Source organism: Leuciscus leuciscus, assembly GCF_965113295.1.
Source record: "Leuciscus leuciscus genome assembly, chromosome: 23".
NCBI lineage: Eukaryota > Metazoa > Chordata > Actinopteri > Cypriniformes > Leuciscidae > Leuciscus > Leuciscus leuciscus.
The window spans coordinates 5,176,580-5,464,937 of NC_138747.1; the positions used below are offsets into that span (position 1 = coordinate 5,176,580).

At 39.1% G+C, this 288,358-nt stretch overlaps 11 protein-coding genes across 23 annotated transcripts in view; 4 read left to right on the forward strand and 7 right to left on the reverse strand.

Moving 5' to 3' along the window:
- Window positions 1–2,532: 2,532 nt before the first annotated feature.
- On the forward strand, window positions 2,533–97,313 carry bsnb (bassoon (presynaptic cytomatrix protein) b). Of its 2 annotated transcripts, none has more exons than XM_082155717.1 (12): window positions 2,533–2,882; window positions 21,373–21,748; window positions 38,078–38,959; window positions 80,408–80,824; window positions 81,344–87,658; window positions 88,765–90,805; window positions 91,202–92,061; window positions 92,246–92,399; window positions 92,527–92,652; window positions 94,903–94,958; window positions 95,180–95,282; window positions 97,258–97,313. In XM_082155717.1, the coding sequence occupies exons 1-10, from the start codon at window positions 2,704–2,706 to the stop codon at window positions 94,941–94,943; spliced, it is 11,391 nt and encodes a 3,796-aa protein (XP_082011843.1). In that variant the 5' UTR covers window positions 2,533–2,703; the 3' UTR covers window positions 94,944–94,958; window positions 95,180–95,282; window positions 97,258–97,313. The 2 variants fall into 2 exon arrangements, with proteins under 2 accessions (XP_082011843.1, XP_082011844.1); XM_082155718.1 differs by having other exon boundaries at window positions 80,408–80,608.
- Window positions 11,730–13,647, forward strand: LOC309487940 (uncharacterized protein). Its single transcript, XM_082155943.1, has 3 exons — window positions 11,730–11,988; window positions 12,240–12,522; window positions 12,757–13,647. The coding sequence occupies exons 1-3, from the start codon at window positions 11,795–11,797 to the stop codon at window positions 13,468–13,470; spliced, it is 1,191 nt and encodes a 396-aa protein (XP_082012069.1). The 5' UTR covers window positions 11,730–11,794; the 3' UTR covers window positions 13,471–13,647.
- Window positions 97,314–103,497: 6,184 nt separating the features above from the next.
- On the forward strand, window positions 103,498–152,699 carry erc2 (ELKS/RAB6-interacting/CAST family member 2). 7 transcript variants are annotated; one of them, XM_082155771.1, is made up of 20 exons: window positions 103,498–103,573; window positions 109,027–109,759; window positions 126,686–126,712; window positions 129,154–129,591; window positions 130,473–130,559; window positions 132,496–132,651; window positions 134,206–134,373; window positions 134,638–134,805; window positions 136,867–137,004; window positions 138,494–138,634; window positions 138,731–138,871; window positions 140,438–140,473; window positions 142,051–142,253; window positions 147,964–147,975; window positions 149,279–149,399; window positions 149,509–149,669; window positions 149,787–149,934; window positions 151,027–151,746; window positions 152,404–152,462; window positions 152,568–152,699. In XM_082155771.1, the coding sequence occupies exons 2-19, from the start codon at window positions 109,106–109,108 to the stop codon at window positions 152,428–152,430; spliced, it is 3,546 nt and encodes a 1,181-aa protein (XP_082011897.1). In that variant the 5' UTR covers window positions 103,498–103,573; window positions 109,027–109,105; the 3' UTR covers window positions 152,431–152,462; window positions 152,568–152,699. The 7 variants fall into 7 exon arrangements, with proteins under 7 accessions (XP_082011897.1, XP_082011898.1, XP_082011900.1 ...); XM_082155772.1 differs by having other exon boundaries at window positions 130,485–130,559; XM_082155774.1 differs by lacking the exon at window positions 140,438–140,473.
- A 4,294-nt stretch (window positions 152,700–156,993) lies between these two features.
- On the reverse strand, window positions 156,994–164,745 carry creld1a (cysteine-rich with EGF-like domains 1a). Of its 4 annotated transcripts, none has more exons than XM_082155998.1 (6): window positions 164,565–164,745; window positions 161,790–162,013; window positions 161,626–161,709; window positions 161,427–161,522; window positions 159,412–159,552; window positions 156,994–158,208 (listed from the first exon to the last, which is right to left on the reverse strand). In XM_082155998.1, the coding sequence occupies exons 2-6, from the start codon at window positions 161,956–161,958 to the stop codon at window positions 157,988–157,990; spliced, it is 711 nt and encodes a 236-aa protein (XP_082012124.1). In that variant the 5' UTR covers window positions 161,959–162,013; window positions 164,565–164,745; the 3' UTR covers window positions 156,994–157,987. The 4 variants fall into 4 exon arrangements, with proteins under 4 accessions (XP_082012124.1, XP_082012122.1, XP_082012125.1 ...); XM_082155996.1 differs by having other exon boundaries at window positions 161,790–162,052; XM_082155999.1 differs by lacking the exon at window positions 164,565–164,745 and adding an exon at window positions 164,034–164,530.
- Window positions 164,746–164,883: 138 nt separating this feature from the next.
- On the reverse strand, window positions 164,884–174,882 carry il17rc (interleukin 17 receptor C). Its single transcript, XM_082155840.1, has 17 exons — window positions 174,734–174,882; window positions 173,278–173,618; window positions 172,469–172,694; window positions 172,320–172,375; window positions 172,173–172,206; window positions 171,921–172,015; window positions 171,394–171,499; window positions 170,889–170,930; window positions 169,816–169,937; window positions 169,629–169,685; window positions 169,077–169,140; window positions 168,462–168,679; window positions 167,889–167,945; window positions 167,740–167,782; window positions 167,498–167,593; window positions 166,726–166,761; window positions 164,884–166,291 (listed from the first exon to the last, which is right to left on the reverse strand). Exons 2-17 carry the CDS (start codon window positions 173,383–173,385, stop codon window positions 165,609–165,611), a joined length of 2,043 nt encoding a protein of 680 aa, XP_082011966.1. The 5' UTR covers window positions 173,386–173,618; window positions 174,734–174,882; the 3' UTR covers window positions 164,884–165,608.
- A 331-nt stretch (window positions 174,883–175,213) lies between these two features.
- Window positions 175,214–188,468, forward strand: LOC309487866 (inter-alpha-trypsin inhibitor heavy chain H3-like). Of its 2 annotated transcripts, none has more exons than XM_082155788.1 (23): window positions 175,214–175,380; window positions 177,629–177,709; window positions 180,033–180,196; window positions 180,320–180,424; window positions 180,508–180,670; window positions 180,749–180,859; window positions 180,961–181,089; window positions 181,209–181,325; window positions 181,500–181,668; window positions 181,745–181,855; window positions 182,133–182,314; window positions 182,410–182,589; window positions 182,818–182,945; window positions 183,225–183,436; window positions 183,735–183,758; window positions 183,859–183,894; window positions 184,310–184,333; window positions 184,650–184,703; window positions 184,791–184,895; window positions 184,981–185,155; window positions 186,956–187,104; window positions 187,928–188,012; window positions 188,152–188,468. In XM_082155788.1, the coding sequence occupies exons 2-23, from the start codon at window positions 177,632–177,634 to the stop codon at window positions 188,264–188,266; spliced, it is 2,616 nt and encodes an 871-aa protein (XP_082011914.1). In that variant the 5' UTR covers window positions 175,214–175,380; window positions 177,629–177,631; the 3' UTR covers window positions 188,267–188,468. The 2 variants fall into 2 exon arrangements, with proteins under 2 accessions (XP_082011914.1, XP_082011913.1); XM_082155787.1 differs by lacking the exon at window positions 175,214–175,380 and adding an exon at window positions 175,471–176,832 and having other exon boundaries at window positions 177,612–177,709.
- LOC309487956 (galanin receptor type 1) lies at window positions 188,152–191,466 on the reverse strand. Of its 2 annotated transcripts, XM_082155968.1 has the most exons (2): window positions 190,589–191,466; window positions 188,152–190,406 (listed from the first exon to the last, which is right to left on the reverse strand). In XM_082155968.1, exons 1-2 carry the CDS (start codon window positions 190,642–190,644, stop codon window positions 189,488–189,490), a joined length of 975 nt encoding a protein of 324 aa, XP_082012094.1. In that variant the 5' UTR covers window positions 190,645–191,466; the 3' UTR covers window positions 188,152–189,487. The 2 variants fall into 2 exon arrangements, with proteins under 2 accessions (XP_082012094.1, XP_082012093.1); XM_082155967.1 differs by having other exon boundaries at window positions 188,152–191,464.
- A 2,507-nt stretch (window positions 191,467–193,973) lies between these two features.
- itih3b.2 (inter-alpha-trypsin inhibitor heavy chain 3b, tandem duplicate 2) lies at window positions 193,974–204,819 on the reverse strand. The gene is made up of 22 exons (XM_082155784.1): window positions 204,664–204,819; window positions 203,652–203,815; window positions 203,376–203,480; window positions 203,127–203,289; window positions 202,938–203,048; window positions 202,708–202,836; window positions 202,506–202,622; window positions 202,059–202,227; window positions 201,872–201,982; window positions 201,438–201,619; window positions 201,167–201,346; window positions 200,809–200,936; window positions 200,550–200,722; window positions 199,883–199,921; window positions 198,368–198,523; window positions 197,825–197,854; window positions 197,699–197,746; window positions 197,499–197,612; window positions 197,219–197,393; window positions 196,980–197,122; window positions 194,423–194,507; window positions 193,974–194,340 (listed from the first exon to the last, which is right to left on the reverse strand). The coding sequence occupies exons 1-22, from the start codon at window positions 204,739–204,741 to the stop codon at window positions 194,226–194,228; spliced, it is 2,715 nt and encodes a 904-aa protein (XP_082011910.1). The 5' UTR covers window positions 204,742–204,819; the 3' UTR covers window positions 193,974–194,225.
- Window positions 204,820–206,549: 1,730 nt separating this feature from the next.
- On the reverse strand, window positions 206,550–243,701 carry LOC309487602 (uncharacterized protein). Its single transcript, XM_082155325.1, has 42 exons — window positions 243,503–243,701; window positions 242,500–242,663; window positions 242,225–242,329; window positions 241,970–242,132; window positions 241,781–241,891; window positions 241,551–241,679; window positions 241,349–241,465; window positions 240,940–241,108; window positions 240,753–240,863; window positions 240,321–240,502; window positions 240,046–240,225; window positions 239,687–239,814; window positions 239,443–239,615; window positions 238,193–238,432; window positions 237,039–237,068; window positions 236,898–236,954; window positions 236,695–236,808; window positions 236,413–236,587; window positions 236,168–236,316; window positions 235,089–235,173; window positions 234,895–235,005; window positions 231,455–231,572; window positions 230,464–230,627; window positions 218,903–219,007; window positions 218,649–218,811; window positions 218,460–218,570; window positions 218,230–218,358; window positions 218,045–218,161; window positions 217,599–217,767; window positions 217,412–217,522; window positions 216,959–217,140; window positions 216,684–216,863; window positions 216,326–216,453; window positions 216,084–216,256; window positions 214,882–215,067; window positions 209,952–209,981; window positions 209,811–209,867; window positions 209,613–209,726; window positions 209,331–209,505; window positions 209,086–209,234; window positions 207,998–208,082; window positions 206,550–207,899 (listed from the first exon to the last, which is right to left on the reverse strand). The coding sequence occupies exons 1-42, from the start codon at window positions 243,578–243,580 to the stop codon at window positions 207,785–207,787; spliced, it is 5,532 nt and encodes a 1,843-aa protein (XP_082011451.1). The 5' UTR covers window positions 243,581–243,701; the 3' UTR covers window positions 206,550–207,784.
- A 3,010-nt stretch (window positions 243,702–246,711) lies between these two features.
- The window catches only part of LOC309487865 (inter-alpha-trypsin inhibitor heavy chain H3-like), a 52,597-nt gene continuing 10,950 nt past the window's right edge, over window positions 246,712–288,358 (reverse strand). Inside the window, exons 11-19 of the mRNA XM_082155786.1 lie at window positions 250,397–250,576; window positions 250,038–250,165; window positions 249,797–249,969; window positions 248,741–248,932; window positions 247,582–247,611; window positions 247,441–247,497; window positions 247,239–247,352; window positions 246,957–247,131; window positions 246,712–246,877 (exon numbers count right to left, since the gene is read on the reverse strand). Of these exons, the coding sequence (XP_082011912.1) occupies window positions 246,850–246,877; window positions 246,957–247,131; window positions 247,239–247,352; window positions 247,441–247,497; window positions 247,582–247,611; window positions 248,741–248,932; window positions 249,797–249,969; window positions 250,038–250,165; window positions 250,397–250,576 (1,077 nt within the window). The 3' untranslated portion in view covers window positions 246,712–246,849. The remainder of the gene's footprint in view (window positions 246,878–246,956; window positions 247,132–247,238; window positions 247,353–247,440; window positions 247,498–247,581; window positions 247,612–248,740; window positions 248,933–249,796; window positions 249,970–250,037; window positions 250,166–250,396; window positions 250,577–288,358) is intronic.
- Window positions 250,603–260,029, reverse strand: LOC309487568 (inter alpha-trypsin inhibitor, heavy chain 4-like; the record flags this gene model as incomplete). The annotated part of the gene is given in 12 exon segments (XM_082155297.1): window positions 250,603–250,841; window positions 251,114–251,224; window positions 251,301–251,346; window positions 256,519–256,584; window positions 256,586–256,642; window positions 256,864–256,980; window positions 257,066–257,194; window positions 257,296–257,406; window positions 257,485–257,647; window positions 257,732–257,836; window positions 258,002–258,165; window positions 259,937–260,029. Coding segments are annotated over 12 exon segments (1,386 nt in total). The 5' UTR covers window positions 260,015–260,029.

Here is a 288,358-nt window from a genome sequence, read left to right on the forward strand (position 1 = left end):
AAGATAACTACTCATAAGCTGCATAAATTCATCAGCTAACCATTCAGAAATGTCCTGTTGCTTCTACATGTTGTCACTTCTTCTTGAGTCTCTCCATCATTGTCCGACTTCGGTTTGAACATAAAAGACTAAAAGTTTTTGACATTTTCAGTGCATGTGTGAGTGAGGTAAAAGGACACAAGCTGTTGAAGCTCCGCCCTCTGTGCCGGGAGCAGCAGCTCATTTGCATTTAAAGCAACAGACACAAAACAGTGCGTTTTTGCTCACCCTCAAAAAGTGACAAATTGAACATGCTATATAAAAATATCTGTGAGGGTATTTTGAGCTAAAACTTCACATACACACTCTGGGGACATCAAAGACTTATTTTACATCTTGTGAATAGGGCATTATATCACCCCTTTAAAACCCATTCATTCTGAGGACCTGACCTCCACATTCAGGGTTTTAGACTAGGCTTGCCTTGAAGAACTTGCATGAACCCTTAATCTCTCCTGACCAATGCCGATACCACTAGTCCCATCTATACTACCGGGTCTCTTATGCTCACCAAGGCTGCATTTATTTGATTAAAAATATAACCTTTCTATTCTAATCTATAACTTTTCTATTTGAATATATTTTAGAATGTAATTTATTCCTGTGATCAAAGCTGAATTTTCAGCATCATTACTCCAGTCTTCAGTGTCACATGATCCTTTACAATCAGTGTTGGGGTGATGCATTACAAGTAACGAGTTACATAATCAGATAAAACATTTTTTTTTTTCAAGTAAAGAGTAAAGTAATGCATTACTTTTAAATTTACAACAAAATATCTGAGTTACTTTTTCAAATAAGTAACGCAAGTTAGGTTGTTTTCCCATTTATTGACTGACACCTCACCGGTCATGTTGAGAGAAATCTGGACTAAGTGCAGAGGCATTTGTGTGGGTTGTGTGAACATGATGGTTATTTTTGTTCTAGACTAAATGTGAGCATGCATTTACTTGCACAAAAACAGATCCGAATCAGAAAGAGCTTTATTGCCAAGTGTGCTTGAATACACAAGGAATTTTTCTTGGTACTGAAGCTTCCAGCGCACATATACAAATACAACAAGGAATATAGTAATAATATTTAAGTATGTGTTAAATACAAGTACTTTATGTATTTAATCTCACTTTATTAACCAATGTCTTTGCTGCTGACCCTCGATGAACCAATTCAACCATACGAATAAGCAATATTATCTCATTGTGTAACATAATGCATTACTTTCCATAAAAAGTAACTAAGAAACACAATTAGTTACTTTGTTAGCGAGTAACGCAACATTGTAACACATTACAACTTTCCCCAAAACTGTTCACAAGTAATTCTAATATGCTGATTTAGTGCTCACGAAACATTTCTTATTGTTATCAATGTTGAAAACAGTTCTGCTGCTTAATATTTTTGTGGAAACTATGATACATTTATGTTCAGGATTTTTTGATGAATAGCATTTCAGCATTTTTTGAAAATCGAAACTTATGTAACATTATAAATGTCTTTAATGTCACCTTTGATCAATTTAATGCATCCTTGATGAATAAAACTATTCATTTCTTTAAAAAAAGTCTTACTAACTCCAAACTCTTGAACTAGCAGAGCTTGAGGAAAAGGCATTAAGTACTGTCAGCCAGTTTGCAATGCAAGCAAATCTCTGTGTTTTTCTCTCTTTCATTCTCCCTTTCCCTTATTCTATTTTTCATGCAGGTGAAAATGAGATTTTTGCTATAGGATATATAGCAGCCATCTATTAGTGCCACAGTAGTGTCTGTGCACAGCTTGGGATAGAGTCAAAATTAGTATTGATTGAATTTGATTGATTTGAGCAGCTCTGCTTGGGTGTGAAATTGCAATTTTGCCATCTGGAAGAGGTCTGGCGACTTTGAAAGAGCACTTTGCCTTTCTTTATTCACTGAGCTCACACTTTCTCTTTCTTAAAATTAACGTTTTGTCCCAAATTTAAATGAACCTGTATTATAATTATTATTGTTATTATGTTTGGGTTATGTTATTTTTCCTTACTGGGGATATTTTGGGTATATTTTGGGTATATTTAATTTAATTTTATCAATCAATAAATTCCTCTTGAAACAAACTTTGTTGTATTATTTTAATTTAATATTGTGAAGCTGCTTTGATACAATCTGTATTGTGAAAAGCGCTATACAAATAAACTTGACTTGACTTGACTTACTGTCACCTTTAGCTTGCTCATTAAATATTGATATAATGTTAAATAATAATGCTAATGTATTTGGGTTAATTTAATGCGACGCTTATTCTTAGAACACTAAAAATCCAAACGTTGTGTTATAAAATATAAATAAATAATAACAATAAATAAAATGACATTAAAAGGTAACTTTTTTCATTATTTCAAGACATCAGTGATCTATGCATTTCTCCAAGGCTTTAGATCTAGGACACAAGCGCGTTCACGCCGCTCCTCCGCCCTGCCTCTGTTCTCTTGCACGCTCCCGGCTCTGCGCGTGCTCGGTCGAGCCCTTCCGCTGGGCGCACGCGTGCGCGCTCCGCCCAGGATGCTGGATTGTAGGTGATGATGGCGGAAGAGGAGCTGCGCTGAGTTTTCTCCCAGTTGTTTGAAATACACCCCTATCAGACGCTAGTTAGCAGATCTCGTCTTTGTCCTCCGTCTCACTCAGAGGGACTATGGGGAATGAAGCGAGCCTCGAAGGAGAGGGCCAGCCGGGGCAACCGGGAGGCGCTGTCCCCACGGCTGGAGCCCCGGCTTCCATTTCAGCACCAGCGGGCGGTGGACAGCTCCACAAGCCGAGCAACGGAGCGCCTGCCGGGGGAATGGGCACCGGACACGGCCCGGGAATGAACAGGTATCCCGAATCGTTTCAAAAGCTTCTGGCACATGTATTTTTTTGTGATTTCAAAACAATGCTTTGTGCTACACGATATGAGTCTGTGCGGTCTAATCTTGTGCTTTTACATTTAAAATGCCATTATTACTTTTAGCCATATTCAGAATCGATAATTATGTTTTTAACAGCCTTGCACTTAACACCCGATGATTTACACACAATGATATGCATTACCTAAAACTAAGCAAGCCAGTTGTCAGCTAAAAACCTCTATATGTGCATGAGATCAGCAATCAACTAACATATGCTGCACTCATGGGGTTATTTGATCTCTGGCATACTTGATGCATAGATCTATTTACATATGAGCATGCATATGTACATAAGCAGCCATATGAGAATGTTTTGGTTTTGCATGTTTTATTTAGTGTATATTTCCATTCATTACAGACAGTCTGCGCTGTTAGCCTTGCTCTGTCTGTCCAGAACCAAGCCACCTATGTTAGTTTCTGAGCTTTAATGGTCTGAATGCATGATTGATGATATTGCAGGATACATATTAAGCAAGCAGAGATTTTCACATGCATTCATCTGTATTTAGTACAAAAATACTTGTGTAAATCTGGTATCTGATGGTGAGTAGGCTATAGAAGCGAGTCATGTTCTGGGATAATTAGAGGTGTGTCACACTCTTATTTAATAATATAAACCCCAGTTTGCTTTGGTATGATAGTCTGGGCTGTTAAATGAAGTGAAATTATTTGCTTTGTCAACCACGCCTCACAGTGCTGAAATCAAAATGCACTGGTACTGAAATCTCACTGTAAAAGACACTTGAGGGTTCTGAGAGTGCAAGCATGATGAAATGTTATTATAGCATTAAAAATTGATAAAATTTTGACGAGGATGCACGTGACTCATCTGTTACACGTGCAAGCGAACATCTTTCTCTACCTCTCTCTATTCTTCCCCACCCCTCTCTCATCTCCTGTTTTGTTTCCCTTTACAATCTTTAAATAATGCAATGTGTGAATTTTCCTTGCAGATTTAGAATTATTCAAACTTTGTATTGCAATTCATGCTGCTTGCATAGTTACTCTCTCAGGGTCTATATTGTATTGCAGTGGTTCTCAAGTGGTTTTGCTTCAGGACACAGATTTTACATTGGATATGAAGTGGCGACCCAGCACAGTACCAAAATTGGTTATTGTACAAAAACATCTCTTGGATTTCAATAGTTTCGTGCTATAATTTCGTGCTTGGCAGCCAATAATTCATAGCACAAAACGCATTATGATTGGCACAAACTGGTTGGACCCATTTTTATTGTTGTCTGCGTTTACATTGTGAAGCTGTCTTTGTGGTTTTTGGATGAGGGCAGGTCATGAAACTTGCGTTTACAGTAACAGATGAATTTGTGCTAAAATAATATGACGTATGGATATATGACCTTTAACAACAAAACATATAAGTGTTTTCCTTCTATTTTAAAAGTTGATAAGCCTATTTATTTTCTTATTCTAAATATGCACAATTATATGTTTAGTTGCATCTTATTAATTACTTTTAGCATTATGTTTCCCTGCAACCCACTGGTTGAGAATCATTGTTATAATTTGGATAATATTATAATCTGCCCTGCCTCTACAGTAACAGATAGATTTGTGTCCAAATACTCTCTTTAAAAAGGTAATTTTTTCTGGCATCTATGTTTCCATGAAGAAGCTTTAACGTCCGAACCTTTCCATTGCACAAAAGGTTCTTTATAGTGGAAAAAGGTTTTTAGATTTGGTTCACAAGGTTCTTTGGGGAACCTAAAATGGTTCTTCCATTGCATCACTACGAAAACCCCAAAAATGCACAATTAAACAGTTAATTGCATTTGATTAATTGCTTTTAGCATTGTTTCCCTGCAACCCACTGGTTTATAATCACTGTTATAAATTGGATAATATTATAATTTGCGTTTACAGTCACAGATGAATTTGTGCCAAAATATTGTAAAGTTTAATTTGACGCACAACCCTTGACTTCAACATCAAAACATTTGGGACTCATTTTCTTTTCTGTTGTAAAAGTTGACAAGCCTATTTATTTTCCTGTTCTAAATTTGCTCAATTATACAGTTAGTTGCATTTTATTAATTGCTTTTAGCAGTGCAACCCACTGGTTGAGAATCATTGTTATATACTGGTCTTAAGTAAGGCATGTTTTGCATCTTGCACAACTTCGTATCAAGTGTTTTGAAGTGCAGATACACCGTGTAGCCAACCTGAAACATCGATTTACAACGCAATGATGCAAATGAAATGTATTTGTTGCAGGAGGGTGACCTAGCTGTCGGTTTGTTTATAGTCAGGCCTCTCGCAGTAAGACTATATTCTTGATGTCAGCGTTTCTCGATGGCCTGATTGGTTTGTTCAAAAGCTAAAGTTGAATCAGTTTGGACGTGTGAGAAAAGTACAGATGCATTTGTAGGGCATAATGTTCCTGCTGCACGTACTGACTGTCTGTCTGTGTCTGACCGGCATCATTAAAACTCCTGAATGGGTGTGTAGTCGCAGTCGTAGCCTTGCGTGAGTGTTTGAGGGAGAAACAAACCCACCGAGGATATTACTACACGGGCAGGGGAAACATTTGTTTTTCTCATAGGCCGTTCCGAGACTCTTGCATCTTTTTTCTTCTCGCGTCCGTCTCATGTTTTTATTGATGTGCTGAAAAGCCCAGATTTTTCTGTACAATGTCATCCCGTCATACACACACACATAGTGTGTGAAAGGCTGCATCTCTGACTGATGTAATGTCTTATGTACCATATCAAGCCACTTCATCATTCACTGGTAAAGTGTGTGTGATGCCTACAGATGAGGCGAGACCTTGTGCTAATCTCCTCATGGGTTTCTTTCGCTCTGGAATCTTTTAAAACGAGTTTTAAAGTTTGCTGAAGCAGGTCTTTAAAATCATTTCACAGCATTGCGGTCGGCTTGGTAAAACTGTATACTTAAGTCATAATAATAACTACATTTTTCTGTAACTGAGCTTTTTCAAAGTATAATGTACATTTCTAGTAACAAGCTAATCACATGCTCTCGCGAACTGCCTGGTGAAGCCTGATTCATTTTAGTGAGTCATTTCATTTGGTTTATTTCAATGAACTGGATTTATTTGAATGACTCAGTTGTATTCCTGAGTCTATTTTACTTTTTTCCCTCCTTAATTTTGCAGTGAAATAAATATCTAGTTAAATGTTGTGGATAAGTACTGTTCAAAAGTTTGAGGCCGTTTTTTTTATGTTTTTGAAATAAGTATCTTCTGCTCGCAAAGGCCTTATTTATTATATCAAATATACAGTAAAAACAGTAATATTGTGAAATATTATTGCCATTTAAAGTTTTCTATTCGCTTATATTTTAAAATGTAATTTATTCCTGTGATCAAATCTGAATTTTCAGCATCATTACTCCAGTCTTCAGTGTCACATGATCCTTCAGAAATCATTATATTATGCTGATTTCATTAATATTTTTGAGAAACTATGATATATTGTTTTCAGGGTTCTTTGCTGAATAGAAAGTTCAAAAGAACAGCATTTATTTTTAAATTAAAATCTTTTGTAACATTATAAATACATTTACTTAATTACTTTTGATCAATGTAATGAATTGCTGAATAAAAGTATTCATTTCTTTCCAAACAAATCTTTTAACTTTTAACAAAACTTTTAAACAGTGGAGTAAATAATGGTGATATTTAGTTTTATGTAATATTTAGTTTTAATTTGAGTGTATTAACTATAATTCGTTATTTTTTGTTTACTTTCTAAAGTAAAATTCGTTTACTACTGAAGAATAGTTTGACTGCTTGAATTACCAATCTAGTTTCATATCTTTCCTAGCAATCTTTCCAGTATTACAAACAGTCATGTGTTTCCTTATCATATTTAAGCTTTAAAATAAAACAGTTTCATTAAGATTGCATTATGTAGCTATATAGTTGCATGAATCTAATCACTTGGGGAAGCAGTCAGTTTCAAAATCGACATGTTTGAAAACTTTCATGGCACAAACTCAGAATGTTTCCTTTTGATTGACGGCCAAAATGAGGAAGCAGAAGCTATTAGTGTGTTTGTATGGACTTTTAAGAGGAGTGTGTAGGTGTTGTTTGTGCTATTAGTGAAACACGGACGAAGAGAAAGACAGGAGGAATGAGTGAGATGGATGGAGAAGACAGAAGAGGATCCGGCGCTTTATTTCCCAGCAGATGGGATAGGAACATTGCTGTCTTAGCCGCCAAACATCACCCCCATAAAAGGGACCTGAATTGTAATGACACAGAAATCGAATAAATGTTCTCCGTGAGCCTGCGGCATTCTTTTAGCGTTCTCTTTACGCTCCCGCTCAGAGTCTTTAAACCTCCCCATTTATTAAGCCTTGGAAGAAAACAGATACAATATAGTGATGCACGCCGGCCCACATGTCGAAAGGCCAATTTTAAAAAGGTTAATGCCACATCTTCCCATTTCAGACCTCTTCCATCAAATGACACTTAATCTTTAGTTGTTCACGGTTCCCCGGCCTTCAAACCTTACTGTACCGGTATGACATCTTCATTGTATGTCAGCATAGTAATGGTGGTCTGTATTGCAGTATAGCATAGTATAGTAGTATAGTATAGTATAGTATAGTATAGTATAGGCATATAGTACTCCACACCAGCCAAAATATTAACACCAAAATATTCATCCAACATAGATCTCTATTTAAACTGAATCCATTATAAATTGTAAATGTATTCAGCTTTCTGCAGCAATTTTTTATTTTATTTTTTAGACTATTTTAAGTCATAAAGTGGGTGGGATAGATTAAAATTGAGCATGGCTTTGGCAGGCCTGTATTGTGATTTTAAGCGGGTCCTAGGGTGCCTGAGTCTTCCCCTGCTCTACGGCGCCCCACAATAGTCCAATGTAAATCTGTGGTGAATAGTAGAGATCTGAATAAGTTCACTCTAAACCAGAGTACAGTTGGAAAATGGAATAAAACTTGAGCGTTTGAGCAACTGAACACACACCTGCAACCCATATTTCTCCGTGACTTGTATGCGTTGGGTATTTATAGCATGGGGCGGAGCTTTAGATTCTAGAGAGCATCTGATTGGACAGAAGATGTGATGAGAAGCCGTGGTGATGTCATTAAAATCCGTGATCCATTTTAGCGGAAGTGAGAGACTGTAAGTTTTGACTGCTTATATCTCCTAAATGCGGATTTTGTCATTGGTTTGGAACACACTAGCTTATTCATAACCTTACGGCTAACATGTTCATACTAAAAGCTAAAAAACGTTTTGATTTCAGGGGGCCTTTAACGGGAATGAAAGCGAGGCTGTGAGGGATAGACATGTATCTCTCCAGTGGTTGTACTGTTATTTACTGTGTTTTTGGATTGTTCTGCTTATGAAACACTGCCAAAATTTCTTTCCTAGAAATTTCAGTAGACAAAAAACTCTAGACAACATGAGCTGTGGAAAGTAAGTGATATTGGAGCTTTATACAGTTTTTTTAAGTCTATCTCTCACAGCCTCGCTTTCATACCTGTCATGGCGCTGCTCTAAATAAGGTCTATTGAGGCCATTATTTGAGACCAGAGACTTATTTTCACGTCACCACACGGATATTGTTCTTATAAAAATGCATCGCTTGGCTTCAGAAGGCATTTATTAACTCCCTGGAGCTGTATGGATTACTTTTATGATGGATAGATGTACTTTTTTGGGCTTCAAAATCTAAGGTACCATTCACTCCCATTATAAAGCTGGGAAGAGCCAGGATATTTTTTTTAATATAACTCAGATTGTGTTTGGCTGAAAGTAGGAAGTCATATACACCTAGGATGGCCCGAGGGTGAGTAAATTATGGGATAATTTTCATATTTGGGTGAACTAACCCTTTAAAGCCTGTCAATCAAAATTAGAGTGCCACCCTTAGGCTGAATAACGACATTAGATCTCTCCCAAAAGTGTGTCTGCATGTGTTCAGTGATTTACAATATAAAGTTTAAAAATGTTCATCATAAACTAGCTCTAAAACCCAGAATCTGCCCTACCTTAATTTTACACTCAGGAGCTCCACACTAGAGTATAGTGCACCACACTAGAGTAAAGTACTCTAAGAGTTTAGTTCTATACACCCTGAATATTCTGTTTCATCTCAATTGACAGCAAATGTGGCATAATGTTGATTACCACAAAAAGTAATTTCAACTTAACCCTTCATGGTTATGGTGACGCACAAGGGAAGTGATTTTTTTTTTTCTTTGAATAAAAATAAATAAATATATTAAGCTCTTTCCTCTGTATTATTTGAGCTGTAAAGCTGTTTAAATCATCAATCTTAGTCATTTTAGGCTGTTAGAATTTATGGTGATTTCACATTAAATCGTGTAAACACATTGTTTATATTTGTTTCTGTTTATTGAACGAGTTATGAGTATTGTAACATGTATTGGCCTCATTGACTTCCATTGTAAGTGCCTCACTGTAACCCAGATATTTGCCTTTTTAAAAGAGTAGAAGGCATAAGTTGACATTAATTGTGTGGTAATCAACTTTATGCCACAAATGACGATGACTTGTCTTGCACTGCACTACAGGAGTATAGGACTCCACACAGAAGGATAGTATAGCTCTTTTCACACGAGTCCTCGTAGGACTGTATCTCGAGCGAGAGGAGACACGAATTGAATTTGTCAGGCTTCACCCATGTCTGTTCTTCTCATGTGGAGCTGACTCCCACTGGTTCTGTACTCTCCTTCTGTCACTCTGTGACTCATCAGAGGTGTTAACACAGTAGAGAGAGGAGTGAAGGGGACTGCTCAGCACTACAGATCCAAATGAATCTGATCCAGCGGACATGGCTGTCTAAGGCTGCTGTTTGCCCCTTTATGGACTGCAGAGAGAAGAGAGAATCACAGTTACTGTTCGCTCCTGCTCGGGGAAACACTTAAGCCCCTTTGTACATGCGATTGTGCCCAATTTAGGATTTTATGTAGAGTGGTAGGATTAAAGTATTGTCATGCTGCATACAGATTTGATCAATGTAAAGCTGCATTCACAGGGAAACGTGTCAAAGTGAGCTGGTCATGTGATGCATAGGTTCCACATGAGAATATATCGAGACTTCTGTTTTTATATGAAGGTAATTATAAGTCTCTCCATCCATCCACCCATCCATTCATCCGTCCATCCATCCTCCGTTCGTCCATCCTTCCATCCATCCGTCCATCAGTCCGTCCATCCATCCATTCATCCGTCCATCCATCCTCCGTTCGTCCATCCTTCCATCCATCCGTCCTTCTGTCCGTCCATCCATCCATCTATCCACCCATCCATTCATCCGTCCATCCATCCTCCGTTCGTCCATCCATCCGTCCATCCATCCATCCATCAGTCCGTCCATCCATCCTTTCCTCCTTTCATCCTTTCATCCATCCGTCCGTCCATCCATCCATCCATCCATCCATCCATCCATCCATCCATCCATCCATCCTTTCCTCCTTTCATCCTTTCATCCATCAGTCCGTCCATCAGTCCGTCCGTCCATCCATCCATCCATCCATCCATCCATCCATCCATCCATCCATCCATCCATCCATCCTTTCATCCTTTCATCCATCAGTCCGTCCATCAGTCCGTCCGTCCATCAGTCCGTCCGTCCATCCATCCATCCATCCATCCATCCATCCATCCATCCATCCATCCTTTCATCCTTTCATCCTTTCATCCATCAGTCCGTCCATCAGTCCGTCCGTCCATCCATCCATCCATCCATCCATCCATCCATCCATCAGTCCGTCCATCCATCCATCCATCAGTCCATCCATCCATCCATCCATCCATCCGTCCGTCCGTCCGTCCGTCCGTAAGCCCACACATATAATAATGGACATGGCAAAACACGTGAATTTACTTTTACACTATAATTTGGGGACAAAATTATGCTCAGAACTAAGCCAAATCTGATAAAACCGTCCTTTGGGAACCTCTAGGATTGTCCTCAATTGGAAAAACATAAAAAACAAAAAAATGAAGAATAAATAAGAAAGAATAATAATATTTATTTATTTATATTAATAGTAATGATAAAGAAAAATAAATTAAAAAATTCATAAATTATTTTTGAAAATAAATGTACATACAGTATGTGTAATTTTCTGCATATGCAATTTTGTTTTATTAAACCATCTTTATATTACAGTTTTTCTCGATTGGTTTGGCTCATTTCTTGAAACCGAGATGACATTCTCAAAATAACATGGACAAATCTCCAAACCACCTTGCAATTGTTCACAACAGAATGTCATTTTTCATTGGTTTTATCAAATTGCAAATGCTTTAGTACATGTCTCAAGTGACTCTGTGCTTTTTTTCAAATGATTATGTACAAGTAGCTACAGTTAGCACAATGAGCCCACATTTAGCACATTTTCCAAATAAATAGATCTTGCTGATCTAAACTGATTAGTTGATTTTTCAGTGAAATGGTTACTCTCTCCAAAACATATCAGCATGGTTTCATTGTGTAAGTCATCATATGCACAATTGTCTGTTCAACTGTCAAAATTAGTCAAAGATATAATACCATGAAAGAATTTCTTGGAACATTTGATAAATTTATGACAGTACTTGACAATCAATCAGGTGAAATTAGAACTAACGAAGGAGCAGTTTCCCACATCTCAGATGACCAATCAAACAGTTTGTTTAGTTACCTGACAGGTGTTGTCTATGATTATGACTGCTGCCAAAAGTATATAGACAGAGCTTGGCCCGGGGCCAGTTTCATTTGCAGTGTGAACATGGAAGAACCTCGCCAAGTACAACAGCAACTTCCTGCTCGAGGAAGAGGAGGAAGAAGAAGAGGAAGAGGAGGAGTGAGAATGCGTGGAGGAATAGGGGGAAGAGGCCGAGGAGCACGGAGGCACCATGATGTCCCAGATGAAATCCGGGCCACCCTTATTGACCACGTTATAAACCATCGCCTCACAATGGCAGAGGCAGGTCGCCGAGTGCAGCCTAATGTGCCTCGGTCTACAGTCTCCTCCATCATCCAAACCTTTCGCAGGGAAAACAGGTACAGAACTATTCTATTGAACTATTCAGTGTTGGTGTGTGTGTAGGCCTAGAGTACTGTAATATCTTCATGTGATGTTATATGATACTATAAAAATGACAAAGAAAAAAAAATGGAGAAAATACTGTGAATAGTATTCCAGTCACTGTGCAGTGCATCACACTTTTAGTACCATAAAACAGCAGTACAATTACATTGGTAACTCATTTTGTAACAAATTTACAGTGTTGACCTTTGACTTGTATGTCTAGGATTGGACGACAGCCTCAAGTGGGTGGCAGAAGAAAACTTCTAAATGAACAACAAGAACAAGAAATATGCAACATGGTCATTGCAAATAATGCCATCACACTGAGACAGATTCGTAATGCAATCCTTCTAGACAATGTAATGTTCCAAAATATAAACTCTATCAGCATCTCCACAATAGACCGGGTATTGAAGAAACATCAGATGACCATGAAACAGATTTACAGGGTACCATTTGAGAGAAACTCTGACAGAGTGAAAGAGCTGCGGTACCAGTATGTGCATGTAAGTCAACTACTGGTTGTCTATCATTGTAACACTATTACAGTAAGACATGGTTACCACTTTTTTTTGTTTTGCTTTATCCTTTTTACCTTCAGAATCCAGCTTTGTGTGACTAGAGCATTTTGCCTAGAAATTGTCTTCAGTTTTTCACTCCCTCTTTTTACAGTACTTTAGATCCTCCCTGCAGTATCTGTCTCTACTTGACTGATTAGATTTATTTTTATTCTATTGTAGAGAATAATGGCATTAGAAGGCAACGAAACCTCTCACATCCTAGTGTTCGTTGATGAAGCTGGCTTCAACCTGGCCAAAGGTCGAAGGCGTGGCCGTAACATCATTGGCCACCGAGCCACTGTGGATGTCCCAGGCCAGCGAGGAGCAAATATAACAATGTGTGCCGCTATATCAGAAAGAGGTGTGGCCACACACATTCCCAGTTTAGGGCCCTACAATACACAAAAGCTCCTCAATTTTTTGGACCACCTTTATACTGATCTGATCCCGGAAAATGAGAGAGGTGAAGAAGGACCTCAGCTACCACATTATGTCATTGTGTGGGATAATGTGAACTTCCACCGTGGCCCACGCATCAGAACCTGGTTCACCACCCATCCCCGGATGCTAATGGAGTTTCTTCCACCTTACTCTCCTTTCCTAAATCCAATTGAGGAGTTTTTTTCAGCTTGGAGGTGGAGGGTGTATGAGCATCAGGCTCAAGACCAGAGGGCCCTGCTGCATGCAATGGATGCTGCATGTGAGGACATCACAGGGGATCAATGTAGGGGATGGTTGAGACATTCACGCCGTTTCTTCCCTCGCTGCATCGCAAGAGAAAATATCCGTTGCGAAGTGGATGAGAATTTATGGCCTAACAGAGAGCAGCGCGTCGATGGCCAGGAGGATGAGGATGGTGGCCAGGAAAGAGAGGGTGACAATGGCGACCACTGAAAATATTACTGTACTATAGTTCTGAAACTTTATTTACAGTATGGTAGGCTAGAGTTTTTTTTGTTTTTTGTTTGTGTTTATAACTGTTCACATTTACAGAATCCTGTATATGTTTTCTTTTCACAGTATGTTCTCTAATGTTAACATTTCTTTGTACGAATAAAAATGTTTACAGTTTCCTTGAGTATGAGTGGTTTATTGGAGGCTGATTTTACTGTAAAATCTTTTAGTTTTATTCATAGTGGTATTCTGTTGCTAGACCTGTGCCTCAGTGACAAAACGTCTAAGCATTTTGACTTGCAGTGCTTAAACAATGCCAAAGGTATAATGCATTTTGGGGGCATTGACTATTTATATGAGAAGGATATTTAGTTTTGACACATGGATAAACTGTTTTGGGAGAGATATGAGCTTTTGCAGGGGATCCATGGTGTTGTGCTAAACCATCCAGGTTATTTTGACAAAAGTACTAAATGAATGCACATGTGCCAAGGCAATTGAGAAGGATCTGTGCTATTTTGACTGTACTGACCTTTTATATGGGAAAGGAATCTGCTTTTGAAGCATGGAAGAAGAGTTTGGGGAAAGATATTTGATTTTGCTAGTGAGCTATAATGTTGAGCAGAACTGTAAGACTGTTTGGCCAAATGACCTTATGGTTTTGAGAATGTCATCTCGGTTTCAAGAAATGAGCCAAACCAATCGAGAAAAACTGTAATGCAAAAGTTTTCTAAAGCAGGTAACTTTTGAAAAAATGTATTAATGCCAAAATTGTTCATTGTGATGTAAATTTCAACACAGCTGAGGAAAAGTCTTTAGTAATTAATATTATTATTAAAATTATTATTACAATTTTGGGTAAGTCCGTAGTAATTATAATTAGGTTTATATAAAAACAATAAATGTCTATGGTATGTCCTCATTTGGAGAGTCAAGCAAGTATGTACACATCCGTATTGTTTCTTTATATCTATATTTCTGTTCGAGCAGATAGATGGTCTTGTGAGTTGTCTGAGAGTGAAATGTCATAATATCTAAATTTGCCATGCATTTTAAATAGAATGACCACCGAAAGTACAATGATTACCTGCATTGAGACACAGAGTAGAAATAGCTAATCAGTGATCCATTATGTTTTTTATTATTTCTGCATTCGTAGATAATTACCTGAGCACTAGACAATTATAAGGAGTACATGCTTCAGTTAATGACACAATCAATCATAGCAGACACAATAAGTTCTTGATTAAACACAAGTTATGGTGTATCGAATCACCCTGTCAATAACCATGGCCCTGCTTGTGTAACTCACTAACATTTAAAGTTTAAATCTGTAAAGCACTGGTGACAGACGTGTCTCAAGGGTATATCAGCAAACAATGTTACAGACTGCATCCCTGTCTGTATAGTCTCTGTCCTAGGCTTTATACACTAACATGGGGTCTGAAAGAGAAGTCTCTTATGCTCACAGTATTTAATCAAATATACAGTAAAAACAGCAACATTGGGAAATATTATTACAATTGAAAGTAAGTGTTTTCAATTGTAATATATTCCAAAATGCAATTTATTCCTGTGATGGCAAATCTAAATTTTCAGCATCATTACTCATTACTTCAGTATCACATGATCCTTCATAAATCTTTCTATGCTGATTTGCTGCTTAAAGGTGCAGTATGTGATTTCCGAGAATCGTTGTCGAACACTGTTGACGTTTGAAATCAACCCAAACAAACACGCCCCTCCCTTCATTGCTCCGCCCCCGGAATGCATGAACACGCAATGCAAGAGTGGATGTCTCTTTATCATTGCTGAAACGCAGCAAAATAATGCTTCACGAAAAATAAAATAAAGAACGAAAAAGGAAGCACACAAGTTTAACACATTTTTGATTATTTGATTTTGTTTGTAGTGTTTAATTGACGCCCCAAACCAGCCAGAAATTCTAATCTTTTCACAAATGACTGTAACCTTTTCTGAGTCTTGATCAGCCGTCCTGTTGCAGATGGTACTTTTAAAGATGGCATATTATGCTTCTTTTTATTTTTTATTTTGCTGTTTGACTTTGTCAACTTTGTTTGAAAAGCTACAAAGCACAAAGTAATTTCAAAGGGAGCTCTCTATATCAGTGCGCACTGTTTCTGAACTCCCTGAAATGATTCAATTGAAGTCTTGAGTTTTCTTCCGGAAATGAACATGTCATAATTTTCCTTATTTAAAATGTTCTTGCCCAAGGCGTACACAAAAAAAGGGAAGAGGCCTGGTTGAATTATAAGTAGTGTGTTGTTGCCATGTCCAAGTGTTAGTTTTTACACCTGAGAAGCAGAAACTCATGGCAATGGTAAGGGGCGTGACATTTCCCAAACATGCTTGAAGCGGTTGGCCAATCACAACACACTTGTCCAGCCGACCAATCAGAGCACATCCTGCTTTTAGCAAGGAGGGGCTTCATGGAGACAGGAATTAAACAGAGCGTTACTGACAGATTGGAAAGAGAGGTGCTGCAACAATGTCTAATATGTAAAAAATAATGTGTTTATTGAACATTCAAGCATGAAAACCTTTTCTAGTAGAACCCAAAAACAAAATCAAGAAAAGGGCATAATACGAGCTCTTTAATATTCAGGTTGTGAGGAATTAGACCTTTTAAAATATTATTTAGCTGCCCTGTCATTGTTCTGACTTTTGAGCATGGACATTACAGGAAGCTTGATTTAGCATTGAATGCGTTTACCCTCTAGCTGTTCTCTTTACTGTTAATTCACTCTTTATTGAAGCTTTCTCTCCCCTGCCCAGGCTTCAGGATTTCAGTAAGGATAAATTCAATGCATATTGATATGAGCAATATCTCAGAGTGCATTGGGTGCATAGTTCTTCTTATTTTAATAAAGATATTATGAAATGCCCTCAGCAGAAATCTATCAGCCATGTGATGAAAAGTGTGATGAATTTGTCAGTGAGTTTATTTCTGCCACAGAGAATATATCCTAAAGCATTTGTATATGTTGTATGTTATATAAAACTATACTGTCGCAGTGATTATTCTAGACTTCAGTGAAATTAAATGAACTTTAATCTCAAATGAACTTGGCTTCTCATATTTTACTCTTGAGAAAAGGCCTCACAGGTCTCCTGGTATAGTTTCAGAAAAGATCTCCAGAATGTCTCAAACTGTGCTCTGATTTGCCGAGATATGCAGTCTGAAGTCAGAAATCTCAATATGACCACAAACATTTTTCATCAAATTCTTCCTAAAACAAATAACCTGCATGCCAACAGTTGTCCCATTTGCTTGTATGTTCATATATTACAGTGCATGCATTTGCTTCTCTCAGGGACATGCAGAGAGCTTCTCAGAGGGACTTAATTTTACCTATTATGAAACGGTAAATCACTATGATAATCATCTTTTTTTTTCTTTGAGCTATTTCTGTTTTGTTAAAAAACTGTAAACAGACAGTGGCTATGTAGTTTGCAACCAATTTGTGAATAAGACTAGGAAATTACTTCACTTCACATTGAAAATTTGAGCTTGTTGTGCCGCATCATGAATGGTTGGTGTATTAAACATGAAAATGAAATGAAATATTATTTTTAACCCTCTGGTACTGTTCGCGGGTCGGCCAAAAATGACAGAATGTTTTATTATTTCAATGAAATGATTGTAGTATATTTTAGTTCGATAATGTATTTTTATTTAATATTTTGTATTTTTAGGGGATTTAATGGTTCTAAATTGTATTTATGCAATAGTTATAATTCATTTATTAACTTTTTGAGCATAGGCCTGAAAATGAAATTTACAACTTAAACTGTCATAAATCTTGAATGCTTTCGAGCACAGACTTCAATTTGGTTTCTTTTTAAAGACGACACATGACAGATTATTGATGAAGTGAAAAAAGTGACATTGAAAAAAAGAAGAATTTTACATTTATTGTTAGGACAAATGCACAAAAATACCATTTTCAATTTTTATATGAAATATATATTTTCTAAAACTGAGAAAATCAAAGTCATAAATGTAAACAAGCTGTTTTCCAAATTTGAGGTTGATTTATCTCAAAAAATTAGCTTTCAGTAAGAATTTGTGCGCCGTACCAAAAGTTTCCAATAGATGAAATTCGTCTCTCATTAATTTTTGGACAATTTAACCTTTTCAAATCATGTCCGTGATTTTCACACAGCAAGTGCCAAAACCTTTACCAAGTTTTGTACCATTCCACTGTAGTAAAATAATAATAATAATAATTCTGTCAAAAACAAACATCCCATTTATTCTCGCATTCAAAATCAACATATTTTTGTAATCGATTACATCCATGTATCGTTCCAGCCCTAATTTATAATTTAGCTTTCTACATTTTTTAAATGGCTCAAGGCTTGATCTGCAATGACTGAAACAAAGCAAGTCAAGTGTTAGCAATTGGCAGTGAGTCACACCAGTGGGGAATATAAGGGTGGAGTTGACATTTGTTTTTCACAACATTTTGACCTGGGGTTGAGAAAGACTTTTAACGTTTAAAATTGATGCCCTTTACCTTGAAATATACTGAAAGATCAGTAATGTACCATTGGAAATAGTACCTGTAAGCCTTTCCCTCTTGAGTCGAACTGTTTCGAAGTCAATATAGTGTCTAAATTGAATGTTGGGAAGGAACTTTGGATCCCTAGTTGGACTGAGATTAAATTTCTTTGCAGAATACAAAGCTGACACTGAAATAATGAGCTTTTCTCCCTCTTTGGCGCGTCTCGGTTGATTCAGACCTTGGTAATAATGGCTTTAGATGAAGCAGGATGGGAAAGACGGCCTGATTTTCTGGCGTTGAAGTTTCACTTGAAGTTTTAGGGCAGCATATAATGAGGGACCAGGTGCTGGAAATATTCCTGGACAGACAACAGAGCAAGACACACACACACACACACACTTCTCAGCCTGACTCACTGTTACTGTGAAACCTGCTATTTTAGTTCTCACACGCTTTTCTCGTTTCTCCGAATCTGACAGAGGAAGTGTAAGCTTTTGAAGTGTCTTGTGTGTACATTCGAGGCTCTCTGTGTGTGTACCCGTGCGCTGGTGTGTTAGCCGGGCTCTCCGGAGACGTTGTTATGACCATAGAGAAAGCTGAGAATCCATTCTAATTGCTCACTAATCCCAGCACCAGCCTGTGGAAGAAAGAAGAAGAGAAAATCATTACTGCTGTTGACATGTGATAAACGACCTCAGAGTAGCAGAAAGTCTGCACTAACCCTCTCATGCCTTTATAGGCAACTTACGGACAAAAAACAGAAAAAGAGGCCAAGAAAGGGTTCAACAAAAGCTTAAGTGATAGTTAGAAAGCAAGCAGCTGTAAATGTGAGAAAGCATAGGACTCGTAAATATGTCATTGACCGAAAATGTGGATATTAAGTAAGCTCAGTAAAACAAACCACAATACCTCATTCACATGTAAATTTGATCATGAATAAAACATACAAGTAGACAAAAACAGTTATGCAATGATCAAAAGTTTCTTTATGACACACTCCATGACTCACATTCATGCTAAAGTAGTTCATCTTTAAACAGGACACACATTCAGCATCTCTTTCTTGGGTAATAATGTTGTTTTCTAAAGGCTTCGGAATTATAGGTTCAGTTATGTCAGCTCTGGGATTTCCATAATGGTTATTGATCACCATTGACAGTTATTTTGAGTGAAATGACATTAAATAGCTCATTAGAGAATATTGATTAAATGCTTAAGTACGTTCACAGCTCTTATTCTTTCCGGCTTCTCCAAAAGTGTCAACAGAAAATCGCTCACAAACGAACTTACAGCGTGATGTAGTGCGGCGACGATGTGATAAAACGGCCACTGGCAGATTTTTAAGATTCTTGAGCCGGAGTGTGTGTGTGTGTGTGTGTGTGTGTGTGTTTGTGTTTGAAGTAAACAGCAGATCCATTAAAATGGTTCCATTGAAAGGATTTCTTTGAATGAAGCATTCAATCACCTGTGAGTTCTCCTTCATGGTCGATTTCTGCATCTGTCATCCAACTATTTTGCTGGCTTTTTCCAAATTTTGCCACAGATGTCCTCTTATGCAGAGCCATCTTGAACTTTCTGTGTCTGTTATCTGATATTTCACAATAAAAACCAATTCAATACCAATACAGATTATTTTTAAAGGATAGTTCACCCAAAAATGAAATTTGTCTTTAATTACTCACCCACCTTCATGTCAAGTCAAGTCAAGTCAAGTTTATTTGTATAGCGCTTTTCACAATACAGATTGTATCAAAGCAGCTTCACAGTATTAAATTAAAATAATACAACAAAGTTTGTTTCAAGAGGAATTTATTGATTGATAAAATTAAATTAAATATCCCCAAAATATCCCCAACTGAGCAAGCCAAAGGCAACAGTGGCAAGGAACCGAAAAACTCCATCAAGTGACCTAATGGTGTCCTAAAACTCCATCAGGTGACCTAATGGAGAAAAAAAACCTTGGGAGAACCCAGGCTCAGTCGGGGGCCAGTTCTCCTCTGGCATTTATGAGCTAGAGGCCGGATTGTAGTTTGAACTGTAGGATTATAAGAATGCCTGGCTGAAGATATGCGACTTTAATCTAGTTTTAAACTGGGAGAGCGAGTCTGAGCAACGAACAGTATCAGGAAGACTATTCCAGAGTTTTGGAGCCAAATGTGAAAATGCTCTCCCTCCTTTGGTGGTTCTGGATATCCTAGGTATGACCAAAAGCCTTGAATTTAGTGATCTTAAAGAGCGCGATGGATTATAGGGCGATAGAAGATCCGTTAAATAGACTGGAGCTAAGCCGTTTAGGGCTTTATAAGTAGCAATACCTTGTAATTAATACAGAACTTTATAGGTAACCAATGTAGTGATGATAAAATCGGTGTTATATGATCATATTTTCTTGATCTCGTAAGAACTCTAGCGGAGTTCATGTCATTCAGAATCCTTAAGACTTTCGTTCATCTTCGTTCATCTTCGTTCAACACAAATGAAGATCTTATTGAAGAAATCTGAGAGCTTTCTGTCCCTCCATTGACAGCAACACAACTACTTCTTTGACGCTTCAAAAAACGAATCCATATGAATAGAGTGGTTTAGTCCAAATTTTCTGAAGAGACCTTTCACTATTATAAAGATCGCTTTATATGATGAACAGATTGAATTTAGGTTTTTATTCACATATAAACATTCATCAACTCATACATCAGTGGTGGTAAACGGACACAACATGCATTATTATATTATATTATATTGTTAATAATATAATAAAAGTTGTTTATTATATTGTGTTATTATATATTATATTATATATATTGTGCTATTATAATAACGATAAAATAACAATAATTACAGTACATATTGATTTTATTGTTGTTAGTACAGGTTGCTTTGAAAATCTCTAACCATAAGTATGAGCAATAGCAGTGATGCTTGCCTTAATTGGCACCAGTAATGATAATTCATAACCATAATCTGTTTTTTTTATTAACCTTAAATCCGTGATTTTGTAACTTTGCCACTAAGCGGCTTCTGTTCTATGTCAAAGTTCAAGAATGACCATTTCAGACAAGTAAATATGCATAACTAAAGAGGAAACCTTTTTGTCACCCCAAATAACGTTTTCATATTCTTTTGGAGAATCATTGAAAGTCCTTGTCAATCCTTTTGCGTCCGTCCCCCAGATTTTGCCTTGCTGTATTGATTTATCTTTCTATTTTCATTCAAACTGCTCGGGAAGCTGTGGCACAAAGCTCTTTAAATCTCCTCCTGTGAATCCCCTGGGCAGATGGATTCAACAAAGTGTTCAGCTATCGTTGATTTCAAACATATGCCACACCCCCCTGCTTTAATTCACGCACCAATGTCTTTTTTTTTTGTTCCACAGTATCCAAGGCAAACCAAATCAGACAGACCCGAGCATGGGACCTAAACCTGGGGGTCCGCCAGGTACAGGACCCGGTCCTGGAGCTCAGACACAGCCTCAGGGCCCCGGTCAGGGTCAAGCTGCACGGAAGAACCTCCAGGTGGACGTGGGGAGCAGTAAAGGCGGGCACCCTGTCTCGCCCGGGGGCAGCGCTCCCTCCTCGCCCTATTCTTTGCCCCAGATCGCACCCATGCCCAGCAGCAAGCTGTGTCCGGTGTGCAAGAGTGCAGATCTGACGGGCACCACAGACGGCCAGCCAAACTGCAATAAATGCACACAGTGCCACTCCATGGTGTGCAACCAATGCGGATTCAACCCCAACCCTCACCTCACTGAGGTAAGCAGCACAATGCATGTTCACTCAATGTTTTATGTTGCTGTTTTTTCTCTTCTGTATGGATGCATTTCATTATGAAAGCTTGTTTCTGTCACGGAATAAAAAAAAAGAAGTCATTTTGACCATTTATCTCACAATTCTGAAAAACTCGGAATTGTGAGTTATAAAGTCTTGTTGTTTGATTAAAAAGTCGCAAGTTGCATTTACCTTTTTTAAATTTCTGTGGCAGGAACAAGCTTCAATAAAACTGATCAAAGTGACAGTAAAACATTTATAACGTTACAAAAGATTACTATTTCCAGAAAAAATTAAAATTCCTCATGGTTTCCACAAAAACATTAAGCAGCCCAACTGTTTTCAACATTGATATTAATCAGAAATGTTTCTTGAGCAGCAAATCAGCATAATATAATGATTTCTGAAGGATCATGTGACACTGAATGATGAATGACAGGAATGATGCTGAAAATTCAGCTTTGATCACAGGAATTAATTACATTTTAAAATATATTTAAATAGAAAACTGTTATTTCACAATTTGTCTTAGTTTTAATGTGAATTTGATCACAGATTAATGCAGCCTTGGTGAGCATGAGAGACTTCTTTTCAAACTGACCCCAAACTTCTGAAGGGTATATCATAAGTCCCCAGAGAGAACTATTACAGACTAGTCTGAGCTTGAATACTCGCCATCAGTGTGATATAACATGGCGAAAAGAAAAAAGAAAACCATTGCAGTCCAAATGATTATTTTCGATTAGAGTTTTACTGTTAACGATAGATTTCTGGAGGAGAGAGAGAGAGATGTGTTAAACAAAAAGCTCTGGGTAATGAATCCTACGCTTGGTCTCAGCCTCCATCTGGCATGAACCCAGGACACACACTGCACTCAACCTGGAACTGCTCAGAAGAGAGTCCTCCGGGGCGTATGGGAATGTGTGCGTGTGTTTGCTCTGTTTCTGCGTGTAGGATGCATTGGAAAGACCGAGCCAATGTTCAGAGATGCGTGTGTGGGAAAGCGAGAGGGCGTGCGGCTGAGTGTGTGAGGGTGAGATTGTTTCAGTGTGTTCGAGGATGTTGCTCGAAGTTGCAAATGGCCGGTGGTGCTTTAAAATCCTGCAAGTGTAAGTCAGACAATGGACAGGAGGACAGGGAGAAGAGGGGATGTTGACAGCTCGTGGTCGCAGAAGGATCAGCGTGGAAGGGGCTCTTAAGTGATTTTTCAGGCATCTGGTCTCTTGGCTCTGAACTCCAGCAAAGCCATCAAGACGGGAAATGCAAATCAGTCCCCTAGTCAGTAGCCGAGGGAAATTTTAGAAGGGTTGAAGAACAGTTCAGACATAGAATTACATATAACAAAAAGCTGTGTCATGTAAATGTTCTCTATAGAAAGCTCACATCTAACATAAAAGTTTGTGTTTATGTAATATAACACACACACATATATATGTACACACATATATTATACAAACGCAAACTTTTTTGTTAGGTGTGATTAAATGCGATTAATCGATTTGAAAGCAGTAGTTTAAAGGTAATAAACCAAAAACAGCCTGCTGTAAAAGCTGCTGTAAGCATTTATATTTTTGGAATACCACTTATTAAAAGGCCTCTACTACCTGGCAGATTTCACTGAAATAGCTGTCCTGAAATCACACATTTGTTTCCATGACAGCTCTCTGCTCTTTACATGGTAAAAAAAGGATGTGAATGCAGCCTATGCGCATTGGCCAATCAGAAAAGAGCCTCTCTGCTGGTAATTTTGCATGCTAGGGTTGGCCTTTGAAGGTTGGTGTTTGGAGAAAGATCGTGTGGTTGAAGGGATGGTCTTAATTCAGACCATTAAGATGGCGAACATACACTACCATTCAAAAGGTTGTGGTCTCTTATGCTCACCAGGACTGCATTTATTTGTTTAGAAATAAAGTAATATTGTGAAATATTATTACAATTTAAAATAACTATTATCTATTTTAACATTTTAAAATGCAATTTGTTTCTGTGATGCAAATCTGAATTTTCAGCATCATTACTCCAGTCTTCAGTGTCACATGATCCTTCAGAAATCATTCTAATATGCTGATTTGCTGCTCAAGAAACATTTCTTATTATTATCAATGTTAAAAACAGTTATGCTAATTATTATTTTTGTGGAAAACATGATGCTTTTTTTCAGGATCCTGTTACGAATAGAAAGTTCAAAAGCAGCATTTATTTGAAATGTATTTTTTTTGTAACAATGTCAATGTTTTCACTGTAACTATTGATCAATTTGAGTCATTTTCCGAATAAATGTATTCATTTCTTAAAAAAAAAATTACAGACCCTAAACTTTTAAAAGTTAGCATAGGTCGCGGAAAGTGTGGGATGTGGAAAGTTTTGACTTGACTTATGCTATAAGTGGACTTCAGGGTTTTAAATAAAGTGTTAAGTGTAAAATCTGGCATTTACTAAATTAAAATTGTGAAAGTTTTTCTAAAAGCTCAAATGTTTCTACTAAATGATACATACAGCAACATTCAGGCATTATAATCAGACAGTTGATATATCTGTATCATGTTTCAGCTTTTAACTATCATATCGCCACATTTTCCACAGAAGGCTTCATCTTAGAAATTCAATTGGGGAAGCTTTTGGGCCCTGCTGTGCTTTATAAAGACAGCATTGAATTAATTGGGCCCCAGTGAAACAGTGGACACTACAAAGCGGTTCTGAGACTGTCTTGATTTATATTGACGTTACAGCACATAGCATACAGCACTAACTCAGCGTTTTCAACAGCCCTGCTGTCAGTTCATGTGACAAAATGATGGGAAATATGTCATCTGGCGTGTAATTTCAGGGTTCAAGAGCAGATGTTTTATGAGCATATGGTTTGAATTACTAGAGATCTCTGCGAAATAGAAATACAGCAATATTGGGCTGTATTCTAATTTGTTTGAATTATAATTTGTATGCATCAAGCATGAACTAAGCATTAGCATACATTTCAGTGAAACAGGATACATTGTGATACTCTAAATCAGTTGTATGCAGAGTAGGGGTGGGACGATATACTGATAAACTGGCTTTTCCAAACACTTTGCTTTCAATAAGAAGATGAGGAAGAACTTGTTAGGAATAAGGTGCATTCTATGTGATGTGGAATTGACACTCCTGTCAGTTCTTTGGTAAAACAAACAGGCTATTAAATCAGCTGTATAGCCATATGGCAAACATCTAGACAGACGCGTTCAGACTGAGGAAATTATCTCAGGAATTATTAAAGGATTAATAGCGCATTTATCTAGTAATTTATCTTCATTTAACACTGAATAATATCAATTAAAAATAGTGCAATATTAATAATTTTACCCAATACCCAAATATATGTGAAATATTTGTATGCTTGTTTACAATTTGCTTTCATAGATTAGCAACATTTCAACATCAATCTCTGTACTACCCTTGTACGCTAAATTTCCTCTGCACTTCACATGCCGTTTGTATGATGCATATATAGAGCGTTATTAATTGATGACTTCAGTTAGGATAAGGCTTAGAAGGAAGGAAGCTGACTGTATGTAGGAAATATCGAGTTGTTACTATATTCTGTGTTTGTCAGAATGTTCCGGTACTGATGTTTTGTCCCAGGTGTTGCACTAGTGAAGTGTAAAGATATCATGTTAAAGTTGAACTCTAAATGTCTCTTGGTGAACAAAGCATAGAGAACATGAGACAAGAAGCAAGAACAGCTGGTGAAAAGGAAAATGAGGGGCGATCTGATCTCTATGCAACAGACACCTGGAGAGAGAGAGAGAGAGAGAGGCATGACATGATGGTGACAGCACTGAGTGGGATGCGGGAACCAGGGATATACGGACAGAGAAATAGCAGAGTGGGGAAGGGGGATGGAATGATAGAAGGAAAGAGAAAGTGGTGCTGACACACTCCAGTAGTCACCCACCAGCATACAGGAGGCGTTCCCACTCTGCCATTGGCTGATCCTCTATTTATAGATCCTGCTGTGTCTCTACAATGATGCCAGAGAGTGTGGAGGATCAGAGGCGAGAATGGGACGGAGAGAGCAATGATGGTGTAGAAATGCAGAAAATGAGAGGGTACAAATTGATCAGGCAGCATGGAATCAATATTGAGATTTCTTTTTTATTGCAGTAATTATTATAAATGATTTATCTGTGCACATTTTTTTTATTTTTTATTCATATTCCCTCGTAATCTTTAATCAAAATAACTTCCCCTCCCTTGCAGTGACATCTCATGTCTTCTCTGATGATGTGTTCACTGGCGTGAGGGCGGGGCAACCTGTCACTCACATGAGATCCACCAATAGCAAATCACAACCATCCAATCAGTTCCCCTGACAAAATCAAGTCCCGCCCTAAATTTTTTCTTGTTTGAGAAGCCGTTTCGCTCGGATATACTTCACAATAGGGAAGAAAAATCACAACTTCCATTTCATGCCGACTTTAAGCTAAAAATAGTTGTGCCTGTTTGGCTCATAAACACTGTTCGCTCTGAAAGCTCTGGGGTAATGATGGTAGAATATGAACACCATGAATTATTCTCACTCCATGAGTTCTTCGGAAGTACGTGAGGAAATCTGTGACTTAACGGGAACGTGAAAGTTAATAGATCGGTTTTGCATGCTGGCTCTGAATGTCTCCTGTCTTGTGGTTTTCACGCTATCTAGTGGATCCGTCATGAGACTGACAGCGGAAACTGAGTGTAGGGCCATCTGGGCTACAACACACACATCCCAGCACAAACACAAAGAATACATGCACACACACACTGCCACGACCCTAGAGATTTCATGCTATTTTTCCACCATTACACAAATCTGCCCATGCAGGCAGCATTTGTGTGTTATTCGCTTACCATATGTAATGCTAAATATACACACCGTATATGTATTTTCAAGTGCATGAATGATGTCTTATTGTTAATTTTCTGACATTGTTATATTAGACATTTAGAGGTCAGATTTACTAACAGCTTGTGTCAGCGCAAACCCTCTTTTGGCGTTAAAAACTACTGTCAGGACTTTCTAAAGAGACACAGTGAAAAATTAGCACTGAAAAGGCATGGAAAGGGTCATTTTTGCGGCTGACCTTATTGCATATGCATTTGTGGGAGTTTACCATAAGACGCAAAATTTATGGAAGGAGAGCATTTAAATGAATCATGCAAGGTGATTTACTAAGGTTTGCGCCATTATTTACCACACAAAAAAGCATGTCTTAAACCAGACGCTAATTTGCGCTGCTGTTGGTAGATTGCGATGGTCATTAAAGAAACTTTACACTCCCATCGGCGGTTTTATAGCCTGACGTCGTCATACTCAGATTCTGAGACTGCTCCATTGGGCTGTGATTATGGGGCGTGTTTCAACCTAACCAGGAAAGAAAATGCCTCTGCACTCAACTGGATAGACCCTACAACCAATCAGAGCAACAGAGTAAGTGACGTATGTTCTTCATTCATCTTTCCGATTGACAAATGCCTTGATCGCGTTTTTTTGTTTCTCTTTTAAAAATGAATGCGCTGTCGATATCTTCTATAACAGACGCGATGGCAGAATCTACACATCTCAATTCTTCTGCGGCAGTCATCTTTGTTGTAAACGAATTCAACCCGAGCGCTTTTTGGTGACGTGGATGATTACGTTACTGTTGATCATCTGTCCATCATCGTATAAAGCCCGCCCCGATTGGTCCGAACAGCTCTGGTTCGAGCATAGTTGCTCCACTACGGATCAAGTCCAGTCCAAACTTCCCAACCTCAAATGTTGTGGGCGGGGCTAAGTTCAGCTGGCATCCAGGCTAGCGTTTTTTTGGGAATTGCACTTTCACGCTAATTTGCCCTGTTTAGTAAATCTGGCCCTAGGTATCCAAAAAGAAATCATGGATATTTAGTGGTGTTTGTAAAGGCTAATTGTGTTTGTGATTTGAGGTAAAGTAGCACAGTTTATGATGCTATTATTGTCAGATTTTTTTTTTATTGGAAATATATTATTTAAATGTAACATTAACAAACAGAGATCTTTATATATTTAACTATACATTAGAACACTTGACTCTAGCATCATAGTTGTGAGTTTTGCATGAGTACTTTGTTCAGTTGGGTATTTTTGATGGCGTTTGAGAAGTATAGAATGTTTTTTTTGTGCGAGCGAGATGAGTTAAAGGTGCAGTAACCAATTTCTGAAAAACACTGTTGAAAGTAGATCGGGCTGAGCACCACATCACACTTGTAGCCAATCTGAAGTGGGGGGCGTGTCCACTTATGATGGGGGAAGAGAGAGACTGAGCAAGATGGAGATTTGAAGAAAGACTAGAAAGAGAGATGGCCAACAGACAATACAAAAGAGAAAAGGTTCAGAGGAATATCCCTGGAAGAAGAAGGGCTATGATCAGGCAAGAGCTTCAGGATCCACGTTAATATTAGAAAAGCATTCCTGCGCTGTAGAGACGCCTAGGTTGCATTGTTTCTGCTCTATACATGAGTAATACTGGTTTTGCTGTTTCACAGCACCAAGATATGCTGTTGTTGTAATATTAGCTCTAGTAACAGGACAGTTTTGAGTGTCATTGTTTGTCTGGAGCTGGTGGGCTATTGGTGACTAACAACCAACTCTTGCTTGTATATACTCTTGTGTATGTAAATTTTTTGTTCTTCCTTGTCGGTGTGTTCATCATCTTCGCTTTATTTTCCGCTTTGCATTATTTTGCTTCACCTCAGCTATGATAAGAGACATCCCATCTTGCATTTTGGGGGCGGAGCAATGAAGGGAGGAGCTGTTTGTTTGGGTTGATTTCAAATGTCAACAGTGTTTCTCAGAAATCGCTTACTGCACCTTAAAGAGCCTTGTGCATAAATTTACACTATGAGTGTCATTCACACAAATTCACTTAAAGGAACTAAATGTGTTAACGTGTTATCTGCGGACATATGATAAGATAAATCTCGGTTGAATATTTTAATCACCTGTGGCTATCCTTTTATTTCCCCTTTTAGCATGGTCATATCAAACAGCACATGGTAAAATTGGATCAGAAGGGCTTGAGTTGATATTGAACTGATGTGTGAAATGGCTGCCGGTCTCTGAGGGCTGAGTAAGAATGCATCGCTCACCACGCAAACATGATTAATCAAACAATAGAGTACTGTGCTTTTTCTAAATGGCACAGTGTCTCGCTCCCTCTCCGAGACAATAGAATCTGTCATGCGTTAAAGAGACTGACGCACCACTTTTAGCGCTAATAAACAAAATATGCATTCATGTGAAAAAATGTGTTGTAATAGAAATAGTTTCTGAGAAACAGGATGTTTTCTCCAATAAATTATATGATTCTGTGAGTTTCATAATAGGAAAACACCTTGTGTTTTGCATAGCGCAGATGTCTTTGCTAACGTTTTGATTACCTGAAGGTCACACCTGGACCTTGTGGAATATTGTGGGCTATTCCGTCTATTCTGCATTCACAACATGTCGTAAATTACCATAATTACAAGTTGACAACTCGTAGAGTTTACTCAGAGCTGTTTACGTCCTTGGATTCTGAATTCATTTGTTTCTATGGTGATGGTTGTAACACTGAATAAGAGATCATTACGTGGGTGGCTAGCCAACTGTTTTGTGCTAGCTTTGCTAACAGTTAACCATGGTTTGTTTTATTATTATTAAGTCTTACTAAATGACTGCAAATATCAAACAGAAATATGTGTTAGCTACCAACCAATCTGTAACTTTTAACGCTGCAGCTTGTTAAACTGGTGAAAATGGACAAGCAATGGACAGGCAAAATTAGAAATTAAAGAAATAATAAATCAGTTTGGTCACGTCTGAATCTAAATGAACTTGAAATTACTTGAAATCTGTGAGTGAGAGTGAGCCAGCTTTTACTGTATAAATGAATGTTGCACCCGCCGCCGTCAGTACATTTGGATTTTGTTTACAGAGAATTTGATGACCTATGATCAAGTTTAAAAACTTGTAATATTATTATTATATTATTATCATCAACCTACTGAATATATTATATGGAAGCATTATAAAAATGAATGCATAACATTTTTTAAATAATAATAATTATTATTATTATTATTATTATTACTGAACTAATGATTGTATTATACTGAAGCAATGTGAACAATCCATACATTATTTTGTTTAAATAATTATCTAACATAAATTATTTAATAATAACCATAATAATAACAATAATAATTTATTATTATTATTATTAGTAGTAAAACCAAACTACTGATTGTATTATACTGAAACAATGTACAAATGAATAAACATTATTATTGATATTATTATGAAACTACTGATTTTATTACATTGAAACAATGTAAAAAAAAAAAAAAATGCTTTTGCTTTGACCACATAATATATATGTTCCTAACACGAGCTGTCATAATATTTAATGTTTCCAACATACAATTACGCATTCAACCAAGCTGTAAAAACCTTACAGCCACAAACTCATAATTATGGTGATTCTGACATGACGTGAGTGCAGCTATAGCTTAGCATTTTGATTTCCTCATTAATGGAGTTCAGTTTTCTCATTACTTTGTTATTGTGATCACTATTACTCACAGAAACATGTCACATTCATTACAGCAAACTGATGTAGTTTTTAATCATCTTTAAACACCTCAATTACAAGCTACACATCAAGTGTACGCTGTGGTACTCTGCAAAAAAAAGGGGTCTGTACCTTTAAATCTCCTCACCAGCATATTTCCATTAATCAGCTTTATTTGTGCTTCATATGCTCTGATAAGCTGTCAGTTTGGTCTAATGCACTCAGAGAAGAATTAGTTTATGAATCTGGTGCCCGTGGAGACTGGAGTGAAGCTGTGTTGTGTTCTTGTGTGGTGTTTATAGAGATATTCAAAGTATTTGGGGGCCCTCAGAATGCTCTTTTGATGTGTCTCGTCCCAGTTTCGGCTCTGCACTTTGCTACTGTGGATTGTTGTTAGGAAACTGCAGCATTCAGTCTGTCTCTCAACCACTTTAGTCTGGAAACAGGCAGCGGTTCGCCTCCTCGATCTGTCTCTCTGCTCTTATGCCACAGACTGTCTGTACAGCTGGTGTGTCTCTATTTGTCTACAAAACTCTTTGATTATGACTCCATCTGTTTGTCTGTTTGCCTTTCACCTGTTCTCAATATCCATATCATTTTGTCCTCTAGTTCTGTCTGTCTCACCAGCTGCGTTCTGTTCCGGGTTTAAATCAAGAAAACATTCTTTTTCAAAACTATAAGTATATACTAAGGACAGCATGCACAGATAGAAGACAGCAAGATATAGGGTGAATTCAGGTTGTTTGAGACACTTTTCCCAAGCCATCTCAATGGCAAAAAGTGTTCCAATCACCCTGAATTCACCTCTACTGTATATATAATTCACTCATCAATTACTGTACTCACCTTCATTTTGTTCCAAACCTTAAAGACTTTCTTTCCTCAATGGAAACCAAAAATAAGATGCTTTAAGAATCTTAATGCTGTTCTTTTTTAATACAATGATATTTCACAGGAATCACGGCAAACAAATAACACCCTTAATACGCTTACAAATAAAGGTTCTAAGGTTCTAAAACATTTTGGGTTCTCCAAAAATACTTTATTGAAAAGTTCTTAAAAGAAAACCATGTTTTTCTCATTATGAAGTACATTTTATTAATATAAACAACATTTTGTAAAAATGAAAGGTTCAACTGAACCATAGATGCTAATAAAAAAAACGTTATTTTTAAGAGTGAAACTCGTGTGCTATATTCAAAGTCTTCTCAAGTCATACAGTAGATATGTGTGAGGAACAGACTGAAATGTAATTTATTTTTCCAGTCAGCTGTTAATTCAATAACTGGTATGACTTGATCGTTAGTCAGTGAGTTGAATGAATCATCCAGCTGGGTTTGTGAATCGAATTAGCCTGTTGACTTAAAATAACAATTCATTCTCTGATACACTGTCTCAGTGATTTAGTCACATAATTTCTCAAGGTAACTTGTTGGATGGGAACATTATCATTAAACAAGTGAAAAATGATCTAAATTTCAGTCTGTTTTTTATATGTGAGAAGAGATCACATATAAAAGTTACCTGCGACACTTCTAGTTTGGAATGACATAATCGTAAGTAAAATTTCTATGTGAACTTTTCCTTTAAATGTGATCGTGAGACGTGTACAGTAAATAGTTTTTATTAACTGAGCTCTGTAAGGGTGCAGTATGTTCTGCGGCGTGTGTGTGAGTGTTAGTATTCAGCTCAGTGTCTTTGAGAGATTCTCCGCTTCTTGTGGATTCTCTCTCTCACACCAGCTGACTAATCAATACCTCGGGTGCTGCACCATCATTTGGGTGTAAATCAGCGTGTGTGTGTGGAAGCCCTCTGAAGAATATTAGCATAAACCAGTACACATTTAGTTTCTCAATCACATAAAATCTTTGCGCACATGCATAAGCACACATACGCGAAAAGTTGCTTGTTTAAATATGCACAAGTCCTGCACGTCCTTATGCAATTCCCAGTTGAATGCAGTATATTGTTAGACTTGCAAGACTAACAGTGTAAATGTTAATCAGTATCTTCTTAGATGTTTGCTTGATGTTATGGAAATCTGTTTCATAATGTATGATGCATATATATTTCTTAGGAATGGCTGTTTCTCAATTCCTGGAAGATTAGTTCCTACACTGCATTCTTTATGCATCGTAGACACTGAATGTTAGTTTTTGAATATTTAAATGTCAATGCCTGTTAAAATGAATCTATATGGTGTCCAAAAATGCTGTCTATGTAGGTTGCTCGCTAGGTTTTAAAAGATAGCCAATGTCATGATTTTGTTCATTCTGGTCAGCTATCAGATAGTCCGCTAATGGTCAGAATTTATACAGGGCAGGAGAACATGTAGTTTGAATCAATAGGCCCAGCTTCAATTGGAACATGACTCCATATATGGAGAATGGGGTGGGACTTGGGATAGGCGGAGTCTTATAGACACATTATGGGTGGAGTCAGTTTTTTCACTCTCATGTTGTTCCGAACCTTTTTTTCATACCAAGACAGCTCGATGTGACCATGGGCCCTATTTTAACGATCTGAAACGCAAGTATCAAGCGCGAAACGCAAGTAGCTTTGTGGGCGGGTCTTGGGCGCTGTTGCTATTATACTGGCGGGATAAATGACTCTTGATCTAAAATGGGTTGGTCTGAAGTGGTCTGAAGTAAATCTAAAATGGGTTGGTCTGAAGTAGCTTCATTATTCATAGGTGTGGTTTGGGCGTAACGTGCAATAAACCAATCAGAGCGATATCTCACATTCCCTTTAAGAGCAGGAGCGCTTGTTCTATGGCGGATTCCTATTATAACGGCGGATTTGCCAGGCGCACGCCAGGAGCGGTTCACAGCCAAGGAGACCGACGTTCTCGTCAGGGCCGTAAAACACAGAGAAGTGACATTGGGAATGGGAGAAACTCACCCAAATTAACTTCGGTTAAACAGGCGTATGATAATTTGGGTAAATGTGTAAGCTAGATGTATGCTTTTATAATAAACTGTCTATCTATCTATCTATCTATCTATCTATCTATCTATCTATCTATCTATCTATCTATCTATCTATCTATCTATCTATCTATCTATCTATCTATCTATCTATCTATCTATCTATCTATCTATCTATCTATCTATCTATCTATCTATCTATCTATCTATCTATCTATCTCTCTATCTATTGTAAAAATGTATGATTTGCAAAAATGAAAACTGCTGCTTCTGTGTAGATGAGAGAAGTGTATGCGCGTTGTGCACACGCTACATTGATTATGGCCAAGCATGCGCCCTTATATGAATATCATGCGCAACGCGCCACTGACTTTAGACTGGGTTTTTCCTGGTTAGTGGCAGAATTGTTTTCTAAACCTGCAAAATAGCATCAGGGAACATTTGCGCCGGAACACCACACCTCTTTGCGCTGAACCGCCCCCGGGGAGCGCAAGTGTATTTCCTAGTTTACCGACGTGCATCTGTGGAGGGTAAAGTCCGCTGTGCGTGGGTGCAAAATAGGAATGATACATGCGTCGGTGTACAAAGTCAATTGCGCTGGGTGCAAGATAGGGCCCCATGTCTCTCAAGCTCCAAAAATGACCCTAAAACACCATAAAAGTATTCAATATAACTGGTGTAATTATTTAAGTTTTGTCAAGTAATATTATGATAATCTTCCCTTCCGCAGAATCTCTAAAGTTTTTCACAATCTATTCAGAAATGGCTCCTTGATATGTCACACCAGATTTGACATCAAAATATCATTGGTCTTCTCTGAGGACAAAGCTATTGTATCTGGTCATTTGAATCACTTTAATAGTATTTTTATGGTAATATTTTGGAGGCTGAGACATGGGATCATTAAGAGCTGCTGTTGTACAGAAAAGGGCTCTGCAGAAAAAAAAACAGCAAACAGATTCGGAATGACATGAGGGCGAGTAAATAATGATAGAATTCAACAACCAAGGACACAGAGACAAAGATGATGATTATATGAAGCAAGACAGCATAAGAAAGTGGGAAATGACAGTTAGAAAAAGAGAGAAAATATCAGCGTAGATTGGCACTGGTGACCCAATCCTGTTGTCTTCCCGTAATTATCCATCGCCCAATGGGTATAGAGTGTTTATCTGCTGTGTGTTTGAGTGACAAGTGCAGACATGACACACACACACACACACACACACACACACACACACACACACACACACACACACACACACACACACACACACACACACACACACACACACACACACACACACACACACACACACACACACACACACACACACACACTGCTCTGTCTCTGCCACTCAAATTGGACTCTTGACTACTGCCCTGTCCTTCAATATGATTGACAAACATTTCTAGAGACATTATCACCAACTAACACACACAGGCTCAAAGTTTGACCTGATGACCATCACACAAACCCTTGCTGACTAAATAAAGTACATTTACACTACAAAACCTCAGCAAATAATCACTCAATACCCGAACAGCTGGTTAAATGCACAAATTGATGAGCCAGGCATCAAAAGGTCACAGATTATTTTTCAGGCCTTTTTAAATATTTACCATTATTAAATTAAAGGTTATGAATGACTGTGCTCGAGTTCAATCCCTCTAGAATGTTTGCAGTTAATAATTGTATGAAAAATATTCACCTGTGACAGGTCTGGCTATGAGAAATCTGCTCATTATCTTTCTTCATAGCCCAGAAGCTCATGCAAGCGAGAACATTTACTCACAAACGTAATTTCTGGAACAGTCATTAAGTCTTTATATTTCAGAAGTTGTTATTAGTTTTGTTAATTGGATTCATGCTGAAAAAATAAAAAGTACTGTGATGATTTCAACGAGTTATTGAAAACGTGGGGATGAACTGTAGATGACGGATGTTCACCTGGTGTGAGTATGGTCAATAATGAGACACACACTGTCATGATGTCAGTAGATGTTACATAAGCACTGATGTGATATTGATATAGGCATCAGTTATCACACCTGAGCCAATGTGACAGCTGTCTCATCTTAACCTGAGAGAGGTGTGTGTCTGTCACACACATTCACCTTGACCAGAGAGGGATGCTTTTTTTTTTACTATCCAGAAAAAGAGAGATAAAAATACATTTAGAATTTCAGAAAATTAGTTTTACAATGAGTCCTAACTAGGTGGTTACATGGTTTGGCAACAATCAATAGAAGATCTTTGTATGCACAGTATGAATTATTATTTGATTTTTTTTTTGGTGCAAATTAGCCATGACAAGTCAAATAACCATGTCAATTTTGTCTGTCTCTAGATCTCTATTTTGTGGCATCGTGCTGGTTATCACCACCCTCAATGATCCAAAGTCACGTTCAACATAACTTTTACTAAACATAAAATATAGAACTAGACAATGTTGGACCCTTAAAGGTAGGGTAGGTAATTTTCGGAAAGGCTAACAATAGCAAGTTAGCTTTGAAAGCATAAGATCCCACCCTCCTTTCAGAGCGTCTACAAAGCCACGCCTCCTTCAAAACACATGAACGAATACAGCAGGGAGCAAACAAAAGCGTCATGACTACCTCACGTCTCAAAGCTAATAATAATGAACATAAACAACTTAAAGAACACTGATCTGTACCACCTGACTGCTGAAGATTCATTTTGGCAATTGAAACGCATAAATTCGAGTCACAAACCGCTCAGAGTATATCACAGGTTTTCATCTCTTCCAGATTACCGTAGTTTTGGTGTAAGCTCATTGTTTTGGTTCAGGAGGAACAGGCGGCTGCTGTTTCGGTTGTGGTGCTCAGTGACTGACGTCTGTCTAACTCATAGCATGAAACGCGCTGATGACGTGAGATGTCTGTGTGAGCAGGTGCGTGGAGATATGAAAGTACATACGCTGTCAGGCAGGTAGAACATTGTATCATTGCATTCAGACCAAATACAATGATTGGACAAACATTTTATGCTCTTATGCTTTCCACAGACTAGATATATACATATAAATACATTTAGACCACTTAACATAGTGATTGCTTTTAGGATGTGAAGAGACTTTCAACCAGGATAACAGAAATGTATCTGGACAAATCAACTACCCTGCTTTTAAGTCATGCTAACAAATGTCTAATTGTCATTGCACAGAAATCACGCTAAACTTGTTCTTAAACAAATTTCTTTCTTTTAGCTTGAGGTGTCAACATCCTTAAGTGTTGAGTTTTTATTGCCCTTTTGTTTATTACTTGTGACCTGTGGCACAATTTTGCATAAATATGATACTCTTCTCTCTGCAGCAATCACAATCATTGGCCTCTAATCTTCAGTAGAAAGCAGTTTAGCACACACTTGTCCGTTTCCTCTACCAGCTCTAAACAGAAACTCCCACAGAGTAACCAGTGTCATATCGTGTCAGTCGAGCTGTCAGATGTTACAGTTTTGTTTGATATGATTTGACGGACAGTTATATTAAATACGGCATGTCGTGTCTCAACATGTCATTTCCAAATAATGCATCAGCGGAGGGACACTAGACAGGCTAATATACTCAACATCAAACCCCTCATATGGTTATAATCCATTCATGAAGTCAAATGTCCTGACCGGACATCAGTTGCGCCTTTTGATCCTATTACTGAATCCTATTTATCCGTGGCAGCATGTCATCTCTGTCGTAGATTATGAAGCAATTGTGCTAGCTGTGTCAGTTAGGTAGTTAGTGCTGCTGATGTTGTCTCATTTCCTGTTCCAGTGGTCAAATGAGCTGATGATATTATAAAATCTGCTACTATTTCTAATTGCAGTATTAGTTTTATACGTACCTATTAAGTAGTACAAGCTGATTTTGCGGATTTTTTGCTAAACTTCTTAATCTGAGTGTTTAGCAGCATGTTTCTATGTGGTTACTGTGGTGTTGGAAGGTGGTTGCTAACTCAAATTAGCACACCCTAAGGTCCTGGGTGTGTTTCATTCTGTAGTGGTCATCTCTCTGTGGACTATTTCTTTCAAAGACTTTACTGAGTTCCTGAGGGTTGAAAGGCATGTCTATCATCATTATTTTTTCCCTTTCCTGTGCCCGGCAAAGACATGCCTTGTGCTGTTTGGATCACAGTATCTATGATATTCTGGTCACTAGATCAAATCCTGCACTTGGAGGTACACATTCCTGGAGATTTTAACTCCAACTCTAATTTAACATGCCTGAACCAGCTAGTCAATATCTTCAGGGTTACTCAAAACATCCAGTAAGGTTTATTGGAGAATTTTGGATTTAGACTCTGAAACGTGGCTCTCCAGGAGGCTAAACAAGCTAATCAAGGTCTTCAGGGTTACTTGAAACGTCCAGGTAGGTTTATTGGAGAAGGTTGTACTGTAGATAGACTCTGTAAGGTGGCTCTCTGGGAGCAAGATTGGGCACCCCAGATCTTACTCTTCAAAGTAAGTCTATGGGATTTCCCCCCCTCTATTTTATTGGACACATGGTGAAATCAAAAGTGTGATCACTAAGAAAAGTAATAGCACACCACACCTCATTTATAAGCAGTAACACAAGTTACATATATATGTACAAAAGTGAAATACTTTGGATTAGTAATTTGTTCACATCCTTCTCAGTATTGCAAGCAACCTGCTGTTATGTCTTGTCTTCTAGTTCACTTTATTTTCTTCATCATTTCACCTTGACATTCTTCATTATGTAAATGAATGTCCAAATCTTCTGATATAATTACATAGTCAGTAATTGGTTCATTGTCTTTCCCAGGTGCAAGAGTGGTTGTGTCTGAACTGTCAAATGCAGAGGGCGTTGGGGATGGATATGGAGACGCCACGTTCGAAAAGCCAGCAGCAGATCCACTCACCGTCCCAGCCCAGCAAACCACTACCCCAACCTGTATCCCAGCCTACGGCACCCCCACAGACCCAGCCCCAACCCCAACCTCAATCTCAACCTCAACCTCAACTTCAACCTCAACCTCAACCTCAACCTCAACCTCAACCCCAACCTCAACCTCAACCTCAACCCCAACACCAACCCCAACACCAACCTCAACCTCAGTCCCAGCCTCCCTCAGAAGCTAAGAAATTGACCTTTCCTCAAGCTACCCCTCAAAGCAAACCTCCTGCTCCTGGCGCTGTTCCTCTACCAGGCATGGCCAAAGCCCCATCCCAGCCTGACCTCTCCCGGTCAGGGCCCGGATTCCAGCCTCAGGCCCCGCGACAGGACCAGACTCGCAGCGCCGGAAGTTCCCCATCCCGCCAACCTCCTCCACCAGAACAGCCCTTCGGGAAACTCTTCGGTTTCGGCGCTTCGCTTTTGAACCAGGCCAGTAGTTTGATATCAGTGGATCCGGTGCAAACCACACCGCCGGCCCAACCACCTTCCTCCCCCAAGCCCCCGCAGAAGCAGCCGGGACCCCCCGGGCCTGGGCCTGGTCCAGGTCCTGCAGCAGGTGTTAAACCTGCAGCCCAGCCAGTTCCATCACGGCAGGAAGTTTCTGCAAAGCCCAAAGTGTCCTGTCCACTGTGTAAGACTGAGCTAAACATTGGAGATCCAGCCAAGACCCCGAACTACAACGTCTGCACCCAGTGCCACACCCAAGTCTGCAACATGTGCGGCTTCAACCCCACGCCTCACCTGACCGAGGTAAGATGAGCTTTTTTTTTTTTTTTTATCTGGGCGATTGTGTACTTTTGTAAGGTTTAAAATGTTAGGTCCTTGGTATCAACTTGCAGCATCCAAGTATTTGATGACGTTGTTGCATCAGTTAAGTTTCATTTGTTTTCTCAGTTATTGTTGTTTGACAGGTGTCCAGAGTTGTTCTTTGGCAGATTTTTGTCTGACCGGTTTTAGTATTATTTAAGTCCACATTGACACTCCTACTATGAATAACCAAGATAACTCTTTACCTTAGGCTAAATTTCATCACATAGTGAACATTCTGAGGGATGTAGGAACTTTTTTGTCATGTTGAATGGTTTTTGGAAAGCGTATATGACAGCTTTGTGGTAGTTTTATTGGGGTCACACTAGCCTATAGTTCCTGCTGCTGTAATAGGTTTTTCTTTTTTGAGACTAATCGATTTACAGATATTGTGTGGCCAAGGGTTAGTTTAGAAAATGATATGGAGGCGTATTATGATACGGTTTTCAGTTTTCAAAGATCATTGATTGCATAATATGATATTGTACATAGTGTCATATTAATATGGTAATATGTTATTTGAAGGGGTAGCTTTTATCTGTAACGTTGCATATTGATTTTTACAAAAAAGGTCTTACTATATATAATATTTTATAGACATGTTTGACACTTTGACATGTTTGACATGTTCACTTGAGGTCAATTCGGAGCAGTAATCTGTTCTTAGGATAAGTGAGCCTTAGTGGCCGTTTCAAAATATATTTGAAAAGTAGCCAGATTTAGAAAAATGTCTTAACCTTTAAGCTACCGAAGAACTGTTGAAGTGAGTCTATAGACAAAAACGTTTTCTTTTTTATGCAAGCCTTCTTGATTGAATGGGAATCTATTGATTATCACAAATGGCATTTTGCATTTGAATGCAGAGATTCTGGTCAGAGTATATGATGTATTCATATTTTAAGGATTTCAGATATATGAAATGCATTTTTTTTTTTTAAATAATGAAATTATAAGTTTATATTTTTGACCTGTACCTCCACTGAGGTTTACTGATATAATTTCCTCCGATGCTGATTGTTGCAAAGGTTGTTCGCAACAACGGCAATGCATCTCTGAAAATTGAAGGCAGATATTTTTCATTACATTATTGATATCTGTATGAGGATATACATCATATTGAGAGAGTCTTTCCAGACCTTCATCTGTTTTCTTTTCTCTTTCAGTCTGTGAGGAGCGACCTTAGTCAGAGTATTTCTGAAAACTCTTTCACATTTGTATCACCTGTCCTGATATCTTTGAAGTCGTTCATTACTGTCGAGCTAAAAGCCATCAAATGGCTCACTGCCCCTCAGGTCAACAGACCGTGAGCGCACAGATGGTTTCATTTCCTTCCAATAAAGTAACGATCCTCATGCAAATTGTTCTCATTGATCGCTTTTAGGCTACTTAATTCAGAGGCCAGCTAAGTTGACCCTGCCCTGTTAGCTGTGCTGGAAAGTTCTGTCATGACAGAAAGAAAAGCTGGGAGTGTTTTACACCTAGACAGCATAAGGATAAATATGCAAATCAGGCCTGATTGAATGATGGCAGTAATAACAAGCTTTCAGGGAAGTGTTGCATTGTTTTATGAGCTCACTCAGTCTTTACATAGACACAGCTGTGAAGTCATTGCTGGATAATCTTAAGAGAATACCATCGGTTGTCTTTCCCATGATTTTAAGAGGAAATAAATGGTTACATTTAACATGAAAGGGCATGTGCCACCTATCTTACTTTAGAGTTTGGATTTACTGTTGACTTTAAAGGATGTTGGCAGCAGTTTCTTGTTGTTTGTCTTAGCTTGTGTCTCATCTGACCTTTTCTGCTGACTAGTTTGACCCCTTGTGGCACTGATGCTCGTGTTAAGGCTAATATTAGAGGTTTACCTGATGTTACTCTGTCCTTTTATGTTCTACGCTCTTGTATTCATGGATCGTGCAGCTAAATCTTTGAACATATTCCTGCCATGCTGAAAAACACTGCTTAAACCAGCCTTTTCCAGGTCTCTTAGCCTGGCCAAGCTTGTTTTTAGGTGGTCTAGTTGGTCAACCAGCTTGTTTTCCAGCTTAAACATGCCTGAAACCTCTGAAAAACCATCAAAACAGACCAGGGTCAGCACTTAAAGTTTTTGTCTTGTTTAACTTACTTTACATATATCTTTTTTTTCTTAAAGGGATACTTCACCTCTGGAAAGATGAATGTGTATTTAAAATGGGAAATTATTTTTGAATTTGGAGCTTTCTAGACTGAGAAAAGCCAGAAAATGTATTTTTGGCTTATGTGGATGAAAGACAACAACTCCCAGAATGCACTTGCTTCGCTGCCCTAGGAGACCACTCCCAAGCCACGCCTCCCGGTAAGAGAGCTCAGCAGTTAAACAACAAGGATTAGCTACTAGTGAGTCTCCCCGGGATTTCGAGATCGCCCAAAATGTCCGGGGTTCGGCTTTTGCGTTCTACAGTCGCCATTCATTATGTTTACTGTGGCGAGCAGGACGAGGCTGAGGGGCGCGGGAGAACGGCGCGAGGCCGGTGGCGTGATCACCGATGAGCAGGTCGCGCTGCAGTCAAAGACGCACTGGTCTCGTATCTCTCACGGAGGAGCGGGAATTTTCTTAGCAATGTTAAAACGCACATCAACCGATCACTTGTTTAGCGTTCATGTAAACACTACATTCAGATTCACCAATCGGAATGAATTCAGTTAGATTGAAACAAAGGTGTGCATGTAAACAATGAATGGCGACTGAAGAAAGCAAAAGCCGAATCCCGGACATTTTGGACGATCTCGACGGCCGGACATGTCCGGGAAAAAGAGGATGGTAACCGCTACTACTCAGCTTTCTCCTACTACTTAGCTTTCTCCACAGAACAAGAGCCTGCTAGCTTAGCTTCCAAAGAAAGACGGCTGACACTATTGTGTACATTCTGTGAGTGAGATCCCACCGTCTATGGGCGGGTTGAAAACATGCGGGACAGCCCCTACTACTACCCCTAGACTGTAGTCTTTAGCCTCTGGCCAAAAAATCCTCCGATGACGCAAAATGACGATTTTTGCGTCATCTGAGGATTTTTTTCAGACAAAAAATACATAAATCTCTCGTCTCAGGGGGATATGAGGGTGGAAAGCACGGTAATTCGAAAATACTACAGGTTTTCTACTAATACAAAGCTTAATGCTAAATCCTGAAGTATCCCTTTAATCAAGATACATTTATTGAAGGAAAATGAACATGTCTGATTTTCAAAAAAAAAAAAAAAATTTTTTAACAAAATTAAAGTATAATTTTTTTTTCGAATTTATGCTTAAAACAAGAAAAAATATCTGCCAATGGGTAAGAAAAATAATCTTTTCCCTTTGAATCAGAATTTTTCTTAGACCACTGACAGTTTTTTTTCTTGTTTGAAGCATTTTTCAGAAAACAATCTTTGTCATTTTGCTCAAGTAAGTTTATCTTGATTTTTACAGTTTTAGATGTTCGTAGATAATTACTGAGTAAGAAAATCTTTTTCTTTTCAGTACAGCTAACCATTTTAGGCTTGTTTAAGAGTCCCCACCTCCACACACACACACACACACACACACACACACACACACACACACACACACACACACACACACACACACACACACACACACACACACACACACACACACACACACACACACACACACACACACACACACACACACACACACACACACACACACACACACACACACTAGACTGATGCTGTAACATTTATGGAGTGAATAACTTTAGTCTGAAACATAGTGAGCTGCCTACACAGAAAACATTTTAAGGCATAGATCTATTCTGATGCGAAGGCTGTGCCAAATACACACAGAATAAATCATTGTTTAAATCAATATTTTCGTCTAGTTCTTTAGCAAAAAACATCTAAACATCCCTAAAACAAGATCAATTGACTTGAGAAACAAAACAACATTAGATAAGACTTGTTTAGTACTTGGAAAAGGGACAAAAATACTGAAATCCAAGGCATTTAATTGCCATCCAAGATGGCAGATGTAGATAAAAAGCTCATTTTAAGTTAGAATACACAAATATTAGGTGAAACAGTCCATTTTAAGTATTTTTTATGAGCTAATGAGCTAATAATTTTAAGTAAGACTGCATACATTTGTTTAAAATACCACTTTTTTTTGCTAGTTAAGGATCTTTTAGTAACAAATAAACAGCGATTTTTGAAATATCTCTTCAAACACGTGTGATGAAGCCTCTAGAGGCCCCTTGCAAAACCCTCGTCATATTTGCCACATATTTATTTATATCAGCCAGCGAAAACTAGGTCTGAATAATATAGGAACAGCATGTGGCCTAGATGGCAGAAACACAATTAGGGTGACAGACACTGACTGCAACTGCAACACAACAAATATACCCTAAATAAAACACCATAATTGGCATATAACTTATTTTAAAGTGTAATAAACTGACATAAAATCTGCTGCACTTTTATTATCTTTGCCATGATTCAGATTTGTGTAGTGCTGCCAAAAATATATTTTTACTAATTTATATCTGAGATGATGTCACCTCACTGAATTAAACATGCACGATGAGCTCATGTGGCAACATTAGCCAGCTACCGTTTAAAAGATTTATTGTTCTGTGTTGCATACTTTCACATACTTCTAAAAAAAATGTTTAAGCATGCAGTGTAAACTTTGCAGTATGAAGAAAGAACATGGAACACAGCAATGATTACTCAAATTAGTAATTGAATCATCTTTTGAACAAATTTACAGTAAATGACTCTTATGGGCTCTCCATGCCAGATAAATATTATAATCTTCTTTTATCCATAAGTGGCAATTGGCTGATTTTTTTTTTGCGATCCGGTGAGTTTGAGCTTAGATTGAGTTTGCCGTTTCACAGTCATCTTCAGAGCAAAACAACTGCATGGGGAAAAGTGTTGTGTATTTTTAAATCACAGACCTAGATATTCATAATGCATAATTTATCCTCACGCCGTAGACCCTGCTCCATATTCATTTGGTTGAGATGCCGTTTTAAGATGTGTGACTGTGCACGTATGCGTGTTTGTTTGGATGTGCTATCATGTGGAGACAAGAGAAAGAAAGCAGACATACTTGTTCCATGAATCGTGAAATTCCACTGCAGTTTGTAAAATTTTTTGGGCGGCATTCTGTATTATGTCAGAAATAAAAGGTTGAATCAATGTTACATAGCCTGCCAAGAACATGTCATATTTTACTCCCAAAAGGTGATTTACCAAAAATACCAAAAGAAAAAAATTAATAAAATTTAATACTTTAGAAATGTAATACTGTAAGGCTTTTTTTTCTTTTTTTCTGAACCATTATTTTCATGACAATTAAGTATATTATTCCCCGAATCACAATTATTGTAATGTGGAAAAATAGCTAATTATTAAAATTAAAATATTTATATAAAAATAAATTGTTTTAAATACATGATAAACATATTATAAATATTGAATATAATATTAAACAATATTACATATAAAAATAATTGTATTAGAGTAATTTTTTTTAAATTTCACATTGCAAAAAAAAAAATCGAATTTGTCTTGACATATAAGAAGTTTTTGTACAGTTAAAACATCCTGCAAATTTCATAGCTAAAATGTCCTCCTCATTACAAACAATGCATTTATGACTGCCTCCAGAGCAAGAAATCGACGAATAGTTTTACATCATCACACCTTAGGCTCCGCCCACTGGCATTGAGTCGCTCAACTGCTGACATTTGCTGCACTGGATGTAAGTGTAGCATTGCATAAAAAGCAAATAGAACCTATTATAATCAGTGGCGCTGTCTACACTGGATACAGTATACAGATGTGTGTTCAGTTTCTGACGTACTCCACACACTTGAGTCTGCCGACAACAGGACAAATGGAAGAGTGAAGGAATGTCAGAAACTAGTGGATGGTTTATTTTAATGGCTTCCCGGATCGCGTCGGAGGATTATATGTTTGTTTGGAGCATTTTGTTTTGTAAAAGAGGCACAGTGTAATGGAGTTCGCAAATAAACTTTTGTTGAAAGATGTACTGGACACAAACCATAAGCAAATGATGTCATAATGCTTTGAAATGGCGGTTTTATATGTATAATGGCCGCATACTGACAAGCCTTAAAGGAGCCGCCCCTTAAAAACAGATCATTTCAGACGGAGGGTCAGAATGAAGGTTGAAAATAATAGTTTTCCAAATATATTTGTTGTTGTTTGTGTGTGTGTGTGTGTGTGTGTGTGTGTATGTGTGTGCGTGTGTGCATCTCAAGGAATATTAAAATAAAATAAAAAAGTCCATGTCATGACCTTTTTTAATCTTCATGTAGAGAATGAAGCTTATTTTATGCAAAATATTATTTATTTTCTTCTTTATTTTGAAGTGAAATGTGACATGTTTTTGTGACCCAAACGCTCAATTTCCATATATTTTTTCCTTTCTGTATATCGTAGAATAAGATTGGTACCCTTAGCCTATCTCTTGTTGATTTGATAGCCCGTTGTCAGTGTCCTTTATTTCTTCTAGAGCTGAATGTGTTTGTGTGTGTGTGTGTGTGTGTGTGTATGTGTGTGTGTATCGTTTCTCTTCAGCGTTTGATTGTGATAGCCATGTTTCGCTTCAATTGTGTTCTGAAATTCTCATTCCAGACCTTTCCTTCAAACATGACGCTAACATCTCTCCATTATTACCAATTCCAGCCTGTAGTGCTTTACTTCAGGAATTTTGTGGTCTGAAACATCAAGTGGCTTTTCACTGTGCTCTGCGGATACCGTCTGTGCCGGCAGTATGAGATCACTCGATTATTCGGAGAAACCATGAGTCAGTCTGAGCTTTTAGCTGCTCATAAATTCATACGGCACTGATCTGAACAGCTGCATATAAGCGCTCCGGATGCTGCACTGCAACAAGGATGGTTAAAGTAGCTCTAAAATACAATGCAGTGAAGGATTGTGTCTACTTCCAGTTTAAATAAGATGTGCTGGTGGGTGGGTGTTGTAGTAGTAGTAGTAGTAGTAATGATAAAAATGAATCCAGGCATCTCCCATCATGGCTAGTTGTTGTGATTCATCAGCTTGCTGTGAGCTTGAGTTCTTACTCATGATGAAGGAGGGAGGAAAGTGAAGCTCATGTCATTTTGGGATGTTATCATTTATTTTACACTGTGCTCAGTGTTTGAAGTGGGGGAAAATGGTGTCTGAACGAATTGTGTTTGCATATATAATGTTCACTATAATAATATATATATTTTGGCATTGAAACTGTTTTGTTTTGAGTCTTAAAAGAGGGACTATATACATTAAAGTTGAAATCTTAGCACATCAAATTTAAGATTAATAACATTTGTGACTATCTGTATTTTCATATTTCTATAGACCTGATGTACATTTCAGCATTAGCTTTCTGCATATCCTCATGCTCATATGAATACCAAAAGGAATGTATGTGATCTTTATCCACATAAAGTTAAAGCTCTTTCTCTTAGTAAATCCTCAAGAAGCTTACAGTATGAAAGGTTTGGATTTAGATATTTGTATTACATTGAGTGGCTGGACTTGTACATGCTGTGTATGTTAAACAGGTTTTGTTAGAAGCCTTTATTGAGAGAGTTGTCATTCAGAAGTGTTTCATATTAATAAACATATCAGAGTCAAATTTCATCTGACAAAATGAAGAAATTGTATTTAGCAATTTATATATATATATATATATATACATACCCCCAAAAATTATTTACTTATGTAAGTATGTTATTTTGGGCGGATTTATTAAAATCTTGGTGGGAAATGTTTAATAGTTTTGTAAATAATGACACGCAATTGCAAAAATTCTTAATGCACCAAAAATAGCTTTTGTTTTTTTGTCATGCAAAATATTATTTCTATATTTTTCTCTGACATGCAGAGAAATATGGCCCAGGCATGCTTTTATAAAAAAAAAAAAACTGTGTAAGAAAACATTGAGCTGTTGCATTGTGTGACTGTGTATACTCATATATCTGATTACAACCTCCTAAAGACCTTCATCTTCTATATGTATGTGTGTGTGTATATGTCAAAGTGTGAGTGAACTACTGAGTAAAAAATAAAAGGTATGGCCTATCAATAATTCAGAAAGGGAGAGCACATTATAAATAGTGCATGATATGAGAGGCAGAGAGAAAGTTTGAATCCATGTGTCAAACAAGGCCTGTGAGAGAGTCAGCGTGTGTGTGTGTGTGTGTGTGTGTGTGTGCTTGCATCCAGGGGATATGATGTTTCACCTATGTCAGGGATTTTCATTTAAAACACATGGCCAGTGTCATCAGATTTGATGTGTTGCTTTTTTTAAGCATGTCACATTAGTGGAATGTATATGATATATGGCCCAGTATAAGAATCAAGGTTACATTGTTCACAGAAAATAATGGCTGCTGTTTAGAAAACTAACAACATATATTTTTATATACTTTCTAAAAAAAAAATCCAGCACAAGAAGCCATTCACCAAAACAGATTCAAAATAGATGTCTTCCCAGTGGATTTAAGTGAGATGTCAGTGTGCAAATATGAGCTTGTAGTCCTGAGAGTGTTTTACAGATAGGCAGTGAAGATTTCATCCGACATTATACAAACCAACTAAGAATTGCACCAGAAAAATATGATTCTATAACATGTCCAGACTCAGAGCTAAATTCATAGATTGAAGCAGTCAGAAAGATAGATTTAAGATATTATAATTGTATAAGTAGTAATTTAGCAGATGCATTTAAATAATTTAAAGCTTCTTACGTTAGCTTATTACATTGACAATCCCCTGGTTTAGTTGCTTGAGCGCATATACGCCCGATAGCGTATGGATCAACATTTGTGGGTTCAAACCTGCTGCAACCTTTTGATTACCAGCCCATATTTTTACCATTAAGTTAAAGATGTGAACCTTCTGTCTTCCGTTATTCACAGAACAGCAGTCCTGCCCCCCATTGGTTGAGCCAGAATTTGACATGTCGGACTGCTAGTAAGTCTCTGTACAATAAACTTGGCTAGGACTCCTCTGAGAAAGAATTTTAACATCAAAAAGTGACATTCTTGACCTTTAAATAAAGTGTAGATCAATAAAATATCCCCCAAACCCTTCTTCTTCTCTCATCTGCTGTGTTTCCGCAGTAAATCTCCCTCAGAAGAGCTTAGCTAGTGTGTGAAACTCTGACAGACAGCTCGTCATGTGCGGCGCATATTAATGAGTCTGGTTGAATTTAATCCTAATCCAAAGCAACTGGACTTGTTGTACTTGAGTGGCGGAATCCCCATCATTTAAACCCCGCAATGATGTGACATCATGAGATGTGCAGTCATAATCTCTCGTATAATAACCGCCGGAGATTTCACACCAATTTGCACCTCATGGAGTCGACTCCCTCAGGGAATCGTGACTCTCAAGACGCCCCGGATATTTTGAGCCTAACATTCTCAAGAAGGACGCCTGGTTGCTGTGCTTCTCTCGTTTTGCAGTGTCGTAGCTAAGCACACAAAATGGCAGGTCTTTTAATCTTAAATGATTCTGATCACTCTAGTATATCTAAAGATGAATGGTATCTAACAGCTGGTGATAATAAAACCAGAGTGTCTTAAGTGCTCAGTCAGCAAAATACACTTGAACTGGATAATTTGCTTTAAAAAAAAAAGAAAGAAATTTCAGTGTTTTCTAGATGTCTAAGGGAAACTCTTTTGTGCTTTAAAAGTGCCATTTAATAGAATTCTCTAGCTCTTTTCACTGGCTCTTTTCTCATTACAGTTGTACTTTTATTTTACATTACAATTTTTTCCACTCTCTCTGTGATCCTTATTAAACAGGCTGTTTTTGTTGCTTTACCTTAAAGAATTCTTTATGTAAATGACATCTTTGGACAAACTCTTATAATACCATAGTGTACAATCCTCCCTGTGTCAAGTTGATGAAAAAAAGCGCTGATATGTAAATATAGGTGGTCACGTGACATCATAACCATGAAGGTTTTTTAAATAGGGATCTTTGCTTTGCTTTGTAATAAGTCAATATGGTCCAATGTTGATTTGGAGCCCACTGAACTTCATTTTATGGATAAAAACAGTTGAAACAGTCTTGAAAATACAATCTTTTGTGTTCCACGGAATGTGCTTATTAGATAAATGCGCTCATAAGAACAGATGAGTGCTCTCAGATCTCTGTCTTATCGTGTTGGAGACACATTTAATGCAAATTAGAAATCTTTATGATTAGGATGTCACAACCCTGAGCTCATTAAAATATGACCCTGTGCATGTTCAGTTTTCAGCAACTTGGCCGGGATGGTATTATGCATTTCACATGCAAAAATGTAACCAATCAAAACAGACATCATTTGGTACTGTACGTTTAATCATAATGTTCAGAGAGAGAGAGGGGGTGGAAAATAATCATGAAAAACGAAATTTTAACCACTTTGGTGCAAACATGATGTCTAAGGTTGGCCATTTAAGTTAATTGCGGCAATATTATAAGGCTCCCTGTGAACATGAGTCTGCAACACCGAGGCCAAATCTGCCACTCCAGCATGAAGTCTCTCTCACCCTTGCTGTTTTACATATACAGGCCTCTTTACGTCATTTCTGCCCCTTAACCAGGCTTTAAAAAAAAATCTTCATTTACCCTGCAGCGTTGGGCCTGTGTTAACATCTATATGGACAAATGTGGGAGAGTTTTGTGTGTGCATTGGCCTGTTTCTGTGAATTGCTCTTCAGGTATTGCTGTGTAGTTTCAGCAAAGGTAGTGCAAGTGGTATTTTAGTATGCTGTAAGCATGATAGCTTTTAGCTACATGACAGTTTGTTGCTGCTAATTTGTTGCTTTTGGTCCCTCAAAACTGTCCTTTGGCATGATAGCTGACTCAGGGACAATGCATGCATGTATGTGTATGTTTCAGCGTACTGTGCCATACTGGTCTATGGCGTTCTTACAAGCCATGACGCTCCCATTTGGCATGGATCAGTTGTTGCATTGCAGGAGAGCCAACTCGGACCAGATGGCCCCTGTGCGAGTGTAAGCCAGGCAAAATATCACAGGGTGCAACACCAGACATACGTAATACACATTACAAATATACTCACAGACCTGCACATATTTATACATACCTGTTTGTAGCTGGAGAGATTTGTGTCCGTTTTCTGATACCCTTTTGTAAGCAAGAGGATGAAAGTATGTAGAGTGATTGGATCGGCCCTCGGGGCTTGCAAACTTGATAAGTGACCTCAGGGGATCCAATAGGATTAGCTGAGTACAACACAAGAGAAGAGAATTGAATAGAATGGTGATTTGTAGTGTCACTGCTCACATTGATTTGGCTCGTTGACTGGATGGTAGCTTGATAACTTCCTGCGTTCCATTTATTTTTGTCAGTAGGAGCACTTTATAATAAGTTTTATGATTAAACAGCAGTGGTTGGAAGGCAGCATAAATTCAGGAATTTAAATAAATGCATCTTATTTTTCTCCTTCAGAATTTTCTGCAATGAATTGCTCTGTTTTCTTACGCAACCATAGAGAGTGCTGCAGTGATGATGTATTTTTGTAGGCCAACCCGTAAGTTCGCATCACCCTGGTTCCCTCGACAAAAACCCAAAAGGATTTTTCCATTGGCTTCGGATTATTGCAGAAAATAAGCTCTGTGACCAACAAAAGTTCATGATTCTGATGAGTTTCCCTGTTCGGCTGATGAGGTTTAATGTCCCTGACAGCCTCTCTAGTCCCATTTAGCCACTTGTTAGCGACTGCCTTTTTCAAGACAAGTAAAAGCTTGAATAAAATCACATTACTGTTGTATTTTATGTTGTAGAGTAAAATGTGAAAATATCTTGAGCTTGTGTTCACCACAGACTTTATTTCAGGCATTTAACAAAAAACCCCATTCAAAAAACCCATTGACTTCGAGACGATGGAACCAGAAGTGCTGAAATGCTAACTCGTTTCTGGGTTTTGGCCTACAAAAATATGTCATCCCTGCAGCACTCTAATTCAGTCTTTATGAGCGTAGACTTAGAAATCTTCCTTTGACTTGCATTGTTAGAATGCTTGATGGTTAAAGCTAACAATATTTACATACTTGATTGCAATTGGTTCTTTTTTTGCATATATTTGCATATTTAATATGATTGATGATCTTTTGTATCCCTTTTTCTGCAGAACTCAGAAAGCTGGCCAGATTTCCTCAGAATTGGAGCACTTTTGAAATATTTTGGCTAGTTTCATTTTATTTCAGCCAGAATATGATGAATATACTGTAGTACTCTCAGCCAAGCTTACTTAAAAGTAAAGTGCAGAAAATTCAAAGAAAGCCTGCAGATTTTGTCTGGACCTCTCTATCACTTTCTATCCATTTTTCCTCTCCATCTATACATTTCCTAACTATCATTTTACGTCAATCTTTAAAACTATTATTTTTCTACCTTGAGAGCAATATAATTCAGTCACATTATATTAGTTAGGTGATGTGTGTCATTCTTTTCAATATTAAAATTGTTCCTGTCCCAGCTTAATATGCAGAGATAACTAAAAGTCACGATTTCACAAGAACTGCTGGTCAGTCAAGCATTATATAATATATAAGAGTTATGAAGTGCTACCCAATCTATGATTAATATGTCAAGTCTGGCTGTTGGATTTGACATGGATCCATTTGCAAAGTTTAATTAAATGTAATTATAATCAACATTTATGCAGGCATATGTTCTAATAGTGAGCAAATCCGTTAAATAAGTGCAACGGATTAGATGTATTCATCAAAATAATAAACAGATGACTGTTAAAGGCCAAAACATGGAAATGCATAAACCCACATACTGAGTGATCAGGATTTTCAGTGACTCTAACAAGATGTTGCATCTGACAGGTGGGCGATTGCATAATGAGAACGAGGTGTGAGCGGAAACCATGGAAGCCTCACAATAAAACTGGGGTGATTGTGTGTTGAGGTTTCAGAATAGCAGGAACATAATACAAAAAAAGTGGCATTTGCATACTTTTTGACTCAAGTTTTGGCATCTTGTGATTATTTTAGCTGATTAACCAACAGATTCTCGCCGTCTCTGTCAAAATGGTTTTTCATTTTCCATTTTGTGTGCTGCACTCTTCCTACTTGTAGAGACAGTATCCTTCTGCCCCAGTGTCTGGCTCTCTCTCTGTCACTCTCTTTCTCCTGGGAGGCTACTTGTTTGTTGACATGTTGATTGAATTGGTAACAACTCTTGGCAGAGCGGGTCGAGATGATGTTTCGGCACTGCACTGGCCCCGCACCTGTGTGGCTGCTCTTTCAGTGCTAATCATGGCCGGCTGGTGGTGTGTGTGTGTGTGTGTGTGTGTGTGTGTGTTTGCCCTAGGGTCGAAAATTTACTTTTTGCCAGAGCTTCCAACAGCAGATGAGTGGACAAAATTTTCAGGCCATTACACACTGGATTTTTATCTGTATGAAATTGGAACCATTTTCGTTCTCCACTTTCTTTTCTGTACTTAATTGTTTTATTGTTTTGAGCATGCCATTCCTTTTTAAATTAAAGAAATTACATTCAAAAGTTCAAAAGTTTGAGGTCAGTGAGTTTCTTTTTTTTTTATGTTTGAAAGACATCTCTTATTTGATCAGAAAAAAACAGTATAAACCGTAATATTGTGAAATATTATTACAATAACCATTTTGTATTTGATTCAAATGTATTCCTGTGATGGCAAAGCATCATTACTCCAGGCTTCAGTGTCACATGATCCTTCAGAAATCATTCTAATATGCTGATTTGATGCTCAAGATACAATTTTTGATGAAAAGAAAGTTCAGAATTTATTTAAAATAGAAATCTTTTGTAACATTATACTGTACATGTACTATTTAATTTTGGTCAATTTAATGCATCCTTTCTAAATAAAAGTATGAAGTATATATATATTTAAAAACATTGTTAAAACCAACAGGACTGTTGCCTAAATTCATGAAGATTTTCTGTGTTTGGCTATAAACTTTAGACTTTATTTATACTTTATTACTTTGCGTTTAAATTTTTAAAAAATTTTTTTTTATGTTTACTATATTTATACATTGACTTACATCCTACAGGACCACCACTTAAATTCATAGAAATATATCTTTATCCATTTGAAATTGCAGTTATTTAGCTAGTTTATATCTTTAAATTTGTGGCAAAAAGTGCAGGTCATTGTGTCACTTGTCTGAAGAACGTGAAGACTTAATGTGATTTTGTTCCTCATTTTCATTTTGGTGGCTTAATGTGAGACATTTTCTGTATTCTGTACATGTAGTTCTGGAGTAAAAATCTTTTAGGCTGGAATTAATTAACTAGGCCCTACATGACTTTCAAAATCTGAACAGATTTGACAACTATAGGCATCATGCACGTGCCGAATTTGTAAATGGTTACAGACGAAAACTTTTTTAAATGCATTCACAAAGGCCTATTAACTAGCTTAAATAGCTTGATTTAGGACAGCCGTAGATCAGTGAAACAACGGGGAGTCTATTGGAGGCAGCACTGGTTTATCGTATCTTTACGTTACATCACTGTTAGCAAATCATGCTAACACGTTTCATCAAGCTCTGTTGTTCCCAATTCCCATTCAAGGAGCATGATATGTGGGTTAGCGCTAAGACTGCTTCTAAACCTCCGCAATCCTGGTTTATCTTCACTACGATCCTGGTTTATCCTCACTACGATTCTGTCAGATCCACAGCAGCCATGCTTTCCCTCACGATGCCCACAGAACATGAATGTTGCAGTGATGATGCTTTCAGCTGTTTTTCAAGAACTGAGGTTTTCGTATAAGCCACAGATATAAAAAAAAAAACACACACACTAATGGTCAAAAGTTTTGAATAATTCAGATTAATTGATCAAATTAGAGGTGTACCAGTCGACCGGCTTTTGATTGGAGCTGACCGTTTTTTGCTTCAAACACAAGATCGGCGATTGGCTGTTTTTTTGTTTGTTAGTTTCTGGCCAATCTCTTTTCCAGACTTGACAACAAACTGCATTCCAATAATTTACAAAAGTTTCTTTTGTGTGGAAATATTACGAAGTCTGTAAACAAGACGTTAACACAGTCCAGAGACTGGAAACGCTGAATATGAACATAAAGATAAAAGCAGAGTACAGAAGTGCCAGCAGAGGAAATATTGTACCAATTGTTATGAGGTTGAACCCAATCGCAGACAGTTTGCAGGACACACAAGGTTTATTATATACAAATAAAAGGGAAAACAAAGCCCACGAGGGGGCAAAACAAGACTAGACAGGACAAGGAGTGACTAATCTAGACTGTGACTTGACATAACTTGACTACAAACAAATAGCGAATACAGAAACAGAACTTTCTCTTGATGACACTCTTGACAGGGTACTCACAGGAATGAGCAAAGTCTCACAATGAAGGATAGCAGATAACATGTAACACCATAGCAGGTTTAACAATGAACCGACACAGGACAGCAAACACAAGGGGATTAAATAGGGAGAAACTAATGAAGACAGCAGGTGACAGATGAAACAATAATGACTAACCAAGGGTAACAAGGGGGCGGGGTTACATGACGAGACAACGCAAGCACATGGCCAAACAAATGGCCATGTGCTGCACATGAAAACAAGGGCCTGTCATGATTCTGCCGCAAGACGAGAGAAAACCAAGAACAAGATGGTAGAATCATGACACCAATAGGGCAAATAAACAACAAATAAATTTGCTTAATCAAAGAAAAAAAAAAATCGGCAACTGGTATCGGAATCGGCCCATTTGTGAAAATGGACAAACTGAATCGGCCATGAAAAATCATGATCATGCATCCTTAGTTAAAATTAATCTCCACCCTACATTTTTTTCCGTCTAGTTGAATATCGTACCCAATCTCACGGCAATTCGTACGTATTTTACGAGGTGGCTAATTTGTACGAATTTATACGACCCACCCGTACAAATTCGTAAGATTTTTGCTAAATCATACATATTTTACGAGTTGCCCAATTTGTATGAATTCGTATGTATGACCTACCCCTGACCCTGCCCCTAAACCTACACATCACTGAGGTTTAGACAAATCGTACGAATTCGTACGACTTTGCCACCTCGTACGAATTCGTACGAATTGGTCGTGAGATTGCGTTGGAATATCCTGTTTGTACGGAGCCCTGCACTTGACGTGCAGGAAAAAAAATAGTTGGTTAAATCATGTGTACGATTTACTATTTCGTTTCCTCGATTTACTAATTGTTCCCTCGATTTATAAATCATGCGCACGATATAGCAAATCAAGGGAATGAAATAGTAAATCTTGCGTACGATTTTTAAATTTAGGGAAAGACTTAGTAAATCGTGCGCACGATTTAGCCTACAATTTTTTTGTAAGTTTGACTCTGAAATATGTCAGATTTCTAAAATAACATTGGTTGCAAAAGCCATTTCATGCTAACTCTAAGATTCCCTTATTTATTTATGGGCACACAGAGATTCGTTTAGCACGTACACCACTCGCACATTCACACATGACGGCATCCTTACTGACCATCGGGTTTTTGCTGTGTAATCTCATTTGCAGTTACATTTCTCTATATCTGCCTGTTCAGTCACTGTGGCGACTCAATTATTTGAAGCATTTCAGGCCTCATGTCAGAAGCGCTGTGATTTCGTGGGCTGGTAGAGTAACAGCCTGTCTAAAGGTTGTTTATTAGAGTAGCACTGCTTCACAAAATGTGATTAAGTGAGGCCAACTGAAAGGCAGAAGGCAATGAAGTAAATATACACTGGACATAAAGGGAACAATAACTTTGTACAGTGAAGAATAGATGTTGAGGTCACCGTAAAATCAAGTCTGGAATTTGATCGCTGCAAAACCAGGGGTTCTTGAAACTGATGGTATTTGGAGCTCAAGCCGAGTGATTGTGTCTGCTGGAGTCTTGCTGCGGACTGCAAATTTGTGAATGCGCTTTTGGCAAGAAAGAACCCCACCTCCGCTTTGTGATTAAAGAGCTTGATTCTGCAAGGCAGGCCGATAAAATATTGATAGGGAGGTTCAGCGGCGCTCGTCCCTAAATCGTTAACATTTAACGAGTTTATCACTGCTTTCGATATGAGATCCTTGATCAAGTCACCCAATTTCTCCCGAATGGAGGCGGGATATGTCACTTCAGATTACCGTCTTCCCTTTTGTTCTTTCTGCTGAGTTATTCTGGGAATTCTGTGGCACCAGTGTAGCGGTAAACAGTCCTGAAAGCTTAGAAATCCAAGTTTTAGGCCTGGTTTCACAGACAGGGCTTAGATTAAGCCAGGACAATTAGGACGTTTTAGTAGCTTTTATAGACATGTTATCATGTGACACTGAAGACTGGAGTAATGATGCTGAAAATTCAGCTTTGATCACAGGAATAAATTACATTTTAAATATATATTATTGTAATAATATTTCACAGTAGGCTATTACTGTTTTTACTGTATTTTTGATTGAATAAAAATCCAGTCTTGGTACATATATGTTTGTTTAAATAAATAGGAACTGCTTATATATATATATATATATATATATATATATATATATATATATATATATACATATATATATATATATATATATATATATATATATATATATATATATATAATTTTTTTCCCAGTGTGAGTTAAAAATAGACATTTATTAATTAATTTATTAACATTAATGTATAATGAAAAAACATGAGTTAACAGAACAATAGTATATTTGAAAATTAACATTAACCTTGTTGTAAAGTGTAACCAAATCTTTACGATTCTCAAATTGTCTCTCGCACAGTAAAAGTCACACAGTTCACCTGGTTTTAGTTTTGAGCTAAAATGACACAGGAATTATTTAAATTCTCTTTATTTTGAACGCCGTTAGCATGTTATGCTAAAACTAGCAAACATGGCCTCTGAATTTTTTGTGAGTTCTGAATCCGTGAGTGTCGGCAGAGGTCAAAAACCATTTGTCTCCGGACTAGATTGCTGTTGTGTTATGCAGACGGCTCTATTCATCAGACTAATGCTTCTGAAGGGGTCGATGCCTGTCTCAGACTGGATACGTTTTACACAGATGAATCTGACCGCAGAATTTCCATCTCGTCCGGCCTCCTTCCTGTGTGCGATAGCCCTGATTGGCTGGCCTGCGTTGATTGATTGATTTAATTGGTCTCCTCTCACAGGTGCTAGAAAAGATGTGACTCAGTGGACAGGAAGGTTCATAATTAAATGACGGCATTGTTCTTCTTTTATAGCCTTAATCATGTAGGCCAGGGCACTTCAGTCTTTAAAAGTCAGCTAATGTTGGACACTTTATGATCTAGCCAAGTTAATTTATCTTTTTTTGTATCTAGACTTCTAGACTTGCCTATCTGTCTTTTCACTGTGAACGAGCCACAAAAGGCCTTATTTTTCGGCCATTAACTATTACTATATATTAAAGGGGCAGTAAGCGATTTCTGAGAAACGCTGTTGATATTTCAAATCACCAAAACAAACACGCCCCTACCCAAAAGGATCACACCCTTACCTTGATAGCTCCGCCCCCAAATTCACAAACACGCTATGCAACACAGGCACCTCCCCCCTAATGAGTGTATACACTGCCGATTGGCTACAAGTGCGTTTTGGTGCTCGGGCTGATCCACTTTCAACAGCGTTTCTCAGAAATCGCTTACTGCACCTTTAACTTAGTTCTATTTGTATTTATTAATAATACAGTAATTTTGTGCCAAAAAAATCTTGGAAATAATTTGTAGTTTTTATCCTATTGTTTACTATATTGATTTTTGCTTCGTAAGTGTCATTGAGGGTTTTGGTTCTTTTGCTGTTATAGGCTGTAAGGACCTTTGAAATAATTGAAATCATTTGGTGAAGTGATATGGAACTGTAATGCGGTCAAGAACTGCCTGGAACTACTTTAGCCGTGCGTTTCCTTGAAAATAATTGCACACCTTAGAATGTTCTTCAACCAATCAGATTCAAGCATTCAACAGCCCCTTGGTATAAGTTCAAATATGGAACTCACTTTAGGCACAGGGACATTGCCATCATGGAGGAAAAAATCCAAACTGTTCTCTTGAATGTCTTTGTACGGTGTTGCAAAAAGATTTGTCTTCACTTGATTAAGGAGTCTAGCCAAACCCATTAATTAAAAAGGGTCTCCACTTTTAGCTCAGAGACACACATAGACACAGTGTTGCGTCAATATATTCAGATGAACAGTCAAATGAATGCTCTTCTGACTCATAATGTCTTCCTGAATTAAGTCTTGCCTGAGCTGATTGGCTGATGTAAATCTACTCGAAAGTGATTGGTCATTTCAAAATATCCCCCAGTCACATTGGCTCCCATCTCCCAGCCAGCCCTGCATATCTCCTCATCAGGCCTGGAGAGCAGTGAAGGAAGAAATGAGAGATGGATGCTGAGACATGATGAGATGATAGTGAGGGATGAAGAAATGGGAGGAGAGGAAAATGAGATGTGCCAAGTGAGGAAACAGGATATCTGCAGAAATCTAGACTCATGACTCTGCACTCTTCAGGTTTGGCCAGAATAGTTGAGGGAAATCTGTATTTTTGAGTATCTCTCATAGTTATTAGTTATTACTATTTGCCTCACTTTGTTTTAAAAAGTGAACATTTGGATGAGTAGGAGGATACAGATGTTCTGGTTTAATTTATTCATATTAATTAGTTATTGCACAAATAATTTAATTTATTCTATGTTTTTTATAGTCTATGTGCTGTATTATTCCAGAGATCAGATCTATTGCAGAGTATTTGCTATAACTGACATGTACAAATTAGCGTTGCATTAGAAGTCTTTTAAAATAACTATTTCACCAGCACATTGATTTGCTTCGTGTACATAAAACTGAGTTCTTGTTATACAGTAATCGGAGGACGCAATCATTCTTGCAGAACAATTTAAGTGCTTAAATGAACTTGTGACATTTAATTTGACAAATTCATTCCATCTGCCGCCATCAGTCCCAGGATTTTGTAGGTCAGCTGTGCAGTAGTGAATACATTACTGTTGTCGCTTGCCATGACTGATAACAACAGCAATGACCACTTGGCTTTAAAAATATCAAATTCCAGCACCGAATTGTCACTATTTATAACTCCTATAACTTTATATTTATAACTTAATTTGATTATTTATTTACATCACAGAGAACTGGAATGAGACACACTCAATATCTGTAGTTACTATGGTATTTTGGTGGAAATTATGGTTACCATGGTGAATTTTTGGTGAAGAGATGTACTCTCAAGAGTCATTTGTATCTCACACCAAGACAAAAAATCCAATGGATCAGTCTTTTGCCTGTTATTCCTTAACAAAAGCAGTTAAATTGACAGTGAATAACTGTTCCTACAAGAGTAATCTTCCCCTTAGACACTTCATACACACAGGCCCTGATCTTACACTTTTCACACCTGTCCTTGTCCTCGACGGGATGTCTCAGGAGATTTCCCACTGCCTTTTTGTGCAGGGAACATGCTCTATGGAAGCAGACGTAATCGCTTCACCAAAGCACGTTGTAGATACTGTACTTTGTGTTTATGCAGTGTTGTGATGGTAAGAAAACTGAAGTATCCTAGTGAGTTAGATTAGATATACCAAGACCATATTACTATGAATGGGAAAAAGTGAAATATGGCAGAATAAGTCCCAACTTATAAATAAAAGAGCCAATTGCCAATTGGTAAAGTCAGGGTTCTGAGACGCGGCCTTAGGGCTGCAAATGTGCATTGGCTGTTCCAGCCTGAACACTATTTGAGCATAATAAATAACATTTATGGGACAGTTCATGTCAGATGTTGTTGCTGATTAAAAATGTTATTTAAATGCGAGTATGTCAAGCAGTTTTGGGGCTTTTAGGATTTCCCCATTCAAGTGTATTGGACTTAAATGCCGAGCTGCCCGAAGGCATTGCAAACATGGCTGCTGAGTGAACAATCTTTCCTGGAAACATTTGGCAGATGCTTTTATCCAAAGCGACTTACATTGCATTTCATGGTATACATGCATTCCCTGGGAATTTTATAAAATTTTTACTTTATTTTATTTTGCACAGTATTGACGTGGCTAGATATCAAAACTCACAAGTTAATCAGTTAGTTGTGGACACTCATTTACATGGTTAATGAAATCAAAATTAACCCTAACTTTGTTAGCGCACATTACCAATCTTATAGCGACCAATTAATCTGTGCAGGTTAATGCCCTCTATTCAAAATTCTGTTTCACTTGTAAATACGTCACAATACTGGAGTAAAGTCGGTTGCAACTTCCGGTTCACTGGGACTTTAATAGTATGACATTGAGAGACCATCCTGTAGTGGTGGTGGCGTAGTGGTTAAGCATCTGGGATGTAATCTAAATGTTTTAGCTTCACCGTTGTGTGCCCTGATACTTACCCACAGGTGGCTGTAGAAAATGTACTTTAATTTGCTTTGGATAGAAGTGTCTGCTAAATGACAAATGGCCCAATGAGTATAGGCTAACCATTCAGCGTCAGCGCCTGGATATTAGACTTTCTCTGGCTGTCTGGAGTAAAATATGTTTGGGTTGAGAGTCAAATGCTCCAAGGTGTAGTAAAGAGATCTAGCCTTCCACTCAGGTAATCAGAGAGCATCATGGGCCGCAGGAAGATGATGTACAGAGCAACAGTCTTCACACGGCACGCACTTCATTACAGATAACATCTGATACGGTCTACGGTGTGTGCGTGTGTGTTGTTATTACCGTTACACTCTGTCTGTCACCGAGCGTCTGTGAGATTTCATTTTCAAGCGACTGATGCACAGCGACACAAGCCGTAAATAAAGAGCGCGAAAACATGACCCTGCCCTGCTCCAGCCCTGAGAGGGACTAACAGCGCGTCCTCGCACAGGCTTAATCGCCGATGACAGCCTGTTATCCTGCAGCGACACACGAGTGTGGTATTCTGGCCCACTCACGTCTGTGAAATGGCTTCATTGTTACTTCGTTACTTTACTTTGTACATTGTTACTAAAGTAGAGGTGGCAGTATGAATGAATATCACGGTATACGTAATTTTACACCACCATTCAAGAGTTTGGGGCCAGTACGATTTTTTTTTTTTGAAGGAAAGAAATTACTACTTTTGTTCAACAATGACACATTAAATGGAACTCAAGTTAAAGCAAAGACATTTATAATGTTGGAAAATATTTCTATTTCAAATAAATGCTGTTCTTTTGAACTTTCTATTCATCAAAGAGTCCTGAAAAAAATATTTGTGGATAGGCATCATGACCTTTTTGCAGAATATCATCATGGGTAAAATGTCTTGTTAGCAACATAGTAAGAAAACTGACACAAGTCATGAGATATTAACGAGAAAACCACAAATATGACACCCTTCAGTCTTCAGCCTTCAGATAGTCAATTTTTGCTGCATCATGAAATAAGGAATCTGGGTTTGAGTAAAACAAGTGAATAAATACATTTATTGAGCATTAATATGTGAGTTATAAATGGCTCACTATTTGGCAGGCATTGCGTTAAAGTCGCCCTTTTTATTTATGCAGTTATAACTGCTTATTAACGATTTATAATGCATTTGTAAATTACTTGTTAGTCATTAACGAACACCTTTATAAACCCGTTACAAAGGGAACCTTAATATAAAGTGTTACCAATTAGGTAAATGTTAAAATACATTAAAATATGAAAGATCTTGCATTTTAATAATAGTTCACAATATTATGTTTTACTGTATTTGTGATAAAATAAATGGAGCCTTGTTGACTATAAGCTACTTATATAAAAAACATGAAAAAATCGTACCCACCTTAACTTTTGAATGGTCGTTTATATAACAGTTATGGTATAGATTACAATGTATTTATTTTCTTATATTGTAATGCTTACCAATGCTTACTTGGTTGTATTTATGAAATAACCATGTGGTAATGGTACGCCATCTAATTTGCTCTGTTTTTTCACATTATTATTTGAACATTACTCCATGTTTCTTTGTCACTCTCATTTGGTATATTGTAAATGCTATAGCAGAATCTTTACTGCTTAACACATTTCAATGTTTGTACTCTCGCAACCCTAGGTTATTCCTTTAGTCGTTAAAACTAAACAAATGCACAGTTAAGACTGTGTAGCCTCTAGCACACACAAGACAAGACAAAGATAGATAGCATTCATTACAAAGCTGTCCAGACAGACATCTTACAGTGTCCTTGTGTGTGTTTTTCAGCACCTCTCTGACCACAAAGGAAGTTTGATTAATGTCGATAGTCTCTCTGATTCCTTGTGTGGGATCAGCTTCATTGAATGGATTTGGAATGTATCTTAACTGGGTTGACTGGACTTGAGCCTGTAAACAACCAACTAGAAACACCCTGTCAATCACATGGACAAGCACCACTCAAATTTTCTTCAGAAGTTTGAAAGTCTAGTTATTAAAAGGGAAAGTTCGCCCAAAAATGAACATTTTTGCAAAACCCGTAAATTAACTTTCATTAATCTTCGGAACACAAATGAAAATCTTTTTGAAGAAATCGGAGAGCTTTCTGTCCCTCCATTGACAGCTACGCAACTACCACTTTGACGCGTCAAAAAGTTCATAAAGAGATTGTCAAACGTGCTGCGTAACACGAGAATAAACCTCATTGGTTCTTGCTGATGCTCAAACGTGATGCGTAACACGAGAATGAACCTCATTGGTTCTTGCAGAAGCTCAAACGTGATGCGTAACACGAGAATGAACCTCATTGGTTCTTGCAGAAGCTCAAACGTGATGCGTAACACGAGAATGAACCTCATTGGTTCTTGCAGAAGCTCAAACGTGATGCGTAACACGAGAATGAACCTCATTGGTTCTTGCAGAAGCTCAAACGTGCTGCGTAACACGAGAATGAACCTCATTGGTTCTCGCACATCAAGCAATCATGCTCTAGCTTCTGTTTGCCACAACTAATGTGTGAGTTGATGAATGTTTATATTTGAATAAAAGCCTAAATTCAATCTGTTCATCATATAAAGTGATCGAGTCTCTTCAGAAAATGTGGCTAAACCGCTCAATTCATATGGCTTAGTTTTACGATCTCTTTATGAACTTTTTGAAGCATCAAAGTAGTAGTTGTGTAGCTGTCAATGGAGAGTCAGAAAGCTCTCAGATTTCATCAAAAAAGATCTTCATTTGTGTTCTGAAGATTAATGAAAGTCTTACGGGTTTGGAACGACATGAGGATGAGTAATTAATGACAGAATTTTCATTTTTTGGGTGAACTATCCCTTTAATACACGCTCATTAACCATTTAATGTTATTTTTCCTCGCATTTGTTATGTTGGTTACATCAGATGAAAAGAAATGTTTGAGATGCAGAGAAAGTTCTTGTATTTTGATGACAGCTTAAGAAAACAAACTTTGTTCTTTAAATTAATGTGCAGCATTGAGAAAAATATGACCAGGGACATTTATTCAGAATGCAAATACTAGTGTCAATTTCAATTTTTATGTTGTCTTGTTTCTAATATCAGACATTTTCTCTCTTTCACAGTTTTGTCTGGCCCGAAAAGTTGCAGAATAATTTGAATAATAGGGCAATTATAATGTAATGCAAAACATAAATTAGGCAGAATGCACTGCTTTGAGGGATAGTTCACCAAAAATGGCATTTCTGTCATCATTTATTCTCCTACTGTACATATTGCTCCAACCTGTGGAACACAAAAGGAAATTTTAGGCAGAATATTTTAGCCTTCGTCACCATTCCCTTTAATTTTTTAATTGCAACCCGTCATTCTGTCTAACAACTAATTTGGGGCTCCACAGAAGAAAGAAAAGTTGACATAATAGTGAGTAAATTGACTGAATTTAAATTTTTTGGTAAATATTCCTTTAATGTAAAATCTAATATTTATTATATTAATTGTAATTGGGAGAATAACTAAAGCAGACAAAATCTCTTCACCTTATTGTGGAAAACACCCTGACTGACTGCTCTCTCAGTTTTTCCTCTCTGTTCTTTTGCGTTGTGTAAAATCACTGGTGTTGCTTCTCTACTGCTAATAATACACAGCAAAATCAATTACCCAGATGATTCCAAATCTTTTCTTAGCCTCAGGTGCTGCAGGAGCTTCAGTAAAGACATACTGCGTGCAACAAGCAAAGAATGCCCCATCCCATTCTCACACTGTTATGTTGCGGCGAATGAATACTGGTGCTATTAATGGATTGTGAGGCTGAACAGGAGCAAATTACTGTAACATATGTGTTACAGTGCTTTAGCTCAGGTGGATGCGAGTGCACATGCAGATGGTCCCCTCTTTTTCCATCTCTTTCTCCCCCCCCACTCTCTGATGGAGTTTGAATGGGTGCTCTTTGAGTGCCTTTATGCTGGATGATCTTTCATTTCCTACTCTCAGTAATCCGGTGCAGGCTCAGACTCAGGGCAGCAGGCCCGGAGGATCTCTCTCTCTCTTTCTCTCTCTCTCTCTCTGTGTGTGTGTGCAGTCCCACGTGGCCCATTGAAGGAGTCCCACAGGATTAACCCACATATCTCTTGACTTGTCCTGTAAAACTGCCCTGACACACACATGCACACGCATGCGCACATAATCACACAGCATGACAGATGAATGCACATGCATGTGAGAAACATTGGTAAATCACTGCTGGAGTTGCTGAGAAAGCCTGTTTTATACAGCACAGATGTGTGAGACCACATTCAAAAACGGGGACTCTATCTCAGGTTCTGTCATTCCATCTAGTGTTCTATCATTCTGTCTGTGCCTGTCAGTCGATCACTCTGTCGTGCCATCTCTTGCTTTTATTCTATCTTTCTATCAATCTGTCTGTCTTTCTGTCTGTTGATTATTCTATCATTCTGTCTATCATTCTATCTATCGTTCTGTCATTCTATTGATCTAGTGTTCTCTCTTTCTAATGATCATTCTATCTATCGGTCTGTCTGACAATATAGCGTTGGATCTGTCTGTCTGTCTTTAGATCATTCTATCTATTGTTCTGTCTCATTCTGCCTGCCTTGTTCTATCTCTCATTCTGTCATCTATCTATCTATCTATCTATCTATCTATCTATCTATCTATCTATCTATCTATCTATCTATCTATCTATCTATCTATCTATCTATCTATCTATCTATCTATCTATCTATCTATCTATCTATCTATCTATCTATCTATCTATCTATCGTCTGTCTATCTATCTATCTGTCGATTGTTCAGTCTCGTCCCCTCCATCCATCTAAAAGCTTCAGACAGATGCCACATAAGACAATACCTTGAATTGCCTTATTCAAATGTCAGAAGCTGATCGATAAAGAAAAAAAGTTTGTTTCAATGCATCGACTGACTGGTATCCAGCGCACAGGCTGATGGGAATCCGTCAGTCAGGGTCAGATATGTGACGTGGAGTGAGGATGAGTGGGTGTGTCTTGGCTGTTAACGAGCACTGACATTTCCTGTCCCAGCATGAGTACCTGTGCCCAGTGTGCTGTCAGCAGGGATGAAGCGTCCTGCCGAGACATGAGTGGCAAGCATGTGGCTGTTTGTCAACAGGCGAATGGGTATTCTGACAGAGCAGAGAGAGTGTGTGGACGGTGAATACGAGCATGGGGTTGCACCTGTGCCCCAGTGTGGAGGTGATTAAACCAAACGTGCCGCACAAGTCCTGAAAAGTGAAGCCAAAGTGTCTCGATCGCCCCCTGGTGGCTGGTCCCAGTATAGGTCATTAAGCCCGCCTCCCCATGAAGTCTAATGAACACTATGGAAACTAACCAATTAAATTACACTTCAAATGAATTTTTTCCAAAGATGTTTTCTGTCATTTTAGGTAGTTTTTTTCACGCTGATGTAAATTTAAGTGTTCGTTTTTTTAAATAAGTTTGGTCTAAGTTAGTTATTGGATGCTATAAAAACTGGAATGTGACTTCATGATTGGCAGCTGTGATTGACAGCTTCTCTAAACGAAGTAGTCACTTAGGCACCAACAGACTTTTGGGGGGATTTTCGGGAGGAGATTGGAGCTTCAGCTTTAATTTCTACATGTCCAGAATGTGTTGTTCTGCAGTAAACTGTACTAACGGTTTCTGCGAGAGTGAGGGCGGGACCTTGATATTGCGGCTCTTCCTGCTCACTACTGCGCAGACTCGGGTCCCGCCGCCGCGCTCACTACTGCGCAGACTCGGGTCCCGCCGCAGACTCGGGTCCCGCCGCCGCGCTCACTACTGCGCAGACTCGGGTCCCGCCGCCGCGCTCACTACTGCGCAGACTCGGGTCCCGCCGCAGACTCGGGTCCCGCCGCCGCGCTCACTACTGCGCAGACTCAGGTCCCGCCGCCGTGCTCACTACTGCGCAGACTCGGGTCCCGCCGGCGCGCTCACTACTGCGCAGACTCGGGTCCCGCCGCAGACTCGGGTCCCGCCGCCGCGCTCACTACTGCGCAGACTCGGGTCCCGCCGCCGCGCTCACTACTGCGCAGACTCGGGTCCCGCCGCAGACTCGGGTCCCGCCGCCGCGCTCACTACTGCGCAGACTCAGGTCCCGCCGCCGTGCTCACTACTGCGCAGACTCGGGTCCCGCCGGCGCGCTCACTACTGCGCAGACTCGGGTCCCGCGCTTACTACTGCGCAGACTCGGGTCCCAAATCTGCGCAAGATGTCAGCACCATATTAGGACTTTGGCGGCTTCAATTTTCACCAATGGAAGAGAATGAAGGGGCGTCGTCCATCTTTTTTTACAGTCTATGGATTAAACGTGTTGGTTTGTGCTCTCTCTGGTGCCCTCCTCAGGGGGAACGGGGGAATCACAGCTTGTCAGAGGTTGGATTTCTTTTTAAGTTCACTTTCCAAGACTGTTTTATGCTTTTTAATTTAATGTTCTCTCCTTCATAATGGCAGGTCTCCTAAAAGTGATGAGAGGTTCAAATATTTTTATATTTTTATACATTATATATCATATTATATTACTTTACATTATATTATAAAATATAATATTATGTCAACTTTAACTAAAGCATAGACACAGACTTGTATCAAGTTTAAGTTCAAGACCGGATATGACCATACTGTTCATATCGGCCAGAAAACGTAATGTTCAAATGGTTAGACACGGTCAGAGATATGACATGTCACATGTACCGCCATTGTTCCTGTGAATGTCCATGCAAACCCGCTAACATACACCTGCCCTGTCATGCACCCGCAGCTCAGGCTGAACTGCAGGTGTCACAGCTTCACTGTGTGGATCAATCCAGCTGACCCTTTTCTTTCCTTTAGCCTGTTGAGAGACGTCTCTGATTATTCTGCTTATGGAAGCACTGATTGTGCTTGTGTGAATTCTGATGGGTTCATGTCTTCTAACATGAGTACCTGTGCCCAGTGTTCTGCCAGCAGGGATATAGCGGCCTGCCGAGACATGAGTTGCAAGCATGTGGCTGTTTGTCAACAGGCGAATGGGAATTCTGACAGAGCAGAGAGAGTGTGTGGACGGCGAGTACGAGCATGTGGTTGCACCTGTGCCCCAATGTGGAGATGATTAAACGTGTTGGTTTGTGCTCTCTCTGGTGCCCTCCTCAGGGGAAACCGGGGAATAACACCTTGTCAGAGGTTGGATTTCCTTTTATAATGTTGTATAAGTTCACTTTCCAAGACTGAAGACTATTTTATGCTTTTTAATTTAATGTTCTCTCCTACATAATGGCAGGTCTCCTAAAAGTGATGAGAGGTTCAAATATTTTATATATTATATATCATATTATATTACATTACATTATATTATAAAATACAGTATTATGTCAACTTTAACTAAAGCATAGACACAGACATGCAGAGTTTAAGTTCAAGACCGGATATGACCATACTGTTCATATTGGCCAGAAAACGTAATGTTCACATGTTTAGACACGGTCAGAGATATAACATGTCACATGTACCGCCATTGTTCCTGTGAATGTCCATGCAAACCCGCAAACATACACCTGCCCTGTCATGCACCCGCAGCTCAGGCTGAACTGCAGGTGTCACAGCTTCACTGTGTGGATCAATCCAGCTGACCCTTTTCTTTCCTGTAGCCTGTGGAGAGACGTCTCTGATTGTTCATATAACTTGTTTATATATATGCTTTATGGAAACCACATGTTCAACTTTTAGAAAGGTTTTGAGAGCCATCATACTGACCCCTAATGTTACTGGTTGCTATATTATTATGCAGTTGCTATGGTGTTCTGTGTGATGATTGGCATGTTTCTATGCAGTTGCTAGGGTGTTGTGGGTGGTTGCTTGGTGTTTTCGTACAGGCCTAATTCAAAAGGACCCATTTGAGGTATCATTCATGTCCACAAACAATGTCAGATGAGTTATGCACGTAAGTTCAATACTCAAGGGTAAATATTGGGTTTGTATAAAACAGTAACTTTAAGCAATAATAATAGTTACCACTAATGCAATTTATTGTGATTCTTTCAAGCAATCTGGCATGTTTCATAGCACTTTAATCAGATGACTCTTATATAAAAAAAAGTTTGTAATCTTGTTTGAATGTACTGTACTAAAGAAATCCCTGATACTAGATCAAATTCTGTTTCAATCTTTAAGAGACTCTGGAGCCTTCTCGTAATTTTGAGGATTCTGGTCATAATCACTGTCTACATTTCTGATATAGAAAGCAGAAAGCAATGCAGCCATCATGATATTATGTAAGTGATTGTCTTATGTAAATCTTATATCCACAGAGATGGGCTAATTTAATTTGCTGGACTGTAGATGGCTCTGTTTGTCTAAAATAAATGCATGAATCACTGCATTTGACTGAAAAGCTCAGACATGAAAGGTTAAACCTCTGGGATTCTAATATTTAAATGTCAAACTTCAAAATTTGAATCTCAAAATCTCAAAATTTAGCTTCTCTTTAGTAGTTTGACCTGTGCAGTCCTTTAACAAGATAAAGATGAGAACATTCACTGATGCATTACTTTTTTAGACTAGTTGCATTTAGAAGTGTCCATTAAAGGGGAATTGTGTAAAAAAAAAAAATCATTAAAGGGTAACTATGCAGTTTTTTTTAGCTTAATTTACCTTAACTGAACAGCTTCGGGGTCATTGGTTGAATGGTGGTCTTTTCGCACCCCCCTAGCGCCTGTGAGCGGAAAAAACACCCTTGCAACTTTGGGCCGTCAGGAAGTATTGCGTGATATCAGGTCTCGCGATGTAACAAATTTCTTTACGGCACTGCACACATACACTATCTAAACATTTATATGCTAGCTTTCTTTGTATCATACATACCTCAGTGGACATGGCTCCGTACGTTCGCCAGCTTCTTTGAAAACAAATGCACATGATCAGAGCGAGAAGATGGGAGGGGGAGAGTCGCCAACGAGTTTTGACGACAATGTTGTCAAATATCTATTCCGAAGCTGTAGGGGGACCTCTATAGAGAAATCTGTGAGCAAAAAGCGAAATTGCCAAAACTGCATAGCACCGCTTTAAAATACTTTCTTCTAACCTAGAGGAAAATGCAGAAAGTCTATAAGAAAGAAAGATCGATGGTCCCCTTAAGTGTAAACACTGTTGCTTATTAGCAGTTTCTTTTTGGTCAGTTGTTCATATTTCAAATGCATCATCTACTCACACTGCTCTGAGCTGGATTCGAACCGGCGTCTCCAGCATGGGAGACGGGCTAGCAAGGACGTTAAAGACAGTATCCTCTAGCATCAGTCGCTAATGCATCTCTTGAGATCAGGGAAGTGAGGTTTACCGCAGCTAGCTGGCCTCCGTTACAATCATAAATGTGAAATGTGTCATTTTTGCAACACTAGTGGCACTAAACAGAATTTCAAATCCAGAAATGGAATTGACTCGGATATGGAAGCTTAAGTTTACTTGTTTATCTAAATAATTGCAAATGTGAGAAGTTCTGCTTTAAACTCCTAGTGGTGCAGAAATTACATAGCCTGGGAAAACCCAGACAACTTCCGGCAAATTTAGATTTGCTCTGCAAGTAAGTCTGGCAAAGAGCTCATTCAAGGCCATTTCCATGCCGTGGAAATCGCGGCACCAATCAGAAACGTTGAGGCGGGCTTTACACGATGACGATCGCTCTGATTGGTTTTAGGTCTAGCCAATCCAATTGCGCCCAGAGGCATTTGAGCGACGTCCACTCCGTTGGTGAAGCGCAGCAACTTTTAAATGCATATTAAAATTGCAAACACACGAGGACAGTCTCCATGAAAGACCCACTGGCAGATGAACGTGCTTCTACATTTCTCTCCGAAACGGTAGGAAATTAAAATAGATTTAATAGAGGATTTTAACTGTGACAAGATGATTGACAGGGCAGTTTACATGACGGGATGCACGCGACAGATCCGTCCGATAAAGATGATGAAGTAGTGTGTCCAAAAGTTGCCTACTTTTTTGCTACACATTCAAAAGTAAATACATTTTCTTCACAAAAAGAGTACTTTTATGGCGTAGTGTAACATAGGCGAATTGGGTCGCAGCATATGGCTTTACACATGACGATCGCTCTGATTGGTTTTTGGAGTTTTAGGTCTATCCAATTGCGCCGAGAGGCATTTGAGCGACGTCCGTTGGGGACGCCCCTTTGGAAATGATTTGTCTATGGAACTTTGCCAGACCATAACTCAGTTACTACTGAGAATGGTCTGGTTTTAACCAGGCTAGAAATTACACACTTTATCATTTAATTCTGTTTTCTTTTTCAAAATTCTATTAAAAATTCTATTTAATTTCCCTCCCTCCTATTTAATAATCCCTCCCTGTTCTATCCTGTTTATCCTAGGCAATGTTTGAAACTTCGTTGAGTTATTTCCTAATTCAAACGAATGTTGTATTCATTATTTGTAAAGCCACTTTGGATAAAAGTATTTTCTCGCAGAGTGTGGAGGAAAATGGTGAGTTTTTCTTGGACGTCGATATGAAACAGAGGGACAAGCAACACCATCTGTGGAGATTTTTCTCATTTGATTGTTGTTAATATTTGTAGTGAATCATAATACATTCCTAAAATGTTCCTCCATATAAATCAATCTGCAGTCAATTTAAAACCTTCAATGTGTTACTTGCTTCATAATCCATATGATCAATTCTAATAAACCTGCTTAATTGTGATAAATCCTGCTTGCACACATTAAACATACAAGCTCTCATAACTCCTTTCTCTTCCTGCCCCCTCGATCTCAGGGTGATTGATTTCGTGGCCTGTGTGTTTATCCCATTGGGCGTTCAGCTGCATGAGCTTCATGTAAAGCGCTTCGAAGGCTAAGGCCTCACACCCACAATCTCTTAGTGAATTTTTTAAGAGCTCTGCACCTCTGCCCTTCACTACAGAGTTTAAATGACTATAAACTGATCTGTTAACACTCTGACATCTCTCTTGTTTTCAATTTTCCACCTGTCTTTTTATTTGCTTAGCTGCATGTAATGGTTTGTGAATAGGGACCAGGGAAAGCAAGGTTATCTTACCGTCAAACATACCCTGAACTCTCGGTTTTTTAACTCAAACCTTGCCTAAAGGTATGCTGGTTCCAAAAATGCTTTCCAGAAGTAAGTTTAGCCAACCCATTATAATAAAAAGAAAGACTAATTAAACTAAATAATAGTCTGTGCTTGCACTTTTTTTATTATAGAAATACATTAACAACAGCATAGAAAACATCCTGTTGCAAAAAAAGAAATTAATCTGAATGCAGATCAACGATGTGTGAGATTAGAATTTTTTTCTTAGATTAAAATAAACATTACCTTGTTTTAAAAGTGCTTTATATATCGATATAGCTATATATATAATATTGTGCACAATATGTCACGCCCACTGAGCCTCATAAATAGGGCACGCATCCGCTGAACACCTCTGAAGTAAACTAACCCTGGAACAGAACGTGCTCCAGAGCAGGTTCTCTTAAGAGAGTAAGTTGCTATGGCTACTACATACTCTGAAAGTTACCTCCATTTTTGGAAGCGAAAGTTGAGGTTATCCGCTTACTTACGGTGCATTCACACAGGGCATCGGCGTTAACGCTTCTCTTTTACTTTGAATGGGTGACGTCATGCATTGTCAAAATGAAAGCTTTAGCATAAGTTCTGCCGGGAAGACTCAATTGTTACGTCACTTTACCTTCTCATCTATCCAATCACATTCTAATACTCGTGGTATAAAAGATTGGTACTTACACACGTTTGAGTTCGCAGATGCTGACGCTTCCATTCACCTCCATCCTCCCCACCACCTCCAAGACGGTCCCTTCCCTCCAACCTCCCCACCACCACCACCAGGATGGTCCCTTCCCTCCATCCTCCCCACCACCACCAGGATGGTCCCTTCCCTCCATCCTCCCCACCACCACCACCAGGATGGTCCCTTCCCTCCATCCTCCCCACCACCACCACCAGGATGGTCCCTTCCCTCCATCCTCCCCACCACCACCAGGATGGTCCCTTCCCTCCATCCTCCCCACCACCACCAGGATGGTCCCTTCCCATACCTCACAGGGGGTTGGCTGCGCCCCTGCCTTTGTCTTCAGGCAGGATATGCGACCCTCAGATTGCGAGCTATGGACAAATAACTTTATTGTTTGCTGGGCTGTTAATAAATGTATAATTGTCACAGTATTTATTCTCCCGAGTCTTTCTGGTAGAACTGAATTGTGGGTTCTTCTGCGTCGAGTCACTGGTCTTACTTGTGGAAGAAGTTGAAAATGTTTCAACTTTTCAAGTGCCAACGCAGATCGTTATGCAGATTATGCAAATGCAGTAGCGCGTTGCAGTCCAAGCTGGAAGTTATGTGATTGGCTGTTGTCACTATGACGGTTGCGTCAACACCAAGCTTCAAACGTGCCCTCCATTAAGCGTTGACGCAGACGCCCCGTGTGAATGCATGGGTATTTCACATAACCTGCTTTTTGAAATAGCCTACCCCTTAGAATTTGGCATGTTTTTGTAACAGATGGAAATGTGCTTTAGAAAACAACTTATCTATTTGCTAATCATTAAAGGTGATCATATGCATTTACATGAAGATATTTTTATAGGGAAGCAGAGAAATTTCCATCTGAGAGGTATATACTGTGTCAACACCAAACACAAGTGGTGTGTGAAATTTCAAGCCGTTACCATTATAGGCAATGAAGCGATTTACACTGGAAGTGTCCATGTGGTCTTGCAGAGCTTCATTTTCCGCATCGGTTTTAAAATGAGTTACTTAGAAAAGCCATATGTGTGCTATTACTTGAATGCTATAACTTTCACCATTGTGAAATTACGTGCAGCTTCGATGCTTCCAGTATAGACAGACTGAAGCCGTTGTGGTGTGATGCAAAGCATTATCAGTCGTGTATACATGCAGGGTTTTGATTTGGCTTGTCAATCTTTGGAGACTTCTGCTGCTCTTTCAGATGCATGCAGCTATTTGTTCGAAAAGTGGTTTATGTAACACATTTGAAATCTGTTGAATTCAAAGGTTATCCCAACATGCAAAACAGTCATGTCTGCACCTGTTTGATGGCAACATCAAAAGACACCACGAAATGGGAGCAAAAATCACAAACACACAGACAGCAACACAGATATGCAACTAGCTAATTTAGGTCCTGTGGATTAGCTAAATAATGTTAGCAAACATTTTATGTTGTTCACAGTAGTGTACTTAGCTAGCTGTATTGAATATCATTTTACAAATGAACTGTTATGGCTTTGGGTCCCATTAATCCAGTAATTTTCTATTATTTCTAAACATTTGGATGGTGTATTGGTGTGGTAAATTCAAAGTTTAACCATGCTAATGTTGTTCTTTGGCAACCAATATGCCAGTAGGAGTTTGTCTGATTGTTCCATGTCCAGTAACAGCTGACACTGCATCTGTGGTTTCCATGCTTTCCAAAACTCACATGAACACAAAATACTACATTGTTAATATTATTTATTTATTATTTATTTATTTTGTTCTACTTTGTGCGCTTTTCCGATTATTATTGGACCACTTCCGATAACCTCTACAGACAAAGGTGTCATACTCGTTTAAGCTTCAGATTTTTGAGCCAATTGGCTTTGAATGCAAAAAAATAAACAAAAAAAAGATTGTTTTAGATTTGGCAGAAATCAAGCATTCATGTAAATTTGGCCTGTCCAACTGAGTTGCAGCTTTCACAGATCATTTTCTTGAAATGAGAATTAATTTACAATTTTTCTTGGGCTTTCTTCACAGACACACTGCATTACCTCTGCTTCGTTCATTATGCTAAAAGCACACCTCACAAATGTCTACACTCACACAACGTCCATCTCGCTTCAACGCAGAATATAAAAAGCAGAAAGGCACAGATGGCAGAGCATTTTGTGAGCTTTGCACAAGCATTGAGTGAACGCTGCACCTGTTTATATTTAGCTTCAGTGTGGAGCACTTGGGGGGAGTAGAATCAAAAAGAAAAGGCATCTGTCTCGCATGGCAAAACCTTTCCTCAGCCTCTCCCCAGAATTCATCCTGACCCGCTCTAGCAGTCAAGCAAAGCTGTGCACATACATTTTGTCAGAATTTTGTTACTAGAATAGCTGTTTACTTACTGCAGAAAGCTTCTTTCTCTTCTTAACAGCCTGGTTTTGGAGATTTTCATGGTATCATTTGTATGAAGTCACAAGTTTAGTTTCATTTTTAGGATGTATTAAAATTGCTCTTACTTTTTAAAATCTTTAAACCTTTGTATTAAACTTCAGCATATGACTCTGTACAATTCCATAGATTTCATTGATCTAAGTCATATTTAGGACCAGAACATCATAGAAAATGGTGGTGGGTTCTTTGTCTTTTGCCAGTAAGCAACCATCCATACTAAACATGCAACATGCTAAAACCCGGTCAGAACACCATCACAACTGCATTGCAAAATCTTGGCAACCAGCCACAATGTCTTTGGATGATAACTTCTATTTAACCAAGTTTACATTTGTGAGCAATATCTGATGCAGGTTATGGTAGTTTGTGAATGCTTGTGTGCACCAGAGATGTACAAGCAGTTGCTTCAGTGTAGATCCGAACAGAACCCCATGCAGTGTACTGCTTGTTTATCAACCTGAATCAACAAACCTCAGTCGTCAAACCCAGTAAGCAAACATTCCAACACTACCATATTGGCAAGCCCTCTGCCAGGTATTGTGAAAGTATATGAGTCTGACAAGAAAATCGAGAAAAGACAGAGGGGCACAGGAATTTGAAAATGCACTCTCTTTTATATTTAGGACTAGGAGTAATTTTTCTGTTTATTGCTGTACCCATGCGACTCATTAAACTTAGCGAGGACTTTTGCAATCTCCTATCTACAGTATATCTGTATGGTTTTAGTGTTCTTTAAGACTGTGGACATAAAACATTTTATGATTTTATAATTATCTGTAGACCCATGGTTGTTAAAGACAATAACATTCAGTACAGATGGGTTTGTTTTGTGTACTATTTGCTGCTATATTCTGCTGAATATTTTCAATGATGTTGCAGAAGAAGGAATAATTGCCTCACTGCTGTAGTGAGTTCTACTATAAAAACGGCAACTGTTTTTTTAACTGTTTGATGTCAGTTTATATATTCCGTTTGTCTTTTTTGGGTGTTTCATGTGTATAGCAATTATAGGTATAGTATATAGTATACTAATGCAGCCTACAGAACGCATCACTGTGAACTGTATTCCCTTTTAAATTGGACGTCATTACATGGTAGACGGTAAATACACAGGTGTATTTTAAAGGGTTAGTTCACCCAAAAATGAAAATTCTGTCAGTAATTACTCACCCTCATGTTGTTCCAACCCCGTAAGACCTTCGTTCATCTTCGGAACACAAATTAAGATATTTTTGATTAAATCTGAGAGCTGGCTCACTCCTCCATAGGCTTCTAAGACACTATGGGCCCTATTTTAACGATCTGAAATGCAAGTATCAAGCGCAAAACGCAAGTGACTTTGTGGGCGGGTCTTGGGCGCTGTTGCTATTATACCGGCGGGATAAATGACTCTTGCGCCCGACGCAAATCTAAAATGGGTTGGTCTTAAGTAGCTTCATTATTCATTGGTGTGGTTTGGGCATAACGTGAAATAAACCAATCAGAGCGTCATCTCACATTCCCTTTAAGAGCAGACGCGCTTATTCTATAGCGGATTCCTATTATAACGGCGGATTTGCCAGACGCGCGCAAGGAGTGCTTCACAGCCGAGGAGACCGACGTTCTCGTCAGGGCCGTAAAACACAGAGAAGTGACATTGGGGATGGAGAAACACACCCAAATTAGCTTCGCTTAAACAGGCGTATGATAATTTGGGTAAATGTGTAAGCTAGATGCTTTTATAATAAATTATCTATCTATCTATCTATCTATCTATCTATCTATCTATCTATCTATCTATCTATCTATCTATCTATCATCTATCATCTATCATCTATCTATCTATCTATCGTAATAATGTATGATTTGCAAAAATGAAAACTGCTGCTTCTGTGTAGATTAGAGAATCAATGTGTATGCGCGTTGTGCACACGCTACATTGATTATGGCCAAGCATGCACCCTTAAAATAGCATCTGAATAACATGCCCAACGCGCCACTGACTTTAAACTAGATTTTTTCGGTTAGTGGCGGAATTGTTTTCTAAACGTGCACAATAGCAGGAGGGAACGTTTGCGCCGGAACAAGCCTCCTCTTTGCGCTGAACCGCCCCGGGGGCGCAAGTGTATTTCTTAGTTAACCGACGTGCGTCTGTGGAGGGAAAAGTCCGCTGTGCGCGGGTGCAAAATAGGAATGATACATGCGTCGCTGTACAAAGTCAATTGCGCTGGGTGCAAGATAGGGCCCTATAACTTGCTGGCCCAGAAAATGCATTAAAGAGATTGTTAATATAGTCCAAGTGACTACAGTGGCTCAATCTTAAGTTTATAAAGCGACGAGAATACTTTTTTTACTTTTTGTACTTTATTTTTTTATTTTTTTTCGCACAAAAAGTATTCTCGTCGCTTTATAAACTTAAGATTGAGCCACTGTAGTCACTTGGACTATATTAACGATGTATTTAATGCATTTTCTGGGCCAGCAAGTTATAGTGTCTTAGAAGCCTATGGAGGAGTGAGCCAGCTCTCAGATTTAATCAAAAAATATCTTAATTTGTGTTCCGAAGATGAACGAAGGTCTTACGGGGTTGGAACAACACGAGGGTGAGTAATTACTGACAGAATTTTCATTTTTGGGTGAACTAACCCTTTAAGTCCTGTTAGGTCGATTACCCTAATATTTGCAAGAGCTGCTGCAACCACATGTTAGTACATATTCAACGCGATCATCTAATCATATTCGTTTGATTATCCCTAGAAAAAAACTGTCTATGGTCGCTCTGCTTTTAGTTTCGCTGCTACAAATGATTGGAATGTGCTACAAAAGTCAATGAAATTGGAGTCTTTTATTTCAATCTCTGCATTTAAAAAACTATTAGGGAGTGTTTTTATCACAGCTTGTGAATGTTTTAAATTAATGTAAATATGTGTGTGAATTGTAATATGTCAGTATGTCCTTCAGGAGATCTTAATTCTCCTGCCAGGCTGTCGTTGAAAATAAGACCTTGTTCTTAAGTGACTTGCCTGGTTAAATAAAGGTTAATTAAATAGGCAAGGCAAGGCAAGGCAAGGCAAGTTTATTTATATAGCACATTTCATACACAATGGCAATTCAAAGTGCTTTACATAGAAGAAATTAAAATAATAAAAAGAAATAAGAATAATTAAAACAGTTTAGAAAAATAAAATGAAATACAGTACAGTACAGTCGGACGAACAGCGGCACAGTGCTCATTCAGTAAATGCATAGCTAAACAGAAGTGTTTTGAGTCTGGATTTGAATGTGACCACTGTAGGAGCACATCTGATCTCTTCTGGAAGCTGGTTCCAGCTGCGGCTGGCATAATAGCTAAAAGCAGACTCACCATGCTTAGAGTGAACCCTTGGTATTTCTAGCTGATATGATCCTAATGATCTGAGTGATCTGTTGGGTTTATATTCAGTGAGCATATCTGCAATGTATTGAGGTCCTAGGCCATTGAATGATTTATATACCAGTAATAATACTTTGAAATCAATCCTAAATCTAACTGGGAGCCAGTGTAAAGACCTGAGGACTGGTGTGATATGTTCATATTTTCTGGTTCTGCTCAGAATCCTAGCGGCAGCGTTCTGTATGAGCTGCAACTGTCTTATGGTCTTTTTGGGAAGGCCAGTGAGGAGTCCATTACAATAATCCACCCTGCTGGTGATGAAAGCATGCACAAGTTTCTCTAAGTCTTGTCTGGAAACAAAGCATCTAATTCTTGCAATATATTTTAGATGATAGTATGCTGATTTAGTTATTGCTTTGACATGACTACTGAAACTAAGGTCTGACTCTAGTGTCACACCAAGATTCCTGACTTGATTTTTAGTTGTTTGACCCCTAGAGTGAAGGTATGCGTTCACCTTGAGAACTTCATCTTTGTTTCCAAATGCAATGACTTCAGTTTTATCTTTGTTTAACTGAAGAAAGTTTTGGCACATCCAACTGTTGACTTCATCAATGCATTGGCACAGGGAGTCAATGGGGCTGTAATCGTTAGGCGATAGGGCTAAGTACAGCTGTGTATCGTCTGCATAGCTGTGGTAAGCGATTTGGTTCTTTCTCATTATTTGGCTCATTGGGAGCATATACAGGTTGAACAGGAGTGGCGCAAGAATTGAGCCTTGTGGGACTCCGCATGTCATGGATGTCCACTCAGACTTATGGTCTCCTATACTCACATAATAACCTCTCCCATCTAAATATGACCTGAACCATTTTAGGACTATCCCAGAAAGCCCCACCCAGTTTTCCAGCCTGTCAAGAAGTATGTTATGATCGACAGTGTCAAATGCAGCACTGAGGTCGAGTAGTACCAGTACTGATAATTTTCCTGAATCAGTATTTAAGCGAATATCGTTTATTATCTTTATGAGCGCTGTCTCTGTGCTGTGGTGCGGTCGGAAACCAGATTGAAAATTGTCAAAGTATCCATTCGAGCTTAAGAAATTGTTCAGCTGATTGAAGATAACTTTTTCAATGATCTTGCCTATGAAAGGAAGATTTGAGATCGGTCTATAGTTGCTTAATATGGTCTTATCCAGATTGCTCTTTTTCAGAAGGGGCTTGACAATTGCAGTTTTCTGGGAGTTTGGAAAACTCCCAGAGAGAAGTGAAGCATTTACCACTTCTAGAAGATCTGCTTCTAAACTGTTTAACACACTTTTGAAAAAAGATGTGGGAAGTGTGTCAAGAGCGCATGTTGATGTTTTAAGGTGCTGTACGGTTTCTACCAAAATGTTTGAAATCAGACAAAGTTACTACTTTTTCAGGTGGTCTGATCTGTCTGACCCCAGCGCAACTCAATGATGTGCTGATCACCTTTCTGATATTATTGATTTTGTCAGAGAAGAAAGAAGCAAACTCATTGCACTTGCTGTTTGAGAGCATTTCACTTGGAATCTGGCTTGGGGGGTTTGTCAGTCTCTCTACAGTATAGCAAAAAGAGTGCGTGTGTTGTTTAAATTGCAGTTTATAATATTTGAGAAGAAAGTCTGTCTAGCTTTGCCTAGTTCCATATTGAAAGCATGAAGGCTGTCTTTGTAGATGTTATAATGGACTACAAGCTTTGTCTTCCGCCACATGCGCTCTGCTTTTCTGCATTGTCTTTTCATATTTTGCACTGCTGTTGAGTTTCTCCAAGGTGCTTTGGAGAATAGGGTTGTACATGTACTTCACAGTCAGTGTTTGCAACATGTATTTCTGAGCATTGTGCTAGAAATGAGAATCTGGTATGCAAGTTTTGTGAGCTCTTGATCCACATTCTAAAGCAAAATGCTTTTATGATGATCATACGTTTATAGTCTTACACTCCTTGTTTAATGAAATGCTTTGTGATTTTCAACGCACATGAGCCTCCTGCTGTGGGTGGAATCAGCCATCATTCTGAGCTTGTGTGTCTTACTGGACTTACCAGAGGCTACATAATTGTGTGTGTTAAACATAGTGGCTTTGAAAAGAGTCAGCAAGGCCTTTGAGGAAAGGTCGCAGTCTTGGCCAGAACCCAATTATGCTTGCTTGCTCGACTTGACCAAATCCCTTTTGAATTACAATAGTTGTGTGACAAAGGCAGAGAGAGAAGAGAGAATGCCAGTGAAGGCAAGTGATGCAATAAATCACATGTATGTCTATTGACACTTTGACCTTGTCTACAGTTTTTTTTCTCCTTTATATATTAATTGTTTCATGATACTAATTTCATGTTTGCCTTTCAATTTCAGAAAAAAGAATGGCTGTGTTTGACATGCCAGACCCAGAGAGCAATGTCAGGGAGCTTAGGGGATATTTCTCCTCCTGTGCCACCATCCGTTGGATCTCCCAGACTACTAGGCCCAGCCAATCAACAACAGCAGCGAGGGCCCAGTCAGCAAGCTACGCTGAGACCTATCGGCCCTCAGCAGCAAAAGCCACCTGGTGCCCAAGTAAGTGGTCCTTTCTCTCCGGTAAAACAAGGGGTGCCACAGTGCAAGGGCCCCTCTCAACAATTACCTGCAACTAAGGCTGAGACAAAAAAACAAGATCAAGGCATTAACAAGAAACAAGCTATGTCCAAAACAGAAACGTCGTCTAAAAAGGGAACATCGGATAAAAAAGATGAGAAGAAAAGTAGTGGCATGCAGAAATCTAAACAAGATGACGTGAGTGGCCCTCTGTGTCCTCATCACCACTGTATTTGTCTTTCATAACAGATCACTTCAACATTCTATGAAGTGAATGTTCCATGTTCTCAACACCAGTTTAAAGTTAACAATCTCTGGGGCTAATTACTATTTCCAGTGCCTGATGGTTACACAGTGATGAGTCAACATCATTTGTAAACTCTTTTTTTAATTATCCATTAAGAACGTACAGTATGTCACAAATAGCCCAATTTAATGTGGCATACACTAAGTTATCATTTGTTAATATAAGCATGCCATTTTTATCAACATCATTAACTAGTATTATTATTTACAACTTCATCACTATTTAGATTCACTTTTGATGATCATCCACTCCGTTTTGCATGCTTGTCTAATATGTGCCATTTGCATGTTTTGTTAATTGTATTTGATAAACTGTGTTATGAATGTTTTAAATGTTGATATTGTAAAATTTTCAGTTTAATTTAAATGGTTTATGACATATATCTAATGCATTATCCTCTGTATTTACAGGATTCCAACAAGTCTAGCACACAGAGCCTGAGTGATACAGGCTACTCCTCAGATGGTATATCCAGCTCCCAGAGTGAGATTACAGGCTTGATCCAAGAGGACTCTATAAAGCTCAATGAGAGGGGGATCTCTGAACAACGCAGCCCCCCAAGTCCATCTGAACTAACAAAACTGGAAAGCTCAATGCGACCTCTGTTGGAGTCACATACAGTCACTGACCAAGGACAGCATCGTGATGGAAGGGACACCGCAGAACAGCAGAGACCTCGATCTCTGTCTATATCACAAGATCAGGAATTTGAGTCTGATGAAGAAGCATCGGATGATCTAAGCTGTAAATTAAGACATGATTATGTGGAAGACAGCAGTGAAAGTGGCCTTTCTCCATTACCACCCCGACAGAAGAAGTCACAGAAAGATCTAACAGATGAGGAGTTCATGAGGAGACAGATTCTGGAGATGAGTGCAGATGAGGAAGAGACAGCAGATGTTGAGGGCCAGGTAAAGACAAAAAGGAGCCATAAACACAGTGGAGATCTAGGAAAAGAGAGACGTCGTCTAACACAGCAATCTAGCAGTTTTGAAGAAGACTCTAAAAGCACTGATAACTACAAATCAGGTGAAGCAGATGACATGATGGCCTCACAAGGTGGTCTGAGACGATTTAAAACTATAGAATTGAATAATACAAATAGCTTCAATCGTGACATGGAACTCAGCACAGATCATGACCTCAGGGAGCCTGAGCTTGAGATGGAAAGCCTTACTGGGTCACCTGAAGAAAGGTCAAGGGGAGAATACTCTTCAACCCTTCCTGCCACCACACCAAGTTATACCTCTGGAACTTCTCCAACCTCTGTGTCATCAATGGAAGATGACAGTGATAGCAGTCCTAGCAGACGACAAAGGCTTGAGGAAGCAAAGCAACAAAGGAAAGCAAGGCATCGATCCCATGGTCCGCTGCTGCCCACCATTGAGGACTCCTCGGAAGAAGATGAATTGCGAGAAGAAGAGGAACTTCTGAGAGAGCAGGAGAAGATGAGAGACTTAGAGCAGCAGAGGATTCGCAGTACAGCCAGAAAAACTAAAAGGGATAAAGAGGAACTGAGGGCGCAGAGACGCAGAGAGAGGTCAAAGACACCTCCTAGTAACCTTTCACCTATTGAAGATGCATCCCCAACAGAGGAGCTCAGACAAGCTGCAGAAATGGAAGAACTCCACAGATCGTCCTGCTCAGAGTACTCTCCCTCCATGGATTCAGAAGCTGAAGGATTTGAAATGGGTTCAAAGCTGTACAAGTCTGGCAGTGAATATAATCTACCTACATTTATGTCTTTGTACTCTCCAACAGAGAAAACCTCTGCTGTCTCTCCCTCCACAGCAGATAAATCATTAAAAAGCGCTGAAGAGGTTTATGAGGAAATGATGCGAAAAGCAGAGATGATGCAAAAGCAGCAGCAACGGGCACCAGGAAGACAAGGACAACAAAACCAGGAAAGAGTCCTTCAAACAGACAGAAAACACCATTTAGATTCTGGAACAACTAATCTGAGTCCAGGTACAAGTCCTACCCAGATCTCAGCTCCAGTCTCATTCTCTGGAAATGATCCTCCAGGAAGAGTGACACAAAGGGTACATTCTACACAGAGTCATTCACAACAAAGTCAAGTTAGAATGAGCAGCCAAACCTCTAAAGGAGGCCATTCTACTGGTTCTCCACAGTCTCAAGTTAGGCAGCCTGCTCCCACACAGTCTCAAGTTAGGCAGCCTGCTCCCACACCGTCTCAAGGAAGACCACAAGGGACAGTACAGGGCCAAGTGCCTGATCCTGGATCATCCTCCTTATCATCAAAGATGTTCTCATATTTTAAAGGCTCAAGTCCTTCCACATCCCCTTCTACTTCCCCCTCACATAGTCCAACGCGTGCCCCTGCACCTTGTACTACTTCTACAGTGGTACCTACTCAAACCTCTCAGATCGCTCATAGAGCAGGGGCACCACGTCTTGCAAGACAACAGTCCTCCCAAGATTCCCCAGTTATGGTGATTACATTGGGATCAGGAACTAGCAGTCAAACCAAACCAGTGACTGTAAATTCCTCGACCTCACCTTTATCATCACCAACAAAAGACAGCCAACAGACAATTTATCAAACTCAATATACAACAATGAAGTCACCCACATCACCACAGAAATATCCAGCTCACCCATCACCTCAACATAGCTTGCAAAGGACACAGATATCAGAGCGAGTTAGTGTGGCTGTGAGCACTGCCACCTCTGCTGGTTCCCAAAGTAGTGGATCTCTTCCTGTAGGAAACATATCCTTGTGTAGAATTTCCACAGTACCTGGTACCTCAAGAGTTGTAGAGCAAGGCACAATTGCCCCTGGTAATAATATAGTGGATCTTAGAGCACCAATGAAGCCTGCCCCAATCATTATGACAGACCAGGGTATGGACCTAACATCTCTAGCTTCTGATACACGACGATACTCTCTTGAAGCAGAAACACCCCCAAGTCGTCATACTGCTGTACAACCTCTTATTATGAATCTAAATGCACAGGCACAACCTCAGGTGACAACAACTACACCAACAACAGTAAGTGTGACTGTGGCAGCATCCATGTTCATATCGCAGCCAAAGCAACCAGTCGTGTATGGAGATCCTTTGCAAAATAGAGTCGACTTCGGTCAAGGAGTTGGATCTGCAGTCTGTCTGACCCAGACCAGGCCAATAATCGCAGATCCATCCATTCCAAAAATTGATGCATGTCTGGAAAATCTAGGCATTCAACAGCAGCAACTTCAGAAACAGCAACAGAAACTTCAGCAACAACAAGAGCTCCTTGAGCAACAGCTCCAGCAACATCAACATAATGCATCTTTTGCCCGGTACAACTTAGCTAATCAAGTGCAACCGATATTGTTAAAGAAGGACATGGTGGTAAGCCAAAACACTGGTGGAGGCACACAAACAGCAGTTACTTCCATTCCCAAGATATCTCCGCTGCCTCCACCACCATTATCTTGCTCTACATCTACCACACCTACACTTGGTCATGACATATATGGTGGTGTGGCTTTGGAGCTAAAAAACAAGCCTGCTGTGATGAATCTCTCTTCAGTGAAGCCCCAGGTAATGATGGTGCAGTTGGATGAAAATAGCACTCAGGGGGCTACAGTGACTCAGCTTGTTAAAAGAGAGGAGCCGCCTCCTCCAGTAGAGGTTCTAGATCTCACAGGACAGATTAAACCAGATAATCAGTTAGCTTGCTGTGATGTTGTCTACAAGTTGCCATTTGCAGGTAGTTGCTCAGGCCCTTTTGCTCAGAGAGGTACGACAACACAATCAGAGCCATCTGCAGAGCCATCTCAAGCTCCCGGACAGCAAAACCAACCTGGAAAAGATGGCTACCAAACAGCAAATATCCAAATGGCTGCAGATGAACGCAAATCTTTTACCTTGCCTCCTCCAGGACGACTTCAGCCATCTATGTCAGACAATAATCTAGCAGGTTCAAGTCTCCAATATTACCAGAGGACTGACCCTGGGGACCTAGCAGTGGATTTAAGCACCATGAAGCAGGCTTATGAAGCAGGATATCTTGGAATGGGTGCCCAATATGGATCTTACACCGATCTACGCCATCAAGGAGGTGATACAGCTCCACCGTTACCTTTGCGAAGGTATGGCTCATTGTCCAATATAAATGCAGAGTATAGTTATCCTTCCCGTGACCTAGGTGGTTTTCAAGAATCCAATCTTGCACAGTACAGTGCCACTACTGCTAGAGAGATTAGCAGAATGTGTGCTGCTCTTAACTCCATGGAGCAGTTTGGTAGTCGTTACACCAGTAATCCTGAGCTTCTGCAGTATGGTGCTGGGAGAGGAGGCCCTGCTGGCAGACTTAACCTTCAACAAGGCCTAGCATCTATTAGAGCCAACCTGTTGTATGGTCCAGATGGCAGACCAACAGTACATGGTCAAACACTTACGAATTTAATCAATGCTAGACAAGCTAGCCTAAGGTCTTTATATCCCCCTGCTGTGAGGACAGCTGATGGCATGATATATTCTACTATCAACACCCCAATTGCCTCCACCCTGCCAATCACCACCCAGCCTGCCCCTGTTCTTAATCCCATGTTAAAAGGAGTATATGGACCTTGCCCTTCAGGCAATGTAACAGCTGTACCTCTTGCTAACCTCACCAGGTTGCCTCAAGTCACTCCAAGAATGCCTCTTAATGCACAGGGACCTTACAGATATCCTCCTCCAAATCGATTTTCAGTAACCGCTCCAGATACTTCATCAGGACGTGTCCCACCTTCTAGTTCTTCCCAGGAAGCTCCAGTTTACCTCGGAAAGTCTACAGCACCTGGCAGTATGTCAACACCTGCAGCACCTAAAACTGGTCAGCCTGTTTCTAATTTGGGTATGCAAAGTGTACAACCAGCACATACTAGTACAGTGCCAGTTCAATCAGTTGTAAATGAACAGGCTCCCTTGGCTCATATTTCAGTAGAAGGTACTACAACACAACTCCAAACACAGCCCCAAACCCAACCACAGTCTTTGGTCAAAGGTCAGGAACAATCTCAAGCTCAAAGCCAGCCTCAGACACAACCTCAAATATTAACAGTGCCACAAAAGCAGACCCAGGCATTTACCAGAGTCTTTCCAGATACATCTGCCAGTACCACTATAACCACATCTGCTAATATTGAGAAGGAAAAAGAAGAGGAACGATTGCGACAACAACAGGAGCAAATCTTGCAGCTGGAACGAGAACGTGTTGAGTTGGAGAAATTGCGTCAGCTACGTCTACAAGAGGAGTTGGAGAGGGACCGTTTAGAGCTCCAGAGGCACAGAGAGAAAGAACATCTTCTCATGCAGCGGGAGATTCAAGAACTACAGACCATCAAGCAGCAGGTTATTCACCAGCAACAGGCTGAAAGGGAAACCCAGCTAGTGATGCAAAGAGAGCAGCTGGCACAACAAAGGATGCAGCTAGACCACATTCAGTCTCTGCAACAGCAGCTCCAGCAGCAGCTTGAAGAACAAAAGCGGCAGAAAACAGCAGCCATAGAAGCAGCTGCAGTAGCAGCTGCAGCAGAGGCGGCGGCTGCTTCAGCAGCTGCTGCAGCAGTAGCTACAACAGCTCAAGGTGCCGTTCAAGGTGTGATGGTTGGTGGAACTACACCTCAAACCATCTCAATTATCTATGATCAGAGTGGTAGAATTATTCCACAAGAAGGCCAGAGTGTGCAGATCTTACCATGTGCTGATGGACAGGTGGTCCAGGCAGTAGTGTCCACTAGGCCTTTGCCTAGCTCTTCTTCAGAGATGTCCCTTAAGAATTGTGAAGATCATGGAGATGGTCGGATTATGAAAAAACAAAACTCTATGCCCCGTTTGAGGAATGGATCAGAGGATGAGTCTGTAAAGAGAATTGCAGATTGCAGTGTCCAAACTGATGATGAAGACACAGAGGACAAACTCATGTCTCGTCGTCGTAGAACTAGACGTATAGCTGACTGCAGCGTTCAGACTGATGAAGAAGACCAGGGTGAGTGGGACACTCAGCCAATACGCCGCAGGCGTTCAAGATACTCCAAACATTCTGAAACAACTTCAGAGACTAAGAGTGATGCATCTAAATCCAGCATTGCCATTCAGACCACCAATGACTCCTCATGTCAGACTGAGTCAGACCAGTTGGGTAGAATATCTCCAGCCATACACATTACCATGGCTGAAACATCAAAGGTTGAACTCCTTCACTACATATCTGCTCCAGAAAGGACCCAAAAGGGAGAGAGTTTAGCCTGTCAAACTGATCCAGAGGCACAATTCCACGGAGTGGTTGCTCCTCAGCTCAGTGTTCCCACTACTGTTAGCCCCTATTCTACTAGTTTGCAATTAGTTGGTGCCATGCCAACCAAGTTTGAAAGGAGAAAGCCAGACCCATTAGAAATTGGATACCAACAAGCTCAGCAGCAAAATGAATCTCCTTCCCGTCAGCCACCCAAATCTCCACAAGTGCTGTACTCTCCAGTGTCTCCGTTGTCCCCCCATCGTATGTTGGAGACTACCTTTCCTTCCAGTGAGAAACTTAATAAGGCACATGTGACTCCCCAACAAAAAGCCTTCACTGCAGAATCACCACAGAGACATCAGACTATTCCGAGACCCATAAAGAGTGTTCAACGGTCCATGTCAGATCCTAAGCCTCTCAGTCCAACATCAGAGGACCCAACCAAGACCAAATTCTCTTTATATCAAAGTCAAACCAGCTCAGCGAGCCAGGTATGGAACCATTTCTTTGCCAATATTTGTTTACTTTACAGTTTTCTGTTGTTGACTACAAAACCACAGCTTGTAGATAGTAATTTGAGACAATTCAATCCCCATTTGTACCATTTATACACTGTATGGTGTAATAATAGTATAGGCTAATACTCCTGGTAAAAACTTTTTTTTTTTAATAAGGTTGGGGTTGGACAACTTATTTATTTTATCATATTTTTTTTTTTTAATTACTGTAGTTCTCTATTTATTTTTTTATTTACCATTCATTCCCCGCTCTCTTTACCTCAAATACACACACACACACACACACACACACACACACACACACACACACACACAGAAAAACTGCTATATCTGGCAAAGTCTCTGAAATGCTAGGGGGTGGCTCAACGTGTACAGTAGGCATACTGGGTCTGCCCTGCTGTCTTCCGGCTTGTCAGCAGCTGGTCAGAGAGGTCTGAGTCTTTCATTCTCCGTTTAATTCCTGTCGAAGGAATGTTCTGGCTTGTGCATTCAGAGAACTGCACAACAGCTAAAAGGAGGCTATTTTTTCTGTCACTTCATCAAATGTGTGGTTTAACGGAATTTCTTTAATGGATTCTCTAACTCCACATTACTGTAGGTATGCAGATGTTTTTATTTATTATATTATGTTTTACTATTTATTTCTTGTAAACTAAAAACTATTTATTGTTAACACTAAACTATTAAGTGCACAAAGTCATTACAATTAAATAGGATTGTAACCATTTTTATCTATGTATAATGTATTGCCTGATTGATTCTAAAAGCACTAACCATTGATAGAATATAGTGTCATGGCTATATATTTATAATTGCAATACATTGTAATGTTTTTGGATTTAAATTTTTGGTTTGGATGGTTTTATTTATGAAATAGATAAATACTGAAATACAAAATGATGCACTGTGATACAACTGTGTCTGTATACAGTATATGCAATATTTAACATATTTACGTAATTTTGCATGTTAACTGTTTGATCTGTGTGTTTTTTAAAGTATTAAGGGAAAAGCGGTTCTCTCAAAATTGTTTCTGGCTGCTGTAATATTAATCAGTCTCTAAAATCTCTGCTCTCCAGATGTCTGCCTTGCAGCAGCAGCAGAATGCAATGATGAGAAAGGTGAAGAGAACTCTGCCTAGTCCCCCACCAGATGAGACCCCTGTACCAATTGTAACACCAGCAATTCCCCATATATACAGTTCCCCTGGAGCATCGCAGAGGGTTTTGCCACGTCCTTCACAGGGTGCAATGAAGGCAGGCTTGCTGAGTGAACTGAAAGCCGTAGAGCAAGAATCCACCAAATTACGTAAACAGCAGGCTGAGTTAGAGGAAGAGGAGAAGGAGATTGATGCTAAGCTACGATACTTGGAAATGGGCATCACCCAGCGCAAGGAAACCAGGGTTAAAGAGAGAGAGAGGAGAGAGTTGGCATACCTGCGATGCATTGGGGATGCACGTGACTACATGTCAGATAGTGAGCTGAATAATTTACGATTAGCTGGGGTAGCACCAGGCACCTATGAAGAAAATGGAATGTTGTCACGCCCAAGTACAGCTCCTCTCAACCAGTTTACTTCTGATTTGAATGCATCTCAGTACCCTCCTACCTCCTCATATGTTCCATATCAATATCCACAGGCCCAGCCCACACCCACACAACCACCCACTGCCACCTATCAGCAGATTGGGTTTCAGCCAACACCGTACCCAACCTCCTCACATCCCCAGCCTGGAACCTTCCAACCTCATCCTCCTCAACCTTCATCCTATCAGACCCCAGGGCCATACCAGACTCATAGCTACGGTCAACCTACTTATGAGTCTGATCTTGGTTTGCAGCAGCCCAGTCACCAGGGATTTCAACCAGCTGCACCTCTACCAGGGCAGACCCTACCTTATCCTGCACAGAGCATGTCCTTCCAACCCCAAGCAGACATGCTTTCTGCCCATCAAAGGCCAAGGCAAACCTCGCTTGCTGATTTAGAACAGAAGCTACCCACAAACTATGAAGTTATCAGTAATCCTTCCATTCCAATAGCAACATCAGCTCAAGAGACTGGATTCAGTGGTGTCTATTCCTCGCCACTAAACAATGCTTATGGTCAGTATCGTCCCTCTGACCAACCTTTGGCTGAACGTATTCCAAGTCCATCATCAGGATATGTAACAGATGGTGTCTATGCCACAAATCTAGAACAAAATATACCAAGAAATTATGTAATGATTGATGATATCAGTGAACTCACAAAAGAAAATATGGGGTCCTCTGACATGTCACGGGTAGGTTATGTAAGTGAGAATGGCCCACGTGGACCAACTTATGGCGATGGCTCTGAAAATGTATATGGAAGAACTTCAAACACCTATCAAAGTGGAGTAGACAGCCATGGACATCCAAGTACCACTGTAAGTGGTTCTAGTTATTATTATGATGACTATAAGCACCCTTCACGCAGCAGTGGGGGAATGGGCAGCCAGAAGCACTCATCCAAAAATTTGGCACCTGCTGTTTCATCCAAACGTAGCAAACATAGGAAGCAAGGTATGGAGCAAAAAATCTCCAAGTTTTCTCCAATTGAAGAAGCTCGAGATGTAGAGTCTGATCTAGCCTCCTACACCATGACGACATCAACAGGTGGTAGCTGCACTGTAGTGTCCAGGACTGGCGTGAAAAAGAGCTATGATCAACAGAAGTACTATGGATCAAGAGAGGCATTAGAAGAGGATGATCGTCTTTATGGCTCTGGACGATCAAGGTCCACAGGTTATGGCATGGATAAAATTTCTTCCAGAGACTCAAGTGGCTACCGAAGTAAATCTTATGAGAGGGACGCCATGGAGCGATCACAGAGGGGCACCCATGGTCGCAGTGGCCGTCCTTCTATGCGTACACAGAACTCTGAGGAAGAGAGTCCTCTGAGTCCCGTTGGAAAGCCCATGGGAATTGGTCGTGGCTCTGTGCCAGATCCTCATGATGTACGAAATCAGTATGGCTCCAGCCATTCCTTACCAGATGTACAGGACCACCATATAAGGGATATACCTAAGAGTCATGTATATAAGCCAGATGACCCTTACCTTGCAGATGACATGCACTGTGCTGTTTCAGACAGTGAAGGTAACTGGTGCTGAATTTAAAAACTGCCTGTTAAAATGCATCCAACAATTAAAAACTTGCATGCCAATGATCTTGCCTTGAAGGCAGAGAGAACAAAAGTTTGGACTATTATTGTGAATGCTTTAATAAATGCATGAAACCATATATGCCTTTTTTTGCTTGAACTGCATGGTGTAATCTTTTATCTTTTTGAGATTGTGATTCAAATGTCTGTACAATCTGTCTTTTGGTTTTTCTCGTTGATGGCTGTTTTTGTTGGCTTCCTTTTCTTTTTCTTTGGCTGTTATCTTTGGGATTTGAGCGTTGCATGGCTTCAGTGTGTTCAGATACTGTTCTTTGCCATTGGCATTTCCTATAGCACAAAGTATTGACTTTCTTCCTTCATTTCCCGAAAAGCCTATCATTTGGGTCAGGAGGAGACAGACTGGTTTGAAAAACCACGTGAAGCTCGGTCAGATCGCTCTAGACACCATGGGAGTGGAAGTCACTCATCCTCTAGCAGGAGGGGCAATGTTAAGCACACTTACCATGATTATGATGAGCCCCCTGAGGAAGACCTGTGGCCTCAAGACGAGTATGGACATCAACGGAATTCTTCTTCCACCTCATCTCGGGAACACCGTCACCATGGCAGTAGCTCAGGAAGACACTCCTCTTCCCGTCATTCTTCAGATGATCCCAGGTCGTCTCGTTCTTCAAGATCACATCCAAAAGATCCTTCCACCCGCTCAGACGGCCGTGCTACAACATCCTCCACACAGAAAAGATCCTCAGATCCACGATCTGCTGGCCACAGAGACTCAGGAGACTACTCCCGTGATCCATCAGGCCACCACCATGGCTCAAGTGGACAACGGGGGCAGAGGCAACCAGGCTCATCCAGGAGGCAGGAGCCCCCTTCAGGTTCTAGGCCGCAGCAGGGTCTTGGAGAGCAGCAACCACAACCACAACCACAGCAAGGACAGCAGCGATCCACATCTGGCCATCAAGCATCTGCCAAGCAGACAGGGTCTCAGCCACCTGAGACAGGGCAGCAAGGACAACACCAATTGGGACAAACAACCCGTACACAGCAGCAGCCACCACAGCAACCTGGGCAACAGCCAGCAAACACAATGGGAGCAACTCAGCCCACAACCACAGCTGCTGGCATGGGAACAGCTATAACTCAGCAGCAATCTAAGCCAGGTCAGGCTCCAGCACAGGCAAGACAACAGCCAGGAGGACCCCCCACCGCCCAGCCAGCTGCTGCTATGGTGAGTTTCCATAAAGCTTGCTTAAGATAAATTTTTCTGTAAAACCACATTTCACATTTGGTTATATGAGGCTTGTTTTAAGTTTTATACATAAACTTGCCCTTGAAAGCGTGATTGACAAATATTTAATTTATTTTCAATTAGTTAATGGTTTCATTAACGTTACCCCTCATTGGTTGTGCAGGTAAAATCTGAGCCTGCTGCACCTGCACCTGCACCTGCTCCTGCTCCTGCACCTGCACCTGCACCTGCACCTGCACCAACTCCTGCAGTTGCTATTGGATCAAAAGCTGTACCTCAGGCTGCAAAACCCCCCCAGATCCCTGCTACAGGAATCGGTAAGTGTAAATAACTCAGATAGTTCAGAGTAACTAGTATAATTTAGATTTTCAGCAAGATAGGGAAACATATTTCATTACTGGTGTATGATCTAAGCAAAAGATTATGTGCCTTTTGTCTTTTCAGGTTCAAAGGCAGTACCCCGGCCAGGGGGTATAGGCAGCGCTGCACAACCGCCTGCAGAAGGAGATAATGTTCTTACAAAGATCCTGCAGGGAGGAGCAGCGGAGCAAGCTGGAAAATTAGGAGATGGTATGGAACTGTGAAACATAAGCAATCAAAATTTTGGCAACAGGGATAGAGACAGATGTTATGGAGAATATGTGGCATGTCTTGACTTAGGATAGTAATTAGTTGCCATTTAGCAGATGCTTTTCTTCCAGAACATCGTTCACTACAGTAATTTCAGGAATAGCACCCAAGGGTATCCTGGGTTTAAGTGAAAAATGGCTGAGGCCTGAGCAGTACTGTGATCTCAGTAATTCTCAATTCCTAAGTTACTTCTACTTGGGATTGAATCTACAGCCTTTGTTTGCAGCCCTGGGGCCGTATTCACAAAAAATCTTAAGGCTAAAAGTTGCTCCTAATCAGGGCTTAAAAACGGAAAAATAAAAAATGAATGGGTTCACTCCGAGCAGAATCAGTATTTTAACGTTTATCTTCATGTATTCCTTCTGTAACATTACAGTTCCGAAAACAGTGTGATTTGAAAAATATACCAGTTATTTTTTAAAACTCTTTATTTTTGCCCTATACTTTATACAAGAACTTGAATAGAACTGTATACTAAGACTAAACCTTGTAAGTCCAGTTATTATTTATATTAAAGGGATACTCCACTTTTTTTCGGAAATATGCTCATTTTACAACTCCCCCAGAGTTAAACAGTTGAGTTTTACCGTTTTAGAATCCATTCAGCCGAACTCCGGGTCTGACGGTACCACTTTTAGCATAGCTTACCATAGATCATTGATTCTGACGAGTCCAGTAGCATTTCTTTCAAAATGACCAAAGAGTTTAAATATTTTTCCTATTTAAAACTTGACTCTTCTGTAGTTAAACCGTGTACTAAGATCGACGGAAAATGAAAAGTTGCGATTTTCTAGGCTGATATGGCTAGGAACTATACTCTCATTCCTGCGTAATAATCAAGAAACTTTGCTGCTGTACCATGAGTCCAGCAGGCGTAATGATATGACGCAGTGCCTGAAAATACTCCCCAGCTCGGTAACTTCCAACGTGACCGGGACTAAGTTTGTCTAACCTATTAGACCTATTTTCAAGCGCTGCGTCATATCATTACGCCTGCTGGACTCATGGTACGGCCGCACAGTTTCTTGATTATTATGCCGGAATGAGAGTAGTTCCTAGCCATATAGGCTTAGAAAAGCGCAACTTTTCATTTTCCATCGATCTTAGTACACGGTTTAACTACAGAAGAGTCAAGTTTTAAATAGGAAAAATATTGAAACTCTTTGGTCATTTTGAAAAAAATGCTACTGGACTCGTCAGAATCAATGATCTATGCTAAGCTATGCTAAAAGTGGTACCGTCAGACCCGGAGTTCGGCTGAATGGATTCTAAAACGGTAAAACTCAACTGTTTAACTCTGGGGGAGTTGTAAAATGAGCATATTTCCTAAAAAAGTGGAGTATCCCTTTAACCAAAATCACGTTCACGTTATAAAATTATACTCCCTGCTGTCTGCCTGCTATACTTCTCTACCAACCACTGTGTGTGATTTAAAAGAGCGTGCTCATAAGAAGGTGACATCATCCATAGCAATGAGTTCAACCCAACCTCCTCACATCCCCATCCTGGAACCTTACAACCTCATCCTCCTCAACCTTCATCCTATCAGACCCCAGGACCATAACAGACTCATAGCTACGGTCAACCTACTTATGAGTCTGATCTTGGTTTTTAAGCAGCCCAGTCACCAGGGATTTCAACCAACTGCACCTTTACCAGGGCAGACCCTACCTTATCCTGCACAGATCATGTCCTTCCAACCCCATGCAGACATGCTTTCTGCCCATCAAAGGCCAAGGCAAACCTCACTTGCTGATTTAGAACAGAAGCTACCCACAAACTATGAAGTTATCAGTAATCCTTCCGTTCCAATAGCAACATCAGCTCAAGAGACTTGATTCAGTGGTGTCTATTCCTCGCCACCAAACATTGCTTATGGTCAAGTGGCCATAAGCTGTCTGCCTGCTATACTTCTCTACCAACCACTGTGTGTGATTTAAAAGAGCGCGCTCATAAGAATGTGACATCATCCATAGCAATGATTTCAACCCAGCCTTGCTCTTATATTAAGAGTTCCTTAGTAAAACTTTCTCTTATGAGTTTTGTGAATAGGTTTTAAGCTAAAACCCCTAGCTAAGAACCCTTAGGAGGACTCCTAGTGGTAAGATAAAATTCATTATTAATATGGCCCAAGATGTTTTAAGATATGGCACCTAAAATGTGTTTTTGTTGTGTTCATGTTTTATACAGCTGTATCTGCTCTCGGGAAGAAGTTTACTTCATTTTGGTGATCTGCTGATAAGAAGGTGAGAAAACTGTGCATTAACCTTCTGAAAAGATCAGCATGAATTTTGTTGAATGTGGTTTATACTAGTTTGCGCTAGATTGGTAGCCGTGCTGGTTAAGCTAGTTAAAAAGTAGTAAGAGTAGTGTTGACACATTTCTTGCATTACTTGATTATGAACTACATATGAGCTTTTTAAAACCATTGGAATATTTTTTTCTTCTTTTCTCTATTGTTCCTCAGGAATAAGTTGGGGTGACGTGGAGTTAGAACTGGAAAAACCTATGAATTTATTGCTGCCATTTAACATCTTTAGCCTGAGGGCGGGGTACACCTGAGGACACTGGTGAGTATTTTATTCTGCAACTCAGAACAAGTTGAATAATTCTACTCCAGGCAATTTAAATACCAAATTGAATTCTGTCTAATCTATGTCATTATGACGAATTACCCTTTTAACTTTGTTGTCAGTGTACAGTCTCATTGCATTGTGGGAGATAAACCACGTGTGTGAAAATAAGAATGCAAATACATTGACTACAGATGTATGCAGCTAGGGCTATGAAAAAGGTATTGACTAGCCGTTTAATGCTGAAGGACAGAGCATTTCTAACCAGAGTGATTTTGTTTCGTGATCTGTACTTCAGGCAGGGCAATTGTGCAACTATGTCCTCTGCCACTTGCTCTGTCGGAGGTTAGAGTTCAGATTAGCTGACCCTGATCCGAGGCCACTGAAATCTAACCTTTCACTATTCAGCGTGGGTGAATTGGGTCAGTCAAAGTGAGCTATAATTAGCAGGCAGATCAGTGGGCTTGGATTAGCATTAGCATCCGTGCAAAGCTCAGTCATCTTTGTGCTGACAATATTCTGATGAGTCACATTAATCAAGACGCAATCAAAATTGCACAGTGTACCATTTCAAAGAGTTGTACCAGAAATTAAACTGAAACGGTAAGGGAAAAGTTTTGTTTTTAAAGTTCTGTACATGGATTAGTTTTGTATTCACCAACTGCACAGTGAAATGTGGCCATAAAATCTCATGTCCTATTGAACCTCTCATTCTCTGCTGAACATAGCCTTTCCTGCAGTAGTCATATTTCTTCCATTGCTTAATCTACCTGTGGTCTGTCTCTTCCTCCTCATACTGTCGCTGGTATTGTATCATGGTGACTGTTGTGGTATTTTACTGTCAGCGGGTGAGTTGCATGTGTAGATCCAAAGAAAGGATCTGGGATAAATCAGGTTTAGGGGCTCCTTAAACCACGGCTAATCCGATTCAACTCTTGGCTATCCAATCAAAATCCTGCTCCATACATCAGCGTGGTTTACTTATGCAATCACAGTGGAAGGTGTGAGTGTCATTCTAGTCACTATAATCACATTAAAAGTAATATACTGGTCTCCTCATGCAACCTCAAAACGTTGATTTAAAAAAAAAAAAAATTTTTTAAAAGATTTGTTAAGGCTAGTAGTGCATGTAAATGCAGTAGTATTGCTGAACATCATGCCAAACATTTTAAGTCAAGTTTTCCATCTTTTATGACTGTAATTTGTGCCATTTAATCAAATGTGTGGTGACAATGTCAACTTTGTTTACAACTTTGTTAAGCTCGTTTACACATGGTGCACACAAATGTTTAATACTGTTAAAAAGATGTTGGTGTGAGAAATTCAGCCTCTTCTGCCCTCTAGTGTTTAAGAAGAGTACTATATTTTATAACCGTCAAAAATGAAAGTAAACTGGGCCTGTGTTTTAAAACTGACATATGAAGCTTGTGTTTTTGTTAAATCACTTACATTAATTATTCTGTTAAATCCCATTTGAGTTGTAATGAGTCTAAATGGACATTCTTTAGGTGGAAATGTGTGTGTGTGTGTGTGTGTGTGTGTGTGTGTGTGTGTGTGTGTGTGTGTGTGTGTGTGTGTGTGTGTGTGTGTGTGTGTGTGTGTGTGTGTGTGTGTGTTTAAGATAGGCTATTAACTTTTGGTTTTATACAGACAATGTCAGTAAGTGATTCTATCCAAGTGATTCTATCTCCTGCCAACATGTACTTTAGAGACGGTTAGGGTTATTTTAATATTTCTTGCCTGGACCTTTGAACTTCCACTGTAATTGCATTTTAACCTGAGCGTTGAGGCAATTATTATTATTTTTCTGTGGTAATGGACATTGTCATAAATTCTGTCAGTAGAGCTTAATTTGCATTGAACCCAAAACATTCTAACATTTATTCCATGAGCATTTGACCAACTCTGCACTCTGACTATGCTGTGAAAATACCAAATACTGTAATATTTCTTTCTTTTATCTTTTCTCCAGATGTTTCCAATGAAAACATTAAGATGAAATTCACAGGCCCGGTCTATCCAATGATATCTACATAGCAACCAAAACCGGAGGCTAAATCTTTCTTCCAAAGTGTTTCCATAGTTGCTATTGAAGCAATTACAGTTCCCAAAATGCCAAACTGCCTGTTCTTTTTGAGGTTTTTCCAATTATGTCTTCCCTTATATGACATAATCTGTGCTCAGGTGACCCTCCCTATTCCAAAATGATGAAGATGTCAAGCAGCTGCAGTTCTTAGCTTTTTGCAGTCCTAATGAAGACTTCTCTGCCCAGACTCAAAGAGACCGTAGCAGTGAAGGAGAATAACTACCTTACAAAGGCTTAAAACAAACTGTTTAAAAAATGTACGCTCGATTTCTAAGATCTTGACATTCCAATATGGCGATGATTGACCCTCTCTATGAATGTTTTTGTTCCTCCCTAACCTTTTTGTCACGTGTGTAATGAATGCAAATGTGTAAACCGTGTACATGGAATGCACGCACAAAAAAAAAAAAAAATATGTATACATATATGAGATATATATATGAATCCATATCTAGACAACTTTTCAGAGTCTCTAAGGGTGAAGCCATGTGCACCTTGTATAAAAAGCTGGTTATTTAACGTAAAACTATCAGTCAAGTGCAGAGGTCAGTAATATCAGAATGTTAGCATAGTCATGTCCCTCTTTTATCAACCATTAAGCCATCGCTACCCTATCCCAGAATTCCCTAAATTTCCTTTTTTTTTCTCGTGTTAGCTTCTTATCAGTTTCGCCTAATTTCCTTTTAAATTAAGAGCCTTACTAATATTTTTTACTTGTATACCTCACACATTTTTTTAAAGTTCCATATCATCCTTACTTGATTTATTTTGCACAAGTGTATACTGCTGAACATGTACATATCTCTCGTTAACACACTGCTATTGTAAGATAATTATTTGTGTGTTTATGTATTTATATTTCGGGTATTTCTTTGTTTAATGTTTGGTATTATTATTATTATTATTATTATTTATACCTTTAAAACATTTTTCCTCGTCATTATTGATAATCTAAACTGTTTTTTTATGTCCCCCCCCGAAGCAATAGCATGCTAATCCGTACAGAGCACAATAATTTTGCATTCAAGTTCCTCGTCGCAGATGTGATTGTCATACATAGACAGGTAAAATAAGTTTCTACAAACCCCAATAAACTACACCATCACCATCTCGCCCATCCAGATGTTCCAAAAAAACACATTTGCTGATATGTAGATCCACCTAGAAAAAGGGTTTGAACTAATTTCAAATGTTCTATGCAATAATCCATGTAAAAACCTTTTCCCACTGCGACATCCCTCACCGATACTGCATTACGATATGTTCAAATATGACTAGGGACATGTTTGTATTTACCTTGTATGTATGAAAATATCGAACTACTAGATTTCTTTCTTATTATTTTAGTGGCATGTTTATGAAAGCCCTCGTCTTCCCTAGTTTTCAGGGAATCTGTTGCCAAAGGGTTAACTGTGTGGACTGTTGGTCTTGGACATCCACCATCTCTGTTGCTTGCAGCATGATTCTGCTCAGCTCTCTTTGGCTCTTTGTAATGCTGTCATTCGCTCTTCGTGTCTGCAGTTTGATCAGGCGACAAGTCGGGCACACAGCTTATGCACTCGTTATTTCATCTCCTCCAACAGGGAAACGTCGTTTCACATTCGTGTTCGGTTGCGAATGTTGTCGTGTCCACACTGAATTTACACACAGGTCTTCGTGCAATACATATCTGGTTACCACCGAGAGATGGAAAATAAATACAGAAAATTACGTGATCTTAAAGGCACGTGGATATGTAAAATTGATAATGTCATCACAGTCAAAACTATGCTTTGGAGAAGATTCAAAGGCGACTTGCTGTAAACGTGATCACTGTACAGTATGTAGCATGAGTTCACCTCCATGCCATTCATATGAAAATCAGGGCATGCACATTGAAAGCACAAACATCACCATTTGAGTTTGCGAGGTGTGTTGATTAGAGGTGAATCTTTTCCTTTTTGATACTGGAATGTTGTTTAGGCAATCAAGACTCTATGATGAAGAATAATAACTCTTCTACATCACTGTTACCATGGAGATATTCAATAACAAGTGCATGAGCCAAAGTTGCCACCACAAAAGCCGGCCACAGTGATAGATAGAAATACGCAAACACGGACATATCTACACAAACAGGCATGTAAACACACAAACACACACACACACATATAGACTAACTGTCGCTGTAAATACTGACTTTGGTTATTTTGTACAGTGTTTAAATATCATGAGTAAAATGATGGCCGTCTTGTGCAACTTCACGCCGGCCTTGCTGCCAACCTTTTGTGCTTTTGTGTATAAAAGAATAATGATGATTATTGTTATTATTATGAGAAAAAAAATATCATAGTATATATGTTGCTGGCTCTCAATGACTGTTGACTACAGTGGAAAAAAAAAACAATCCGAAAACATTTGGTCTGTGTAGGGTTTCTATACTATTGTGTTTGTTAAATCTAAATACAATGGAAAAATATGTAAGTGGCTTCCATCATGACCGTGCCAGAAAAGAGGGTTCAGAGTGAATAAACAGATGTATTATAAATTCAACTGGGAATTGGGTAAAACAACACGAGGAAAAAAGTGAAAAATTCTCTCACGAATGAAGATTCACTCACTGTTGTAAGTGCAATGGGCTAAATGTGAGTCCAGTATTCATTGTGAAATATTGTGTTCTTTTCAATGTATTCCTGTTAAAAGATAAATTTTGGTGCATCATGTCATGTAATGTGATTATGAAAATAATGAACCTGCAATTTGTTTCCAGACTGGAGAAGAATAAAGACAAAAAACTAAAATTGACATGGTCTCTTGTATTGGTGTCTGTCACTCATTGCAGGAAAATGACATTTTGGAGAAAAGGTACGTAAACCTCTCTTTCTTATCCTAAGACTTTATCCCATACTTCAATTTGAAATGCCTAAACTTAAGTAACAAAGTTTGGTTGTGTAATTCATCTTGCACCATTTGTGCTACATAGACATACATGAATTATAGGCCTACATCAAATCATGCGGCATGTTGAGGAGTTTTTCTTTGTTACTTTTCTTAATTTATTCAACATCAGTAGAGCTGGTCCACATTGCAACGTATGTAATTTAGGAACTGCATATGCATTGATAAAATCCAAACAAATTCACTGTTTTAAAATGCAAATCTGCAATTTTTTACATGACCTCTTGGTGTCATCAGAGGACCATTAGTCTCAATGTGAGCTATATGCTATGTAACATGAAATGTGGAATAATTTTGCATTTTGAAATGAACTTTGCGGCTCTCTGCAGTTTGACTGGAATCAAAAATAGCAAACGCTCACTCACTAAATAATCAATATTTTGTGCTCTGATAATTAAATTCTTTCCCCGAAGGCCACAAACAAGGACAACAATTGATTTTGTTTGGCAATCAGCGTCCAAAGAGGATGAGAACAATAATGATGTTGTGGGAACAACATGCAGAGATTTTGCAAACATTTTCCTCTCTTAGTTTTCTGTGCAATTAAATACTGTACTTTATCGCAGTTGTGCCTTTATGTAAAGATCAATGGAACATTTGTTCAACATTGAGATAAAGTGATAAACTAAAACAGGTCTCGGCCTTCTGTTAATGGAACTTGATGCAGATGACGTGTGTTTGTGTAACTGTGTACGTGTTTTCTTGTCCACCCACTGTCACACACGCTCAGCGTCAACGTTTGCTAAAATCCCTCAGCACCAGGGTGGCTTGTAGCCATGTAAAAGCGCTGTGATCAGACATTATTCACACCACCTAGGGACTGGTTGGTAAGGTTGAGTCATGCACAGGCTAATTAAGTCATTTGCTGTAAACTTACATATCACATTGAAATCAACATTTCATTTTAAGCAGAAACCAAGTTAAAGCTGCTAAAAAAGACAACAGATCCTAAAGACAAGATGTTTTTACTCATACCTTGCAATTTATTCATTATGAACATTAAATTGATTAAATGTCTTATTATTATAATATTTCCCGCAGGCTCAATTTAACAGCCCGAAATTACCTTGCACTCCTTAAACAACAGCAATATATCTGTGGTCACAGTCTTCTTATAATGTAGGCTATCTGTTCTCTTCAGAAACTGACAGACCTCTGACAGTCTCCAGCCTTAAGCATCAGGTCTGGAGTCAGAGCTGGAGGGGAAGTGTGTAACAGGCAGCCAATCACAGAGCACCGGAGGCATCAAAGCCAATTACAGCAGTGGTCACATGACCACACTTGGCTGCATATGATTGGCATGGCCGCAGACAGTGGGTAGCTCACGTCAACTTCAATGCAAACTTCTTAGATGTGACCTTCGCAGAATTCATAATGAGAAAAGCAGTTAGTAGTACTAAATTAACTTTTCACCTTTCATTGGTTTAAAAATAATATATATATATATATATATATATATATATATATATATATATATATATATATATATATATATATATATATATGCATTATGCACATACAAACACATAATGTATATATATACAGTATATATATATATATACATCAAATTAAAATCCAAATTTAGATTTTCTTGATCTACACATATGCATTTTAAGGTGTTTGAAGGCAAAAAGAAAAAAAAAAGATAACAGTAGCTTTAAAAGCATGTCAGAGGGCAGTAGCATAACTTATTTGTCAAGCAGATAACAGTTTCTTAAACATGAGAATCAGTTTAAATGTTGCAATGAATGATCCATGTACTGCAAAATGAAAATGCAGAATGTTGATGATTATTGTTGGCAATAAACAAATAGTATATTCGAAACGGGAATGGCCTTAAATAAGAAATGATTCAAGGATTATTTTGCATAGATGTTACATTTAAATCAAATGCCAATGCAATCCTTCTGTGTCCAGAGGCATAATGAGCAATTGGTATGAGCATCAAAGATCAGTTTCAGCTACTTGTTTCTTTACTAAATTAATCAATGTTTTTGGACTAATCTGTTGTATTAATGGTTCAATTGTTCACTCATAAAGACAGTCACTTGTCGCCACCTACTGGCTTAATGATGCAAGTTGCACAAACACAGTCAAGCGGAGTGATACAAACAGTGAAAATTCCCAGTGCTGATACTGGTGAAATATTCGAACACATTCGAGGTATACAAATATATATTTACAATAATAATGGCAATATATTCAATTGGTGCTTGTGTTGTTAAATTTAGCTTATAGTTTCCACTGTCATTGGCAAATAACATAGGCTACAGTAGCCTATATCTGTGTTGAATCCAATCATTCTGGGCACAGTATGCAATACCTGCTCTTCCTCTCTCATCTCCATCACCTTCTCTCTTTTCTCTTCCTATTGATAGCCTATAGTCTTTGCATACTGATTATTTCTGTCGGCCGTTTAAAACTTCTGTCGTAAAACAGCTTTTTAGTTTAGCTACTTGCATATTATCTCGCTCTGTATGACCGTTAACTGAAGCGTCGAGCTTCAATTCGCGCTTCTGTGAACTTAAAAACCTACTGTGATTTGATCGGTCATCTCAAACATTTTGACATTGACGACGAGCGGTGTTTGAGTGCTGAAGCAGCTCCAAATTAGAGTTAATATTAGACAATTATTTCACAACTTTCATTATACACTTCGGGGACCTCAATGCTGGGTATGGCCCTGTTTGTGTGTATGTGTGTATACAAATATACACAAATAAATGTACTGTAAATAAATATAGCCTATATATATATATATATATATATATATATATATATATATATATATATATATATATATATATATATATATATATATATATTCATTATATATAGAAAATTATATATTATTATAATTGTATATTTGCTTGTGATTTCCTCATTTGTAAGTTAATTTGAAGGATTGTAGCCTTCTCTATGTGATTTTGGTCGTCATAGCTTAACCTTATTTTAACCTTTGTGTTAACAGTATTTATAGACGACACTGACTTCAAATTGAGCTTATCAATTGATAATACAGTGCCATACAAGTCAAGATAGGCTACACGAATGACAACGCCTCGTGGTCGACGCTTCTCCTCTCTCACTTTTATGCGCTGGCCCTTTAAATCTGAAGCTCATTTATGCGTTCGGGGGCCGAGCTTGTGTACGTGTGTCCAATCAGAGCGCGGGATGTTGATGCTGGAGTGGATGCAGGACACGGGACGCTGATGCTGATGCTGGGGGACCCGCACAGTGATGGAGCGGCGACGACGCTGAAAAGGTAACGAAACGGGATCTAACGACACACTGGCTTTCATTCAGCCCGTTTAGGGAGAGTTTATATTAAATGATCGAAATTAGAATGGATTTATCGATCTGAGCTAATTATATTCATTTTGAATGATGGAAAATGAGCTTAAATCCGCTGTAGTATGAACGAGATGAAGCGTCGATCGATGCTGTTTCAAATGCATTTGCTTTAGGATTCATATATAGCCTACTCGAAATAAAAAATGATATTAGTGCTTGTCTATCTTCATAATAAACGGTTGATATATTCTCTATGGATGTTTCTGTGTGCGGTCTAAATGAGAATAATTCGATGTTAGAAATGACATTTATTAAGCTTAATAATGTTGATTACTCCTATCATTCATTGTCAATTTAGGTGTATTACATCTTCAAATATATATTGCACTCTGTGGTTTTCTCAAAGATATCTTCTCATTTAGGAAAAAACATGGGCTTGTATGACTTGTCAGCCTCTAGGAGTGATTTTGGGGGGATGATTGACATTGCTGAAAGCCAATCAGAAAGCAGATGTTATCCGCGCAGCCAGTGGCTGAAGGATGAGGGAGGGCTTTCACATGCGACTTCTGTCTGATCTTCAAAAGATCCAATAATTTATTGGTTTTTGAATAGTGTCTCTGGCGACCCTTGATTACAAGGGACTTTACGGGATATTTTTTCCACAATTTGACCCACAGGCATCTGTAAGCAACGGTTTTGTATAGTGTGTGAACAGTCAGCATTGCTTCAAAATTATTTTATTTAGCATTATTATTATTAAGATATAATTTAGAAGAGAAACATATCACCATGTTTTATACCTGGAAATCTCTGGAAATGTTATGGGAATTTCTACAGTGAACACATTTTTAGATATACATGGCTTTAAAATATGCATGTGTGCAATGTTTAAAGAATGTTTTAAATCCAGTAAATATAAGATAAAGATTGATATTCACTAAAAGGCGAGGGAAATGTTTATTAGGGTTTTAAGGTTAAGTTAATTAACTTTTGAGGAATCGTTTCAGCATTTGCTTTTCTTTTATTACATCTGCCAACAAGTGATCTGCTCCGATTTGTGGTGATATACTTTTAGTGAATAAGATAGGCCTATTTTACCAGGGTAAAATAAATCTTCTTTTTTTTTTTACTTGAGTTGAATTAAATTGTGGGTTCAAGCCATACACTGAACATTAATATCTTGGTTAAACCATATTCCACACAACAAATATCGATTGGCCAGTTCCACTTTTAACATGTCGTGTTATGGTCTGGGTAATTTGCCCTTTGTGCCTCTATGAACACATTGTTTCAAGTGTCAGAGTGGGTGTCAGATAGGGTGTTAGGTAGTTCATGATATGTACCCTACCACCTTGATTAAGCCATTTATGCTGGAGAGCAGCTGGCTTCTATATATTACTGACCAAAAAAAGCTCTTTCTGTAATTCAATTCTCATTCAGGAGAGTTTAATGTTCTCTGCTGATATTAACCAGCTCAGTCTCTGTTACTTATGTCCGTTGAGACCAAAAAGTGACATTTTCTTGTCTAAATTATGCTGTTGGCAGCAGGGGCGTGTCTAGAGCATTTTCAGTGGGGGGGCCATGCCGGGGCACTGCCTCCAAACGGGGTGGCCGCCAGTGACCAAAAAAAAAAAAAGAAGCTAAATTCTACAGTAGCCTATATTACGTAAATCCTACTGATTTTATTTTTTTAACTTGAATAAAGTTACTTGTAAACAAATGTAGTAATAAAGCACATTTTTTATTAATTTAGTTTTTTGTCATCCCTGCATCCATTAAGTTAAATTTGAGAGCCAGTGTTTATTATTTTTTGTGTTTTCATAAAACTAACAAGTTTATAAAATAAAAGCAATTTTAATAATGAGCCATTTTAAAAACCCAGAAGCAGAAACGATGTCAACTATTTTCTTTTAATTAGTTTGGCCATTACAATATAGAGTAGTTTTATTCACAATCTCTTTCAAATAATAATAATAAAAAAATAAAATAAAAACAAATTCCCCCCACTGTAATAATTCAAATGGTTTGGCCAAAACATCAGTGTTTCATTCAGCATTTCTTTCAGACTCATTTACAAAAAAGCTGAGTAACTCAGAGTTAAAGGGATGGTTCACTTTGAAATTAAATTTTGGTATGTTTTAGCTTACGTATGTTTAAGGGCATTCAAGATGTAGGTGTCTTTTTTTTCCGCAGTAGTTTCAATTTTGATATTTTTAGGTCAAACCGTTCTTGTCTGTCAGTCATAATGCAGGTCTATGATCACTATCTCAAAGAGCATGCACAATGAAGTCCAAATTAAACAATTCCCTGTCGTAAGTACACATTGATGGCCTAAGACACGAAACGAGCGGTTTGTGTGAGAAAAAGAGCAGTATTTATATCGTTTTTATCTCTACACAACCACGTCCAAGTGATCTGAGGGCGCGCGCGCTTCCTGGTGTGTGACGTGTGCGCGCGTTCTGGCTTAGTCTGCGCAAGCTCCGGAAAGAGCCGGACGTGATCTCGGATGTGTACAAGAGGTAAAAAACGATATAAATACTGTTCGTTTTCTCACACAAACCGCTCGTTTCGTGTCTTAGGCCATCATTGTGTACTTAAGATGGGTTACTTACTCACAACTTGCGACCGTTGTTTCTCTGGCGCTGCACTTCTTTGAATCGCGAACTTCAGTAGAGTCTATAAACTGATTGGCCGTAAAATGAACCAATCACAAGACATCTTATAGGGGGGGCACCTGGGGTGGCCAATCGAATTTCAGGGGGGGCCGGTGCCCCCCCTGGCCACCACGTAGACCCGCCCCTGGTTGGCAGATACTTAGGGTGTCTTAGGGTGTGTTCACACTTGGCATGTTTGGTTTTTTTAATTAAAACGAACTCTTGTGCGATTGCTCAGTTGGTTCATTTGAATAAGTGTGAACTCTGACATCTGAACCCTGGTGCCACCAAACAAGCGGACGAGATGCTGAAAAGATGGGTCTTTGTCCGCTTCCAAACGAACTCTGGTGCGGTTCTAATGAAATATGAACACAACACGGACCAAAGACATCAAACAAACCAAAAACGGGACGTGATGTCACAAGATACAACCCTAAAAACGACGGAATGCTCAAGCGTACCTGTTTTTTCTCGTCATAGGAGTTAAGTTGCCCATTACAGTCCGGTACAGTACAGGCCTCGGAAATGCCATCTCCTTTGAGCAGATCTTTGTTTGTGTGTAACATAGGAATTCCTGGTACTGTTTTGACTCTGTTACACATTTTATAAGCTGTTCACAAGTTCCTAAGCTGGTAAAAAAAACATACCATCATATCTACAGACCTACAATGAGCGTGTTTAGCCCAGAAAACAGCATTGTTTTGAATGTTGGGTAAGTTACGTTGCAAAATATACTTCATAATTTTAATTCTTTAGGTTTTAATTCTTTAAATCTTTAGGTTCGGACTTAAAAATGACAGTGTGAACACCTAAGCGAACCAGGATTAAATATATAATTTTCTTTTTTGGTCCGGACCAAAAGAACCAAGAGAACAGAACTACAAGTGTGAACACACAACTTAAAATCGCATTATCTGTCATTTTACAGTAAAATACTGTCAAACTGACGGGGTTTGCAAGTAAAGACAATTAAAACTGTATATTTTACTGTAAAAAAAACCCATAACATATTATTATATTTTATGGAGTATAAATAGTTTTGTTTCTTCTCATATTTGTTATCAGTAAATGAACATTGGGATGTTTTGTGTCTCATTTTCTGTTATTTAGTTAATGTTTATTGCATTGTGTTAGTGTCATGTTGGTGTTGTTTTATGGACAGGAGACTTACAATGGAGTCTGATTTCTCATATGGCTTTCTCTTTTACCACCCGTATTATGGTTATCAGTACAGTTTAAGGTAAAAAGCCGATTTTGGTAGTTCAAGTATACAGTTATAAGTTGTAAAAAATGCAGGGACCAAATATATAATCCAATAATACTGGAAATCGTATTTTTACAGTAAATTTCTAGCAATCACAGTTGCCATTTTACCGAAAATTTTACAGGATATTTTTGGAGTGACTTGTTGAAGGGTTCTTTTGACTCGTGGTAAGCAACCACCCAGAAAACAGGCAGGCAAGCCAAGTGGCAGAATTCTTTTTAAATCTTGGCATTTGGGTGCAGTCCTTTCCTTTTTTGTTCATTTGTCCAGTATGGCATGCTATATATGGTCTCTGGCTGGAAAGATGAGGGCCGGACATGTCCTTTCTCTGGCATGGAAGTGCACAGATGACCAGGCCATCTGCATTCCGGCTTCGATTCGTTTCAGCATAAATGTACATTTCTCACTCGCTCTCCCTCACACGCCCATGAATGCCCACACATCCTCACTTTTCATACGAGTGAAAACAGGTGCTCTCTCCTTCATCATCTCAGTCACTGTTGCCATAGCAACCCTCTCCACAGCATCAGCGTCATCCCAGCGAGCAGCAAGTGGTCCCCACCTCTGAGAAAAACTGCAGGGCACTTTTTATTTTGACTCATCTTTCTGAAGAATAGACACTGGCGTTATCCTGAACGAAATTGAAGGAAGTTATGTTTTCTTCAAAATGAAAAGGAACAAAACGTTTCTCAGGAACTTACATCTTTGCATTTTGCTTAACTCTAGGCTGTTATGAATGAAAGAGAGATATGCCAAGCTCTAAAATATTAATTGGCTAGAAATCTATATTTGTCTGTGCAATTTTTTTATCCAGTAGTTCTGAAAAAGGTTTTAAGGTTTAATGAATTAACTGTACTTTCAGTACTTTCAGCATTTGCCAAGTCAAGTCACCTTAGATACAGATTGTTTCAAAAAAGCTTCACAGTGATAAACAGGAAAGTAACAGAAATGCTCTTTAGTTTATCAATTATGAAATGATTTTGAATCAGCTATAAACAGCTCTACAGAAGACAATAGTGTTGTTATTCAGCTCCAGTTGGTTTAGAGTTGTATGAGTTAAATGCATACATATGCCAATAATCTGCTTCAATTTGTGGTGATAGACTTAAATTAGATATCAGCATAAGTTCTGTGGGGGAAAACGTGTGTTATATCCATGTAGAAATGACTGACTTGTGTTGTACTGATTTCTCAGTTTAAATATGAAGAGTTCAGATGCAAAAGCCTCTAAGTGCCATCTGAAATTTTCTTCTAGAATGCTCATTTTTGTAAAGCTTGTATATTTAAGTTCAGCAATTTCACTTAAATGACAATTAATAGGTAATTTGCATTGCCATTTAAGTGAAATTATTGAACTTAAATATACGAGCTTGATAAAAATGATAATTCTAGAAGAAAATTTTAGATGGCACTTAGAGGCTTTTGCATCTGAACTCTTCATATGCACTGACCATAAATGTCAACAATAGTTGGCGACTGCATTTTGAAGTGTGTTCTCTTTTCTAGGATGCACTAACACCCTTGTCAATCTGCGAGGGGCTTTTCTTACGGACGCCAGGCTCTCCGTGTTACAGAAGCTTGTGAGATGTATGGCAGCGCGCGGGCCGTCGGCCACATGGAGGGCAGCCCCGCTCGCTCCCCGCGGCTGCCCCGCTCTCCTCGGTTGGGACATCGTCGGGCTAACAGTGGCAGCTCTGGTGGCAAGACCTTATCCATGGAGAACATCCAGTCCCTCAATGCTGCCTACGCCACATCTGGCCCAATGTACCTGAGCGACCACGAAGCCGTTGGATCCACGGCTACCTACCCCAAAGGTACCATGACGCTGGGTCGGGCCACGAATCGAGCGATGTACGGCGCTCGGGCCACGGCTATGGGCAGCACCCCTAACATCCACACGGCAGGAATCCCTCACGCCGACCTGCTGTCTTACGGTGACCTTGGCTCGCTGTCGATGCTCCACCACCAGGGGACGCCGTCTGCTCTGCTGCGGCAGGCGGTCAGGGGAGGAGGCGGGGAACTTTTGGAGCTCCAGGCACAGCTACGGGACATGCAGAGAGAAAACGATCTCCTTCGGAGGGAGCTGGACCTGAAGGACAGCAAGCTGGGCTCCTCCGCCAACAGCATCAAGAGCTTCTGGAGCCCCGAGTTGAAGAAAGAACGTATAATGAGGAAAGAGGAGGCAGCGCGCACTTCTATTCTCAAAGAACAGATGCGGGTGACCCATGAGGAGAATCAGGTAAGGATGGTTACCTTACCTGACATGAATAGACTCTAAAAATACCCTTGCTCATTTTAAAATAAAGGTTCTTCAGAGGTTGTTTGCAGGACTACTTCCAATTAAGGCCCATTTTCTAGGGTTCTTGAGTTCTTTGTAGAAAAAGTTATTGATGTTACATACATTATATGTTTTTCAAATTAGTACATCGGTTCTAGATATCATCCTTTGACAGAGGAAAAGCCCTTCTGTTTTTTCTTCTTCTTTGTACCACCAATATTTAGAACTTTCTAAAGAACCATAGAACTGAAAAAGGTTCTCAAATTATGTCAGGTTGTACTACAAAAACCTTTTTGGAACCTTTATTTTTAACAATGAATTTTGCTAAGATGTAAAAACAATAGGTTATGGCATTTATAGATAATTTATTGTCTTCTCAATACTTTTGATAAGCTTAACAAGTAGAGTTTGATGTACACTACCGTTCAAACGTTTGTGGTCAGTAGTTTTTTTTAAACACTCTTAGGGCTCGTTTACACAGAACAAAAGCAAAGCAAAAACGCAAGACGCGGGCAGTGGAATGGGGAAAAAACGCAAGGTCTCGAAATGCATTCTTTAAAAGTTGAACCTCTCGGTTACATATGTAACCATTGTTCCCTGAAGGAGGGAACAGATACGTACGTAGACGTACCAACGAATTGGGATAGCGCCAATTTGTCTGTAAGTCAACGTACGTCGAGCGTGACGACTGAAAGGGAACGTCTTGGTTACGTATGCAACCCTCATTCCCTGAAGGAGGGAACCGAGATGTCTACGTATGTTGAAAGTAACCGACTGAACGGAAATTGATTTTAACTTGAGTGTCACGTTTTTAGACGCTGCAAAAGACGCAAGACACGAGTGCAACAGTTATACACGTCCGTCTAGAGAGTATTTACATAGAAAAACAATGGAAAAGGAAAAACATGTTCTGTGTGAACGGCTCCTTATTCAGCAAGGATTCATTAAATTGATCAAAAAATGACAATAAAGACATTTATGAGTTTATAAAATATCTCTATTTAAAATTTTGTTCTTTTGAACTTTTTATTCATCAGAGAATCCTGAAAAAAAAGTTCAAAATATTAAGCAGCACACCTGTTTTCAACATTGATAATAATAAGAAATGTTTCTTGGTCAGCAAGTCAGCATGTTAGAATGATTTCTGAAAAGTCAGCTTTGCCATTACAGAAATAAATACATTTTAAAATACATTAAAATAGAAAACATTTATATTAAATTGTAATTATACTGTTTTTACCGTATTTTTTTATCAAATAAATGAGTAGCCTTGGTGAGCAGAAGAACTTATTTAAAAAACATTAAAAAAATCAAACCAACCCCAAACTTTTGAACGGTAATTACTGCATAAATTTTTTTTTTAAATTGTTAATCAAAAAATGAAAACTGCCATTTCTTTACTCACCCTCATGTTGGTCAAATCCGTGTTACTTTCATCTGTGGAACACAAAATGCTCAAAATGTAACGGAAAATGTGTATTCTTAAAATTTACAAGCAATGTGAACACTGAAAGTTCCTTTTCCACGGCACACAGAAAGTCAAACAGGTTTGAAACGACATGGTGATTCCCTTTAAGATTAGTCTATCAGCTGGCTATCAGTAAAAGTTCCCTTCTTGAGGGAAACGCCTAGTCCATGAATTCTTGTGTTGCCAAGGTTGCTCTTTCTGCCTCCAGTTTTAGTGTCATCTGTGGGCTGTGCTCCTTTCTTCTCCTCCGTTCTGTGTCTCATTCAGCTGTGTAATCACACCCTCACTCTTTTTTTTTCACCACCCACTCTCATGCTCTTTAAGTCTCTTCACAGATGATTTCTTTTTTGGGTTGTCTGTCTTTTATGTGGCACTTCTGGAAAGAGGCTCTTATAATCATTAATATTTCATAATTTAATCGGATGTGGCAGTCTGTCAATGGACAGGCCAAAGCCACAAATACTGGAACACATTTTAGACAGTTCTGGCTCTAAAATTTAAGTAGATGAGCCACATCCAAAGCCATTGTAGAATATTTTATATTCAGATATGTGTGACCGCACATGAGTTGAATTCTATTTTTATTCTGCCAAATTGCTATAATACAAAAAATTTACTCTTTTAAGACCCTCTAAAAAGAATCGGGTACTGGTAAACCCTCTTAAAAAATAATTAAATGTTTATATATATATTTACACTACTGTTCTAAAGCTTGGGGTCAGTCAGAATTTTTTATGTTTTTTTAAAGTCGTCTTTTCTGCTGACTAAGGCTGCATTTCTTTGATCAAAAATACAGTAAAAATAGTAATATTATTACAATTTAAAAGAACTGTTTTCTATTTGAATAAATTGTACACATTCCTGTGATGCAAAGCTGAATTTTCAGCATCATTACTCCAGTCTTCAGTGTCACATGATCCTTCAGAAATCATTCTAATATGCTGATTTGCTGCTCAAGAAACATTTCTGATTATTATCAATGAAAACAGCTGTGTCGCTTCATATTTTTGTGGAAACCGTGATGCCGTTTTTTCAGGATTCTTTGATGAGTAGAAAGTTCAAAACGGCATTTATTTAAAACAGAAATCTTTTGATCAATTAGATGCATTCTTTCTGAATAAAATTATTAATTTCTTTAAAAGAAATGCAGCTGCAAAATATTTATTTTGCATAGTTCATTTTAAATGTCTGTCAATATAGAAAATGATTTTTACTGCCAGATAATTCTAACCTGTAACACTTGAATATGGCGGCTGTAGAAATGGAAGCTTCTCCTTACGAGCGAATGATGTGTCTGATAGTGGCATCGCCTGCTTTTTGCTCTCTTTTGTACTGGCATTAGCAAAACTGGCTTTAAAATGTAGAAAGAAACATAGATTCTGATATAGTTGATATCAGATTTATTCCTGGTTTATTGGAACCTAATCTTGAAAACCAGTTTTGGAGATTTCGGTCTTTTCAGTAAACATACACTTTACTTGCATGAGTATTACCAATATGGCCGCCAAGTGAGCTGACTTTCCTGAAAGGGACTTGTGCTTAATACTCTACAGCTCTTTAGTGTTTAGTTTGACTGTATACACAGTGTAGCACGACCTCTCATTCCTTTTTGATTAACAAGCTTCAAAAAAAGGGCGATGGTTCAAGATCAGTTTCATGTATTCAACAGTTGAGGACTGAAGGCATTTGTTTTCTCGCAGTCTCACCTCTTCCTGTCTATCTGTGTTTCTGTCTGAGAGTGGAGCATTGGCCTAGTTAAATCACACTCCGTCAGCACGCTGCACGAGGCCAGAAGAAGAAGGAATGTCAAGGACAAATGCTTGTCTGGGAGACTTTGCTTCCCTCCATCTGATTCCTTGTCTTCTCTGCCACCATTTCACTCTACCGCTGTCCATTATTCTCACTCTCTCTGTCAACCAGCTCTCTCTTTGGCTCCTTTCCTGTCACACATCCTCACTCTGTGCTTCTTCCTCTCTCTTCCTCGTCCTGTGTCCTTCCCATCCATCTTGTTCTCCGTTACTCTATCCACCCATCCTCTAAGGCACCATATGGCATTTTCTCACATATTTTGGATGACATATGGATCCTGTATATTGGAAACAGCATGTCTCGCAAAGCATTCAGGCCTTTTACCAGTTCACTAATTTGACTGAACTGCATTTCACATTGGAATTAAGTGACATTTTAGTACGCGCTGGTGGGCAAATCCACAATTGTATGGAATTTCGGCTTCGTTTTATTCACCATCCTTAGTTGAGTTTAATCCGGTGCCATGTGTATTTAAATTAAGTCAATGCCATTCATTTAAACACAAATATGTATCTTTTGGCTTGTTATAGATTGCACTGTATTCACAAAAGTAAATTTGCCTACTGCAATTAAAAGTGTGTGTGTAATTGAGACATTTTGGCAGTTATTCATCAAATGGTGGAGAACGTCATCTCCTGATTTACCATGCAACCGAATGCTCTTTCTACATTTTCAAGAGCCAGTTCAGGTGTCTGGTTCTTGCAAATTGCATTATGCACTATTGTTTTGTGCATTTACCAGATTTGCATAAGTCCTTTAGAGAATTGTGCACTAAAACAAGACAGATAATGCATGGAAATAAAATAAATTGCATTATGTGGGCACAGTACTTTCCTTCCTATATCTCGTAATGCATCATTGCAATATGACTGTTTTGTAAAAGGGATTTTTCACAAAATTGAAATGCTGAAATATTCCATTTGCTTAAATATTCAGTTTCTGGGCTGCAAAGTTTATTTGAATAAATAACAATGACCCTAGCGGGGACATAATTTCCTTGCAAATGACTTGATTTAAATTACTATCACATTTTCTGGATAAAAAAACCCCCTCCAGTTGAAGTATTCTGGTTGTAAGTGAAGGGCATTTGTGGAGATGAAGACTAAAGAAGTTATAATTCCAAAGATCCAAAATAAAACAAATGCATAAATTAGCAGCCGTGGGGTGGAAATGGGTTCTTATTAAAACGGAAGAAAGAAGGGATGATGCAAAATACAGTGTAGTATTGCAGGAGGTGGCTAGAAACTGAAGCTTGTGAGGTAGTTCATTATCAACAGGTCAGTTCCTACACACGGCCAAATTAATATCGGAGTGGTATAATAAAAGTCCTGTCAGATAGATTATCTGAAAATTGCAGTGAACAAGTGCTCTCCAAATAACCTGAATGACCTGGAGCAAATGTATCTGGTTGCTCTCGTTGCTCAGGAGATTTAATGGAGTTCTCACGTTCGACTGAAGACTCTTAAAAACAGAAACTAATTAGACTGGTGTCCAGACTGGTATCTTTTTTAAATCTGAACACAGTGTGAGAGACATTGTTGAGATCTCTTCTGAAACTCTAGAGGAGTCAAATGTGAGATTAGAGTGTTTTTCTCAAGAGAAAAATGTAATAAGCAAGATTGAGATGTTCTGATTATTTCATAGCTCTGTATTATGCTTTTGTTCACATTTTCGACTTTCTTTAGTGTTGCTGTTTAAACATGAAAAAAGGTATGCAAAGTTAGAAAGCAAAAACTCGCAGAACCCGATTTCACCAAGTGCAACATGTTCAACATCTTTGTTGATCCTGGAACAACATTCCAATCAACCAATCAGATTTGAGTTTACAGTTTATGTCAAGTTTAGGTTTACAACCTTCTAGTGTTATTCACCTATCATTTCCCTCTGATTTTAGGGATAACATGGTTAGGGTTAGATTTAGGGGTAAGGATATGGTTATGATTAAATTTTCAGACAGGAATGTTGTTCCAGGATCAACAAAATATGTTGGGCAAAATCAGGACGTGCAGGGAGTTATTCTCTATATCAGTAAGCACTGTTTCTGAACTCCCTGCAAATGCATTAATTGTAGTCTTCAGTTTTCTTCTAGGAACAAACATGTCACAATATCCCTCATTAAAATAATTTCCACCCAAGGCATGCACAAAATAAAGGGGGAAGACCTGGTTTAGTAAATTCTTGCGGTTATGGTAAGGAGCCTGAAATTTCCAAAACACGCAAGAAGGGGTTGACCAATCACAACACACTGGACCAGCTGACCAATCAGAGCACATTCCAACTTTCGGAAGGAGGGGCTTCAACTAAACAGAGCATTATACAACCATAAGCCCTTTCAGTCTTCCTTTTGAGTCCACACTTTCGTGATGTAATTCTGCTTTGACAGTTAGGTAGAAGTCTGCCATAGAGCTCGTCTCAGTGCAGGCTCGGCAAAAGTGCTCGGCCGCAAATCGGCCGCAAAGGGGGGCACTAACGAGTACCCTTCTAAAACCTAAAATCACAAACTGGACACCCTACGCCATGTGTCAAAATCCGCTCCAGGAGGGCCACTGTCCTGCAGAGTGTATCTCCAACCAGCTCAAAACACCTGCCTGGAAGTTTCGGAAACCTGAAGACCTTGATTATCTAGTTCAGGTGTGCTAAATTAGGGTTGGAGCTAAACTCTGCTGGACAGTGACCTTCCAAGAACTGAGTTTGACACCCCTGCCCTATGGTCTTGAGGACTTAACGGATACACACACTATTGTAAGTCCACAAGTTGCGCATGAAGTGTGCCATTTGGGACAGGGCTCTAGGAAGAGAGGTGCTGTAACAATGTAAAATATATCAAAATCATGTGTTTTTGAACATTCTAGCATGAAACCCTATTCTAGTAGACCCCCCTAACCCTACCTAACCCCCCTAACCCCCCCAAAAAAGAAACTTGAAAAAAGGGCATATTAGGTCCCCTTTAAATAAGAAAATGAACTTGCATTTAGTTTGCATAAATATAAAATTAATGCAAGCTCGCTATTGAGGAGCAGATGTTACAGGAGATACTGGAACAGGGATACTGAAAAACACAAATGAGATTGGATATGCAAGTTAGGCAGGCTTATGCTGTGAAAGAGTGTGTGTCTCATTTCTCCTTTCCGTGATGCTGTCCCTTCATTTGAGTCTTCAAGGTTAAATCAGGATGGTGTCACCACAGCTCCCAGCAACACCTGTGCGTGCGTGTGTGTGTATGTGTGTGTGTCCGTGCAGCGCCCTGAAATGGGAAAGGACATTAGCAGAGCTGTAGGTACTTATCCAGTGACAGTGCTACCGTGACACGGTTAGTGCCCTGTGGTAGAAAGTAACAAGATTAGACAAGCTAGGGGTTTCTTATGAAGCCCTTATGGAGTTTAGGTTACACCACTAGACATTGGATTCATATTATTATGCATTTGTTTGTTTTAATTGAAATAGTGCAAATCACTTATAAAATGTGCATTTTAAATGTAATGTAAGTCGTTTTAGTTTAAAAAAGGCCTCTTCCAAGTGCATTCATGTAAATGTAAAATGACTTATGGTGACATTTTTTATAGAGGCTTTTATGAACAAAATATGCAAACAAAATGGTGTTGTGCTTGGAAAGTTCCATAAATAGGAGGTTGGTTCGCATCAGCTTAACCGTAAGAATAAAATGTCCCTGTTCTATGAAAGATTTCACTAAAATAAGTTTATTTAATTTTTTTATATATATAAAAAATATGATTATGATATATATTTTTAAACTTAATATTTCTTCATAAATGTTTTGGTTCAAAATATATTTTAAAAATACATTTTGCATTTACCTAAAATGTATTTTAACACTGAAAATGCATTTTCTTGCCCATTAAAGTATATATAATATATTTTGGCATTTGACGGTTTAAACAAAACATATTTTCAATTTGAAAGGTACATTTCCTTATCCAACATTGTTTTTTCACCATATATTTAGCATACAATTGAAATGATTTTTGCCCCTTGAAGTACATATTTTAGTATCTTTTGGCATTTGAAGGTTTAAACAAAACACTTTTTAAATCATATGCTATTTAGCATAAATTTGAAAAATATGCTAAATGCTTTTTTTGCTGTATGGGTATTGTGTACACTTGTAAGATATGCTTTGCGCATTCTGGACGCTGCAATAAATATTAAACTAGTTTGAAATCCATCTACCATATTTCCGACAAGCAAGAGAGCAGCAGTGAGCAATAGCCAATGATATTGCAAGATGAAAAATCTTAAGAAAGTGCAATTGCAATGGGAAGTGTGATCCAAAAAACATCAAATATATTTATTGATTCTGTGCAAATCAGTGCAAACAATTGCAATCCTTCCCTTAGTAGTATTTGCTGACCATATCCTGTCTTATAGTGAGCACAATGCCCATAAATGTCCTCCACCACGTCTGGACCTCAAGGACACTTGTTGTACTGTGCATGTGCTGAAGATACCGGCTCCACGAAGGAGACACGTCATGCTGGGTTTATAGCAGTGGTGACCAGACTCGATTAGTATAAGAAGCACGTCATCACATGCTGTTAGCATTTCTCTATATTCACACCCCTCCTCGTGGCCACATGTTCCTGCTGTGAGTCTGGAGGAGGGCTGCAGTGTTGGGGATCAGAGATCCTTCGTCACAGGGTATCACTCGGGATGTTCAGAAGGCCATATGACCTGCCATTTTTGAATATGTATCGGTATACTTTGCCCAGTACTTGACTTTTTCATTTCCAATGTAAAATATACATTATTTAAACAGAACTGCATATAAATTGTAATTATTTCAGAGATTAAGCATGCATCAAAGTGAGGTCATGAGATAACAATGTAGCATGCAGACGATTGGAACTTTTATTTTGCATACTGCGTATTGTTTCACATACTAGTTACAAAAAAGTTTACCCTGCTGAAAAATCAGCTTAAACCAGCCAAAATAAAACTTTGATCGTTTTTTTTCAGGATTCTTTAATGAATAGAAAGTTAGAAAGAATTTTAAATACATATTTGTAACGTTATAAATGCCTTTACTGTCGCTTTTGATTAATTTTATGCATCTTTCCTGAATAAAAAATATTAATTTCTTACCGACCCCATACTTTTAAATGGCAGTATAAATACGGGAAATGTTAGTGCAGGAAATGCTATCACATAATTTTTTTATAAAAGAGTCTATTCCCTTTAGGAATAATTTGTACTTTGCATGAATAAAATGCATCTGAAAAGGGTTGTAATAATGTTGCTTGTGACCTTCCTGTTAAGTCTGGTAAATCCTTTCGGTCACGGGGTCGAGAAAAAGGTGGTATTGATCTAAATAGTCTGTGCAACCTCTTGATCTTAGTCTAGTTCTTCTAAAACGATCCTCTCCCCTTGGATTGATGGTTTCCCTTGATGTTAACAGTCCGGCTTTGATGAATGATGATCGGGGTGCATCTGTTGGGTGGGTTGTGCTTGGTGCTAATGGCTCTTTTGTAGCTCAAGACTCAGAGGTGAGGTGAACGCACGAGTGAGAATGTCCTCAGGCGCTGTGGGCTAGTTTAGCTCAAGTGTGGTTGGTTGTTTTTGAGGTCTTTTTTATTTTCCCTCCCTCTCTCCCTCTCTCTCTCTCTCTCTCTGTCACCTCCTCCGTTTCTCTGACTCCTTTTTTCCTGCTCTCTCAATTGCTCAGCCCCTCGGGTGCCGGAAAGAAAGCCAATACAAAAAGGATTAGTGGGGGCCGACTTGTTTTTGATTTGTACAGTAACAAGATTTGATGGTCTGTGTTTAAACGTGATGGTATCAAGGAGAATAATGATCCACACAGCACGTTTCAGCATGACTGAGAAAGCTAATGGAAAGGCCAGATTTCGATTGTGCATTTAATGCCTAAAATTAATACGCTGTTTTGACTTTTCAGTCACCACTTTTCTGTTGCCGCTAGCGTCACAAACAAAATGGCTTAAAGGGATAGTTCATCCAAAAATGAAAATTATGTCATTAATTACTCACCCTCGTTTCGCCTAAAAAATTTGTTCATCAAATAAAGCCATCGAGTGTCTTCAGAAAGTTTGGACTAAACCGCTCAATTCATATGGATTAGTTTTACAATCTCTTTATGAACTTTTTGAAGTGTCAAAGTGGTAGTTGTGTAGCTGTCAATGGAGGGACAGAAAGCTCTCAGATTTCATCAAAAAGATCTTAATTTGTGTTCTGAAGATGAACAAAAGTCTCACAGGTTTGTAAAGACATGAGGGTGAGTAATTAATGACAGAATAAAATTTTTTGGGTGGACTATCCCTTTAAATAATGATGTTTTTTCCATCACTGTGCCACAGAGTACCATGGTAGGAAGTGTATCTTGTTCAATCTAGTCTGTTCTGTTGTAATTATAATCTAATATGGCATTTCATGATATTTTAAATCATCTAGGGTGTAATCTAATGCCATACAACCAGACTATTAGCATTTAAATGAGCATGCTCATTTCATCCAGTGCTAGCGTGGGCATGTGCTGTAATTGAGACATGACTCTTTGCCGAGCCTGTTTGGCATCTGATCCAGAGGTCTGTGGAAGCTTAACATGCAATAGCTTTCCAAACTCAACCATCCAGTCGACACATATGAGCTAAATCAGAGCAAAGTGGCTCAGTCCGTCACACTACTTGATCTTGTGAGGGAGTTTCTAACAAAACATGTGACATCTGGTTTTTTAAATGTTTCTCTGGTAAGGATACAGACACTGATGTCAGTTAGAAGACCTTTTATCTGTTTTTATTTTATTTTCATTATGAAATTATGTAACCTACTGTTCCAAATGTTGAGGTTATTCCTTCATTTTTAATAATACTTTTGTAATACTTTTATTCAACAAGGCCACATTAAATTGATCAAATGTTATGGTAAAGACATTTATATTATTACAAAAGTTTTCTATTTTAAATAAATGCTGTTCTTTTGAACCTTCTGGGGGGAAAAAACTGCATCAGTTTTCAGAAAAATATTAAAGGACAAGTTCGGTATTTTACACTTAAAGCCCTGTTTTCAGATCGTTTCTGATGAAATACAATGGTTAAGATTGAACTTTGGACAAATGCTGCTGTCCCGAGAATTTTAGGTTTTTGTGGTAGCACCCCCCACCTATACAACGGTTGCATAGGTGCACTGGAAAAATCGTTCGTTTACAAAGACGTGAAACACACCGAGTGGTCAGGGGTGTTCACTGATATGCTCACACAAAAATGAGTCCAACTCCATTGACTTAATAGGACGTGCTGTGAGACCGCAGCACCTTTACGGTATTACTCCGCCGCTTCTTCTTCTGCTTCTTCTGTGTATTCAATGAAATGCCCGTGGTTTGCTTGCAATTGGCAAAGGTGCATTATCACCACCAACTGGGCTGGAGAGTCTATTATTCAAGCTCTCAACGGAAGAATGTACGGGTGTGAGGCGTTTGGAAAAATAGGTCCACAGTTTTACAACGAATGGTAAAACACCTGTTTGAAAGCATCTTTTGCAGCGATCTTTGTGTGAGCATATCAGTGAACACCCCTGAGCACTCGGTGAGTTTCACGTCTTTGTAAACGAACGATTTTTCCAGTGCACCTATGCAACCGTTGTATAGGTGGGGGGGTGCTACCACAAAAACCTAAAATTCTCGGGACAGCAGCATTTGTCCAAATTTCAATCTTAACCATTGTATTTCATCAGAAACTATCTGAAAACAGGGCTTTAAGTGTAAAATACCGAACTTGTCCTTTAAGCAGCACAACTGTTTTCAACATTGATAATAATCAGAAATGTTTCTTGAGCAGCAAAATCAGCATATAATGATTTCTGAAGGATCATGTGACACTGAAGACTGGAGTAATGATGCTGGAAATTCAGCTTTGCATCACGGGAATATATAATAAAATATAATAAAACAGAAAAGTCATTTTAAACTGCAATAATATTTCACAGTTTCACTAATCAAATAAATGCAGCCTTGGTGAGAATAAGAGACTTTTTTTTTTAAACAGTAAGCAAACAGTAAGTGTTTAGTAGTGTTTAAAATCCCCCAAATCATAGTTTTTTAGGTTTTAATTGCAGATTTTTTAAGTTTTAATCACTGTTGTTACAGTGTTACTTTTATGCAGGAAAACATGAGATTTACCTTCCAGACTACATGTACAGTAAATTGTAGAGTAAAGCTGTTTCTTCTAGCATAAACTGGTGAAGATATAGGTCAATCTCTGTCTGCATTCGCAGAGGAACATCATCACAATCTTCAGTTCTGCTTGGGAATCACAAAAGTCGAGGCAATCTTAGCAGTTCTTCTGGTGATGCTAATACAGCTCCTGTCTTTAATGGGGAAAGATGAAATTGATTATCAAAATTATGTTTCATTAACATATGCCAGCAATAAAACAATGATGTCATAATTTTATCTCAAATTATGCAAAAAGATGCCTCTATTAACAAGGCGATTAGCTCTTTTACCTGAAAGGCACGTCTTCCATTCCTAAAGCAGCATATTTGCATTTTCTCCCTTTTTTCAATCCGTCTCCTTGCACTGTTTCTTGCATGACTAAGCCCAAAGAAGGGAATTATGGGTAGTAACAACGCCTCCATTTCCTGTCACGGCTAACAAAGTAATGATCTTCGATCGCATTCTTTCCCTGTTCGAACAAATTGCTGAAAACTAAATGCGAGGCGCAGACACTGATTCTTTAATCAGAGATTTTTCTCATGCATTCATCGTGATTACCAGTCTAGAGCGGCGGAGGAAACTAAACAGGAATGGATGGATGGGTGAAAAGCACATTTGCAAGGGGAAATAGTGACCGGAGGGAATTAGAAGACAGATTAGCAAAACAACACTCTGTGATAGACAAGTGAAGAATTGAAAGAGAGATGAAATGCCTTTTCTAGCCACTGTTTTTGTGAATAACAAGACTATAAATATGTGTGTGTGTGCGGTGGGTGATGGAGAAGAACATTAACTACAGTTGCTCAGCACAGATTGTGGTTATTGATCTTGTGTGTGTGCGTGCGTGCGCACGTGTGTGTGTGTGTGTGTGTGTGTGTGTGTGTGTGTGTGTGAGTGTTTGTTGTGTCCTAGCATGCAGCGATGATAATCCCTGAGATGTTTAGTGGCTTTGGCTATCCATCCAATATTCTCTTTTTCTTTATCATTCTCTTTTCAATGACTACGTTTATAAACATGCATCCTCATAATGCGATTATAAGGAGATTTAGGCAATATTGCAATTAAACTTTACCTCATGTAAACACAATGCTTTGATCAAATTGATGAGATTAAGCTCATAACATTTTTAAACTTAATTGGCATATGCTGATTTTAATCACAATAAGCAGACATTTAAACACTTTAATCACATATTCAACTCTGACCAAAATGCATGTGTGTTCATGTTGACAGCGTTGGGCGACTGAATGGTTGAAAATATCGAAATGGAGGCATTTTAGGCTTGTCTCCGGAAAAAGGACAGAGGCCAGATACCAAAGAACCGGCAAGCAAATATGTGGAAGAGTTTGGCCAATAACATTTGTTCTGTGCATGGGTTATGTGAATAAAGACAGTGAAAATAATGATTAGAGTATAATCAGAACGATAAAAATTGCATGTTAACAAGAAGATGTTTGCTTGTCATGTAAATGTCTTACTGCAATTAAGTCCTTACTCTGATTATTGGAAAGAATCACATTATTAATGCACATGTAAACTTAGTCATTATTGTCCAGTCACAAATTAACCAAATCCATCTAGATCGGAGGGTTTCAATCATTTAAATGCCAAGGACCATACCCCCCCACCCCCCACCACACACACACACCCTAAGATTTCAAAGGCACCTGTTAGATTCTTGTATAAAAAATACAAAAAATTATTCTGTGAACAATTCATATCATAAATATGTCTAAAATATCATATTATAATATTCTTCTTTTTTTTTTTTTTTTTTTTACACTAAACATTTCCATGGACCCCACTTCGAAAACCCCTGATCTAGATAATTAAGTTGTAAAATGAACATGCAATTTAAAATGGATAATTTTAATTTCTTTATGCACAATACTGGTCTTATTGTGAATTATTATAATGCATTTTAAAATTCAAAAATGTTGTTTAATTGTCACAATATAGTTGCGATAACAATGCACATATAAACAACACCCACATTTTCATAGCCAGTATTCAGCAACTTATCCCATTATGTTGAATGATGGGGTTGGAATGCTACAAAATTGATCACTTTAATGCATTTTTTTATGTTCCGGTTGTTGTTTTTGCTTTCTGTGTAATCATTCAGTTTGAGGTTGACAGCCAGAGGAAAATATTTTAACACATTTGGAATGAGCTGATGGATGTTGTGCAGAAAGATGGAGCGTCTGTCATGCGTGTGTGTGTGTGTGTGTGTGTGTGTGTGTGTGTGTGTGTGTGTGTGTGTGTGTGTGTGTGTGTGTGTGTGTGTGTGTGTGAGTGTGTGTGTGTGTCTTCCTGGTAAACCCTACATTATGGTTATACCCCACAAAGATGGCAATATCCGAAATCCTTGTCCTTGTGGGGACATTTTTTGGTCCCCATGAGGAAAACAGCTTATAAATCATACTAAGTGATGTTTTTTGAAAATGTAAAAATGCAGAAAGTTTTCTGTGATGGGTAGGTTAGTGTAAGGGGATGTATAGAATATACAGTTTATACAGTATAAAAAATGGAAAGTCCCCATAAAACATGAAAACACAACATGTGTTTATTATATTTTTTATTTACACTACTTTTCAAAAGTAGTTTGGGGCCAGTAAGATTTTTGAAAATAATACTGTGAAAAAACAAACAATAATACTGTGAAATATTATTAGAATTTAAAATAAAAATTTTATTTTAATATATTTTAAAATGTAATTTATTCCTGTGATTTTCAGCATCATTACTCCAGTCTTCAGTGTCACATGATCCGCAACATTTTTAAAAACATTTTCCTCTCGTTTTAAACATAGAGTATATAGAGATACAATATGTGATAATAGTGGGGGGTAATGAGTAATGAGAAGGAGAGGAAGTGATGTGATGTGGGCTGCCTCGGGATGCTGTGGAATATTCCTGCCGGCTGCCAGCTCTCCCTTTATCACTCGCTGCCGTATGGGATACATATTCATGCCTGCCTATGCTTCAGTGCATCTGAGAACTGCCCACACACACACAACATGAAAGTTGAACACTTCTGAATGACTCAGCTATCTCTACTCAAACCTCATGCTCTTAAAGGGACAGTTAACCCAAAAATGAAAAGTCTGTCACTTTTCCAAAGGTGAACATGGTCCCTTTAAGAGCATGGGACCATAAATCTCCCAATGGAGTTTATTCTGGCCAGCATTTTGCAACCCAGGGGATTGTGGTTCCTTGCAAACTGTTGTAATTATGCAAATGGAATAATTGGACCGTTTCCTCAAATTCTTTGCCAGCCAAGACAGATTATTGATTGGAGACGGAAGGAGGACGAGGAGAGGATAAGGAATTGGGAAGGAGACGGGTAGACAGAAGGGCCTTGTGTCCTCAATAAACGTCCTGACCTGAAGGAAACACAATCTGGGAAGAGTGAAAGCAACAGAAATAGAGATGTAGAAATGGAGAGTTTGTTCGGTCGACAAATTTAATTAGCCAAACTCTCAATCTCCTCTGTTTTTGTGTGTGCCGTGCATATCGAAGCTGGATCCGTAACGTTTATCTGTGAGAAATTGAGAGCATGTTTGATTTTGTGTGCGTTTGCAGTCGTGAATGTGTGTGTCTATTTAAGGAGTCTGAATTAATTTGCTAATGTGCCTGCGGTAAACACACAAGACTCCTTACAGCTGCATTTGATTCTTTAAGAGGGAACGAGCGCAGACTATCAGCAGCGAGTCAAAAAGACCAATTAGTCATTCATATTGGTAGTTGCATTATAAGGATGAGTGAATCTCACAAAACCTGTCAAGAACATGTCATAGCTCACCCTTGAATTAATATAAAGGAATAAGAAATTTTATTTTGCGTAAATGCAGTCGGGCTACTTTTAAGATAACTGAGATTATTATTTTGATGACAATAAAGCGCATCGCTGATTGCTTCACATGTTTATTAGAATACAAATCATTGTATGGATCCTTTGAGAATCATGGGAAAATCTCAAAACTAACAATTATACTTTTGAAAATTTTGGAGCAAATTGTGCCTAATTTTCCATACAAAATGTAATGCAAATATATTTTCTCATTTTCCTTTTGATGTAAAAAAAAAAAAAAATTATATATATATATATATATATATATATATATATATATATACTGTATATGTGTGTGTGTGTGTTACTTGTGAGTGTATTTATTTTGACTTGAGTTGTTGGAAATTCTTAACTCTCTCTCTCTCTCTGTGTGTGTGTGTGTGCACGTCTGTGTGTGTGTGTGTGTGTGCGCGTGTGTGTGTGTGTGTGTGTAACTGTGTATATATATATATATATATATATATATATATATATATGAAGAGTTCAGATGCAAAAGCCTCTAAATGCCATCTGAAATTTTCTTATAGAATGATCATTTTTATCAAGCTCGTATATTTAAATTCAATAATTTCACTTAAATGGCAATGAAGATTACCTATTAATTGTCATTTAAGTGAAATTACTGAACTTAAATATACAAGCTTGATAAAAATGATCATTCTAGAAGAAAATTTCAGATGGCATTTAGAGGCTTTTGCATCTGAACTCTTCATATATATATAGAGAGAGAGAGAGAGAGAGAGAGAGAGAGAGAGAGAGAGTATATTATGGTATCATACATTATACATTATGCTGATAGCTTAATACTGTACATGTTTAAATCCTTTGAGAACAATGAGGAAAAAAAATCAAAACTATAAGCCATGTTTGAGTGTGTGTGTGTAGGCTATATGTTTGTGTGTGTGTGTGTGTGTGTGTATATATACATTCTCATTTTTTTCATTTAGATTTTAGGGTGAAATGTGACCTGGACATTATGCATTATCATTGTGGCTGTTGAATATCAAATACGTGGTTTTGTTTAGTAGTTTGCATGCGTTTGTTTGCATGCGTTCGCTATGTGTTTGTAGTGTGTGTCTGTCTCTGTATGAGGGGAATGTATAATGGCAGAAGTGTACCAGCCCAAAACGGCATTTCTTACATAAGACTGAGTGCCCGTTGATCTGGAACTAAGAAAGGCTGGCACAAGCCAGCTCACAGTTCACTCGTGCGTCTCAGAAACAGCTCTTCCCTTCCCTCTGCTGGTCAAAGGCAGGCATTACAATGCCATGACTCAAAGATATAAATCACAATGCATTTATCCCATTAATATCTAATCTCTTTCCAGAATGATCATTCACATTAACTTTATGACTTCCTATATGGTCTTTAATTGTATTTTCCATTCTGTTATGTTTCCATTAACAATGTGTTTGTATACAGTGTCCTGAATGTAAAATGCCTCATTATTCTTTGTAATTGAATCCTTTGAATAATGTTATCAGTTTTTTTTCTTGTATCATTGCTTAGTCCATCTCCTTCTGCACTCACTCTGCTGTTTCATTTTTTTCTGTTTTGTTGCACTCCACAATCATGCAGCACCTGATGGACGCCAGGAGGACAAAGGTTTGTTGTCATGTTCGCCACCGCTAGCGTGCGCAGAACATGGGACCTGATCCTGTCCCGATCTTTAATCAAAACCAGACTGTACCCTGAACCTGATCCCTGGATTCAGATCTCACAGGTTTCTTTGAGTTTGTTCTTATCTACTAGGGATGCACAATAATGGTGACAATCAGTATAAACCATATTTGGATTTTTAATTATTGCTATTAGACCGATATTGGAAGCTATGGAAGCTTGTTTCCGTCAAAAAGGTAATTCTGACTTTTTTTATCTCACAATTCTGACTTTATAACTCACCATTGAAAGATTATATCTCACAATTCAGACTTTACAACTCACAATTCTGGATTTTTTTTCTCTTGCAGTTGTGAGTTTACACCTCACAATTCTGACTTTTAGATAGAAACTCGCAATCGTGAGGAAAAAAAGTCAGGATTACGAAATAAAAAGTCGTAATTACCTATTTTATTTTATTTAATTTTTCAAATTAAAGGGCAAAAACAAGCTTTCATATAGGAAGCAGATTTATTTTATTTTATGTATTTTGCCAAATTTCAATTACCATTTTCTATGGTATGTTTTTGATGTGATAAAGCATGTACATGTATTAAAAAATCAAGAGTAACTAGAAAAAATTAAAAAGGCAAAACATTATAGATTCCACTGGCAAGCATACTTTCAGGATAACAACAGCAAGAAAAAAAAAGCATATCAGTGCATCTCTACTAGCTGCTGATCTGAGACCACAATTGCCATTTTAATTATTATCTTTATCTTTAAATGGATCAGATCTTTATATAAGGACAACCTCAAAAAGGCAAATGTTCCCTTATCTGCTCCTCCATGTTCCTCCAAGATAAGCTAAGACGGGGTACTCAGGCCTTAAATAGCTGATTCTTTCCTAAAATCCTGACCGAAAGCATGCCCGTGATACTCGATTGAACCGGTTCTTCTGTCAGAATTGTGTGTTCTGTTTGTGATAGTGCAAGGGTGTGTGTTGATCTAAATTTCCGGAGACGATTGTGGGTTATCTGATCCAGTTCTGGGCCCATATACTCTCTCATTCTGCCGAAGGCACCACATGTGCCACATAGACTAGAAAACCCCATTATCTTGTGACTATTTCTAGCACAGATTTTTTGTCATTAACCTTATTTAACGAGTTATTAGTTAGTGTTTTCTCAGGAGAAACCTAATCTTTTCCTGTTTCCTCTCCTAGTATAGACCACACTGTGGTTTCCCCACCATATCATTAATTTGGTTTCCTTTAGATGTATATATCTAGATATTAATACATTTGGCAGTTTGGCTATTCAGCAATCAGCATTTACTGCATTCATGATTAGCAATAAAAAAAATTACTAAGTCATTATGAATTCAAAAATTAACCAGTTAATTTAAGTAATCTGTACACAAACCAGGTACAATGCTGCAATGCTATAGGTCCATTATTCATCAATCAGTTCTAGCCCCGCCCATAGAGAAATCTTATTGGTCCAAAGGTCTTATTTTACACTGTAAAAAGTGATCAGTTGACTTAACTTAAAAAAAGTGAGGAAACCCATTGCCTTAAAATTATTAAGTAAATAAACTTCATGCGTAATTGAAAGAATTAAGTTATGTGGAATTGTCAAGTTTCGCATGAAGTTTATTAATAATTTCAAGGCAACTGGTAGCCTCACTTTTTTTAAGGAAGTCAACTGATCACTTTTTACAGTGATTTATATACTATTGTAGTATTCATAAATATTTTTAATTAGCTTTTATTTTTTTATTATAGTTTAAGTATTTTTTTTTATGCACTTTTTACATATTTATTAGTTTTTCTAAATATATCTAAATATCTTTAATTTGTTTTTATTTCGGTTTAAGTTTTAGTACTTTTAGTACTTCAACTTAAACATTTATTTTACTTTCCAAGGCAACATTTCTAATTTGTATTTGTTAATTAATTGTTAACATTTATATTTCATATCAGTTTAATTAAAATTTTTAATAGTTTTCAGTTTTAGGTTTAACTAGACCACAACGATAATGACAAAGAGGGATGATATCATTGGAATCAATTTCAGAACCATTTTATGAATCGATGAACAATAGAATCATTGACAGCCAATCAGAATTAATCCTGCTTTGAAGAGATCAAGCATTTAATGCGGCAGCTGACAAAACTTATAATAAACAGAATGATATCGTGCGTTGTTGTAGACGCCAATATAGTTATCTTTATAGTTATCGTTTTTGATGTGGACAGGCCTTAAGACACAGTGTGATATGTTTATACATCACAGTGAGGTCTTTATAACCTTTATTTCAAAATCTAACCTGATGTTTTTGATCTCTAAACATGGGTCTGGTTGAGGATACCCTCTGATTATTGTCAAAATCCCAAAGATCCCACAGCATGTCAAGTTCATTCCTGCTTTTGTTTTCTTCTCCAGCACCTCCAGTTGACCATTCAGGCCTTGCAGGACGAGCTGAGGACTCAACGCGACCTCAACCATCTTCTCCAGCAGGAGAGCGGCTCGCGGGGCAGCGGGGGCGATCACTTCACCACCATCGAGCTGACCGAAGAGAACTTCCGTCGACTCCAAGCCGAACACGACCGTCAGGCCAAAGAGCTCTTCCTCCTGAGGAAGACGCTGGAAGAGATGGAGCTGAGGATCGAGACGCAGAAGCAGACGCTGGGAGCCAGAGATGAGTCCATAAAGAAGCTTTTGGAGATGTTGCAGAGTAAAGGGCTTCCCTCAGCCTCAGGAAGAGCATCAGATGAGGAGGAACAAGAGCGAGCCAGGCGTATAGCAGAAGCAGAAGCTCAGCTGGGACACCTAGAGGTGATATTAGACCAGAAAGAGAAGGAAAACATCCATCTGAGAGAGGTATCAGGTTCTACTCAAACTTTTTGGGGGGGTTGAAAGTGGATTTTAGTGGATGTAACAGTTTCAAAGCGTTTTCTAAGCAGAGACAGAGACAGTCAGAGACAGTCTCCATGGAACAATCTGAGGTTAAGTGGTTTGCCATTGTAATAAGCAGAGAGATAGTCAGATGCAACTTAGACAATAACAGCATATGGTCACTGAGTCATCTGGACCCTAGAGAAAAACGTGAGGAGATCCATGCCAGCACTGTTGCAACCACACAGATAATGCACATCATTCACTATGTGCTCAAAGAGAATTCATAGTTTTATAGAAATGACCACCTGGAGGGCAAAACAAGGCTTTCCCCCCATTGCCCACCAGTCACTTTAATCATGTTTGTACTAAATACTATAGTAAGGCATTGATATTAAACAACCAAATTCAGTATACACCTTATCGATGATGCATAGTATGTCCCCGGTGTTTTTTAGTGATTGAAATACCACAGCAGGTGCTGTTTATGGATCACAAGTGCCCAAAACTTGCATTTTGTTCACATATTTTGTTATTTTTTTTAGATGGAACAGAGAAATAGGCCTTTGATGCAGGTCTATGGATGCTTTGCCCTCCAGGTCTCTGCACCACTCACGTGACTGAAAAGTGTGAATAAGATGAAACTATGAAAAAGTGAATAAGACAATAACACAATGTGATCATCAGATGTTCCTGGATTGACATTGACACTGACGTTGGGTTGGGTCAGGGTTAGGGATAGAGTTAGGGCTACAGTAAATAATGTATTTTAACCTCACACTATATTTATTTTTATAAAGGGTGATAGCTTTGGTATTTCCATTTTTGTATTTTGTGTTTGCAATTATATTTAATATAATGTTCAGTTTTTTTCTCAGGAGCTTCATCGCAGAAACCAGCTTCACCAAGACCCTGGAAAAACTAAAGCTCTTCAGACTATCATAGAGATGAAGGTAAAGATCCGCCAATGCTTTTATACACTGCTTTTCAGAGATTTGGGTCCAGTAAGAAAAAAAAAAGACTTTTATTAATCAAGGGTGCATAAAAAAAGGGTGTTAAATTGATCAAAAGTGCCAGGAAAGACATTTCTAGTATTACAAAAGATTTCTATTTCAAATAAATGCTGGTCTTTTGAACTTTCTATTCATTTACATTTAAAAATATATATAAATAAATATATATACACAGTAAAAAAATTCTAACCCTCCCAAATCAAAAATTTCAAGTGACCGATAACATCTAAATTTTTCAATTGGCCCAAGTGAAATTCTTGTTGCAATAGTCTGTTAACATTGGCTCAATGAGAAATAATACGTCAGACTAATTGAAAAATTTAGATGTTATCGGTCACTTGAAATTTTTGACTTGGGGATGTAATTTTTTTTTTACAGTGTATATATATCTTTTTTTTTTTACAATATTGCTGTTTTTAATATATTTTTGATAAAATAAATGCATCCTTGGTGAGTATAAAAGACTTGTGTACTGTCATTATAGTATGAAGTTCTTGTTCTGACTGTTCTGGAAGAATAATAGACTGAAAAGACAGAATATGAACAGAATAAACCAGAAAGATGAGAAATGTCTGATGGCAGATCCACTGCAGCATGCTGGTTAATGGCTGAATGAAACAGTAAGTGAGTTTGTGCGTTCACAGACAGAGCAACTCCTGCCAACAGAAGCATTACACACCGCTCTAAAAATAAAGCATGACCTCATGCAAGGCACGCACACACCCCTCGAGTCCACTCTGATTGGAGCTAAATATTACCCAGAGTTCACCCCTGCATCCATGTGAAATGCAAGCATTGATGATACACTCCTATTCAAAGTGCAACTTCGCTAATTCAATTTATGCATTTTCCCTCAACCAAAAACTGCAAAAGCTGCTCCACCTGTTCTGGTTTCCATTGCTCTTTTAACCTTTAGCATCACCGGTAGTGTTCTCTCGCCCTATTGGCTGAGCCGGGATGCTGATTCTGGTGCCATGGGAACAGGTGGAGTTGTTTACAACACAGAGAGCATGAATGCAGGCGTGGGAGAGGATGACAGAAAAGAGAGCATTGTGATCTGTTTGCTTATGCTCTGAAGATGGATATTATCTTTCATAGAGCCACGAGGTATAGCATTACATCATATGCTAAAAACAAATAGAACTATTGCACATTTGAATAGGCTATGCCTTAAAAACGTTGACGAGAAGCCTAGCTGTGATTTATCTAGGGAATCGACTCTCTGTGTACAGTATATGGGAAATGGGATATTGGTTTTCAAAGGCCTCGTATGAAAATGGTGCCTATTGATGTCTGTGAAAACAAAAAGACATGAGAGAGAGAGAGAGAGAGAGAGAGAGAGAGAGAGAGAGAGAGAGAGAGAGAGAGAGAGAGAGAGAGAAGGGCGGGTTACCGGAGAGAGCTTGTGAGAAGGAACGGCAAATGTTCTCTTATGTCTGAATGGGAGATGGACCATAGCTAATGCCAAAGACGTTGCATTATTTATTTAAAAAGCCGAAGGAGCTGCAACGCTGCAACTCTCGGTCTCACAGTCCAAAGAGGCACATGCACGCCTCTCTCTTTCCCAGAGCATCTCTCCGCCCGGGCTGGCTGGATGTGCGCTCAGTACTACCAAATGGTGATTACATGCTGATCCATTAGCATGAGAGAGACCGATTCTGCTTGGGCTTTGCAGCAGTACTGCAGCTACTCACTGGCGATGCTGCAAGACGTTAGAGTTTCGCATATCCCTGTCTTCCTCGTGTTGTGATCCCGCCTGTCTGTTGGGAATTGGGTTTGGCATGCTTCGATCCGTAGAATCGCACCAAAGTTGTCATACTAGCTTAAGATGATGGATCACAACGTCGCTAATTTTTCCACTAAATTGTTTGTCCAGGACACCAAAATCGCATCCTTGGAACGCAACATTCGGGACCTGGAGGATGAGATACAGATGTTGAAGGCGAATGGACTGCTGAACACAGAGGATCGAGAAGAGGAGATCAAACAGATGGAGGTGTACAAAAACCACACCAAGTTCATGAAGTCCAAGGTAAACAACTTCTTTAGGGAGATTTAAACTGTAAACAGCCATTGACAAACAATTGATCAGTTTATGTTGGTAACTTATAAAGTGAAATGCACAATATTTCTGTGCTCAAAAAATGAAAATTCTGTAATTTACTCTCCTGTTGTTGTAAACCCATATGTTGTTATTTAGTTTGTTGAACACAAAAGTAGGACGGAAAAGTTCACACTGATCACAACTATCAATTAAAATAGCATCATTAAAATAGTCCACACAACTTCCACACACAATCTTCTGGAAGCCATGTGGTTTGCATGAGACGCACACTGAAATTTAGATCAGATTTGAGAAAATACTGACAAGATTTTCATTTTTTGGTGTGGGTGAACTATTCCTTTAGTTATTGGTAGCACCCTGAACATGTATATTTTTGGCACCTGATTTTCATTAGTGAATGTTTCCGTCCTTGTAATCTTGCGAAATGTGAAAACTTGCTTTGTCACTGAAACCACTGTCCTGCTCAGGTTGACATCACCAACCCCTCCCCTCCAATCGCCCACATACAGACAGACACGATCCAATCAGTTCTCAATGGATAAAAGTCCCGGCATACATTTTTGTCTTTATTTGTTTCATATTACTTAAGTGAGATGGATTGTGAACACTGTTTTATGTTCACTTTAAAAGCAGATAAAACAGTAAAGATTTACAATATCCGTGTAAATATGTAAAAATGTATAATGTCGGTTAACATTAAAAATTATTTTAATTATTATACTGTTGTTTGCCAAAATTCTACTATCAGTGCATCCTCAGATGAAATATATCTTTGAGTTTTTTTTATAAAGAAATGTGTCTTTTTCACAAATTGTAGTGATTGGTTTCAAGTGTCACGGGAAGTGGCAGAGAAACTCCTCACAGAAGTCTGGTGGAATTGTAATGATAGGTTTGCTGAGTAATGTTAGAAGCAGCAGTATTCAAATAGGATCTGTGTAAATATTTCTCACGACTGTCCTGACAGTCTTTCTTGTCAAAACACTTCCATCTGTCGGTGCAGTGTGAATTGGCCTTTAATGCAATGATGTAATGACATTCTGATACTGAGTTCTGATTGGTTTGTTTGATTTACACCGCCCAATTTTACAATTTGGCTTGTAAAAGTAGATTTTCTCTATCTGTCATTGGTTAGAAGAGGTGGATTTTTGTGCACATGTGCGTGGGTATTATCACTGGTGATGTCTTTGCTGTATCTAACATGCTCGTGAATCAGCTGGGGGTTTTGTTGTGATATTTATAGAACTCATTTCATCAATAATTGATATGGCTGATGTATATTAAATGGGGATTGCGTCCTGAAATCTATCTTTTATGTGAGGAGGGTACCGAATAGAGAAGAAAACTCCCATACTCATTCAGCTTTTCTATTATAAAAGATTAATATGTTTTATGACATGACTCATTAAAAATGATTTGTCTAGATGTTTTGTAACATTTTATATGCTAAATAATTTCCCTGTGCCATAAATAAGAGAAAATGATCTTCCTCTGTGCCTTCTTTTCTTTCTCAATCTCTTTTAGATTGACCAGCTCAAGCAGGAGCTCTCGAAAAAAGAATCCGAGCTTTTAGGTCTGCAAACAAAACTGGAAACTCTGAATAATCAGAATTCAGACTGCAAACAGCATATTGAAGTGCTCAAAGAGTCCCTCACTGCCAAAGAGCAACGCGCTGCCATCCTACAAACAGAGGTTACCATTTTTTTTTTTTAATACTCAAATTTACTCTTGTGCAAAGCCCTGCTCCATAGACTCCCATTGTTTGTGCATTACTTTAAATAGTATATATATTTTTATTATTATTATTATTATTTTATCTTATCTTATTTCATTTTAACAAATTATGTTCTCACTTGTTAACATAATATTTGACTTATGACTTATTGCCATATTAGCACTTGAAGGCATATCTCTTCAGCTTTGCATGAACTCTGATGCTCATGGTGTGTTGGTTAGGTGGACGCTCTCCGATTGCGTCTGGAGGAGAAGGAATCGTTCCTTAATAAGAAGACGAAGCAATTGCAAGACTTGACTGAGGAGAAGGGAACACTGGCTGGGGAGATCAGAGACATTAAAGACATGCTGGAAGTCAAAGAACGCAAGATCAACGTCCTGCAGAAGAAGGTAAATCACTCAGGAATTAAAGGTCAGAGATTAGGTCAGACTGTTTTCATGGCCATTTAGTAATGTTTGGGGTCAATGTTGGCAAGCAGTAATTCCTCAGGAAGAGTGTGATATAAGCAACTGGGTTTGAAATTAGCCTCTTTTACTGTAGATGTAACAGATTTATATAGCATTTTATATTGCCTATTTAGTGGTGTTGGTCAGATTTGTTGAAAATGGTTTGTACTGAGCCCTGCTAACAATTATATGTTTTAAGAACGTTTTGCTAATGTTCATATTGTCCAGTTTTTAAAATGTTTTAAAAAACGTTTTTTTTCTTGGTTATGATAACATTAAGGAAACATTCCATTTTATAATTTTTTAAACATTATGGAAACGTTACTTTTGAATGTTCACTAAACATTCTAAAACAAGTTATAACATTTATAAAATGTTAGACAAACCTCCAACTAAAACATTTCAGAAAAAAACTTCCATGAACAATGTACTATCAATGTTTTTGTTTCAATGCATTTAGAACATTATTATAGACCAAGGGATAGCGAGATGTTTGGTGAAGTAAGGCCAATGCCATGGTGTGAGACCTCAGATTCTGTAGTAAGTCAAAGGACGTTTGCTTATGTTTTGTCATTACATTACACTGTCATAACTATGTCAAAGTTGACCACTGATGGACACACAAAAGATAGGTATTAAAAACTTTAAAACGAACATTCTATTAACGTTACTGGAAGAACGTTTGTTCATAACTTTGAGAGTTCTTCTGTGAATGTTCCCTTCTAGATGTGAAAAAAGGAGAAATTATTTTTCATTAGTTATAGTCAGCATTAGAAATGCACTTAGCATTAGAAATGCACTTAAAGCTCTTTTCTAATACCCAGTGAGCTGGATTTTGACTGAAAATGGAAGAAGAATTGCTTGCACTCTTCACAGATAAGGCAATCCTCAAATGCATTTAACAATCTCCAAGGAACAGAGCCACAGAGCATTTGCACATTTCTCTACTGTATCTTCTTTCAACTCCTTTTTCATCTTTGCCCTCTCTTTACCATCTCACCGCTTGCTTTGCTGGGTTCTTTAACCTTTTTCATGTTATTCAGCCACACAGGAAACATCTCAGTTGTCAAAAAATGTGCTTCAAACCACATTTAACTTCTGATCTCTTGCTCTCTGTGCTGGTTTGATCTATTTTTTTCCCCCAGATATTTTAAGTCACATCAGCAACAACCTACTATATTGCTTATATATTTACACAAAGAAACACCCAGTAGTTCCTTTTGCGCTTAAACCAGCTTAATTTGCTCTTGAATCCCATTCATACAGCTCCATAATTGTGGGTAATGGGATATTGCACCATTCATCAAAAAGAAAAGCATCCAGTTCTTGGGAAGGATGAAGGAAGTGAAATCTAGCCCATTATCTGACCATACTGAACATCATCAGGCATAAATATTCCCTTGAGATGCTGCCCGTACCATTAGAAACCAACCACCATGTTTCACAGTCAGCAATAGACATTGTGGGTTGAACTATCCTCAGGCTTTCTTTAACACAAACCCGTTCAAATGGAAAACAAGGTGAAAGATGAACCAACAGACCATATGACTTGCTCAGATGTCCAGGTACTTTTCCCGTTACATCAGACCAGGTTATCCATCTTTGTAAGATGGCCTTGAGTACATGCGGTTTCTGAATGGCAGCACAGTTTATATGACTCTTTGTGAAGCTCGCCACACACAGCAATATGAAGTATACATCTATCCATGTCAGGGAATGCTGGCTTATAAATGTTCCTCATTGTCCCAGTGCAATCTGTTGTTATTTGACATTTTCCGTTGTTGTTTTGACAATGTTTGTGGACCCCTGACAAAATGTTTTAAAAGTGCCACTGCTGCTACATATAACTAGATGTTTTATTTGTGAATAACTGATCGCCAGCACACATTACATGAGATGGTTCAGATCAATCATGAGTTCAATCAAAAGAGAACTCCAAACTCTGGATAAACAGTTAGATGTTTGCTATATCCACACCCGTTTTATCTTCTTCCTCTCTCTTAGATTGAAAACCTTCAGGAGCAGCTGAGGGATAAAGATAAACAGCTCGGGAATCTAAAGGACAGAGTGAAGTCTCTCCAGACGGACTCCAGCAACACTGATACTGCCCTCGCCACGCTAGAGGAAGCTCTGTCCGAGAAGGTACCAAAAACACGTCTGGAAATTAAAATGCAGACCAGAACCACATAAAATCAGAGCTGCCTCAAATATGCTGATTTTAGTTTTTTGAAGAGCCCTTTTGGAAATCTCTCCAAAATTATGCAAATTATGCAAATCAGGTAAAAAATAAAAACATAGCCAAAAAGTCTATTAAGTATAGCACAATTCCTCCGCATTCAGGCCAGATTTGAGTGCTCGATTGTGAAGGATGCCACAATCTGGTATACTTTTCTGGGACTGTGCAGAATTGCTTCAACTTTACAGTAGGGGTTGAACAACAACTTCATATTTTTTTAAAGTCGACATTTATCTGATTAAACTCGAGTCGACATCGACTAGTCTCTGATGACGTCATTAATGAACAAATAAGCCTGAACCTCGAGCTGAGACTCGAACGCGGGTTGCCTTGTGCACAGCTATGGCATATGACACAGCGCTTCTACATCACAGCTTATTTTTATCAGTTCTTTTGTCAGTGGGTCTTTATATTTCTCACAGATTTCTGCTCGTTCTAAATCAGATAAAGATAAAGTAGCACAATAAAGATTACATTTATATGAATGCATTAGTGTGAGAGAGAGCGATTGCCTGTGAATTAATTCTACCAGGAAGCATCTCTCTACTTTTAGTGAAGCTGTGGGTTTTAGTTACTAAGAAACTAAATATGTTAGTGTATATGCAAAACAGTTCATTTTCTAAGCTATTTTGTTAATAAATTACAGAACAGTGTTGACAATACATTTCTGTGCTTCTAAATGTTTCTGTGTGCACGCGATCTGCATGCAAGCTACTGTGTGTGCGTTACAATGCAGCAGCGCCTTAGTTTAGAACGGCGACCAACATGCATATACAAAAAGCTATTTAAATCGTGCATTCACCCGATCAATTCTGAGCATCCAGACGGTATAACCAAACATATCTTGTGGAGCGCTCTCGGATTATGTATTTATTTGTCATTTTAACAGTTGGAAACAGCGTAAAAGTCAGTAGCACCTCAATGCAGTACATGAGATCCGGGGGGCGGAGCTGGATCCAGATATAAGGGGTGGAGATTGGTAGGTTTAGGGGTGGGTTTAGGGATCAGGGGGTGGAGATGGGTAGGTTTAGGTATATGTAAGGTGGGAGGAGTTGGATCTAGATCCGACTCCTCCCCGTGGATTTCATGTTCTGCAGTGAGGACCATCTCGTAAAAGTGGCCTTCAAAGATTTCTTATCCTGTTGCGCCCTCTATAGGCCATGATCAGAGACAAGTCGACGTCAAGCTTAAAGCGTCATCATGGCAGAGCATTAAAGTCGACTAGTCTGTGCAACCCCTACTTTACAGCAAGTTTTAGCGAATTTGTCCCCTAATCTGAGAAGAATGAAGACATATACAGACATTTATTGATAAACCATGAGTGTTAGGGAAGTGTAAATAGTTTTAGCTTGCTCAATTATCCGTGAGTGCAGGTGCAATGTGTTTTTGTCGCAGGAGCGAATTATTGAGCGCCTGAAAGAGCAAAGAGAGAGGGAAGACCGAGAGAGACTAGACGAGGTGGACTCATATAAAAAAGAGAATAAAGACCTGAAAGAGAAGGTGAACACTTTACAGCTGGAGTTAACGGAGAAAGAGGTACGTCAGAGATTGCATGCATGACTGTTAGTGTTGTGTTTCTTTGAGATTTTGGTCAGACTGTCAGCTCTGGTCTCGTCTATCCTCTTCCTCCAGTCAAGTCTCATAGATTTAAAAGAACACGCCTCCTCGCTGGCCTCATCAGGTCTCAAGAAAGACTCCAAACTCAAGTCTCTTGAGATCGCAATCGAGCAGAAGAAAGAGGAATGCAATAAACTGGAGACACAGTTACAAAAGGTAGAATTTTCCTTCTGACATCTTGATAATTCGATATTTGCAGATTTTAAGATTATCAATCAGCATCGGCCGTTAACTGTGCCGCTTTGGCACTCAATAAAAGTGGTCGTTCCCCCTTGTGTCGACTAAATATGATGTAAAATAAAAAAATAAAAAATAAAAAATAAAAAAAACTAGTGAAAACTAATGAAAAAGTTTCATTTTAGCAATATATATTTTACTACCTTTCAAAAGTTTGGGGTCTGTAAGATTTTTTTTAAAGAAACTAATACTTTTTTTTAGCAAGGATACATTAATTTGATCCAACAGACTTTTACATTGTTAAATTGCTGTTTTGAACTTTCTTTTTATTAAAGAACCCTGAAAAAATGTATCACATTTAAATAAAAATATTAAGCAACACAACTGTTTTAAACATTGATAATAATAAGAAATGTTTCTTGAGCAACGAATCAGCATATTAGAATGATTTCTGAAGGGTCATGTGACACAATTTTATTTTATTTTATTTTATTTACATTTTTAATAATTTATTAAAATATAAAAATGTGTTTCATATTGTAATAATGTTTCACAATATTAAAATTTTTCTGTATTTTTGATCAAAATGGTGAACATAAGAGACTTCTTTCAAACACATTTGTTTCCTCATGCTTCAAGTATTTACTAATCTGTTTCCTTGTAGTTAATACTCAGATACTTGAACACACATAAACACATTGCAAAGAATCTTACCACTGAACCATTTGAAATTCTTTCTGATCCCACACGTTTGAACAGTATTGCACATTTAATCAGTGTAACAATCTTAGTGAAAAGTGAATTTTCATCAGTTCACATGACGAATGTCAAAAATTCCATTTGATTATTGAAAGTCCAGAATTTAACATAATATTTGACATGATAAAATGTATTTGTTTTATTACTGTTTTTTAATCCTAAAAATTATTCTAAGTTGTATTTTAAATGAATCCTAGATTTTCAGTATGGTCTCTCTATTCTGGCATTATATATGCAACGGGATGGCATTATATTCTCCATCCTGCTCTAGGAGCATCTACTTTTTAAAGACCCATATCAGTCAACCACTAATCACTATACCACTGGAATTACGTTCAATGAATTAGCCAGTTGTTTCATTGAATGTGTTTTCTGCATCAGCTTAATGGTCACTCATTTTAGAGGGCATCATGGGAACTTTATTGAAGTATTGATAAGATGTTGCTGTCTTTGTCTAATTTCTCCTATCTGACAGCAGCTGTGTCTCAAAACCTAGCGAACCGCAAGCCTAAATGGCATTTTTTGGGTTACCAGAGTTCAAATGTTTAGAATGTCACTGATGATCAGAACCGCTGTCTGGGTCGGCACTCGGCAGTTCACTCCGATTTGAGACTCAGCTGGCTTCTTTTTGTTCTTATGTTGCTCTCTGGTTACTTATATTCTCCTGTGTAGAACATTATCATTAACCTGAAAGAAGAGCTAATGATAAAGCTTGTGCTGTTTTACTGGGTCCCTTCATACTCCTCCTCCTCCTCATTTCCCATGATTCCCTCCTTTGCAATGTAGCAAGCAGAGCAGCTGTTCAGTCAAATGAACAATCCCGTAAGTGTCTCTCTGGATCTGTACTAGGACATGTTGAAAGCATGAGGACACTACACACTTAGTTTCTTTAACTTCAAATTTAACTTAGAAAGGTCTAGAAGGAATTCAACCCTGCTGGCTTAGAGAGCAGGAGTTGTAATTTATGATCTGATGAACTTTAAGGTTCATCCTGTGATACAGGAACAAATATGTATAATATGAACAGCTATTTTTGGAGTTTTTTGTTGTTGTAGTACCAATAGAGGCCTGCAGGATGAAGCATATAGATATAGATATATTATATAATATTTAATTTATGTTCATTTAGTGTTTTTATCATATGGAGACCGAACCAACGGGATGAAACAGAATTTAGAGTGATTCTAAGGCATTCTGTGAAACGTGTTCAGAATGTTTAAAAACTGTATTGTTTCCTCATGCTTCCAGTATTTACTAATCTGTTTCCTTGTAGTTAATACTCAGATACTTGAACACGCATAAACACATTGCAAAGAATCTTACCACTGAACCATGGAGCTAAAATCCACATTTGCATGTTGCTTTGCATGTTCCTCTGTCTTGTGTGTTTAATTCCTCTCATGTCATGTGATCATTTTGAGAATCTAGAGTGTCAGCTTTGATTTACTGCCTTTGTGACAAACTTTTGGTTTTATGGCCACATTATCTTGGATTATACTGTATATGTTGTCGCTTTCTTTAATTTAGTTTTTTTATGGGATCAGTGTTGGGTGTAATTAATTACTAATCTAATTACTGTAATTTAATTACTTTTCCCTTGAAAAAATAAAGTAAGGTGTTACTCTTAATTTTTTTGTAATTTTATAACAGTTACTTCTAATGTAATTGCATTAAATACTGTATCTAACAATTCTATGTAAAACAATAGTGGATTTAACATCAACATTTAATGGTAAAATTTATGCTTTTAATGTAACCTTCTTCCTTTACACAATTTGGTTAGTTCTAAAATAATTTATGCAATTGTATATTGTTTATTTGAAAGAATCAAAAGTGCAGTTCCGTGTCTGTCCCTGTATTGTTCAACTCAAGGTTGATATGGGATTTAGAAAGTGATTAGTAATAAGTAATCCAATACTTTTTAGAGAAAGTAATGAGTACAGTAATCTAATTACTCTTTTGAAGATGTAATTAGTAGCTAGTAATTAATTACTTTTTTTAGAGTAACTTACCCAACACTCTATGTGATCCATTGTGCCTTCATTTTAAACATGCTGATGTAAACTGTGTTTTAGATTGCTTGTAGTGTTTTACAAACTAAGCAAGGCTGCGTTTAAATATTGCAAAGGAAATTATGCATAATTGCAACTTTGTCGGTTCTACAGTTTTTAACTACAGTTTGACTGCGACAAGCCAAATAAGTACATTTAATCTTTGGAGTTTTTGCATTTAAAGCTTGGCTGATTATCTGCTTTGTGAAGCCCTAAGACGCCTCTAGTCTGGCTTACGTGTTGGCATTCAGAATTGGGAATGTTTCTTCATTCATTGAATTTGATTGGCTGAAGCTGTGTTTTTTTAACTGGTTTCTATGGCGATGCCTTCCCACGATCCGCATACAGAAGGCTCACGAGGTGGAGGTGCAGCAAAGCTCACGTGGGAACCCAGAGTATGTGGACCGGGTCAAACATCTGGAGAAGGAGGTGTCCTACTACAAAGAGGAGTCCGGCAAAGCCCAGAATGAGGTCGAGAGGTTACTGGATATTCTGAGAGAGGTGGAGACGGAGAAAAATGACAAGGATAAGAAGATTGCAGAACTGGAGAGGTGAGGACCCTTTTTTACTTTCAAATGCTTTTGGAAGGGTGAGGTTGAACATTTAAGTCACATCAAACATTTATTTTGGACACACTTGACTGAATTGGTTTTTGCATTCTTATGATCTTAAAAACATTTTGATCTAAATACTTATACATATTTAAAATAAATGAGTTGATAGTAAAATATGCATGCATTTCTTTACTCTATTAACATTTTAATTAAAGTTTTTATTTTTCACAAAAGTGTCTTCCAATACGGTTTAAACTGCATCCCAAGGTGCACCTCTCATGAAGAGCTGGAAATCAGACAAAGAAGAAATTCGAGATATAATATGAAATATAAGATATTTGCTTTGTTTAAAGTTGCGACAGTCTTTTATTCCTTAATGTGATGTATATCCGATTGAATGAAAAAATGTAGGGGTGGACTTGATTTTGTCCTTTGGGAATTGATTGGATGGTTGTGGTTTGCTATTGGTGGATCTCATGCGAGTGACAGGTTGCCCCGCCCTCACGGCAGTTAACACATCATCAGAGAAGAGATGTCGCTGCAAGAGGGAGGAGACGTTATTTTGATTAAAGATAACGAGAACACATGAATTAAAAAAATGATGTGCATGGATAAATCAATTTATAATAAATACTACTACAAAATTCCATAAAAACAAATAAGAATCTGCAATTTTGATTTCATGGTCACTTTAATAGTCACTACATAACTCACATACTTCAATTTTAGTTTTTTCATAGTTTCAGACTCTTAAAGGTAGGGTAGGTAATTTTCGGAAAGGCTAGCAATAGCAAGCTAGCTTTGAAAGCATAAGATCCCACCCTCATTTCAGAGCGTCTACAAAGCCACGCCTCCTTCAAAACACATGAACACATACAGCAAAGCATCACGTGATGAGAGATGGTGTTAAACTTCCTCGTGTCTCAAAGCACATAACATTACAATAATAATGAACATAAACAACTTAAAGAGCACTGACCTGTACCACCTGCACTGCTGCAGCTTCATTTCAGCGTTGATAGTGTTGCCATTGAAATGCATAAATTTGAGTCACGAACCGCTCCGACTCCAAGTATAATGTCAAAGGGTTCCATCTCTTCCAAATTACAGTAGTGAACTGAACGCAGCATAAGCTTGTTGTCCTGGTTCAGGAGGAACTGTAAAAGGCGCCTGCTGTTTCTGTTGCGGTGCTCAGTGACTGACGTCTGTCTAACTAATAGTATGAAACTGACGTTTTGATGACGTGTGATGTCTGCGTGAGCAGGTGCGCGGAAATATGAAAATACATACGCTGTCAGGCAGGTAGAACATTGTATCATAGCATTCGGACCAAATGCAATGATTGGAAGGACATTTTATGGTCCTACACCTTCCACAGACAATATATAAATACATTTAGACCACTTAGCTTAGTGATTGCTATCAGGATGTGAAAAAAATTCTGCAGCAAATCGCCTACCCTGCCTTTAATGATTTTACTCTTATTCTAAAATGTTGAAAGTCGTAAAAAATAAACAATGAATAAATGTGTTATGACGTTTCCCTGGTAGTGTAAATATAAGATTTAACACGCTGAAACATATTTATGAAGTCTGCAAAAGTTTCAGAAAGCAGCATCAGGACTGATCTCTCGTTTTGCCGTTATCTCGGGCCTTGACAGCATCAGTTGACAGTTTCTACTGTACTGCTAAATATACAATTCTGCAGGGATATGACATCAAAATGCTGATGTCAAAGGCTGTTTTGCTACTGATGCGGTACAAACCGCGCTGTACTCTCAGAGCTGCCGTCAATAATGCATCTCCTACAGGGGAAATATGATGATGATTGCAAATATTTATGCTGTTTCCTGGAATCTTGCATTCATGAGGTCATCAACATTCTGTGCGTTTCTGACATGTTCTGAATATTGATGTCGAGCTTGTTTAGTGGTTGTGAATTGCCTCTCTTCATACGCTGTGATGACTGCTATTCCCTACAAATCTATGTGTGTTTTGGCATGTTCATGTACAACTGCCTCCGTATCTCTTCTTTTAAATTATTCAATTTAGTTGAGTAGTTCATTTAAGACATCAGGTCCATGCTACTCCTGTGTGTTCAGGTTGTACATCATCCTAAATGGCCGTTCACACTAACAGCAATTTGAAAGTGGCCATAAATCATTGACACAACTAAGTTGAGTAAGGTTACATTTCATGCAAATAAGCAGTAATACAATGTGCTGAGTACCAGTGAAAGTGATATTTTTACGGATAAATATAACAATAAAGTATGTATTTAAAAATATATATTTATAAAAATGATAAAATAATATTAAAAATTACTTATATATATACAGTATATATTGATGGACTTTTAATTATCAGATTATCTCTGCAAATGATATACAAACTTTTTTTCGTTATAAAAAAACAATGAAAATCACTGTCAGTGTGAACAGCCTTTATAATAGTTTTGGGCATCAGACAGTAGTTCAGTTCCTCATAGGTTCTTCAGCTCTGGCTCAAAGTCTTGTTGCTTTTTCTCAGTTGACGCTCATGCTTCAGTGTTAATGTGGTTTGATTAACCATGTGTGTTTCTGTTTTGTTTTTTTTTGTTTTTTACCGTCTCGCCAACTCTTTCTCTTTCTCTGTTCTGTCTTTCGGTCTTTCTCTTTTTCCGACCTCCTTCCATTATCCTTCGTCTTCTGTCATAAAACACTCATTTCTTGTTCACAATTTCTTGACAATCTTCATGTTCTTCCTGTCCTGCAACTCTTCTGCATTTCTGTCATTGGCTACTGAATTCCTGTCTTCAACCAATCGAAATTAAACATTGTCTATCTATCTATCTATCTATCTATCTATCTATCTATCTATCTATCTATCTATCTATCTATCTATCTATCTATCTATCTATCTATCTATCTATCTATCTATCTATCTATCTATCTATCTATCTATCTATCTATCCGTCTGTCTGTCGTTCTATCATTCTTCCTTCTTCATTCATGTTACCTCCATCCATAACCTCATAACTCATACGTCCTTGACTCTGGCCCAGCCCCCCTCCCCCCGCTGCCCGCCCCTCGCCCCGCCCTGGTGGCAGAGCCCCCTCTGAGCCTCCCCCCTCTGTGTCCGCTGCCCCCCAGCAGATTGGGGGCATGATGTGGGACTTCCTGGGAAAGTGAGTGCTCTGTCCTGGCACCACGGCTCGGCTGCATTTATCTGTGTGGCTGTTTGATGCCTTGATGTCCCTGTTGCACGGCTGTCTCTCATTCACTGGTTTTTCTATCAAAGGAAAGGATGCTTTTATTCCTTATAATGTTGTAAATATGCACCAGATTGCATTGATGTAAAAATCAGTGGACTGAGACAGCTCCGAAAATAAGATGTGTGTATAATGTGTTTTGTGGTTGTGTATGCCGTTTCTTGTGCATGTATTGGGCTTTCTTCTAAACTCTAGTGAGATGCCTCACTGTATATGTAGGCAGCATCCTAAGTAAGTTGCTCACAATTGCCATCTTGATCTTGTCACAGTGCATTCTGGGACTGTTCAAAAGTTTGTGGTCAGTTCGATTTTTTCCCCCAAAGAAATTAATTTTATTCAGCAAGGACACATTACATTGATAAAAAATTACAGCAAAGACATTTGTTTGTGTCACAAAAGATTTTTTTTTCTGTTCTTTTAAACTTTATTCATCATAGAATCCTGAAAAAAATGGATCATGGTTTCCACAAAAATGTTAATCAGCACAATTGTTTTCAGCAATGAAAATAAGAAATGTTTCTTGAGCAGCAAATCAGCATAGAATGATTTCTGAAGGATCATGTGACACTGAAGCCTAAAGTAATGATGCTGAAAATTCAGCTTTGCATCACAGGAATAAATTATATTTTCAAAGATATTAACATAGAAAACAGTTATTTTGAATAGTAATACTATTTCATAATATTACATTTTTTACTGTATTTTTTATCAAATAAATGTAGCCTTGGTGAGCGTAAGAGACTTTTCCAAAACATAAAAAAATCTTACCAACCCCAAACCTTTGAATGACATTTTTAAAGGATAAATGTAATGCTTCCTTAGATTTTGGCCAAAATGACACCTTATTACACACACACATATATATATATATATATATATATATATATATATATATATATATATATATATATATATATATATATATATATATGTATATATATATATATATATATTGCTGTCTAAAAATTTTTTGGAACATGTTATGAGCACACCTATACTGCCTAAAATATGTTGCCTCCTAGGTAGGCATCTCACTCGGCTTTGGAACAGAGCTTATGTGTACATCAGCCAGAGTGCACGTTTTCCTTTTTATCATTATATCTGTTCTATAATGTGTTTTTGTGCAGTGGATATAGAATTTGCAATATCTCACAGTTTTAATCAAAATGGTTCCTCTGTTTCAGCAGCACAAAACTTTATTTATTTTTTTCACATTGTGTCAGATGTGTGATAACTGCACACTTGATATATCTGTGGTGTTGATGTTGGCATGGCAACAAGTTAATGTCATACTTTGAAAATGCACCAAGATTAAAGGGATGGTTCACCAAAAAAAAAAAAAAAAACTGTAATGTACAGTACATTTGTACTCACCCTCATGTCATCAAGCTGAAGGAGAAGTTGTTTACACATATCAAGTCAAGTCAAGTCACCTTTATTTATATAGCGCTTTATACAATATTGTTTAAAAGCAGCTTTACAGTGAAAAAAAATGGGGGGGGGGGGGGGGGGGTCTTTTGAAGTGGATTTGTGTAAGAAATAAATTCAGTCATTATTTACTGAAAATTAATGATGAAGCTATTGTACATGAAAAGTACATGAAATTGAACATGAAAGTGAGTAAATGACAGTAATTTTTATTTTTAGGTGAACTATTCTTGAAATTAGACTTCAAAACAGTGTTTTTTTATCTTGGTGTATTTTATTCCACCCTGCTTATGTGACATGTTAACATGTTCTGCATTTGTTACTCTATTTTGCACACACACGCTTCTGTGATCTCTGTGCTTGCCGCTTGGTGTTGCTGGCATACGAGGGCTTTGGCAAGGAGCGGAGCCCCGTTTCCTGACCCTTGAACCCCCATTTCACACGCTGATCTGCATCCCTTCTCCTCTTTCTGCTTCCTAACATCATCTCTCCTCCCTTCGCTCTCACTCTTCTGAATGATCCACCCACCTCAGCCTGCCAAATTCCCCCCAAACCGGCCGTCTCACTGTCCTGCATGAGACGTTGGCCGGCATTGCAGGCCCCGTTGTGCTCTGTGAATGAGCTGGGTACCTTAGGTAGGGTCTGGTGTTCCTCAAGTAGGTTTGCACCCTCATGCCTGAGCGCTCTTGCCCCGTTTGCCCCCCCGCGATCCCTCACTGCGGCTCGGCTGGTTGAGCTGCTGCATGTTGGCACTCTCACGGGCCCCTGCAGATCTGGACTCAGTGGTTAACCACTGACAGTGATGGTTTGAGATGATAGTGTCTTGCATCCTGTCTTGTTGATCTTATAGGAGCCCTTTTAACCCACCCTTAGTTTCTCACTTGACTCTTTCCAGCTGTTTTCTGCTTCGTTTCTGAGAATTCTAAAGTTGTATTTCTCCTTTCCTTCCTGTTTGCTGTGTTGTGTCTTCTCTTCCTTCCTGTTCCTGCCCTTCCTGCATCCTTCCTCCCTCTTCTTCCTCCACCACCAGTCTTGCTCCCAGGTAAGTTGGGTGTTCCTCAGGTGTCCACCCTCCCTTCTGAGCAACAATAACCAAGCGTGTTTCGTTCATGTGATAATAACTGAACCGTGTTGCATATAGTGTTGTTGTCATGATTATGAGTCTTATTTCATGGTGTTATATTGTTATTTGCACTTACTAATCACACATACACCAAATGCCAAAATGTGTTTAGACACTTAAGACGCACTTTAAAAAGTCTGAATGTTACATAATAAAGTATCAAACCAAATGGCATTTGCAAAGAAATAATGACTGTTAAGTGGAGTTCAAGTAGAGCTCAAGTAGAGCTCTCTTTTTTCCCAATATAAATATCTAAACATTCTTAAATCAAGATTCATTACTTGAGAAGCAAAATGACATAAGTTATTCATGGGTTTCATCAGGTCCCTTTCCACAGGTGTATTAATCAAGCACAATGCAGTCCGCATTCATAATCTAGGTGCTTGATTTTATACACCTGTGGAAAGGGACCTGATGAAACCCATGAATAGATACTTTTGTCTGAAAAAAGTATCAAAATTAAGTCACTTATTTTTTTTACCTACTCCACTTGCAACAATTTTTTTTCTTATAAAATATTAAATCTAAATAAATAAATAAATAAGTATGTATTTATTTTATTTTATTTTATTTTATTTTATTTTATTTTATTTTATTTTATTTTATTTTATTTTATTTTATTTTATTTTATTTTATTTTATTTTATTTTATTTTATTTTATTTTATTTATTTTTTGTACAAAACAACACCTAAAGGGATAGTCCACCCATAAAATTACAATTCTGTCATCATTTACTCACCTTCATGTTTTGGAACACTAAAGAAGATATTTTGAAGAATGTTGGTAACCAAACCAAAAAATTCAATGGGTACTGAAACTGTTTGGTTACCAACATACTTCAAAATATCTTTCTTTTGTTTTTCTTCTTCTTTTTTTTTTTTTTTTTTGTTGTATTCCGCAAAAGAAATACAGGTTTGGAAGGACATGAGGGTGAGTAAATATTGACAGAATTTTTTAATTTTTTTTTTGTGAACTATCCCTTTAATTTCTTAAGTTATTTTGCCTCTCAAGTAAATGTATCTTGATTTTTACTGGAAAACAAGACAAAAATACTGAGTAAGAAAATAGTTTTTTTTACTTTTTCGGGCCAACGTGTCAGAATTGTTAACATTTTCTCAATATGATCATTAATTGAGATCATTGTATCTTAATTGGTTAAATGGTGATTTGTGATTGCTATAAAATTAAACTATTCAGGTGACACACTGTATGCTTTTTAAGGCAAACCAAGGATCAAAATAAAAAAGGCCCAGGCATCAAGCTTGGCCCTCAGATGGACAAGAAAGGTCCTGGTAACATCTTGCAAGACCAGCGCAAGGATAATCCAATGGACAACCCAAAGGTGTGTGTGAGATTTATACCTGTGTGAATGGATGATGCCTTTATATTTCCTTAGAAAAACAAAAGGTTTTCTCATAAATTTCCTGCACTCGTTTTTCTTCATTTCACAGATGGAGGAGTTGATGAATGTTTTGGAGAAGACGAGGCAGGAGTTGGATGCCACCAAGCAGCGTCTGTCCTCCACCCAACAGTCTCTTTCTGAGAGAGACGGCCATCTGACCAACCTCCGACAGGAGCGCAGAAAACAGCTCGAGGAGATCTTGGAGATGAAGTAGGAATCTTCGCGATCAGACTCTGTTTCTTCTAACAACAAGATCTTAAATATTTGATGCCTAAAATGTCCTTTAGTGTACATGCATACATATCTCAGACTGTCTGTTCCTCTCAGACAACAGGCTCTGCTCGCTGCTATCAGTGAGAAGGATGCTAACATTGCTTTGCTGGAGCTGTCCTCCTCCAATAAGAAGAAGACACAAGAGGAAGTGCTGGCCCTGAAAAGAGAGAAGGACAGACTGATGCATCAGCTCAAACAACAGGTCAGTGAATTTATGCACTCAAATGCCCTTTTAATAACACATAGTATTAAGACAGTTTAGGCATCATCAATTTATCATAGAGCTGCACGGATATTAAAATCCTGTCTGATGCTGACAAGTGGATAATTATTTTCATTTTATGGCCAATAAATGTTAAATGGGCGATATTATAGAACAAATAATGTACTGTATTTGTTTGTTTTTTTAAAGTTAAAACCCAATAAAATTTATATTGTGCATGTTACAAGTGAATTTAGGCATCACACCATTAAATTGTATTGTGTGAGAAATGAATAAATATATATTTCGAAATCTTCTACAATATATTGAGATATCAAGATTAATGCATATTGCAAAGATTGTGATTTAATTAAATGGTAACACTTTACAATAAGTGGTTTAATAACATGAACAATACTTCACTCTATTTATTAATAATGTTAATTTCAACATTTACTAAAACATTATTAAAATCAAAAGTTGTATTTGTCAACATAGATTAATGCACTGTGAACTAACATGAAAAAACAGTGAACATCTGTAAATATATAAAACATTTATTTTTGTGAGTGAATTCAGCAGTGGCGAACATAAATGGACAACTTTAAAGGCGATTTTCTCAATGTTTCAATTTTTTTGCACCCTCAGATTCCAGATTTTCAAATAGTTGTATCTTGGCCAAATATCCTATCCTATCGTAACAAACCATGCATCAATGGAAAGCTTATTTATCCAGCTTTCAGGTGATGTATAAATCTCAAATTGACCCATGTGACTGGTTTTGTGGTCCAGGGTCACAATTTTGAGTGTCATGGCAAAGGTTGTGAATACTTATGTACATGTACACTTTTAGAGGGATGTTTTGCCAACATTAATTGTGGCCATACCAACTTTGCTGGTTGGGAATGGATGAAAGAAATGATTAGAACATTTTCTGTTCTTCCTTAGAAGGCATTATTGACTCCTGGAAATTGTGTCAAAGCAAACCGATTACATTTGGACAAGCTGTTTAGAGATGTTTTTTTCCATTCCATGATCAGTTAATGGGTATATGCTGCTTGTGTCTTACTCTCTTTTCTCTATCCATTTTAGACACAGAGCAGGATGAAACTGATTACCGACAACTACGAGGATGATCATTACCACCCTCACGCTCCACCTCCCCACATGCAGCCTCAACCCCTTCATCCTCAACCCCAACCCCAGCCTCCGTACCCACAGGCCCAGCACCCGCACCCACAGGCCCAGCACCCGCACCCACAGGCCCAGCACCCACACCCACAGGCCCAGCACCAACAGGCCCAGCACCCGCACCCACAGGCCCAGCACCCACAGACCCAGCACCCACACCCACAAACCCAGCACCCGCACCCACAGGCCCAGCACCCACAGGCCCAGCACCCGCACCAGCCTCCTTACCCACATGCACCCCATCCCCAACACCCGCAGCCTCCTCCCCACCACCAACAACACCCGCAGCAGCCCCCCCAGCCTCAATACCCTCACCCGCAACACCCCCAGCACCCACAACCACCTGGCCCACACCCGCACCAGCCCAGACCTCAACAGCCCCACCCTCAACACCCTCATCCCGGGGTCCCTCCGCAGCAGCAGCATCCACACCCCCAGCACCCTCACGGACCACCGCCTCAGCAGGGCCCCCACCCTCAACCCATCCCACACCCACAGCAGCACCCCCATCACCCCCCACACCCCGGCCAACAGGGCCCACACCCTCGACACCCTCCGCCACACCATCGGGGTCCAGGCCGTGGACCGCCTCATCCCGGACACCGACCCGCCCCAGACCAGGTCGGTAACTCATCTATCTTTATATTGAAATTATTTTGTTTCTACTTTAATATTAGTGTATGTTGTATGTTTTGGTCATTTTGTTATGCGGTAATGTCTTCCATAGTTCACTTTAGACATTGTACTATAAGTAACTTTACAACTACCATGCCAACTCAGTCATTAGAGTATTAGCAGACTGTCTGCTTAATATCTGCTAACACTTTATTTTGACATTTTACTGACAGTAAGTAACTTTGCAAGTACGTGTCTAATACTTTTTTACTAATTGTGTTTACTAATAAGAGAATACGGGCTTGACTCCCATTGCACGTTCATACATGTACAGACAGTTTTCGAGACGCTACTGTAAGTTGCTGTTTGAACGGGACATTATTGAGACTCACACCTGTGAGTAAAATGAGGTTGTCAATCCCAAAAACTGACTAATAGTAGCCTAATACTCTAATGAGAGAATAAAAAAATATACACAATATATGATAGTATCATCACAGACCTAGATTAAGTTGGTCTGGTAGGCGATGGATCACTATATAATCAACTGTACAAGTCACTCACTGTAAAACATTCAAGAAATGTACAACCTGCTCTTTCACCTTTAACTCATCTAATTCTCCTCATTTCATGCTGACCTCTGGATATATGTTGGGCTCAAAGGATGATGAAGAAGGAATTTGGGCATAACCATACCAAAGCTATGATGATGTTTTTTTTGGGTGAGATATTGATGATTGATGTCAGTTTTCTGGTTTAAAGTGAGTTTTTGTGGATAAAATGATTTGTGATTGTTTTTCTTATTATGTTCCTCCTTATGTTCTCAGACAATTCAGTCACTAATGGAGGAGCACAGCCATGCCATACAGATGAAATTCTACATTGTTCACTTGGCCAGTCTTTATCTACACATAGATTCACTCTTTTAGATGGGGCCATTTATTTCCATGCATTAAGGAAAGAGGCGGAGCATTAGTGTGAGTGGGAGGGCCAACGCTGGAGAAGACCACCTGAGCAGGTAAATACTATCAACAGAACTTCTAACTGTGTTTGTCTGAAATAAAATCATTTCATTTACAAATTTCATATACACTACCATATCATTTTTTTTTTTTACCATTCAGCCAACGGCGCATTCAGTTGATTAAAAAAGACAGCACAAATGTTTCATACATTGATAATAATAAATGTTTCTTGAGCAGAAAATCAGCATATTATAGAGTGATTTCTGAAGGATCATGTGACACTGAAGACTGGAGTAATGATGCTGAAAATTCAGTTTTACCATCACAGGAAACATTACATTTTAAAATATATGAATGAATAAATAAGAATATTTTGCAATATTGCTGCGAGATTTTGTTAGATTTTACTGTATTATTTAATCAAATAAATGCATCCTTGGTGAGCATAAGAGACATTATCTTAAAGATAATTACTCCATTTTGTTGTTTTTTATTTCAGATGATTAAAAAAAGTATAAATGGAAGTCTGGACTGAACAAACACAGTCACTTCCTGGTGCAGCCCTTTTTCTAAAGACATTTGCCTTGAAGACTATCAATGCTCAAATCAAAATGAGACACTGCAGCTGCTCCTTGTTGTCTGGTTTCCACATGTGACCAGTGCATGAATCCAGCTGGCCCCTCCCCTTCTCCACATTGCCCCGCCCACTCGGATCTAGCTCCACCTCTTCAATGAGGCAACAAGTCAGCTTGCACTCATTCAAGCCTTGACTCTTGTCAGTCATTTCTCTGCTTTTTATGTGAAAATCCAATGTAAAATAATACCATCTTATTAACTTCATTTTTAACCTTTTTTTTTTTTTACTATCACATCTGCATTTGCAGTTGAAATCTTAAAAGGGCAACTGTTGCCTGCCTTCAATTGTTTAGGTTTTATTATATGTGCTATACATATATGAACTTAGGTTTGAATATGCATGTAATTTCTATGTGCCACGTTCAGCCTCCATTGTTGGTTCTTTAGTGAATATTGGACCTTATAGAGGTGGTATCTGTCACGTCTTTAGAGTTACCTCAGTTGACCCTCAGAGGTAGTCTACTCTATGCAGAGTTCATATTTCGTTCTCTCACCAATTATAACGCACATAACATACACCATGCTAACCAGAATTTGCCCTTTCTTTTTGCTTGTGCTCCACTCCAAACCCCAAGCCTGGCTTGCGTGTTAGCTCTCATGCACCTATGCACCTCCACCCCTTACAACAGGGAACGTTTCTTATGGTGCTTTAACTGGTGCTCAGGCCCAAAAGAGATGGAGACATCCATGGCTACAGTCATTTCGGACATCAACTGATCTGTAACACTACATCCATGGCGCCATCATACGAGTTCTTCGGAAGATAATTGAGATGGTTTCCCAAGAAACTGCTACAGGTTGTAGTTGTTTGTCCCACAAAATGAATTTTGTCAAGATGTCCGTTGACAAGGCCAGTCCAACCTGAGTGTCCCATAAAGGGAATGACCTTCCTCCTTTAACGAACCGTCCCACCGGGTACTGGCGGAGCTACCGCAGATTTTTCGTAACGTCTCAACATGGTGGCGAGTGCCTATTTATAAATAGATAGTAGATATATAGATAGAGATATACTAGCTAAATAAAGTGGGTCTACTGTGGTCAGACTATTGTGTCAGAAATCAAAGGAAACTTCTTTTCCGGTGTGTTTGAGTTGTGTGTGTTATCGTTGTCTGTTTGGCCCTCGCACTGCTCTCGTTACAAGATCTTGGCACTGGAGTCTGTGCAACAAAAAGGTCTTTTGCTGAACGTTTGCGGAATCTAGTTTCTTGATCTTCAGCTAGACAAAGTGTTGTATAGAATATGTTGCACCTCACAAAAAGAACAAAAAAATTAAAACGGCAATGAGTTCTTGAAAAAAACTCAGCTCAAGCGCACTTGAGGGTAAAGCTGCATTCATGCTGAAAGCAAACAGCAGTCTTTTATTTGGTGAATTTTATCTCTGTCAGTGTGAAGGCACCTTAAAGGGATAGTTCACCCAGAAATAAAAATTCTGTCATCATTTACTCATCCTCATGTTGTTCCAAACCTATATGACTTTCCTCAGTGGAACACAAAACTGAACAGTTTCGGTTCGCATTGACTTCCATTGTACAGTATGGTCAAAATATATAATGGAAGTCAATGGGAACCAAAATGTTTGGTTACCAACAATCTTCATGTTCAAAATGTCTTTTGTGTTCCAGATAAGAAAGAAAGTCATACAGGTTTGGAATGACATGCGGGTGAGTAAATTATGACACAATTTTTATTTTGGGGTGAACTTTTTCTTTAAGAAACATCAACATATTCAAGTGGAAGATTGTTTTAAGATGGCTGAGATATGTGAACAGTTGTTGTGCATTGTCTTATGTGTCATTTCACTGCTATTGTCTGTAGTTGTGGAGTTTACATTAGGACTTTGGCGAAGCCCAAAATATAGCCAAGATCTGACTGTTAAAATTAACTGTGTGTGTTTCCATGTTGCGTTTAACATACAAAATTTTCAGACGCCTTCACGTTAGTTCCAGATCCTTACGTGTCTCTGTTCTGGAACGTTCCGTAACAACATCCTTAATCTGCGTTCACATTCTGACGGAATTACCGCAATTAAAATATTCTGAGATTATTTAGGCTCAGAAATTCATTATTATAGAAATTTTTCAAAACCTTGAGGAACAAAGAAAGTGCATTGTGCAACTTAAAATGACATGAAACTATATGTAGTTTGATGGTAAGCTAAAGGTCATTTTTGAGGTCGCTCATTTTGGTCGCGATGAACACGTCACAATTAGCTAGTCATAAACTTCCCGGTAATTCTGTCATGATGTGAACGCATCATTGTCGCTCGGCTCTAGAATATTCCTACGTTGCTCTCTTGAACATTTAACTATTGTGGTTGAAGAACACAGATCCAGAATATGTCCACCATGTGAATACTGCTCCGTCTTGGATGTTTCTGAGTCCAGTTTCAAACACCAGAAAAGTGTTTGATCTGATATTGTAATATTCATGTACGTCTAACTGTCTGTCTGTTGTGCAAGTCTATAATTGTACTATTAGGCAAAGCAAGAGGACAAAAAATAAAAAGACATCAGACTTTACCTTCTTGGAGACATATTGCAGTCCTCCACCTTCAGGACCTTTTACTACTGAATACTTGAAGTAGGGGGGTGATCTCCTGCCTTGGGAAGAGATATATTATACAGAACAAAGAAAAAAAGAGAAATGTTGACTCATGTGGTGATGATGCATGATTATGTACATTATGTGCCAACTCTGGGCTGTGGTGAAGACAGGTCTAATAGATCTCTATACGCAGAAATAAATATCAAGAGAAAGAAGTTTCAGCCCTGTAGGCTCAAGACGTATATCAAAGGGCCTCTGGTAAGAGAAAAGGTCCAAAATAAAGAGAACAAAAATGAAGATTTCTCTCTATATTTATATTTGTTGTGTGCCAGTTGCATTGTTTCTTTTATTTCATGATGTCAAAAAATGCAAACCTCTGGATAATACAAACCACTGTGACAAATGCCAGAAAAGAAATAGTAAATCTAAGAAACATTGTTTTTACTTTTTTAAGATATTTATTTATGTTATGTTTTTTTTATGGTTCATGCTTTTTTCTTCTTCTTTTTTTTTGTGTGGAATATGTCAGTTTGGAACTGTAAGATTTGTACATGAAATTAGTTTACTTTTCTTTTTCTGTACAGCAGTGCAAACAAGTCCAATGTGAGTGTCAGCATGCTGAATGATACCGTGTGAACGTGGGGTTCATTTTCCCATGGTGCATCAGTCGTCACGGATGAGACGCATTGGCATCATGATGGTGTAATGTGTTTGAGAATGGTGTGTCCTCACCCACATCTTCCCGCCCACTGCCAGTGGATTGCCCGTGCAACAAAATAAAAGCGTTCGCATGTTTTCGGGGTGCAGATCTGAGACGCTAAAAGAGTGTGGGATATGCTTGCATGATTGTGTCCGTGTATGCAAATAAGATTGTTACAGGGTGTGAGTGGCTGAGTGCGTGTTGCAGAAAGTTAGCGGTGCAAGAGCCTCGGAGGCGTTCGGTGTGAAATCTGTGTCATGTTCGATGTTTTTAAACCCTGTTGGGCTTTACTCAAGAGTCCTTAACCTCCCTGATATTTGCTATTGTATGTGTTGTAGCCCCCAACTATTCTTGAGTGTCAGTCGGCTTGTTTATATCCATTAAATAAAAGTGACTTTCTTTCTGATATGCTCTGTTTCATTTAAAACCACAAATAAAAGTTTATTAGTTGAAGTCCAAAGAGTGTTTTACAGTGTCCTCATAAAAGTACATTTTATATCAAATACACTACCGTTCAAAAGTTTGTTGACAGTGAGGTTTTTATTTTTATTTTATTTGGGAAGGACATTAAATTGCAAATTAAAAAGAAAAATTGGCAAAAAGTCATTTTGAATGTTCTATTTTTACAAACATCACAGTTTCTACATAAATATTAATATTAATTTATTATCAATGTTCCTTCAGCAGCAAATCAGTATATTTTAATGATTTCTCAAGGACCATGTGACTGAAGAAGACAGGAGAAACAATGCTGAAAATTCAGCTTTGCATCACAAGAATTACATTTTAAAATATATCCAAATAAATACATAAAAATATTTTAAATTGTAATAGTATTCTACAGTATTGCTGTTTTTACTGTATTTATGATCAAATAAAAGCAGCCTTGGTGAGCAGATTCTTTCAAAAACATAATCTTACCAACCCCAAACTTTTGAAAGATAGTGCGCAATTATTACGCTTAGAAAATAAGCTTTTCTAGCATATGTGACATTTTATTTAAAGCTGCTAAAATGCACTTCACCTAAAAAATTTCAGAATGCACCATAAAAAGCAATTACCACCAGACGCTCACTATATAAAGTCTGATCAAAAAACAGTTATGAAATCATGTTCCACCTAATCAAAATAACTTTTGTTAACCAGTTAGTACAATGCTGTTAGGCTAAACTGTTAGTTTGCAACCTAAAAACACAAACAACACAATAAAAAATTCATATTCATCCAAAAAGTTATTCTCGATACAGGCAACTAGTGAGTGGAATGAGATTTTTTTTTTCTTTCTTGTTGCTTGGGCCATTTGATGTCAACATACATTCATCTCATTGAAATGGCCCAACTCAAAAAAGTTGTAGACTTTGCAGAAAACAACTGCAAATAACTTTGCAGGCCCCTTTTGTATTTATCTCCCCTTCAAGATGGAATTTATCAGTCGGTCGCTCTTATCAGAGAGCCAGTATCCAGCCATGGCTGCCACGGCACCCATAAAGATGGAGGTGAACACCAAGTCCCCTTTAGCCGCCAACGTGGCCAGTGCGCACAACACCACCCCGAAGAACATCTGCTGCAGAACCTCGATTTCATCCTCCTGAATGTCATCGAAAAAACCCTTTTCTGCAGAATCTGAGAAAAGATACAGAAAATATAGAAACATGCAAGAAAAAAACATGCATTTCAATTATTCAGTTTAAATGCAGTGTTGTTCAAATTACATAAAAATAGTTGGTGAAAAAAGAGAATATAGATATCAATGAACCACTTCAGAAGACATTCTCTTTTTTTTCCTTTTTTTTTATAATGTGCATTGATGAATTATGCACCGTAAGTGGAAAGTACACAGGAATATTTATTATTAAAGTAACTAAAGTTCAGTGAACAATGAGCGACTATTTTTATTAACTAACTTAAACAACAGTTAATAAATGCTGTAAAAAACAATATTGCTCGAAGTTAGTTCATGTTAACTAATGCATTAACTAATGTTAATGAATGAAACTTTCACTTTTGTTTAACAGCATGTTGGCTCCCAACTTAGACAATAAAGTTGCATGTAGAACAGGTTTAGCAACTCATGAACACAAACATGAATCCTTTATCTCATATTGTAACAAGCACAATACACTGAGTTACATGAAACCGCAAAGGTCTTTTGGGTTCGCAGCGGGCTTTTATAATTTACTAAAACTAAAACCACAAGAAATATTTTGGTTAAACTTTATTTTAAGGTGACATAGTTACATTGTACTTACTCAAATAAGCACTCAGTGTTACACTTTAGTTTATAGTGTCATTGTTACAGTGTAATTATATATTTAAGTACTGAGTAATATTAAGCAACTACATGTACTTATTATAGGGTTAGGGTAGGATTAGGATTTGGTTGAGGGTTAATTGCATGTAATTATGCATAATTTACTGTTATTACTATGGTACATGTAACATATGTAACAAGGGCACTGTAAAATAAAGTGTTACTGCACTCAGTAATATTAATTAACTACATGTACTTACTCTAGAGTTACGGTTCATCTAGAGTAGACGTACTACACTCGCCATGTTGTCATTATCATGTGATCTACCAGCGTCAGTTACGTCACTTCACTGCCATTGATTAATCCACTCCCGTGGCCTCATGGGACAGTAAAGTGTCCATCATATGCACACTTCAGAATCTCACAGGAAGAAGTAGGTCATCCAGGTACATTTTTCCTACTGTTTTATGAGTACTGTAAATTCGGACATACTTCTTTTGTCACATTCTGTTTTTCAGCTACTATATAGTAAGGAAGTGTGTGATTTGGAATGCAGCCCATGTTTCCAGCTCACCTGTGGTCTGGCTCCTCTCACAGGTGTTGCCCGTGCGTGTGTATCCGCCTGCACACTGACAGTGAAAAGAGCCCTCTGTATTCACACAGAAGACACTGACACCAGGACAGGCCAACACCTCCTCACCACACTCGTCTATATCTGCAGGAGAATACAGCTGTCATTTCTCAAACACACACCCAACCAGTTTAATGCTAACGGAAAAATGAGGAGGAGAAAAGAGAAACAGCTTGACAATTATAGAACAAATAGACAATTAAGAAATTATAATATTGCAATATACTAATGATAAAAAATGTTTTGTTAACTTTCTTGCTGGAAATGCGTATTATAGCCACAAGATGGTAGCATTTCATGCAGAAGAACTATTAATTAAGAGATTAATTCTCTGTTCATAGATTTTTCAAGCTTGAACAGTAGCAAATGCATTCACATGCATTTATTTGATTAATGCCTTTTATTTATTTATTTTACTAAGTATTCCTTTTTATGAATCTAATCAATCTCTTTTTTTGGGGTAAATTTTAGTCATTGATAACTATGTATTCATTTAATCATCATTAATTGTTATATTCCTTACAGTATGTTGCATTTTTATTATTTTACATGTTATTCATTCATTTACATATTTTCTACTATATGCTCTAATATGTTTGATTAGTTCCAAATGTAAGATCTTTGGTGTCTCTTCTGTGCTGTAAGATCGAGTGGGTGTATTTTCCATCAGAATTTAATATGCAATGTACATTTGTATCGAAATATGACTGTTTCCATCTCTGCAGACATGAGATCATGCAAGATCTGCATAATTCTCTTAACACCTTGTTTTTCCATTTTCATCTATATTTGACATTTGACCTAGCCGTTACACCAACTTTGACATAATGGATAAATATTTGACCTTTTCTTATAGACCAAATCATAAGTTAAGGAGGATGCAAGTTTCCTGCATTTATATTCGTTGCTCTTATTTTGCTCATGCATTTTTGTAATTTTATTTTGTAATTTATTTTAAACTATTGAATAAGATAGATCTTATTTCTGTTTAAACCTATTTGCTAGTACAATTTTCATATTTACTTAATTAATTTGTTGTCTTTATAATTTTTACTTAATAAATTTGTTATTCCTTATTCAATTTTGATCTTTGACATAATCATTGCTTGTCTGGATCTCATTGCATTAGAAACTATAATATATTTTAAATGATTTACTCATGCTTTTAATATTACTGTATGTCAATCAAGATAAAGGAACATCTTTACACTATTCAGCCAAACAAAGCAGATCTACAATAAAAGAAACAAGACATAGAAAGTCAATATTCAAAATTCTGATATTTTTTTTCTTACATTTACAACACTGATGTTTGTCCAAAATGTTGGCAGAATTCAGCCGACAAAAATCTCAAATGTGAAACTTTTGTGCACCTGATTCGGTTTGTTCTCAAATTACTTAAAAAAAATACAACTTGAACTTTTCTCTACATGTAGCCTTCAGCATTTTAGACTCCTTCCTCAAGTGAATATCATGCATTCTCTGGCTGTACCACAAATATTCTGCTCAGTTCTTCTGTTCAAAGCTTCTGTGAACGGAAGCTTTGTGGTACAGTCAGAGAATGCATGATATTCACTTCTGGGGAGAGTCTAAAACGCTGCAGGCTTTAGAGAAAATAAATTTCAATTTGTATTTTTTAAGTAATTTCAGAACAAACCTGAGAAAGAACCGAGTCCACAAAAGTTTCTCAACTCTAAATTCACCATGAAATCAAAATGGACAATTCCAGTTTCATTTGTTTATGGAATATTGCAGTATTTATTATAAATGGTTAATACATCTTTTTTTTATTTTTTTTATTCATGTGTAATCAAAATAATACAGCAAGCCAAGTTAGTTTACTATTAACCTTTAAGGCTGAATGGGCAGGTGAAATAGTGGATTCATTTTATACTCCTAGTTATATTTTATACTTCAAAGAGTGAAAAACGACACTAGTTATATGGACTACAACTCACCTATGCATCTCATGCCTGATGACCTGAAACCAGGAGCACATTTCTTACAGCGGGCAGCTCCTCCACCCATACAGCCAACACAGGCCTTATCACATTCTGGAGAAATAATAAAATAATAAGATAAAAGGAAAACAGTGTTATCAAGAGTGTTACTCTGGTTAATCTGGTTGTGTTAATGATAAAAGTAAATCCCACTGACCTTTGCATTCATAAGAGCCATGGGTGTTCAAGCAGTACGTGTTGTCGGGACACCGATCCAGATCAGTACCACATTCATCAATATCTGTCGACGTTAAAGAAGTGAACCTCTGAATGAAATGGAGCATGAGGTGAATCAAGCGAACACTCTGTTGATCATCTTACCCACGCACAGGTTGTCATGCAGGATGAATCCGGTGTGGCACTGAAGACATTGGTCTTTCTCTGGCCCTCCACATGCTTTGCAGTGCTCTGAGCAGTTCTGACCCGAAACGAGGTGAAAAAGGGCCACGACGAGCACAGTAGACAGGAAGAACATCCGTGAGGGGGACATCACTCTCCACGCATCAGTGCAACCCTTCAAACTCCCACTTTCCTCAAAGTATAAGCTGATACGGAGACGTTCAGATTAAAACTCCTTGTGACGTCTGATGATTTTAAAAACAGGGATTTGTTTGAGGACAAAAAAGTGAATTTCATTTACAAAAACTTGTAACAATTTTAAGGTGTGATCTTTTATCCAAAGCAGCTTCATTTTATTATTTAAAGTGTTTGAGGTGTAAGAACTCTATGTTAAATAAATCAGGCCACTGCTTTTATCAGTTATGATTTTAGACCTTAGTTTAACTGTTATTTCAGCTGTGATAATTATTTAAAAATTTCTTTAAATAATTAAAGGATTGCATTTATAAAAAAATTATTAAATTACAGAAAATGTTCTCATTTCACATTTCTGTTATTGTGCATTGTACATTCTTATTGTTTATTTTCGGACTGAGTTATTTAACTTCATTAATTCAGTTTATTTATTAGAATTTGTCAAATATAAATATAACAATTATAAATTGCAATTTATATTGGTGCTTGACTTGTATTTTACCCAAAGTTTCTACATATTACTTTTTTGGAGCGCGAGTACAACCAGCAAAGCAGGTTTGAGAGGTGGCGCCCCGACAAATCTCGCGAGAATCACGACTTGCTTTACGGCACGACGTCACATCCATCAACAACATATGAAGCAGCCTCTATGGAAGACACTAGCACGCATTTCAGATGTGAATCATGGCAGAGTCGAAGAAGAAAACGAAGAAAACACGGTCGGAAGAGTGCAGAGACGGCTGTGTGTGAGTGGTATTTACTAGAGTAACGTTAAATACAAGTACTCCACAGCGACTCTAGGGGTCGCTGTTTGAGAAAAACGGAAACTGCATAGTGTGCCTTTAAAATCTAGAGAAATGTTCGAGGTGGTCTACGGGGTAACAGCTGAGGCACAATGAATCAAATGTACCCGCAACTAATCCTATTGCGGCACACGCAGTTTAGTTGCCCGATGTAAGATCACAAGTTTATAGTCACATTCATTATTTATTAGGTTATTGTTTGCATTTGATGTGTTTTATTATTGCTGTTTGCAATTGTTCAAAGTTTTTTACTGTTACTCAAATTTTCAACTGTTACTATTAAAATGATGAATAAAATTAAATATTGTATTGCTGTTTGCTATTAGCCTACTGTACTTTTTACAAATTAACTACTTTTATACAGAATGGAAATAAAAACGGTTGAATTCTCATTTTTAAAGGTATTTTACATTTGCAATTAATTGGTTAGGCAGCTTTACAGCATTACGGATGGGTGTCTCAACTGTACTCGGGTAGGCTACCCGGTACAGTTGGAACAAAAACGCTTCTTGTGTTTATGAGCTAATTGAGGCAAATATTACCTACTTATGGATGTTAATAATTATTAACATTTTAGTAGACAAGTAAAGGAAATGTCACTTCTTTTCAGTCCCTATAGTTTTGGTGTGGTAACGGAAAAAGCAAAAAGTGTTCCAACTGTACCCAGTCTACCCTAAATTATGCATAATAACAAGTAAAACCTAAACCAAATCCGGTTACACTTTAGTTTATAGTGTCATTGTGACAGTATAATTATATATTTAAGTACTGAGTAATATTAAGCAACTTAAGCAATGTACTTACTATAGGGTTAAGGTAGGATTAGGATTTGGCTGAGGGTTAGTTGCATGTAATTATGCATAATTTACTGTTACTATGGTAAGTACATGTAACATTACGTAACAAGGACACTGTAAAATAAAGTGTTACCCCAAATCCTAATCGTAAGTCTATAGTAAGTAGCCTACATGTAGTTAATTCTCAGTAGCCTACTTATTTAAGTAAGTAGGCTACAATGTAACTACGTCACCTTAAAATAAAGTGTAGTAGCCTATATGTTTTTAATAACGACATTTGTTTAGATTCGTAAAAAATTGTTAACAGGAAAATTATATTTAGCTACAGGCTATATTTTTAACGTTTTGATTAGTTAAAACGAAATCAATAAGCAGAACGCAAAAGTTAGACAAGTTCAGCATGGAATTCGTATTTTAAATAGCCTACTCACAAACATGCGACATGAGACTCGAGAGTGATGGTTGGGATGTCCGTAAAACCAGTTTTCCCAGTTTGCGCTTTTCGGGTTCAGGACGCAGCAGATCTCTCTCTCTCTCTCTCTCTCTCTCTCTCTCTCTCTCTCTCTCTCTCTCTCTCTCTCTCTCTCTCTGTGCGCCGTTTGACGGATAATTACAAATTCTATTATGGCGAAGACGTTCTTCGTGGATAGGGTATTCCAGATAAACGTTATATGGAAAAAGCTTGCTCATTAAAATATATGAGGTGCCGTGACAATCCTTCAGTGGTGATGCGTTGGCTCATGAATATTAAGAGAACGCACACTAACAACTGCTTTCTATGAGAATCACAAATGGTTGACCAGCGCGGAGAAAAATAACACACACCACATGACTAGATCGGATAAACGCTGCTTCAGGGTCATTCTGGATTTTGTTTTTAACCTCTAGCGAGAAAGTCTCTGGTTTTTAAAATACACAATAAAGATTTAAAGTGGAACAATTATTGTTTAGATAAATTATACCTGACTTTCGATTCACCAAGTCTTTTTCTCTGTTTCTAAAGAACTTCTCTTCAGTCATGAACGCGCAAAACCAGTGCAGCCGGACGTCGCGCGCGACACTCTTCTCAAATAACAGCGTGTATTTTTAGCAGCGGGTCTGGTGGTGTAGGCTACAATATTTGTATGGTGTTCCCCTCCTTATCTTCTTTTTATAGACTTGCCTGATGGTTAGTCTTGTCTAAGTTGGTGTTCGTCTGTGGTTGGCCAGTCTGACCAGCTGAAGCATGCCCCAAACCTTTTTAAAAACCAGCAAACAGACCAGGCTGTGAGACCAGAGAAGTCTAGCTAGTTTTTCATTTATTCAATTCCACTCAAGTCAGCCCATGACAGAACACTAAAAGTGCCAATAAACCGTATAATTGAGTACAACTAGAGCATTTCAAATGCATGACATTACAAACTTTCAGTTAACAAAATAAGCCATGTTTACATTTGAAATTTATGTAGCCTAAATATTATATATTTGCCAAAATCCAGTGAATTATTTACAAACACCATGTTAGATGAAAAGGTAACAATATAGAGGTAACGGCTTTCCAAATATAAAAATATATGAGTAGGAATTATAGGCTACATATTCTATAGAATAGCCTTTGTAGGCATATAGTGATCTCTTTTAATTTGCAGTGTATTTATCCATTTAATTTCTTCATTTACTTCCTGTAGCGTCTGTACTCTGTACTTTGAAATGTCCTCATGTGCACATGGACATGCAGACTTCCTTCTTAAGCAATCCTCTGAGGTTATATCCAGGTATTGTAGGGCTAAATACAATATCTATACCATATCATAAAGTACTCCAAGGTACTTCATGATGTGATGGTACTATGGCACGTCTAAAAATCTTTAGTATTTCCATACGCACAGAAAAACATGACAATACCATGTTTTAAAGGACATGCTATTACCATGGTACCTTCTGGTACTTGTATGTAGTCTGTCCATAGTCCATAGTGACAGACATTTTAAAAACAATGTTCTGCTGTGATGAGAGTACATGACATGTCAGTGCTGTTCATTTTTGAGAAAAACTCTTTCCTCAGTGTCTTCCGTGTCTAGGCTGAGTGTGTCACTTTGAGTGAGCATGGTTTCAGTCCTCGCCCTCGTGCTATTAGAAATGTTCTGCACTCCTTTGGCCATCTTCCTTCGTGCCCTTTTTATCCACCACATCTTCTTCAACTTCTCGCACACATTATTTGGGCTCTCCAAACACAGTTCCATAAGTAATCCCTGAGACTGTGAGGGCAGTTTATAGAGCGGCAGGCCCCTGAACAACACTGGCAGCTCCTCTTTAATGAAAAGTTCGTGACAGTCTAACTGCACAAGGACGAACCGCTGAGCAGCGCCGCCCTTCTGGCGGTCAGCTAAAATGCAGGCCAGGGCCGAAGCCAGCGTATCTGAGGAGTATGTGGCAGGATTGCTTTGTTTTTCCACTGCAATGTTCCAGTAGCACTCGGCTCTCTGTAGTGTTGATGGACAAAGCAAAAGAAGGGCTTTGCCTCCGTGTTTCTGGATGTGATCGAGCTTGGAATGGAGCCACGCTGCCGGCCCGAGAGAACCAAGCTCTGTTTGGTTCCACAGGTCGAGAAATACTCCGAAACCCAGCTCAGAAAGCAACAGGCCCAGCCTACACACCAACTGTGGGTCGGTGGCTGAGGAATGGAGCAACAACACCTGTCCCTTCATATCTAGAGAGAGAAGAGGTAAATTAAGTAAGTAAATAAAGAAAAATAAAGAAAAAAATTGCAGAAATTTCCCTATGCTTGAAAGCACAGAACCTGATTTCACCAAGTACAACATGTTCCTGGATCAACATCTTTGTTGATCCAGGAACAACATTCTGATCAACCAATCAGATTTGAGGGACAAGTTTACACTTTATGTCCAGTTTAGGCTTACAACCAGGGTTTGGTGCTTCTACATCAGTGTTATTCACCCTAATTTCCATCAGATTTTAGGGATAACTTATGATAGGGTTAGGTTTAGGGTTTAGGACTAAATTTTCTGACAGGAATGTTGTTCCAGGATCAACAAAATATGTTGACCCAGGAACGCGTGTAACTCGGCAAAATCAGGACGTGCACTTCTTACAGACATATACATGCATAAACAGCTTGTGTACCTTGAGAATGACATCTGTCCCATTCGCTATGAGACACTGTGAGAGAGACATACAAGAATGTTTAATCTCATCAGACAAAAACATGTTTGAAACCATTGAAAGAAACTAAAACAGTGTAAGACACAGAAAAGGCCAAGATGGATGAAAGAACAGAAAATGAGACATGAAGAAGGAGGAGAAGAGACAGACAAAGAGCATGCTGAGATGGAATAAACATGTTCTACACAGATCAGCACAAAAATATGTACCGCATGAATAGAGCCATTCAGAGCAGAGAGACAAATGCAAAACGGACACAGAGTCTGTCCGGTCAACATCTCGAAAATCTCAACAAAAAACACAACTGTCTCTTCAAATCTTCTGGGCTCAGTAATATAAAGTTTCTGATCAGTTGTACTTTGGCAGAACAGTAGTTATCTGGCATAAAAATGCTGAATTTACTTGACACAACGATATATATAAAGTAACTGAGTTTATATATTGGCAAATGGATTTTTTAATAGCCACTGGCAATATCTAGACATCAGGGTGACAAGTCATTAAAATACTGGCGATCTATTAATATAATATATCATGATGAATATATGACAGATTTGTATAAAACAAAACAAAAACAAAACATCACAAATAGATTATTAATATACACAAATTAAAATTTAAATATATACAGTATAATAATAATAGTAATAAAAGTCATACATTGTGTTGTAGTTTCTTTGTTGCTGAGAGGAAAACGTCTTACTATATAAACAGAGATGCTGTAAAGACTTACATTTCAGTTTGTTCACCAGAAGAAGTACTCCAAAAATAGTCAGACAAACAAGGATCAGCGGTAGAAGAACAAGAAGGCTCCAGTACTGTCGTTCCACTAAAACAACATACACCATGAAACAACTGATAACATCTGTCATATATTCAGTACAGCAAATATTGGTTTTAACACACACGAACACACAAGCATCACCATGAATGACAATGAATGGCAGCTTTAATTAAACAGGATATAGGTCTTACATCGATGTTGACAGTACAGCACAATCTTTCCATCCACTTTAACCTGCAGACAAACACACAAACAATGAATAATGTTTACCATGTTCATGGTCTGTTTGCACTAAAATGAGGTCAAACTAAGGAAATTAAAAAGGGAGATGATATCATACCTTCACACAGAGCTGCCGGTGATTCCGAGACGTGATATTCACAAAATTACCGGATGCCTGCAGAGCAAATATAGCATTATAGCAAACCACTTTTTAACCAGATGGAAAACCAATTATTGACTTTGACTTCAGTCTGAGAGTAGATGTGATATTCAATTTCACATAAATGAAAATGAAACCAAACAAGATAGAAGTACGGCCTATTTAACATATTGTATTGTTGTGTACCTGGGAGTCATTCAGCTTCAAAAGTCCAAAAGTCTGAGCTCACTAGTGAAAGCTAGAGCTGTTTTTCTCTCACTAATTGGTGGAATTTTCTGTACAGCATCATGGGTAGTGTAGTTTTACACCATCGATTTTGCTGTTCAATTTTATACGAAAAAATAATATGGGCTGACAGGTTCAACAGAAGCAAATATCATCGATTAACAACCTTGTAGCTCACAAAGCTGTCTTTAAAGGTTTTTAAGTTATTGTTAAAAATTGACTTCCCAACGGAGAAAATGAATGGAGGTAACCGACTGTTGCACTCATTCCATTCATGTCAGATTTGACATATTCCCATATATTTACCCATAGCATTGTGCTGTTTTCCTCCCAATCCTTCAAGTGCTGCTGTTTGATTCCTTTAATTTCTCTGCATTGTCCATCAGCCTCGAGCTGACACGGCCACAGCTCAGCACTTATCCTGCAGGCTACCGTTAAATTCCAGCTCATCACCGGCTCATCATCATTTGTCTTGGTGTGGGCCACAGACAATGACATGCTTCTCAGGACATTGGCATTCAATTCTGCCGGAGAAAAACATTGTAGGTAGACAGAATGTCATTGAACATCCTCCAGATCTAGCTTTTATTTTCAAGAAAACCCATACAGTATGAGGTCTAATTTTAAAATGGTGGTTTCTCGACATGGAAAAGTCATGTATTTTGATGATTTATTTTCTAGTTATGCCAAGCTATAAAACATTTTATCAGGTAGAAGGAAAAAAAATATATATATACAATTTTACAAAATATAAATCTGTTTTGAAAATATATTTTTTATTAATCCTTAACATATAAAAATATTATATTTATATTTATATCAGTATATTTTAAATATATACTTTTATTAATCCTTACCCAGAAAATCCCTAACAACTAGAAAAGTCATGGGGCCATTTGTGGAATTTTGTTGTGGTTTTACCTGTTTTATTGTTTTCAAAGGGACAGTATTCTGAACGAGCTTTATTCAGATCTTCTTTCCAAGCCTAAAGTGTATGCACAGACAAAGGGCATGTTAAAATAACGTACAAATGTGTTTTAGCTAGTGTTGTAGTACTCAAGATCGGTTGCCAGTGCATTTTCTGATTTATTTGTTAACATCACTAATGTGATTGGATGTAAAATGTCCTGCTTGAAATGCAATCAATAACTTATTTCTAATTTGATTTCTTTTGTTACTGTTGTGCCCAGTCAGAAATCAATAAATGTGTATCTTTTAGATGAATTTAAGGAGTGCTGGTCTGGTCTTGGTCTTTACTCGATCTCGTCCTGCCTTGGTCTTGTATTCTCAACCCCTTAAAGTCTTGGTCTTTTCTTGGTCTCAACACACATTGGTCTTGACTTGGTCTTGTATTGGTCTCAACCCCTCAAAGTCTTGTTCTTTTCTTAGTCTCAACACACATTGGTTTTGGTCTTGACTACAACACTAGTTTTAGCAGGCATTGTTTTGAGTGTGTGCATGTTTGAAAAGTACCTGGAAACACATGCAGTCAGTGATTGACTCCACTGGAATGCTGTTATTTTCCAAGAGCTGAGAGAAAAAAAAGGTATGTTAAGTTCAAAGAAAAGGCAGGTGATGAAAAGAACAAACCGGTTTGCATAGTAAGCGCAATGAGCCTTCAGACATTATTCGCACAGAAGTAACGTGAAAATTAACTGACCCAGCATTTGCCTTTTCTGCCACGTTTCATACACATAAATGTGGGTTTAGACGATTCTTTATCCTCTTCGACTACCAGAACCTTAATCACACCATCATGTCTCTCAATGATGATCCTGGGACCTAAAAATGATCAGCCAAACATGGAGTATTAAGTGAAATGTGGATGCTTTTTATCATACATATGCTAAACATTAGGTACTGCAAATAACTGTCACGGGTTGAGGTAGGGTTGAAGTGAGGACTCAAGGATGCAGAGGAATATGGGCTTTATTTAAGTAAAACAAAACACAAACAGAAACTACTCCATGGGGGAAAACACTACAGACTAGACTTGACTAAGCAGGACACACACACGACTAAGCAGGACGGACGGACGGACGGACGGGCACGCACGCACGCATGCACGCAAGGAATCATCAGACAGGCAGGGTAACAACAGCGTGCGACAACAATCTGGCACAGGACAGCAAACACAAGGGGAATAAATAGGACAGCAAACAAGACAGGTAATGAGGGAGTACAGGTAGGGAAACTGAACCAATATCAGATAATAAGATGGGCGGGGTCAGACAATGGACAAGAGAGCACATGGCACAGGGAAGCATAACGAGACAAGCTATGTGCTCACATCAAACATAAAATCACATGACCAACAATAACCAATCGCTAGCCATGAGCTTACACAGAACAAAACCCGAACATGCAGCTAATGAGAGACACTCATAAGACGTGTGTTCACACAAAAAAAAGATAACATGAACGCACGCAGCCAGTGAGAAACACTAGCTGCGTGTGACACAGCACAAGACAGAAACACAACAAGACACACAGACAAAGACAGGAGAATACAGGAGTGTCAGGGCTCTGTCACAAAACCAAGAAACACACTAGACAGAGGTGACAGAACCCTGACAATAACCATTGAAGAAACCTATTCAATTATTCCTAAATGCCATTATTAGCAATTTAGGAGTAGGCCTACTGTTTAAAATACATTTAGTATGAACTTGAATATAGGGGAAGCTATTTTAAAGTCATAGAGATTAAGCAACACAATGAATCCAAACATACCTTTACACTGCTTTATGTCTTTGAGGTGTGGTGAGGAACATACTGCCAAGAGAAAAAACATATTAATGGTCACCCTCATAATTTTTTTTTAAATGGACATTTTGAACGAAACTGACATGTTACTGATTGGTAAATGAAAACATCATTGATACTTGCATGTGCCCTTCAGCATAAATAAATAGTTTAAATAACAAGGCTATGTAATATTGTGAAATGTTATTATGATCTAAAATAAAATGTTTTATTTATTTATTATTATTTTATTGTAATTGTAATTTATTCCTGTAATGGCAAATCTAAAATTGTAATAAAAAATATTTCACAATTTTATTGTAATTTATTCCTGTGATTCACAATATTACTGTTTTTACTGTGTGTTTGTAAAACACATATTACTGTGTTCAACATGCAGCCTTGATGAACATGTAAAAAAACTAATTATTATTCCAAACTTTGGACCGGAGGTCGTGTATGTGTATATAGAGTGAGTAAAAGCAACTGCTACCTTCTTTTAATGCAGGGATACGAACTTCTCGTGACTGAGGGGACGACACAACACTGATCTCCATGCTTCTGCCAAAGTCAACATCTTCATACTCCACCAGAATCAGCTGCGTGACACAAAATTAAACACTGAGATTAAAATCAAGTCACCATTTTATGCAAAGATTTTCTTCACCACTGCTTGAATCAGGATTTTCCGGAAATTCTGCATTTGTTCACTGTTTACTTTTACAATGAACAATACACTTGACAATTTGAACTTGCCAGGCCTGCTAGAAATATTTATTTAATTATAAAATAAACTATTAATTAAAAAATTTCAAATACTACACTGTCATCATTACTATTACAAATAAATAATTCGGTCAAGTTACTCATGCTTATTTATTTACTGAGAATGTGTAATACTTTCGCTTTTTAAAAAATGTACAGTGTACAAGCAATCCAGCCTCACAGATCAGCCCACAGAGGAGAGCAGTATGTGAACCGGCTGAGGATGAAATGAACACAGAGGTGACAGACACTCACACTGAGAAGTTTGTGGGTTGCAGCAGAAGTCATTGTGAAGTCTAATCTCCTGCAGCGCTCTTGCTGCCTTTCTGCTGAGATGTAGCATATCGCAACTACATGAAGAGGAGACAAAGAGTCGAGCTTTATCAATGCACTACACGGCAAACAATAGTCTTTCAACAAAAGCATACTATGTGAGAAAATGGAAATCCATTAGCAATGATAAAAAAATGAAGGACTAAGAGATATTTTGAGGTTCACTTGGCCTACCTTGATATGGGTCTTCACAGAGAGAGCGTTCCTTCTGTTAAAATGAGCGAGGCGTTAAAGGTTTTAATTAAAGATGAAATCGAGTGCGGACACATTCTTTTTTCAAAATAAAATTTAAAATGTTGTTATGAATGAACAAAAGCTTACCCTTCGACCTTCCGGTGTGTTGTTTGGCGTGAAAACGCATCCTGAATCCAATTCTCCTGAAATTAGAAAAGTTTGTGATTATGTAAACCATATGTTTGTGTCCTACATTAGACCAACAACTGTAATATGCTGCTACTATAAGGACTTACCACTGTTTTCATCTTCATATTCTGATCCCTCAATATTGCTGCCCTCTTCATCCTCAGGATCTGGAGAAATACTCAAAGAGATGTTGCTCCACAGGCATGGTGTACAATCCTTCCCATGACAGCACAATTTTGGCGTCACGTCCAGAGAACACACAAACGCACGACCACAGTCCACATCATGAACTACGAGAGGTTCTATATGTCTCACACTGCAGTTTGAAAGAGCCTAAAAACACAAACTTAAGTTATAATCTGATCAATTATCTTGCTTGCCTTGCCTGTATCTTCTAATAATCTTTGTATTACCATTTGAATTAATGCTGTTTGACATGTCTTATTGGCTCAAACTGTAAAAATCTATAAACAATATAACATTTAATAATATAAGATGCATAATAAGAAGATAATAATATAAGATCTCTCCCCCCCCCCCCCCCCCCAATTGATCCTATGTGCTGTTTTACAAATATATAATATAATATATCAGAATTTTCTGTAAATTCAGTTTACTTTTACAATGTTCAATATGCCTGACAATTGTAACTTAATATTTACTTAAATATAAAATAAAATATTTATTATAAAGTTTTAGTAGGGTCAAGTTGCTCATACTTATTTATTTACTTAGAATTTTACATTTTTACTTCTATGTAGGCTACTGTTTTAAATAATATAATATACTACTATAATATAATATATTTTGTGAACTGGTAACCATGATGTAGATATTTTATATTTATAATATTTTATGTTTAAATGAATACAAACAATTAATAATAGCAAACTTGTTCAGTAAATGATTCATCAACCTGAGGACAGATGACGGCGTTTTCTGGGTTGTGTGCGACTCGTTCCAGTGAACACACACAGGCGCTGGCCAATAGGAGCAGTTGAACTCTCCACCACGTCAACTCCATTGCGCAACAGTTTCACTCTGGTATCCAACAGACGCTTAACCGAAACTGGTTAAGAACAAAATCCCATAGATTATATCCTTCGCTATGTAGTCTCTATGAGGCTTTAAGGGACCCCAGAGGACCATAGTTCTGACCGGTTCGTTTACACAGTCCGAATCATCCGTCCAGTACTCGAGTCTCCTCGTGCAGGAAGCGCGAGAGCGCGCAGTTACGCAGCATATTGTCCCGGTTATCTGAAAGACGACAGAAAACGATCAGATACATTATTCCTTAATTTAAAGTCTTCAGCTCCTGTTATACGACTTGATCTTCTGGGGCCAGTTGCAGTTTATTCAACCGGCCACAGGTCCTAAAAGAGCGTGTTCGCTAAGTTCGCTAAAAGTGTGTTTGCTAAGAAGTCACCTGGTTCCAGTATGCCCAGGTGTGTCTCTGTGAATGACAGATTAGCAGATATCGTGGGTGTTCATGAATCATGTTTGCTTCTTGGAATGTCTGGATTCCCGATACATTTTAAAGGGCAATGCGTATTGTTCTCATTTATTGTAACTCCTTTAAATTGCCCATAAACGTATATGGACTCTTATGTCATATTTAGAACATCGAAATAATGACATTTATGTTAAAGATAGCACAGGCACTATCTGTATGTTAGGTTTCAAATCATTTAAATAAAATTGGACATAGCTATAATTCAACTTTAAGACAACTTAGTGGAACAACTTAGTAATAGCCTATAATGAACTACGTCTAAATCACCAAAAACACCAGCTCATTAAACGTCATTAATAAGCAAAAATGACGCACACAAAAAATGAGCAGAACATTTTAGTTCTGAAAAAAAAAGCCCCTGCAACATTTGTTTGTAGATTACATTTTTACAACTTTTTATGAAAAGGTATGTTTTGTCAAAATTGACATTTGTTACATTTTAATGTAAAAGTGCAAGGAAAGTAGTATCACTATCACTTGATATCAAACATTAAATCTATTTTCTTTGTGTGAGTATAAAAATAATCTAGTTTTAAACTAGATTTTAAAATGATTTCCATTTTTTATCATCTCCGACATCCTTATTTTTCATTGACCCTCATGTATTTTTAAGTGAGACAATTTAGCATTTTTATCAATTATTTTTTGATTGTTTACGTACACATAATTTACGTTTACGTTTATTAATGACACATAACTGAATTTTAAAATACATAATATTTTTTGGTTATGGTATGTTGATACTAGGATGATATTGATAGCTTATGGTAAAAATGACAATAAAAGATCAAATATTACATCAGGAAAAAAATGCTCACAAAAAAAACAACAACAAAAAACAATGCAAAATGTTACTTACTGCCCAGAAGTCTTAATTTTAATTCATGTTTTAGAAGCACTTCCATGTATTATGATGCCTCACATGACTTAGCTTCCATTGACACACAGTCATTAAATGAGAATGTGTGAGTGAACTTTGAGTGTACATGAGAGACTCACCCCTCCCAGCTTAAAATCAAAACACACACACGCACACACACACACACACCAACACACCAACACACAAATGCAAATTGGCTTTGTGGAAGAAAACGTCAGTATAACAAGATGTTTGTGTGCTCATAATTAACAGGGCCGCTGTACTAGATGTGAAATATGATCTTGTATATTTACAGCCTTGTAAAACTATAACCAGGAAACTGCCAGGTGCAAAGTTCCATCTGGCGCATTCTCTGAAACCAAGTGAATTTGTTTAGCAGCTCTGTTTCACGTATCTTGGCAACTGATTAATAACGCTTAAGAGTCACTGTTAATAACCGACCGCAAACACCCAAAACAGGGAGCAACATATAGTGAGTTCATCCAGATGCTTCATTCTGGGATAATAAGGCTCATGTTTATCAAGCAAGGATTGTTATCACCAGCAACACCCCAAAAACACCCATCCCTGAAGCTGAATTCCTTTAGGGGAGACTGGGGATACCTCAATACAAGAGCAACTGTCAGGTTGGGGCAAGTTGTCACATGTTTCATGTGTTGACCTGTAGGTAAAAATCTACATAAAAGTAGCTTTTTGCACATCTAATGCTGTTTAATTGAAATCAAATTACATGATTTAATGTGACTGAATCAACCTGACTGCTTATGTGTACTGTTGTAGAAATGTTTTAAGTCTTTAAGCTAAAAAAAACAAAAAAAACAAAACTGAATAAACAAGTTAGTTAGCATTCTCACCCTATTGTTATCTCTACTTTGAAAAAGGTGGCATTTCTCAGACCTACCCCGTCACATTCATTAAATGTCTCTGTCAAAGAGCCGATGTCATTTGATGCTTATAACGCAACAATTGTGCCTCAGAGATTATAATACACAGTTTATGTGTTTTTGTGTGAAATCATGAAAGTGTCAAAGAATTTGCCCTGTTCATCGCCTCTCGTGTAAGAAGTAAATATCGAGTGATATTTACATTTATTTGTCACTGTATAGGGAGGGTATTATAATTATTATTATTTTTTGTGTGTGTGCAAATAAATCAGTATTATTCCATAACACTGCATCTTAACATTTAGAGCATAAAAATGGTAATAGATGGATTACTCTGTGGCTGAAATATAATTAAACTCAAACATTTGTGCAGTCAGGAGGCATTTCACCTTTTACTACAGTAACAGTGAAGTCACATAGCGCCACCTGCAGGCACTTTTATATGAGCCTATGAGCCTGACATTTGACATAATAGTCCAAAAAAATCTCGCCTGTAGAGAATGTAAACACTATCTAGCAATATAACTTCATATATCATGTCTTAACATAGAACATGGGTAACTTACACATGGTCACTCAATTCCTCCTATGGGATAGATATAATAATATGGCAGTTTTTGTGCTCAAACTGTGTCATTTTGTCTCAACAACCTCTCAGATTACACTCTATTCAAAAGAGAAGTTGAAAAAAAAAGAGGAAGTTCTCTTGCGGAACTCTTGAATGTTAAAAGCAAAAAAATGTTGAACACATAATAAAAATAGCCTCTGTATTGACAATAACTGAGAACCTGTTATTGTGGGAAAATTCTAAATACTTAACAGTATAACTAAACAGTTAAAAGAAACTTCTCAAATGCTGATAGAAAAAAAGATCAACAGTATCTATAGGCTACTCATAAAAGCTTTAAAACAAGCACAATGATTTATATCCTTACATGTTATTCTATATCTTACCTTCTCAATTAGGGTAAAACTGTGACAAGTACCCAGGAAGCCACAGAGAATCAGGCCGGTTTTGTCCATTGTTACTTCACTTTAATGGGACTTTTAAATATCGAACCCATGTCCAAGTTTTGCCCTTATGAAGGGTTCAAGAGACTCTGATTACAAATAGAAGGGGAGGTTTCTTCATCCGGTCAATAATAGCCAATCGCATGATGTGGACAGGAGTTTAAAGGCAGTGTGTGTTTCGAGGTCTGTTTTCTGCATCATTGGCTAGTTTACAATACAGTCATTCAGAAAGTAGACCAGATATTTTATTGGAGATAATGCAAACAATGTACAGAATTCAAATGATGGGGATTACAGTAGTATTTTTGTGGGTGCCTGCACATGTTGGTATCCAAGGAAATGAAATTGCAGATAAAGAAGCAAAAGAAGCAGTTAAAAACAATGACATTAATTTAATTGTTAATTTAAGTAAGAATGAAGTTAAGAGTATTATCAAGAAGAGACTAAAGGAAAGGTGGCAAAAACAGTGGGATAAGGAGAAAAAAGGTCGGTGGTTCTATAGAATTCAAAGGAAAGTGGGAGAGATGAGAATTGCAGGGAAAAACAGGAGAGAAGAAATAGTAATATCAAGGGTGAGATTTGGACACACAAGATTAAATAGTAGGCTACACTTTATAAAATGGGTAAACATGATACGGGAAGATGTGATTATTGTGGGCAAGAGGAAACAGTAGAACATGTTTTAATGCATTGTCAGAAATATGAGAATGAAAGAAGGTTGTTCATTCATAATTTAAAAAAAATTTAAATGCAGTTTATACCAAAGTATATTCTGCAAAATAACTCGAGAAATGAGTGTTATATTTTTATTCTTCAGTTTCTTGAGGAATCTAATTTGTGGGAGAGAATAAAAAAAAGAAGTCGTCTTGATCCACACTCCATACCAGTTGGTGGGGGAAATATACCATTTTGTTGTTTGTCAACCGCCAATAAAATTCAAGAAGAAGAAGAAGAAGAAGAAGGTCTGTTTTCTGAGCAGGTCATGATGGATCGAGCAGCTCTCAGACTGATTCTCTTGGGCGTCTTTCTCATCTCAGCCAGTTCACAACCTGTTAAGAAGGTGAGGGTTAACGCTCAAGATGTGAGCAATTAACATCTAAGGCAATGAATGTCTTTGGGGTACAAAATCAGATAAAGGCAAAGTTAACCCTATAAAGCCAATACATTGCGTTCACACCGGACGCGAATAGCGCGTCAAATAAAAAAAGTATATGCTCTGGAGAGCAGAAACAGCTGCGTAGGGGACATCGTCGCTGTACTCGGGTCCACCAGACCCTCCAGAGGGTTTCAGGAGTTTCACAATTTGCTCCAGGAGCTAGGTTTGGTGGACCTAACGGTGAGGAGGCTGACGAGGACAGCGTAGGCCGTAAGGCCTCGGCCTCGAGTGGTCGCTGCCTGATGAGCCCGCGCTCTACAGCCCGGCGCGAGGTTCACCCTCGCCCGCACCCACCTAATCTGTCATTTATTTTTGTTTTGATAATAAATGGAGCCAGCCTCCAAAAGTGAAACCTGTCCTGTGATTTTTGTTTTTATACACTAAATTGTGTTTGTTGTCTTTACATTAGAATAATAATGTTTCATATAATCTAGAATAGATGAGTATCTCTCATGTATTGAAATCGAGTTTTTATGTGAAAGATTTGCTTTGTTGTGCATTTTAGTCATATTACAAAATAATTTATTGAGGCCAAACATAAAATAACATTATAAACTGTCACTTCACCACGTGACAGCAGCAAGCAGGCTCCTGATTGGTTAACGCGGCGCGAATTGACGCAGAAGTTCAGATTTTTCAACTCGGGCGGCAGACGGGAATTCGCGTCAAACGCGTGAATGCACAATTAGCACTAAATCATTCGCGCTTAACGCGCCAGACGCTCAATTCGCGCTATTCGCGCGAATGAGGCGTATTCGCGTCTACCGCGCCGCGCTCTACGCCTCATTCGCGCCGCAGGAATTTTTTACAAAAAAACGGTGTGAACCCGGCCTACTATAAATGATCAACATGACCAAAACTTTGCTAGAAAATCTGCATAATCTACTTACTACATGCCTTCTGCTCTGTGATTGATAGCTTATACCCTTTTTAACAATTATTATTAATCAATTGATATTAATCTTTCAAGACGAACATTTATTGGACGGAAGAAACGAAGGTTTTCTTGATTATCAATATATTATTTATTAGAAAAATTATGTTAAAATGTATAAAATACAACAGGCTTTTGAGTGTTGTTTATTTGTACATCTCGCAATCATCATTGTATTGCACTGCATTATTTATTTATTTTGCCCCACAATTAAAACTCAATTTTGTAAACTCAATTTTGTAAAATTACAAACCTTTGATCATAAAACTAAGCATTTAAATATTATCTAAGACATATTATTGGGAGATATGATCAGTGACATCTGATATTTATATGCATTTCATGTACTATACTGTTATAAAGATTGATATACATTACATCTGAACTTCATCATTTTGGACATAAATATTGACATCTGTACCAAATTGCATATTTTCTAATCAGTTTGGGTCTCTGAATAAAGTTGATTGTGTGTTTTATTTCCATATGGGCCATAAAAACCCTGTATTAAATATATGATACAAAACACATATGCACGCTTTCTAATACTTTTCTCATGTTTTGTCTAGGTTCAGTAAAAAAATAGATTTTTCAGACTATTATTTTATATGTTAGGCTTTAAACTGATTAAAAAACTACCTTTGAGATGAAGATCTAGGTGAACCATATATTTGTTTACATTTTTTATGTTTAATTTGTGGTAAGATGTGACTGACCTACCGTTCAGTCAAACCGTATTTTCGTATTTTCTCTCAGTCCAAAGGCCTTTTCTCTAAGTCATTTACGAGCAGTAGCTTATGTTTGAGCAATCCCACGTAAAAAGGACCCCAGCTGTTTACACAGAAAGTGTTTTTGTGTTCCACTACGCTGCTTTTTAACTGTCTTCATAGACAGTATATGCGCTATACTCAGTGTTTGTCCATTGCGTCTCACGCATGAGTTTTTGACACGCCATGTCATGTTCAAATTTTTTTTACGCGCTCAGTGTTTCAGTTTCAGTGGTATAGTATGACCAGCATATATCACTACGAAGCCCCTGAAACGTTTTCTCGGGGGAGCTCTTCCACCACCACCATGTCCCCTTAGGGGATCCGTATACAGCTACACCAAATAAATAAATAATTTAATACATGCACATGAAAAACCTGTGTATGGGTGATAATGTGACATTCAGCATTGACATGGGCAACAGGCAGCAAATATTAGGAAATGGGCTATACGTCAATTGTCCCAGAATACCACATACTAAATAAACACATTTTAAGAGTAGGCTACCTTCTGGTGTCTTAACAGAAACAAAATGTGGATATATACAGCTTCTACATTAACTCCACGGTCACCAGTCGCTACGCCACAACCGTCATCACAAGCCGTGTGGCGAACACAGTGAATGAATCTCAAGAGATCCAGTTTGAGGTCAAGATACCCAAGAATGCCTTCATCAGCAAATTCAGAATGTAGGGAAATTCAATCCTCTAAAACATAAAAATGTCTGAAATTCAGCAATTCTATAAAGACAAAACTAGCAAGCTAATTTTGAAGTCTGTTTAATGTGTGTGAGGCTTTTCTTTTCTCCATAGGACCATAGAGGGGAAGATATATGATGGTGTTGTGAAGGAAAAGCAGGAAGCTCAGCAACAGTACAGTCGAGCAGTATCTCGAGGAGAAAGTGCTGGACTGATCAAGTACTGGACATTCAAAATAAATAGGTCCGAAATGTGTTTTTATAGCATGTTTAGTTATATGCTGGGAATCGTTTCTGTTTCAGATCTGTTGGACGGACTTTAGAAGACTTTAAAACTTCAGTGACGGTGGCTGCTCTCAGTAAAGTGACTTTTGAGTTGACTTACGAAGAACTGCTAAAGCGTCGCCTTGGCAAATATGAGCTACTCATCAATGCCCAACCAATGCAGCCGGTGGCGGACTTCAAGGTAGGAGAAGAAACAAAGAGGGAAATAGATCATCAATTAAGCTGGATAGAAAGATCATATTTCTTTTACTCACATTAGATAGATGTTCACGTACAAGAGAAACCAGGAATTTCCTTCTTGGAGGTGAAAGGAGATTTGAGCACTGATGATCTGGCCAATGCCATCAAAACCACCAGAGCAGACAAAGACGTAAGAGCTTAAAATGAGGGGTAAAACACTCAGCTTAAATGTTCTCATTATGATACTACACTTCAAACAAAGTTACCAGATGACCAAACTGATCATTTCAGGCATGGGTGACCTTCTACCCCACTCGAGATCAACAGACCAAGTGTAAAAGCTGTGGAGAAAATGGACTGAATGGTGACCTGCTTATAACATACGATGTCGAGAGACCAAATCATAAAGGAGAAGTCATGGTACATTTTTCAATAACACACTTTACGACAGTAAAATAAATTTGCCAAAGGTTTTTTGAAAGACTTACTATGTAAAAAGACATGAATGATATTCAGAATTTACTTTTGTTTTCTCTCAGGTATCAAATGGCTATTTTGTCCACTACTTTGCACCCTCTGATGTTCCACGTATTCCCAAAAATGTGGTTTTTATCATTGACCGGAGCGGTTCTATGAGCGGCAGAAAAATACATCAGGTAAATGTCAACGTCAAGTTCAGCCAAATCAATTAAAAGGAAATAACAAGCAATGCATTTTTATGGCAAAAGCCTTGAAGGACATTTTTGAAGGATCTTGCAGCATTGTGCATAAAAGGATTTATGTATTGAAATCATTGTGGAGAATAACTTAAAGAATGTGTGTTTCTTTAGACTCGTTTGGCACTGCTAAAGATTTTAAGTGATCTTGATGAGGATGACCACTTTGGATTGATGACCTTCGACGATGAAATTAAAACATGGAAGAATGAACTCCTGAAAGCTACCAAGGAAAACCTGGAGACTGCAAAATCTTTTGTGAAGGAGATCAGTGATAGAGGAGGTGAGTTCCTAACTCTAAATGGGGAGTTAGAAAGTTGTACGTCAGTGTGACACAACTATGTTTGTTCTTCCTTTAGCCACAGACATTAACGCTGCAGTTCTAGCAGGAGTGGACATGATCAATCGACATCCACGAGAAGGAACCGCCTCCATCCTGATCCTGCTGACTGATGGAGATCCCACTTCAGGCACAGATTCACTGACAAACACAAGCTAATGTGTTTTATCCTAACACTAGTTCACTCAGTGTAATTAAAGACGTGTTAATAAAAGGTTTTAGATCTAATTAAAATACATGTAGGACCAGTGGATTACCATGACCAATTTGGTTCTTGACTTTGTCAGTGAGAGAAAGGAAATATGAAATTGCCCAATGCATCCATTGCTTTCTGGTCACTCAAAAATGATGAGTATAATGCTTGAAAATTTTCAAGCATGTCCTGACTTATTCTTCCTCTCTAACAGGTGAAACTAACATAGAGAGGATAATGGCCAATGTGAAAAAGGCAATTGGTCTAAAGTTTCCCCTCTATTGTCTTGGTTTTGGATATGATGTTAACTTTGACTTCCTGACAAAGATGTCACTGGAAAATGGTGGAGTTGCTCGCAGGATTTATGAAGATTCGGACGCTGATCTACAGCTGCAGGTGAACGACAGAGAATCAGCTGTGAATTCATCCTCAGTGCTTATCTGTTCTGTGTTTCAATGCATTTAAACCCTTTATTTCGGTTTGTACTGTAGGGCTTCTATGACGAAGTTGCCGTCCCTCTCCTCACTGATATTCAACTTAAATACACAGGAGGGACAAACCTTACCAAGACCAGCTTTAGCCTGTACTTCAACGGCTCTGAGATTGTGGTATCGGGACAAATCACAGACAACAGTGTGGAGAGTTTCACCACTGAAGTCATTGCAGTATCAGTAAGATCATCATTGTGCTTTACAATATATCAAATTGGTAGGGATGAGTGGGCTGTTTTTTATCGACAGTCTCAACCGAGGTCATTATACTGGATATTTGGATAATTGATGATCAATTGTTTAAGTGTTTGTAATAATGGTCACTTTGTTTTCCGAGAAAGTTATTGATGAAAGTGGTAATGACTGCATTCCTGATGAAAATGTTCACTAGTATTTATTTCTGAGCAGAAAGGCAGTAATGTGACGTATCAAGAAACTGTAATGGCAAAAGACCCCAGTGATGTCCCACCTGAGAATGAGGATTTCATGCCGAGACTGTGGGCCTACCTTACAGTGAAGCAAATTCTGGAAAGGCAGTAAGTTTATTTACATATATAAAGTACATACTAATGTAAACAACTGTCACATCATAGGACAGTGAAAATTAACCATATAATCCTAAAGATCAGGTTAAAACGGTGCTCTTTAGTTTGAGGCCATAACACACCATTTTACAGATAGATCTTCTTAACATTGCTTGTGTCAGATTCATTATCCCAAGCATATCCCAGAATATGCCTGGATGGAGGAATATGCCTGCAATATGGAATCAAACTGATCTGTCTATCTGTGTTCTCTCTGCATTTCTGTCTCAGAGTGCTTCTTAAAGAACAGGAGAAAGAGGATGAAAAGAAAGAAGCTCTCAAACTGTCCCTGAAATACCAGTTTGTCACTTCCCTCACCTCTATGGTCGTCACCAAGCCGCAGGAAGATGAAGTAGAAGTTGCCGACAAACCCGAAGAGGGAGGAGAGGCACCCAATGAAGACAGATCTTCATCTTATGATATAATATTGGAAACGGATGTTGGTAAGAACTGAGAAATTAACTAACTATGTTGACCTTTTGACTAAGGAATCCAACTGTCTGTTGGGAAAAAAAGGATGTTGATTTAAAAAGTGACATCTTTCTCATTATTATTTTATTAGCAAACTTCCCTTCCTTTGAAGAAGCGGCTGTACTGTGTAAATTATAAAATGATGAACTAACAGTAAGAAGATTTTATGTGTGGTCAGAACTGTATCGACACATAAGTTGTTCTCCAAATATGTCCTAAATGTCCTAAATATAAGCATGTTTTACCTCTTGAATTTGTTTTTTATTCCAGCCGCATCTAACCCGTGGGCCGGTGGTATGGCAAATTATTTTCTCCTTTAGTTAAAAAAAATCGTATTTTATTTGTTGTGTTTTTTTAAATGACTATTATTTATTTAGTGTTCTTTATTTCATAGATCAAATTTACAGTCTTCATGATGCCTTTTTCTATGGTAAGTTAAAATATTTTTCTTCTTGAAGTAAAACAGTTTCATTTTTATTTCATTTACTAGAGTGTTTAGTATGTAGAAATAAATGTAAAATGCTAAAGGGGGTTGTTAGTTATGATGCACAACAGAACCCCTTCAGCTGTGATCTTATTAATTTTATAAAAAAAAGGTTGTTATTAAGGAAACTATTTTAATGAAGTGGCATATTACTTATAGAAGATACAGCGCTTGGCATAGCAATGCATTGCATTGAAATAGACGTATTACAGGTGTTATTAGCATGACTGGAATGCTGCATTGACCAATCAGATGAGGATTTGACAGTTCACGGTTTTCTGGGAGATTAATTGTGGGAGTGCATTAAAAATGAAAAATATTTCAGTCATGCTCACAATGTGAAAATGTTCCTTCTTTTCAGATGAGCTTTATGCACAGCCGACTTGTAAGTTTTTCAATTTACAGTATTTTATGTTTTTTACTTGCATTTATTTAGTCTCAGACTCATAAGTAGACTATAGACGGCCTTTGTAGGCTACAAAATCATGATAATAATTTTGGTTTCTTATTGGTTATCAATAATAAAGACACCCATACTTTGTTAAGAATGTTAATTGTAATTGTAGCAAGCTTTTTATTATAGATGATGTGTGTAATTGGTGCCAATTACACACATCACCTTTAAAACAAAGACTAAATATACAGTAATGAATTAAGTATGTGGATTTACATCTTTCTTTTTTTTTCTTTTTTTTTTTTAGTAGGCCTAGTAGACGTAGAAGTAACGCTTACAACTGAGTTCCCTGAAGTGCAAGGTACTGTAGATAAAATTTTTCAAACTCATTTATTTGTTTTGTGAGCACCTATTTTACAAAATAATCCTGGTATTCACACTCCAAAAGTTCGTAGCAACCGGTTCCTGCTGCCTTCTGCTGGTCAGTCTAAGCCACTTTGTTTTGACGTTCCTGTTCCTCACAAACTCAAACTGCTACATGATTCTGCTTCAGGTCAGACATTATGAGCTGTTTGTTCTACATGTGAATCTGTTTAACAGGCTATTGGTCTTATAGTGATATTTTCTGTGCGTCCTAGAGTTCTTTATGAATGGAGAGTCTTTGAGTGAACAAAATGGATTTCATCAAATTGCTTTTCATTACAAAACTAACCATCACTTGACAATAAGCACAAAGTATATCAGTTACCGAAATGGACAGGATGATGTGCAGTTTTTGTGGGGCCAGACACCGACCCAACATGATACAGAGGGGTATATAGAGCTTCACAGCATGCACTGTCAATGACAAAAACGACCCTTACAAAAAAGAAGTTTACTCAAGTGTGCTATTAGTATACTCCTTTTGACTTCACTTGTTGTGTTTACTCTTTTGATTGAGCAGCCTATTAAATAGGCTACTTTTTTCACATAATTTTACAAACCATCGTATACACACTTAAGAATCTCACAGGAATAAGTAGGTCACCCGGTACTTTTAGCCTACAGTTTAATGAGAACAGTGAATTCGGACATACTTCTTTTGTCACATACTATTTTTCGCCTACTATATAGCCTAGTAGTGAAGTGTGCAATTTTGCGTGCTTCCCCGCCATTGACTAGCCTGGGAAAACCCAGACTACTTCCGGCGAATTTTAATTCTCTCTCCAGGATAGTCTGAAGAAGAGCCCATTCAAACTCATTTCTGTGCCGCCGAAATCGCGGCACCAATCAGAAACGTTTGGGGAGGGATTTACATGATGACGACAGCGCAGCAACGCTGAAGGAGATTTCATTACAAAGATGGATGCCGCCGTGGAACATCACTCGTTCGAATCATAGACAGTATATAAACGAATCAGTTATCGCGTCTGTTTTGAGCGATTTAAACTTACCATTTTCGTTAAAACCGGAGCAAAGAACAACACTCGAAGCATACGTCATCTCCTTCATCGATCTGATCGGTTTTATGACTATCCAATTACGCCCAGAGGAATTTGAGCTACGTCGGTTGGTGACGCCCCTTTGGAAATGATTTGTCTACTTAGCTTCCCCAGACCCTATACTCAGTTTCAACTGAGAAGGGTCTGGTTTTAACCAGGCTAGCCATTGACCGAATTTTCTGGCAATCCATGTTTTCACTGTTTTACGGTAGGGGGGCGCTATTACGCATCTTCTGAAAGAGTACCGAATCTCCGGATCAAAACACAGGTGACGAAACAAACGATAAAAGCATTGCTCATGCACACGTAAAATAGTCATCAAACATTAAAAAGCAAATAAATCAAAACTGCCATACCGAATGAAATGTCGACCCAGGACGAGTTACAGGACCGTGCAAGCTTTTGGGTGTCGATGAAAGTGATCTACTCCATCTATGTTTTGATCATCAATCCGATCTGGAGTCTTTGACAATAACGCGATTTTCTCAGCTTTTTGTTTAAAATGTTAATGGTTGGGAACCTTTAAAAAAAACTAGCGGGTAAAGACTTAAAGCACAGTTAAAGGTATATTAAAAGTATAAAGGTATTATAAAATATAAAAATTAATACCTAAATAGGAACATACATAGTAGTATACTTAAAGTGGGAAAAGAATAGTTATAAATATTAAGTTATAAGTATGACGTTAAGTACTCTTGAGGAAAACTTACAAGTAGTTAATTGAGAGTATACTTCAAAGTTTACTTTCATAAACTAAAAAATGTGCTACAAGTATTTAACTAGGCTACCTATAAGTTCACTTGTAGTTTAATTGCAGTATGAAAAATGTTTACTGTTACACTTAAAGTATAGTTACCGGTAAATGTATACTTTTATACAAAAAAAGGCAAATTAAATCCCAAGTATTTTTGAAATAGTACACTTAACTAGTACATGTACATTGATATTAGTATACTTACTATATAAAGTATACTTAAAATATACTTGAACTTTACTTAAGTATACTTATTTTTTGTAAGGGAATATACAAGTATTTTACTGAATCTTCTGCTTATTAACTTGTATCTGTTTGTCAACAGTTTTGAGATACAATAGAGGCAGAATTCACCCATGATTTGCTCTGTATCAACAGTGTGTCTCTGGTTGTACTTGATAAAGAAATGAACGTCACCATGGGAAATATTGGTGTTGTTATTCTTCTTCAAAAGAAAGATGAGGTCATGTTTTTGTGGCCTGCCATTTGGGAATATCCAAAAGATGTCAACTTGACAGGCATTTTAGGTAAGAAAGCAAATCACTGTCTAAACATTATTTTTCATCTCTTGGCTCTTATCAATACTGAAGTAAGCTGCAACAGTAGATCATGGTGCACATTAATAACCTTTAATCTGTCAACCATTTCAGAAGAACAATGTGACTATGTTCAGAATAGCATGCTTGTTCTTACTATTGCTGAAGTATATAGTACATATATATACAAGAAAGCTTTGTATCCCATAATGCAGTGCAACCTTACTCCCAAGGCTGTGCTTAACTCCACTTTTAGAAACACACTCGCAAACTTCCCTAAGCTTTTTTAACCACATTGTAGCTACCTTAAGCTGGCTGTTTTTTACACAGTTATAGTTATTTGTGTAATTTTTTTATATTTTCACTAACAGCCCATACAGACCTATAGAATGGTGCATAAAACTCGTGCAACGTATAGCAATGACGTACTGTATATCCAAGTGAATGAGATGAAGGGAAGATAGTGAGGGAAGGGCATACAAAAAGTTAAACGCAGTCCAAGATGACAACTGGACACCACTTGCTATAAATTAAACAAGGGTTTGAGGTCATATGACAAAAATGTAGTAGACTATTGTTTGAAACCATGGAAAAAAGGCTAATGTTAGTAATGGCTACAGTGCATGTGATAAGCCATGTACAAAATATGTGAATTATACAAATATAACCAGAATGTCAGTGATGTTAATGTGTCTATTATGTACAGTGGTTAGCTAACAACTATTTATTGTTATTAAATTGATTGTTTTGGATAAATCAATTTCATTGAACCAACACTGGTGACAAGTAACTATATGTGTGGACGATCTTTAAGGAAAACCCAAAATTTCATACGAGGAGATTGAAGGATCGCAAACACCAACTCTAAAGATAATTGACAAGGAGGTGAAGACGTCTTTGTAAGTGATTAAATTAATAAATACATACAGACTTCCATAAATCTGCATGTACCTCATTTAAAATATGTACTGTGTTGCCCTTTATGGTTATATATTTAATTTATGAATGTTCAGTATTTAATGAAACTTGTGTCTATAGGGAGACTGTCAGCGATTACAGACTTCATTCAACTCCTGTTCGAGAATGTTGGCTTGTACCGTTCCAGGCTGTGATGGAGGACGAGATTTCTAATTTCACTGTTACTCAGCTGTAGCATTGACAAGAGTTGATAAACAATGTTTTCCCATATATTTTGATGGTCTGTTTTAAGCACAGTAAATGTTTCAATGGTTCAACCCATCTGGTCTAGTAATTGTTAAAACTGACCAAAGGAAGTATGGCATTTTCTGTGGCACTGCTTTCTCAAGATATATGTGAACAAATAAAAAGCAGTCAAATAACAGGTTTCCATTCAAGACTTGCTTATAATTGTCTAGTAAATTCTTTGCTTGATTTGCTTCTTTCTAAAATCCACTTCAGCCTTTCTTTGGGGTAATCCAGTTTTTAATCACAGTACAATATTAAAAATAAAGGTTCAAAATGGGGGTTTTGCATAGAAGGACCAATCTGTGTACAGTTCTAAAAATATACATTTTTCTTCCTTATAGCTTTCGTCCGAAAGCTTTAAAATGCTGCCTTCGGATGATGAATTCCAAGGTACGAAGGCACACATCCTTCATCTATGTTGAATCCAATGTTAGATTCAACATAGATGAATCCTTTACTGCCTTTGATAAAAATCCACAATCCTTTGCTTTCCATTGTGTAACAGTTGAGCTAAAAAAAATAAAGATGGCATCTGAAAATTGGGTGGTCAGTTTTGTGTAAATGTAAGTTTTTGACCAAATATTATATTTTAGGATTGTAGTTATTAAATATTTACTTAGTTATCACCAAACCTCTATTTTGCTGTAGATCTTTAAACCGTTATGCTGCCTCAGAAGTCTGTTTTGAATCAGTTTTTTGAGGTACCTTCATGCGCAAACGTTGCCTGCAAAATCATTACCTGATAGGGCAGCGAAGCAACAAGTCAGCTGCCTAAGCCTAATAACCTTTCCTTTTAAAATCAAGTCAAACTACACCATCTTTTGATGAACAAACCCTTTGAGAAGTCTGCAAATTAATTCTCAAAACATTAAAAGAATGTACAATGTATCCTATACAGTTGTTTGGTTCTTTAACATTTTCAAAAAAATTGTTCCATTGAAATACCAGAAAACCATTGCTAACTCAAAAGGTAGTCCGAAATTCCTTAGTGTCCATTGGTCATTGTGGCATCACTCATGGAAATGTTCTACATATTTGTTTAAAAAGCAAAACACTTATTGTTAATGCCAGTACACAGTCATTCAAGTATGTAAACAACATATTTTATGGAATAAATCATGTTATTTGGTAACTCTTAAAAGGTCATTCCGGCATCCCATACATGGCTTTAGGAGGGTCTGTTTGCACAGCCTCCTCGAACCAGATCCATTAGTTCCTTCCTGAATTTCTCAGACATGAAAACATAAAGAATGGGGTTGGCCACTGTAGAAGACGTTGCCATGATGCGAGCAAAGGTAGCAAAAGGTCCAAAGTGAGGTAAAGGACCAACCGCATTGTCACCCTCAACTATTTGAGCGAACATCAAGCCATAGGAAGGCAGCCAGCACAATGCAAACGCCAGCACTAACAGAGCAGACGTCTTGGTGACATGCACATGGTAGTGCTCCAAACGGTCAGTCTGAGTTGTGCGATCCCGCCTAGTGATTTTGAGGAAATGGTATATCTTGATATAGGCTATTACAATGATCAACAGCGGAAATGCAAAAGCCAGAAGGAAGTGGCACACTCCATAAGCCAATTGGCTATTGTCAGAAAGGAAATTGAAACATGCCAGGTCCTCACGAGCTTCACGGTTGTCCGAGCCTGAAATCAGCGTCCTCCAAGCGAACTGAGGTGATGCCAAGACAACAGCTGGTATCCACAGTACACCTGCAATCACTGTTAAACGCCCCTCTCTGCGCCATCGATACGCTTTTGACTGATGAACCACGATGATGTACCGAGCAAAAGCCAAAGCGGCCAGCGTAAAGGCGCTCGCAGCTGTACACATCGCACTCAGGAAGCTGACTGACTTGCACATAAAGCTTCCAAATGGCCAGTGATGGGTTGCAATGGCAACTGTGTGATATGGAAGACAGGAAAGTAGGAGAAGGTCCGCCACACTTAATGACAGAAGAAGAACATCTGTGCCGTTTGCGTTTGTTTGCTGGAGTCCTCCTGTCCTTCCTTCACGTCCTCGCCGCATCGTACGACAGATGATGATGAGAACCAGGATGTGTCCAACTATCCCGGTCATCAGGATAAAGCTGTCAAATATAGGTACCAACACTCGCTCAACATCACTCGGTCCAGGACTGGAATTGTTTGGCTCAGTAGTCACGTTAACCATATTGGAGTGTCCAAGATTTGACAACAATCTAACTTTGAGTGTAATTGGTACTTAAATTGATTCTATTTTTTATGCATCTTTAAAAATACTTCTACTCACTTGAAAGTTTCAGTCTTCCTGCAAATACTAAAAGCATCTGGACGTTTAACGAACATTTCCCCTTTCAAAGCTTCTCAGACCAGTGTTCAAACATTTCAAAACCATGTTCGGTTATACAATGTACATCATTATGCATTGTTGTAGTTTTGCCTGAGAACGCAGTGATGTCCAGAACTGATTGTACAGTAGTCAAGATAAAACGCTCTGGAATGCATCAATAGTTAATGATTGCAGCATGACTGAAAGAGCAGAAATACTGCTATTGGTTTAGTTCTCTCCGAGGAAATCAAAATATTGCTTGAAATCATTGTTTAATTGTCTTGTCATAGATATATTTCCTCTGTTCCTTTTAAATATATGGCAGATCCAAAGCCAAAATGATGGCAGTTTTACTTGCCTGCAGATGCATTCAAAGAATTACTGGACTCTTCTTCTGACTTGAAGATCAGTGTAGCAAATTCAATGTCTATAAGATCAGAGAATCAATCTTCCGGAACTCCAAAGGTGTTATTCAAAAGATCTGGAGTGGCAATCCGTGCTTCAACGGAGACTTCAACAGCCGGAGAGGCAAGTCAAATGGCCTTTGACCTGACAGCAGTGACGCAACTCCTATAAACACGGAGCTTTGTTTAACCACTCATTTAGTGAATTGTCGAGTTTAGTCAATAGAGAAAACCTTCAACTTCTCTCTGTCGTTTCTTTCTATCACATGATTCTTTTCAGCCTGGGAGTTGAAAATGTCCATATAGTCTTGCAAGCAATGTTAAAATATTATAATTGAATAAATGTTTTCCATCCAAAAAGGAAAAAACTGTCATAGTTCTACTTATGTTCATGTCATTCCAAACTTTAGAATATTTGGAACACAAAATAATCTAAATAGTATAGTTTCAAAATAATAGTTTCAGTCTGGATTCAGACCGCATCATAGCACTGAAACTGCGCTCATTAAAATCACAAATGATTTACTTTTAGCTTCTGACCAAGGCTGTATCTCAATACTAGTTTTACTTGATCTTAGTGCTGCGTTCGATACTATAGATCACACAATACTCTTAGATCGACTACAAAATTATACTGGTGTTCAAGGACAAGCACTAAGCTGGTTCAAATCATACCTATCTGACCGCTACCATTTTGTCTATTTAAATGGAGAAAAATCGATCATAACTCCAGTAAACTATGGAGTGCCGCAGGGATCTGTGTTAGGCCCTCTGTTATTTTCAATATATATGATGCCACTTGGAAATATTATAAGGAAACATGGAATTAGTTTCCATTGTTATGCTGATGACACTCAAATATATATTTCATCACGGCCGGATGAAAACGCTACATTTTCCAAATTGACAGAGTGTGTTAAAGATATAAAAGATTGGATGACGCGTAATTTTCTTTTATTAAATCCAGACAAGACAGAGGTAATACTTATCGGTTCAAAAAACCGCCCACAAAACCTCGCACAATACAACTTTAACATCATAGGATGTCCTGTTACTTTATCCTCTACAGTAAAAGACCTGGGTGTTATACTCGATTGCAACCTGTCTTTTGAAAATCATATTTCATATGTTACAAAAACAGCCTTTTTCCACCTTAGAAACATTGCTAAGCTACGTAATATGCTATCAGTTTCTGATGCAGAAAAGTTAGTTCATGCATTCATGACCTCGAGACTGGATTACTGTAATGCTTTATTAGCTGGTTGTCCTGCATCCTCAATAAACAAGCTACAGTTAGTCCAAAATGCCGCCGCTAGAGTTCTTACGAGATCAAGAAAATATGATCATATAACACCGATTTTATCATCACTGCATTGGTTACCTATAAAGTTCCGTATTAATTACAAGGTATTGCTACTGACTTATAAAGCCCTAAACGGCTTAGCTCCAGTCTATTTAACGGATCTTCTATCGCCCTATAATCCATCGCGCTCTTTAAGATCACTAAATTCAAGGCTTTTGGTCATACCTAGGATATCCAGAACCACCAAAGGAGGGAGAGCATTTTCACATTTGGCTCCAAAACTCTGGAATAGTCTTCCTGATACTGTTCGTTGCTCAGACTCGCTCTCCCAGTTTAAAACTAGATTAAAGTCGCATCTCTTCAGCCAGGCATTCATATAATCCTACAGTTCAAACTACAATCCGGCCTCTATCCAATGCCAGAGGAGAACTGGCCCCCGACTGAGCCTGGGTTCTCCCAAGGTTTTTTTTTCTCCATTAAGGCACCTGATTGAGTTTTAGGACACCATTAGGTCACTTGATGGAGTTTTTTCGGTTCCTTGCCACTGTTGCCTTTGGCTTGCTCAGTTGGGGATATTTTGGGGATATTTAATTTAATTTGATCAATCAATAAATTCCTCTTGAAACAAACTTTGTTGTATTATTTTAATTTAATACTGTGAAGCTGCTTTGATGCAATCTGTATTGTGAAAAGCGCTATACAAATAAACTTGACTTGACTTGACTTGACAAAATAATCTATTTTAAAGAAAGTTTTTGCCATACAGTACATTTAGTAATAACAGTACATTATGCATAATTGCATGAAACTAACCCTCAACCAAATCCTAACCCGATAGTATAGTACATGTAGTTAATTAATATTGTAAATAATATTATTATTAAATATATACTTACTCTGTAACAATGACACCTTAAAATAAAGTGTAACCATATCTTCTTATATGTTATGCAGATTAAAAACAAATACAGGTTTGGAACAACATGATGGTGTGTAAATTATGACAGAATTTTCATGTTGCGGTTAACCAGCCCTTTAATTAATACTGAGAAACATGAGTTGTGTAATCTTGAATTTCCTTCAAGTTCCTTAAAAGCAAGTGTTACAGCAAGTCATAAACTCAAGTTTACATGATCACATAAGTTTAAAGCACAAGGGCAAAGGTTAAAGCATACAGATAAAGTGTCCCGCACATAACTTAAGATTGTCTGTGTAACTGCTGACTCATAAATACCCTTATTAGTATATCGTCTTAGTTTAATCTAATGAATCACCATGACTTGGTTTATGACATAAACTTTGGACAGTCTGTGTTAAAGCATGCTTTCATTTGCCTGTTGAAGTTAGCACATGCAACGTCCATTTCAAGTTATTCTTCATTGGGACTTCTCAAAGTTCTAAATAAAAATAGAGCAGAATAAACATTTTGTTTATTCATAAAGCTGATTTTTTCTATTTCTGCATTTATTGTAGTTCAATATTTCAAAATACTTCTAAAAATTTCATCATATTATTGATATTAATTAGTGTAATTTGCCAATGCAAATATGGATGGATGGGTGTAATTTAGTCTAGAATACATGCTGGTGTAACTATATTGCCTAATTTTTATCAAATGTTTAATCACAAAAGGGAGCAGTTTGACTTGAGACAGTGTTTAATGGAAAGACAACAGCACATTATGGTTACAATCACATAGATTTTGAAGAAGGGTCATTTTAAATACATTTTAATTGATTATTTAATTGATTGATTGATTCATGAAAAAGCTGAGGTGGGTGTCAAAGCTATTTTGTGCTTGCCAATGACTGAAAAATATTCTTAATACAAACATAAGCAAGTGTTTTACAAACATGTTCTGTCCCAGTTTATAAATCGCCCACATTGAACTCTACAGCTGAGTGACAGTGAAATCAGAAATGTCTCCCTGCATCACAGCCTGGAACGGGACAAGCCAACATCTGATAACCGGAGTTGAAGGAAGTGTGTAGTCTGTGACATCCTCCCTACAGATACATTCATAGATTAAAACAGATATATAATAAAGGAAAATATCAGCTGTGTGTATGATCACTTTTGATCACTTACAAGCTCGCCTTCACATCCTGGTCCATTATCTTTAGAGTTGGTGTTTGTGATCCTTGAACCTCCTCGTATGAAGCTTCAGCTTTTCCTTCAATATTATCCACAGTTATTGAGATTTTATCCCATGTTGGTTTAATAAAGCAAGTTACAAATCAAAATGTACCATTTAATCGCTCATCCAGCTAACAAAAATATGTTCTAAGATGCTTTTGCTTCATGTTCTCTGAACATGTTCTCTGAACAGAACGCTAAAACTAAAAGCATTGAAAGGAATGTCTTCAGAAAACATTCCATGAATGATATTTCAATCATGACAATTCTCACAATTATTTTAGCATGTTATTGAATATGTTAATGTGTTAATGTATTTGGTCTTGGCAGAAAAGATCTGGTACACTGCTGCTGCAGAGCAAGTATATGAACTCGCTATTGCCAATAGATACACAGACACACTGCTGTGAACGAGTAAGATATGCTCCAGCTGCATAAATACACACATAAATCCAGTAGCAGATGTAGACAGGTGGAGCTGGGGGGTTTCAGAGGAACTCTGATAGCGCTCTGCAGGACCAGCTTACAGCAAACAATGAACCAGACTATTTTAATGTTGAGCAAGCAATCTCATTGGCTGCAGGATCAGCAGAGTCCAATCAGCTTGTGCTCTGTGGAAATGATGTAATTGCTTGGAGATTGCATGTAAACCTATCAGCCTACACCCGCAAGAGTTTCATGACTGAACTATATATATATATATATACAGGTCCTTCTCAATAAATTAGCATATTGTGATAAAGTTCATTATTTTCCATAATGTAATGATAAAAATTAAACTTTCATATATTTTAGATTCATTGCACACCAACTGAAATATTTCAGGTCTTTTATTGTTTTAATACTGATGATTTTGGCATACAGCTCATGAAAACCCAAAATTCCTGTCTCAATAAATTAGCATATCATGAAAAGGTTCTCTAAACGAGCTATTAACCTAATCATCTGAATTCACTAATTAACTCTAAACACCTGCAAAAGATTCCTGAGGCTTTTAAAAACTCCCAGCCTGGTTCATTACTCAAAACCGCAATCATGGGTAAGACTGCTGACCAGAAGGCCATCATTGACACCCTCAAGCAAGAGGGTAAGACACAGAAAGAAATTTCTGAACGAATAGGCTGTTCCCAGAGTGCTGTATCAAGGCACCTCAGTGGGAAGTCTGTGGGAAGGAAAAAGTGTGGCAAAAAACGCTGCACAACGAGAAGAGGTGACCGGACCATGAGGAAGATTGTGGAGAAGGACCGATTCCAGACCTTGGGGGACCTGCGGAAGCAGTGGACTGAGTCTGGAGTAGAAACATCCAGAGCCACCGTGCACAGGCGTGTGCAGGAAATGGGCTACAGGTGCCACATTCCCCAGGTCAAGCCACTTTTGAACCAGAAACAGCGGCAGAAGCGCCTGACCTGGGCTACAGAGAAGCAGCACTGGACTGTTGCTCAGTGGTTGCTCAAATTTTGCATGTCATTCGGAAATCAAGGTGCCAGAGTCTGGAGGAAGACTGGGGAGAAGGAAATGCCAAAATGCCTGAAGTCCAGTGTCAAGTACCCACAGTCAGTGATGGTCTGGGGTGCCATGTCAGCTGCTGGTGTTGGTCCTGTGTTTTATCAAGGGCAGGGTCAATGCAGCTAGCTATCAGGAGATTTTGGAGCACTCCATGCTTCCATCTGCTGAAAAGCTTTATGGAGATGAAGATTTCATTCTTCAGCATGACCTGGCACCTGCTCACAGTGCCAAAACCACTGGTAAATGGTTTACTGACCATGGTATTACTGTGCTCAATTGGCCTGCCAACTCTTCTGACCTGAACCCCATAGAGGATCTGTGGGATATTGTGAAGAGAAAGTTGAGAGACGCAAGACCCAACACTCTGGATGAGCTTAAGGCCGCTATCGAAGCATCCTGGGCCTCCATAACACCTCAGCAGTGCCACAGGCTGATTGCCTCCATGCCACGCCGCATTGAAGCAGTCATTTCTGCAAAAAGGATTCCCGACCAAGTACTGAGTGCATAACTGAACATAATTATTTGAAGGTTGACTTTTTTTGTATTAAAAACACTTTTCTTTTATTGGTCGGATGAAATATGCTAATTTATTGAGACAGGAATTTTGGGTTTTCATGAGCTGGATGCCAAAATCATCAGTATTAAAACAATAAAAGACCTGAAATATTTCAGTTGGTGTGCAATGAATCTAAAATATATGAAAGTTTAATTTTTATCATTACATTAGGGAAAATAATGAACTTTATCACAATATGCTAATTTATTGAGAAGGACCTGTATATATAACATTTTCATGCTAATGTTTTGAGAAGATTATTAAAGACCAGATAACTTTGAACAAACATTCCATTAATCAATGTTACTGGAAGAACATTTGTTCATAACTTTGAGAAAACCTTGCCAAAAACATTAGCTGAAGTTCTGAGAACGTTCCCTGTTAGCTGGGTCAATTGTGTAAAGTGTTAATACATGTTTAAATGTTTAACCAGTGAAGTACTCTTACCTAAAATGCCCATCAAACCGACATCTTTTGACCGAACAGCAGGCCACAGAAACACTTCACCATTTTTCTTGTGAAGAAGAATAACAACGCGTATGTTTCCCATGGTAACGTCCATTTCATTGCTCCGTAGAATCAGGGACACGCTGTTGAAACGGAGAAACTGATGAATGAATTCGACTTCACAGAAAGGAGCTGTAACAGAAATGTAGTAAAACACATATAGTTTGAGTAGTATATACCCCTCAGTATTGTGTTGAGTAGGTTCCTGGCCCCACAAAAACTCAACATGACTCTGGCCATCTTGGTATCTGATAGAGCTTGTGCTTATTGTCAGGTGATGGTTTGTTTTGTAATGAAAGGCAATTTGAATGAATCCGATTTGGCCAGTTATAAATTCTCCATTCATAGAGAACTCTACCGAAAAGTCAGAAAGTCACAGTAAGTGTATCTACAAAACATTTGATTAAAAAAGATGACTTTCAAAAGGATTTGCATGAAGAGTAAATGTGTAATAGTTACCTGAAGCAGAATCCTGTAACAGTCTGAGTTTCTGAGGAACAGGAACGTCAAAACAAAGTGGCTTAGACTGACCAGCAGAAGGCAGCAGGAACCGGTTGCTACCAACTCTTGGAACTAAGAGAAAACAACCAAATGCTGTATCATAATTATTATATAAAATTGCCCTACTTAATAAATATGTTTGAGGGATCTTTATGTACCTGACATAGTAGGGAGAACAATTGTGGGCATTTGAGCAAAGGATAAGTCTAAGAGAAGGTGCAATTGATCAAATTAGACTTTCTTGACACAAGGCAGAATCAAAGTTACTGCATTTTAATACATACCAGAATCATCTTCATAATAATCAGTTGACCCTAAAAAAAAAAGAGGGAGACATTATAATAAAAAGTCAGGGACATTATAATACAGCTTTTCACACTACGTCAGTTTATCAATATTACTGACCAATGAAATCAATAAATTAAATAAATAAGACAAATACCAATGCATTTTAAAATCATTAAATAGAGAAATAATTAATAAATTGTAACCATTAATTTTTTTATATTTCTCAAAAAAATGTACTCAAAATCTTTTCATCCAAATGTTGCTTAATATTAAGAGGCTTAATTTTAATTTCTGAATCACACCTAATGCCTTATTCTTAATTTAATAAAAATCAGGCATTAGGTCACCGTACATAATGCCTTTATTTCATTCATTTTCATTTTATTCTCTACACTTTTTTTATGTGGATTTACTTTTGATTTTGCTTTTAATAAAGCAAATTTGCAGTAATAATTTCTAAAAACAAAGTAGCCAATAATAAACACATTCCCCAGAAAGTATCAGAATCTTTGTCAACTTATTGAAGAAAAGAAGCATACCACGGATCCCTGGAAGAGCAACAGATGGATCAAGTCTGCTGATAAGAACGGGCTGACTCTGCAGAGCGGGCCGACTCTTGAGAAGTTTGAGCACATTGCTGCTACCTGCCAGACCAGGCTTACCGCGACTATGAAGGTACCGACTAGATCCTGGTGCTGGGATATAAAACAAGTGGGAAAATATACATTTAAAGGTAGATTCAGTATAATATATGTTATAAATCTTATTGTGAATTATCTAATACATGTAATGTCTTTTTTTTACTTTGACCTCATCATTTTTAATCAAAATATCATAACTGGATCTTCCTTGAAAGCGACAGACTTCTCTCTGGTGACGTATGCACGACTTCAACACTTTGTTCATAGAAAATTTGAGTAGATGGAAAAGAGATGTAATGCATCTCAAAATCCAATAGACAACTGATGTACAAAACTTAATACATGCTTTACATTTATAAAGTTTTTGGACAAGCTGTTTCACTCTATGGGCCCTATTTTAACGATCTGAAACGCAAGTATCAAGTGCGAAACGCAAGTAGCTTTGTGGGCGGGTCTTGGGCGCTGTTGCTATTATACCGGCGGGATAAATGACTCTTGCGCCCGACGCAAATCTAAAATGGGTTGGTCTGAAGTAGCTTCATTATTCATAGGTGTGGTTTGGGCGTAACGTGCAATAAACCAATCAGAGCGATATCTCACATTCCCTTTAAGAGCAGGCGCGCTTGTTCTATGGCGGATTCCTATTATAACAGCGGATTTGCCAGGCGCACGCCAGGAGCGGTTCACAGCCGAGGAGACCGACGTTCTCGTCAGGGCCGTAAAACACAGAGAAGTGACGTTGGGGATAGGAGAAACTCACCCAAATTAGCTTCGGTTAAACAGGCGTATGATAATTTGGGTAAATGTATAAGCTAGATGTATGCTTTTATAATAATCTATCTATCTATCTATCTATCTATCTATCTATCTATCTATCTATCTATCTATCTATCTATCTATCTATCTATCTATCTATCTATCTATCGTAATAATGTATGATTTGCAAAAATGAAAACTGCTGCTTCTGTGTAGATGAGAGAATCAAAGTGTATGCGCGTTGTGCACACGCTACATTGATTATGGCCAAGAATGCACCCTTAAAATAGCATATGAATAACATGCGCAACGCGCCACTGACTTTAAACTAGTTTTTTTCGGTTAGTGGCGCAATTGTTTTCTAAACCTGCAAAATAGCATGAGGGAACGTTTGCGCCGGAACACGCCTCCTCTTTGCGCTGAACCGCCCCGGGAGCGCAAGTGTATTTCTTAGTTAACCGACGTGCGTCTGTGGAGGGAAAAGTCCGCTGTGCGCGGGTGCAAAATAGGAATGATACATGCGTCGGTGTACAAAGTCAATTGCGCTGGGTGCAAGATAGGGCCCTATATATCTATCGGTACTTCCCTCTCATTTACTAACTTTAAATTCTCTGCAATAGTCTGAGTACATTAATTAGTTCACCATTTTATACCTACATGCAAATGGTTTCCGGGATGAAGGAAGCAAACTCATTACTGATTAAAAGAGAAAGAGAAAAGTGTTATTCACTGTACACTGTGGGCAGCAAGTCCAAGACCACAACTGTAAAAATCTGTGATTTTTTCTTTTATTTAAATCTTGAAACAAAGCAATGTTAAAACAGAAAATGAAGGAATACTTAAGATTCTGCACAAATTTTGGACAAAAGGAAACATACTGAAGTTCATGTCAATTCAAGTTTTTACTCAAATTATTATGCTGATAATATATTTTGTAATGAAATAAACTGTACAGTAATTAATTAAAACTATTTCACAAGTGATCCATGACATTTGAATCCCACTTATATTTATACATACTTATACATTTACCAAAAACAATAGCTGAATCTATTCAGGTTCAGATACAGAAACAGATATATGTATAGGATGCACAAATAAAGTTGTTTCTTATATTTCATTGGATGTTTTGGTTAAATATGGGATATGATGCTGTTGATCCAAACTTGATTAATACATTCGCATAACTTTTCATATTGCTGCTGTCACTGTCACTGTGTTTATTTTGCTGCATAAAATGGACCTTGCTCTTTTGTTAAAGGTCAGATGTTTGCACACCTTCATTTACAAGGTTTGTAAGATACTAAAACTTCTCAGTTCTCACCTGGATATCTGGGTTCCTCTCCTCCCTCTTTGGGTTTGTCAGCAACTTCTACTTCATCTTCCTGTGGCTTCGTGACGACCATAGAGGTGAGGGGGGTGACAAACTGGTATTTCAGGGACAGTTTGAGAGCTTCTTTCTTTTCATCCTCTTTCTCCTGTCCTTTAAGAAGCACTCTGAGACAGAAAGATGTCCTCAATGTCCAAAAAAAATAAAAAAAAATAAAAAATAAAAAGAATATCATAACACTCAATAAACTTACTGCCTTTCCAGAATTTGCTTCACTGTAAGGTAGGCCCACAGTCTCGGCATGAAATCCTCATTCTCAGGTGGGACATCACTGGGGTCTTTTGCCATTACAGTTTCATGATACGTCACATTACTGCCTTTCTGCTCAGAAATAAAAATACTAGTGAACATTTTCATCAGGAATGCAGTCATTACCACTTTCATCAATAACTTCCTCGAAAAACAAAGTGACCATTATTACAAACACTTAAACAATTGATCATCAATTATCCAAATATCCAGTATAATGATCTCGGTTGAGACTGTCGATAAAAAACAGCTCACTCATCCCTACCAATTTGATATATTGTAAAGCACCATGATGATCTTACTGATACTGCAATGACTTCAGTGGTGAAACTCTCCACACTGTTGTCTGTGATTTGTCCCGATACCACAATCTCAGAGCCGTTGAAGTACAGGCTAAAGCTGGTCTTGGTAAGGTTTGTCCCTCCTGTGTATGTAAGTTGAATATCAGTGAGGAGAGGGACGGCAACTTCGTCATAGAAGCCCTACAGTACAAACCGAAATAAAGGGTTTAAATGCATTGAAACACAGAACAGATACTGAGGATGAATTCACAGCTGATTCTCTGTCGTTCACCTGCAGCTGTAGATCAGCGTCCGAATCTTCATAAATCCTGCGAGCAACTCCACCATTTTCCAGTGACATCTTTGTCAGGAAGTCAAAGTTAACATCATATCCAAAACCAAGACAATAGAGGGGAAACTTTAGACCAATTGCCTCTTTCACATTGGCCATTATCCTCTCTATGTTAGTTTCACCTGTTAGAGAGGAAAAATAAGTCAGACTACCAACAATACATGCTTGAAAATCATGACATTCTTTGAGTGATCACAAAGCAATGAATGTAATGGGCAATTTCATATTTCTTATTATTTTCTCTTACTGAAAAAAGACAATAACTAAATTGGTCCTACATGTATTTTAATTAGATCTAAAACCTTTTATTAACAGGTCTTCTAATTACACTGAGTGAACTAGTGTAAGGATAAAAGCAGTCAGTGAATCTGTGCCTGAAGTGGGATCTCCATCAGTCAGCAGGATCAGGATGGAGGCGGTTCCTTCTCGTGGATGTCGATTGATCATGTCCACTCCTGCTAGAACTGCAGCGTTAATGTCTGTGGCTAAAGGAAGAACAAACATAGTTGTGTCACATTGAGGTACAACTTTCTAACTCCCCATTTAGAGTTAGGAACTCACCTCCTCTATCTCTGATCTCCTTCACAAAAGCTTTTGCAGTCTCCAGGTTTTCCTTGGTAGCTTTCAGGAGTTCATTCTTCCATGTTTTAATTTCACTGTCAAAGGTGATCAATCCAAAGTGGTCATCCTCATCAAGATCACTTAAAATCTTTAGCAGTGCCAAACGAGTCTAAAGAAACACACTTCTGTCAGAACACCTGAAAGTTATTCTTTCTCCTTTTCGACTGAATTCTCATTTACCAGATATGGGCAGTTTTTTTTGTGTGTACATAATTTAAAGTAAGCAAATCCACAGTGATTTCAATCCAGAAATCCCTGTTATTTTAACATATAAATGCACAATGCTGCAAGATCCTTCAAAAATGTCCTTCAAGGGTTTTGCCATAAAAATGCATTGCTTGTTATTTCCTTTTAATTGATTTGGCTGAACTTGACGTTAACATTTACCTGATGTATTTTTCTACCGCTCATAGAACCGCTCCGGTCAATGATAAAAACCACATTTTTGGGAATACGTGGAACATCAGAGGGTGCAAAGTAGTGGACAAAATAGCCATTTGATACCTGAGAGAAAACAAAAGTAAATTCTGAATATGTAGTACATTAAAATTTATTTTACTGTCATAAAGTGCGTTCTTTAAAAATGTACCATGACTTCTCCTTGATGATTTGGTCTCTCGACATCGTATGTTATAAGCAGGTCACCATTCAGTCCATTTTCTCCACAGCTTTTACACTTGGTCTGTTGATCTCGAGTGGGGTAGAAGGTCACCCATGCCTGAAATGATCAGTTTGGTCATCTGGTAACTTTGTTTGAAGTGTAGTATCATAATGAGAACATTTAAGCTGAGTGTTTTACCCCTCATTTTAAGCTCTTACGTCTTTGTCTGCTCTGGTGGTTTTGATGGCATTGGCCAGATCACCGGTGCTCAAATCTCCTTTCACCTCCAAGAAGGAAATTCCTGGTTTCTCTTGTATGTGAACATCCATCTAAAGTGAGTAAAAGAAATATGATCTTTCTATCCAGCTTAATTGATGATCTATTTCCCTCTTTGTTTCTTCTCCTACCTTGAAGTCCGCCACCGGCTGCATTGGTTGGGCATTGATGAGTAGCTCATATTTGCCAAGGCGACGCTTTAGCAGTTCTTCGTAAGTCAACTCAAAAGTCACTTTACTGAAAGCAGCCACCGTCACTGAAGTTTTAAAGTCTTCTAAAGTCCTTCCAACAGATCTGAAAAACAAATTAATTCCAGCATATTAGTAAACATGCTATAGAAACACATTTCATGGATCTATTTATTTTTTAATGTCCAGTACTTGATCAGTCCAGCACTTTCTCCTCGAGATACTGCTCGACTGTACTGTTGCTGAGCTTCCTGCTTTTCCTTCACAACTCCATCATATATCTTCCCCTCTATGGTCCTATGGAGAAAATGACAATGACATCCTCTTAATAGGCCTATGTGTATTTAAGACATGTTGCATAAAATAATTTATAAATCTAGCTGCATTAGCAGACATGACCTGAGACCAACATGCTATTAACGGCTTCTTTACCACTTTATCTCTATAACACAACTCATGTTTCCCTACATTCTGAATTTGCTGATGAAGGCATTCTTGGGTATCTTGACCTCAAACTGGATCTCTTGAGATTCATTCACTGTGTTCGCCACACGGCTTGTGATGACGGTTGTGGCGTAGCGACTGGTGACCGTGGAGTTAATGTAGAAGCTGTATATATCCACATTTTGTTTCTGTTGAGACATCAAACCGTACAGTCATATTAAATTACATGTTCATATGACAGAGGGTTTTTGGATGGTGCACATTTACTCCTCCTTTTTGTGTGGGATTGTTCAAATATTTACTGCTCGAAAATGGCATGGAGAAAAGGCCTTTGGACTAAAAAACAAATACATTTTGATGACTTCATCTCAGTGTAAATTACTGAGTAATAGATAGTTCTCTTTACTCAATTAAAATAATACACTGCTGTTCAAAAGTCAGTAAGAATTTTTACATTTTTGAAAGCAGTCTTTTATGCTCACCAAGGTTTAATTTATTTGATCTAAAATACACTAAAATCAGTAATTTTGTGAAGATTTTTTTCAATTAGAATTTTATTTACATTTAAAAATTTAAATTATTCCAGTGATGCAAAGATACATTTTGAACATCTTTACTCCAGTCTTCATTGTCACATAATCGTTCAGAAATCATTCTAATATGCTGATTTTCTGCTTAAGAAACATTTGTTATTAACTAGCATTAAAACAGTTGTGCTGCTAAATTACTTTTGTGGAAGCCCTGATACATTTTTTAAAGGATTTTTTTAAGAATAAAAAAAGCTTTTATTTGAAATATAAATCTTTTGTAACATTATAAATCTCTAGAATGTCACATTTGATCAATTTAATAAATAAAAGTATTTCTTTTTTTCTTTTTTTTACTTACTGACCTCAAACTTTTGAACATTGTATTTTCAACATGTATGAAGTAAATCTAATTTGTCTGGACCTTCATCTCAAATACAAATAATTAATCTCTTTTTTAGAATTTTAACTCGCATCATTTTCATCTTAAACTGAGCGTTGACCCTCACCTTCTTTACAGGTTGTGAACTGGCTGAGATGAGAAAGACGCCCAAGAGAATCAGTCTGAGAGCTGCTCGATCCATCATGACCTGCTCAGAAAACAGACCTCGAAACACACACTGCCTTTAAACTCCTGTCCACATCATGCGATTGGCTATTATTGACCGGATGAAGAAACCTCCCCTTCTATTTGTAATCAGTGTAGCGACTAAGACAGACCAGACACAATTATTTGTTATATTTAACAAATAATCTATAATATCTCTCACCCAACAAGTAAACCATGGGCTAGAGTTAACTGCAACTAACACTGGTTACAGTGTTTGGTTACAGGACACATGAAGACTGATAAGACTGTTTATGACTCTCAGAAATAAAAAAGGTTTGACTCTCACTTAATTCTAATGGGAAATGACAAATAAACCCTTTAAACCTCTATATTCTATTTATTATAACCACTTCAGAAATGTATCAACATGTGTTCCATTTTTCCTTATCATTATTTTCCTCAAGCGCTTTTAGTGCCAGGAAAAGCGCTATATAAATATAATTAATTATTATTATTATTATTATTTTATAGAGTTGGCCAATGTATTAATTCAGATTTGTTAATTAATGTTTCAGAATTGCATGGTTAACTAAAATCACATGTGCAGCATGCTTGGTATCTAAGAACTCATTATTATAAGAATCTTGAAGGTTATTCCCTTAAATATCCAATCAAATTACATATGCAAATACCCTGCCAGAACAAAGGAATGTAAAGTTTCCTTCTAAAGGAACAACTTCTTATTGGCTCACTCAAATCCTGAGGGTGTGACATCTTCACTCTACAAGATCACTGATCACAAGATCACCCGGTTCCCCCGATTCTGAGATATTCTGATGTGAACATGATGCTAAGCTAGATGCTAAGCTGGAAGTCTTCAATGAGCCCTAAGTTTGTGCCAGGCGGTGGCCTTGTCTTTCCATTCACCAAAGATCCTCTGACTCCAACTGGTTCTCTCTCAAGACAACATCAGCAAAGATCAACTGGAGCCTCAACAAATTGCATCAGGACAGATTTATTCGAATATCAAACTTAGTCTCATTATTTGATACATGAAGTATACCTAAGCTACCCCTCTTAGGGTGTGTTAGATTTAAGAAACTGATGGTTTGCTCAAGGCTTTAAAATTGCTGAATTTCAAACACATCTTTCCTGTATTCTGCTTCAACTCTTTCCCTTGGTAAACTGTATGCATGTGTGTGTGTGTGTGTGTGTGTGTGTGTGTGTGTGTGTGTGTGTGTGTGTGTGTGTGTGTGTGTGTGTGTGTGCAGAGTAGTTTAAGTGTTTAGTCTAGTTAATAAAGTCTTGTTTGTGTCACATGTAATTAGTTGTTCGTGGTTCATGCTCATTTACTGGAGTCCCTAATCATGCAGATTTTGGCTACATGCTCCGAGTGCTGTACAGTAACAAAGTTATTTCCCTTACCCCGGAAATTGCAATTTCTTAAAGGTGCATTGTGCAACATTTCATGTTAAAAATACCCGTTTTTCTAACCCATACATGCTTAAACAATTGCCTGATGGGCTGAATGAGCCCTTCTCTGATCACTGCGATTGCCTCTATAATCCTGTACAGTAAAATAAATAAGAGGGATTTGGGATGGAATTTGAGACTGGGCGTGACGTCATGAGCGTTCACGCTCACCTGGCTATGTCTGGCAGGTTTGTGTATTCGCCGCCATTCTCCGTATCAGCGAAGACAACTCGAGCGACAAAACTTTAGTCAACTTTCGACAAAAGTAGAAGATGGATTCAAAGAGACCGGCTTGTAGTTCATTCCAAACCCCAACGCAAACTCCACGTAAGACAAAGAAAAGAGAACTTTTGTCTAGTGCCACCAAAAGGGCCAAATTGGAGTCAGACAGGCGTCGGAATAAGACGAGAGTCAACATCGGGAAGGCTTTCAACAAATGGAGAGATCTCCGGTCTGCTCTAGGGCTCAAACGGGATCCTCAGTTGGCTTTTAGTTGGCTAAATGTATTTTTGCTAGGTATTGTGTTGTATTATTGGGTGAAGTGCGATACGGGGCGAATCCAATGTAAAATGCTAGAGTTATCAGCTGGGGAGCACGCGGTTCGCGCGCAAATCGTTCATGTGTGTATGTAACGGTAGGGTGATTAAATGTATATGGTTGAATTTATATAAATTGCCCTGTTTAGTTAAAGGTCGATGTATGATCTGTGTTGTCACATGTGTTTTATGTGAGATTGGGGCTTGTGAATATAGAGAGTGTCGCTGTTTTAGGATGCGCACTACTTTAAGTGCACTCATTTATTCACGGTGAACTTGGGATGCGTTGATTTAAAGGGGAAGTACATACGAGCTCATGCACTTGTGTATAACATTATATAAATAAGAGAGCTCATGCATTGTTGAGTGTAATAATTGTTCATTTATTGCCACAATTCATTCTAAGTAAAAACTCTGGATATGAAGCATCTCGTCTGACTGTTTACTGATAAACGTGCTCCCTTACAGGAGTGCTACATAAAAAGTTAATCAGTTGCTCGTGCAAGCGTGCGTGTGCGTGTGGTCCATGAGCGTGCACACCTCTGGTTGCAGTTTCGCTTGTCGCCAGAGGGGGCATAGTTCTGCAAAAACTATAAAGAGACTTGCGCATTGCACCTTTAAAATTAAAAAAAATTATAAATACTGGCCGTTCGCTGGACGAACAGGTTAGTTGATTGTGGTATTCTGCTACAATCAAGTTAATTCTATTAACTGATCCAAATATTTATAATAAAATATAATGAGTTATGATTAATTATTTATACTTCCCTTCAGCTAATGTACATCAGAGACTCTTGAACCCCTCAAAAGTCAATATTGAGGCATGCTTTTTAGAAAATATATGATCTATATAACTTGTAAATACTTTACATTCTGCAGAAGTTTGTTGCTATTTTTTATTTTACTATCAGACATGACCTCATAAAATACAAACTTTACAGAAATAATCACAATCAATACTTTGAAAAGGCACCAATCAAAGGGTTGCTATGCATCCAAGATAGATAGATAGATAGATAGATAGATAGATAGATAGATAGATCCCAGTTTATAAATCGCCCACATTGAACTCTACAGCTGAGTGACAGTGAAATCAGAAATGTCTCCCTGTGTCACAGCCTGGAACGGGACAAGCCAACATCTGATAACCGGAGTTGAAGGAAGTGTGTAGTCTGTGACATCCTCCCTACAGATAGATACAGATTAAAATAGATAAATAGATTAAAACAGATATATAATAAAGGAAAATATCAGCTGTGTGTATGATCACTTTTGATCACTTACAAGCTCGCCTTCACATCCTGGTCCATTATCTTTAGAGTTGGTGTTTGTGATCCTTGAACCTCCTCATATGAAGCTTCAGCTTTTCCTTCAATATTATCCACAGTTATTGAGATGTTATCCCATTCAATAAAGCAAGTTACAAATCAAATGTACCATTTAATTGCTCACACAGCTAACAAAACCAAAAAAAAATGTCTAAAGATAGTTTTTCTAACATTCCCGTTAAGTTATACTGTACAAATATTATTTCTGAATGTTCTGAAAAAGTTTTTTTTTTTTTTTGGGTTATGTGAATGTTAAGAGAACATTCTTATTTATCATTCTTCAAACATTAGGTGAACATTACTTTTGAATGTTCTCTGAACATTCTGAATCAAGTAGTAAAATTGCTAGAGGAATGTTCATCTAAAATGTTTTAAAAAAATTATTTATGAACAATATTTCAATCATGACAACTCTCTGAATAGTTTTAGCATGTCATTGAATATGGTAATGTTAATGTATTTGGTCTTGGCAGACAAGATCAGCTGTGCTGCTGCTGCAGAGCAAGCACTGTATTTGGACACAGACACGCTGCTGTGAACGAGTAAGATATGCTCCAGCTGCATAAATACACACGTAAATCCAGTAGCAGATGTAGACAGGTGGAGCTGGGGGAGGTGGAGGGTTTCAGAGGAACTCTCATAGTGCAGGACTAACTTATGGCAAACAACAAACCAGACTATTTAAATGTTGAGCAAGCAATCTCATTGGCTGCAGGATCAGCAGAGGCCAATCAGCTTGTGCTCTGTGGAAATGATGTAATTGCTTGTAGATTACATGTAAACTATCAGCCTACACCCGCTAGAGTTTCATGACTGAACTAAATATATCAATAACATTTTCATGGTAATGTTTTGAGAACGTTAAAGACCAGATAACTTTGAACAAACATTCCATTAATGTTACTGGAAGAACGTTTGTTCATAACTTTGAGAAAACCTTGCCAAAAACATTAGCTGAAAATCTGAGAATGTTCCCTGTTAGCTGGGTCAATTGTGTAAAGTGTTAATACATGATTAAATGTTTAACCAGTGAAGTACTCTTACCTAAAATGCCCGTCAAACCGACATCTTTTGGCTGTTGCCGAACAGCAGGCCACAGAAACACTTCACCATTTTTCTTGTGAAGAAGAATAACAACGCGTATGTTTCCCATGGTAACGTCCATTTCATTGCTCCGTAGAATCAGGGACACGCTGTTGAAACGGAGAAACTGATGAATGAATTCGACTTCACAGAAAGGAGCTATAACAGAAATGTAGTAAAACACTTATAGTTTGAGTAGTATATACCCCTCAGTATTGTGTTGAGTAGGTTCCTGGCCCCACAAAAACTCAACATGACTCTGGCCATCTTGGTATCTGATAGAGCTTGTGCTTATTGTCAGGTGATGGTTTGTTTTGTAATGAAAGGCAATTTTACTGAATCCCTGTCGTCTAGTCATGAATTGTCCATTCATAGAGAACTCTAAGACACACAGAAAGTCACACAATATGAGTACATACAAAACATTCAATTAAAAAAAAGATGGCTTTCAAAAGGATGTGCATGAAGAGTAAATGTGTAATAGTTACCTGAAGCAGAATCCTGTAACAGTCTGAGTTTCTGAGGAACAGGAACATCAAAACAAAGTGGCTTAGACTGACCAGCAGAAGGCAGCAGGAACCGTTTGCTACCAACTCTTGGAACTAAGAGAAAACCAAATGCTGTATCATAATTATTATAGAAAATTGTCCTACATAAATAAGTACGTTTTAGAGAACTGAATGTACTTGACATAGTAGGGAGAACAGCCTCTGCACTCTCCTGTAGGATTGTGGGCATTTGACCTAAGCCCAAGAGAAGGTAAAATTGATCAAACTAGACTTACTTAACACAAGGCAGAATCAGAGTTAGAGAGTATTTATACGTACCATAACTGGAGATCATCATGTCACTGCAATCTAAAAAGGGGGGTTTAGTCATTAAAAAGTCAGACTATTTATAATACAGCTTTTCATTCTAAGTCAGTTTATCAGTAACTTATACTGACCAAAACACTCAATAAATAATTAAAAAAGTTCAATGTACCAAAGCATTTTGAAATAATTAAATATTATTAAAGTAATTAAAATGTACCGAATATTTTTTCTCAAATATTTAGCAAATAATAATAAATAATATATATAAAAAAAAAAATCCACTCGTCCATATATTGGCACTGAATAGCAACTAGAATAAATCTTTCTAAATAAGATGCAAAAGTATGACAGAATGATCCCATGCTACACGTGTTGTATATTACAAGTGTTCTGGGGGAATCCGATAGGGTTTGGTGAAAACAAAACAAAATTGTATGTATTATTCCTGCTCAGGTGTTCCTGCTCAGCTCAGCTACCGTTTGGACGCTCTTGCTTACTGCTCCGCACTTTGCTCTATCGCTTTTATATTTTATCTTCTATATATTTATATTTTAGCTCCTTTTATCACCTAATTTTAACTTCAGCAAATCAGCACAGTGCTCAAACGACAAAGTTTGGATTACCACAAAAACGCAGAATTCTTCTACCCGACCAGCTTACATTCCGGGGAAAGGAAAACACAACTGCCTACAAGGATAAGAGAGAAAATGCCTCTTCTGGAATCTACTTGCTGCACTAACTGCCACAGACTTTTACAAAGGATTGCAGTTCTTGAAACAAAGTTATTTACGGGACCACCAAACCAGACGGAACACACAACAGAGCTTCGTCATGGACACCCTCAGCATTTAGCCGGTGAGTCCCATGAAACTAGTGCTCCTCGACAGGTAGAGAAACAAGCCGATCGACTTACAAATCGATGGCACAAACAGGGAGCGAGACCCAAAGGCACTCGAGACATCAGATTGTCACGAGCCCCACATATTACCGCAGTAGCATCCTCTACCCCAGATACAGCTCTGACAAGGACTGCAAACAATGTAAGCAAATATCATTTGGGAATTACCCGTCTTTCGAATATCTGGATACTGTTTTAAAAGGTGCTCCTCGCATTTTACTTATCATTATTTACAGGCCTCCAAAATATTCTCCAGCCTTTGCTGAGGACTTTACAGAACTGTTATCAACAATTACCTCAGAGTTTGACTGTTTTGCCATTGCTGGAGATTTTAACATTCACATAGATAATGCAGAAAACAATATGGCAAAAGAAATCAAAACTGTTTTAAAAACTTTTGATCTGACTAAGCATGTACATGGACCCACACACAATCATGGACACATTCTAGATTTACTTATCAGTAAGGGTCTAAACATTTCATCGATTTTTATTAAGGATGTAGCACTGTCTGATCATTTCTGTATTTTCTTTGATATATTGATCTCTCCTGCCACTGAAGCTAGATCTGTGTCTGTCAAGAAGAGATGCTTAAATGAGAACACTAGTGTACTATTTATGAAGGCTATATCCTTAACACCAAGCATATCTGCTGACTCTGTTGATTTTTAACTTTTAACTCAAAAGTTAAAAATATAATTGATGATATTGCTCCTGTGAAAGTCAGGAAGAAGAGTGGCAGACAAAAAGCACCTTGGAGAAACTCAACAGCAGTGCAACATATGAAAAGACAATGCAGAAAAGCAGAGCGCATGTGGCGGAAGACAAAACTTGTAGTCCATTATAACATCTACAAAGACAGCCTGCATGCTTTCAATATGGAACTAGGCAAAGCTAGACAGACTTTCTTCTCAAATATTATAAACAGCAATTTAAACAACACACGCACTCTTTTTGCTACTGTAGAGAGACTGACAAACCCCCCAAGCCAGATTCCTAGTGAAATGCTCTCAAACAGCAAGTGCAGTGAGTTTGCTTCTTTCTTCTCTGAGAAAATCAATAATATCAGAAAGGTGATCAGCACATCCTTGAGTTGCGCTGGGGTCAGACAGATCAGACCACCTGAGAAAGTAGTTACTATGTCTGACTTCAAAGAAATTGATGGCAAAATTTTGGAAGAAACCGTACAACACCTTAAAACATCAACATGCGCTCTTGACACACTTCCCACATCTTTTTTCAAAAGTGTGCTAAACAGTTTAGAAGCAGATCTTCTAGAAGTGGTAAATGCCTCACTTCTCTCTGGGAGTTTTCCAAACTCCCTGAAAACTGCAGTTGTCAAGCCCCTCCTGAAAAAGAGCAATCTGGATAAGACCATATTAAGCAACTATAGACCGATCTCAAATCTTCCTTTCATAGGCAAGATCATTGAAAAAGTTATCTTCAATCAGCTGAACAAATTCTTAAGCTCGAATGGATACTTTGACAATTTTCAATCTGGTTTCCGACCGCACCACAGCACAGAGACAGCGCTCATAAAGATAATAAACGATATTTGCTTAAATACTGATTCAGGAAAATTATCAGTGCTGGTACTACTCGACCTCAGTGCTGCATTTGACACTGTCGATCATAACATACTTCTTGACAGGCTGGAAAACTGGGTGGGGCTTTCTGGGATAGTCCTAAAATGGTTCAGGTCATACTTAGATGGGAGAGGTTATTATGTTAGTATAGGAGACCATAAGTCTGAGTGGACATCCATGACATGCGGAGTCCCTCAAGGCTCAATTCTTGCGCCACTCCTGTTCAACCTGTATATGCTCCCAATGAGCCAAATAATGAGAAATAACCAAATTGCTTACCACAGCTATGCAGACGACACACAGCTGTACTTAGCCCTATCGCCTAATGATTACAGCCCCATTGACTCCTTATGCCGATGCATTGACGAAGTCAACAGTTGGATGTGTCAAAACTTTCTTCAATTAAACAAAGACAAAACTGAAGTTATTGCGTTTGGAAACAAAGATGAAGTTCTCAAAGTGAACGCATACCTTCACTCTAGGGGTCAAACAACTAAACATCAAGTCAGGAATCTTGGTGTGACATTAGAGTCAGACCTTAGTTTCAGTAGTCATGTCAAAGCAATAACTAAATCAGCATACTATCATCTGAAAAATATTGCAAGAATTAGATGCTTTGTTTCCAGACAAGACTTAGAGAAACTTGTGCATGCTTTCATCACCAGCAGGGTGGATTATTGTAATGGACTCCTCACTGGCCTTCCCAAAAAGACCATAAGACAGTTGCAGCTCATACAGAACGCTGCCGCCAGGATTCTGAGCAGAACCAGAAAATATGAACATATCACACCAGTCCTCAGGTCTTTACACTGGCTCCCAGTTAGATTTAGGATTGATTTTAAAGTATTATTACTGGTATATAAATCATTCAATGGCCTAGGACCTCAATACATTGCAGATATGCTCACTGAATATAAACCCAACAGATCACTCAGATCATTAGGATCATATCAGCTAAAAATACCAAGGGTTCACTCTAAACATGGTGAGTCTGCTTTTAGCTATTATGCAAGCCATAGCTGGAACCAGCTTCCAGAAGAGATCAGATGTGCTCCTACAGTGGTCACATTCAAATCCAGACTCAAAACACTTTTGTTTAGCTATGCATTTACTGAATGAGCACTGTGCCGCTGTTCGTCCGACTGTTTGTACTGTACTGTATTTTATTTTATTTTTCTAAACTGTTTTAATTATTCTTATTTCTTTTAATTATTTTAATAGAACAGTATTTAAATGACGATATTAAAGTTTTCGTCTGAGAAAGAATGTGAACGCAGTGCTAAAGAAAGTGAAAAGAACGTGTGAGTAAATGAGGGAGAAAAGAAAGTTAAAGGAAAGTTGATAGATGGAAGTCGTAAGAAGATTGAATGTTAAAAGAAGGTTGAAAGATTTAAGTCTTAAGGGAATCCTTTGAAGGAAAGATCTATAATAATATTCTTTTTTTTATTTTTTAAAAGTACTGTATTTTATTTTATTTTTCTAAACTGTTTTAATTATTCTTATTTCTTTTCATTATTTTAATTTCTTCTATGTAAAGCACTTTGAATTGCCATTGTGTATGAAATGTGCTATATAAATAAACTTGCCTTGCCTTGCCTATTATTTAAAGGTATAGCGGAGGATCTTTCCAAATTTTAGATAGGACCCGCCCTCTCCACTTTTTGAAAAGTTTGATTGATTCACCAGAATGATTGACAATTAGGAGGACCAATAGTATAGGTTACCCACCAGGAAGTAAAACATCCTCCGCTATACCTTTAAGGGAAATCCTGACTTTGACCGTTGGTCTTCTGTGCTCGACTGCGTGTTTGTGAGACCATATTAGCCCCGCAGTTCACTCCGACTCGCCCAGGAAAAATATACAAGTTGTGAGAAATCAATAAAAAATGCAACATGAAATATAATGCCAAAGGTATCCATGTACTTGACAGAGCTGACAGTTAACTGATGTGAACTTGATAACTTCTTGTTGTGACGAACAACAAATATATTTACCTCAAAGAAGAAGGTACATTAATTGTATTTCATGTTGCGTTTTTTATTCATCTAGATTTCTCACAACTTGGGTGTTTTTCTGGGCAAGTCGGTGTCAACTGGGGCGCTATAAAGTCTCACGAATGCGCAGTCAAGCACAGAAGTCCTGTAAGCAGGACTTTTTTTTAAATACTCCTTTTGTGGTCCATAAAAGAAAGAAGGGCATACAGCATTAGAACAACATTAGGGTGAGAAAATTATGACTTCATTTTTATTTTAGGATGAATTGCACCTAATGCCTTATTTTATTTATTTTAATTTCACTTTAATTGCACTTTTTATGTGGATTTTGCTTTTAATAAAGCAAATTTGCAGTAATTTTTTGTAAAAGCAAAAACAAAGTAACCAATGATAAACACATTCTCGAGAAAGTTTAAGTATAAAGTATAAGTCTTTGTCAACTTTTAGAAGAAAAAAGGCATACCATGAATCCCTGGATGAACAGGAGGTGGAGCAGGTATACTGAGCAGCATGGGCAGACCTTGCCGACCATGCTTACCGCGGCGACCATGACCGATCATAAGACGCTGACTGGGCGGACTGGGCAGACCAGGCTGACTGTGCAGACCAGGCTGACTGAGACTGAAATGGTGCTGACTATATCGTGGTACTGCGATATAAAACAAGTGGGTAAAATATCCATTAAAAGGCAGATGCAGTACATTGAATTTAGCAAAAAATGAAAATTCACTCTATCTCTTTTCTAAATGCATGTTATTTAACTTATTGTGAATGATCTTTTCATGTATACGTTTTTTTTATTTTTTTTTTTTACCTCATCGTTTTTAATCAAAAAATCATAACTGGATCTTCCTGTGATAGCTAGTACGGTGTCTGGAAGCCTGGATAGCACTTCCCAGCCCGTGTCGCTGGCTCATTGGTCTACTCTATGCGATTCAGTTCGCCAGGCGGACAGCAGCGTCTGGTTCACCTCAGTGGCGGACAAGGATGCTCATGTCCTGCATTTGGAGATTGCAGTCCTACTGGCGAAGGATCCGATAGAGCCGGTCCCTCCAGCCGATATGAAGACAATCTTGGACCTGCATGTCTTGAATCGGGCCCTTCACAAGCTCCCATTCAAGATGCGAACGCAGAGTTGCATCTCCGAATGCAGTCGTCCCCAAGATTGGTTTGCAGCGATCGACCTGAAGGACGTGTACTTTCATGTCTCGATTCTCCCACGACACAGACCGTTTCTACTCTTTGCGTTCAAGGGACAGGCATGTCAGTACAAAGTCCTCCCCTTTTGGCTGTCCCTGTTGCCTTGTGTCTTCACGAAAGTCACAGAAGCGGGCGGCCCTTGCTCCTCTGAGGGAGCATTTTGTTCTCATTCGCTCGAGTTGCTAACAGTGTGTCTTTTCATGCGCTGCATTGGATCGAGACTAGAGGGCAAGCATGTGCTGGTCCAGACGGACAACACTGTGGCCATGTTTACATCAACCATCAGGGTGGTCAAAGCTTCCGTCGCATATCGCAACTCGCCCGCCATCTCCTCCTCAGGAGTCAGAAGCATCTGAGGTCGCTTCAAGCCACACAGGTAGACCCTAGACTCTTTTGTTGAAGGTCAAATGTTTGCACACCTATATTTACAAGGTTTGTAAGATACTAAAACTTCTCAGTTCTCACCTGGAGGTCTGGGTTCCTCTCCTCCCTCTTTGGGTTTGTCGGCAACTTCTACTTCATCTTCCTGTGGCTTTGTGACGACCATAGAGGTGAGGGGGGTGACAAACTGGTATTTCAGGGACAGTTTGAGAGCTTCTTTCTTTTCATCCTCTTTCTCCTGTCCTTTAAGAAGCACTCTGAGACAGAAAGATGTCCTCAATGTCCAACAAAAAAAAACAGAATATCATATCACTCAATAAACTTACTGCCTTTCCAGAATTTGCTTCACTGTAAGGTAGGCCCACAGTCTCGGCATGAAATCCTCATCCTCAGGTGGGACATCAATGGGGTCTTTTGCCATTACAGTTTCATGATACGTCACATTACTGCCTTTCTGCTCAGAAATAAAAATACTAGTGAACATTTTCATCAGGAATGCAGTCATTACCACTTTCATCAATAACTTTCTCGGAAAACAAAGTGACCATTATTACAAACACTTAAACAATTGATCATCAATTATCCAAATATCCAGTATAATGATCTCGGTTGAGACTGTCGATAAAAAACAGCCCACTCATCCCTACCAATTTGATAAATTATAAAGCACCATGATGATCTTACTGATACTGCAATGACTTCAGTGGTGAAACTCTCCACACTGTTGTCTGTGATTTGTCCCGATACCACAATCTCAGAGCCGTTGAAGTACAGGCTAAAGCTGGTCTTGGTAAGGTTTGTCCCTCCTGTGTATGTAAGTTGAATATCAGTGAGGAGAGGGACGGCAACTTCGTCATAGAAGCCCTACAGTACAAACCGAAATAAAGGGTTTAAATGCATTGAAACACAGAACAGATAAGCACTGAGGATGAATTCACAGCTGATTCTCTGTCGTTCACCTGCAGCTGTAGATCAGCGTCCGAATCTTCATAAATCCTGCGAGCAACTCCACCATTTTCCAGTGACATCTTTGTCAGGAAGTCAAAGTTAACATCATATCCAAAACCAAGACAATAGAGGGGAAACTTTAGACCAATTGCCTCTTTCACATTGGCCATTATCCTCTCTATGTTAGTTTCACCTGTTAGAGAGAAAGAATAAGTCAGACTACCAACAATACATGCTTGAAAATCATGACATTCTTTGAGTGATCAAAAAGCAATGAATGTAATGGGCAATTTCATATTTCTTATTCTTTTCTCTTACTGAAAAAGACAAGAACTAAATTGGTCACTGGTCCTACATGTATTTTAATTAGATCCAAAGCCTTTTATTAACACGTCTTTAATTACACTGAGTGAACTAGTGTTAGGATAAAACACATTAGCTTGTGTTTGTCAGTGAATCTGTGCCTGAAGTGGGATCTCCATCAGTCAGCAGGATCAGGATGGAGGCGGTTCCTTCTCGTGGATGTCGATTGATCATGTCCACTCCTGCTAGAACTGCAGCGTTAATGTCTGTGGCTAAAGGAAGAACAAACATAGTTGTGTCACATTGAGGTACAACTTTCTAACTCCCCATTTAGAGTTAGGAACTCACCTCCTCTTTCACTGATCTCCTTCACAAAAGCTTTTGCAGTCTCCAGGTTTTCCTTGGTAGCTTTCAGGAGTTCATTCTTCCATGTTTTAATTTCACTGTCGAAAGTGATCAATCCAAAGTGGTCATCCTCATCAAGATCACTTAAAATCTTTAGCAGTGCCAAACGAGTCTAAAGAAAAACACTTGTGTCAGAACACCTGAAAGTTATTCTTTCTCCATTACGACTGCATTCTCATTTTGGGCATTTTTTAACATTTTGTTTTTTTTACTAATTTAAAGTAAGCAAATCCACAGTGATTTCAATGGATAAATCCCTGTTATTTTAACATATAAATGCACAATGCTGCAAGATCCTTCAAAAATGTCCTTCAAGGGTTTTGCCATAAAAATGCATTGCTAGTTATTTCCTTTTAATTGATTTGTCTGAACTTGACGTTGACATTTACCTGATGTATTTTTCTACCGCTCATAGAACCGCTCCGGTCAATGATAAAAACCACATTTTTGGGAATACGTGGAACATCAGAGGGTGCAAAGTAGTGGACAAAATAGCCATTTGATACCTGAGAGAAAACAAAAGTACATTCTGAATATGTAGTACATTCAAATTTATTTTACTGTCATAATGTACCATGACTTCTCCTTGATGATTTGGTCTCTCGACATCGTATGTTATAAGCAGGTCACCATTCAGTCCATTTTCTCCACAGCTTTTACACTTGGTCTGTTGATCTCGAGTGGGGTAGAAGGTCACCCATGCCTGAAACGATCAGTTTGGTCATCTGGTAACTTTGTTTGAAGTGTAGTATCATAATGAGAACATTTAAGCTGAGTATTTTACCCCTCATTTTAAGCTCTTACGTCTTTGTCTGCTCTGGTGGTTTTGATGGCATTGGCCAGATCATCGGAGCTCAAATCTCCTTTCACCTCCAAGAAGGAAATTCCTGGTTTCTCTTGTATGTGAACATCCACCTAAAGTGAGTAAAAGAAATATGATCTTTCTATCCAGCTTAATTGATTATCTATTTCCCTCTTTGTTTCTTCTCCTACCTTGAAGTCCGCCACCGGCTGCATTGGTTGGGCATTGATGAGTAGCTCATATTTGCCAAGGCGACGCTTTAGCAGTTCTTCGTAAGTCAACTCAAAAGTCACTTTACTGAGAGCAGCCACTGTCACTGAAGTTTTAAAGTCTTCTAAAGTCCTTCCAACAGATCTGAAATACAAATTAATTCCAGCATATTAGTAAACATGCTATAAAAACACATTTAATAACATTTAATCGATTTATTTTTAATGTCCAGTACTTGATCAGTCCAGCACTTTCTCCTCGAGATACTGCTCGACTGTACTGTTGCTGAGCTTCCTGCTTTTCCTTCACAACACCATCATATATCTTCCCCTCTATGGTCCTATGGAGAAAATGACAATGACATCCTCTTAATATGTGTATTTCAGACATGTTGTATAAAATTATTTATAAATCGTACTCGGTTACTAACGTAACCTCGGTTCTCTCTAGAAGAGGGAACGAGTACTGCGTAAGATATCTTACGCTAGGGGAATATCCTTTTTCCGCGAGATATTGAAGCCAAAAATTATCCTTAATTTTGTAATAATGCAAAACGCGTTGCAGCAGCATGCAGACATAGGCGAGGCAGCTCGCGCGCCTATTGGCTGTTCTGCGGCAACTGCAGCAGCCTATCAAGCAAGGCCTGGCATGACGCCAGACCCAATCAGGGTGCTTCGCGCCCGCTGCGTCACGTCCCGCCGAAACGGGCGTGGTCTAGGCCTATAAATACCGCTCGCAGGCAGCTATAATCTGGTTTTTCATCATCGAAGCAACCAGAGCGTGCGCATGCACGGCAAGATACGCAGTACTCGTTCCCTCTTCTAGAGAGAACCGAGGTTACGTTAGTAACCGAGTACGTTCTCTTACGAGAGGTCTCTCGTACTGCGTAAGATATCTTACGCTAGGGGACCCAATGCAAAACGCAGTGCATGCTGAGATCTGACACCAAAGACCCAAGGGCGAAAGCCCGGGGTTCATATAGTGCACAATCACCCAGGGAACTCACATGGAGTCCGGGAAGAGGGAGGGGCGAAGCCGCACTCTTCCACATATGGCAGCGTCGCTTCGACGCGGATTTCATCATACAGACAGGGCGGGGTACGGCCTGAACTGATGGGGAAATGTGGGTCTTACACAGTTTGCCCAGGCACATCTTTTGCTACTGTTTTTCACTGTCGAACATCTGTGCTCAGTAGACGCAGCATTCTGAGCTGATAGCATCAGGTCAGATAATACTGGTTAACTTAGACCGACAGCAGCCTGGCCTGCAGGGCGGGAACCTCTAGGTGGTAAAACCTTATAAATGTAGACGGGGAGGCCCAGCCTGCCGCCGTACAAATATCTTGCAAGGCAATCCCACTCGACCAGGCCCACGAAGAGGCCATGCCTCTCACTGCATGCCCTTGGAGGCGTATGCTAGCGCTATAGCATCAACTATCCATCTGGATAGGCTCTGTTTCGACGCGGCTAGTCCCTTAGAACGCCCGCTGAACGAAACAAAGAGTTGCTCTGTCTGTCTGAAAACAGACGAGCGAGACACATAAGCTCGTAATGCCCTGACTGGGCAAAGGAGGCCCGCGTCTCTTTCCTCATCAGGGACCGGTAGGGCTGACAGGGAGATGACCTGCACCCTAAACGGTGTGTTGAGGGATTTTGGAACATAACCGTGCTTAGGTTTGAGTATAAGTTTTGAGTCATTAGGCCCAAATTCCATGCACGTCACGCTCACAGAGAGCGCGTGTAAGTCCCCTATGCGCTTCACTGAAGCGAGAGCCAGCAAAAACACAGTCTTGAAAGACAGATGTTTCAGATCAACCGTCTGTAAAGGCTCGAATGGTCCACCTTTCATGGCTTCCAGTACCGTAGAAAGGTCCCATACGGGGACTGAGGGAGGTCTGGGAGGATTCAATCTCTTAGCCCCTCTACGAAGGGGATGACTAAATCGTTCCTTCCTATTGACTGACCAAGCGTTGTTCTTGAGAACGCTGCTATAGCCGCCACATAAACTTTGAGCGTGGAAGGGGTCCTGCCCTTATCCAACAGCTCTTGTAGGAAGGAAAGCACCTCCGTCACTCCACAGTCTGTGGGTGACACGCCACGGGCTGTGCACCAGCCCGAAAACACTGACCATTTCGAGGAGTAGAGCCGTCTCGTAGACGGAGTTCTAGCCTGCGTGATCGTGTTTAATACTCCCTTAGGGAGTTCAACATGTACCCGTTCATGGCCCAGACATGAAGGGACCACAATTCCGGGTGAGGTTGCCAGATCGAGCCGTGGGCCTGAGAGAGGAGGTCTCTCCTCACTGGCACTGGCCACGGGGCAGTGCTCACAAGCTGCATCACAACTTGGAACCAAGGTTGGTTTTCCCAGAGTGGTGCTACAAGCAGTACTGAGCATCCTTCTTCCCTGATCCGCTCTATCACCTGAGGCAGGAGAGAGACGGGGGGAAAAGCATAGAGCGGGCGGCGGGGCCATACATGAGCCAGCGCGTCCCTGCTCTTGGAGAAAAATTCCGCACAGTGAGCGTTTTCTTGAGACGCGAACAGGTCTACTTCCACTCTGCCGAATTTCTTCCACAGCAGTTGGACTGTCTGTGGGTGCAGAGACCATTCGCCTGCCGGAACATTGTTCCTGGACAGTCTGTCTGGTCCTATGTTTAGGAGCCCTGGCACGTGCGCTGCTCTCAGCGAGCGCAGGTTGCGCTGAGCCCATACCAGGAGGCGTTCTGCTAGCCTGTACAGGTTCCTGGACCTGAGGCCGCCCTGGCGATTTATGTAGGACACCACAGACATGTTGTCCGAGCGGACCAGGACGTGGCGTCCTTTTATTTGGGGACAAAAACGCGTCAGCGCGTTGTCTACTGCCAGCATTTCGAGGCAGTTTATGTGCAGGAGCTTCTCCCGTTCTGACCACTGGCCGAAGAACGGTCTGCCCTCGAGCAGCGCTCCCCATCCCGATGTGGATGCGTCCGTGGACACCACTCTCACCCTCGAGGAAGTCCCCAGGCTTACACCAGATTGGTACCAGTCGTCCGCTCTCCAAGGTTTCAGAGCTGTGATGCACTTCTGATTGACCTTGAGGCGAAGCAGACCGGATGCCCACGCCTGGCGTGGGACTCGCGCTTTCAGCCAAAACTGCAGCGGGCGCATGCGGAGCAGGCCCAGCTGGAGCACTGATGATGCTGAGGCCATGAGACCCAGCATCTTCTGAAATTTCTTGAGCGGGACAGATGCACCGCAGCGGAACGAGTTCGCTGTACGCTGAATGTCTACCGCGCGCTGTGGTGATAGTCGCGCTATCATGGACAGCGAGTCCAACTCTGTGCCCAGGAAAGATATCGTCTGACTGGGGGACAGAGAGCTCCTCGCCCAATTGACACCGAGACCCAAATTCTCGAGGTGATCGAGTAAAATGGTCGTGTGCTCTATGAGCACTGAGCGAGATTGCGCTAGAATCAGCCAATCGTCCAAATAGTTCAGTATTCGCACGGCCCTCATTCTGAGGGGTGCGAGCGCCGCATCCATGCACTTCGTAAATGTACGAGGTGCCAGGGATAAACCGAACGGCAGGACTGTGTACTGATATGCCTGGCCCTCGAAGGCGAATCTCAAATATCGCCTGTGACGTGACGCTATCTGTATTTGAAAATACGCGTCTTTCAGATCTATTGACACGAACCAATCTCCTTGGCGAATCTGCGCAAGGATTTTTCTGGTCGTGAGCATCCTGAACTGTCGCTTCACAAGCACTCTGTTCAGTTGCCTTAGATCTAGTATGGGTCTAATACCCCCGTCTTTTTTCGGTACCAGGAAGTATCTGCTGTATAGCCCTCCTTCGCTCTGAACTTGAGAGAGAGGCTCTATGGCCCCTTTGTTCAATAGTTTCGCCACTTCGGCTCGAAGTAAATGTGCTACTTCTGCTTTTACCGTGGTCTCGACGCGCGCCGTATAGCGACGAGGGCGTCGGCAAAACTGTAGCGTATACCTTTTTTTTATAATGTCCAGCACCCACTTCGTAACCCCGGGCAGCTTTGCCCATGCGTCTGCATGAATAGCTAGGGGTTGAATACGAAGCGCGCTCCGTTCGCTCAGCGATGGAGAGGCTTCGGTGTGCTGTAACACAAGCATCGCGCTCGTGACATTTGAGGCATGGGGCGCGCTGATAACAGCGGGCAGATTGCCCGCGCTCGACTCCTCTGCGGCGGTCAACCGCAAGGGGGAGGGCTGGGCGAGTCCCGTAGGAACTGTCATGTCTATGTGTGGATGTGGGCGCGGGACAGCGGGCACATTTATCACACCGAAAGCATTGTTCGCTTGAGTGAAGCGAATGCACCAAAGGCTGTGCTTGTGTGTAGAGATAGGCACTGGGCAGTGGGCATTCTTACTACACATGAGACACCATCGGCCGTGGCCGGGACACCAGAAAATACACTCTCTTGGGGATTTATCTGGGTAGCCGTGAAAACGGCATTTGTGTGCAGGCAAGCAGGCGACAGAACCGGCTTGTTGGCTGCAGAAAACACTGGAACAGTCACATTTGCTGGAACTGGACGAGCGAATAACTTTGGTGGGAGTCCGGCCGCAGCGGGACTCGACCACCGTCGTTTTCCTAGGCGTGCTAGGACGACTTCGGGGCCTCGGGCTTTACCACAATCCTAGGTTGCGGGCCACGCATGGCGGGGCGGCGGCTGGATGAGCGGGAGCGCGGTCTCGCGCTTCGGGCCTGCCGGCGCTGCGAAGTGGCGGCAGTAGATGGTGGCTGGGGCTGTGAGCTCTGTGCAGACGGTTTCGCACGGCCTGCTGCAGAGCTGGAGCGCTTCGGGAGGAAGAGCTTCATAGCCTGTGACGCTTTCTGTACCTCTGCGAATCTCTCCGCAAAATCCTTGACGGAGGATCCAAAGAGGCCAGCGGGAGAAAGCGGGGCGTCGAGGAACGCGGTGCGCTCGGACTCGGCCATTTCTGAGAGCGTCAGCCACAGGTGTCTCTCGGTCACAGTGAGAGAGGCCATACTCCGTCCAATGGCCTGTGCTGCGGACTTAGTGGCACGGAGAGCGAGGTCTGTGGCGCTTCTTAGGTCCGGCACGCAGATCGCGTCAGGTCCTTTCTCATCCAGCTTTCGGAGGAGATCGGCCTGGAAGATCTGCAACGTGGCCATGGTGTGCAGCGCTGACGCAGCTTGCCCGGCGGCGGAGAAAGCGCGGCGGAGCAGGCTTGACGTCGTGCGGCAAGCTTTAGAGGGTAGGGCCAGCTTAGCGCGCCGCCCAGCGGAGGGCGGACATAAGTGGGCCGCTATCGCCTCTTCGACCGGCGGCAGCGAAAGGTATCCCCTGTTCTTGGCATCGTCAACTGTAGAGAATGCCAAAGAAACAGCTGGACGCACTCTAGCTGAATAGGGGGCGTTCCAGGACTTAGCGACTTCTTCGTGTAGCTCAGGAAGAAAGGGCGCTGGTTTGGACGCAGGCGGAGCACGCTCCCCAGGCAGGAAAAAGCCATCCAGCCGGTTGTGAGCGGGCTGCTCGGGCGAAGACCACTCGAGATGAGCTCCGTCTCGATGGACGCTCTCTTGCCTGACGAAGTGCGGGCAGGGGGCGCGAGATCCTCAGAGCCCGCCCAATCCTCACTGCCTGACGCCAGGATAGAGCAGGAATCACCCTCTCCCAGCAGGGCTTCCTCGTCAGCGATGTCGACGGAAGCGGCGGCAGACAGCGGCCGCTGTCCGTCAGGAAGAGAAGCTGACGAAGCCGGTGAAGCAGGCGGGCGAACCGGCGAGCTTTGGTGGCTGGGGGAAGGTTCCGGGACCCACTGGGCACAGCGCTTTTTACGGCGCGACACCGCGGCGGGCGGGGGAGCAGTCTCGGTGAAGAAAGCCAGGCGAGTCCTCAGAGTCGCCATGGTCATCAGCTCGCAGTGAGGGCAGCCGCCGTCAGCGAGTGCGAGAACTGCATGTTCCTCACCCAGGCAGGAAACGCAGACAACATGGCGGTCCCCGTCACTGAGTGTGGCTCTGCACGAGCCGCAGGAAGGCATCTTGAAAAAGACGCTGCTCTTTTAGAATGCCGCGACACACACACACACACAGAGTACAGATAGAATAAAAGGATATAAGCGCCGGAAAGCGCAGCAGGAAGGCAAGGAAGGCGGCGCGGCCAGCGACTTCAGTGACTCGTCCCGCTGAAGGTGCTCTCTCTCAGACGGCGCGGCTTCTTCAGTTTCAGTTTCAGTTTGTTTATTTATAAAGCACATTTACACACGGCCACTGGCCGACCAAAGTGCTGTACATATAGTAAATAGCATTAATAAAAGTTGGTAACAAATAATACTACACAGTTTAGAATGGAGCAATCATTGTAAGCTAAAAGCAGCAGTAAATAAATACGTTTTGAGGCATGACTTGAACTCAGACAGAGAGGAAGTCGATCTAATATAGAGTGGGAGCTTGTTCCACATTGTGGGGCCAGACACTTCAAAAGCTCGGTCTCCCCTTGATTTTAGCCGGGTTTTAGGTATCTGAAGAAGAAGTTTCGCTTCGGATCTAAGACTTCTAGTTGGAGAGTAAAAGTGGAGTAGGTCAGATAGATAAGAAGGTGCTAAATCATTTAAAGATTTATACACCAGTATTAAAAATTTGTATTCAATTCTAAAACTTATCGGTAGCCAATGGAGGGATCTCAGAAGGGGGGTGGCATGGTCGAATTTCCTCTTTCCCTTCAGGAATTTCGCCGCAGCATTTTGAACAAACTGTAAACGGGCCGTTTGGGACTTTGATATACCAAAATAAAGCGGGTTGCAATAGTCCAGGCGCGAGGTAATAAGAGCATGGATACCACAAGAAGCCTCAACACAACTGACTGACGGGCTTGAGGCCATTCCTCTCAATCTGAAGGGAATCCGTGGTCTGGACGCTGCAACTACTGAACTACCAATATAGGATCGGTTTCATGCTGACTGGTTGGAGCCTGGAGCTTACTTATCTACTGGAGCTCGAGTGCAGATGTGTCGCTGAGTTTGATGGGCTTGTTCTCCCTATAATGAAGCATTACTTCCATCACAGTGCTAATATGGATACCTAGCTGGCTAGCTATGTGGTTCCACCTGGATCCACTCTGAAAAAAGCCACTCTGGAAAAAGCTCCTCTCACGGACTTTGTGACTTTCTGTTTTTGTGTTGAACCATGGATACACTCAAACTATTTTGCATTCCCTCAGTTCTTTTCTCATATTTCTCAGTGCCTCGCGTTACGTCATGTGTAGTCAAACAACATGTTCTAGCTCAGTTAGGTAGTAAAGCAGACCATGTATATTCACATGATAGAGACTCTGCCTCCTTAATGATTTTACGGACTTTTGGGCTAATGCCTGACAAATTCTCTGTTGCCCCGGCTCTACTGTCATGTTTTATGATGAGAATGCTTATTAGAATTATTGCTTTACCTAACAATCTGCACACAACTGTATTGTTAAAACACCATTACTATAGTGCCTCAGCTGTGCTTTGTCGGGCCTTGATTATATTACTGCTTATGATCTCTGGTAATGTTCATGTCCACCCTGGCCCGTCTTCTTCTTCTGATGTTCTTTCTGGTGTTGCTTCTTCTATGGGTCATGTGGCCTTAAATAACCTATGTTTTGAAGACTTTTGTAAGCGCAAAAATCTTGGCTTCCTGCATGTAAACACAAGAAGCATATTACCTAAACTGGACCAGCTTAAAGTATGGGTTGAGAGTTCTAGACCTGATGTCTTAGTGATCACCGAAACATGGTTGCGCAACTCTATTCCCTACCCTGACCTGTATTTAACTGGTTACAACCTGTTTCGGCAGGATAGGTCATCTAAGGGTGGGGGGGTGGCAATTTTCACCAAAGAATATCTTCAATGTAGTATAGCCCTGGCAAAGTCTATACCCAAACAGTATGATCTTCTTGTCCTTAACATTAAATTATCAAACAGCTTTTCTTTATCTGTGGCTGGCTGCTATCGCCCTCCATCTGCACCAGCATGTACTCTAGAGGCCTTAGGCAATGCTCTTGCACCTTTCACCAGGTCTGAGCTGATCCTACTGGGCGATCTAAACTGGGACATGCTTAAGCCCCCTGAGAAAGTTGTACAACAGTTTGACTGTCTAAACCTTCACCAAATCATAAACCTGCCTACTAGATACAACACAAAAAATTGTGATAAGGCCACATTGATAGATGTTGTGCTCACTAACGCCCCACTCTTGTACCAATCGGGTGTCTTTTGCAATGATCTCAGCGACCACTGTTTCATTGCTTGTGTTAGAAAACAACTTTTTGTCAAACAGCCTGTCATAATCACTACTAAGCGTATCCTAAAACATTTTGACGCTCAAGCTTTCTTGTGTGATTTGGCTTATGTGAGTTGGTATAGAGTCAGCCTGATTCCCACTGTGAGTGACGCATGGTTGTTGTTTAAAGATCTTCTTACTGCAGTGATCAACAAACATGCGCCATACAAAAAGATACGCATAAAAAACCGCAACAGCCCATGGGTTAACCGTGACCTAGCTGTTCTGCTTCAACAAAAAAATTCAGCCTGGCGCAAAGCCCGCAAGACACAATCTGCTGAAGACACCCTTTTATTTAGACAAATCAGGAACAAGGCCACACAAGCGGTGAGGGAGGCTAAAACTAGCTTCTTTAAAGAACAGTTCACACTTTGTGGAGCAAATCCAAAAGCATTTTGGAAAACGGTGAAAAAACTTGAAAACAAACCCCGGACCATTCCTTTGTCACTAAAAGTGGATGATATAGTTGTCACTAATAAAAACACCATGGCTAACGCATTCAATCACCACTTCATAAATTCAGGCTTTGTTCCCAAAGCTCCCATCTCTACTGCTATAGCTCCTGTAGCCTCTAATCCCTGCAGCCTTTCTGCACCTCCACACAGTTTTTCCATCCGCCCTGTTTTAATGGAGGAAGTCCTGAAAGAATTGACCGCTCTGGACCCCAATAAAGCAGTTGGGTCAGATGATCTTGCCGCCTTTTTTATTAAAATTGCTGCCCCTGTCATTGCGGCTCCATTAACAGCACTCATTAATCTCTCCATCCATACATCCGAGATTCCACCGGCTTGGAAAGAAGCGGTGGTGCTTCCACTATATAAGGGCGGTAATCAGGCTGATCTAAATAATTACAGGCCAATTTCAATCCTGCCTTGTGTGTCTAAAATTGTGGAGAAACTTGTCAACAAACAACTTATCAATTATCTGAATGCTTACGATATCATATCCGGGGCACAGTCTGGCTTCCGATCAGGGTATGGTTGTGTCACAGCTACCACTAAAGTACTCAATGATATTACATCTGCGTTAGATACCAAACAACACTGCGCTGCTATATTCATTGACCTTGCAAAAGCTTTTGACTCTGTGGTCCACAACATACTCATTGACAGACTCAGCAGCATTGGTGTCACTGATCACTCACTGGTTTGGTTCACAAATTTTCTCTCACACCGGGTTCAAAGTGTAAGATTAGAAAACCTTGTATCCCACTCTCTCCCGATCATCAGGGGTGTGCCCCAAGGTTCTATCCTTGCTCCAACTCTTTTTTTAATTTATATTAATACCATTCCATCGGCAGCTGGCAATTCTTTCATTCACTTATACGCTGATGATACAGTTCTTTATGCCACAGGTCCCTCCCCTGATGCTGTTCAAGCTACCCTGCAAGAAAGCTTTTACCAACTTCAACAATCCTTTACACAACTCAACCTCAGTCTCAATACCTCCAAAACAAAAATCATGTGGTTTCACCGAAAGGGTACTACGCCTCCACCTGCACTTAACATCACCACCTGTAATGGGGCTATTTTAGAACAAGTCACTACATATAAATACTTGGGCATCTGGTTGGACACATCTCTTACTTATTCTACCCACATATCTAAGCTGCAATCTAAGGTTAAAGCCAAGCTTGGTTTTCTTTACAGAAACCGCTCTTCATTCACCACTTCTGCCAAACTTACTCTTATTCAAATGACCATCCTACCCATTTTAGACTACGGAGACACCATTTACAGGGTTGCTTGCAAATCCACCTTGTCTAAACTTGACACTCTTTATCATTCCGCTATCAGGTTTGCCACAAACGCTCCTTCCAACACACACCACTGCGCTCTTTACACATCTGTCAACTGGTCCTCCCTTCACAATCGCCGTAAAATTCACTGGTTCACTTTCATTTACAAGACCCTTCTTGGCCACTCACCACCTTACTTAGGTCACCTGCTGCAGCCAAAGCCTGTCACTTATGATACCCGGGCTTCACTTTATCTTCAATTAATAATCCCCAAAACCAAAACAGCCATTGGTCTAATAACATTTCAATCTGCTGCCGCTCGGGACTGGAATTCGCTCCAAAATACTCTCAAAATTGATAAGCTAATTTCAACTTCATCATTTAAATCTGTTATTTCACACCTGTTCACGGACACATGCAGCTGTTTCTCTTCATAGTCAAAAATAAAAATAATAAGGAGGAAGGGGAGAGGAAAAGGGAAAAAGAGAAGGGAAATGAGAAGGGGGATGTTTTTTTTTTTTTTTTTTTTTTTTTTAGCAAATATTTCTTTGTAGCTCCATTCATCATTTCTATATACATATAGCTGGTCAATGTGGTATGTTGTCTACTGTGTTGAGTTTTCAATTGTATTTATGTAATTGCTTACCTGTAAGTATCTATAATGTTTTGTACCTTTTAACTCTACTTCCCCTTTCCCTAAGTGGTTATTCCACTTGTCAGGCCGCCATTGTAAATAAGAACTTGTTCTTAATGACTTGCCTGTAAAAATAAAGGCAAAAAAAAAAAAAAAAAAATGGATCGCAGTCTCCAACGAGCGTTTCGGGAGATAGGATTTGATTTTCGCTATAGAGCGAAGATAGAAAAAGCTAGATCTGATAACAGCACTGATTTGCCTATCAAATTTGAGGGAAATATCTAAAATCACACCTAAATTCCGTACCTGTGGAGCGAGAGATAGATCTAAAGATCCAAGGTCAAAATCATGTATTTGCTTGGATTCAGAGGGGTTAAAAATAATAACTTCTGTTTTGTCTGAGTTCAAGAATAGGAAATTGTTGGTAAGCCAAGCTTTAACCTCATCAAGACATGCTGTCAAACTGTCAAGAGCACTCTTATTTTTCTTAGACAGAGGCATATAAATCTGCATGTCATCAGCATAACAGTGAAATGAGACATTGTGTTTCCTAAAAATGAAACCCAGAGGAAGAAGATATAGAGAAAATAAGACAGGAGCTAAGACAGAACCCTGAGGCACACCGCAAGATAAATTTCGGAATGAAGAGGATCTTCTTCTCCAGCTCCAGCGATGCGTGTGCTTCGCTTGAAGGATGAAAAATCAGATAATAGCTGCCTGCGAGCGGTATTTATAGGCCTAGACCACGCCCGTTTCGGTGGGACGTGACGCAGCAGGCGCGAAGCACCCTCATTGGGTCTGGCGTCACGCCAGGCCTCACTCGATAGGCTGCTGCAGTTGCCGCAGAACAGCCAATAGGCGCGCGAGCTGCCTCGCCTATGTCTGCATGCTGCCGCAACGCGTTTTGCATTATTACAAAATTAAGTATAATTTTTGGCTTCAATATCTTGCGGAAAAAGGATTTTCCCCTAGCGTAAGATATCTTACGCAGTACGAGAGACCTCTCGTAAGAGAACTTTATTTTGTTGTTGTTTAGCTGCATTAGCAGACATGACCTGAGACCAAATGGCTTCTTTACCACTTTATCTCTACTTATATAACACAACTCATGTTTCCCTACATTCTGAATTTGCTGATGAAGGCATTCTTGGGTATCTTGACCTCAAACTGGATCTCTTGAGATTCATTCACTGTGTTCGCCACACGGCTTGTGATGACGGTTGTGGCGTAGCGACTGGTGACCGTGGAGTTAATGTAGAAGCTGTATATATCCACATTTTGTTTCTGTTGAGACATCAAACCGTACAGTCATATTAAATTACATGTTCATATGACAGAGGGTTTTTGGATGGTGCACATTTCCTCCTTTTTTTTTTTGCGTGGGATTGTTCAAATATTTACTGCTCGAAAATGGCATGGAGAAAAGGCCTTTAGACTCAGTGTAAACTATTGAGAAATCAATCAGTTTTATTTACTCAATTAAAATAATACACTGCTGTTCAAAAGTCAGTAAGAATTTTTACATTTTTGAAAGCAGTCTTTTATGCTCACCAAGGTTTAATTTATTTGATCTAAAATACACTAAAATCAATAATTTTGTGAAGTGTTTTCTATCATATTACATTTTAAAATGTAATTTATTCCTGTGATGCAAAGATACATTTTCAGCATCTTTACTCCAGTCTTCATTGTCACGTGATCCTTCAGAAATCATTCTAATATGCTGATTTTCTGCTTAAGAAACATTTGTTATTAATTAGCATTAAAACAGTTGTGCTGCTAAATTACTTTTGTGGAAACCCTGATACATTTTTTTAAGGATTTTATGAAGAATAAAGTTTAAAACAACAGCTTTTATTTGAAATATAAATCTTTTGTAACATAATAAATCTCTAGAATGTCACATTTGATCAATTTAATAAATAAAAGTATTAATTTCTTTTTGTTTTTTAAACTTACTGACCTCAAACTTTTGAACACTGTATATTCAACATGTATGAAGTAAATCTAATTTGTCTGGACCTTCATCTCAAATACAAATAATTAATCTCTTTTTATTTTTTATTTTAACTCGCATCATTTTCATCTTAAAACTGAGCGTTGCCCCTCACCTTCTTTACAGGTTGTGAACTGGCTGAGATGAGAAAGACGCCCAAGAGAATCAGTCTGAGAGCTGCTCGATCCATCATGACCTGCTCAGAAAACAGACCTCGAAACACACACTGCCTTTAAACTCCTGTCCACATCATGCGATTGGCTATTATTGACCGGATGAAGAAACCTCCCCTTCTATTTGTAATCAGTGTAGCGACCGAGACAGACCAGACAATTATTTGTTATATTTAACAAATAATCTATAATATCTCTCACCCAACAAGTAAACCATGGCAACTGCAGCTAACACTGGTTACAGTGGTTACAGGACACATGAAGACTGATAAGACTGTTTATGACCCAGAGGAATTTAGAGAGAGGTTTGACTCTCACTTCATTCTAATGGGAAATGACAAATAAACCCTTTAAACCTCTATATTCTATTTATTATAACCACTTGAGAAATATATCAAGAAGTATTCCATTTTTCCTTCTCATGATTTCCTAAAGCGCTTTTAGTGCAGAAAAAAGCGCTATATAAATGTAATGAATTGTTATTATTATTATTATTATTTTATAGAGTTTGGCCAATGTATTCATTCAAACTCTTTAATTAATGTTTCAGAATTGCATGGTTAACTAAAATCACATGTGCAGCATGCTTGGTATCTAAGAACTCCAATTTTCGTTCCCTATATTTGTTAATTTACATTACATTTTGCTAACTCTGTGTGACACATTATTATAAGAATCTTGAAGGTTCTTCTCTTAAATACCCAATCAAATTACATATGCAAATACCCTGCCAGAACAAAGGACCGTAAATTTTCCCTCCAAGGAACAACTTCTTATTGGCTCACTCAAATCCTGAGGGTGTGACATCTTTTTTTACATTTTTTTTATTGGAGAAATAGAGTGTACAGATAGGCTTAACGAAATTTAAGTCTGAAGATCCTCTGTCTTTTCTTTATGCATACAAAATCTAACAAGATATTATATTTCCTTCTGCAGTTGTTAATTATATATATTAATATTATACATACATCGTACACACACGCATATATTCACAAACATGCCTATACATGTACATGCCACCTACACACAAACATATGCATATATTCCAACATACAGAAGCTCTTAAACAAAACGTCTAGAACAACCCACCCACCCCTCTTCCCCAGGGTGTGACATCTTCACTCTACAAGATCACTGATCACAAGATCACCCGGTTCCCCCGATTCTGAGAAATTCTGATGTGAACATGATGCTAAGCTAGATGCTAAGCTAGAAGTCTTCATTATTAGCCGCGTTTCCACTGTCGGGCCAGGGCCGGGCCGTGCTAGTGCGTGCCAGGGCCAGTCGCGTTTCCACTGTCACTTCCGGGGCTTGATCGGGGCTTACTCGGGGCCAACGGCCAGGATTTCTGGCCCGTCGAATACCTTGGGCCAGAGCGGGCCAGCTCGGGCTAGAGGAGTGGTTACGAACAGAGGCGGAGTTTACCTGAGTCGAGAGACGGCAGCGCCGGATAATTCTGTCAGCATTAAAGACTTTTAAAATAATTTAACTCGCGTTCATGTTTGAATGCCTTGTGTTTGTGATGCAAAAGACTATGCGCGCTAACCATTACCATAGTTAACATAGTAAACGCTTGAAGATACGCATAGTAAAAAAACATACGCTTGAAATCCGACCAATCATAAAGGCTATCACAGTCATGTTTTTATTTTATCTGTCAGTAGCCCACGTCTCGTCTCTTTATACCGGACTATCATAAAATAAAGCAACTTTTTTTTCGGGAGCTTCCTCTGTGCAGAAACGAGGACGTTATAAAATACATCGTTGCTGAACTTGCTAAGCTAAGCATTCAGCGAACAACGCTTCGAGTTCGGGAAAAAATAAAAAAGTTGTGGGCGCAGTACAAGGCGATTAAAACGCACAATGGACAAAGCGGTGCCCAGAGAAGGAACTTTCCATGGTTCGACTTGATGGACGGTGTGCTGGGTCACCGTCCATCTGTTAGTGGAGAGACAAGTCGGGACACTATGGCAGCCGCGGACGGTGAGTTAATACATGCTATCTTCTTAAAATCTAAGTTTTCTAACTTCCTGCCTGAATGAACATCATAATTCCCGCTGAAATGGGTGGGGTTGTATGACGTTTGATCCAGGAAGGCGTGTTAAGGGCGGGGTTTAGGGCAGCGCTGCAGGGCTAATGGCCCGGCAGTGGAAACGCAAGCCCGGTGCTTGAGGCCCGAGGCCACTGGCCCGGCTCGGCTCGCTGTTAGCCCTAGCCCGGCCCTGGCCCGACAGTGGAAACGCGGCTATTGAGCCCTAAGTTTGTGCCAGGCTGTGGCCTTGTCTTTCCATTCACCAAAGATCCTCTGACTCCAACTGGTTCTCTCTCAAGACAACATCTGCAAAGATCAACTGGAGCCTCAACAAATTGCATCAGGACAGTTTTATTTGAATATCAAACTTAGTCTCATTATTTGATTCATTAAGTATACCTAAGCTACCCCTCTTAGGGTGTGTTAGATTTAAGAAACTGATAGTTTGCTCAAGGCTTTAAAATTGCTGAATTTCAAACACATCTTTCCTGTATTCTGCTTCAACTCTCTTTCCCTTGGTAAACTGTATGCATGTGTGTGTGTGTGTGTGTGTGTGTGTGTGTGTGTGTGTGTGTGTGTGTTTGTGTGTGTGTGTGTGTGTGTGTGTGTGTGTGTGTGTGTGTGTGTGTGTGTGTGTGTGTGTGTGTGTGTGTGTGTGTGTATGTTGGAGTAGTTTAAGTGTTTAGTCTAGTTAATAAAGTCTTGTTCGTGTCACATGTAAAGTTGTTTGTGGTTCATGCTCATTTACTGGAGTCCCTAATCATGCAGATTTTGGCTACATGCTCCGAGTGCTGTACAGTAACAAAGTTATTTCCCTTACCCCGGAAATTACAATTTCTTAAAAATTAAAAAAAATTATAAATACTGGCCGTTCGCTGGACGAACAGGTTAGTTGATTGTGGTATTCTGCTACAATCAAGTTAATTCTATTAACTGATCCAAATATTCATAATAAAATATGAGTTATGATTAATTATTTATACTTCCCTTCAGCTAATGTACATCAGAGACTCTTGAACCCCTCAAAAGTCAATATTGAGGCATGCTTTTTAGAAAATATATTATCTATATAACTTGTAAATACTTTACATTCTGCAGAAGTTTGTTGCTATTTTTTATTTTACTATCAGAAATGATCTCATAAAATACAAACTTTACAGAAATAATCACAATCAATACTTTGAAAAGGCACCAATCAAAGGGTTGCTATACATACAATTTTGATAGATAGATAGATAGATAGATAGATAGATAGATAGATAGATAGATAGATAGATAGATAGATAGATAGATAGATAGATAGATAGATAGATAGATCCCAGTTTATAAATCGCCCACATTGAACTCTACAGCTGAGTGACAGTGAAATCAGAAATGTCTCCCTGCATCACAGCCTGGAACGGGACAAGCCAACATCTGATAACCGGAGTTGAAGGAAGTGTGTAGTCTGTGACATCCTCCCTACAGATTACATTCATAGATTAAAACAGATATATAATAAAGGAAAATATCAGCTGTGTGTATGATCACTTTTGATCACTTACAAGCTCGCCTTCACATCCTGGTCCATTATCTTTAGAGTTGGTGTTTGTGATCCTTGAACCTCCTCATATGAAGCTTCACCTTTTCCTTCAATATTATCCACAGTTATTGAGATTTTATCCCATTCAATAAAGCAAGTTACAAATCAAATGTACCATTTAATTGCTCACCCAGCTAACAAAAAAAAAAAAAAATCTAAAGATAGTTTTTCTAACGTTCCCGTTAAGTTATACAAATATTATTTCTGAATGTTCTGAAAAAGTGTATTTTTTTTTTGGTTATGTGAATGTTAAGAGAACATTCTTATTTATCATTCTTCAAACATTAGGTGAACATTACTTTTGAATGTTCTCTGAACATTCTGAATCAAGTAGTAAAATTGCTAGAGGAATGTTCATCTAAAATGTTTTTAAAAAAAATTGATGAACAATATTTCAATCATGATAACTCTCTGAATAGTTTTAGCATGTCATTGAATATGGTAATGTTAATGTATTTGGTCTTGGCAGACAAGATCAGCTGTGCTGCTGCTGCAGAGCAAGTATTTGGACACAGACACACTGCTGTGAACGAGTAAGATATGCTCCAGCTGCATAAATACACACGTAAATCCAGTAGCAGATGTAGACAGGTGGAGCTGGGGGAGGTGGAGGGTTTCAGAGGAACTCTGATAGCGCTCTGCAGGACTAGCTTACAGCAAACAACAAACCAGACTATTTAAATGTTGAGCAAGCAATCTCATTGGCTGCAGGATCAGCAGAGGCCAATCAGCTTGTGCTCTGTGGAAATGATGTAATTGCTTGTAGATTACATGTAAACCTATCAGCCTACACCCGCTAGAGTTTCATGACTGAACTAAATATATCAATAACATTTTCATGGTAATGTTTTGAGAACATTGAAGACAAGATAACTTTGAACAAACATTCCATTAATGTTACTGGAAGAACGTTTGTTCATAACTTTGAGAAAATCTTGCCAAAAACATTAGCTGAAGTTCTGAGAACGTTCCCTGTTAGCTGGGTCAATTGTGTAAAGTGTTAATACATGTTTAAATGTTTAACCGGTGAAGTACTCTTACCTAAAATGCCCGTCAAACCGACATCTTTTGGCTGTTGCCGAACAGCAGGCCACAGAAACACTTCACCATTTTTCTTGTGAAGAAGAATAACAACGCGTATGTTTCCCATGGTAACGTCCATTTCATTGCTCCGTAGAATCAGGGACACGCTGTTGAAACGGAGAAACTGATGAATGAATTCGACTTCACAGAAAGGAGTTATAACAGAAATGTAGTAAAACACATATAGTTTGAGTAGTATATACCCCTCTGTATTGTGTTGAGTAGGTTCCTGGCCCCACAAAAACTCAACATGACTCTGGCCATCTTGGTATCTGATAGAGCTTGTGTTTATTGTCAGGTGATGGTTTGCTTTGTAATGAAAGGCAATTTTACTGAATCCCTGTCGTCTAGTCATGAATTTTCCATTCATAGAGAACTCTAAGACACACAGAAAGTCACACAATATGAGTACATACAAAACATTAAATTAAAAAAAAGATGGCTTTCAAAAGGATGTGCATGAAGAGTAAATGTGTAATAGTTACCTGAAGCAGAATCCTGTAACAGTCTGAGTTTCTGAGGAACAGGAACATCAAAACAAAGTGGCTTAGACTGACCAGCAGAAGGCAGCAGGAACCGGTTGCTACGAACTCTTGGAACTAAGAGAAAACATAACCAAATGCTGTATCATAATTATTATAGAAAATTGTCCTACATAAATAAGTACGTTTTAGAGAACTGAATGTACCTGACATAGTAGGGAGAACAGCGTCTGCACTCTCCTGTAGGATTGTGGGCATTTGACCTAAGCCCAAGAGAAGGTATAATTGATCAAACTAGACTTACTTAACACAAGGCAGAATCAGAGTTAGATAGTATTTATACGTACCATAACTGGAGATCATCATGTCCCTGAAATCTAAAAGGGGAGTTTAGTCATTAAAAAGTCAGACTATTTATAATACAGCTTTTCATTCTAAGTCAGTTTATCAGTAACTTATACTGACCAAAACACTCAATAAATAATAAAAAAAGTTCAATGTACCAAAGCATTTTGAAATAATTAAATAGAGAAATAATTAAATTAATTAATGTAATTAGGTATTATTAAAGTAATTAAAATGTACCGAATATTTTTTCTCAAATATTTAGCAAATAATAATAAATAATATAAAAAATAATAATAATAATCCGCTCGTCCATATATTGGCACTGAATAGCAACTAGAATAAATCTTTCTAAATAAGATGCAAAAGTATGACAGAATGATCCCATGCTACACGTGTTGTATATTACAAGTGTTCTGGGGGAATTCGATAGGGTTTGGTGAAAACAAAACAAAATTGTATGTATTATTTAAGGGAAATCCTGACTTTGACCGTTGGTCTTCTGTGCTCGACTGCGTGTTTGTGAGACCATATCAGCCCCGCAGTTCACTCCGACTCGCCCAGGAAAAATATACAAGTTGTGAGAAATCAATAAAAAATGCAACATGAAATATAATGCCAAAGGTATCCATGTACTTGACAGAGCTGACAGTTAACTGATGTGAACTTGATAACTTCTTGTTGTGACGAACAACAAATATATTTACCTCAAAGAAGAAGGTACATTAATTGTATTTCATGTTGCGTTTTTTATTCATATAGATTTCTCACAACTTGGGTGTTTTTCTGGGCAAGTCGGTGTCAACTGGGGCGCTATAAAGTCTCATGAATGCGCAGTCAAGCACAGAAGTCCTGTAAGCAGGACTTTTTTTTAAATACTCCTTTTGTGGTCCATAAAAGAAAGAAGGGCATACAGCATTAGAACAACATTAGGGTGAGAAAATTATGACTTCATTTTTATTTTAGGATGAATCGCACCTAATGCCTTATTTTATTTTAATTGCACTTTTTTATGTGGATTTTGCTTTTAATAAAGCAAATTTGCAGTAATTTTTTGTAAAAGCAAAAACAAAGTAACCAATGATAAACACATTCTCGAGAAAGTTTAAGTATAAAGTATAAGTCTTTGTCAACTTTTAGAAGAAAAAAGGTATACCCTGAATCCCTGCAGCAGGTGGAGCAGGTCTGAGCAACATGGGCAGACCTTGCCGACCATGCTTACCGCGGCGACCTTGACTGATCATAAGACGCTGACTGGGCGGACCAGGCTGACCGTGCAGATCAGGCTCACTGCTGTGACCATAAGCGACCCCAAGACCGATCAGACGATGCTGAATGGGCGGACCGTGCAGACCAGGCTGACTGAGACTGAAATGGTGCTGACTATATCGTGGTACTGCGATATAAAACAAGTGGGGAAAATATCCATTAAAAGGCAGATGCAGTACATTGAATTTTGCAAAAAAAAATTCACTCTATCTCTTTTCTAAATGCATGTTATTTAACTTATTGTGAATGATCTTTTCATGTATATGTTTTTTTTGTTTTTTTTTACCTCATCGTTTTTAATAAAAAAATCATAACTGGATCTTCCTGTGATAGCTAGTACGGTGTCTGGAAGCCTGGATAGCACTTCCCAGCCCATGTCGCAGGCTCATTGGTCTACTCTATGCGATTCAGTTCGCCAGGCGGACAGCAGCGTCTGGTTCACCTCAGTGGCGGACAAGGATGCTCATGTCCTGCATTTGGAGATTGCAGTCCTACTGGCGAAGGATCCGATAGAGCCGGTCCCTCCAGCCGATATGAAGACAATTTTGGACCTGCATGTCTTGAATCGGGCCCTTCACAAGCTCCCATTCAAGATGCTAACGCAGAGTTGCATCTCCGAATGCAGTCGTCCCCAAGATTGGTTTTCAGCGATCGACCTGAAGGACGCGTACTTTCATGTCTCGATTCTCCCACGACACAGACCGTTTCTACTCTTTGCATTCAAGGGAAAGGCATGTCAGTACAAAGTCCCCCCCTTTCGGCTGTCCCTGTTGCCTAGTGTCTTTACGAAAGTCACAGAAGCGGCCCTTGCTCCTCTGAGGGAGCATTGTGTTCTCATTCGCTCGAGTTGCTAACAGTGTGTCTTTTTCTGCGCTGCATTGGATCGCGGCTAGAGGGCAAGCATGTGCTGGTCCAGACGGACAACACTGTGGCCATGTGTACATCAACCATCAAGGTGGTCAAAGCTTCCGTCGCATATCGCAACTCGCCCGCCATCTCCTCCTCAGGAGTCAGAAGCATCTGAGGTCGCTTCAAGCCACACAGGTAGACCCTAGGTAGACTCTTTTGTTGAAGGTCAAATGTTTGCACACCTATATTTATAAGGTTTGTAAGATACTAAAACTTCTCAGTTCTCACCTGGAGGTCTGGGTTCCTCTCCTCCCTCTTTGGGTTTGTCGGCAACTTCTACTTCATCTTCCTGTGGCTTCGTGACGACCATAGAGGTGAGGGATGTGACAAACTGGTATTTCAGGGACAGTTTGAGAGCTTTTTTCTTTTCATCCTCTTTCTCCTGTCCTTTAAGAAGCACTCTGAGACAGAAAGATGTCCTCAATGTCCAACAAAAAAAAAAACAGAATATCATATCACTCAATAAACTTACTGCCTTTCCAGAATTTGCTTCACTGTAAGGTAGGCCCACAGTCTCGGCATGAAATCCTCATCCTCAGGTGGGACATCACTGGGGTCTTTTGCCATTACAGTTTCTTGATACGTCACATTACTGCCTTTCTGCTCAGAAATAAAAATACTAGTGAACATTTTCATCAGGAACGCAGTCATTACCACTTTCATCAATAACTTTCTCGGAAAACAAAGTGACCATTATTACAAACACTTAAACAATTGATCATCAATTATCCAAATATCCAGTATAATGACCTCGGTTGAGACTGTCGATAAAAAACAGCCCACTCAATCCCTACCAATTTGATATATTGTAAAGCACCATGATGATCTTACTGATACTGCAATGACTTCAGTGGTGAAACTCTCCACACTGTTGTCTGTGATTTGTCCCGATACCACAATCTCAGAGCCGTTGAAGTACAGGCTAAAGCTGGTCTTGGTAAGGTTTGTCCCTCCTGTGTATTTAAGTTGAATATCAGTGAGGAGAGGGACGGCAACTTCGTCATAGAAGCCCTACAGTACAAACCGAAATAAAGGGTTTAAATGCATTGAAACACAGAACAGATAAGCACTGAGGATGAATTCACAGCTGATTCTCTGTCGTTCACCTGCAGCTGTAGATCAGCGTCCGAATCTTCATAAATCCTGCGAGCAACTCCACCATTTTCCAGTGACATCTTTGTCAGGAAGTCAAAGTTAACATCATATCCAAAACCAAGACAATAGAGGGGAAACTTTAGACCAATTGCCTCTTTCACATTGGCCATTATCCTCTCTTTATTAGTTTCACCTGTTAGAGAGGAAAATAAGTCAGACTACCAACAATACATGCTTGAAAATCATGAATTTTTTTCAGTGATCAAAAAGCAATGAATATAATGGGCAATTTCATATTTATTATTCTTTTCTCTTACTGAAAAAGACAAGAACTAAATTGGTCATACATGTATTTTAATTAGATCTAAAACCTTTTATTAACAGGTCTTCTAATTACACTGAGTGAACTAGTGTTAGGATAAAAGCAGTCAGTGAATCTGTGCCTGAAGTGGGATCTCCATCAGTCAGCAGGATCAGGATGGAGGCGGTTCCTTCTCGTGGATGTCGATTGATCATGTCCACTCCTGCTAGAACTGCAGCGTTAATGTCTGTGGCTAAAGGAAGAACAAACATAGTTGTGTCACATTGAGGTACAACTTTCTAACTCCCCATTTAGAGTTAGGAACTCACATCCTCTTTCACTGATCTCCTTCACAAAAGATTTTGCAGTCTCCAGGTTTTCCTTGGTAGCTTTCAGGAGTTCATTCTTCCATGTTTTAATTTCACTGTCGAAGAGGATCAATCCAAAGTGGTCATCCTCATCAAGATCACTTAAAATCTTTAGCAGTGCCAAACGAGTCTAAAGAAACACACTTCTGTCAGAACACCTGAAAGTTATTCTTTCTCCTTTATGACTGCATTCTCATTTACCAGATATGGGCAGCTTTTTTTTATAATTTAAAGTTAGCATATCCACAGTGATTTCTATACAGAAATCTGCAAGATCCTTCAAAAATGTCCTTCAAGGGTTTTGCCATAAAAATGCATTGCTTGTTATTTCCTTTTAATTGATTTGGCTGAACTTGACGTTGACATTTACCTGATGTATTTTTCTACCGCTCATAGAACCGCTCCGGTCAATGATAAAAACCACATTTTTGGGAATACGTGGAACATCAGAGGGTGCAAAGTAGTGGACAAAATAGCCATTTGATACCTGATAGAAAACAAAAGTACATTCTGAATATGTAGTACATTCAAATTTATTTTACTGTCATAAAGTGCGTTATTTAAAAATGTACCATGACTTCTCCTTGATGATTTGGTCTCTCGACATCGTATGTTATAAGCAGGTCACCATTCAGTCCATTTTCTCCACAGCTTTTACACTTGGTCTGTTGATCTCGAGTGGGGTAGAAGGTCACCCATGCCTGAAATGATCAGTTTGGTCATCTGGTAACTTTGTTTGAAGTGTAGTATCATAATGAGAACATTTAAGCTGAGTGTTTTAACCCTCATTTTAAGTTCTTACGTCTTTGTCTGCTCTGGTGGTTTTGATAGCATTGGCCAGATCATCGGTGCTCAAATCTCCTTTCACTTCCAAGAAGGAAATTCCTGGTTTCTCTTGTATGTGAACATCCACCTAAAGTGAGTAAAAGAAATATGATCTTTCTATCCAGCTTAATTGATGATCTATTTCCCTCTTTGTTTCTTCTCCTACCTTGAAGTCCGCCACCGGCTGCATTGGTTGGGCATTGATGAGTAGCTCATATTTGCCAAGGCGACGCTTTAGCAGTTCTTCGTAAGTCAACTCAAAAGTCACTTTACTGAGAGCAGCCACCGTCACTGAAGTTTTAAAGTCTTCTAAAGTCCTTCCAACAGATCTGAAATACAAATTAATTACAGCATATTAGTAAACATGCTATAAAAAACACATTTAATAACATTTAATCTGTTTATTTTTAATGTCCAGTACTTGATCAGTCCAGCACTTTCTCCTCGAGATACTGCTCGACTGTACTGTTGCTGAGCTTCCTGCTTTTCCTTCACAACTCCATCATATATCTTCCCCTCTATGGTCCTATGGAGAAAATGACAATGACATCCTCTTAATATGTGTATTTCAGACATGTTGCATACAATTATTTATAAATCTTTATTTTGTTGTTGCATTAGCAGACATGACCTGAGACCAAATGGCTTCTTTAACACTTTATCTCTACTTATATAACACAACTCATGTTTCCCTACATTCTGAATTTGCTGATGAAGGCATTCTTGGGTATCTTGACCTCAAACTGGATCTCTTGAGATTCATTCACTGTGTTCGCCACACGGCTTGTGATGACGGTTGTGGCGTAGCGACTGGTGACCGTGGAGTTAATGTAGAAGCTGTATATATCCACATTTTGTTTCTGTTGAGACATCAAACCGTACAGTCATATTAAATTACATGTTCATATGACAGAGGGTTTTTGGATGGTGCACATTTACTCCTCCTTTTTGTGTGGGATTGTTCAAATATTTACTGCTCGAAAATGGCATGGAGAAAAGGCCTTTGGACTCAGTGCAAACTATTGAGAAATCAATCAGTTTTATTTACTCAATTCAAATAATACACTGCTGTTCAAAAGTCAGTAAGAATTTTTACATTTTTGAAAGCAGTCTGTTATGCTCACCAAGGTTTAATTTATTTGATCTAAAATACACTAAAATCAATAATTTTGTGAAGATTTTTTTCAATTTGAAATAAGTTTTCTATCATATTACATTTTAAAATGTAATTTATTCCTGTGATGCAAAGATACATTTTCAGCATCTTTACTCCAGTCTTCATTGTCACGTGATCCTTCAGAAATCATTCTAATATTCTGATTTTCTGCTTAAGAAACATTTGTTATTAATTAGCATTAAAACAGTTGTGCTGCTAAATTACTTTTGTGGAAACCCTGATACATTTTTTTAAGGATTTTATGAAGAATAAAGTTTAAAACAACAGCTTTTATTTGAAATATAAATCTTTTGTAACATTATAAATCTCTAGAATGTCACATTTGATCAATTTAATAAATAAAAGTATTAATTTCTTTTTTTTTTTTACTTACTGACCTCAAACTTTTGAACACTGTATATTCAACATGTATGAAGTAAATCTAATTTGTCTGGACCTTCATCTCAAATACAAATAATTAATCTCTTTTTTTAGAATTTTAACTCGCATCATTTTCATCTTAAACTGAGCGTTGCCCCTCACCTTCTTTACAGGTTGTGAACTGGCTGAGATGAGAAAGACGCCCAAGAGAATCAGTCTGAGAGCTGCTCGATCCATCATGACCTGCTCAGAAAACAGACCTCGAAACACACACTGCCTTTAAACTCCTGTCCACATCATGCGATTGGCTATTATTGACCGGATGAAGAAACCTCCCCTTCTATTTGTAATCAGTGTAGCGACCGAGACAGACCAGAAACAATTATTTGTTATATTTAACAAATAATCTATAATATCTCTCACCCAACAAGTAAACCATGGGCTAGAGTTAACTGCAACTAACACTGGTTACAGCGGTTACAGGACAAGACTGATAAGACTGTTATGACCCAAAGGAATTTAGAGAGAGGTTTGACTCTCACTTAATTCTAATGGGAAATGACAAATAAACCATTTAAACCTCTATATTCTATTTATTATAACCACTTGAGAAATGTATCAAGAAGTATTCCATTTTTCCTTCTCATGATTTCCTAAAGCACTTTTAGTGCAGAAAAAAGCGCTATATAAATGTAATGAATTGTTATTATTATTATTATTATTTTATAGAGTTTGGCCAATGTATTCATTCAAACTCTTTAATTAATGTTTCAGAATTGCATGGTTAACTAAAATCACATGTGCAGCATGCTTGGTATCTAAGAACTCCAATTTTCGTTCCCTATATTTGTTCATTTACATTACATTTTGCTAACTCTGTGTGACACATTATTATAAGAATCTTGAAGGTTATTCCCTTAAATATCCAATCAAATTACATATGCATTATGCAAATACCCTGCCAGAACAAAGGACTGTAAAGTTTCCCTCCAAGGAACAACTTCTTATTGGCTCACTCAGGGTGTGACATCTTCACTCTACAATATCACCCGGTTCCCCTGATTCGGAGAAATTCTGATGTGAAAGTCTTCAATGAGCCCTAAGTTTGTGCCAGGCTGTGGCCTTGTCTTTCCATTCACCAAAGATCCTCTGACTCCAACTGGTTCTCTCTCAAGACAACATCTGCAAAGATCAACTGGAGCCTCAACAAATTGCATCAGGACAGTTTTATTCGAATATCAAACTTAGTCTCATTATTTGATACATGAAGTATACCTAAGCTACCCCTCTTAGGGTGTGTTAGATTCAAGAACCTGATGGTTTGCTCAAGGCTTTAAAATTGCTGAATTTCAAACAATGCATTCCTGTATTCTGCTTCAACTCTCTTTCCCTTGGTAAACTGTATGCGCGCGCGTGTGTGTGTGTGTGTGTGTGTGTGTGTGTGTGTGTGTGTGTGTGTGTGTGTGTGTGTGTGTGTGTGTGTGTTAGAGTAGTTTAAGTGTTTAGTCAATAAAGTCTTGTCACATGTAAAGTTGTTTGTGGTTCATGCTCATTTACTGGAGTCCCTAAACCCCGGAAATTGCAATTTCTTAGAATTAATAAATTAATAAATACTGGCCGTTCGCTGGACGAACAGGTTAGTTGATTGTGGTATTCTGCTACAATCAAGTTAATTCTATTAACTGATCCAAATATTCATAATAAAATATAATGAGTTATGATGAATTATTTATACTTCCCTTCAGCTAATGTACATCAGAGACTCTTGAACCCCTCAAAAGTCAATATTGAGGCATGCTTTTTAGAAAATATATTATCTATATAACTTGTAAATACTTTACATTCTGCAGAAGTTTGTTGCTATTTTTTATTTTACTATCAGACATGACCTCATAAAATACAAACTTTACAGAAATAATCACAATCAATACTTTGAAAAGACACCAATCAAAGGGTTGCTATGCATCCAAGATAGATAGATAGATAGATAGATAGATAGATAGATAGATAGATAGATAGATAGATCCCAGTTTATAAATCGCCCACATTGAACTCTACAGCTGAGTGACAGTGAAATCAGAAATGTCTCCCTGTGTCACAGCCTGGAACGGGACAAGCCAACATCTGATAACCGGAGCTGAAGGAAGTGTGTAGTCTGTGACATCCTCCCTACAGATAGATACAGATTAAAATAGATAAATAGATTAAAACAGATATATAATAAAGGAAAATATCAGCTGTGTGTATGATCACTTTTGATCACTTACAAGCTCGCCTTCACATCCTGGTCCATTATCTTTAGAGTTGGTGTTTGTGATCCTTGAACCTCCTCATATGAAGCTTCAGCTTTTCCTTCAATATTATCCACAGTTATTGAGATTTTATCCCATTCAATAAAGCAAGTTACAAATCAAATGTACCATTTAATTGCTCACCCAGCTAACAAAAAAAAAGTCTAAAGATAGTTTTTCTAATGTTCCCGTTAAGTTATACAAATGTTATTTCTGAATGTTCTCTAAACATTCAAAATGTCCAGTTGTTTAAAAATGTTCTGAATTTTTTTTTTTTTTTTTTTTTTTGGTTATGTGAATGTTAGGAGAACATTCTATTTGATCATTCTTTAAACATTAGGTTTACGTTAACTTTTTCTGAGTCAAGTAGTAAAATTGCTAGAGGAATGTTCATCTAAAATGTTTTAAAAAATAAATAATTCATGAACAATATTTCAATCATGACAACTCTCTGAATAGTTTTAGCATGTCATTGAATATGGTAATGTTAATGTATTTGGTTTTGGCAGACAAGATCAGCTGTGCTGCTGCTGCAGAGCAAGCACTGTATTTGGACACAGACACGCTGCTGTGAACGAGTAAGATATGCTCCAGCTGCATAAATACACACATAAATCCAGTAGCAGATGTAGACAGGTGGAGCTGGGGGAGGTGGAGGGTTTCAGAGGAACTCTCATAGTGCAGGACTAACTTAAGGCAAACAACAAACCAGACTATTTAAATGTTGAGCAAGCAATCTCATTGGCTGCAGGATCAGCAGAGGCCAATCAGCTTGTGCTCTGTGGAAATGATGTAATTGCTTGTAGATTACATGTAAACTATCAGCCTACACCCGCTAGAGTTTCATGACTGAACTAAATATATCAATAACATTTTCATGGTAATGTTTTGAGAACGTTAAAGACCAGATAACTTTGAACAAACATTCCATTAATGTTACTGGAAGATGATTTGTTCATAACTTTGAGAAAACCTTGCCAAAAACATTAGCTGAAAATCTGAGAACGTTCCCTGTTAGCTGGGTCAATTGTGTAAAGTGTTAATACATGATTAAATGTTTAACCAGTGAAGTACTCTTACCTAAAATGCCCGTCAAACCGACATCTTTTGGCTGTTGCCGAACAGCAGGCCACAGAAACACTTTACCATTTTTCTTGTGAAGAAGAATAACAACGCGTTTGTTTCCCATGGTAACGTCCATTTCATTGCTCCGTAGAATCAGGGACACGCTGTTGAAACGGAGAAACTGATGAATGAATTCGACTTCACAGAAAGGAGTTATAACAGAAATCTAGTAAAACACATATAGTTTGAGTAGTATATACCCCTCAGTATTGTGTTGAGTAGGTTCCTGGCCCCACAAAAACTCAACATGACTCTGGCCATCTTGGTATCTGATAGAGCTTGTGCTTATTGTCAGGTGATGGTTTGTTTTGTAATGAAAGGAAATTTTACTGAATCCCTGTCGTCTAGTCATGAATTGTCCATTCATAGAGAACTCTAAGACACACAGAAAGTCACACAATGTGAGTACATACAAAACATTCAATTAAAAAAAAGATGGCTTTCAAAAGGATGTGCATGAAGAGTAAATGTGTAATAGTTACCTGAAGCAGAATCCTGTAACAGTCTGAGTTTCTGAGGAACAGGAACATCAAAACAAAGTGGCTTAGACTGACCAGCAGAAGGCAGCAGGAACCGTTTGCTATGAACTCTTGGAACTAAGAGAAAACATAACCAAATACTGTATCATAATTATTATAGAAAATTGTCCTACTTAATAAGTACATTTTAGAGAACTGAATGTACCTGACATAGTAGGGAGAACAGCGTCTGCACTCTCCTGTAGGATTGTGGGCATTTGACCTAAGCCCAAGAGAAGGTAAAATTGATCAAATTAGACTTACTTAACACAAGGCAGAATCAGAGTTAGAGAGTATTTATACGTACCATAACTGGAGATCATCATGTCCCTGAAATCTAAAAGGGGAGTTTAGTCATTAAAAAGTCAGACTATTTATAATACAGCTTTTCATTCTAAGTCAGTTTATCAGTAACTTATACTGACCAAAACACTCAATAAATAATAAAAAAAAGTTAAATGTACCAAAGCATTTTGAAATAATTAAATAGAGAAATAATTAAATTAATTATTAATGTAATTAAGAATTATTAAAGTAATTAAAATGTATCGAATATTTTTTTCTCAAATATTTAGAAAATAATAATAAATAATTTAAAAAAATTAAAATCCGCTCGTCCATATATTGGCACTGAATAGCAACTAGAATAAATCTTTCTAAATAAGATGCAAAAGTATGACAGAATGATCCCATGCTACACGTGTTGTATATTACAAGTGTTCTGGGGGAATTCGATAGGGTTTGGTGAAAACAAAACAAAATTGTATGTATTATTTAAGGGAAATCCTGACTTTGACCGTTGGTCTTCTGTGCTCGACTGCGTGTTTGTGAGACCATATCAGCCCCGCAGTTCACTCCGACTCGCCCAGGAAAAATATACAAGTTGTGAGAAATCAATAAAAAATGCAACATGAAATATAATGCCAAAGGTATCCATGTACTTGACAGAGCTGACAGTTAACTGATGTGAACTTGATAACTTCTTGTTGTGACGAACAACAAATATATTTACCTCAAAGAAGAAGGTACATTAATTGTATTTCATGTTGCGTTTTTTATTCATCTAGATTTCTCACAACTTGGGTGTTTTTCTGGGCAAGTCGGTGTCAACTGGGGCGCTATAAAGTCTCATGAATGCGCAGTCAAGCACAGAAGTCCTGTAAGCAGGACTTTTTTTTTAAATACTCCTTTTGTGGTCCATAAAAGAAAGAAGGGCATACAGCATTAGAACAACATTAGGGTGAGAAAATTATGACTTCATTTTTATTTTAGGATGAATTGCACCTAATGCCTTATTTTATTTATTTTAATTGCACTTTTTTATGTGGATTTTGCTTTAAATAAAGCAAATTTGCAGTAATTTTTTGTAAAAGCAAAAACAAAGTAACCAATGATAAACACATTCTCGAGAAAGTTTAAGTATAAAGAATAAGTCTTTGTCAACTTTTAGAAGAAAAAAGGCATACAACTGATCCCTGCAGCAGGTGGAGCAGGTCTGAGCAGCATGGGCAGACCTTGCCGACCATTCTTACCGCGGCGACCATGACTGATCCCATGACCGATCATAAAACGCAGATCGTGCAGATCAGGCTCACTGCTGTGACCATAAGCGAGACCAGGCTGACTGGGACTGAAATGGTGCTGACTATATCCTGGTACTGGGATATAAAACAAGAGGGGAAAATATTCATTAAAAGGCAGATGCAGTACATTGAATTTTGCAAAATGCTTTTCTAGATGCATGTTATTTAACTTATTGTGAATGATCTTTTCATGTATACGTTTTTTTTTAAATTTATATATATTTTGTTTTTAATCAAAATATCATAACTGGACCTTCCTGTGATAGCTAGTACGGTGTCTGGAAGCCTGGATAGCACTTCCCAGCCCGTGTCGCTGGCTCATTGGTCTACTCTATGCGATTCAGTTCGCCAGGCGGTCAGCAGCGTCTGGTTCACCTCAGTGGCGGACAAGGATGTCCTGCATTTGGAGATTGCAGTCCTACTGGCGAAGGATCCAATAGAGCCGGTCCCTCCAGCCGATATGAAGACAATCTTGGACTGTCCTGCATGTCTTGAATCGGGCCCTTCACAAGCTCCCATTCAAGATGCTAACGCAGAGTTGCATCTCCGAATGCAGTCATCCCCAAGATTGGTTTGCAGCCAATCTTTCAAGGACGCATACTTTCATGTCTCGATTCTCCCACGACACAGACCGTTTCTACTCTTTGCGTTCAAGGGAAAGGCATGTCAGTACAAAGTCCTCCCCTTTCTGCTGTCCCTGTTGCCTTGTGTCTTCACGAAGGTCACAGAGGCGGCCCTTGCTCCTCTGAGGGAGCATTGTGTTCGCATTCTCTCGAGTTGCTAACAGTGTGTCTTTTCCTGCGCTGCATTTGGTCGAGGCAAGAGGGCAAGCATGTGCCGGACAACACCGTGGCCATGTGTACATCAACCATCAGGGTGGTCAAAGCTCCCATAGCAAATCGCAAGGTTTGTAAGATACTAAAACTTCTCAGTTCTCACCTGGAGGTCTGGGTGCCTCTCCTCCCTCTTCGGGTTTGTCGGCAACTTCTACTTCATCTTCCTGTGGCTTCGTGACGACCATAGAGGTGAGGGAGGTGACAAACTGGTATTTCAGGGACAGTTTGAGAGCTTCTTTCTTTTCATCCTCTTTCTCCTGTCCTTTAAGAAGCACTCTGAGACAGAAAGATGTCCTCAATGTCCAACAAAAAAAACAGAATATCATATCACTCAATAAACTTACTGCCTTTCCAGAATTTGCTTCACTGTAAGGTAGGCCCACAGTCTCGGCATGAAATCCTCATTCTCAGGTGGGACATCACTGGGGTCTTTTGCCATTACAGTTTCATGATACGTCACATTACTGCCTTTCTGCTCAGAAATAAAAATACTAGTGAACATTTTCATGAGGAATGCAGTCATTACCACTTTCATCAATAACTTTCTCGGAAAACAAAGTGACCATTATTACAAACTCTTAAACAATTGATCATCAATTATCCAAATATCCAGTATAATGATCTCGGTTGAGACTGTCGATAAAAAACAGCCCACTCAATCCCTACCAATTTGATATATTGTAAAGCACCATGATGATCTTACTGATACTGCAATGACTTCAGTGGTGAAACTCTCCACACTGTTGTCTGTGATTTGTCCCGATACCACAATCTCAGAGCCGTTGAAGTACAGGCTAAAGCTGGTCTTGGTAAGGTTTGTCCCTCCTGTGTATTTAAGTTGAATATCAGTGAGGAGAGGGATGGCAACTTCGTCATAGAAGCCCTACAGTACAAACCGAAATAAAGGGTTTAAATGCATTGAAACACAGAACAGATAAGCACTGAGGATGAATTCACAGCTGATTCTCTGTCGTTCACCTGCAGCTCCGAATCTTCATAAATCCTGCGAGCAACTCCACCATTTTCCAGTGACATCTTTGTCAGGAAGTCAAAGTTAACATCATATCCAAAACCAAGACAATAGAGGGGAAACTTTAGACCAATTGCCTCTTTCACATTGGCTATTATCCTCTCTTTATTAGTTTCACCTGTTAGAGAGAAAGAATAAGTCAGACTACCAACAATACATGTTTGAAAATCATGACATTTTTTGAGTGATCAAAAAGCAATGAATGTAATGGCCAATTTCATATTTCTTATTCTTTTCTCTTACTGAAAAAGACAATAACTAAATTGGTCACTGGTTCTACATGTATTTTAATTAGATCTAAAACCTTTTATTAACAGGTCTTTTAATTACACTGAGTGAACTAGTGTTAGGATAAAACACATTAGCTTGTGTTTGTCAGTGAATCTGTGCCTGAAGTGGGATCTCCATCAGTCAGCAGGATCAGGATGGAGGCGGTTCCTTCTCGTGGATGTCGATTGATCATGTCCACTCCTGCTAGAACTGCAGCGTTAATGTCTGTGGCTAAAGGAAGAACAAACATAGTTGTGTCACATTGAGGTACAACTTTCTTACTCCCCATTTAGAGTTAGGAACTCACCTCCTCTATCACTGATCTCCTTCACAAAAGCTTTTGCAGTCTCCAGGTTCCCTTTCAAGGGAACTCCCGTTGCGTCGAAAAGCTGACGCTATGGGAACGTTTTGCGTGATGACGTCTTGAAGCACATGTAAAATCAGTCCAATGGTGTGGCGGAACGTCAGAGGCGGGTGACGTCACGTACCAGGAAGCTATAAAAGCCGGCCCGAAACAGAAAACGAAAGCTTTCTGAGTCTTCAGTTGCGCTCTGTGTTGAATCTGTCCTTGTTATTTGGTGTTGTCTGTCTATATTATATATATATATTCAGTATGGCGAGCAAGCAGCAGTTTAGAGTGTGTGTCCATCCCTGCCCGCGTTATTTAACGGGAGGTGATACTCACACTCTTTGTGTTGTTTGTTTGGGTGAGGAGCATGCCCAGTCAGCACTCGAGGGTGGTGACTGTGTGCATTGCGACGCGCTTCCATTGCGCACGCTCCGATCCCGCTTGGCTCGGTTCAATCCCGATCGCGTTCCCCAGGGCTCGGGTCCCGCCGCGGCTGAGGCTCGGCGGCGATCTCAGACCTGGGGTTCGCAAATGGATCTGTCAGTGGATGTTGAGACGGGCTCTGCCTTATCTCAGCATCAATCTGACAGATCCAGTGCCTCTCATCAGGGTGTGGAAGCACGCATTGCGGTTTCTTCCCCCCCGATAGAGGCACCAATACTGCAACTGTCCAGCTCTGAGGAGTTGGATGTTGTGAGTATTGAAGCTGAGTCTGAGGATTCGCCACCTCAGTCTCATGCGTTTGAGGAACTGCTCGATGTTATTACTAGAGCAGTTGACAGACTATGTATTGAGTTGCCAGAGGATAGGCAGGACGTTCGTTCGAAAAGTAAGCTCGACGAACGCTTGCTGCCATCTCGTACACAGCCTCAGCGAAGAAGCCTTCCGTTTTTCCCCGATCTCCACACCGAGGTGTCGAAATCGTGGGGAAAACCGGTTTCATACAGAGTGTATGCACCACAAACATCCCACTATTCTTCCATTCACAAATATAAAGAATATGGTTATGGGGAGATGCCGAAGGTGGAGGAGACGCTTGCGAGCTATCTCTCTCCAGCAACGGCATCTTCCCTGAAAGCTCCTTCACTTCCCTCTAAGCCAGTAAAATTCACATCATCTCTGGTTCATAAATCGTATGCAGCCGCTGGTCAAGCTGCAGCGTGTCTGCATACGATGTCTATTATGCAAGCCTATCAGGCAGAATTATTGGGGGATTTAGAGGAGGGCGGGGGAATTGGTCCTGACACAGTGGCTGAACTACGCAGAGCCACAGATCTGTCTCTCAGGGCCACCAAGGAGACCGCTAAATCAATCGGGCGGTCTATGGCAGCCCTGGTGGCCACTGAGAGGCATCTGTGGCTCAATTTGAGCGATATAAAAGAGAAAGAAAAGCACGTTCTCTTAGATGCTCCGGTTTCCACTGTTGGTTTATTTGGTGATGCAGTAAACAGTGCGGTAGCTAAATCTCAGGAAGCTGCTAAACAGGCAGCTGCATTACAAAAACTTCTCCCCCGCCGTTCTTTCATTGAGGCTGCTGAGCGGGAGCAGCCTCACTCCTCTAAAAAGAGCGCTGAACATCGTGCCACTCAAAAACAGAGTGTGTCCTCTCGTGCTCCCCCACAAAAATCTCGGGGACACGGAGGGCGCTCTCAAACCCAGCAGTCTTCGAGGGGTAAAACGGATCTGCGGACCGTTATTACCGCCAAGAAGGCTGCTGGGAAAAAGTCCTGATGTCTGAGGGCTCAGGACAAATGAGGGTAGTCCCCCCGAAGCAGAGCGGTTAACACCTCTTTTCACGGTGCCCGTCTCTCTTCGGTGCCCTCAGGGGACCGTTCTGCCAACCCTGCCACCTCTGGTGTTACAGGGCGCAGCGGTCTCCGGCGAGCACATATCTCAAGGTCCACCCGGAAACGTAGTGGCCTCGGGATGCCCGCCCCCTCTGAGGAGGGTGCTAGAGCAGTCTGTTTGGTCGTTCCCTGCCGGTGCGCCGTTACAGGGCGACGAACCGACTACTCAACAGCAGGAGAAAAATACGGTGCCGTCTCTCTTCGGTGCCCTCAGGGGACCGTTCTGCCAACCCTGCCGCCTCCGGTGTTACAGGGCGCAGCGGTCTCCGGCGAGCACATATCTCAAGGTCCACCCGGAAACGTAGTGGCCTCGGGATGCCCGCCCCCTCTGAGGAGGGTGCTGGAGCAGTCTGTTTGGTCGTTCCCTGCCGGTGCGCCGTTACAGGGCGACGAACCGACTACTCAACAGCAACAAAATCCAGAAACCAGTCTCGAGAGACTGGTACCTCTAGTAGAATCTTTGACAGCGTGGAAGCTACTGTCAAATGTTTCTCGTTGGGTCCTGCAGACCGTGGAAAAAGGGTATTAGATACAATTCTATTAACGCCCACCGCGGTTAATGGGGGTCCTGCCCACAGTGGTGGGCCCCGAGCAGGTTCTGGTTATGGAACAGGAAGTAAACACTCTGTTAGAGAAAGGGGCCATAGAATATGTACCCCCCTCCAACAGGGAAACCGGGTTTTACAACCGGTACTTCATAGTTCCAAAAAAGGACGGGGGATTGCGTCCCATTTTAGATCTTCGAGTTCTGTACGAGTACATGCAGCTCAAGTTCAAAATGTTAACCTTGAGACAAATCGTGCCACAGATCAGGTCCGAGGACTGGTTTGTCACGATAGACCTCAAGGACGCATATTTCCATCCGTCCGTGTCATTGGAAGTTCCTGAGGTTTGCTTTCGGAGGCAAAGCATACCAATATCGAGTTCTTCCATTCGGCCTGGCTTTATCACCCCGCACTTTCACCAAATGCGTGGATGCAGCTCTGGCGCCTCTGCGCCTCCGGGGTATTCGCATCACGAACTACATCGACGATTGGTTGATTTTAGCTCAGTCGCATTAGATGGCGGTTCAACATCGAGATGTTGTTCTCGCCCATATGAAAGAGTTGGGGTTACGGCTGAACGCCAAGAAGAGTGTGCTTTCTCCATTTTAGAGGACCACTTTTTTAGGCGTGGTTTGGGATTCAGTGTCGATGCAGGCGCGCCTGTCATCGCCACGCTTCGATTCCATCCTGGCAGCTGTGAGAAGTGTAAAGCTAGGCCAGCTACTCACTGTCAAACAGTTCCAGAGACTGTTGGGTCTCATGGCAGCAGCTTCCAACGGGATACCTTTTGGACTGCTGCACATGAGGCCCCTGCAGTGGTGGCTCAGGACCAGAGGGTTTTTCCCCGAGGGGCAACCCATTTCGCACAATCAAGGTCACGCGGTGATGCCTACGTGCCTTGGTTATGTGGAAGAAACCTTGGTTCCTGTCCCAGGGCCCAGTGCTGGGAGCTCCTTGTCGTCGCAAACTGCTAACGACGGATGCTTCCCTCACGGGTTGGGGAGCGATCCTGTGGGTCGCTCATCTCAAGGTCTGTGGGAAGACCATCATCGTTCCTGGCATTCTATAGCCTAGAGATGTTAGCTGTCTTCCGGGCTCTGAGGAGCTTTATCACAGGTCTCAGGGGACACCATGTGTAGTACATACGGACAACACGTCGGTAGTCGCCTATATCAAGGGGGTTTGCGCTGGCATGCCATATCCTCTTGTGGTCCCAGGGGAAGTTGCTGTCACTCAAGGCAGCCTACATCCCCGGGGTCCAGAATATAGGAGCAGACACTCTGTCGAGACAGGGGCCGAGGCCCGGGGAATGGTGGCTCCACCCCCGAGGTGGTGGAGCTGATATGGAAATTATAAGTGGATCTGTTTGCGTCTCGAGAGACGTCTCACTGTCCACTTTGGTTCTCCTTCACGCATCCAGCTCCTCTGGGACTGGATGCTATGGTACAGACGTGGCCGAGGCTACGTCTGTACGCCTTTCCCCCAGTTGCTCTGCTCCCGGGAGTTCTGGAAAGAGTTCGCAGGGACCGGGTTTCCCGATCTTGTGTCCCTCCTCGACGGGCATCCTCTGGAGTTACCCGTCAGGAGGGACCTTCTGTCCCAGGCAGAGGGCTCGATATTTCACCCTCGGCCAGAACTGTGGAACCTGTGGGCTTGGCCTCTGAGGGGGCCCAGCTCATAGAGTCAGGTCTCTCAACCGAGGTTGTTGAGACCATTCTACAGTCCAGAGCTCCCTCCACGAGGAAACTTTATGCCCTGAAGTGGAGAGTATTCACTTCTTGGTGTAGTGACCGTCGGTTGGACCCAGTCCACTGCCCAATTGGTACAGTGCTGGAGTTCCTGCAGGAACGGTTCACTGCAGGTCTGACCCCGTCCACTTTAAAGGTCTATGTGGCGGCCATAGGTGCTTACCACAGTCCTTTGGGTGGAATGTCTGTGGGGAAAGACCCCTTGGTATCTCGTTTCCTTCGTGGCACTTGGAGGTCCTCCTCCCTTTCGAAATCGGACCAGGGGCGAATAATTTGCTTTGCCCTGTTCGGGCGTTAGACGCGTATGTCCACAGAGCTGCCCTGTGGCGTAAAAGTGACTTTTGCTCCCCTAACAAGGGAGGTCCAGTGTCTAAGCAAAGGATGAGCAAGTGGGTGGTTGAGACTATCTCACTGGCTTATGAGGCGGCTGGACAGCCTTCTCCTTTGGCTGTCCGGTCGCTCTCTACTAGGAGTATGGCGGCCTCTAAGGCCCTTATATCAGGAGTATCGTTACAGGACGTCTGTGATGCGGCAGGCTGGTCCTCACCGCACACCTTCGTCAGGTTCTACTCTCTGGATTTAGACTCTACTCTAGGGTCTCATGTTTTGTCTTCTTAGTGCTGCTCACATGATTACACACAGGACAGACATTTGTAGCTATGGAGGCGTTGGTATAGACGTTCCCATAGCGTCAGCTTTTCGACGCAACGGGAGTTCCCTTGAAAGGGAACGCCTCGGTTACGACTGTAACCTCGGTTCCCTGAAGAGGGAACGAGCGTTGCGTCGCCTTGCCATATCTCCTTCATGCCTGTCAGCGCGACTTCAGACTTTACGAAGCTTTCGTTTTCTGTTTCGGGCCGGCTTTTATAGCTTCCTGGTACGTGACGTCACCCGCCTCTGAAGTTCCGCCACACCATTGGACTGATTTTACATGTGCTTCAAGACGTCATCACGCAAAGCGTTCCCATAGCGTCAGCTTTTCGACGCAACGCTCGTTCCCTCTTCAGGGAACCGAGGTTACAGTCGTAACCGAGGCGTTTTCCTTGGTAGCTTTCAGGAGTTCATTCTTCCATGTTTTAACTTCTCTGTCGAAGGTGATCAATCAAAAAGTGCTCATCCTCATCAAGATCACTTAAAATCTTAAGCAGTGCCAAACGAGTCTAAAGAAAAACACTTGTGTCAGAAAACCTGAAAGTTATTCTTTCTCCTTTATGACTGCATTCTCATTTAATAATAATTTAAAGTAAGCAAATCCACAGTGATTTCAATACAGAAATCTGCAAGATCCTTCAAAAATGTCCTTCAAGGGTTTTGCCATAAAAAATGCATTGCTTGTTATTTCCTTTTAATTGATTTGGCTGAACTTGACGTTGACATTTACCTGATGTATTTTTCTACCTCTCATAGAACCGCTCCGGTCAATGATAAAAACCACATTTTTGGGAATACGTGGAACATCAGAGGGTGCAAAGTAGTGGACAAAATAGCCATTTGATACCTGAGAGAAAACAAAAGTAAATTCTGAATATGTAGTACATTCAAATTAATTTTACTGTCGTAAAGCATGTTATTGAAAAATGTACCATGACTTCTCCTTGATGATTTGGTCTCTCGACATCGTATGTTATAAGCAGGTCACCATTCAGTCCATTTTCTCCACAGCTTTTACACTTGGTCTGTTGATCTCGAGTGGGGTAGAAGGTCACCCATGCCTGAAATGATCAGTTTGGTCATCTGGTAACTTTGTTTGAAGTGTAGTATCATAATGAGAACATTTAAGCTGAGTGTTTTACCCCTCATTTTAAGCTCTTACGTCTTTGTCTGCTCTGGTGGTTTTGATGGCATTGGCCAGATCATCGGAGCTCAAATCTCCTTTCACCTCCAAGAAGGAAATTCCTGGTTTCTCTTGTATGTGAACATCCATCTAAAGTGAGTAAAAGAAATATGATCTTTCTATCCAGCTTAATTCATGATCTATTTCCCTCTTTGTTTCTTCTCCTACCTTGAAGTCCGTCACCGGCTGCATTGGTTGGGCATTGATGAGTAGCTCATATTTGCCAAGGCGACGCTTTAGCAGTTCTTCGTAAGTCAACTCAAATGTCACTTTACTAAAAGCAGCCACCGTCACTGAAGTTTTAAAGTCTTCTAAAGTCCTTCCAACAGATCTGAAACAGAAATGATTCCAGCATATTAGTAAACATGCTATGAAAACACATTTCATGGATCTATTTATTTTTAATGTCCAGTACTTGATCAGTCCAGCACTTTCTCCTCGAGATACTGCTCGACTGTACTGTTGCTGAGCTTCCTGCTTTTCCTTCACAACTCCATCATATATCTTCCCCTCTATGGTCCTATGGAGAAAATGACAATGACATCCTCTTAATATGTGTATTTCAGACATGTTGCATAAAATAATTTATAAATCTAGCTGCATTAGCAGACATGACCTGAGACCAACATGCTATTAACGGCTTCTTTACCACTTTATCTCTATAACACAACTCATGTTTCCCTACATTCTGAATTTGCTGATGAAGGCATTCTTGGGTATCTTGACCTCAAACTGGATCTCTTGAGATTCATTCACTGTGTTCGCCACACGGCTTGTGATGACGGTTGTGGCGTAGCGACTGGTGACCGTGGAGTTAATGTAGAAGCTGTATATATCCACATTTTGTTTCTGTTGAGACATCAAACCGTACAGTCATATTAAATTACATGTTCATATGACAGAGGGTTTTTGGATGGTGCACATTTACTCCTCCTTTTTGCCTGGGATTGTTCAAATATTTACTGCTCGAAAAGGCCTTTGGACTAAAAAACAAATACATTTTGATGACTACATCTCAGTGTAAACTATTGAGAAATCAATAGTTCAATTTACTCAATTAAAACTAGATGTACCGCATGGCGGTACAAAATATGACCGCCGCTCAGGCCTGCACTGGCTTTCCACAAAAATAAATGACGTGGAGCAATTTGGCTATATTGCGTGTTTATGTATATATCTAAAAAAAGTAGTAGTATGTGCATGTCTGTCTCTGTGTGTGTGTATGTGTGTGTGTTTGTGTATGTGTGTGTCTGTGTGTGTGTGTGTGTCTGTGCGTGTATGTATGCGTGCGTACATGTGTGTGCGCGTGTGTCTGTGCATGTGGATTTGTATGTGTGTGTATGGGTGTGTGTCTGTGCGTGTGGATGTCAGTGTGTGTGCATGCTTGCGTTTGTTTGTATTCCTGCATGTGTGTGACAGTATCATCCTAAACCAGCAACCCTTCGCTCAACACCACCATCTACAGGCCGATGAGTGTACAGTCACTAAATGTGCACATAAATGAATTTATTTTATACCCCCCCATGGATGAAATTCTACGAAACTTAGCATACCCCCAGAGGATGTCAAGTTAATCATACACATGAAATATGGTGCAGTTCTGAACATCTCAACTGAAGATAGGGGCGATTAAAGCAGAATAATATTGCATTTTCATTTTTTATGGGAGGGGCACAAATCACAAATGAGTGATTATGGGCTAGGTTGATGTGGGCCCTTAAGACCAACATACCATACAAATTTCTTCATCCTCGGTGCCACGGTTCAGATAGTTATTTAGGAAAAACTGCATTTTTTGGGTTTGGGGGGGCCCAGCGCGGGGGGGGGAGTGGCCCCCGGGGACCTAACGAAATTTTTCCGTAAAAGTCTAGTGGGGCTACATGCCCACCAAATTTCATGTTCCCCGGTGTTTCGGTGTCCCTGGTATCGTTGACGAAAAATTCAGTAGATGACGAAAAAAAAAGAGAAAAAAAACGTTGACAATCCCTATATGACCGCTTTCGCTAGCTACGCTAGCGGCGGTCATAATAATACACAGCTGTTCAAAAGTCAGTACGAATTAAATTTTTTTTTTAAATAAGTCTTTTATGCTCACCAAGGCTGCATTTATTTGATCTAAAATCAGTAACTTTGTGAAAGACTTTTTTTAATTTGAAATAGGTTTTCTATCCTTTTACATTTTAAAATGTAATTTATTTCTGTGATGCAAAGCTGAATTTTCAGCATCATTACCAGTCTTCACTGTCACATGATCCTTCAGAAATCATTCTAATATGCAGATTTTCTGCTTAAGAAATATTTGTTATTAGTGTTAAAAACATGCTAAAAAATGTTAAAGGATTTTTTTGATGATGAAGTTTAAAACAACCGTTTTTATTTAAAATAGAAATCTTTTGTAACATTATAAATCTCTAGAATGTCACTTTTGATCAATTTAATAAATAAAAGTATTCATTTCTTTAAAAAACTTACTGACCTCAAACTTTTGAACATTGTATATTCAACATGTTTGAAGTAAATCAAATTTGTCTGAACCTTCATCTCAAATACAAATAATTAATCTCTTTTTTAGAATTTTAACTCGCATAATTTTCATCTTAAACTGAGCGTTGACCCTCACCTTCTTTACAGGTTGTGAACTGGCTGAGATGAGAAAGACGCCAAAGAGAATCAGTCTGAGAGCTGCTCGATCCATCATGACCTGCTCAGAAAACAGACCTCGAAACACACACTGCCTTTAAACTCCTGTCCACATCATGCGATTGCATTATTGACCGGATTCAGGAACCACCCCCTTTATTTGTAATCAGAGTCTCTTGAACCCCTCAAAAGTCAATATTGAGGCATGCTTTTAAGAAAATAGATAATCTCATTTGTAAATAATTTACACTCTGTAGAATTTTGCTGCTGTTTTTTTCATTTATTATCAGACATGACCTCAAAAAATACATACTTTAGGCCGACAGAAATAATCACAATCAATACTTAGAAAGGCACCAATCAAAGGGTTGCTATCTGTATACATACAGTTTCTGGTGTAAAATTTTAAGTGCTATTTCATCGCATGATTTTCCAGCTAAAGCTCAATTGCATATGTGTGGGCAAAGAAAATCATATTGATAAACATTCAAAGACATAGCACAACAAATAGCGAGATAGCGTGAAGTGGTGAGTAATTCCAGCACCGTAAAGCAGAGGGAAAGGATGGCAGAGATGGCAATGACATAGATTTTTGTTCAACCATTTCCATATTGAGGTCAGCATGATAACACATAATATAAATTCTTAAGTAAATTTTGCTGAACTCTACAACTGAGTAACAGTGAAGTCAGAGAGCTCCCGCTGCGCAACAACCTGGAATGGTACGAGCCAACATCCAACAACAGGAGCAGAAGGAAGTCTGTAGTCCCTCACCATCACCCTGAAAATAACAAGATATTCGTAAAATTCAATTTCAAATACCAAAATACATGGATGTTTTATGGACGTTCAGCTATGTTTGTTTTTTGATTACCAAGATGTCTTCACTTCCTTGTCCTTTAACTTTAAAGTTGGTGTTTGTGATCCTGGGATCTCCTCATACTTAATATCAGCTTCTCCTTTAAAAATTATCCACAGACATTGTAATTATTTTCTTGTGTTGGTTTAATAACCACCATATCATCATTTACAGACCATGCTATAAGTACAGATTAAGTGTCGATTCATGACGTATTAATGATTGATTAGTGACACTCTTACCTAAAATTCCTGTAAAACCGACATCTTTTGGCTGCTGCCAAATGGCAGGCCACAGAAAAACTTCATCTTTTTTATGAAGAAGAATGACAAAGCGCATGTTTCCCATGGTAACGTCCATTTCATTACTTTGTAGAATCAGAGACACGCTGTTGACAGAGTAAAGAACGATGACTATAATGTTAACGATAATGGTAAAGTTTTAATAATCATTCTAATTCTGAGAATCATTCTAATTCTATGAGAATAGGGAAGTCCACAACTATCATGATCCCGACACAGAGGAATGATAAAATTACAATCAATTTCAGAAAGTTTTTTTCCAAGACGATGTACAATAAAAACATTGCCAGCTAATCAGAATCTAACCTGCTTTAAAGAGCTCGAACATTTATGCTGCCTTCACGTGCTATCGGAATTATCGTAAATACGAGTTTCTTATTTTAAAATTGGACATGAAAGTTCGGGTTACCCCAAGGACCCGAGTTGGGCGTGCCATAAACTTTAAACATGGTGGAGGGGAGAACGATTGCTGCTGTGACTGGTATTCTTTACCCACTGGTTTTCTTTTATTCTTTCCACAACAGCTACATCACCTTGTATTGTCATTAAAGTAGTGCATTTTTACATATATGAATAATCATTTAAAGCATACTGTGCTGTATATTTTATACACGCAAGCTGACTATAGCGCAGTGTATGCTTATATAGTTATCAATGAATGGGACGCTAAATATCAGTTTGGGTTGACGGAAGATTGGGAAGATTTTCACAATAAATAGGCAAGAATAAACCTCCATGATTCCTGTTCTTCCCGACAACATAGCACATGAATGCGACGAGTTGTATAATCGCAACTTCAGAAGTGGGAACTATAGGAAATTTCTGATAGCACGTGAAGGCAGCATTAATATCCGAGTTCCCGAGCTGGACGGCAGGCCCGTCACCAAGGGGGGGAAATGGGGGACAGTGCCCCCCCAGATGACACAATGTGCCCACCTAATCATATGGTCATCGACAAACTTACTATTGAGAGCAAGTAAGCTTAATTCTTTGGATTTGGCCATTCACGTATTCCATAACGAACCGTCTTCAGCAGCATATAGTTCAGGTGTTGTACGGGGGGAGGGCTCCGAGCTCTGAATTTGTCCCGAACCCAGAGTACTCCCCCGTGGTAGGAATAGTTAGAACTAAAAGTGTGGAGAAGGGGTGGTGGAGGGTCTTATCTTTTGATTAACTGAATGCTCTCCACTCGTGTTAATTTGAAAGTGCTCCTCCCGAACTTTGCAAATAAAACATAATTAAAAATGGCAGACGACCAAACTGCAGCGTGCTTATACAGTGCATTGGTGTTGAAGCTAATATAGCAATCATTATAGTTATCGTTCTTGGTGTGACTGGGCCTTAACTGATGAATGCATTCTACTTCAATATCCCAAAAAACTGTGTAAAAAGGAGCTATAAATAAATATTTTGTGACAACATTGTTAAATTCTCAACAAAAAACAAACATTTGAACACAATATACGTTTTTTTATAGTTAAAAAATATATAAAATATTCTTGAAGATTTATTCAACACAGTTTAAGCATATTACTGTTCATTCTCATGGTGGGTGTAGTCTTGATCCCAGGAAAACTTCACAGTGTCCTGTCCATCAAAGTAAGTAACCTCACTAGTGCTGAGCAGCAGACGGTGATTAGTTTTGTAATGAACTGCAATCTGACTGAAGCCTTTCCCTGACTCAAGTTGGCCATTCATAGAAAACTCTGAAGAATATAGAAAAACATCACAGTGAGATTGTGCTTAAATAGAGATGAAAAATTAAAAGCAATGGAATAATAATGTTCATTTAACTAAACTGTACTAGATCATGTTGGACATCTGACCTGATAGGTCATTTTGAAGGAGTCTGACTTTCTGAGGAGGAACATCATAACAAAGTGGCTTAGCATTACCAGAAGATTTCAAAATCCTAATGCTCTTCACTGAAGTACCAAAAGAGAAAGAAGAAATGAAAATAACGAAATATGATGTTAGATGAAAAGTATATGCACTATACAAGATAAAAAACTAAAAAAAAAACATAAATAAGACCTACGTACATGGAGGAGGGGATGCCACAGGTATTATTTGGCCTCCTGTCAAAATGCGAGTAAAAATTTGCCATGGAAATTAGATCATGAAAGGAAATAAGGAAATATGATCATTAAAAAAAGAAGAAAGAAATATCACACTAGTATGCATACAAAATAGCAAAATATAAACATTTTCTAAACATCTTTTTCCAACATTATTCTCAAGATAAAAAAAAATAGCCTGGAACCTAAAAATGGACTGGTATACTGAATAGAAAAATTTAATATGATAAACATTGTTTTGGTTATAGAGTCTTGTTTTCATTTTCTTATTAACATGTCATGGTGTCCATGATGTTATTTGCGAAATTATCAACTTTACGTGGGTTGTGCCTCGGCACGTCACAGCGCAGATGAATCCAATGTTTTGAGGAGAATGTGCGGCTGTCAGTCGCCGTGCCGGTGTGGATACTGTCATTCGCAATCACAGATTCTACTTTTTGGAAGTATGACCAACATAAGAGTTTTCACCGGAAAATGTCCTCTGAACAAGTAGTAACATCCACTTTTGTTCTGACCAACTAAGGGAAAAACAGCATTCCAATAAATCGTGCTGATTAAATCTAGCGATCGCTTATCATATCTAGGGGTCGACCGATTATCAGCACCGATATTAAGCATTTTTATGGTTATTGGTATCGGCCATTTTCAAAATCTATTTGCCAATAAAATAATTTAATTTTGAAAAGCGCTATATTTGGCTCTGATGCAGCCACCTCTGTCAAACTCACCACTCTATAGACTAGACCAATGTCCCCGCCCATCTGATTTGTTGGGAGTCACGAGTCCGGCCAATCAACGTGGAAAGCTGAAGAAGGCACTGAAGGTTTTGCACTCTCGTCTCACACCGAAAGCACTTGCTGACTGGAGCTGCTTCACTGATCATGCATCAGTTGTCTCTCAAAGTTAAGGTAGCAGCAGACTTTGCTGAAGTTGCAATAAATCACTAGCCTGGTTCTACCAGACTCTCGATTTCATTTGTACAGAGAGTCTGGCCTCTCTCCATTGACAAGCGTTAACTTCCTTGTAGGTGGGTACTCTGTTGAAGTTTAAAACTATTGGATCTGCCCAGAGTCACTCTGGATCTGCCATAACCAATCGCTAACCTTTGGTCGTGACGTAACCCTACAACTCAAACTAGCGCACGACCTCAACGTCATTGTTCTCAGCCACTCCCTCTGTTCACTGATTGGACCGCCAAAAAAATGATCGGAGAAAACCAAAGAATACACCACAATCCCAGACGAAGTACTGAAGGGAAATAAAATTGAGCGGAAGTACACAGGAGGGCGGAGCCAGGCTAATAAATCACTACACACTACAACACACCTCAATATAATAGGGCTTTCTGCGATGCAGAAAACACGGACGGAATCCAGTCATAAAAATGTAATTTACTGTATAAAGCGGAATATCACGGAATTTGTAAACTTTTTGATGAATTAATAAAAAGCAGGTCAGTAAAAATCAAATTGAATTTCAAACCGCAAAAAGACTATTTAAATATGAATCCTGCGTGTCTCTAAATGAATGGCGCCCATTACCACACACACACACACACACACTGGAGCCATAGACAGTAAAAGAAATGGACACAGCGACCCCATTGGATTCAACGGAGAAAAGTGAAGTCAATTAGAAGCTCTCACTTCCTGATGGCTGAGCGTACTGCGCAGACTCAAACTGAGCTTGACGACGTAGATGTGACGTGAGCAACCCGTCTGTCTTCTAGTAGCTGTGCCAAGAGAAATCTGAATCATTCCCTTCCGAAACTTGCAGAGACGGAGAGTGTGAGTAGGAGCTGTCCATGAGCTAGGAGCAGGAGAAACTTTTGCTAAGTATTCTGATTAATTATTTTGTAATTTTGCCTCAACGTCCCCCCGATTGCCCGTGAGCTTCTCCTCCTGTCCATACGGTAATTTCTCAACTGTGCGACAGAGAGTCGCGTGGTTATGACGCAATCGTTAGCCTATTTTTCCAAAAACTGCTTCTACAGGGCCATAACGTAAGATATAATGTAATGGAGCCTTTTATACATTTCGTGTTTCTTTAGAAATAAATAATGGTCAAATGGTTCAAATGGAGTCTTTAAACGCCTCAGATGTAAAATTATTCACTGTGAATGACGCCAAAATGAATGGGAGGCAATGGGATGCTAACAGCAGGTGATGGTCCGCTAATCAATGGCGGCCCCCGGGGAAGCTTCTTCCTCGTTACCTGCCTTGTTTGCTCCGTATTTATTCTCCCTGTGTTTGCAGTCCTGGGCTGGTTTGTTGTCGTCTACATGGAATGTTACCCTCGTGTGTTCTCAGTCTAGTCTAGTCTAGTCATGTTTTTCCCCCTCAGGGTAGTTTTTGTTTTCTGTTTTGTTTTATTTTTATAATTAATAAACCCATTCTTCCTGCAATTGAGTCCTTGCCTCATCTCCTCAACCCCCACACCTGACACCCTGCACTTTTTAAGTTATTATTATTATTATTATTATTAATAATAATAATGTTATTATTAACAGTTCTCTGATTTAAATGTATGTTTAAAAGCATTTAAAGAAAGTATTTGTCAAAATCCTTTGTTATTCTTAATTTTGACATTAATTTACATTTTTACACCAGACATAGGCTATATATCGGTTCAAAATATCGGTTACTGGTCTACTTGATGTGTAATAATCGGTATCGGCATAGGCCCTGAAATTCACATATCGGTCGACCCCTAATCATATCACGTCAAACCGTGCAAATTATACTTTGTACTCAAATTGTTAATGTTAACAACATCAGCATCGCGTGACTACATTTAAAGGGATAGTTCACTTTGAAATTAATTTTTGGTATGTTTTAGCTTACCTCAAGGGCATCCAAGATGTAGGTGTCTTTTTTTCCGCAGTAGTTTCAATTTTGATATTTTTAGGTCAAACCGTTCTTGCCTGTCAGTCATATAATGCAGGTCTATGGTCACTGTCTCAAAGAGCAAGCACAGAGTCCAAATTAAAACAATTCCCCGTCGTCCAAATTAAACAATTCCCCATCGTAAGTACACATTGATGGCCTAAGACACGAAACGAGCGGTTTGTGTGAGAAAACGAACAGTATTTATATCGTTTTTACCTCTTATACGCAGCCATGTCCGAGTGATCTGATCTGACGTGTACGCAGACTGGTGCATAGATATATACACACTAGATGTCGCCTTGTCTACAGCAGTTCATTGGAACGAATGTCTTTAAGGCGACATCTAGTGTATATATCTATGCTAAGCTCACTACTAAACTATCGAAACGGTAGAGATACTGATTAACGCATAGACAGTGGATTAACACGAGCGCCAAAGATTGACTGTCAAAGTGCAGTTTGAACGCCCCGTCCCCCAGTTGAACTGGAAGTTTTGATTGGTTTTGCACCCGAGTCAGAACTGTCTTGTTATTGGCTGAAGCGCAGGGCTCCACCGCAGTAGTTTGAAAAGTGTCTGACAAATACCACAAATACCAGCTCGCCCTGTTGCTCTTTTTTTACAGTCTATGGTTGCTCCGTCGGCACATTTGTCAAAATCATAAGTCAAAATAGCCTTTTGGTGAAAAAGTTGAATATATTATTTTTATTCAACTCAAGTAAAAGTACCACAATTTAATTAGAGAGAAAGTAGAAAAAATTTAAAAATCTACTCCAGTAGCCTCCTGTAATGAAAGTATTTGTAATTAGTTACTTTAATAACGGTAATAAAAAGGGAAGTTATATACAATACCTGATTGCCCCATTCCAACAGCTTCGCCATTCCTGGTAATAAAACTGACAGAAGTATCGAGGAACGGCTCTGTAAGATTTTCAAATGTTTTTGAAATAAGTATTTTATATGAAGGTAATATGATGCCATAAAGAATCGCAAACAAATAGATCATGATTGCTTAATAGCCTGTGGACCATTAGGCTGACTATAAATTCAGTATGGACTCATAGTCAGCCTAATGGTTGTGTTGAGAAAGAAAAATTAGTATCTGAACTACTGCATGCATAATTTCACCTGTCTACTGATTAGAAGGATTCCAGAATTACTATTATTATTTTACTAAAATGAGTTACAATAATATATATTTTTTTATATATATATTTCATCTAAATGTGTATTTTAAGAGCATCTCTAAATGATGCAGCATTTATCACCTCTAATGCCATCGTGTAACCACTCAATGGCTGTATAACCCTATATATAAACATATCAAGATGCTGTATATTCCCTGGTTGCTGGGTTTTTATTCAGACATAATTAGTTCCTTTTTGTCAAAGTTGAGTTTATGTTGATTTAGTATCAGTTTTTCATTACAGTCAAATCTGGACACAGAGAAAGCATTTTGTTATTCATACTAGCTACATAAAATAGCTTGATCAGTCACACGAAAGTACATTTACATTTAGCAGACGCTTTTGTCCAAAGCGACATACAAATTAGGACTAAATTAAGCGAGTCATCGTGAAGAGGAAAGAAACAGCGCAAGAAGTGCTCAAAATACGAATTGTTCAGAGTAGGATAAGCCCGATAAGCGAGGATTTAAAGGAAAAAGGAGATTTTTTTATTTCTTTTTATGAGTAATCACTAATCAGAATCAATATTGACAGTGCGACCAAGACAATATTTCAAAATATATAATTGAGTGTTAAATACCATGAACAGAGACATGATGTGAAAAACACTGCATCAGAATGGTATTATTACATAAAGAATGGGTATTAAATGTTTTGATTGTAAAGTTTAACATCTGCTCAGTGGTGTAACAGATTATATAATATATCAAATTTCAATCCAATAACGTTAACACCAGCTTGAAATTCAGTATGAATGTTAGTCAGCCTTAATCAGCCTAACGATGCACAGCTTATTAAGCAATCATGATTTATTTGTTTATTTATTTGTTTATCTATTTATTTAACATGTATGTGTGCTCCCGATTTATTCTCCCTGTGTTTGCAGTCCTGGGCTGGTTTGTTGTCGTCTACATGGAATGTTACCCTCGTGTGTTCTCAGTCTAGTCTAGTCTAGTCATGTTTTTCCCCCTCAGGGTAGTTTTTGTTTTGTTTTATTTTTATAATTAATAAACCCATTCTTCCTGCAATTGAGTCCTTGCCTCATCTCCTCAACCCCCACACCTGACACCCTGCACTTTTTAAGTTATTATTATTATTATTATTATTAATAATAATAATAATAATGTTATTATTAACAGTTCTCTGATTTAAATGTATGTTTAAAAGCATTTAAAGAATGTATTTGTCAAAACCCTTTGTTATTCTTAATTTTGACATTCATTTACATTTTTACACCAGACATAGGCTATACAGTATATCGGTTCAAAATATCGGTTACTGGTCTACTTGATGTGTAATAATCGAGTTTGAAGTGTTTTGCATTTTACAGCGGGTGAATGTCCAGTTGTCACTGGTGATTGTCGTTGGATCTGCCATCAAATTGATAAGTTTAATTATATCAAGTGCTGTGAGAAAAGGCTATAAATCTCCACCTCCAACATCCTCACACGCAATATAGCCTGCTAGCCGAGACTCTTCTTTATGTGTACAGATGTGACGTAATGACGCAAAGACATGCTCGAATTTCCCACGGAAATCCACCAGTACCACTGGAATTAAAAACATTATTACAAGCTTACCATTTTGAATCAAGCTAATGCAAGCAGATAGTGTTGAACACTGGCTGGTTATGTACTAGCTCAAATGTATTTTGGATAATTTTTAACCCAAAAAAGTTATGGACTACAGCTTTAGGTAAAAGTATTGCTTCTTTAGAAATAATTTACTTAAGTACAAGTAGAAGTACTGGAAAAATAATATTACATAAGTAATAGTAAATAAGTAGTTTGCTGAAAAACTAGCCTACTCAAGTTACTACATTACAAAGTACTTTAGTATATTTTTCTATTTTTATCCAAAATAAGGCGATGCTAGCTATATGGAGCGCTAAACACTCATGTAGGCCTGATTTCTGTTTCATTCATACTGGAGGCCAGAGGGCGCCCTTATCGGAAATCCCTTATATGGACATCTGATATTGCTACATATCTTTCACATGGAACCACAGAAGCCAGTTATTTCAAACACGACTGACGCGACTATATAAGTGATTTTGGAGAAAATCATGATATTCATTTCATAAATTCCCGTGTTTGACACTATGCTAAGAAAACATACTAGCTATATCCTTGTTGCCAAGAGCTATTGTTTTATTCCTAATTTCGAAAAGTAAGTCCATGTAAGATCATTTGAATGTTTTAATAAGGGCAAAAGCAAAGAACGGTATGTGAGAGGTGTCTGATCAAAGAAATGTGGGATTTAAATGGTATGGATAAAAAAGCGGCAGTAAAAAAATAAAGTACGGTTAAAATGTTAAATAAAATGCTCTTTTTTTCCTTCAACCAAAAATGTGCTTGGAGCCCACTGTTGCTTTAGCAACAAGCTACAGTACACTTAAGTGCAGATAAATCATGCCATATTATTTCACAGGGTTTCTGCACACTTTTTTAATTCAAATTTAAGGCTTTTTAAGACCCCAAGAAATCAAAATTAATACCATGCATTAGGGGTGTGCAATATTGACAGAATATGTCCAGATATTTTCAAAGTTTTGTTGATAATAATTAGATAATATTTTACTGATCGTGTTTTTGTGCTTGGTGCCATGGCTGGTTTAGGCCTGTTGTTGACAGCTGACTGACGAAGATATTCATATTTTTCATATTCTATGCAGTGGTCAGTTCACAGCAGTGACAGAAATTAAAATTTTTTATTAAGGGGTAATATTTGCCACCATAAATTGATTTCCAGGGGCATTTTCACCTATATATGGACATTTGTAGTTGTATGCATCACCTTTTATTTTAAATTCTAACATTCAAATTAAATTCTATTAGAATAACAACACAATACCACTGTTACCAGTCAAATTAAACCATTAAATCAAACAGGGTTTCTGCAGGTTTCAGTAAGTCAAATTTAAGACCTTTTTAAGACATTTTAAGACCATAAAGATAAAAATTTAAAGGGATAGTTCACTTTGAAATTAATTTTTGGTATGTTTTAGCTTACCTCAAGGGCATCCAAGATGAAGGTGTCTTTTTTTCCGCAGTAGTTTCAATTTTGATATTTTTAGGTCAAACCGTTCTTGCCTGTCAGTCATATAATGCAGGTCGATGGTCACTGTCTCAAAGAGCATGCACAGAGTCCAAATTAAAACAATTTCCCGTCGTCCAAATTAAACAATTCCCCATCGTAAGTACACATTGATGGCCTAAGACACGAAACGAGCGGTTTGTGTGAGAAAACGAACAGTATTTATATCGTTTTTACCACTTATACGCAGCCATGTCCAAGTGATCTGATCTGACGTGTACGCAGACTGGTGCATAGATATACACACTAGATGTCGCCTTGTCTACGGCAGTTCATTGGAACGAATGTCTTTAAGGCGACATCTAGTGTATATATCTATGAAAAAATTGAAACTATTGCAGAAAAAAAGACACCTACATCTTGGATGCCCTTGAGGTAAGCTAAAACATACCAAAAATTCATTTCAAAGTGAACTATCCCTTTAAGACCTACACGACGCATTATCCAAGTTAGATAGATAGTTACCTCAGGATCATTAGAGTATCTATCTATCTATCTATCTATCTATCTATCTATCTATCTATCTATCTATCTAGGATTATCTGATGTGTGTGTGTGTGTGTGTGTGTGTGTGTGTGTGTGTGTGTGTGTGTGTGTGTGTGTGTGTGTGTGTGTGTGTGTGTGAGAGAGAGGGAGAGGTAGATATTTTTTTAATAGAAAATTGTACTTTTGCATATTATACAGTAAAAACACAATTATTGTTGATTTTAGTTGATCATAGTTGATCATAACTAGAGAGGAAATGATGAGATGATTAAAGTGACCAAAATTATCACGGTTATCACAGAATCCTGTTCAAAAAGTACTAATACTACAGAATGAAGTCAATTCAACAAGTTTTATGTCGAAAAACAGCAAATAAAAAATTGATTAGCATCAATATGCACTTTTTGTTTACGTAAACATTAAAATGCCATTAAAAATAATGGCCAGATTTTAAAAGAGTGTCTTGCAACATGTTATATACTAACATGTACAAGTTCAAATAAAGTTTAGACAAAAAATGTTTTATACAAAGATAAACCTCATATTTCAGCCTTTGTGGTTTTTTAGACCTCACTAAATTCAATTTAAGACCTAGGATGAAAATCTGGCCGTTTTTAAGACTTTTTAAGGCCTTAAATTTAAAGTTCAGAATTTTAGACTTTTTAAGACCCCGCGGAAACCCTGATCAAAATCCATCTTTGCAGTTCAGAGGTGACACAGAAGTGGCATCAGATCTTCTGGCATTAATATATTTACACAGCATTTACAATTGCATAAATAAAAATTTGAGATTGTTGTTGTTGTTTTTTATTCAATATTTAAATATGAACTGATTTCTAATTTTAATGTTCTAATTAAAAGGTAGGCTACTCTAAATGTTAAACTAAAACTGCCAGTAGGTGGCGGCAAGTCACTGTCTAAGTGAGTTGAGGGAGTCATTAATTAATCCGTGTATCATTCGTTCAGTCGTTTTTTGAATTAACATTGAAAGTAGAAAATTTTGAAAACGGTTCCTTTTTCGTTTTTTCATTTTTTCCAAAAAACGAAAAACAAGAATTCAGCTGGATTTTTCGTTTTTCGTTCTCAGTTAGAAAAATGAATAAACAGCTTGAATATTCGATTTCTCCACGTGGGCGGGAATTAAACGCCCATTTCCTCTGATTTGTCAGCCGAAGATCAAACTGTTCCGTCATCAGTTCTGCACAGCAGAATAAGAGTCCTCCGTTGTGCGGATTCTTAACGCATTTATTGCAACTACATTTAATCTTTTTCTCATCAAACCACCAGACTAACGAATGTCTCGACACAACCCGTACCGGGGAATAGACTAGAATGGGGCTTTCTTCTGTGTAGACCAGGAGTTCTCAAGTGCCAGGGGGTCCGTGAAATAATTAGCTATTTTCCGGATTGTAAAGTCAAGTCACGTTTTTTTTTTTTTTTTTACATGAAGCACGATGTGATTAATCTTAATGTTGACCTTCAAAAATATATAGGCGCGCCAAGAAGGCTATTGGCTGTAGGCTATTTTGGTTGATTTTTGGTGTGCGCCAGAAAGAATATAATAATCATTTATAATAATAATTATTCTTATATAATAATTTCAAAGGCATGATATGTTGTAGTCATTTTGAAAGTACATAAATAGACATATAAATGTTACTGTTTCGAATGAGAGTATTAAACGACAGTAGCTATTAAATCCCCTTTTGAGCAACACATCCAAGTGATGTCGGGTGTCGCAGCCTGTTCGTTATTAAAATAAAACAGTCAACCAAACATATAAAACGTCATTCTGCTTAATTGGTCTGTTGACATTCCAAACTAATTTCCCTTGCTGTGAAGATGCTGATTCACGTGTATATTGGGGCTCGAATGAAGTACGAAGCCTTCTTTACATTATTAATTAGCATCCAAATGTTACATTGCAAATATGGATAGGCTACTGGACGAATGAGAGATGCCCGAAACCAACGTCTGCTCTGTACAGTTTCAGTTTCTCGTTAAAATACGCATATTATGTTGTTATTAATAGTGTTGATAATGTTAATGTTGTATTTTATTTACCGGTCTTTTACACTATTTATGAATATGCTTTTTTTACAACGATGTGACGCGCGCGTTTCCCTCTCAACATGACCCGGCGCGCCACGCACAAGCGCGCATCCTAGAGATATCAATTATAATACATTTTAATAAAACACAAGGCCTACATCATAAAACTTCTCCAGTTGTTAGATAGGCTAGTCAGTCTGAATGACAGTTTATACGTTAACGTTAAAATAGGCCAATTATATAGTCAATGCATTATTCTTTTCTTTTTGTATTAGTGTTTATTTACAACTAATTATATTGATTTATATCTTAATTTATAATAAAAAAAAATAATAATTACTGGGCGAGGGCGACAATGATAGGCTAACAGCCGTCATTTACCCTGCCCATATAGCCAGCTGATGCAAAGCGTAGGTGAATTTATATATACACAGAATAAAGCCCTATCTAGTCTATTCCCCGGTACGGGTTGTGTCGAGACATTCGTTAGTCTGGTGGTTTGATGAGAAAAAGATTAAATGTAGTTGCAATAAATGCGTTAAGAATCCGCACAACGGAGGACTCTTATTCTGCTGTGCAGAACTGATGACGGAACAGTTTGATCTTCGGCTGACAAATCAGAGGAAAGGGGCTTTTAATTCCCGCCCACGTGTAGAAATCGAATATTCAAGCTGTTTATTCATTTTTCGAACTGAGAACGAAAAACGAGAAATCCAGCTGAATTCTTGTTTTTCGTTTTTTTGTAAAAAATGAAAAACGAAAAAGGAACCGTTTTCTCATTTTTCTATATTCAATATTAATTCAAAAAACGACTGAACGAATGATACACGGATTTTAATTCAACCGATTTGATCAAACGGCTGATTCATTCGGGAAAGAACCAAGTGATTGTTCATTGAATCATTAAATTGATTCGTTCAAAACGCGGATTTCAGTCAAAAAATCGTCGCTGTCTGTTGCATTGAGACTCTGCTGGTTTCATTTTGAAATTCTCGTCGGTGAAATAAAGGAAAAACAAACAATTCTGACAATATTGTTTATAAAATGTAACTCACAATGTTCATTTATTGTTAATTTTACTGTTATATAAATATCAATTTGCAATTGTGCACGGAAAACAGCACTCTTGCTGATGTGATATTGTAGGCCTATGATAACAACATAATAGGATATTTAAGACAAAAACTCATTTGGGAACATAGCCTATACCTATAATCGTACACGCAGTGAAAGCACGAGAGGCTAATGCGATGTCAGCTAGCAGTGCCTCATACATCGTTAAAACAATGATTAGGCTACAATATCATCATAGACAATACACATCGCACACCACTACGCACATAGAATGAACTTACAAATGAACTGACATTTAACTTGCTTCTTCTCTCCTCCTGTTTCGCGTGCAGGAGACAGACGTAATGCTGCCGCGAATGTGATGCGAAATGTCACGTGAACAAGCAAATCCACAAAGAAAGAATAATAAATAAAAAAGTAGGCCTACGCTATTAAATTAGTTTTAATTTGGAAAACATTTAGATATGTCTAAGTCAAATTGCCATCGGAAATTTAAGACCTTTCATAAGTAAAAATAAGACTTTTAAAGACTTTTTATGGCCTTAAAAAAAATCGAATTTAAGACTTTTTAAGGATCCGCGGAAACCCAGTTTCAGTGTTGTCGTTATTGCTGAGGTTATTTCAGCTTCGTACAAAGTTTGCTTCGTACATTTAGTTTAACTGCATTGTTAAAGAGAGCAAGCTAAAGAATGCAACTCAACTGTGTGCATGCATTTTAGACAATTACATTGTTCTTGCTCTGTCCATGCAATAACTGCGTCCTTGTATGAGTTTTCCATTTACTGGTCAGTGCTCTAGTAATATCAATGGTAGGCTATGACCCATTTCAATTTAAAATCGTAATGAAAGTATTTGTAATTAATTACTTTAATAACGGCAATAAAAAGGGAAGTTATATACAATACCTGATTCCATTAGATAGGAAATATCGTCAACAAAGACATCACTGCCATGTGCGGTAAGAAAACTGCCAGAAGGATCGACGACCAGGTCTGTGAAATTTTCAAATGTTTTTGAAATAAGTCTTTTTTATGAAGGTAATATGATGCCATAAAGAATCGCAAACAAATAGATCATGATTGCTTAATAGCCTGTGCACCATTAGGCTGACTATATGAGTCCATACTGAATTTCGAACTGGTGCGTTCAGGAAGAAAAATTTATCTGAACTACTGCATGCATAATTTCACCTGTCTACTGATTCGGAGGATTACAGAATTACTATTATTATTCTACTAAAATGAGTTACAATAATATTTTTCTCCCTTAAACATGTATTTTAAGAGCATCTCTAAATGATGCAGCATTTATCACCTCTAATGCCATTGTGTAACCACTCAATGGCTGTATAGCCCTATATATAAACATATCAAGATGCTGTATATTCCCTGGTTGCTGGTTGCTTCCTGTACGACTATTCTTAATAAAGCTGCAAATGGATCCTACTGAGTCTGGTGCTGCGTTACAATTTCATTTATTATAATGTATTTTGGTCAAGAGATTATATATGCTGCTGTACTTTTTCAATGTACTCTAGGTATTTATTTTGCAATGTACACAACAAGAGGGTATATTAAAGTTTTTTTTATTTCAAAGTGTATGTATGTCTACTCTTAACATTCATATTTAATTATTTTTGCACTTATAAAATACCATTTTGAATACTAAAAAAACAGCTTTATAATAAACTAGTAGTGTAATGCTAATACATTTAAATGTTCTTGAAGCACGTTAAAATGAAGCTTCAAATATATTCTAACTGTAGTTTAAGAAATATGAAAGTATATTAAGAAATACACTTAAATTGCACTAAATGTACTTGAAGTGGTACCATTTTAACACAATTTAATATTAAAATTGTAAATAGCTTAACATTTATCTTAAGTACATCTTGAAATACACTTAATATAGGCTACTTAATGTTGTTTCAAAATAATTAATTTTAGTATAGTATAATTTAAATATATTAAGTATGTCCAAAAAAAGCATAATTTAAATATATTTTCTTTTCACCTGGTTTTCGTGTTGGTGCGGGTGCCATTAGGACCGGACTTGTATTTGGTTTCTCTCCCTCTTTGGGTTTGTGGGCAACCTGCATTTTCTCACCCTGGGGCTTGGTGACCACCATTGATGTAAGCGGTGTGACAAATCTGTACTTCAGAGAAAGTTCAAGGGCTTCTTTCTTTGCATTGTCTTTTTCCAGGCCATTTAGAAGCAATCTGACATACAGAAAAATCCACAAATGAAGATTCAGAAATACTATGATTCATACATATAGGCCTACAGTAGAATCAATGAGAAGTATGTATATTTACTCTTTCTCCAGAAGCTGCTTTACTGTAAGGAAGGCCCATAATCTTTCAATAATGTTCTCTTCAGGTCTGTCACTGTTTAGTTTCTCCATAGGTACACTAATATGATATACCACTTTAGTTCTTTCCTGGAAAATAGAAAATAAAGGTCAGAAGTTTACATTTTTATGGTCTAGTGCAGGGTTCCTAAAATCCGGTCCTTGAGGGCCCCTGTCGTATAGAGTTTAGTTCCAACCCTAATCAAACACACCTGAACAAGATAATCAAGGTCTTCAGAGATACTAGAAAATTGCAGATAGGCAGAGAATGTCTAATAAGGGGAGAACTTCCACTCTCAGTACACTTCCGGCTTCTGAACTGGTTGCAGTTCCACTCTGGTTCCATATGAGGGCGCTCACAGGACGAGTGCAGAATGAATGGAGGTCTATGGAGCTATACCCCTCATAATCCACTTTTCTCAGGATATAATTTTTTGTCTAGTAATTTGAATGTTGTATTCGAAAAGAGATGCAAAGAAATTACACCTTGCTGGGTGTTCGATTTTTTAGAGTCACTTATTTGCTTTAAAAAGTCTTTTAAAATGTCAATGTCATACACATCGTACGACCAGAGATACTGCTTTATGGCAAACCTTCAGTCACTTTGGTGCTTTCGCGCTCTGCACTTTCTTTTCTCTCGAGGCATCGACAACACAGCTGACACAGGTAAATACACAACACAGATGACACAGGTAAATACACGTGCTAGACGAGTTTTTGTTTTGTTTGTTTCTGGTCCCGCTTCGGATGCCACGATGCCATCAAGCGGTATCTCTGGTCGTAATCAGTCCTTCACTGACCAATCAGCGTTCATTAGCAGAATGCTAGCGTGTTATGGGCAACAACATCTGATCAACTTTCGACCTATAACCCATGTTGAACTTGCAAAACCTACAATCAAATCTGAGATTTCTCAATGGCAATCAGGTGAAAGAGACAAATTTAGCCGTCTAGCCCCATAGACTCCCATTCATTTTGCACTCATGGACGATCGCCCCCAGTGGAACTCTGGTGGAACTACAACCAAAATTCGGTACAATAGGACTTAATAGGGAGTGGGCAGGCTCTCCGTAGATGGGCTCTGAGATAGGTGAGTTTGATCAGAGTCTGAACTAAACTGCAGGACAGTGGCCCTCCAAGGCTGGATTTGAAGAAACCTGATCTAGTGTGTTGAACACTTCTAGAGGTTTAAAAGGAATAACACACACACAAAAATGACAATGCGAGTCATTATTTACTCACACTTACTGTAAGTCATTCCAAACCTGTATCTTGATGTTTTTTCCATTGAACACAAAATGATTATAAGTGAATAACAATATTCTATTTTAGTATTATTATATTATAATAGCTAACAAGTTGGAAAGACATGAGCATGAGTAAATAATTATAGAATTTGTGGACAAACTATTCCTTTAAAATGTTGGTCTTTAAGTTAGACTTGCGTTTACAGTGATCTGATCCGCACAGATTAATTCATATCCAGTGGCCATAATTATTAGCCAACACGGACAAGATAACAGCTGTCATGGATATTTTGCAGCACAAAATCTGACCGAATTTTTGTGCCAGTGTAAATGCAGCCTTAGTAATCCTGAAAACATTGATTAGCTTGTTCAGGTGTGTTTGATAAGGGTTGGAGCTAAACTCTGCAGGACAGAGGCACTCCAGGACCGACGTTGCTCATCCCTGCTGTAAGGGGTAATAATAATAATAATAATAAATATAGCTGCAAGCAGCCATTATTGGCACCAAGCGCAAAGACGACAATAAAACATGCCAATATGGCTGGGAGTGTCTAACTAACTGCAGCGAACAGCAATTAAAGACATTTAAAGCTGAATTTTGGCAAAATGGCTGAAAAATCATATACATTAACTAAAAATATATGATTTAATGGATAATCACTTTCGACCAATAGGTGGCGCAGTTACAAAATTGATGCGTTGTGGTCAGAGTGAAGTGACAATGACACTATGTCAATATCTCAAGGCATTGCAGAGATAAAGCCTGAATAGTCCTTTTGGCATCATGCCTCAACTTTGCTGCTGCGGTATACGAAAACGGTTTCGTCGATTAACCTGAAATCCATAACTTTTAGTTGGCACAGTCTGGATATGATACGATTCTATTTTGGTGAAAATTGGACAAACGGTCTAGGAGTTTGAAAAAGTAGATATTAAATGTAAATCAAGATGGCGGACAGGAAGTTCGGCCAAATACGGAAAACTTTGTATCTATGTTCTCGGCGTGACCCAAGGAATAGGTTTCATTACAATAGGCAGATTTATTCAAAAGTTATTAGCATCTTTGGACATTTTATTATAACTTTTGACCAAAAGGTGGCGCCCTCTCAAAATCTTTTGAGTAACTTCAGGGCATGGTGCTGAGGGCACATTCTGAGTTTCGTAATGTTACACCAATGCAGGGGCGTGTCTAGAGCATTTTCAGTGGGGGGGCCATGCTGGGGCACTGCCTCCAAACGGGGTGGCCGCCAGTGACCAAAAAAAAGAGCTAAATTCTACAGTATATTACGTAAATCCTATTGATTTTATTATTTTTTTTAACTTGAATAAAGTTACTTGTAAACAAATGTAGTAATAAAGCACATTTTGATTAATTTAGTTTTTTGTCATCCCTGTATATATCCATTAAGTTAAATTTGAGAGCCAGTGTTTATTATTTTTTGTGTTTTCATAAAACTAACAAGTTTATCAAATAAAAACAATTTTTAATAATGAGCAATTTTAAATTCCCAGAAGCAGAAACGATGTCAATTATTTTCTTTTAATAAGTAGTTTGGCCATTACAATATACAGTAGTTTTATTCACAATCTCTTTCAAATAATAATAAATTAATAAATAAAAAATTCCCCCCACTGTAATAATTCAAATGGTTTGGTCAAAACATAGTGTTTCATTCAACATTTCTTTCAGATTAAATTACAAAAAAGCTGAGTAACACAGAGTTAAAGTTTTAGCACTGTAACAGTTCAAAAGAAAACAACACATAATGTTTTATAAAATGTTTTATAAAAAAAACATTTTACTAACATTGTCACTAACATTTTAGTAACTAAACTGAATTTTATTAGGTTTAGTGACAACATGTTACAATGTTTACATGATACAATTTCTGGTAAGCTACGCTTTTTTATTATTTCAATTCAATTCAATTATTGTGATTTGATTTAATATTGACTTATTTGGATAAATATTAGGTAGGCTACACAAGATAGGCGTTATTTTTCCTCAAGAAAAAAACGACTCACCTAATGCTGTAAACATACTGCCCTATCAGCTGGTAGTAGGCTATTATTTAAGGTTAAAAATAACTCAAATTAAATATAATGCATTTTTTTATTATTATAATAACTTTAATGATATAAGTAAAAATATAATAAATATGTAATATAGAACACATATTTAGCTAAATACTCTATAGCTATTTTTTTTTTCTTGCCAACTATGTGCTATAGCCTATATTATGTTCATTAAATGGCTTTCCTGAGGTAAATGTGACAATTGTTCTGCTATGTTATTGACCTCTTCACGCTGATGAAAAACACTGATTGATCGATATTATGTATGAGGAATATACATTTCGGTAAGTTGTACTGTATCTTTCAGTGTTCATTCATGTTTTTTTACTATTAGCTATTACTATCTGTCACGTAGCATTTACAAGCGCCAAAACGGTATTTATTGTTTGAATTTCGTAATAAAATTGACAGAATCTGAGCTGAGATTTTTGTATATCATAAGTAACCTGCTCTGTCTAGTCTGTCGGTCTCCGTGTCCTCTTTGCTTCGCGATTTTTCTGTGCGTGAGAAAATGGATGTGTGGCGTGAGAGAGTATGAAAATTGCGTGTCTCACGGTGAATGCGTGAGAGTTGGCAGCACTGTAAAAACAGTAGCAGAAAGAGAGGAAAACAGTCGAAAAAGGCAGACCTCAACTAAAACAGCTGGAACTAAAACGTACTCGGTTACCTAACGTAACCTCTGTTCTCTCTAGAGAGGGAACGAGTATTGCGTAAGTTTAGCTTACGCTACGGGTAAAGTCATCTTTTCTCGAGATATGAAGCAAAAAATTATCCTTAATTTTTATATCTTGTCAACGCAGTGCGGCAGCAAGCTGACCTAGAGCAGGCAATCTAGCGTGCTCATAGGCTGCTCTGCGGCAACTGCAGCAGCCTATCACTGAGCCCTTGGCGTGACATCACGCCCAATGAGCGCGAGCAGCGCGCCTACGCGTCACGGCCCGAGGCGGGGCGTGGCAGAGGGTATAAATACGGGCTGAGAGGCTGCTTTCACTGGTTTTTGTCGCAGAAGCGAGTGAGCTCGTGGCGCGAGCACGGCGGGTTACGCAATACTCGTTCCCTCTCTAGAGAGAACAGAGGTTACGTTAGGTAACCGAGTACGTTCTCTTACGAGAGGTTCTCTCGTATTGCGTAAGTTTAGCTTACGCTACGGGAACTCCCTTGTCAACGCCGTGCGCGCCCGGCATCCACTGAATGAGTCCCAGGGAAGCCCGGGGAACACGAGAGTGTGAGCCAGGCGGCCAATGATATGGCTAGCGCAAGTACATAAGCACATAGTAGGGGGAACAGAACGGCGCGGCCGGTCTGACTAACCAACCCTTATATTGTACAGCTCAACCAGGAGGGCTAAATCAAACAGCAGTAGCCCGCGCACAGAAGTGGGCCGGCCTACGCGAGATTTAGACTGATAAAAGTTTAGCCTGCAGGGCGGGAACTTCTAGATTGTAAAATCTAACAAATGTAGACGGGGAGGCCCAGCCCGCCGCCGTACAAATGTCATGAATAGAAATTCCGCTAGTCCAAGCCCATGACGAGGCCATGCCTCTAGTAGAGTGGGCTCTGATGCCCAAAGGGCATTGCAGGTCTTTAGACGCATAAGCAGCTGCAATAGCGTCCACTATCCATCTGGACAGAGTGTGTTTCGAGGCGGCGAGACCCTTGGTGCGCCCACCAAACGAAACGAAAAGCTGCTCCGAGCGCCTCATGGCGGCGGAGCGCGTAATGTAATTTCTCAGCGCTCTGACAGGGCAAAGGAGATTACTGTCAACTTCGCTGCCGGTAGCCGGCAAAGCTGAGAGAGAAATGACCTGTGCTCTGAAGGGTGTGCCCAACACTTTGGGGACATAACCGTGTCTCGGTTTGAGAATGACTTTAGAGTCATTAGGTCCGAACTCGAGACATGCCGCGTTAACTGATAACGCATGCAGGTCACCCACACGTTTGACTGAAGACAGGGCTATCAGAAAAACGGTTTTGAGCGTGAGGTATTTCATATCCACAGTTTCCATGGGTTCAAAGGGATGCGCTTTCATGGCCTCTAAGACCAGGGAAAGATCCCAAATAGGAACCGAGGGGGGTCGCGGGGGGTTCATCCTCCTAGCTCCTCTAAGGAAGCGGATAATGAACTCATTCCTCCCTAATGCGCGGCCCAGCGCCGAGTCGGAAAAAGCTGATATGGCCGCAACATATACTTTGAGCGTGGAGGGGGACCTGCCCATGTCCAACAGCTCTTGGAGGAAACAAAGCACACGCGACACCTCACATGTTTGTGGATCCAGCCCTTGGGCGGTGCACCATTTATTAAACACAGACCATTTAGATGTGTAGAGCCGTCTCGTAGAGGGAGCTCTAGACTGTGTGATCGTGTTCACAACCCCTATTGGCAAGTCAACGGGTATCCGTTGACTATCCATACATGCAGAGACCAGCGCTCTGGATGAGGATGCCAGATCGAGCCGCGGGCTTGAGAGAGAAGGTCTCTTCTCACCGGTATCGGCCAGGGGGGTGTGTCCGCCAGCCGTATTAGATCTGGGAACCACGTCTGATTCTCCCAATACGGGGCTATGAGGAGCACCGTGTGGCGCGCTTCCCTGATTCTCCCGATGACTTGTGGCAGCAGAGAGACAGGGGGAAAAGCGTAAAGCGGGCCGCTGGGCCAGGTTTGGGCCAGCGCGTCCTCGCTCTTGGAAAAGAACCGTGGGCAGTGCGCGTTGTCTTTTGACGCAAAGAGGTCGACTTCCGCTCTGCCGAAACGGCGCCACAGCGACTGGACTGTTTGGGGATGCAAAGACCACTCCCCCAGGGGAACATTGTCCCTGGACAGTCTGTCTGGACCCTCGTTCAGGAGACCCGGCACATGCGCGGCTCTCAGCGAGCGCAGTGAGTGCTGAGCCCACACAAGGAGGCGTTCCGCCAGGGCGCAGAGTGTTTTGGATCTGACACCGCCCTGACGGTTCACATAGGCTACCACTGACATGTTGTCCGTGCGGACTAGTACATGGTGGCCCTGTAGGTATGGGAGGAAGTGCTTGAGCGCTTTCTCGACCGCCAGCATCTCTAGACAGTTTATATGAAGGTGACTCTCCTGGTCTGACCAAGGGCCATAGACCGGTCTGCCCTCTAATAGCGCTCCCCAACCTAGGTTGGACGCATCTGTCGAGACAACTTTCCGGTGCGAGACAACTCCCATCGTCACTCCCGTGCGATACCATTCGGCTGCTAGCCAGGGCTGCAGGGCTGAAACACAGCCATGATCCACTCTGACTCGTAAGCGGCCGGCCGTCCAGGCTCGGTGAGGCACTCGCGCTTTCAGCCAGCGTTGAAGCGGGCGCATGCGCAGTAAGCCCAGCTGGAGCACTGCTGCAGCTGAGGCCATATGCCCCAGGACTCGCTGGAATGTCCTCAGCGGAACCTGACTGCCCGTCTGGAAAGACGCGGCGAGATGTCGAATGCGGCGCGCGCGCTGCTCTGACAATCTGGCCGTCATAGCCACCGAGTCCAGTTCTATTCCGAGAAAGGAAGTCGACTGGCGGGGCAGTAATGAGCTCTTGGTCCAGTTGACCGAGAGACCCAAGCATTCCAGATGGCTGAGAAGCGCTGTTCTGTGAGACAAAAGCTCTGCCTCTGACTGCGCGAGGACTAGCCAGTCGTCCAGATAATTCAGTATCCGCATTCCTTGTCTCCTCAGGGGAGAGAGAGCCGCGTCCATGCACTTCGTAAATGTACGGGGTGCTAAAGATAGACCGAACGGCAGGACGGTGTACTGATATACCCGACCGTCGAAGGCGAATCTCAAGAATGGCCTGTGACGGGGTATTATCTGAATCTGAAAATATGCGTCCTTTAGATCGAGAGAGATGAACCAGTCTCCCGGGCGAATTTGCGCGAGGATTTGTCTGGTTGTGATCATTTTGAACGGCCGTCTCATGAGAGCTTTGTTCAAATGTCTCAGATCTAAAATAGGTCTCAGCGCTCCGTCCTTCTTGGGTACGAGGAAATAACGGCTGTAAAAGCCCGACTCGCTTTGAGAAGGATGCACCTGTTCTATAGCCCCTTTGTGCAGCAGCTTTGCTATTTCTGCCTGAAGCAGATGCGCTACTTCTGTATTCACTCTCGTCTCTGTCCGTGCTAGAAAGCGCGGGGGACGGCGAGCGAATTGAAGCGAATAGCCGTGCATTATAGTATTCAGCACCCATTCTGACACGCCCTGGATAGCTTGCCATGCTTTCGCACACATAGCTAGGGGTCGAATGATCTCTGGGTTCGGATCGCCGCGCTGGGCGGGATGGGGAACCTCTATCAGAGAGGACGGGGCGGCGCGCGCGCTGCCGGTGCTCGAATATGGGGGCTCGCGAACAATGGTGACTGGCTGTACAGCACATAACGGCTCGGTCACTGGGGACGGGGCACATTTTGATGCTAGAAACCCGTGGCGCGAGAGCGGCATGAGGTTTAACGTGTTTGATAGTAAGTGCGCGCGCTCGTGAGCGGGCACAGGGCTTACATATGCAACACGGCCAGTGTAAGGGAGCTTTAGAGGATCTGCGTCCCGGGATAACTGTGTGACAGAGCGGGCAGTGGGTAGGTGTGGGCACGAAAGAGCGGGCACATTCTCTACCTTTAGCACTCGAGCGGCGCGTGCCCGCTTTATGAGAGTGCGCTCTGTGAGCGTTACCGGGGAGATCGTGTTTGTGTGTAGTGGTGAGCACTGGGGCGTGGGCACAAATTCTACACTCATGACACCTTCGGCGTGAGCCGGAAAACCCGAAACCATACTCTTTATGAGATTTCTCTGGGTCGCCGTGAAAACGGCGTTTGTGTGCAGGCGAGAGAGTTGTATTACTGGCTCGTTGGCTGCGATGTAAGCTGCTGCAGTAGCCTTTTCTAAGGGGACTGGCAGAGCTGGGCGCTTTGATGGCGGTCCGGCCGCAGCGGGACTCAGCCATCTTTTCCTCCTTGCAGCCGCTAGGAGGACTTCGCGGGCTCAGGCTTGAGCGTCACCTTGGGCCGGGGTCCCCGGGGGGGAGGCGGTTTGTGACGGCTGGTTGAGCGCGACCTAGGGCGGCCGCCCTGTCGTCGCTGCGAAGACGGAGGCTGGGCAGAGCGCTGAGAAGAGTTCCGTGCAGGAGGCTGCTGAGAGCGGCCTGCAGAAGAGCTCGAGCGGCGGGGCAGGAAGAGATTCATCGCCTGCGACGCCTTCTGCACCTCCGAGAAGCGATCGACGATCCCGGCGACCGCTGGGCCGAACAGGCCGGTGGGAGAGAGCGGTGCGTTGAGGAACACTGAACGCTCGGATTCGCTCATATCCGCCAACGTCAACCAAAGGTGCCTTTCGGTGACGGTGAGCGAGGCCATAGATCTCCCGATGGCTTGTGCAGCGGACTTTGTGGCGCGAAGGGAGAGGTCTGTCGCGCTACGCAGGTCCGTGAGAACGGCGCGATCCGGGCCTTTCTCGTCCAGCTCTCGGAGGAGATCGGCTTGGAGGATCTGGAGCACAGCCATTGAATGCAGGGCGGAAGCAGCCTGGCCGGCGGCGGAGAAGGCGCGGCCGACGAGTGCTGATGTGGTCCTGCAGGCCTTGGACGGCAGGGCAGACTTTGAGCGCCATCTGGCGGATGGCGGGCAAAGGTGCGTTGCCACAGCATCTTCCACCGGGGGAATTTGAGTATATCCCTTCTCGGCGGCCCCGTCCACTTGGGAGAGGGTCGAGGAGACCGGTGAGCGGAGTCTAGCGGAGAATGGGGCGTTCCACGACTTAGAGAGCTCAGTGTGGAGCTCAGGCAGGAAGGGTGCTGACCTAGAGGCAGGCGCTGGGCGGCGGCTAGGCAGAAAACACCCGTCAAGTCGGTTAGGCGCGGGCGCCCTCGGTGGGGACCAGTCGAGTCCCAATTGTTCGACCGCTTTGGTGAGGAGGCGGAGCAGTTCCGCGTCGACACTGGCGCGGGACCGGCTAGACTCCTGTGCAGAGGAGGTGGAGCGGAGAGATCCAGACCACTCCTCGCTGTCCGAGGCCAGGATAGAGCAGCTGTCCGTTAAAACAGCGTCGTCCGCTTCATCCCCCGAGGCGACGGCAGTGCGGGCGAAGGCCGGCCGCTGCGCGTCGGGAAGGGGGGGAGGAGATGGAGATAGCGAGGCTCGCGGGAGGGGCTCCAGCGAGCGCTCAGCTGCTGCTGCGGGTTCCGGTGGCCTCTGAGAGCGGCGCTTCTTCTTGCGCGGCCCGGTGGAGGCAGACGGTGAGACAGCTGGAGCGTCGAACAAGGCGAGTCGAGCCCGCAGGGTCGACATCGGCAGTTCTTCGCACATTTCACAGCCGCCCGCCGCGAGGGCGAGGGCGGCGTGGTCCGGTCCCAGGCAGAGAGTGCAGATGACATGGCGGTCTCTGTCGCTGAGCGGAGCTTTACATGAAATACAATGCATAATTGAAAGGATATGTTTCGCCGGATAGCGAAGCAGGCAGGGATAGCTGAAGGCGGCGAAGGCGGCCGGCTTCCTCAGGCAGAATCCTCGGCTTGCAAAGCGCTGGTTTCAACGGCGGCTTCCTCAGAGGTCAGCGATGCCTAGAGCTTCGCTGAAGAGACAAAAATCAGTGAAAGCAGCCTCTCAGCCCGTATTTATACCCTCTGCCACGCCCCGCCTCGGGCCGTGACGCGTAGGCGCGCTGCTCGCGCTCATTGGGCGTGACGTCACGCCAAGGGCTCAGTGATAGGCTGCTGCAGTTGCCGCAGAGCAGCCTATGAGCACGCTAGATTGCCTGCTCTAGGTCAGCTTGCTGCCGCACTGCGTTGACAAGATATAAAAATTAAGGATAATTTTTTGCTTCATATCTCGAGAAAAGATGACTTTACCCGTAGCGTAAGCTAAACTTACGCAATACGAGAGAACCTCTCGTAAGAGAACTTCTGTTTCGGTGGTGACTGGCAGCTCTTTGTTTGGTGTCTTGACTTCCCACTCTTGATTGATAAAGTACCAATCAAAAATGAACCAATCACAAGACATCTTATAGGGGGGGCACCTGGGGTGGCCAATCGAATTTCAGGGGGGGCCGGTGCCCCCCCTGGCCACCACGTAGACCCGCCCCTGCACCAATGCATTCGATAAGTATAGCATTTTATATCACAATACTGTACTGAAGTCAATGGCATTTTCATGTTTTGTTCTATTATAATGCCACCAAGACGGAAAAACCCAACAATTTTTTTTATGTGTCCTCAGAGTGAGCCCATACATGTGTGTGTCAAATTTGGTTAAAATATCTCATTTCATTTAAGTTACTGACATTTATATGTATAATCACATAAAAAATGCCCCACACCTGACTTTGTTTGCATTTTATTGCCACTTACTATCAATATTTTCGTATTTGGGCATTAACGTAAAGCCAGCGACCTATGTTTCCGGTTTTCCTACGGTGGTTTCGTCTCGATCGGTGTAATGGTTTTGAAGATATTGACAAATGTTTTTTAAGCGCTAAATCACAACGCTACACAAAGCCATAGACAGTATAAGAAATGGACAGAGTCATCTCATTGGAACTCAATTGAGACAAGTGAAGCCCATTTTCAGCGATTTTTTAGGACTTCCGTTCCTGACGCGCAGACTCAAACTGAGCTTGACGACGTAGATGTGACGTGAGCAACCCGTCTGTCTTCTAGTGGCTGTGGCATGAGAAATCTGAATCATTCCCTTCCGAATCTTGCAGAGACGGAGATCGTGAGTAGGAGGTGTCCATGAGCTAGGAGCAGGAGAAACTTTTGCTAGGTATTCTGATTAATTATTTTGTCATTTTGCCTCCACGTCTCCCCGATTGCCCGCGAGCTTCTCCTCCCGTCAATACGGTAATCTCTCTACTGTGCGACAGAGAGACGCGTGGTTATGACTCAATCGTTAGCCTACTTTTACAAAAACTGTTTTTACGGGGCCATAACGTAAGCTACAAGGTAATGGAGCATTTTATACATTGTCGTGTTTCTTTAGAAATAAATAATGGACAAATGGAGTCTTCAAACGCCTCAGATGTAAAGTTATTCGCTGTCAAAGTGACGCCAAAATGAATGGGAGTCAATGGGATGCTAACAGCAGGTGAAGTTCTGCTACAAGATGGTGGCACGCGGCCGGCTTCAACTTCCGGTCGACTTCCTTCCCGCTTGCACAAACCGTAAGGCGAAACCTAGCATACTTGGTATCGTTGGACTTGGAGAGGATTCAGGAACTAAAAAAACTCCTGTGAAAATAAGTTGACTTAAGTTATAAGCATTTGAAAAAAATATTGTACCACTAGGTGGCGCTGGTCCAAAACAACTCAGGCTCCTTCAGGGCATCGTGCTGATGACCCATACCAAGTTTCGTAACAATCCGTTTATGTATTCATAAAATACAGGATTTTGGTACAAAATTCTAAATGGCCGACTCCTAAAATGGTGGATGTGGCAAAATTGGATATCAGTTGACTTACATGACTGTCTGAATCTAAGGAGGATTTTTGGGCAAATCATTCAGAAGCTATATGCAAAAATAGCCATTTTTCGTATCTCCAGACCAGTAGGTGGCTCTGCGCCGAAACGTAGCATGTTGCCTCAGGTCATGCTTGTGATGACATATACCAGGTTTGGTCTGAATACGAAAAAGTGTTGCGGAGATACAGCCTTGGGTCCAATTTGGGGTGCTCTATGTCAATTTCATTTGCATGTTATTTAATAACGATTGGGTTTATCA

What these genes read in the sequence shown, in the direction of transcription:
- itih3b.2 (XM_082155784.1), bottom strand. Translation starts at nt 204,741, where the DNA reads ATGATGGATCGAGCAGCTCTCAGACTGATTCTCTTGGGCGTCTTTCTC. An exon ending in GTTCACAACCTGTAAAGAAG is followed by an intron (nt 203,816 to 204,663) that starts GTGAGGGTCAAC and finishes ATGTCTCAACAG; the next exon opens with AAACAAAATGTGGATATATA. An exon ending in TTATTATGAAGATGATTCTG is followed by an intron (nt 197,747 to 197,824) that starts GTATGTATTAAA and finishes ACCTTCTCTTAG; the next exon opens with ACTTATCCTTTGCTCAAATG.
- LOC309487940 (XM_082155943.1), top strand. Translation starts at nt 11,795, where the DNA reads ATGCGTGGAGGAATAGGGGGAAGAGGCCGAGGAGCACGGAGGCACCAT. An exon ending in ACCTTTCGCAGGGAAAACAG is followed by an intron (nt 11,989 to 12,239) that starts GTACAGAACTAT and finishes TTGTATGTCTAG; the next exon opens with GATTGGACGACAGCCTCAAG. An exon ending in TGCGGTACCAGTATGTGCAT is followed by an intron (nt 12,523 to 12,756) that starts GTAAGTCAACTA and finishes ATTCTATTGTAG; the next exon opens with AGAATAATGGCATTAGAAGG.
- erc2 (XM_082155771.1), top strand. Translation starts at nt 109,106, where the DNA reads ATGTATGGCAGCGCGCGGGCCGTCGGCCACATGGAGGGCAGCCCCGCT. An exon ending in TGACCCATGAGGAGAATCAG is followed by an intron (nt 109,760 to 126,685) that starts GTAAGGATGGTT and finishes ACAATCATGCAG; the next exon opens with CACCTGATGGACGCCAGGAG. An exon ending in AGGAAGCTCTGTCCGAGAAG is followed by an intron (nt 137,005 to 138,493) that starts GTACCAAAAACA and finishes TTTTTGTCGCAG; the next exon opens with GAGCGAATTATTGAGCGCCT.
- LOC309487956 (XM_082155967.1), bottom strand. Translation starts at nt 190,489, where the DNA reads ATGGTTAACGTGACTACTGAGCCAAACAATTCCAGTCCTGGACCGAGT.
- bsnb (XM_082155717.1), top strand. Translation starts at nt 2,704, where the DNA reads ATGGGGAATGAAGCGAGCCTCGAAGGAGAGGGCCAGCCGGGGCAACCG. An exon ending in CCCAGCCAGCTGCTGCTATG is followed by an intron (nt 92,062 to 92,245) that starts GTGAGTTTCCAT and finishes TTGGTTGTGCAG; the next exon opens with GTAAAATCTGAGCCTGCTGC. An exon ending in AGCTGGAAAATTAGGAGATG is followed by an intron (nt 92,653 to 94,902) that starts GTATGGAACTGT and finishes TGTTTTATACAG; the next exon opens with CTGTATCTGCTCTCGGGAAG.
- LOC309487866 (XM_082155788.1), top strand. Translation starts at nt 177,632, where the DNA reads ATGATGGATCGAGCAGCTCTCAGACTGATTCTCTTGGGCGTCTTTCTC. An exon ending in ACGCTGATCTACAGCTGCAG is followed by an intron (nt 182,315 to 182,409) that starts GTGAACGACAGA and finishes TTTGTACTGTAG; the next exon opens with GGCTTCTATGACGAAGTTGC. An exon ending in CAACTTGACAGGCATTTTAG is followed by an intron (nt 187,105 to 187,927) that starts GTAAGAAAGCAA and finishes ACGATCTTTAAG; the next exon opens with GAAAACCCAAAATTTCATAC.
- creld1a (XM_082155998.1), bottom strand. Translation starts at nt 161,958, where the DNA reads ATGTCCCCCTCACGGATGTTCTTCCTGTCTACTGTGCTCGTCGTGGCC. An exon ending in ATCAGGCATGAGATGCATAG is followed by an intron (nt 159,553 to 161,426) that starts GTGAGTTGTAGT and finishes ATTCTCCTGCAG; the next exon opens with ATATAGACGAGTGTGGTGAG. An exon ending in TGAGAGGAGCCAGACCACAG is followed by an intron (nt 158,209 to 159,411) that starts GTGAGCTGGAAA and finishes ATCTTTTCTCAG; the next exon opens with ATTCTGCAGAAAAGGGTTTT.
- LOC309487602 (XM_082155325.1), bottom strand. Translation starts at nt 243,580, where the DNA reads ATGATGGATCGAGCAGCTCTCAGACTGATTCTCTTGGGCGTCTTTCTC. An exon ending in ACGCTGATCTACAGCTGCAG is followed by an intron (nt 240,226 to 240,320) that starts GTGAACGACAGA and finishes TTTGTACTGTAG; the next exon opens with GGCTTCTATGACGAAGTTGC. An exon ending in ACCTGCTGCAGGGATTCAGG is followed by an intron (nt 237,069 to 238,192) that starts GTATACCTTTTT and finishes CTCCCCTTTTAG; the next exon opens with ATTTCAGGGACATGATGATC.
- il17rc (XM_082155840.1), bottom strand. Translation starts at nt 173,385, where the DNA reads ATGGAGTTGACGTGGTGGAGAGTTCAACTGCTCCTATTGGCCAGCGCC. An exon ending in GCAGAAAAGGCAAATGCTGG is followed by an intron (nt 169,686 to 169,815) that starts GTCAGTTAATTT and finishes TTTTTCTCTCAG; the next exon opens with CTCTTGGAAAATAACAGCAT. An exon ending in ACCGGCAGCTCTGTGTGAAG is followed by an intron (nt 167,783 to 167,888) that starts GTATGATATCAT and finishes GTTTGTCTGCAG; the next exon opens with GTTAAAGTGGATGGAAAGAT.